The sequence below is a fragment of the Solanum verrucosum genome, unplaced genomic scaffold (genome assembly GCF_900185275.1).
Source record: "Solanum verrucosum unplaced genomic scaffold, falcon-dt-bn FXZP01000262.1, whole genome shotgun sequence".
NCBI lineage: Eukaryota > Viridiplantae > Streptophyta > Magnoliopsida > Solanales > Solanaceae > Solanum > Solanum verrucosum.
Window position 1 is genome coordinate 1,095,897 of NW_026020366.1, and position 288,358 is coordinate 1,384,254.

Here is a 288,358-nt window from a genome sequence, read left to right on the forward strand (position 1 = left end):
ATATTTTTTTTACGTAATTAATTAGAGAAAGCTTATTTAATTTTAGGAAAACATTTCACATCTTTGAAATAATTTCTTAGGTTTGTTTGGTACAAATATTAATACTCCCTCTGTTTCACAAAGAATGACCTCCTTTCCTTTTTAGTCAGTTTAAAAAAGAATGACCTCTTTCCTTTTTTGGTAACATTTTACTTTTTGCTTCCACGTGGCATGTTTAAAACCACAAGATTAAGGGCAATTTTGTACATTTGACATAACTTTAATTTAGGACCACAAGATTCAAAAGTCTTCTTTATTTACTTAAACTCCGTGCCAAGTCAAACCAGGTCATTCTTTATGAAACGGAGGGAGTAACACATAGATTAGTAATGTAGATACTATTTTTTATCAAGTGTTTGATTCATTACTTTCCACTTAATTTTGTGTTTGATTTAAAACTCTAATTTCTTTACTATTATACCCTTGTGTTATTATGAGATTATTTATTTCATGTAATTAGTCCAAGGTAGATAGAAGATGCCTATATATAGAAGAGGAAAATAATGAGTTATGTCATTTTCTTTTGATTAACTATTTTGTATTCTGTTAGTTGTTTGATTACATGAACAACCTGTTTGTAAGTTCCTTTGATGATCAATACAAAGCTTAATTTGTTACATTATTGTTCCTACTCCATGCTTATCTGCCCTGTTACCATGCTCGATGTTCAGTTCAATACCCTCTTTTAATCAGTGAAGGTGATGCAAGGATCATTCTAGTATTGTCTCTTCCATTTGCAGTATGCTATCACCACTGCAGGAGGAGATGAAGTTGTAATTTCTGCTTCACGTAATTATTTATTTTTAAGCTCTCCTTTCATATAAGCTCTTCCATTTTATGGTTATTACTTATTAGCATTTTAGTTTTATATTTTGTGCATTTAGATTGTAAATCCTTTTGACAGAAATAAATGTTTTAAACCATATGTAGGCACTAATTTATACACATTTCCTTTATTTATCTATAATAATTTTCTTTATATTTATTTTTTATATTTATAAGAAAAAAAAATCATGACATCTTCACTAGTTCAATCAGAAATACTTTTTTTGTTGTAATCACCCATAACCAAGAGTGACTTTTCATTAGAAAATGCAACTTAACTGTAGTGAACAAAATTCAGATTTTTTGTGTTTTATGGATTCTTATTTAGAAACTGAGAATTACACAATGTTTTGCGCATATTATGTTGTTTCTAAATAATTTTCTTAGAAAAAAATCGTATATGGGTTGTGTACCAAAGAGCTGAGCCACTGCTTGTTCAATCACTAATTGTACTCTGACCCAATTTATGACTTGTTTTTTTTTTAATTAAAATCAAAAGGAATGACACATCTCTTTATTTAGTACTCCCTTCATCCCATAAAATAGTTATTTTATATTACTTGATCACTTACTAAATCATGATAGAATTAATTAATAGTTTTTTATTTTATCCCACAATTGATGGGGTCTTTATTTAGTACTCCCTCCGTCCCATAAAATAGTTATTCCATATTACTTATCACTTACTAAATCAGGATACAATTAATTAAATTTTTTCTATTTTATCCCACAATTGATGGGCTCTTTGGAATGTGAACAATTCCCAATAAGCAATTCATATAGTATATTTTTTCATCTAATATGGGTTGGAGGGAGTAACAATTTAACTTTAAAATACATAATCTATAATCACACAAACATTTATAACTTAATTTATATTCTCTCCGTCCACTTTTAATTGTCATATTGTGATTTTAAAAGTCAATTTGACTAATTTTCAAAATTATATTAGATTACATTAATTTGATATTTTAAACAAAAATTTTAAATATTCAAAGGCATATGAAAAGTACTATAAATTGCAATTTTTTGCCTATCAAAATAACAAAAAATACATCATAAAATGTTAGTCAAAGTTTTTGTAGTTTAAAAACTCTAAAATAAGAAACCATAACAATTAAAAGTAAAAAGAGAGTACCAAAACAGAGATACAATTGATGGCTGCAGGTTCTGATTTTGTACTCTCAAAAGTCTTCCTGCGTAGCATAATTATGTATAGACAGAGGGGCAAGCAAATAAAATTGTACACCAACAAGAGAATTATGAAAACAAGATGGTTAGGGCAAAATATTGTGTACCACACTTAAATTAACATTAGTCCCAAACTGATCCGCATTTGATTTTATCAAAAGATTCATTCAGAATCTGTAAGCTCTGCAATTGAAATAAGGTCCGCCCAAGCAAAACAGTAATAACCCTTCAACAAGGGAAACGAGTGTGGGGTTTTTAAGCTTTAACCCACTCTTCAAGATTTTGAATTATTACAAAAAGGCACAAGGAAAAATAATAATTAATTGTCTCCCCAACTGAATACTCAAATGTAACACCAAAAAGATTTTCATCACCATCTAAATTCTAAAAGGATGTTACGAGGCTGACTTAGGCACCGCCAGATCCGTATTTCTTTCCCAAAACCAGAACCTGAAGCTTGTCATATCCGGCCAACACACCAGCACCGGCAACAGCTCGGAGGATGTTAGCACCAGCACCCTTGAACAGAGATTTGGGACCCTCATTCTTGACGATCTGGGAGAATGCATCGAGCGAGCTCTTGTACTTAACCGCCTCACCAGATGTCATCATCATTCTTCTTCTTACTGTATCAATTGGGTAAGAAGCAAGACCAGCACCATTGGTGATGAGCCAACCAAGTCCAAAGCTAGCAAAGAAACTATCCTGTATACAGCACCATAATAAGGGTCAGACACTATAGTTTTTTATACTAAAACATTTATTTATCCATATTAACCTCACAAAAGAAACTCAATCAATTACAATTATCCACTTTCTAGCAAACAACTCAAGGAAGACGAAAATATCAGCTGAAATTGACAATCTTTTACGAAAAATGCTGAATTCTTATCACTCTCCCACAATAAGTCCTAAACATTGTCTTCTCCAACATGAAAACATTCATGCATATATACAGCCAACAAAATGGCAAGACCAACAATATTTTGGTTTGACACAGCAAACGACAATATTCAGAATAGTATAAAGACATGAACAAGCAGAGCAAAGCCAACATATACAAACACTAACCTGCAGGTTTCCTGTCAAGAGGACAGGCTTCAAGGAGTCGTACATTCCAAAGTACAAACCCCGGTAAACAATGATACCAACACATGAAATGTTGAATCCACGGTATAGACCAGCAATTCCATCAGATTTAAGTGTCTTCCTGTAGACATCAACCAAACCATTGAACTGCCTCTCACCTCCCTTCTTTGAAGCCTTGGCATCATTAGCAAGACGGGTACGAGCATAGTCCAAGGAGTAGACAAAGAACAAAGAAGAAGCACCAGCAGCACCACCTGAGGCAAGGTTGCCAGCAAACCACTTCCAGTAGCCATCACGGTCCTTCTTGAAGTTGAAGAGCCTCTTGAAGTAGTCCTTGAATGCAAAGTTCAGGGCCTGTGGAACAGAGCATCAGTCAGTCAATGCTCGACTTGAGCAAACAACAGAGCAATAAATGTGCATGCATCTTTGATGCATTTACAGCCCTCAAAATGAATACAAATGGTAAACCTGAGTGGGGAAATAACGGATAACATTAGCAGTGTTTCCTCTCCATAAAGACCCAAAACCTTCTTCCTTAATTGTCCTCCCAAAACATTCGCCAATTCCCTTGTATGGTTCTGAGAGCCTACCAGCCTTGAGCATCTCATCTTGATTTTGGATCAATAGTTTCACACGCTCAATTGGGGCAGCAGCGGTCTTTGATACAGCAGCAGAAACTCCACCCATGAGAAAGTCAGTGGCAAAAGCTGCAAGTCCTTTCTCTTGAGGAGCCTGCACAAACACAGGTGAGGCATTTGAGGTGATCAATGATAGATCCTGAGTGGCTTGGCCTCTCTGCAGTCCAGCATTGGAGTAGTTGCCATAAGCAAAATGCCTCTGGTAAATAGCAGGCTGAACGCCCCCATAGCGAGCATGGACATCTTGGGATAGACTAGAGCGCAAGTGCAGCTGGTTAGCTGCCTTCTGGAAAACAGTTGGATGCTGGTTCATATCTGCCATGGCAACGTTTAAAAAAGTCCTGCACAGATTGAACATGAATCAGATCTCTATGCTTAAGCTCAACATTGACAAAATAAGTCCATAAATCCAGCAAAGTACAAAAAAACTGCTGCCATAAGCACTAGGAGTTCTCGTCATTCATCTTCTGATCAGCACGCTAAACAATTAAGACCATCTATCTAATCACAATATATACATACCCCAACACAAACTTAAAAACATTACTGAACATAGTATTCTCACATTTACCTACCATTTGAAATGGCAATTCCTTTGCTGCCTTAGAAATGTCTACAGCTACCACTTTAATGATCTCTACTTAGCAATTAAAGTAGGCAAAACTTTAACTCAAAATTTAATGTTTAAAGTCTAATGATAAATCTTGTTCAAGTCAAATCTCAAAATATTTTATGCTGGAAAATGTGCATTAAAAGCTCAACCAAACAACTTCACACAAAAAGAATATATTTCACAATTAGCACGAATTCAAATAATAAACAAGAATTAGATTTACAAATCTTGAATTGCATCAATTCCAATTTCATTAGCTGATTTAGATTTACAAACAGACCGCCATATCAATTTCAGAATAATGTTTAATATCTTGTGCACAAAGTACTAACAGTATGCATAGCATGCTTGCACTAATTGAGTCCTATAATTATATAACATAAGACAGCCCTAATATATATAGATAGTAAGATTCCCCTGATTCAACCTCAATGCTAAATTCGAACATGAATCAACTCGTAATTCATTAATAAATTTAAACAATAAAATTAGACTTCCTCTGACCCAAGTTTAAGTCGATAGTACTTCCTTCATAGTCTGCCACATTTTTCTTATAATAAAAAGCAATTTAATACTTATACTACCAATTAGATTATTTACAGCCACAAAAACATATACATAGCTTGTTTTAGATCACACATTTAAAAAATTATTCTTTCTTAAACTCGGTGACTAGTCAACCCTAGTCAACCGCAATCAAATAAACTGAGGATGGACTATATAAAGTACTACAACCAGCAATTCTACAAATCATTCAGTAAAAATCTACTAAAAATCACTATACGTTGTCTATGGAGCAGCACAATGAATGAACATAGCAATACTATAACTCATTGACCAGATCTGCGGACTCAACAGTCAAAACATTCATCCACAACTAAAAAGGCATTGAAAATCACAAATAAGATCAGATCCATTAAACTAAATCACATTTCTAGCAAGAAAAAAAAACAGATCTCCATAACACCTTCAAAACTACTCAGAAATGAACCGCACTAAGGTTACAAAACAGAACAATCACTATATTTTACAGATCTAATCAGAACACAGCAAAAAAAAACAGTAAAATGAACACATATACATAAGCAAAACGGAGATCGAAAATCTGAAAAAAAATAAAACTAAACGATCTATATGTAGCCATTAGAGAAAGAGAGAGATTATACCTTCGTTCAACTCGCCTCGAAAGTAGTGATGGAGAGGAGAAGAACGAGGAGATGATGATGAGAAAGAGGGGTGAAAGGAGTTGAAACGGCGAAGGCAACACTGCTATATATATTGGTTTTATTGGGTTAGCTGCCTCACTGACCTATTTTTGTGAATATTTTTGTAGGAATTTGACTTTTAACCCCTACTTCGCGGGCGCATGATTCCATTTTACGACCTCTTTCTTTAGGTATTGGTGGTTTGAAATTTATTGATTTGATTGATGTAAATTTATAGAACTTTTATTTCAAAATAAGTGAATTGTTGATATTTTTTTTCATAGTTCAAAATAAGAGAAATGTTCAAAGTTTAAGGGAGTTGTTTATGTAGTCATTTCATTTCAAAATAAGTGAGTTGTTTCAAAGTATTGCTATGGCGAAATTCAAGATTGATTCTTGAAAATGTGTAGGTTACATTGAGTGTTACTTTTTTTGGTTTGTAAGTATAGAAAGAGATCTTGTTACATAAGTTAATTATATAACAAAATCTCTCTCTATACTTACAAATCAAAAATCTCTTGTACCATTGTTTGTTTTAGTAGTAGATGATATAACGACCCTCTAGGTTGTTTTGACCACTAGACCTATTTCTATCATAAAAGACTCTTCCCGTAAATATTAAATAGGCTTTTGAACTTTCATTTAACTAAAGTTATTTAATCTATGGATATTCTTTTAACTAAGTAATTTAATTGGTGGTTAATGGGTCAAGTCCATAGTGTATTTAATATCCTTTGAGACTTGGTATATAGGTAACAATAAATTATAGCTTAAAGGAATATAAAATATATTTTTTTATTTCGAGTCATTGCACGCACCTGCTTGGGCATCGACAAATACTTCACTTGATGATAAACGATAAATCTTAATAGATCTCAAATGAATATAATACCTCAAACTATGGGCCTCATCCATGATTAGTCTAGTCAACTCATCTATCCACATATGTCACGCCCCAAACTCGAGTGCCTTAACTGGCTCCTAATGCCAAAACTCAGGCCCGAACCGACCCTACTGAACCATTTGCTACTAGCGCATGGCAGCCACACGCAATCAAGAAAACAAATAAGTATATCTCGGCTTAAAACTAAGCTCTCGGTCGGCAAAGCCCCTGTCAACTGATCTATAAAAGAAACAGCTACTCTAGGAGATCATATAAATAAATAGTCAACTAGCACAAAAGTCCTGATTGACCGTCGAGGCCACCATGATATCTATACCAAAACTAAAAGCATGTATATATCAATACAATACATCAAACAGCTCACAAGCTTCAGCAAACCAACAACATAGGCCAGTATGGCCATAACGTAGCTATACACCCCACACACTAGTCTGCAAGCCTCTAAGAGTAGTAAAGATTAGCGGCACAGGACCCCAGCCTACCCATAAAGATATATACAACAAAAGGTAACAAACCTCCCAACTCTGGTAGCTCCAGAGGAAAGGGGCTAGCCAACCGGATAAAAGTCAATCCTGCTGCTGAGGAGGTCTACTCGGTCGTCTGTCAGGACCTGCATGCATGAATGCAGCTCCCCAAAGCAATGGGGAGTCAGTACAAAATAATGTACAAAGTATGAAAGGCAATAGACCAATAGGAGGTATCCTGATTTACTGGAATAATCTGATAAACAAATCAAGGATAAGATAAGAGTACTGACCTACTCCTAAATCTAAACTTATCAAAAATAATAAAACAACAACCTAACCAAGCCCTCATAAGCTCGGCAGGTACAAATAGCACACAAGACCACCTATTCATGCCCCCATAAGCCGGAAGGTGCCAATCAGCCTATATACCTCTATTGGTAGTCCTCTATCCCTGTAGGCAGTCACATAGCCCTCTTAGGCATTAATATAGTCCCGTAGGCAGCACATAGATCTCTTAGGCATCAACATAGCTTATAGACAACTCATAGCCCTCTTAGGCAACAACATGGCCCTGTAGGAAGCACATAGCCTTCTTATGCGTCAATATAGTCCTGTAGGTAACTCATAGCCCTTTTAGGCATCCATATAGCCATGTAGGCATAACATAGCCCTTCTAGGTGTAGATCACATTTCTGCAGCTAACGACAATAGCCTTAAGGACAACAATAACAATCCAATCGCTAAAAGCGAGCAATTTAGTTATAAGCAACCTACACAAATAACCTCTAAGTCGTGTCCAACATAGGGACGCTACTAACTGAATAAGAATCTCGACAAGGGAGGATTATATCAACTCGAGCAGCTAACAATCAACAATAATGGCTACAAGTGTAACAAGGATAACAACCCAATTACATTGCTCCTAAGTTTTAAGGAAACATGTCGTAAGTAGGGAATAACCTTAACATACCTTTCTAATGAATGCTCGAAAGACTGTAGTTCCTTCACAGAAGTTGTTCCTTATGTCCTAAGCTTCGCAAACACTATATATACACAGCTGGTACGCACTTATAAACAGTTCATAATTAATCTTAAATCGGCAGATTTGCCATATTGCCCCAACTTGTCAAAACGTCCGTAGAAATTCATAAAAACAACCATAAAAGGGTCCCGAGATGATTATCTTAGTTAACCAAGTGTAAACCTTGAAGAAACACCAATAACTACAAATTTATATCTTCAAAAGCCAGCTCCAAACACAGCTAATAGAAGGGAAAAACTATTGTCACGTGTAGGGATTATGTTTCTAGGCATGGGGGCAATGTTTAATGGTAGAAATCGTCAAAAACTAAGCTTCATCATGCTAGCACTCCATAGGAACCCTCTCTTAAGCTTTCTCTCTGGTTTGGAACTGAAATGAAATGTTTTCATGGCTTAAAACGTTAAATAAGCCGACATACCATATTTTTTACCCGACCCGAATTCTCCCCCAGCAATCCCTAGTAAAACCCTCATAACTTTTTACTCTGATATCGGTTTGATACGGAATTTTGTGCGTTGTAAACTAGACTTGTAGGCCTTCGATTTAATGAGTGATAGGCCTTCTAACTCTTTATATATTGGGATAAAACATCTAAGACATTTGACCCAAATTTTAGAGAAATCTTTAAAAAGGAACTTACGATAACTTTCGTCAACTTTTATTTTGCCACTTACTTAGCTTCAAAACTAGAGATACAACCCTTGAACACTTAAAATATGACATACCACATCATTTTTAATTTATTACTCACCTTCCTTGTCTTTCCACGAAGATACGAGTTAATTTAGACGTTTTGAAAAGTCAAGGTGTTACAACATATGTACGATCTTTATCCTCAAAACAACCTAGCGGGTCGTTACATCATCTACCACTAAAACAAACGTTCGTCCTCGAACGATAAAAGAAATAAAAGCAATTGAACATTAAAAACAAATGGGGATATCTGATCCACATGTCCGACTCGTGCTCCCACATAGCCTTCTCAACTGGATATTGTTTCTATTGAATCCTTACGGAAATAATTTCTTTTGACCTCAACTTTCAAATTTGTCTATTCAATATAATAACCAGTTCCTCTTTCAAAGTCAGATTCTGATCAAGTAACACTAAATCCAACTGAATCACATGAAAACCATCTTGATGGTACTTATTCAACATCGAAATATAAAGCACAAGTTGAAAACTCGACAAATCATGTGGCAAAGACAACTCGTAAGCCACCCCGCCAATATGCTAAACAATCTCGAAAGGACCAATGTGCCTTAAGCTAAACTTGCCTTTCTTTACAAATCTCATCACACCCTTCATAGGTGAAACCTTTACTAGAATCCACTCTCCAACCATAAACTTCAAATCAAGAACCTCTCGATCTGCAAAACTCTTTTGCCTACTCTAAGCCGTAAGAAACCAATTTTGAATCAACTTGATCTTATCAAAGGACTTTCTCAAGAAATTTGTACCCCACGGCCTAACCTTAAATGCATCAAACCAACCAATCAAGTATCAACATTTTTTATCATACAAAATCTCGAATGGTGTCATCTCAATGCTTGAATGATAACTGTCATTGTATGCAAACTCCGCTAAAGACAAAATCTGATACTAAGGATCACCAAAGTCGATCACGCATGCCCGCAAAATGTCCTCAAGGACCCGAATAGTCTATTCAAACTAGCCATCAATCTGAGGGTGAAATGTTGTACTAAGATTCTTTCCGAGTTCCCAACTCCTTCTACATAGACCTCCAGAAATGAGATGTCAATTATATACCTCGATTTGAAATAATAGAAATGGACACCCCATGCAAGCGAGCTATCTCCTGAATGTATATTTTTGGTCAACTTCTTTAAATTATAAGTAGTTTGAATGGATATGAAACATGCAGACTTGGTCAATTAATTCACGATGACCGATATAGTATCCAACATACCTAAGGTACATGGTAACCCTACCACAAGGTCCATAGCAATCCGCTCTCACTTCCTTTCAGGTATGAACTCCTTCGAGTCACACCTCTAGACTTTCAGTGTTCATACTTCACTTGATGGTAAACAATACATCTTAATAGACATCAAATGAAAATAATACCTCAAACTATAGGTCTCCTCCATGATAAGTCTAGTCAACTCACCTATCCAAATAACATATGTATGATCTTTTTCCTCAAAACTCCCTCACCATGAAATATTTCCTCCTTGGCTTCTCCTTGTCGCCCCTTATCTCGAATCTTACACAAATTAATATCACCAAACTGTCGAATCCGAATTCGCTTCAATAAGGACTACCTCACCTCCATGTAAGCCAAAACTCTATTAGATTCTGAAACATCAAGTCTTACAAAGCAATTGGCTTAGGATTGGACATCCATAACCAAATGACGCTCTCCCACATGTAACAAAGGTAGACTACCCATTCTCACCGCCTTTCAACCTAAGATATCTACTATCACATTCGCCTTGCCCTAATAATAAAAGATAGTCATCTCATAGTCCTTGAGCAACTCTAATCAACTCTGTGTTGTACAATCCACCACAAACATACACCAAAATTGATAATCAACCATTTAAAGCTAAATATCCAATCTTTGATGATAAATCTTGGGTTGTATTTCAACTTTTTCGCATTTTATACTTAGTTAAAGACTTAGAGTTTGGGATGTTCTACTTGTCGCTTACTTTTTCCTTATTTATATTTAATTGAATGGGTAAAAGTGTTTGGTTGGCTTACCTACCGGTTGGGGACATAGGTGTCGTCACAACTTGTGATTTTGGGTCGTGACATTTTTGATAAATATCATGCTTATATCTATTCCAGTTTAATAACCATAAAACTATAGTTATTTTTGTAAGTTGTTCTAAGAAATATTTCGAAAGCACTTATTAAAGTGCTAAAACTATTTTTAAAATAAAAAATTGCATGTTTGGATAAAAGTGTTTAAGCTGAAAAAAAGTTGTTGATGTATTTGGTACACAAATATTGTTAAGCATTTTTAGTCAAAATATCTTAGATACCCTTAAAGTTGTTTAACATTATAAAATGCTAATTATTATAAGTTTTCATTTCTAAAATAAATCGAATTAAAATTAATTATATTTTAATTAAACTTCAATAGAAATTGATTATATAAGTTAATTTATATGTGTAAGTTACTTTTAATTTTTTAAATATATGATTTTAATAAAGCACATACAAATTTTGAGATACTTTTTTTATTTATATTTATAAATAATAATGACTATATTTCCAAATAATTTATATGAAAAAAGTAAAAGAATGGGAACATAATATAGAAGGAAAAAAGTAGGAGGAGAATAATATGGAGATTATAAAAAAAATTAGGGATAAAGAAATATAATTATTGATTAAATATAAATGTCTTTTAAATCAAAAAGAAATAGTAAGGGGGGACCAACTTGTAACTTTTGACTTTAAAAAAATAAATTTAATTTATTTTAAGCATTTTTTTAATTTATCAAATATTTCAAAAGATTAAAATAAATTTAAAAGCTAGTTAAGTCAATTAAAAACCCCTCTAAGGTTATTGAAAGAGAGAAGGAAGAACGAGATTTTATAATTTGACTATAAATTATTCAATAATTTAGGCTTAAATTATATTTTGGGTCAAAAGCCACAAAGTGGGCATTAGAATTTGTGGCAGTCACTCAATGTAGTTACTCCATCTTAATATTCTAGTACTATTTGTTTCTAGAAGTGTTCACCAGTATTTATTTCTTATCAATTCTTACACAAAAATTAGTACTCCCTCTGTCTCTAATTACTTGTCCATTTTTAAATTGACATACCTATTAAGAAAATAATTAATGACATAGTGAATTTACCATTTTACCCCTATTAATTGTGTAGTGGATGTAAAGTTGTACATTTTTCAAAGTAATTAATCATTTAATTGAGGGTATAATAGGTAAAAAAAAATTGTCCTTTCTTGATTTGTCAAAATGGACAAGTAATTAGGGACAACTATAAAAGAAAAAGTGAACAAGTAATTAGGGACAGACGAAGTAATAAAGATTGTTGTTTGACCAATATATTTATTATTAATTTTTTAATCTTTATTTATATATGTGCCTCTTAATTCTAGAATAATTAATGTTAAGGGCAAAATTGAAAAAAGATAACTAATTCTCTCTTGATTGTTTAAATTGATAACTACTCCCTCTTTCCATTTTTACTTGTCATCTTGCGTTTTTCGAAAGTCAATTTGACTAATTTTCAAAATTAAATTAGATTACATTAATTTAATATTTTAAACAAAAAAAATAGATATTCAAAAATTATATGAAAAGTACTATAAATTACAATTTTTTGTATATCAATATGATGAAAAACTACATCATAAAATGATAGTCAAAGTTCTTAGTTTGATTCTAAAAAAGGAAACCATTACAACTAAAAGTGGACGAAGAAAGTATTCCCTTCATTCCAAAATAATTGAATTGTTGAGACACTTTCATAGTTCAAATTAACTTAATTGTTCAATCTTCAAGACTACTTTTAGAATATTCTTCTATTTTTATCCTTCATTTGTATTTTCTATGTGAGTCAAAAAACTTTAATTGCTTTGAATTATTTTCTTGGATATTTCTTACATTAATGTGGCTGAGATTCATAAATTTTTGTTAAGGTTTAACCTCCAAAATTTGGTTTCAACAAAACTTTTGTTTAGTAATTTTAAGAGTAATGTATTAAATTTTGTACTAGAAATGAATTAAAAATTCAGTTAGTATTGAGATTGGTTATTATAATTAGGGAAAATACATAAAAATCCTCCTGAACTTGGCGCGAGAACTTACTTTAGTACTTAAACTACACGGGTGTTTATATACCCCTTAACATCTTTTATGTGAATTATTTTCAACCCTCTGAACACTAGCCTTGTGCGCGTGTTGTTACAGCTTAAAACGGCGCGTTAGTCATCTTTTAACATTTTTTTAAAATTAAATTTGCCCCTTCAATGGTAATATCCGACCCATTACCCATTTGAAGAACAATCTTCACTTTTTAAGAACCTTAGTTACCTCTTCTCCCTCACCAACTCAATCATCCAAAAATGGTGACCTAATTTATTATATTTTTCTTGATTTTTCTCAAATCTTAGCTCTTCAAACCTAAAAGTTGAATCTTTGAAGGAATTATTGTTCTTCAAAATGTAAGATTCAAACTTATTCTTCTTCATCTATTATTTTGATTTTTGTTTCCTCACTTTTCAATTTTTCCAGATTGTTTATCAATTTTTCAAGATTGTCGTTACTTCTTGAACAAAATTGTAGCACACAATGCGATCAATTACTTCATGCTAACGAAAGAAAAATCTTGAGATTAGGTCTTGTAGATTTGAGAGAATGAGAATCGGGCTTAGAGATTTAGGGATATTTGTTTAGAAATGGGTCGGGTTATATTTTGGGAACGGGTGGATTATATAAAACGGGTAAGATATTTTTTAAACCCTTAGCGACGTGGACCAATGAAAACGCACGTGTGTAACAATGCCCAACCTTCAACTGGGCTGGTGTTCGGAGGGTTGAAAATAATTCACATCAAATATGTTAAGGGGGTATATAAACACCCATGTAGTTTAAATATTAAAGTAAGTTTTTGTGCCAAGTTCAAGGTTTTTTTTTAATGTATTTTTCCTTATAATTAATGTTTAGTCATTTAAAGATTAATTTGACAATAATTAATAAGGGTAAAGATGAGAAGTAGTGTATAATTTATGTCGTAATTGTTTTTTCTTAAAGGGTGTGAAACACTCCCAACAATTCAATTATTTTGAAATGGAGGAAGTATTTTGGAACAAATATTTTTAGTACTCCCTTTTTACTTGTCCAATTTGACTTACTTGTCATTTTTGACAAATCAAGAAAATACAATATATATTTTTACATATTATACCCTTAATTTATTTAGAAAGTTAATGTTTTTGAAAAAGGTCGAACCTCTTTAATGAGTAAATTGATTTTGAAATTCTATCAATTAATATGGGTAAAATGGTAAACACACTATGTCAATTATTATTTTCTTAATATGTGTGTCAAGTAAAAATAAACAGGTAAATAGGAACATAGAAAATATGTATGACAACTAAAAAGAGACTGAGGGAGTTTTCATTTCAAAAAATAAAAAATCTTTATTTTTTCGAGTTAAACCCAAATAAACAAATTAAAACAAAAAAAATATTATTTTCTCCGTGTGTTATAAAATTGAAAGTCAATGATGAGGCGTTTGGTATGTGGGAAAAGGAGTGTTGGCGTGCTGTGGAAATTGTCTTCCGCGTGAAAACTACGGAAACGAAAGTTGGTATATTTTGCCTTTTTCAATGGAAGGTTATAAGTTTGACAAGTAATCAAAAATATCAAATTGAATTTGGACATTGCCTTTTAAGATGGACTTTAGGACGTTGGCCTTGGCTAAATGCATCTTTCATATTTTTTTCAATGGAGTTAATGTCTCCTTAGTCAAGTTTTGTCCTTTCACATTTCCATTTATTTTTTTATTGTTATATATGAATACAATAAATATAGTTGTCTAATATCTCAAGAACAAGAAATATGGAAATACAAAGGGGTGGGGGTGAGAGATGAAGAGAGAGGATATAACTTAAATAAACATATGAATATATTTAGTTAGCGTTTGACCATAAATTTCCAAATATTATTTGGGTGAAATTTCACCATATATTTGACCATAGTATTTGGGAAACATATTTCACTTTTTAGAAAAATATGATTATACCCGTAGGTTTTAAAAACTATCAAAACTAACCATAAGTTTGTATTACAAGTCAATTAGATCTTCGTTGCAACAAATAACAAGTAGTGTCCATGACACTGGAGCAATGTGGTAGTTTGGAGTGAGTGCAACAAACATCATTCTATACATCGTAAAGTAGACAAAGCACATGACTTTGTTATCCTGAGCTGATTGTTCATCATTTTCCTCAACAACCATATCATCACTTTTATATTCACTGAATATTTCATCACTATTTTGGTGTTCACGTAAAAAATTATGTAATTCAACGCAAACAACAATTATAGAGGGTGTTTTTGTAAAAGATAAAAATTTGGTATAAAATTTTAATTTTTAAAAGATCCCAAATAATGAGATTTGGCCCAAATACTAGTAAAAACTAGTATTTGGGAATTTGGGATATTTGCCAAAAATATTTGTCAAATAATAGCAAATTGTATGGACAAACACTATTTGATAAATTCCCCCCCAAATAGAGTCGCCTAATATTTTTAAAAAAGTAGAAATACAAAGAGAGAAATGAAAATACATAATACAAAGAAGGAAAGAGAGAGAGGGGGCCGACAGAGGAGAAAGGGAGAGAGAGGTGAGTTTTTGTTTAACATGCCAAATAGTAGCTATAAATCGTAAATACTAAAATTATAGTTATAAATCTATAATTATGCTTAATGATAGTCATTTTTGAGATTTTCTCAGTTTTATTTAAATCATATGTAAAATAGTGAAATCAGTTGTTCCCTCAACAGTGTCTTCACTTTTTGAGAAAGTTCTTTTTTTTTAAAAAAAGTAAATCATAATGTCATTGTCATTCTTTTTAGGAAAAATGCATAAGTACTCCCAACCTATGTCCGAAATCTCAGAAATACACTTATACTATACTAAGGTCCTATTACCCCTGAACTTATTTTATAAATAATTTTCTACCCCTTTTTGCCAATCAGATAGCTTGAAAAAATTGTCAACACGCACTGAACCCAAAAGATTGTGCCACGTAGGCCGAAAAAGGGTAGAAAATTATTTATAAAATAAGTCCGGGAAGGTAATAGGACCTTAGTATAGTATAAGTGTGTCTCTGAGATTTCAGGCATAGGTTGGGGGTACTTATGCATTTTCCCTTTTTTAATTCTAATTAACTAATCGTACTTTAGTATTCTCTTTTATTGCTATTATTAGTAAATGACAATTGGTGAATACTATTTCTATTTATATAAATGCCATTATCATGCTATTTTACAACATTTTTATCTCCCAAATTGAAAAATGGAAGACGATAATGATAGCACATGATGTAAAAACATACTAATTCTTTTGTCTTTATTAATAATAGATGGCAAGAGAATTGTTGGAAATTTTGTTCTTCTTTATAAAGTCGTGAAAAAGCTAAGTACACAAAACGAAAGTTATTCTTCCGTAAACAAACATCTGACTGGAAAAATATGATTGACAAGAATTCATATAGTCAACATTTTTTTTTTTTTAATATTTAGAAAAACATAATTATTGTTGTTCTGATGTCTGTTTGGGAGAGGAAAAGTTTTACACCAAATTTATTTCAAAATTTGCAGGACTTAAAATTTGTGATTTAAAACAAATTATAGATATTTGTGTAACTATAATCATTTCATTAAAAAGGTAAAAGAATAATTTTAAAGTTTTATTTTGAATTTCGGAAAATGACATTCCATTTTAGGACAGACTAAAAAGAAAAAATTGTCATATAAATTGAGACAGATGGACCACAATATATACCAGTAGTATGTAATACTTAGCAAGTATCAACAGAACCATAATGATAAAACACCTAACCAAATGTTTTACTTGTAAGATGTTCACTATAAAGTAGCTGACAAGGGTATCATATTGAGAAAGACTAAATACAACAATGGTGATTATTTCAAAAAACTTAATTGACTCGAGTGTTAAGAGGTTTCTTATAAGACTGCAGCAGCAATGACGAACATACCACGCTAATGGAAGAAGCAGCCATGCAAGCACCAGCAAGCCATGGGGGTAAACGGATTCCAGTGAAGGGAAACAAGACACCAGCAGCAACTGGCATGCCTAGTACATTGTATCCGAGTGCCCAAACATAATTGAGCCTGATACGTGACATTGTCTTTCTAGAGAGATCTATTGCCGTGACAACATCTTCAAGGTTGCTCTTGATGAGAACAATATCAGCGGCTTCTATAGCTACATCAGTGCCTGCGCCAATTGCCATCCCAACATCAGCTGCAACGAGTGCTGGGGAATCGTTTATCCCGTCTCCTACCATTGCAACAGGAGTGCCTTTCAACTGCATCAAAGTGGTAGAAATTAGAAGCTAAGTTGAGCATAGTGGATCTTTAAAGCATTTTCCCTCAAAATGGACAAAACTATTTGTTCACACACATGATTATAGTCTGGAGTTTCTTCCTAGCAACTGCAAATCATCCTCAAAATGAAACCATAAAGCATCAATTGCTAATCATGAATCTTGACAAAAATATGCATATTGTTAAGGAAGAGGAGAGAAAAGCTTGCCTGCAATTCTTTAATCTTATCAGCTTTTCCCAGCGGATCTGTTTCAGCAAACACTGTTTGAATTCCCACTTCACTTGCTAATGCTCTTGCTGTCGCCCAGTTATCACCAGTCACCATGACACTTGTGATGTCCATTGAGTGGAGAAAAGAAACAACACGTGCAGCGTCTGGCTTTACAGGATCAGTCACAGCAAAAGCCCCAGCTATTTTCTCATCCACAGCAACCAAGACACAAGTCCGAGCAAGATGTTCATGCTCTGAAATGTAGTTATCAACTTCACTGCTTACTAGGACATTGAAAGCATGCATAAGCCTCCTGTTTCCGACTAGGATTTTCCGTTCTCCAACTTTTCCGCTCACACCAGCTCCAGTGTGCACTTCAAAGTTCTCTATCTCAGGGTGATATTCATTTGCAGCACCATGCTTCAGGCGTAACTTTTTGGCATGGTCCACAACTGCTTTTGCAATAGGATGCTCACTATTTGCCTGAAAATCAAATTCTGGACAAATGAATCCAACACAGATATGCCCAAGATAATTGATACTTCACTAACATTTTTTAAAAATAACTTCTCCACTGATGATAACACAATGAAAATACCTCATTTTATTTGAGTTCATATTTGAATAGCCTAATTTTATAATGGAAAATCAAAAATATATAAAAGGAGTAAAAACTCGTCTTTATTGAAAAATCGAAGAAAAACCCTTTCGTTAGAAGTAAGAAAGAACCTTTCTAGAAAAAAAGAACGAGCACTAGAATCTATACATTGATTCACTTTTTTGAACCGTATGCATTAAAAGGCGCATGTATGGGCTTAGTGATTACTAACTGAACATGATTGCAGGTCATCCACTTTCATTATTGAGAAGTCCAAAAATTTTCACTTCAATGGAATTAATGTTAGCTGTGGTAACTGATGTAACCACATAGCTGTGGTAACTGATGTAACTACATAGCTGCGGTAACTGATGTAACTACATTCACAACAATTAACACTCTCTTGTAGAACAATATAATATGTTCCAAGTCAAATTAGCCTGCACTATCAAGGTTACACTTCATAAAAAAAAAGGGAACTAAAAGTGGGAAGCAATGCATTATCATTTTACAAATACGAGTTGAGAAGAAATAAGGTGTGCCCCAAAGTTATCATCTCATGTGCCAAAGGGCCACAATATTCAGTTCAAATAATTTACTATTACAATAGTACTGAACCTTCAATCAATGGAGAGGGCTAGGAGTGTCAAATTGGCAGGTTGGGTTGAAATTGGAGATATTAAAATGGGTTGAAATAGAAATTGGATTGGGTCCTAACCCGCCCAAGTTTACTTTGGGCTCAAATGGGCTTAAAGACAGGTTGGGTCTTGACCCACCTAATTTGACTCGCTTAATCTCAATAATTTTAATATATTGTTATTTAAGTTTTATAACTACAATTTAAATTTCAACTCAAGAAAATTTAAAAAAAGAAGTTAAAATAGATAGCTAAATCCTAAAAGATATACAACAGATAGTAATTCAAACCTTCAATATAGGAACATATAATACATCAATGCAAATAAAGATTTTTAAAATGAGTTGAAATTGGAGACTAAATTGGGCTCAATTGAAGATTCTCTTAAAATGGGTTAAGGCTTGAATAGGTTGAGATTAAACCCAATTCAAATTATCTTGAGCCCAACCCTTAAAATTTTGGAGGGCTATAGGATAGGAGGTAGAGTAATTCAGAAACTTTATGGTGATAATTGAAGGTCAGTCATGTTGAGCTATGAGCTAGGAGTCCTTAGCTATGCCACATATGGAGTTTTGATGATTAACAAACATAACAAACATGAAGCAAGAACTGGATGTTAATCATGTCTCAAATAATGACGGATATTGTTTATGACAAAGAACTGCTGAAGAACCAATTCCTTAACATGTCTATTGTATTTATGGCAAAGAACTACCGAAGAACCAATTCCTTAACATGTCTATTGCAAGATCTGACTACAGAAGTACACTACAAGAAGCGAAGGAACTAGGTCCTTCACGGGATACTACTGAAAACACAGATCAGGCACAAAGCAAATTCCAAGTGCATGAAGAATTTCCTTGAGGAATTGGGATTAAAGCTAATAACATCGATCAAGGAACAAGAAATCAAAATGAAAATACTACAATAATTGCACACATGGAAAGTGTTAGAACATGAATGGGTTTATACAATCCTATTAGAATAAGAATAGGTTTATACAATCCTATTTAGAATAGAAATAGGAATAGTAAATAGTATCCTACTTGGTAAAGGATTGTATTCTAGTGTCTATAAATAGGGTCTCAATGTAATAATGTAGACACAACAACGATTCAATAATATTATTTTTCTATATTTCTCACATGGTATCAGAGCCTCTACGATCTTGGTAAAAAATCAAAGAGCTTCTGTTGCCGGCGGATGGCTATTACTCATATATGCTTCCCGTTTGACCAATGAATATGTTAACAAAAGTAGGATCAATGATATATGAACATATTCAAGGGAAGAAAACCCAGTCAGACAGGTCACCGTGCGTCAATTTCCGGTGACTTTCTAGGGCTGTTTTTTGTCAACCCCATATAATTTCTTTTTTTCAATAGGATCGTGCCATCATTCCGACCCTACCCATATTATTTCTCTTTTTCAATAGGGTCGTGCCATCAATCCGACCTTTCTTATATAATTTATATTTTCTAGTTGGGTCGTGCCATCATTCCAACCCTACCCATATAATTTTATTTCTTAGATTGTGACCACTTTCAACCATCAAATCTAATACTCCAGTGTATGAGCATGTTCGACCAATTTTTTGGTGACTTGTTTAATATCGACTCATCTATTGATTCCAACATGATCCATATACTTTATACTAGTTTTTGAGCACTTTGTTGCTCTAGGGGAGTTTAGTAGCCTTGTATGTCGATTATGTGAGTCACTCTATGGTCTGAAACAGTCTTTGCAAGTTTGGTTTGGGAAGTTCAACACTATCACTCTGTGTTTTATCAACATTATGCATCAAATTCAGTATTTCATGAGAAGAACAACCACATTGAGATTGACTGTCAATTTTGTGAAGTCGACTGATCAACTTGCAGTTATCTCACCAAGCCCCTCATCTGTCCTCGTATTAATTACATTTGTAACAAGCTAGGTACATGAATTGTATGCACTAGCTTGAGGGGGAGTGTTAGAACATGAATGGGTTTATACAATCCTATTAAAATAAGAATATGTTTATACAATCCTATTTAGAATAGAAATACGAATACAAATAGAAATAGGAATAGTAAATAGTATCCTACTTGGTAAAGGATTGTATTCTAGTGTCTATAAATAGGGTCTCAATGTAATAATGTAGACACAACAACGATTCAATAATATTCTTTTTCTATATTTCTCATAGAAAGAACTTTGGAAATAGGAGAAACACAAAGGAGGCTGACGCGCTAATGAAAACCAAGTTAAACATGGATTAGGTTCTTGGATTCTTTCACTTATTGATAGCATCGACATTGGCATACCTCCATTAACATTTGTGGGCTTCAATGGAAAATCAAGAAAATGTTTATTACGGAAGAAGTGTTCAAATGCAAGCCCAAAGGAAGAAGATTGGGGCCACATGAAGCACAAAAGTTGAACCAGCCCAAAACGCTGAATGTTTAAAGCCAAAGTTTCCTAGTTATTATTTCCATAAAAGTAGGATTTGAATTACATTCTATTTAGGATAGTTTTCTCTATATATAGGGGTGGCTTTTGTTGTTTTTTATAAGACATGATTATGATTATGATTATTTGAGAGGCTTCTCTTCTTTACACATTTATGTGTGTTGGCAAACTTGGCAGTGAGAAACAAAGTACTTGACATCAAAACGCATGCCTTGCCAATAAAAATTTGAGGAAAGCCGATGAAAACTGGCTATACAAGCATGTCCCCCTGTAGTGGAGGCATGGAATTCCTGTAACAACAACTTACGAAGAGTCGGATCAGTGGGAATGACAAGACGATTGCAAAAAGGCAGCAAGCCACCTTGGAAAGACTAATCCAACAAGGAGGCAGGATCATCCTGAAATTGTTGGTGAAGAGCAACTAAGGAGGCATCATGTTTGTTAAGTTCCCGTAGTTTTGACACCAAGTCAAATTCAGTCACTACCATTGTAAGAGAATAAAGAGCAGGCACACGGGAAAGGGCATCAGCAACAGAGTTCAATTTTCCCGGTTTATACGAGATCTCAAAGTCATAACCAATCAACTTGGTTAACCACTTTTGTTGTTCAGGCATTTGGATTACCTGAGTAGTCAAAGACTTGAGAGGTTGTTGATCTGTGAGAATAAGAAATCTTCTGCCCAATAAATATTGACGCCACTTCTGAATAGCCTCTGTAATGGAAAACATCTCCCAGTGATAAGTAGAAGCGACATGCATTCGAGAAGAAAGCTTCTGGCTGAAGAAGGCAACGGGATGCCCTTCCTGAGAAAGAATTGCTCCAATGCCATCTCCAGATGCATCTATTTCAACCGTGAATATCTTGTGAAGGTCAGGGAGGCGAAGAACAGGGACAGTACTAAGAGCCTCTTTGAGTTTAACAAAGGCAAAAGGCAGCAACCTCAAGATCAGTCCAACGAAAGGCTTCCTTTTTTAATAAATCAGTGAGCGGCGAAGCAATATGGGCATATGATTTGACAAAACGACGATAATAGCCAGTAAGTCCCAGAAAAGCCCACACATCCTTCACTGTCAGAGGTGTGGGCCAAGACACAATAGCATGTATCTTATCAGGATCCACTTGAAGTTCGATGGAAGAAATAATATGGCCAAGATACTCAATAGAAGTCCGACCAAATTGGCACTTGGAACGTTTAACCACCAATGAGTGTTCACGTAAGGCCTCAAAAACTTTTTGTAAATGGTCCAGGTGGTCGGGCCACGATTGGCTATAGACCAAGATATCATCAAAGAAGACCAAAACAAATTGGCGAAGAAATGATTTAAAAACTGAATTCATGGTCGCCTGAAAGGTTGAAGGTGCATTGGAAAGACCAAAAGACATCACGGCAAACTCATAGTGCCCTTCATGAGTTTGGAATGTTGTTTTCTCGATATCCGGTGGATGAACTCGAATTTGGTAGTAACCAGCGAGCAAATCTAACTTAGAAAAGAAGCAGGCCCCGTGGAGTTCATCAAAGAGCTCATCAATGGTAGGGATGGGAAAACGGTATTTGACTGTTATAAGGTTGAGAGCACGATAATCGACACAAAATCGCCAAGTTGCTATTGCGGGTGACACACCGCTATAGCAGTGGATTTAATTCCCTCTACAACGCCGTCACCGCGATAGCGGGTTAGTCGTTGTAAATGCAAAAAAATAAAACCAAAACCGCCTAAAATTGTCCAAGAACGTTTTGGGGAAGAGCATGGGCGAGTTAGGCTGATTTTCAACTATTTCTCATCAGGAACCTTCGTAAAGGTAAGTAATATGTTTTTCGATGCAATACTTTGATTTCTAGGTCTTAGAGGCGCTATTTATAGCCCTAGGGAAGGGTTTGGGTTCATCCAAAGGTGGGGAAAATCTGAATTTATGAGTATTTTGAGGTGTAAGACCTTAGGTTGTTTATAAACACATATGTTCTTGATTTATTTACCGTAATTCACTAATGTAACCATAGAATTGTTAATTTTAGGTGAATTAATGGTGGAAAAATCATGAGATTGGCCTGAGGTTTGGGATTAAGTTATAATCCAGAAATGTTTAGGCCAATGTGATTTATTTTGTACTTGTGTTATTATTTTAGATCAAGAACAAGCTAAAGTTTCACAAAAGGAGTCAAAAGTTCATGATCAGAATTTTTCAACTAAAGATGGATTTTCAAAAACAAACTTGACTATCAAGGTACCATTACAAGTAATAAAGCAAGGTTAGTAGTACTGGAGTATAATCAAGAAGAAGACATAGATTATGTCCTAATAGCAAGGATGCAGGCTATCACCATCTCTTGTCCTTCGATTATCACACTATTTTGTTGTAGCTATTGTTTTTTTTTCTAAAAGCTTTGTACTGCTTTTTTCTAGTATCTGCTTTGATCTGTGCTTCTCTAAGTCGTGGGTCTACGAAAAACAACGTCTTTGCCTCACGAGGTAGAGGTTAAGATCTTAAAACACTCTATCCTCCGGCGTCTCATGTGAATACACTGGGTATGTTGTTGTATCACCAAAATCTTAACTATCATGATTTTTATACATTTGATTGTGTTTGTTTGGTGAATCTGCCTCCTTCTCAATGGAATAAACTTTCTGTTCAGTGTACTAAATGTGCTTTATGGGTTATGGTACTTCGCAAAAAGGTTTTAATTTCTATGATCCAAGTTATAACAAATTTTGTATTTCTAGAAATGTTGTTTTCTTTGAGAATCATTATTTCTTTCCTACTTATGTTGAGTCAGCTTTTGTTTCTCCTCTTCTTCCTACTGTTTAGGATTTGTCATCTTCTTTTAAGTGGCTCAAACCTGGATTCTTGTATGAATGATGGTGGCCAACTTTATCTCACCTCAATACAAATCCATCACCAGAGACTGTTCCATAGTGAGAATTTGAGATTTCTTCATTCTGGTTCTCTTGAGCCTCCTCAACAATCTACTAGAGTATATCGTACTCCCAACTGGTATGGTTGTTCTTCTACTCTATCCAACATCTCTATTCCAACAGGTTACAAGCCTCCAAGCTTGAATGTTGGCAGAAAGCAATGAAGGAAGAACTTTTCCCCCTTAAAGTAAGCACATGGGACATTGTTCCTTGTCCTTCAAATGTCCGTCCAATTTATGTAAATGGATTTATTCAATTAAACTTCATTCTAATGGAACTCTTGATTGGTAGAAGCTCTATTGATGGTCCTTGGCAACAAACATGAGTATGGTGTGGACTATGAGAAGACGTTGGGACGGGAGCAAAAATTACTACGGTGTGAACTATTATTGTCATTATTGCGTCACAAAATTGGCTTTTTCATCAAATGGATGTCAAAAATGCTTTTATTCATGACAATCTCAAAGAAGATATTTGTATGAAACCCCCTCTTGGTTTGTTCTCATCAGTTACATCAAATGTATGCAAGTTGAAGCAGTCTTGGTATAGATTATAACAAGCTCGTAGAGCTAGGTTTGACAAGTTTCAGTCTACTTTGCTTCAATTCTCTTTTGAACCGAGCAAATATGACTCATCTTTGCTTTTCCGAAAAACCTCTACAGGTTGTGTTCTTCTTTTGGTATATGTAGATGATATTATTATCACATGAATTGATGTTCACTAATCACTAGCTTCCAATAGCAATTTAAGGATTCTTTTCAAAGATCTTGGTAGTCTTACATATTTTTTTGGGGTTGGAAGTTCATTATGATTCTTTAGGTGTATTTACCAACACAAATATACTTTGGATTTGATTGTTTTGGCTGGTCTTCAAGAATCTTCCATTGGTGAATTGAATGTAAAGTATTGTCGAGCAATAGGAAACCTTCGTCATGATCCAACTTCGTACAACAATTAGTTGGGAGCTAAAGTTATCTTACTATTACTGGACCTAAAATATCTTTTGTTGTTCAACAAATGTGTCAATTTATGATGGCTCCCCACCATCTACATTTGGTGGTTGTCCGTCGCATCATTCGATATCTCTTGGGAACATCTACTCATGGATTATCTTAGTGGTTTTCCGATTCAACTTAATGCATATAGTGATTTTGATTGCTATGGATGTTCTGATACTTATAGCTCTATCACATATTGGTGCATGTTTCTTTGAGATTCTTAGATATCTCGAAAGAGCAAGAAGCAAGTTCGTGTTTCAAAATCTTCAACAGATTCTGAATATCGAACAATGTCTACTGCTTGCTCTAAAGATTGTTTGGCTTCGTGGTTTACTTGCAGAAATTTGATTTCCTCAATCTAATCCAACTCCTACCAATCTGGTTTATCATGAAAGGACCAAACACATTAAAGTGGACTGTCATTCTATTAGAGAAATTGTATAAGAGAGTCATTGCTCTTCCAAGTTCAAGTCCCACACCATGCAAAGCGAAGCCTGGTATTTAAGTGGAGAAGGGTAGAGGGGCGGGCCCATTATCCACTGAGTTTAGAGGGCTATGATTGGTCCAAAGGGCGGGTCATAGACGGATATCTCGGTTATCAAAAAAAAATGTATACAATGATCTTCAAATAGCTAATGTGTTCACAAAATCTATGGCACGGAAATGCCATCAGTTTCTAGTAGGCAAATTGATGTTTTTTTGATCCACCAACATCAATTTGAGGGGGATGTTAGCATGTTGGACAAATTCTAATAGTTGTACATTTCTATGTAATAACTCTAGATATTTGTGTAATTATGATGTCAATTGCTATATAGGAGATATTAGGGATTAATGTAGCATAAGTTTAGAGTATTACAACTAGGAATTTGGGGATGTAAATAGCAGATTTTTAGGCATGTAAATCAGAATTCTTTCTACTTGATGGAAGAAATCTCAATTTGAGAGCACTCATTCAACAAACTTGACACATCTAACCATCTCTACTTAAATACAAGCTTTAGTCATCAAAGGGTTTGAATCTGTGATGTGCGCCTAACCTACACAATGCACTGCTCTCTTACCACTAGACCAAAGGTTGGGGACATCTACACATAGCAAAGTCACCGGATAATAGGGTAGGCATCACATCTAAGAATGTATAAAAGAAAAGAATTATGAAACACAAGGGAAAGAAGCCTACCTCGGCAGAGATAGTTACATCACAGAAGTCCTTCATGGAGATGTTAGAAAATAGCACAGCACTGACAACAGAGGGTTTCCCAACTGTCAGTGTTCCTGTCTTATCAAACACAACCAGTTTCACCTGTGCAAGAACAAGATGCGTGTACATAAACACCCACAAAGGAAAACAGAAAAATGCAATTTCTTTTCTATTCATGAATTAAAATTAGTCTGCAAGCACAAACTCCCAGTTAACTATCTATTATTATCCTTAGTTGTAAACAAGAACTTCTAGAACCAAGGATTGATCTCATTTCTGGCTCTGAGTTTGAATTTTCAAGGCAATGAACTGACAACTCCCACGTCCTTGACCCCTCAATTCCCTCTCAGCTCAAAAGAGAAAAAAAAAAGATGAGTGGACAACTTTCTTGTGTGAAATTGAAATAATCTCACCTATATGCTACTTATAAGGCTGGAGAGGTGAACAAACCTTATGTGCTTTTTCAAGAGCATTTCCACCTTTAATAAGCACACCTTGAGAAGCGCCCTTTCCGGTGGCAACCATAATTGCTGTAGGAGTAGCTAACCCTAGCGCACAGGGGCAAGCGACCACCAACACCGATATACCAAACTGTAATGCAAGCTCAAACACATTCATTCCTTTTGGTATCCAACTTGAAGGATATACACCTAGTTCTCCAGGGATAAACCATCCCAGCCATGTCACAATTGCAGTTAAAACAACCTGAAATATAATCAATTTGGGTTGTTTTAGCTCTCCAGCAGATAACTGGCAACATCTGAGAACAAGATCAACTCAAGCCATTTCAGATATTAAAAGCTATATTGACATACTTACCGTACGAACGGTGCTGTACATACACATTAGAAACTATGACAGGCTCCAAATTATTCTTTATCCTAATCATTCAGATTAAGGTCTTAGAATAAACCAGTTTATATTTGGCCATGGTCTTTGCTATAGATTTCAGTGTTTGCATCCACCAGTATTTAAATAATGGTCCATTGTTAGTCACTAAAGACTTCTAAAATGAATATACTGAAGATATAAATTGCAACATATATCTTGATCACACATCGAGGGAGTACCTCTTTTGCTTAAACAAGCATATGCCAATTAAGATTCTGTCTGGTAAAAAATTAGCCATCATGCAGATCTGAATAGTTTTGTATGAACTGCTTGGATTTCATTTCATTCATAAAAACAAAATAAGCTTACAGGATTTGTACTGGTTTCTACTAACATTGATAGTACTCACCGTGGGTACAAAAAATCTTGATATCTGATCAGCAAGTTTCTGAACAGGTGCTCTGGCAAGCTGAGCAGCTTCAACTAACTGAACAATTTGTGAGAGGGCAGTCTCCGAACCAATATGAGTGGCCTTGATGAGTACACATCCATTCTCATTTACAGTTCCACCAATGACCTAATAGTTACATGTTTATTATTAAAAAACATGTTAAAAGATATACAATCTGTTGATGATAGCCTGCATTTGAAAACAAGAAGTGTGAAACGCATGGCCAACAAATCTTGAGTACCTTATCACCTGGCATCTTAGAAACAGGCCTAGCTTCTCCTGTGATCATACTCTCATTCACATAACTGTGACCATTAATAACGACACCATCTACAGGAACCTTTGCCCCTGGAACAATCTTAAGTACATCATTCTTTTGTATTAATTGAGAGCTAATTTCTGTCTCAGAAATAATATTCCCAGCACCGTCCAGTGTCAATAGGTATGCAGTCTCAGGAGCCAGCTCTGTCAACTTTGCCAAAGCATCTGATGTCTTTCCTTTTGCAAGAACCTCTAGGTATTTCCCCAATAATATAAATGATATCAACATGGGACTAGTCTCAAAGAAATCTTGCCCCTCAAAGGAGTTTGAGGTCAATGCTTTTACCATTATATAAACTGAATAGAAATAGGCAGCATTAGTTCCCAATGCAATCAGAACATCCATGTTTGCAGATACCCGTCTCAGTGCATGATATGATCCTGCATAGAACCTAAAGTAGAAGTTTAGAATTAGAAATTATTAGATTTTTCTCATATCTCTACGAAAGACAGTTCGGAATAAAAAAGAAAATCACATTGCACTTAAAATTCCATGAAGGAAAGAGTACCTTCGACCAATAACAAACTGCACAGGTGTACAAAGGATCCATTTTAACAATATTCCAACAGTTAGCATGTTGAAAACCTTATACTCTAACCAATTTCCATAAGGGGGAAGCATTGGAAGTACCATTGAAAAAACAAATATTGGCACTGAAAATAAGCAGCTCCACAAAAACAGGTTCCTGTAAGTGTGGATTTCCTGCTCTTTTTCTATTTCTCTCTGTCTCGGTGGGATAAAAAGACTTGCACGATAAGTACTTGACTCATGCCCAGATTCTTGGATGCACTGCATTAGGGTTCTTGGACCAATTATATCTGGTTCATAACTTATGGTCACTCTATGCTCTTGCTGGTTAATTTCAACAGTGTTTACACCTTCCAAAGCATCGAGACAGCATTGAATAGCAGTAAAATCATCTGGAGAATTGATGCCTTCTAGCTTGAAGTGTACTTTATTTAAATCGCTGCCTGAACTAATTATATCAGCTCCAAATCCAGCATCTTCAACTGCTTCAATAATGCGGCTGGTACTTGTAACATTTGGATCAAAATGAACTTTTGCTTCTTCAAGAGATAAACCAACCACAGCTTTCTTTACTCCATCTATCATCGAAAGGGCACGTTCAACAGACTCAGAACAGCTTGTGCATGCCATCCCTTTGATTCTGATCCGGCAGATAGCAATGTCTTGCTCTGGGAATTCATCAACTAGAAAACCAGTGTCTTCGACAGCCTCTTTTATCTTTTTTGCCTGGTATAGTCATATATTTAGTTAGAAATACGGAAACATAAATAAAGAAGAAAAACAAAGAGCAATCAACCACCATTAAATCAATCTCTGAAGTCATAAACATCAGAATTGATGCAACTGTTCTCAGTTGAGCGCAGGCAGCACTCAACATACGAAAAGATGATAATAGATCAGGGATAACTTTTATGAAATGTACTTCATACTAAAATATTGCCTTTAATTGTTTCACCTTTAAACCTATTCTGTTCTTTTATGAAATTTGTAAAATTCCTCCTTACAGTGAGACATGCATAAATATGTATTTGTATGCTATAGCTATGTTGCTCACTCTCCAAAAATGTTGCCGTACCTGTATTGGATCCTCCAAAAAAGCACTACTTTTGGAAGCAGTCATAAATCATAATATTGGAAGCGGAAAAAGAAAAGCACAAAGAAAAGAATCAATCTATCACTTAACAATAATAGATTTTGTGAATTTTATAATCAATGGACTGTCGACAACATGAGAAGGCAACAAAGCTATTTGGTCGTCTAGGACTCTAAAGTCCTAGAATATTTGATGATTAAATTCTTGGATTAAAATTAAGAGAGTATCCCATTGTCTTAAATTGGACATACACTGATAAGTTCTGGCACATATTTAACAACGGCCTGGCCTTGAAGTGGAGACACTGTAGCACTCTCTATCCCCTTCAGCTTTCCCAACGCAGATTCTATGGAATTGGAACAAGATGCACAAGTGATGCCATTAACTTTGAAGAGAAGAGTTCTAATCTTTTTATTCCTACTGTCACTTAGTTGAACCACTGTGACAGCTACAGCATCATCTTGCAAAAGCGGTTTCTTCAATTCGTCCTTCCCGTTAGCTTCCATTTCTTTGTCGTGGGAATCAAAATCTTCAACACTGAAAATTCATGATAACAATAATCAAACCACAGATATTATTTAGTCAAAATTGAGCAATCCCGCAATTTCTCACAGTTAGTTCAGCAGATTAACCATTTATGGAAATGAAACCATTGAAGGCAGCCCTCAAAACACACCATTATGTAGATAATCTCTCCAATATAACCAGTTCAAACATCTACATACTATCAGACACTTCCATAAGACAGATTAATGGAAGAGAATGTCCACGAAACTCACTCACTCTCTCACACACACACACAAGTGGGTAAGACACCAATGGATAAATCGGATTTCAAGCACCACATTCACTATAGCTGAAAACTGATCACTTGCAGGGGTGGAGCCAGGTGGGAGTAAGGGGGTTCATCTTCAATGAAAAATTACACCGTATATTCAAGGTTAAAACTATTGTGTATGTGTATATATAGTAGATGCTTAATCCCCTTGGCTTCTTTTCATATTTTGAACCCCTTGGTGAAAATCATGATCCGCCACTAATCACTTGGGTTTACTTAGTCAGTTCTAATGAATCAAAAAATAGAAGAAACAAGAAAAAAAACATAGTAGACAAACGAAATGTCTTGGAAACACCACAATTCACACATATATATCTAATACCTTCGTAACCTCAGTAAGAAATTACCTCATCAAGAAAAAGAAAAAAGAAGAAGCCAATGACATGATAAATCTTGGAATAAGAAAGTCAATATAATAAAGAATTTAAGAAAAAACCCATTGACCTATTAACAATTTGGTCAAAATTCTATCATCACAAAGCTCCAAAATCCAAAAACAGAGCGACCCATAAGAAACAACGTAGAGAAAGTGAAATACCTTTAACTATTTTCTGGCATAACTTTCAGTATAACATAAGACTGATCAGTTGGGTTTTCCTTTCTTCACTTAAAAAGTAAAAAACGTGCAAAATCTTGGAATAAGAAAGTCAACATAATCAAAAAATTTAAGAGACACCCATTAACCTATTAACAATTTAGCCAAAATTTTGCTATCACAAAGCTCCGAATCCACAAAACAGAGCGACCCATAAGAAAACAACGTACCGAAAGGCAATACCTGCTAAACTTTCAATATAACAGAAGATTGATCAGTTGGGTTTTCTTTACTTCGCTTAAAAGGTCAAAAACATGAAAAATCTTTAAAAAAAAAAAGGGAAAAAATAGAACTTTTTGATGGGGTTTCACTGGCTCAACAGTGAAGAAAATATAGGGTTTTGAGTCGGAGTAAAAATGAGGAAGTTGTATAGACGGTTGCCGGGAAAAGGCGAAGGTGACGGTATGGTTTTATTAGGGAAAGTTGAATTTGAAGTGTGCGTCTCTTTATATAATGGGCTGGAAAAGATGCTTTCCATTTTGGTCCTTTATCTTTTAAATTTTCGAATATAACGAACTGGTCCTCTACTTTCCCACCAAGAAAAAAACTCTCTACTCCTTATTTCACCCCCTCAACAAGTGGTTAATTGCATACATACCCTTCATTTTAAGGTAAAAATTTACTTGCACCCGATATCTACATTCAACTAATGAATGAAAGGTAAGAGTTAAAAGGGTCAAAGACACACTTAGAGGTCGTTTGGTAAAAGTGTATTAGCAAAAATAATGTATGCATTAACTTTGTGTATTTCATATATATTCTATTGTATGCATTAACTTTGTGTATTTCATATATATTCTATTGTGTATTGAAGAGTGTATTACTAATACTATGAATTTCTGGGTACTAGTAATGCAAATGTATTTAATGCATGCATTAGCATGGTTAGAGATTCAATTACCCTTTTGTAAATAAATATTTTTATATAATGCATACTAAATCAAACAATGCATAAAAAATAATTTATTCATAACTAATGCAAACATAATTAATACAAACATTACTAATACACTCTATTAAACATTATTTTTATATACTCTACCAAGCGACCCCTTTAATTTTTACTTTTTTTTAGTTTCATTTTTGAATTATTAACCGTGTGAGAAATATATCTAGACTATCACTTTGATAAACACACCGGAATACTAACTAGACATAGGTATACTATATACACACTCACTTAGGTGCATTTGACATTGAATTTTCGTTCACGTGACCCTTTATTTTTTCATCCGGTATTCACATTAGAGTCCGACTAAATCCGGATTTACGTCGGAAAGTCCAACAAGTAAAGCGCTTCCTAACAAAAGCAATTTAGTACCCAAGAGAACTCGAACCCGAGACCTCTTGATTAAGGATGAAGGAGTACTTACTACTCAATCACAATCAGGTTGTGTTTCTATATTTATCAACATCTTTCTCTGTTTTGTTCTTTATTTTCTTGAGGCTAATTTATTTTGTTCTTCATTTTGTCCCCTTTCTTTTTTTTTCCTACCAAAAAAGAACTGTTTTCCACATGACAACTCATGTGGCAATTTTTTAATAAAATAAGATTAAGTGTATTTTATAATTCTAAAATTTGATGAAGATATCCTAAGATTTTTTGTTAACCTTTTTACACTCTTCTATTATATAAATATATATATATATATATACAAAAATATTTTATATAACCTTAGCAGTGCTCTAGTGTAAATCCTAACTAGAAGATAATTTTAAAATATAATTAAATTTAGTAGATGTACAATTAAATCTGAACCTATTTATAAAGTGTTTTGCAATGTAAAATACATTCCACTCAAATTTCAAGGACAAGTGAGAGTCAATGTGGAACTGTTAAAAATATGAATGACTTTAAAAAATAACAAATAATATAATTAAGATGTTTCATATAATAAATAAATAAATTTAAAAAATATATTTCTTTTATTTAATGAATAATGAATAAACTCTCTTTGGTATAATATGTTGGATTTTCCTGGATTCTTTTTAATAATAAGACAAATCAATATGATGAATGAATATATGTTACTAAAAACAAAATACATTCATGTGACAAGTCGTGCCAAAATCATTGGGTACTCCAACGACATCAATATAACAAGTCAATGTTGAGGCAGCTTTTATTTTCTCTTTTCTGTTGGAAAAAAAAAACTATGATATGTTTAGATCTGTTTAATAAAGTAACAGAGAGTTATATGCTTTTCACCGAAAAGAGTTATGGTGATAGTGGTGAAGCAGAAATCTCACTAAGAAGGTTTAAAATTGAATAAAATATATTAATAAAAAGTGATATTTGATTTCAAGTTAATTTTTTGATAAAGCATGTTTAACTGTCTACGCTTTTATTTATATATACACTATTGTGTGGTGGGACATTGGATAATTTATTTTTTTTGGTTAAAACATGAAATTGGTAGAGGATCTCTCCACTCTTAACCAGAGTTTTGTGAGGGGGTGTTGTTAAGGTTTTGTCCTGATTTCTTATCATATTTGAGTTTTATTTTTCTCTAGAAGGAAAGTTGAAGTATTAACAAAAATGTTTTAACTTTTCCTAAAAGAAAAATATTATTATTTTTCTTATTTGGTTATTCTTTCCTTAGAGGAAATTTATGAAACTCTATAAATTGAAGACCCTCTTCTCATACCAATATACAATAATATCCACAATATAATCATTAAAAAGTTTTGTTTATGAATAGATTATTCTCCAAATAGAGTTTATGTTTTTTAATATTAGTTTTCAATACGTATGTCACTTGACCAAACCATATTTATAATATGCCTTTAGTATGCTTTTATTTGTCATCTGATTTATCGATGTTATGATTTACAATTTTAAGCTTCTACATGACGTCATGATTCTTTCGAACCCAACAAACGGTATCAACTTAAATGAGACTTATATATGCCACAAATTTGAATTAGTCATGACTTCAATACAGATACTAGATAGACGGGGTGAAAACAAAAAAAAAATCAATATTAGAATTATATTCTTAGTATACCTAATTAATTACTAAATTGGTACTTAAAATCTCAAACAAACCCAAAATCTCTTTTTCTCTCTCAAAGATTTGTTTAAAGATACAAAACAATAATAATATATCTAATGTAATCTCATAGATAAAGTTTGAAAAGAGTATAGTGTACATATATTTTATTCTTATTTTGTAAAGCGAAAAAGATTATTTTCGAAAGACTCTATATGTTGAAAGACATAAATGAAAATGCTTTTTTATTTAACTTTCGATAAATATAAAAAATTTAATGAGATGAATAATTTAAATTATCTCTGAATAGACCCTCATTAAAAGGGGGACACAAAGAGCTCTTTCCAAGAATTTTTTCATTCTCATAATTTACATTCAAAACATCTTTTTTATCAAAGCAGAAGAATCTCTACCATCTCATAATATTTTCGGGCTTTAATAATCAATACTTATGAAAATGTTTATAGAGTCTGACTGTGTCATTTTGACACTTTTTATTGACTTGTAAATTGCATGACTCACCCACCAAATAGACGCATGAAGAATAAAATTTTTTTATAGTTTTTGTTATAAATGCATTAATGTGGATGTCTCTCCCATAATTCTTTTTGAAGTTCATGTACTAAATGAATGGACGTCATTTAATTCTTGTAACTTGTGAAGAAATTTTCTACTATAAATAAGCGATGATTATTCTGTAGAAGACAATAAAAAATTACAGAAGAAAGAAATAAGAAAGCATTATCTCCCATATATCTTGTCTATATATATATATTGTCTTATATTATTCTATATTGGCAATAATTTTATAACACGTTATCAGCACGAGTCTCTAACCAATTAAGACCTAATTAATTCGTGATTATCTTTTTTCCTAAAAGTTAATCAATTTTTCTTTCCGAGTTAGGTATACATTTATATGTTTGTAACTTCTCTAATAGGACTTTCATAAGTCTTTGATCTGCAATTTAATTACTCCATACATGACTTGATTTAGGTATTATTATGATACTTTAATAGGCATAATAATCAATACGTTTCAGGTTTATATTATTATGTTATTTATATGCTACTAACTTATAACTCTAAATTAAATACTAAGTTGTACGATTGCATGTTAATTAGAATACTCATAAGTATTTTCTTGTCATACATTTATGATAAGTATTCGTGTGTCATAAAGAAGAGTAGTATGTATTAAATATGACTTGAAATTCTTACAAAACTTTGACGTTAATATCCATTGAAACTATTAATAAATATTGTAGAATAATTAGAAAATATATTAAATTTATTGTTTCAATACTTCATGAGTTTATATACTTTTGTAAATTCATGTTCATGCATAAAATATATTTTATACTCATTCTTAATCATTTGAAACATTAATTTATCTTTTATTATAAAGAAATTAACATCGTGTTACTAACTCAACTATTTTATGATAGTTTCATCATGTTGAATTTGTCAAAGCTTGAATTTTTGGCACTTAATATTTTTGGAAAGAATTATTTGTTATGGGTACTTAGGGTGTGTTTGGTATGAATGTTTTACAATTTTCTCATGTTTGGTTGGGTTAAATGTTTTCCAAATCAACTCATTTTCCTCAAATTTAAGGAAAATGACTTCCATTTCAAAACTTAAGGAAAACATTTTCCAAAACTCTCTTCCCAACTTCAAATTACAATTTTTTTTGTTGAAAAAATCAATTTATTCTTTCCCTATCCTCAAACCAGCCCCCCACCCCCAAATAATAATTTTAAGGAAAAATTACTTAAATACACAACACTTCTTTACCTATTCTCAATATTTCCCTACTCTTTTACTAAAATACAAAAATCCCTTATTTTTCCCCAATTCAACTTAACCGGATACTTTATTAGTTTAAGTATCCGCCCGTTATTAATTAAAGTATCCGCGCTGCTGTATTATGCATACGCCCGTTAATTAAGTATCCGTGCTGCTAACAACTTAATAATTTAAGTATCCGCCCGTTATTAATTAAAGTATCCGCGCTGCTATATTATGCATCCGCCCGTTAATTAAGTATCTGTGCTGCTAACAACTTAATAATTTAAGTATCCGCGCTGCTATATTAAGTATCCACACTGCTGTATTATGTATCTGAAAAACACTAAAAAAAGGGATTTTTGGTAATTAATGAAAGAGTAGGGAAAGGAAGTAATTTCTTTCTTATACTATGTCATTTGCCTAATTTTTACTAATTTTAAAGCTTGTTTTTAAAAAATGGTTTTAACTTCAATTTTTTTACCCCACCCTCACCCCCTACCCCCAGCCCCCGACCCCCCCTCGGTCACCCCCTTACCAACTCCCACCCCCACCCAAAAAAAAATTGAGTTGTTTTCAAAAAATATTTTCAACTTCGAAATTTTATTTTTTTCACCCCTACCCACGACCCCCACCCACCTCCCTACCAACTCCACACCCACCCACCCCCTACCAGCCCCCCATCCAAAAAAAATAATTTTAAGTTTGTTTTTAAAAAATATTTTCAACTTCAAAATTTTATTTTTTTCACCCCTACCCTCTACCCCCCACCCTACCCACCCCCTACAACCCCCCCCCCCCCCCCACAAAAATAATAATTTAACTTTGTTTTTAAAAAATATTTTCAACTTCAAAATTTCATTTTTTCACCCCTACCCTCGAATCCCCCCCACCCACCCCTACCACCCCCCCATCCCCCCAAAAAAAATTAAGTTTGTTTTTAAAAAGTATTTTCAACTTCAAAATTTCATTTTTTCACCCCTACCCTCGACCCCCCACACCCACCCTCTACCAGCCCCCCCCCCCCAACCCCCCAAAAAAATTTAAGTTTGTTTCTAAAAAATATTTTCAATTTCAAAAATTATTTTCTACTCTAATAAAAATAAAAGATATTTCTCAAAAACAATTTTTCATTCATAAATCAAACACTAAAAATCTTTTCCAGAACATGAGAAAATAAGTCAAAAAACTATTTGTTTTCCAGGAAAACATTTTCCTTCATACCAAACTCACCCTTAATGTTAAATTTCACCTTGCCACTAAGGGACTTGGTGATACTATAATCGAAGGAAATGAAGCATCAAGTCAAAATAAAGCAATGACTATGTTTTTTCTTCGTCTTCATCTTGATGAAAGCCTGAAGGTTGAGTACTTGATAGTAAAAGATCTACTTGAATTGTGGATAAGTTTGAAAGAGAGGTATGACCACCTCAAGACAACGGTATTTTTAAGGGCTCGTTATGAGTGGATGTACTTACAGTTTCAAGATTATAAAATCATAATTAAGTATAACTCTGCTATATTTAAAATCACTTCTCAATTAAAATTATGTGGGAAAACTATAGAAGATGAGGACTTGTTGGAAAAAAACACTAACTATGTTTCATGTCTCTTATGTGATATTACAACAACAATATCGTGAAAAGGATTTTCAGAAATACTCTAAATTGATCTCATGTCTAGAAATCACTAAGCCCGTCCCATTGAAACTGCTCTATTACCAAAAGCACACGGGTTAAAAGTACACATCCAATCTAAATCAAGACAAAATCATCAGAGTCATGATAATGTGTGTGGGTGTGACGAGGGCTAGTGGTCATAACAAAAGGGAGAATAATATGGATTCTCAAAATAATCCTTCAAATGGCAAGGACGATTACTGTCATTATAGGTCACTGAAAAATGAATGTCGGACACTTCAGCATTTCATCACGCTGTATTAAAATTCCTTCAAAAATAAAAGGAAAAAAAGTGGTGCTTCTTTTTCTAATGCTCAGGTGGAGTCACATTTGACTCCAAAAGATGATGCTCAAGTAGAATCTTATCAAAAATATGATGAGAATGTTGAGGCAAATTTAGCATTGAAAGATGATACTTTTGATGGGCTCGATGATATTACTCATCTCGAAGCTGAGGACTTATTTGAGGATCGCAACTGAAGATTGATCATTAAACTGGAAAATAAATAATGTTGTTATGTGTTTTTAATGTCATACTTAAACTTGAAGTACTTAATTTTCTTTTGTTAGTTTGTTTTGTACTTCTTATTATGTATTTTTATTTTATGAAGATAAATAAAAAAAATCAGTCTTCAGTTGGATTCAAGTTGAGTAAGGAGATATGTGTCTTTTAGACAATGTCACAACCCATACGATACTAAGAGAAAAGAAATATTTCTCTCATTTGGATATGAAAAAGGCATATGTTAATACATTATTTGGTAGTACAAAATTGATTGAGGGCTCTAGAAGAGCGACTTATTTCTACCTGGAGGAACATTTTAATAATGCATTGTATTGTAGTAAGTGTCAAAGAAACTTGTTTAGTTTCAAGGTTATTCGTTAAAATAGCTATCACCTTGAGACTGTGAATGAAGGCAAGGTGGAGTACGTTTATATAACTACAATAAATGCAGAGAAGAAAATTGTACAGGAAAATTGTCTGCACTTTCTTCTGGGTTGTACCATACAAATATTAATACGATTGAATCGCATGCCATAGTAAACAAAAAGTTTACTGGTTCTAATGATTTTATCATTTGGCACTACCAGTTGGGCCATCCCGATTATAGTATGATGCATAAAATAATTGAGAATTCACATGAGTATGCTTTGAAAAATCAAAATGTTCTTCAACTAAAAGAATTATCTTCATGTGCTGCTTGTTCTCAAGGGAAATTGGTTATCAAACCATCAATGGCTAAGGTTGGGGTGGAATCCCTTGCATTTCTGGAACAGATAGAACGTAATATATGTAGGCCTATTCACCCTGCATGTGGACCAATTAAATATTATATTGTCTGGATAGATGAATCTACAAGATGACCACATATGGGCTTGTTATCAACTCGCAATATGATTTTTGCAAAGTTTTTTACTCAAATAATAAGGTTAAAAGCACAATCTTCATATTATTCAATAAAAATAATTTCTCTTGATAATGCTGGTGAGTTTACATCTCACACATTTAATGATTTATTTTTGTCCACTTGAATAATAGTTGAACATTCTGTTGCACATGTTCATACTCAAAATAGTCTAGTAGAATCATTAATTAAACGTATACAATCAATAGCTAGACCATTGTTTATGAGGACAAAGTTGTATGTTTAAATATGGGGGTACGCATAAGGCCAACCAGTTATGATGACATCTACTCATTGCAATTGATTTTTGGTCAGGATTCAAACATTTCCATCTTAGAATATTTAGTTATGTGGTATATGTTTCAATTGCTACACCACAACGCACAAAGTTGGGTCCCCAAAGAAGGTTGGGGATATATGTTGGGTATGAATCTCGTTCTATTGAGAAATATTAAAATCTAGAACTGGAGATTTATTTACGACAAGATTTGTTGATTGTCATTTTGATAAATCAACATACCCAACATTAGGGGGAGAACAAAAGCAGTTGGGAAATGAGATAGATTGAAATTCACTTTCACTGTCTCATTTAGATCCTCGAACAAATTAATGTGAGCAAAAAATTCAAAAGATATTTTCAGAGTATTGCAAATCAACTGTCGGATGCATTTACTAACCTTCCATTCACGGGTTACTAAATCAATATGCTATCTAGTAATACTCAAGTTGGAGTTGATATCCCGATAGGACAAAATGTTAAAGCAAATGAGTCTAGACCACACTTAAAATGTGGTAGACCAATTAATTCTAAGAATAAAAATCTTCATAAAAAGGGAATAAATGATCATAATATGGAGGCAATTGCTCATGAAGAGCTCCAAGACATAATAAATAATGACACCACTGAGAAGTCTATGTACCTGAAAATAGTGAGAATGCGAAAAACTTAAAATAATATTGTGGGGGATAATATTTTTGCCTATAATATTGCAGTTGAATTAATGCAACAAGATGAGGGTTTGGAATCAAAATTTGTCAATGAAAATAGATAGAGAAATGATTGGTCAAAATGAAAGGAAGCAATTCAAACAAAATTGACTCCACTTGAAAAACGTGAAGTTTTAGGATCAATAGTCCGAACATCTAAAGGTGTCAAGACAATAAGGTATAAATGAATTTTTGTGCAAAAACGTAATGAAAATGGTAAAGTCATAAGATATAAAGTACGACTTGTGTCACAAATTTTTTTTGCAAAGGTCTTGCATTGACTATGAGGAGACATATTCTCCTGTGGTAGATGTGATTACCTTCAGGTATCTAATAAATATGACGGTTCATGAACATCTTGAAATGCATCTAATAGACATTATCACAATTTATTTATATGGCTCACTGAATCACGATATTTTTATGAAAATTCCTGAAACACTCAAAGTACTTGTACATATAAAATTTCAAAAGAAACTTGTTCAATAAAGCTTCAAAAATCCTTATATAGATTAAAATAATTAGGGTAAATGTGGTATAATCGTCTTAGTGAATATTTGCTAAATGAAGGGTATAACAATGACCCTATTTATATTGTTGAGTGTTTGAAAAAATAATTTGAAATAAAAGATCTTGGTAAGACAAAAAAAAAATACTTGGCCTTTAGATTGAACATTTCACAAATGAAATATTTATCCATCAATCAACATATACTGAAATGATTTTGAAGCGATTTTACATGGATAAATCACACTCATTGAGTACCCCGATGATTGTGAGATCTCTCTATATAAATAAAGACCCATTCCGATCTCAAGAAATGGATGAAGGGCTCCTTGGTGATGAAACTTCATATCTTAGTGCTATTGGAGCACTAATGTACCTTGTCAACAATATTCGATCAGATTTATTTCACAGTAAGTTTATTGACAAGATTCAACTCATGTCCAACAAGAAGACATTGGAAAGGTGTTAAGCATATATTAAGGTATCTTCAAGGAACAAATGATATGAAATTGTTGTATTCTAATGCATCCACGTCAGAAATGATCGTTATACAAATGCATAATATTTATCTGACCCACATAACTCGATCTTAGACAAATTATTTGTTCACATATATATGTACAATTATATCATGGTGTTCGATGAAGCAAACAATAATTTCTACTTCTTCAAATCATGCAGTGATAGTAACCTTTCATGAAGCCAGTCGAGAGTGTGTATGATTGAGATCAATGACTCGACACATTTTATAAGTATGCGGTCTTTCTGTGCAAACAAAGATTCCAACAATATTGTATGAATATGATGATGTTTGCATAGCTCAATTAAAGACAGGGTATATCAAAGGAGACTGAACAAAACGTATTTCGCCTAATTCTTTTTTCACACATGATCTTCAACAAATGGTGAGATAAATGTTCAACAAATTCGTACGACTGATAATTTTACAGATTTATTCACTAAGACATTGCCAACGTCAACATTTGAGAAGTTAAGAAATAAGATTGGAATGCATCGTCTTTGAGATATCAAAAAATTTTTTTATCAAAGGGAGTAAAATACGCGTTGTACTTTTTTTCCTTTAACCAAGATTCTTTCTCATTGGGTTTTCCTGGTAAGGTTTTTAATGAGGCAACCCTCAAGGCGTATTACAAGATATGTGTATTCTTTTTTCTTCACTAGTCTTTCTTCCACTGAATTTTCCCTAGTAAGGTTTCAACGAGACACATTATCTATGGACATCTGAGGGGGAGTGTTATATATGCATTAATGTGGATGTCTCTTCCATAACTCTTTTTGAAGTTCAAGTACTAAATAAATGAATGCCATTTAATTCTTGTAATTTGTGAAGACGTTTTCTACTATAAATAAGCGATGATTATTTTGTAGAAGACAATAAAAAATTAAGAAGAAAATATAAGAAAGTATTCGCTTCCATATGTCTTATCTATATATATTGTCTTATATTATTCTATATCACTAATATGTTATAACATTTTTTTTGTTTTTACTTTTTTTCCCAAAAAAACAAGAGATCCCCCCCCCCCCCCCGTGCGACCTTCGTACCGACAACCCTCCCTTTTCACCTTCTTCCCCAATGACCCCTTCCCTCTTTCGTCTCTTTTCTTGAACTTTCAAATAAAAAAATATGAAGAAATCAACAAAAATTCAAAATTGAAAGTTTATGATCTGAAAAATAGAAGAACAAAAATGAACTTTCAAATCTTAGAAATGAGAAAAAAAAAACAATAAGTTTATGATAAGTTTATGTTGCTGGCTCAATCTAAAGAGGGCGTAGTGGTGTGAGCCTCTAGCCGGAGTTTAACCCCTTGACTGAAGTTTGATCACAATAAATTCATTGATCGAAAGTTATATAATGTTAATTGTTTTAATTATTTTTTATTTTGAATGAACTGTTGTCTTTTTTCCTTTTTTGAGATTTTTTTTTTCCAATTTGTGTATGGTTAATAATCAAATCAAAATCGATAACAATCAAATCGATAAATGTATATTATTTTTGGTTTAGTTTGGTTTGGTTTGATCTTAATAATTTAAAAATCAAGTAAATTGATTTGATTTTGACAAATAATCGACTCAAACCGACCGTGAACACCCCACAAACCCACTATATATTTGGTTAAGTAGCGAAAAAATATCAAAATGACACCGTCTGTCACGACCCAAAATAACAAGTCGTGATGGCACCTATGTTCTCAACCGATAGGTAAGCCAACCCAATACTTTTACCAATTCAATTCAATATTTAAAGTAGAAAGATAAGCGAAAACATAATATCTAAACACTAAGTCATTTACAAGTATGAATGTGGAAACCTAAAATACCACCCCAAGATGTAGTGTCATAAGTACAAAAGCTTCTAACCTATGATACAAGTCTGGAACTAAATGACAAACCTAGACGTGAGGAATATCTTGTCTAAATACTAAAATAAAATGATAACTAAAGACATAGAGGGAGGTGTGGGCCACGGAACAACCAAGTAGCTCACCACAACTCCAAGATAATTCAAAACAGCTCTAAAAGCTCCACGAAATGCGCTCGAAATTGAAATTTAATCTGCACCACAAAAGAGTGCAGCAAGTGTAGTATGAGTACGAAACAACGTGTACCCAATATATCTCATAGACCGACAACGAAGAAGTAGTGACATGAGTATATAAGAAAATAATCCCTTAATTTTACAAGTCCATATTATATTTATCAACCAAGTTTTCATCAATAGGGACAATCAAATTCCACTTAATGTCCAACCACCAAATAATCACATAATCAACAAGAATGAGGGATGTAATGAGATGCAATGCAATGTGACACCATGAAATGATATGCCTCAGATGCCAATTACTCTCTCAATCGTATATACATGATACTCCATGGGGGACTCGCGAGGTCCATATACCGACACAAACGATCTCCACGTGTCTGTGCGGACAATCTCAACGCACTATCATAAAAATCAAATAATCCCCAGCACGGACGATCTCCACGTGCCCAACTTATAATCATAACAAATCACTCGCACGAACGATCTCCACGTGCCCAAATTATAATCATAACTCGATCTCAACACGGACGATCTTCATGTGTTAGACCTTTACTCATACTCAATCTCATGTCAATGCATGTGCATAATATGATATCAATCAAAGAGGATGATGAAGCATCTCAATAAGTCAAATGTCTTTATGACATATAATCACCTCAATTAGAAATATACGGGTTCAATAAAGAAACGCAACCACACAAAAGAAATCAAGTCACTAAATACATCAATTAATATCCATATGCTTTGGCATTCTCGAATTACAATTTATCATATTATAGTAATAAACTTTGCCTTTAATAACACCAGTACTCGTACCAATGCCCGTCACACCATTGGTACGAGACCCCATCTTTTCACCCTTACCCATTTGTCTATTCCATTTTTAATCTTTAATTAGAAAACGTCCCTCAACGAAGTCTAGAAAGTTTTAACATACCTCGAATGTTGAATATGTGCCATAAATCCTCAAGATTTTGTCTTTCCCTTTTGTTAAGCTTCAAGACATTCACCATCTATCACATATGCATTATTCATAAGTAAACGAGTTCATAGACACCTATATTGCTATACCTCCACCTCGAACCCCAAAAATCACCTGAAAGTTGAATCTAGGCTCATAAGGATATAATTTGATCTTAGTAAAACTAAATACAATCATAAATACTTAATTTTCCCTTAAACTATAAAGCATGAATTTATCATCAAGTTTCAAAACTTGATACCAATTAATATGTAAGGTCTCATATTTCATAAATTCAAGCTTAGGGTTAAGTCTTACTTTCTCTAAATACCCTAAATTTAATGATATTAATATAATTTAATACACCTAATATTTAATTACATTGACAAAATTTTGAATCATAATGTGATATCATGTGGAAAATTTCAATACATAATCAACTTAAAAGAGAAAATTGAATTTGAACCATAAGAAAAGAACAACAAAATCAAGTGCATAATTTTGCAAATAGCAATTTATCCATGTCTATCCATCACTAACTCATTATTATCTCAATTCGCCAATGATTAATCCACCATCACTGCCTAATTATTATTCCCATCATTGGCAGTCGGCAACCATGGCATGAGCCAAACAGTCAATACTCCCCCTTTTATTACTTTCAAATCTTTGCCTTAATTCACTGGAATCATTTAACTAACAATAATTAATTGTTATTGGTTTTTCAACAATAATTATTAATATAAAAAAAAATCACCCTTACCCACCAATCTATAACGCGGCTCTCCATCAAATTAAGAAGAAAAATTCAATCCTTCCTGTATACCCCAACATATAGAAATTTTAGGTATTCATATTATTTAATAATTAAAATTTTAAAACTAACATTGCACTTGGATGTAATTTTCCCTCAAACTATAAAGCATGAATTTATCATCAAGTTCCAAAACTTGATACCAATTAATATGTAGTCTTCTTGCTTAATTTATTTCCTCTAAAACTAATTATGAACCAAATTTTCTAAATTCCACTAATTTAATTTAATTATATGGGCCAAGTGATAAATGATATTAAATAAATTAAGAACTTGACACATTAACTATCAACTATATTAATTATTTAATAAATATTCATCAACTAAATACTCGTAGTAATTGAATAGTTCAAAACTTCCATATAAAACTTTACCGGAAGAGTCAAAATAGTTCTAGTGCTCAAAACGACCTAGCGGATCGTTACACCGTCATACTCTACTCTAAGTATTTAAATAATACAATTTTTAATTAATAAATAAAACTTCATCCAACTTTAAATATTTGCATAAGACTTATTACGTAGCAAAGCATGTACATTCATCTTTTGCAGTATACCTAAAAGAATCTACGTGGTATGCATTTTCTTTGCAACATGACATCACTATTTTTTAACTGAAATTTCCCATGGAAAAAATGTTTTGTAGTTATTTTCATAAATACTTTAATTGAATTAATAAGAAGAAATATAATGTATTTTCGTATGAAAAAAATTATAAAGTTTTCTCCAGTATTTCAGAAAAAAATTTATTTTCCATCATATATTTTTCCAACAAGCTACTTCAATAGAAAATGAATTGAAAAATTGATATTTTATATTAAATTTTTTCATTAATTCACGATAGAAAAACCCTCCATTTCTAGTAATGGATGTACCACTTCAAAACATGCTTTCCACTACATTTTCTGATAGAAAAAAAGATCTGCAATCCAAAACATTGGGAAAAAAAGAAATGAGTACAGTAATCCCAATAGGATTTTGTTCTCTTTCCATTTATGAGGAAATAATTTTGATTGAAGCCTTATACTTTTTCACTTTTTGTGTAGTGACCTATAATAAGATGTAAAGTTGGGATGAGATCGCATAATTGAACAATAAAACAAAACTACAAACGCTTTACTCATACAATAATGTCCAAAAGCACTTATAGGAGTGAAGAGATGATGAGGATTTTCACTTGTGGGGTGAAAAGAGTTAGATGATGCATGCTTTTAACTTGTTCAATGTATGGGGAAAGAAGATTCTCCTCAATCCCATACCCATTTTCTTTTTTTATTTATTAGGAACACTTTCTTGTGTTTTTTTTTTCTTTTTTTGGATTTTACAGACTTTTCGGATTTTTTTTGATACAGTATTCATACAAACATATAATAACTTGTACTTCAAATATTTCTTTAGCCTTACATACAACTATCAAAGTGTTTCTTAAGAAAAGAAGACAAAATATGAGATGAGTGATGACACTAAAATATTCAACAAAAAATAATAATGAAATCGCATAAAACAAATATGGTAAATTAATAAGTCGTAATAAAATAATTATAATTTAAAAGTACTAAATCATGCTAAAATAAGTCTGATAAGTATTAATTATATTACTAAATATTAAAGAAAAATTAAAATTTAATTATGTATTTTAATTTTCTAAACCAATGTAAAACTAAAGAACAAATATTCAAAATTATTGTCATTCTTAGTGTTGAGTTGATATTTTTAAGCATTAGTATTCATTTGATTTTGATTTGAGCTTTATTTGAGTTATTAGTATCTATAGACTATAATCTTTATTGGACCATTCAAAATTCTAAGTTTCAAACTTGAAATAATATGTTAAAGGATAAAAACTATGAAAAAGTATAAGAAATATTTAAAAAATTTATCAAAGTAAATATTAATATATATAAAACAATAATTTAAAATTATGTATAATGTTGAGTTAATTTGGTCTCGAATTGGTCTTTTTTAGTTAAAATCAAACCAACTCAAGTATAGTCGAATTCATTTTCAATATCAAATCAAGTCAAAACAAAACTAGTCGAATTTTTTTCTTTAGTTTGACTTAGTTTACTGTTTGATTCAGTTTTTTATTCGATTTTACACACTCCTACTTCAGAGTATTAATTGTAATGCCAATTTCAAAAGAGGTGTTTGGTGAGGATCATTGACAGTGCTCCAAGCAAGTGGGAGATAAGAATGGAAAATAAAGATGATTGTGTGAATTTATGATAAAGAGAGCCAATTTTGTTTGTTCATTGGATCTCTAATGCAAATGAAAATTTGAACAATCTATTAAACAACTATTTAAAAAAATATACATAACTATTTGTGATGATAACTTTACTGTTCTTGTTTATAGGGGTGTAACGGAGATGGGTTTTAAAAATTAATCAGTGTAACAAAAAAAAGAGTTGTGAAGGAAAAAAATAGTGAATTTATTTAAATGAGTTGCTAGTGTGGCACGTGTGTTGTTGACATGGAGCTGATGTGGCACACAGACATGTAATACATCTCAGCCCATGGTGTTGAAGATAGGCTATATATGTAATTGTGTCTAAAACCTCAAACTATCCATATGTGTAAACAGTTAAAGTAATCAGTTAGGAAGTTAAACTTCCATTAATTAGTTACTAGTTTGTTATGATTAATTAGTTATAAGTCCAACTTATCCTATCTAATTAGAATGCTATAGGCTAAAGTACTGCAACTCGGAAATTCGAGAAAAGTCATTTTTCAAAATACAATTTCTTTTCCTGACGTTCCAACATATCCCTTTCATGCCAAGATCAGTTCTACTTACTTGAATTCAATTTTGTGAAATTCTATGGAATCCCTACTTATCAGAATTCAGTTTTGTGAAACCCTTTGGATTTCTTAATGTTTTGGCTATAAGAATATATCAACTAAGCCTCAACATTACACCCAACCTGTTCCCGGATGGCCCTACCAAATTCCGTTTGAGGCTGACCTAGCCAAATAAAAATTAAGTCACTACCGATTTTTTTGTTGGCCCAAATTCTTCCACTATTGGCCTACTCATAACGATCGGATCGGGTCGTTACATTATGAGTTATTATTATTATTATCTTGATAATATAATCTTCATAACCTCTTTTTCTTTAATTCACTTCTTCTTCTCCATCATCTTCAATTTTATGTACTTTATGAAGCATAACAATTGATAGCTTATTCTTATATATATTTAGGTTTCGGTTGCAATATTAATATTTTCATGCTCGATTTTGTATTTTTCGTTTTTATGCTTCGCAATAACTATATTACTATTTAATCATTTCCCCTCTCTCTCTTGATATTCATGTGTTTGAATCAAAACAAATTTTATATAGCACCAAGTTTGCAAGATTTACCAACCTCAACTTACACAATATTTTTTTTTGTTCTTGATTTTTATTTTATAGCATAAAGAAATTAAGTCCAATAATATATGTACCATTTAAAACATATTATTTATAACACAAAATTTATATGAAGCATTTTAGATAAACGTGCAATGCACGTTACCGAAAATTAGTATATATATAATATAAGTAAAGATCTTAGGAATCCCGTAGTGTAAGGAGCAAAATTACATTTTATCCCTACTCTTTTTCAATTTACAAAAATTCCCTAAAATTGTTGTCATCTAGATACATTCCATTCTTCCGGATACATCACATTTGATACACTATACAACTAGTTTGTTGAGATTAAAAATGAAATTAAATATAAAATTAAATATCGGTTCCCCAAATCATGCAAATCGAATTGATGTCAAACTCTCCCAAATCATAGCTCCAAACAATTCAAATTTCAAAATTTCTTCTCTCAAATATCTCCCAAATCGTAACAGATTAAAAAGAAGTCGTCAATTTTATATAATTATGTATCATATGAAAAAAACTATGAATATGAATACAATGATTTATTTATAAAACAGTGTTACAGATACTTAACAACATGTGATACATCAAAACATCTGATAAATAACTATGTTATACACATAACAAAGTTATGTGTCATATACACAACTATGAATATGATACAAACTGATTTTGTTATAAAATATTAGTGTTTATGTATTAACGGTAATATTTGATAGTGTCTACATATACATAGCCTTCCAATAGTTGAATAAGGCTAGGTGTATGTATCGGTAATAAATGTTACGAAATTTGTAATGGTTGTATATCCAATACATAACTATGAACATGATACATACTAATTTGTGTTTCAATAAATTAGGGTTATGTATCAAAACTAATATTTGAAAATGATATATTGTACATGATAAGATTGTAATGTATCATAAAGGTGAACCGAATGAATTGTACATTAATTTAAAAATCAAAATCAACTAAATACATTAAAAGAAGATCTACTGAAAGCAACAAAAAATCAGAAAAAAATTTTAACAATTTGATCTGCTAAAAGCAAAAAAAAAAAGAAGAAGAAGAAATCCTTCCACACTTTCTCCTTTGCTTTGTATCAACTCTTGTAGTTTCTTTTCACTTTCAACAATGGCGTTACTCATGGATCTCGACCCAAAGCCCTTACCGGAGTCACCAACAACTCTTGATAGAGTTGTAATGTATCTCATGTTGAAACGAATGCATTATACATTATTTTAAGAAACAAAAACAACTAGATACATTTAAAAACTAAACCCATATGTATCAGAAAAAGATGAACAAAAAAAAAAAGTCAACAATCTGATCTGCTGAAAGCAAAAAAAAATCTTTTGCTATGTATCATTTGCCGTAGCTTTTTTTCACTTTCAACAATGACGTCACCCATGGATCTCGACTCAAAGCCCTTACCGGAGTCACCAACATCTCAACCTTTTCTCCCTTTTTTTGGGCCTTTTTTTCACAATCAATTTTGAAGTTGAAGATGCTTCATTCTTCGACTAAATTTGTAGATGAAAAATCTAAAGAAAATAAAATAAAATTTGATACATGATGAAGTGAAAAGAAAAAAATGATTGAAGTAGAAGATGAAGAAGAACCACCTCTTCAATAACTTGCAATCATAAATCGGAAAGAGAAAAAAAATTGAAATTCAAAAATAGAGTGATGAAGATAATTGGTGATATCATAGAATGATTTTAGGCGTGAAAAAAGAAAAAAAATCTTAGGCTGATAATTTACAGTGATATATCCGAAAAATGAGAGAAATTATGGAAAAGAGGGATTTTTGTAATTTCTTAGAATGCTAGGAAATAATAGAAAATGGGGTAAGAAAAGATGTGTAGTTAGGTAATTCTCCCACAATATAGTTTGATTTATTATTCAGTCTAATAAATATGAATTTAATTGAGGTCTAATTTCATTGGGTTAGTCCGTCAAATTGGACTATAAATGATGAGCCCACATTGCTAAGCCCACTGTGTCATCTTATTTTAGAGACTCAATTTGGTATCACGTGTCAAATAATGTGGCATGTCAAGTTAAATGAAGAAACCAATAGGATCATGTCACATGTCAAAATGACATGTCATGCCTAGCCAAATCGAAAGACCAATAAAAATGTGCCACATGTGCACAAATGACATATTCCAACCAATCAAACATCGTCATTTCACTTGAATCTGATTGAACATGAAAAACACTTCCTCATCACAACTCTTATATTCTACAACTATAAATAGGGATCCTCATAATTTAGAAAAGACACAAAAATTCTAATAAAAAGCTAAAGAGAGCTCGTGGATCATCGTAGATTTCTCAAAAAGCTACAAGTTTGACTTGACATACTATGTCATTTGACATGTGGAACCAGATTGAGCCTCTTTTTAGCTTCTTATTAGAATACTGTTTTTTTTTGAATTATGAGGACCCTTATTTATAATTGTAGAATGAAAGAGTAGTGATGAGGACACTCTTCCCTCGATCAATCAAATTTAAGTGACATGCCGATATTTAATTGGTTGAAACACATCAGTTGTGCACATGTGACACATTTTTATTGACATTTGATTTGACTAGATGTCATTTTGACACGTGACATGATTCTATTGATTTTTTCGATTGACTTAATATGCCACGTCATTTGACACGTGACACCAAATTAGGCCTCTAGAATAACATGACATATTGGGCTCATCAATGTGGGATCATCCTTTGTAGTCCAATTTGACATACTAGCCAAATAGAATTGGACTTCAATTAAATCCCATCATCTAATGAGATAACTTATTCCATCACTATGATATAAATTGTAGGATAAGTTATTTCAAACACAACAATCAATTAACATACAAAAAAATTTATCCCATCACTATTTTCTTATCCAATGACTATTTATTTTATCCCAACACTCTTGTAAGATGTATGTTTGCCTAGTCGTATAGGCTTTTTATTTTTTAAGAAAAAATTCAAACCAAGGTCCATTTCACCTTGGAACCTAAATCCAAGCCTTGTGTCAAGATGACTTGACTTTCCACATGTTCAAAAAATATGACAAAATTTTGATCAAATTCAAAAATCACCAACTCTCCAAATTTTACTATCACTAAAGCACTAGATACTCTACTAGAGTGATATTACAATTACACTCATCTTAAATTATTTTACTAAACAAATATAAAAATCTTTAAATCTATATATATTTTTTCCGCCTTCAATTTGAGATTGTAAATTCGAGAAGCCTTGAAAAAAAAAAAAGTACTCATAAAAAAAGAAGAAGGTGAAAACTTCCTAGTGAGAGTTAAAAGAAAAGAAGAAAGGAAGGAAGAAGATGCTTTTCACCAAAATAATTTCATGTTTCTTTTGTCCCCATTCTCAGGCATCAGCTTTAGGGAGTGCAAACATCACTCTCTTCTTCAACCCCTAAAACCCTAGTGAGTTACAGTAAACATTCAGCTATGCACCAAAACGAAGACGTACGCTTCACTTCATCTTCTATCAAACTTCCTCAATTCTGTCCCCTTACACTACACCACCCTACCCTAAACCCATTCTTCACCAATCTACACTTACTTCTACAAAATTTTCCCAAATTCCAACACCCATTTCATCAAAATGGTGGAATTTCACAAACTTTATCCAAATTCACACACCCATTTCATCAAAAGTTCAACCTCCAAAATGCAATTCTTCAATTTCTAAGTAAACCCAGAAACATTAACCCATTTTCATGGAGTTTGTCAAACACTCCTCTACTTTGCTGTGCATCAATAGCATTAACTCAGAGCAACTTGGATGGGACTCCGTTGTCGGGCCCGAAAACAGGGAGTGGGAATGAGGAGAGAGTTCTTATTAGTGAAGTATTAGTGAGAAACAAGGATGGTGAAGAACTTGAACGGAAGGATTTGGAGAGTGAGGCGTTGAATGCACTCAAAGCATGCCGACCCAATTCGGCGCTTACTGTGCGAGAAGTGCAAGAGGATGTGCATAGGATTGTTGCTAGTGGCTACTTTTGCTCTTGCATGCCTGTTGCTGTGGATACTAGAGATGGTATTCGCTTGGTATTTCAGGTACATTTCTTTCCTCACATAGTCATCTCCTTTGGTAAAGTGGCAACTTTGTTCATGTATGATTTCTGCATAAGTTATGCCACGCTTGGTAGCTAGTTAGGAAATAAGTTATCCATGTATAAAATTAGTAAGATGTTTGGTTTGTAATTTAGAAATCTGCATAACTAATAAATGTATAAATTATGAGGGAATTTGTGTATTTATTTTATGCGGGTAGAAGATGAATTAATAATACCTGCATAATTCTAACCTGCCTAACGATCCCTTATGGTTATTAGAATGATATTGGTCCAAATCGAGGGAATATAGCCGACCCCATGTAGAAGTATTTTGTTGTATTAGTTTCTAAGTACTACTTAAGCTTCAAAATGATTGTCTCAATCAAAGCAAAACGAACAATATGAGTAAATTGCTGGAGTTATTTATCTTATTTTGCATAAAATTTGTTTCTTTTAGCTAAAAAGGACAAACAAATTGGGATATAAAATCTTGTTTTGCATAGGTGGAAAAGGTAGTAATTTCAAATAGTGTTATTTCACATTATTAATTGAAATTTCAACAACAGTAGGCAATTATTCGACATTGGTAAAAATTCAATCAGATTTAAAAAGTTCTTTCCAATAAGCAAATAAAGATTGTATTATCAAATTAAAAATTTCTAAGTATTCCCTGCACTCCAAAGGGGTTGTGATGATTAAACCAAAATGTATTATTTCCTCATTTCTTCCGATGTGTAAATGCTTATATCATTACGTTTTGTCATAAGGTAGAACCAAATCAAGAGTTCCATGGTTTGGTATGTGAAGGAGCAAACGTGCTTCCAGCAAGGTTTATAGAGGATTCTTTTCGAGATGGATATGGTACACCTTCCTTATACTCTCTCTATACAACCTGTTGTCATTTCTTTACATATTCATGAGCTTCTGCTTTTTATTTTTTTCTTTCAAGTATATTTTATAATCAGCATATATTTTACATTCTGTATGGTAAGCACCCCATCCTGCACTTATTTTGGTGTCAAGCTATGCAGGAAAAATCGTTAATATCAAGCGGTTAGATGAAATAATAAGCTCTATAAATGGTTGGTACATGGAGCGGGGTCTTTTTGGAGCGGTTAGCACTTATTTATGACATGCAACCTGTTATTATTTATTTTCGTTTTGAATACCTTACATTGTGATTTGGGATATCTGAGTTAGAGTTATCTTGTCCTATAGGTTTCGGGTATAGAGATGCTCTCTGGAGGTATGATTAGGCTAGAAGTTTCTGAAGCAGAGGTGAATAACATAACCATCCGTTTCCTTGATAGGACGTAAGAACCCAACTTTCTTATACCTATGCTTTTAGTGAATGCAATAACTCTTAGTAATTTCTTACACTTGCTTGCATGTCTCAGTGGTGAGCCAACTGTAGGGAAAACAAGGCCTGAAACTATACTGCGGCAGCTTACTACAAAGAAAGGACAGGTATACTTAAACAACTCCATTCTATTCTAACATCAATTTTTTTTTTGCTTAATATACATCTTGTAATACCTGAAACTTTAACAATTTGAAACACATTCTTAGTAGTTTTGTGATTCTATATGTAGGTTAAAGTATGTAAGATTAGTGAACTAAAGTAGGTAAAGTATGTTAAGAGCAGTGAATTTCCTATTATCTTTTTCTTTTTTGTTTGTTTGTTTTGTGTCCTCTCATTCTGCAGAACCTGTAGCTTTAGTAGGAGGTTCATCCTGTAGCTAATAGCTGGTAATTACAGTATCCGGACGTACGTAGAAAGAAAAAATTAATGCTTAGAAAATTATATGCTTTCTTTCCCTTACCAATTTCCACCTTCTGATTGTGTGAAATTGTCTATTGAAAACAACTTCTCTACCCCACAAAGGTAGGGTAAGGTTTTCACAGAGTATTTTTTTGTTGTTGTGATTGTGTGAAATTGTTGGAAGGTGCTATCCTTTTTTTTGCTGCGAATTTGATTGACCTGCAATATAATTAATTTTGAAGTGTAAACAGAGAAATAGTTGCTTAGCACAGACCCTCCTTCTGTCCGTTTCTTTTTCCAACTTCTGCTCATTTGTGCCTGCTGTACAACATAAACCCTCACTTTTTGTAGTTTCTCTTTTCATAATCTCAATCTAGAAGTCACAAAGTTGACATTGGCTTTCTTTTTGTTTATTGCAAGAGAGGTCCTTTATCATTGGTTTCTCCTTGACAGGTTAAAACAGTGTATCAAATTACCAAAATAGTCTATCTTACTCTTAACTGCTTCTATAACTTCTTAATAGTGAATAGGCATAACTGAAATTGCTGGTTTTGCAATTCCATGGAATTTTTTCAAATTATATGCCATATTTCTTCCTGGGAAATCCACTACTTTGTGCTTGTTTGAATGTTAAATGTCATTTACTCTTGTTTAGGTTTACAGCATGCTTCAAGGGAAAAGAGATGTGGACACTGTCTTAGCTATGGGCATTATGGAAGATGTTAGCATTATTCCCCAACCTGCTGGAGGTGCTTAAGTGAAGATGGTTTCAACTGTCTCTTGTTGCACTTCTCCTTGTGCATAATGCATTTTTATCTTTGTTATAACTTGGGCTTGCCAGGATGTTTTCTTTTGGATTTGGGGGTGGGGATCATATGACAGAAATCAAGGGTGAAATGATATGATAGTATCGAAAAAAATAAATCATAAATAATGTAGTTGTAAAGATATGATGTTTGCAGGCACTGCAAGGAAGAAATAGTTAAGGATACCAGGGAAAAACTTTATTAGGAAAACGGGAAAGGGTCAAAATTCCCTTAACACATCATAAATGGTTAAAAAATACCTTCCTTCATCAATTAGATCAAAACCGTCCTCAATTTGTTTGTAGGTCTACAGATGCCTTTTTTAAACAGCAGATTGACTTGGCAATTTGATGAGTCATTTAATTAACAATTGGCTTCATCTTATTGGTCCACATAGATTTTTAAACCCAATCCAATGACCCGGCTGTTTCTCAGTACAAAACTCAAACCCACCGAGTAACCTGTTTTTAAATTAACCTAACCTATCTTTCTTCATCATTTTACAGGATGTTTTCAACCTGTTTGTAGCAGCTCTAGGAATAGGGATTTTGGGTTCCAAATCACATCCACGACTGCTTATGCACTTAGGATAAATACCATTTCTTCCTTCAATTCTTCACTCGGTTGTTTCAATTACTCTTCAACTGAGGTAATTTTTGCCTCTGGAATATTTGGGCATCTGTTAAAATTATTCAAACTTCTATAAACAAATCGCAAGAATCTGCGTCTGGCATTCATCGGAGTTCACGTCGTGAAAGGATTGTCAAACAATCTGCAAAGACATACACAGCAAGCCTTGACCTTGAGAATAAATTGATTCTTCGGACATTCTGGTTCTTTTTTTCTGAATATAACAGGAAGAGAAACAAAAGAAAGAAGAGGGGTAATTTAAGAATCTAATTGGAAGAAAGAATATGAACAATTGAAGGAAGAAGAAAGGAAGAAAGAAAAAGAAAGTGAAGAGCCTAAATGGAACAAGAAACTAAAATAATCGGACAGTGTAGTTTTAGCATAGCCGGGTTATTATGAGCCTTGGATTTTTAGAATAGTAGGGTGATGGGTCAGATCCTTTGAAATGGGTCAAAAATCCATGTCACCATTGCCATGTCATGTGCTGTTAAAAAAGGTTATTTTTAGATCTAAGAAAAAACATTGAGGGCTTTTTTGATCTCATAGTTGGAAGGAGGGCATATTTGAACCATTTATGATATGTTAAGGACATTTTTACCTTTTCCATCAGGAAAATAAATAAACTAACAAACATTAGCTCTTTATCCCCTTTGTATAATTTGGATTTGGACTATATGGCTAGAGAGAAACTGTAGGTGTTTTGATGGAAAGAAAGAACATATTGGAGTGGGGGGGGGGGGGGGGAATGCTGTGTAGGAACTAGGGAATCTGCGAGACTTGACTCCTTAAGTCTATAATTGGTGTTTAATGTCTTGTACATTTACTTTAAATAAAATCACTTGATAAAGAAGGTACTAAAATACGCCATTTTCATTTTGAGAGATGCATTATGAGGCAAATGAATGCGTTCCCTCTTGCTAAAGTTTCTTTCTTATATCTTTTGTAAACATGAAAAACACTTTTAAATTTTAATTACTTCCTCCTGTCCCAATTTATGTGGCACACTTCCCATTTTAGCCCATCCCAAAAAGAACGTCACCTTTCTATAAATTGGAGAAACTTAACTTTAAAATTCCCTTTTTACCGTTAATGAAATGATTTATAGCCACCCAAATGTCTAAGGTTTGTTTTTGACCACCAATTTTCAAAAGTCTCTCTTTCTTAGTCTTTGTGCCAAGTGCCTAGTCAAACGGTGCCACAAAAATGGGGACGGAGCGAGTATTATAATTGTTTATCTTGCTATTTTGCTGTCGTTATTTCCTTTCTATTCTTTTGTTATTGCACTTTTGAGCCGAGGGTTTATTTGAAACAACCTCTCTCATAGGCTGCCCTCCCCAGACCCCACTGATTGGATTATAGTGGGTGTGTTGGTGTTGCTGTTATAGCTTTTTGGACTTGGCCTAAAAACTAAAGTCTTAATTTAGTAACTTTTAAACTGAAGTCTTAAGTTAGTCTAACTTCAAATAATAAGAGGGAAAATATATCATGTATTACATCCAAGAATGCATAAAAAAAATTAAACAGATTTTTGAAAAAAGTGGTTTGTTCTTGGAGAAGACATTAGAAGTTATGGCAAACTATGTTTGCTGTGTGAAATTTACTTTTAAAAGACTTAGTAATAACTAAAAAGCTATTTGGCTTGTGGGTTTCTTTGGTTGTGCTTGGTGAATAGTGATTAGGCAAAAGCTTTATATAAAATACCAATCATATAAAGGAGACTGTATGCACAACAAAAAAATTGGTTGGCGCAGGCCCCTCCTTACCCTTCTGGCCATCTACTGTGTGTGCTACTATTGTTCTTTCTGTAGAGTAACTTTCTGATGCAATATTGCAGACACTGGTAAGGTAGACTTAGTTATGAATGTTGTCGAGCGCAAGAGCGGGGGTGGTATTTCTGCCGGTGGTGGAATTTCTAGTGGGTATGTGATATTTTCGAAGCTATTATTCTAGGAAAACTACTTTGTCATTATGTTACTTTTGGTTTCTCCACTGTTGTTTACTGGTATGTATTTCAATTTCAGGATCACAAGTGGACCCCTTGCTGGATTGATTGGCAGGTATTGCATTAGTATGAAATTCTATGTGGTGTTAAGATCTGTTTTCAATTTTAGGAGAGATCTTGTTAGGGTTAACGGTCAAAGCTTGGCTTTCTTCCCTGTACTTTAAGATTGTTCAACACTTTGTTATTTACATTTCTAAATGGTTGATTTGAATTTTTCAACAGCACATACTCTGGCTGTGATTTATCTAGTTGATTTACTGGTGAATCCTACACATATGCCAAGTATGTAGAGTTTTCTGTATTAAGTTGAGTTAACATTTGGGACAACTTCTCAAGAAACCATTATGGATTTAAAGTGACTTTCTGTTCTGGAAAAAGCAGCATATTCGGTGCACTACTTAGAAGCACTTATGAAAAGTTTAACCCCTTGGAGAGCACACCTGCAAAATCTATATATTTCTATTACTTTTGGTGTTTTTATTTAACAAGCTGCAGATCTACTCTAAATATCTTTTCTGAGAAGGACATTATGAAGAGGACAATGTGACTATCTTTTCTCAGAAAAGAAATCTGTAGAATGTGTTACCTTTTTTTTTTAGCTAAAACACTTCTAGGAAAGAAATTCTTGCATGGACTTCTTTTGAAAGACAGGATGACTCTCTCAAAGAAAGCCTTAGGTCACTAGAAGTTTACATCACTGCCAGTAATTTACCTGCTGAGTATTAGCATTTGGCTATCATAGTCGATGTCGCTAGATTTCCACCTTGAATTATTTTCCCTAAAAGAAAGGATCACTTTCAATTTTTCCCCCAAGGATATGCTGTTCATTATGTCCATCCATTTCAGTTGTGCGATATACCACAAGAATCTTTTTGGGAGAAATCAAAAGCTGAATTTGTCACTAGAGCGGGGGCAAATTGACTCTATCTTTCGGATAAATTATACAGATCCATGGATTGAAGGAGATGATAAGAGGACTTCCAGGTCAATGATGATACAGGTAATTTAAAGTTCCCTAGAGTAAACATCACGACAGTTCTTGAGAGCTCATTTCCTATTTTGACTAGAATTCGAGGACCCCTGGCTCACTTGTTCATAATCACCCCGGTGGTAGCCTGACGATTGGACGTGTGACGGCCGGGATTGAATACAGTCGGCCATTCAGGCCAAAGTGGAATGGGACAGCCGGAATCATATTTCAGGTAGCTTTTATATTAATGTCTTCAGATAATTTATGCCTTCTCTTGAAATGATTATTGTACTTTCGGCTTTGGTTTGCATGGTTATAGAGGGAAATATGCTGATAAAGATCTTTATTGATTTTTGGAGAGTGTAACAGTTGATATAGTAGTCTCCGGTTGACATTGAGGTGAATTGGTTACTCCTGTAGAATGGCAGTTTCTGCCTGTGAGAAACTCAACTGTTGTTTCAGTAAGGCCTGAAAAGATACATATTTAATGTCGATATGCGAAGACATTTTCTTCCTTCCAACTTCAATAGGATGTCCTAGCGTGCAATTTGCTGTATGCAGGATTTAATCCTAATTCTTGCTTAGATGGCATAATTTTTTTGAATTCACAATCCCTAGTTATTACTCCCATGTGACACTTTTTTCCTTTATAGTCAGTCCCACAAAGAATTGCACCTCTCTATATTTAGTAACAATTTAACTTGAAACTTCTCATTTTATCCTTAGTGAGATGAATTATAGCAGCAGCAAATATCTGTGGTTTATTTTAAACCTCAAGTTAAAAAAGATCTTTCATTCATTCGTAAATTCTCTGCCCTGTTCCTGGTCAAACACCTTCGCATAAATTGGGTCGGAGGGAGTAATAAAATTTCATTGAACTATTGTTGTTTCAGGGACCAAATAGTTTCCAATACATGAACTTTGGAGTATTCATTGTTAAAAAAAGAAACATTAAATGTGCTTTATCTAAAAAATAAATATAATTGTCACTTGTGCTTAGCGATGCAATGATAACAAGCCCGAATAATTTGAGTCATTTATGCTATAACGAGCAGAAGCTAGGCATGAGTACTAGTTTGAATAATCTTTTGATGAAAAGATTGTATTGTAAGAGTGTGCCATGGAGGATGAAGACTCTTTCTTTGTTTCTAGTCTTGGGACATCAACAGAGTTATTTGATTATTCTTCCTAGTGTCTTGACATATTTTTGTTTCCCATTTCTCTTAATGCTCTTGCTACTTGTCCTTCCTATTTGAATTTCTCAGCGTGCTGGTGCTCGGGATGACAAGGGGAATCCTATTATAAGGGACTACTACAGTAGTCCACTTACTGCAAGGTATAGATTGATGATGGTTTATGCTGCCTAAAGTGTTGTATATCTGACCATAAGAAAGTGTGCAATGTGTTCCTTTCTGAACTGCTGCAGTGGCAACACTCATGATGATATGTTACTTGCCAAACTTGAGACTGTCTATACTGGTTCTGGTGACCCTGGTTCTTCAGTGGTCAGTTCCCTAATATTCTGCCAGATTCCTTGTCTAGTAAATGTAGGGATAGAAAAAATTCTTGATGCACCCTTCACTATTTCTCACTGCTGTTTTGCAGTTTGTTTTCAACATGGATCAGGGACTTCCTGTGTGGTCAGAGTGGCTAGTTTTCAACAGAGTCAATGCTCGTGCTAGAAAAGGATTGGTATTAGGTCCTATGCGTCTTCTCCTAAGGTACATTCTCCATCTTTTATGATGATTAGCTTGAAAGATGCTGAATTTGTTTTTTCTACCTTCAACTGCATTTCTTAAAATTCCCGTAACTTAAATTGCTGGCTGTTGTGATTCTTTTTGCAGCTTCTCTGGTGGCCATGTGGTCGGTAATTTTCCACCTCATGAAGCATTTGTGCTTGGTGGAACCAATAGTGTAAGAGGATATGAAGAAGGCACAGTTGGCTCTGGCCGGTCTTATGCGGTTGGCTGTGGAGAAATTTCCTTCCCTCTGGTAAGTGGAGGCTGTTGGAAACTATAGTCTGATAGTTGAACTCATTTCTCTAGATATTGGTGGTTTTTGCTGTCTTTCTCATCCATCCAATGATGCGCTGTTGCTATCTCGACTCTTACCAAGATGGTTGTTGCTAATGTTCTTTTAGTTTTTTTTGCAAAAAACACTGCTCTCTGCGTCTTTCCCTATAATTTCATAGCTCTCTCTCTCTCGGTTGATAACGGCGGATTTGGGCCAGTTTGAATACACCTTGATTACATCGTGAGGGACCTGCATCCTCCCACTCCACCAGGATGACTATCAGATAACTCACTGCCCCAGTGTTCAGATAGATAGATGAGAAGGAAATGACCAAACTTTTTTGCCTCTACTATGCTATGGACCCCAGTCTCCCATGGTCTTTGTTCCAGCTTCATCGACTATGAAGCCTCATCCTTGGGTTCTACGATATATTAGTTCTCTGATAAACGTCTTTGGCGTGGTTTCTCTATGTATTATCTTCCTTATCATATTCCCACATTTTGCAGATGGGGCCATTAGAAGGGGCTGTATTTGCTGATTATGGCACAGACCTTGGATCTGGTCCAAGTGTTCCTGGTATGTATATCTGGTTTGAATGTTGTTTACTTTGATGGCTAGCCCCCCCCCCCCCACACACACACACACAAAATCTAACTGCGACCAAATTGGCTGAATAAACATTGGCATAGTTGTTGTAAATATATTTAATCTCAGTGTGAAATTTATCTACTAGACTTGAGGCTTCATTGACAAGCATTCTACTCAAGTTAGTGTAAATTTTGCTTGTAAGGGGATGTATCTCGCTCTGCATGTTTTGTTGTTCTGTCATGCTAAAGCATTATATCATCGACAAAATCTTGATCTCTGGATTCTCCTGGGCTTTGGTCTAGTGGTAAGAGTACAACGTGTGATGTATGTATTGGATGCACATGGCAAGTTCAAATCATGCCGTAGACAAAAGCTGGTATTTAAGTGGAGAGAATAGAGGTCGCCACCAAGTTTTGAACTGCATGCTAACTAGCCCAATTTTTTTTTCCTTTTCGAACTCTGAGTTTACATTGTACTTTGGCAACCTTTCATTTAATTGTTGTTTTCCTTATCAGGTGATCCTGCTGGAGCAAGGCTAAAACCTGGAAGTGGATACGGATGTGGGGTTGGTATTCGCGTAGACTCGCCCCTGGGACCTTTAAGATTAGAGTACGCCTTCAATGACCAGCGGACCGGGAGGTTTCACTTTGGGGTTGGCCTAAGGAACTGATATTATTCCTTGCCTCTTTTTGTTGGACATTTATGTCATCTTATTCTTTTGGTTTCCTTTCTTAGGTTAATGCATTAACGTCTCTCACTGGTTTGAATGTAACATGCATGTAGAGTTTACAAGGCCCGATTCGCGGCTCCTTGAACTTTACTAAAATTTCCATTACACACCTCAACCAAGGGCATGACCTATTTAACACTCAAAGTCGGTAAAATTTATAACAACATACTCAGTGTAGTCTCATAGTGGGATTTAGAGAGGGTAGAATGTAAGTAGGACCTTACACATACCTCAGAGATAGGAAGAGGCTGTTTTTGAGAGTTCGAAGTCAAAATGACCACTTTTCTTATTAAAAATACATAAAAGGGACACTTGTTTTTCCATATAACCAAAACAAAAGAGATAAGTTGCTAGACTTTGAGTGATTTGTCCAAAATAATGATGGCTGCTCAAATGGTGTTTATTCATTTTAATTAATTTTGTTATTTTAGTAAGTTGTTGGGCCTTGAGCAGCTTACTATTATGAGTAGCTTTCACATATAACAAACATAAAAATCATATTTGTATGTTATAATTATAGTTTGCATAATTGCACTCCATAACACATTTTATGTTTGCTATGGAGCTTTTGATTTGTATAATTCGCTATATACATTCAATTTTATACAAATTGTCCAGATTTGTATAAATTCATTTATACATTGTAATTTGTATAGTAAAATCTGTAATTGTATAATTATAAGTGTATAGGACAAAAATGTATGTATTTGTATTTGTATATACATTTTTCTCTCGTTTTATACAAACACAAACACATTTTATACCGAAATGTATAAAATGACTAATTGTATACCAAATCAGATGGCAAAAAAATGGAATGTTTCCTGCGAATTACAAATAAAATAAACTATGACTATAACATTTAATTTGAATTAATAGTTTGGTATTTCATACAATTTTCCCTACTATTATTATTGTTATTTTCTTTAGTCTGTTTAAAGGAAGCGTTTCTTCGTTTTTGGTAACTCTTTATTTGTAACTCTCCACATGACATATTTAAGTAGATGTTTGGACATATACTTCCATCCGTGATTTTAAATCTTGAAATAAAAATCAGTATTGAACATGTGATTTCATCTCATGACATGTGAAATCATGAGATGAAATTCTAAATTAGACAAAAAGCTTGATTTGAAAATTTTGTATCATGATTTCATATTTTTCAAATACAAAAATTGACTCACAAGTTTATATTTTATATTAAAAATATATATCACCATTGTATATCTAACAACTATTCATTTCATAAATAAATAAATTTTATAGTTGATATTATTACTACTACCTACCTTTAAGTCATGTATATTGGATATAACCATTACTCTCATCAATCCAATTTATTATTCCTTCAACAAGAGTAGTACACTATAACTCATATTCAATTTTACTTTTTTTATTGAACTAAAGTTCGATCGATAAATGTTATATTTTCTTAGAATAGTTTTGTGATAGTGTATTATACTTTTGTTATGAATTTTTTTGTCTATTTGGTAAGATTGTATAAAGAATTGAAGCGATTTTGATAATTTTTACAACTTATGAAGTTTTTACATTTATGAGCAAAAAATACAATTTAAAACTTCAAATTGCATGTCCAAATAAAACTTCAACCCCATCTTATATGATTTCAAATCATGATTTCATATCACATGGTCAAACGGGCCCTTAAGACCAAAATAAAAAACATTTTGATACATTCTACATATCTTTAGTTGAAAATCACAAAATTTTAAAAATAAGAAATAAAAAAAACCCTTCTTCTATGCAATGAGGTCCATAAATTTTGCATATCCTGACATTTACTCCAAAGTCTCACAAGTAAAATATGCAATTATTTCAACATATCATAAAACTTTTTAAATTAACCCTCTTGTTATCTCACTATTTTTTTTTTTAGAGAATGGAGGTGATCTAGGCAATGGTTTAAGAGACTTGGGTTTCTCCTTCACCATAGTATATCAACCACTTGACCTTTTGGAAGAGTACTTCTTTTGTTGAATAAGGTTTTACTATTCTAGTATAGTTGAATATATATTCTCTTACTTTTTGAATTATTTGTTGAATCTAATTCAATACTTTATTTGTTGTTGTTAACGGGGAATCATAGTGACATAGATTGATTGGTTATCTAATCATTTAACGCAGACCCTTATTTCGTTACAACAAAAAGGAGTTTATTATGATCAGTTATCACATGACATTTTCGTAAAAGGTATTTCTGGCCCATTGAAGTAAAAAAGTTAACTGTTACCAAAAAAATAATGTTAATTGGTCAAACTATTTTTCCTAAGATAAATTTAAAAAATAATAATAATAACTTCCATAGTAAAAAAATAGAATTAGAAAAAAAAGTTTTATTAGTGTGTCACTTCTATGAAATTTTCAAAAGCTCACCTTCATATGTTAATAAAACACAAAAAAACGTTTGTATTATTATTTTTATAAATTTTTTTTGTAGTAATTCGCTATGCCTTTGAGCGACTTATCATTAATTTGATTTAAATTTTAAAAAAACTAGTCACAGGGAGTTAAGCGACTTACCATTATTGTTTTATTTTCTGTTGTTCCAAGGAATTTCAGAGAAAAGAATCTAAATACTGGCTTTTGGATAATTGCATTAAAGTTTTGAAAGATTTTCTAAATAGATAAAAATAGCGTTAAACTTTTTTTCCTTTTTCTGAATAAGTTAAAATGTAATCAAAGAAATCTGTGTAAAGCAATTTTTAATGGTTCAATTTAGGTTGATAAGAATTGACATTTCATAGAAACAACGGAAAAGACTCAAAAATACCCTTAAACTATCTGAAATAGCTCATATGTACCCTTAAACAATATTCCGGCTCAAAACTACCCTTTCCGTCATACTAGTAGGTCAAAAGTACCCTTCTTATTAACTGAAGCTGTTAAATGCCATGTTGATGCTACATGACATGCCACATAAGCGCCACAATTTCATTCATTTCCACATAGACTAATATTCCTAATCCCTAATTTTTCCCCTCATTTCTTCATTTCCATTTGAAATCATTTCACCCATCCCTTTCTCCTAATTTCGCGGCTAGGGTAAGAAAAGCTTTTCCCCTAAAGAAAAGCAGCCACCACCAGCAAGCAGCAACCATGCTTTGCAATTGAGCTATTTTCATGTATGCTCAATTGGAGAAATGAGGGGAAAGGGGTGGGTGAAATGGTTTCAAATGGAAATGGAGAAATGAGGGGAAAAATTAGGGATTAGGAATATTAATCTACGTGGAAATGAATGAAATTGTGGCGCTTACGTGGCATGCCATGTGACATCCACATGGCATTTAACAACTTCATTTAATAAGAAGGGTAATTTTGATCCAATAATATAACGGGAAGGGTAGTTTTGAGCCGGAATATAGTTTAAGGGTAAATATGAGCTATTTTGGATAGTTTAGAGGTATTTTTGAGTCTTTTCCGTAGAAACAATAATTAAAAAAATTGATGAACTTCTAGTGGACTATCTCTAATTTGAAACAGTATTAGATTAAATTATTAAATTGCACGCGTAAGTGGATTTAAATCTAATATGTAACATAATAGTTTAGATTCAAACAGACTTACAAGAAAAAAAGAAAAACAAACAAAATAAAATGAAGAGATTATAATACATTAAAAAAAAAAACTATTTAACATTTAGCCTGTGTCATATTATCATAGTAAAAGGATATAATAAGAATGGATGTTGGACATATTATATTATAATAATATAAATAAATATTTATGATGTGAATAGAAAACATTGTCAATTCCCATCCTATGGATTAATAAAAACCACATTCAATTGTGCCTCGAACTCAAAGTTGACCCACGTCTGTGTAATTAATCAATTCCTAAAGTTTGGAACATTAAAGAAAGTGATACTTGGATCCAACTTTATAATTAAAAAAAATAATATATTTTTTTAGACAAGTTATAGTTTGTTCCCTGGGACTCGGAGAGATCAACAAGAGATATGTTTGGAAATAATGGGACAAACTTAGACAAGAAATTAAATTAAGAAATAAAAACACATTCTTTGTAAATGATAACTTCACACTACCACCTCGTGTGCTCTAGGGAATGGTAAAGGATGTCTCATAGCTCCCAACTCTAGGCCTTTTAAATTTTGTCATAGTATAATCTTTTCATCACTTATTATAAAAATATAATTCATATATCACACAAATCCCAAAATATAATAAAACAATGAAAGGAAAATGGTAAGCCATGGATACTTTTCCAAAAAAGATAATACTAATTCACTTTTTCCTTTTTAATTCATCCGGATCGTTTGACAGAGTGTATAAAAATAATACTAAATATAATGTATCAGTAATGCTTATTTTAATTATACTTGTATTAGTTATACATAACTTATTACTTATGCATTGTTTAGCTTGGTATATCAGAAATAACATGCATGGTATAATCATATTTATTTACAAGAAAATCCTCCACAAACATGATAGAAACAATGTAAAAGAGGTTTTGAGGACTGAAGTTACTTGGCATAACTGATGGAGTTGTAGTTTTGCAACTAATTTAACTTATACCTATGCTACGTAGGATGTCACATAAAATATATATATCTATTTGTTCAATTTTATATAAATTTAAAATACTTATTTATGTATATCTAAATTTGAAAGACATAAATAACAACTAAATTCAAATTAAATGACATATTTATGTATTATGTATCTCTAATATTTATGATCCCTTTCTTTTCAAATGGGACGTAATGGGTAGGGGTAGGGAAACGTGAATGGTGATATGGAGTGACATGACATTTTAATGTTAACCATATTTGTATTCGAAATCAATTGATTTCATTAATTTAAATTTACGCCTAGTAGGTCTATTAAGGAGCAAAACTTCTTGGACCAAGAAGTTGTATTTATTTTCAGAATTTGAATTCAAAATTTATGATTAAAAATAAAGTGACAAGAGTTGAAAATTTTAATACACGATATTTGTGCAATTTAGTAATCTGAACCTCATTCATTGACTTTGGCTCCACTACTATATGGGTGGACTGTAGAGTGATCCCAACATCCTACCACACACCTTGATTGTGACATGTCGATTCATATCATATATATATAGATGATAAATACTTCTCGATTAAGGTATTTATATCTAATTTTAAATTTAAATATTAATAAATTAGAGCAAGAAATGTATATCACCTAATTATGCCATGGTTAAGCGTTTAAAAATGTATGTATAGAATATGAATATTTTATATTTATTAATTTGACGTAAACAATGTTGATGTTTTTACCATGACATTTGGAAAAAATTGATGTCAACGATTCACATGCTTTTGGACGTTTAGTTTCTAACTGAATATAAAATATCTTTGTGATACAAGACATTCGACCTAACATTACTAATCTTGGATAAAGGAAATAATAATTTATTTTTTTCTTTTACCAAAAGATACAAGGCAGTAAATAATTAGTTAGAAAATAATTTATAACTAACTTTGTGTTCGTCGACTACACATAAATTAATGATACAAAAATATGTTTACTCCTCTATAAGGATATTTACTCTTTGGATAATAACATTAACCGATCTAAATAAATAAAAAATTCAATTAAATTGATTTAATTTTAATTTTGATCAATAACCGATCCAACCTGATACGAGAATGTTTATTAAGCTAAGTTATAAATACCCTTCATTCCTTTGCTTCCCTAACAAAATAGAGTGATTTATGAAATTAATATTTTATGAAGCAATAAAAATAAATAAAGATTGGGCGTGTACTAGTAGTTCAACTTTTATTCCTCACTAGTACAATTTAGTGGACAATTTTAAAGGTGTAATCATGAGTTTAAATTAAGCTAATTTCTATCTGGTACTATCAATTGACCTTTTGTTCCTATCTTATGTAAAATATATTAATAAGGAAATTCAGCTTCTGCATGCATTTATGTATTAGAAACAATTCATTAGGTAAGAGTTAGAAATCATGCATGCATATTTGACATATTCCTACTATTGACAACTAGCTATGGTCTATTATGTCAAACTTTTAATAATTTGACGATAGAGAATGTTGTTAGGTTTGATTTTAATGATGACTCTTATTAAATGTGATATAGTACAAAAAAGAAAATAGGATCACTAACGAGCCAAAAGTTAAGGTCCAAACTATCACTATAGAAGAACATAAATTCAATAGAAGAAATGGAGAAGACTTTGGAACTAAAAGGGCAAAGGAATTGAGCAAATTTTTTAAAAGGGGAACAAAATTGAGTATGAAATAAAAAGGGCAATATTTAGATGGAGAGGCAAACAACGTTAAATTGTATGTATTAAGCTCATGTCAGCATAGGCCTTGTCAAAATGAGCCTTCCTTTTAAAAAATAAAACGACGCATTTAAAATAAAAAATAATATATCTTCTTCATTATTTATTCAATCGTTTTGTTATTGTGTTTTCATGTTTATGTTTTTTCTATTTTCACTGTATATATGTAAATAAAAATATAAGTCATGCGGTCAAGTTTGAAAGTTTCTTTTTATATAATTTGATAATATTGAGGACAAAATATAGGGATATGAAAAATAATAATATAAAAGACAAAACATTTAGACATTTCATATTATTTTAGAGATTATCATCTGCCTCGACGCGGTTGTTGTTGTTTATGTATACCCGTTCCATACATGGTTGGTACGTGTGTCGTTGTTGTTCTTCGAAGGTTGTTAATGACCTTGTTTGTTATTATTAAATTCAATAATAATTTTAATTTTGCAGACACTAACAACCCTCGAAGAACAACAAGGTCACACGTTAATAAATAATGACATGAATGAGCCTTTTCTCATACGAAAATATCATAGATGAGCCAAACTTTTGACGAATGACATAGATGAGCATTTTCTCAAAGTTCGATGACATATTTGAGCATTTTTCCCTTAAAATATCTTAATATTAGAAGTGCATTGATACTTGTCCTTTTTTGTAATTTGACTCTTAAGTTTTTTTTAAACACAATCTGCTTACAAAAACACTTTTCAAATGAATCAATCAAACACAATTTTTTTTTTAAAAAGCACTTTTATAAAAATCTATTTTAAAAAAGTACTTCTAAAAATAAATAGTTTTTAGCCGTAATAATAAATATTAGACTATATTAGTACTTCTAAAAGTACTGTTCTATATTAGACTTTCATCTTGGACAATAATAGGACGACTAATAGTATTTTTAATAAAATAAACAACAAGAAAATACACGGTGAAGAGTAATCATTAGAATAATAAATATGTGTTTTTATTAGTATTGATTAATGTGAAAAGAAAAGATATTATAACGTAGCACAAGATTATAGGAGGTGTTTCGATTCACCAAATAAAATGAAAAAGAGAAAGCAAATCTTTTATAAATTTGATGGGTAGATCCTGTGTAGGGAAAAAGTAGGAAGATAGATTTTTTAAAAAAAGATATATATGAATAAAATAATTTATTTCTAAAATGTGGGATTACAATAATTTTTGGAATCAAACATATATAATATATTTATTATCTAATTTATAGTTAGAAACTTACTTTAATTACCAATATGGGTTGTGATGCACTGGTGGGAGTGCTTCACCCTTAATCAGAGGTCTCGAGTTCGAGCCCTGGGTATGGAGAAAATTCTGTTGGGAGCGCTACCCCCGAATGGGTCCTGCAGAGCGCGATCTGAATTTAGTTGGAGCTCCAATATGTGGACTCCAGACACTGAGGAAACCAAAAAAAGACTTACTTTAATTAACCATAAAATTTAACTTATACCATATGTCCTCAATTCAATTAATAATTTGAGGAAAATTGAGAGAATTTTTTTATAGGAGTTGGACTCGAATAAGTATAATATGTCTTTGTATATACGGTTACTATTGGACCATCAGTTAATTAATACTTTTATTGTTTATTTTACTTTTTTTTTTTTAGTTTGTTTGAAAGAGAATGTCAATTTTTTTTGAGTCGCTCTTTAACTTTAATTTTTCACCTTACATATTTAAAATCACAAAATTAAAGGACATTTTTCATACATTTTACATATCTTTAATTTAAGACTATAAGATTTAAATATATTATTTGCTTTCTTAAATTTCATGTCAAATTAAAATGCAAGGAGACATATTTTAACTCGTATTTGCTACTCAAAAACGATATCATTAATTAGTTAAGTTGATGTAAATATGATAATGTGAATAAAGTTTTTCAAAGTACTTCCACAGGTGGTTACATATTTATGGTGGTGGAGCCAAAAAAATTTCCAAAAATATCCATAAATTGCATACGTATATTCTTTTCTGGATGGTGAATGTGTACTAAAAATTTTAAAACGAAACTACATAATATTAATAATTAATATTTTTATGAATAAATATACTCAAAAATTAAAAAATTAAACGGCATAATATTTAGCTTTAATGTCATATTTAATTTAATATGAAATAAACGGACATAAGAAAAAAATAAGAGAAAGAGAGGAGAAAATTCTACTTAGAATGAAATCACTCTTACGCTTCAAGCTTCCACCAAGCTCTGCTACTAGTGATATTCAAATACGCGAGTGCTTCAAGCATTGGCTCTTTCAAGGTGCCTGAAATTACTAAATTACAATACCTTATTGTATCAAAGGTGTCCAAAATATGTTATTCAACCATACATTATAATTTTCTGATGAATTGAACACCCTCACAACAACACAGCTCCGCCCTTGCATATCGAAAGGAGTTGTACGTTGTTAAACATAGAGGGGTCGTTTGGTTCGCGGTTGAAAAAAGTAATTCATGTATTAATAGTTCCATAATTTTATACATTATTTGGTAATGGAAGTGAGTAAAAATAATTTCTATATAGAAATCAGAGATAAGTCTCAAAAACACATCTAAACTATCTTTTTTTTTAGTTTCATACCTAAACTATTGAGAGTGTGAGTTTCATATCTAAATTATCACTTATTAGTTTGAGAAACACACTTCTCTTTTTTATAACATTCTCATCATGGTGTGTGTACTACACTCTCTTTTATTTTTAAAAATTGACACATCACATTCCACATGGACAAAACATTCCACGTTGACAAAAAATAATTAAATTATTATTATTAGTTAAAATTAAAGATTAAAAAATTATTATAAAAAATAATATTTTTTTTATAAAATAAAATGTAAAATATTATTTTTACTCCACTCCATCACTTCCTCTCACCGTAGCCCCACCCTCATTTTTTTAGTTTCTTTTTGTTTAAATTTCTTTTATAAAAGTATCTAATTTTTCTTTCACTTCATCCCCCCTCCCCTCCCCCCCTCAAATACTAATTTAGATATTATTTTAATTTTTTTAAAAATAATTCTACCCACTTCAGCTAACCCTCCGCTTCCAATTTTTTTCTCGTTTTGTGTTAGATATATACATATTAAAAATATTTTTTACTTACCGCCGCAAGAATTTTTTTAATTTTTTTTTATTTATGTTATATTCGGTACACAAGTAGAAAAAAATTCCTAAAAATATATATACATATCTAACACAAAATGAGAAAAGTGTAAAAATAAATAAATAAATTAGGAGCGGAGGGTTAAATAGAATGTGGTAGAATTTTAAAAATAAAATAATATAAAAAATTTTTCGGGGAATGAGTGGGTGGTTTGGAGGGAACGGGGGTGGGGGGGGGGTGAAGTATGAATTTTTTAAAAGTAATTTTTTAAAAAAATAAAAGGACAGGAGATTGTTGTGGGGGTGGGGGTGGGGATGAAGGAGGTGGTGGAGTGGGGTAAGAAAAATAATTTAAATTTTATTTTTTAAAAACTTTTTTTTTGGGGGATAGTAATACTTTAATCTTTAATTTTTAAGTAATACTAATAGTTTATTATTTAATTTTTATCAAAGTGAAATATTTTATCCATGTGGAATGCCATGTGTCAAGATTTTTTCAAATAAAAGAGAAAGTGCATTACACACACCACTCAAACTAATAAGTGATTGTTTAGGTATGAAACTCACACTAGTTTAGGTATGAAACTCAAAAAATGAAATAATTTAGGTGTGTTTTTTGACACTTATATCTAGAAATTAGTATAAGTTAAAGTAGTATAAGTTATACAATGTTTGGTTGATGTTTTCTCATTTTCACATAAAACATGACATTGCTAATATATTGTTGGTTCATATATTTTTTTCTGCATAACTAATACATGTATAAGTTATACAATAATTTATGTATATTTTATGTACAATCAAAAATAAAATAACTCAACTATGCATAACTAATTACTATATAACTAATACATACTCCCTCCGTCCCTTTTTAGTTGTCTATTTTAGAAATGGCACACAGATTAAGGCAACAATGATTAACACAGTGAAGTTACAATTTTACCCTTATGACAACTTTTCACTTCAAAATTACAACCACTTATTTGAATTAAAGTGAAATAAATTGGAGGGAAACAACATACACTTTTACAATTTTCAAGAAGTGTAAATAAGGGTATAATAGGAAAAAATTTGTTGTCCTTTCTTGATTTGTCAAAATGGACAACTAAATAGGGACAACTAAAAAAGGAAATATGGACAAGTAAATAGGGACGGAGGGAGTATATTACTAATACTCACCTAACTAATTTTATATCATAACTATCTCCATAACTTTAACCACTAACTAAACCCCAAAGTTAATTAGATCAAATGAGATATTAGTAGCAACATAAAGTGGCAACACTTTACGAGGAATTAAAGGTTCAATCTACCACAAAAATGTTACCATGAATTTGCGCTAGTGTTTCACTTTTCCTACTATATACATTATTTATTTCTATTTTATATTCTTTGACTATTGTCCCTAGTCTTGGTAAATTCACCATGCTGTGAAAATTGCATTTACTGTCCCCAACCGTCACGTTGAAGCTTTGTTATTATTTCACAAAAGATTATAATGTAATTATTCGTGCATGCATGGGATAGAAATTTCCAAATGAATAAAAACAAATGTTGCTGCAATCCTCGTGAATATTTTACCTTTTAAATATTTTATTGACATAATACATAAATAAGACTTTTAACTTGACTTTAGCTAACATCTATGCCCTTCAACTTTAAATGTGCACAACTAGACACGTAAACTTATATAAATTCAACAAATAGATACACATGTCCTACGTGACATAATACATGTCAGATGCCACGTAAGACATAAATTGCCATGTAGGATGTCATGTAGGACAAATGTGTCTATTTATTCAATTTCATACAAATTTAAGTATCTATTTGTCAGGTAAAACTAAGTTAAAAGACACGTTTATGTATTAGTATATTTTTTTTAAAATATATTGTTTGTTAATGCATGGCACAAAGTAAATGAGTCCGACCAGGTAAAATGTTAGACCATCAATATTCAAATAATTAACTCATGGAGAATAACATGTCCACACACTACCTGTCTGGTTGGTTGCTTATGGATCCTTAACACTTCTTCTAGGGCTGTCTCATACTTTTTTGGCACTGCACTGATTTCAAGAATAACAATCCCCAACTACCAATTGGATGTTCTTCTCTAACAAAATTTAAAAAATTGGCATAAAAAAATATTTTTCTTGTTTCTTTTCAACAACATTCTTACTCCATTCAAAAGTTCTTGTAATAATTTTTTTGATTAAATCATGAATATTGGTCATTTCTACACAGTATACAGATTTGAGGAGCCAATTTGATATAGTACTTGTAATGGGCCTTTAGATTTGTGCATTCCATAAAGGTCCATTTATTTGATCCCAATATATGATTTTATTTTATTTTTTAATTTTTAAGGGTAGATCTTTAGTTAAGGATAGAGGAACTCCAAACCATTCTATTGTTAGAAAATATCACACAACAGAAGCATTGCAAAAACATGTTGTTTACATCACTACAAAAGGAACCCCAATTACCAACAAAAAAATTCGTTGGTAAATTTATCAAATTGGTTGGCAAATTGAGTTACCAACCAAATGCCAACTTATATTAATCCGTTGCTAAATGGCTCGTCGGTAAATATTACCAATCGATTTTAAGTTGTTGGTAAACTTACCAACCAAAAATCAGTTGGTAAACACCCAAAGATGTTGTTACAAAATTTCGAAACATGGCCTTAAAATTTCTGTTGGTAAATTCACCAACTAATTTTTGGTTAGTATATCGTTAGTGCCTTTACTAACGAATTGAAAAGGAGTTAGTAAAAATGTTTTTCTTCATTATTCGATTCCGTTGGTAATTGGTTGGCAATTTTAGTAACAAAAAATTTATGTTGGTAATTTACCAATAAATTTTAAATGCTTTTTTTTTTTTGGTTTCCCATCTGGAGTCCGGTAACTACATTGAAGCCCGACTAAATCCAGATTCACGCTGGGAAGTCCCACATTGGGGGGTAAAGCGCTACCTAACAAATTAAAGGCGACAATGTACCCATGGGGAATCGAACCTGAGACCTCTTGGTTAAGGATGAAAGAGTACTTACCACTCCACCACAACCCTTGCTGGTAATAAATTTTAAATACGTTAGTATGATTATTTGTTTTTCTAATAAATTTACTAATTGATTGTTAGTTTGTTGGTAATATATCATTCCAGTTAGGTTAGTAATTGATTGACAATATGTTCAAAATATTATTAACTAAATGATTATTCAATAGTAAAATATTTATTAATTTATTGCATTTAAAAATCTAAGAGCACGAATATAAATCCAAAAATATTAATATCAATTTTATAAATCATAATTGAATGAAACAATGCAAAATCTATGATAACAAGTTAAATTAATCTCAATATGACACATATCATTATATCAAAAATTTTAATTTGAGCACGTTTATCAAAAATATTGACCAAATCTAAATTTTGGCCAAACCTTAAAAGTTAAAATGCCTAACAACACAAACTGAAAATGAAAGCCTCAAAACCTGAACCAACCTTCCTATTAGATATAAAAATGACCTTCTGAAGCTAATTGCGCTGATGGAATTCTCATTAGAGCACGTTTACAAAAAATGTTAAGCAAAGTCAAATTTTAGCCAAAAGTTAAAAGTTAAAACGCCTAACGGTACAAACTGAATATGAAAACCTCAAAATCCAAACAAACCATCCTATAAGACGAAAAATTATCTTCCAGAGCTAACCGCGCTGACGAAATTCAAATTTGAGCATGTTTCCCAAAAAAATTGACCTAATTCAAATTTTAGCCAAAAGTTAAAACGCTTAATGACACAAACTGAAAATAAAAGTCTCAAAACACGAACCAACTATCCTATGAGACCAAAACTGAACTTATATGGCTAACCGCGGTGACAAAATTTCAATTCGAGCACGATTACCAAAAATATTGACTAAAGTGAAATTTTGGTCAAAACTTAAAAGTTAAAATGCCTAACGGCACAAACTAAAAATGAAAGCCTCAAAACCCGAACACTCTATCTTATTACATCAAAAATGAACTTCTGCATCTAACTGCACTTGCGAAATTCTCATCTGAGCACGTTTATCAAATATATTGACCAAAGTTAAATTTTGGCCAAAATTTATAAGCTAATACACCTAACGGCACACACTAAAAATGAAAGCCTCAAAAACCCGAACCAACCATTCTATTAGATAAAAAATGACCTTTGGAGTTAATTACGTTGAAGGAATTCTCATCTGAGCACGTTCACAAAAATATTGACCAAAGTCAAATTTTGGCAAAAACATAAGATTTAAAACACCTAACGGCACAAACAAAAAATGGAAGCCTCAAAGCTTGAACCAACCTTACTGTTAGATCAAAAATGACCTTTCGAAGCTAATGACACTTAAAGAGTTCTTATCTGAGCACGTTTACCAAAAATATTGACCAAAGTCAAGTTTTGGCTAAAATTTAAAAGATAAAACACCTAACGACACAAACTGAATATGAAAATCTCAACACTAGACGTTGATTTACCAAAAAATTTAACTTCAATTAGTAAATTTACCAACTATTCAAATATAAGTTAGTAATTAATAATTTACCAATAAATCTTATCACAGTTGGTAATAGTTACTATTCAACTAAACATTCATATGTAATATTACCAACTAATAATTAATATGTTGGTAAAATTTACCAATGGATTAATGATCGGTTGGTATATTACCAAGTATTTTAATGATGTTAGTAATTTGCTAACTACAATCTTTATTCGTCGGCAAAATTTCCAACTAATTGGATATTGGTTGCAAGTTTACCAACAAATTACATTTCGTTACTAATTTACCAACACATTTATATTTGGTTGGTAAATTTAGCAACACAATCTTGCCGTTGGTAAATGCTTGGTTATTTATTCATTGGTAATATGTTAATAAATTATATAAACAATTTTTTTTGTCATATTTACCAACTAATATATACTTCGTTGGTAATATTACCAACAAAAGGTGTGCATTAGTAATGTTTCAGTTGGTAATTCATTGATAGAATGTTGCTAAATTTGGCGTCATTTTTACCCGCCGTATTTACCAACTAAAATACTTAGTTAGTAAGATTTTGGTTAGTAATCTGTTAGAATTTCGTTGTTAAGTTTTAAAATATAATTCAATTTTCCTACCGTCCAAAACAGGCCTATGGAGTATAGCCAAGTGGTAAGGCATCGGTTTTTGGTACCAACATGCAAAGGTTCGAATCCTTTTACTCCAGATTATGAACACCCGATTGGATCTGTCAAGAACGAGCTGACGGCTACAGGGGAAGCAACTGACTGCAGTCCCTGAGCCCGCAAGCCAAAGGTTAGAAATATATTGGTAATTTGTTAGTAGAATACTAACCAACTTAAGTTGTTAGTAAAATATGTTGATAATCTGGGTTTTTTTTTTATAGTGCATGAATCATAAACAACAAGCACATACATGTAAAACATACAATACATGTTTAAAAATTTAACTCGAGGTATACCTTTTGATGCGTGATCCGATATCTTCAAGCAAGTTCAACTCTAATTCTATAATCTTCAATAGTATTTCTGAAATCACACTAAGTAATTGGGATAAGGTACAACTACCCCTCTAGACTATGACCGAAATCCCAGAGACACACCTTAACTAAACTAAGGTCTTATTACCCCCTAACCCATTTTTTTTTGTAATTTTGTACACCTTTTTGGCTTACGTGGCATCCAAATATCTCCCACGTGCCTCAACTGCGTGGAGTCACCGAGTGTGCCACGTAAGCCAAGAGGTGTACAAAATTACCAAAAAATGAGTTCGGGGGAGGGGGGGTGTCGCACCCTATTTCGAACCGGCCGAAACAGTTCACAACATAATGTGGCTGATACTCTGATTTTGGAAAAAAATTGTTTTGTTTGTTTTAGAGTCGCCACCTAAATTTTAAGGAAAATATTAGGAAAACCATTTTTTATGTAAGTGTAAACTCTGTTTAGATTTGCGAAACCAGTGAGATTCTGAGTAAGGGTTTTGGTTACTCGAGGGGAAGGTGTTAAGCACCCCTCAGAGCCTATCCGAAGATAGTCCTTAAACTTAATTTAGAAAAATATAATTAGGAAAACGTGTTTATTTATTTGTTTTAAAATCAATGATAAGTAAATTTTATTATATTTAAGAAAAGAGTACAATACAAGGTACGGCATATATTAGTCTTATAAAATAGCTTTAATAGTAGTATTTTTATCATATTGTAAAATAAATAAATAAATGTACTTAAATATATGATATATTCATATATATAAAAAATATATATATAAATAGGTGTACCATATAAAATTATCCTAAAAAATATATAGATGTTGAATTTGCGAAAATCTATCGTCTTTATTAAGACGTAAAAATAAGATAGTAGTTGAGTGTAAATATGTAGTAATATGTGATGTGTAATTTGAATGAAAATATATAGAATGAAGTTTTCTAAAATAGAATAGAAAAAAAAAATATACTAGATGTTAAAATATTATATGAAGGTTTGTAATCTTAAATATGTTTATTATAAAGTGTGGTATATACATGTAAGTTGTGTAACATATATGAATGTTTATCATTCTTTTTACATGTAGGGATAAGTTGACGATAAATTGTATTTGGTAAAATAATGTGTAAAGTGTAGGAATAAATTTATAAAAATAAATAAATAACATTCGGAATAGTAGATAAAATATAATTGATTATGTAGAGAAAATATAAAATATATACCTTTATGTGTATGACATATATATGTGTACCTTGTATTTGAACCTGTTTGCATATCTAAAATTTGAAATAGCATGTTAAAAAGATTAAAATGTTATTAGCAATGTTTGATTAAAAAAAGTAAGTATAGTCAATACATTTTATAAAGGGGTGATGTAAAGAGTATAAAAAAAATAGGCCTAACTATTGAAACTTATTCTATAGTTACATTTGTTTTGTTAAATATATAAGCCTACTTCCCTACTTATTTTCTTAAAAAAAATGTATATCTAAAGATTAATATATTTGCCTTAAGTTAATTTCTAGATGTAATTTTTTAAGCCTTTAAACTAGTTGCAATATTTTTGAAGATCCTAAGCGATGAGCAGGCCTACATGAATATTATTTTAACCTTTATGTACCTCTAAATTCATTTGGAAGTTCCAACTCATGAATTTTATTTTTTTCTACTTAGATACCTAAATGAAAATTATTTCACCCTTTTAAAATTTCAATAGAGAGTTTTAGACAATAAGTTTTCCTATTCCTTAAGTGCCTAAGTCGATATATACTTCTTTTCCCCAATTTTGAGACACTAGTATTATTTTAACCTTTGAAACTTTGTTTGGAAAATTCTTAAACTATAAGCCCCTTCTTTTCAACTAAAAAAAATGTAAAAAGAGTATTATAGGTAAAAATGCTAACCCATTTCTAAAAAAAAAAGTTTTTGCGTCATTTGTTCTAAAAATGTTTCAACTAAGCAAACAACTATTATCTCACATGGATAAAAAAAAGACAAGCAATATATCAAAAACTTATGAGTGAAGGTTAGCCAACATATCAAAACAATATAAGTAGGACGACGAAACTTAAGAGTAAAAGTTAGCCAACATATAAAAACATAAGGGCAACAAAAGGAAGGCTGAGGAACATTAGATTCCTATTTACGAGACTCCAAGCATCGCGATGATCCTAATTGTTGTTGGCCTAACACCTTAGGCCAATAACGAGTTCCAAATTAGAAACTCCAACTCTCCGGTTGTACATGAAAATATAAGAAGAGGAAACCAATCAACAACATAAGAAATATATATATATATATATAAAATGGATAGCTAAGATTACCAATTTAGAGCAAACTAAGTAATTGAGAAAAAATATTCATATTATCCCCTTTAAGTAACAAATATCACGTAGGACTTCAAAAGATGGAACACAACTCACAAGAAAACAAACTAAATAAAAATTGCAAGTAACAGTGACAACAAATTATGATTCAAAATCAAGTTTATTCAATCGACTTCAAATAACTGCTATTGTTTCAATGTCTTGAGACAACTTATCTCAAAGCTTCAGATTCTTGTACCTATTTTGAAGATGATATTAATGAAATACTAAGTAAACAAGGGATCTGATGTTGAAAATAAAAGTGGCAGGTACACAATATATTCAATAAATGTTCAACCGGCAAGTTTTAAGGTGAGAAACAAATGCTTTAATCCTATTAACACATGAAGGACTTGATGATAAAAGAGCAGCCAGCCTTACTGGTTTATGGTACTATAAAATCTAGAGATATCCTATTATTTAAGGCTATGGAAAGGAGGAGATTCAAAAATCTGCTTTTATGTAGATCTCCTGGAAGTAAATGACGCCCCTTAGGCTTCAAAAATAAAAATAAAATTACTAACAACAGATCATGATATTATATAATCAAAAATAGATTTATCTTAGCTTTATGAGCAAAAGATGTCTTTCCACATATGACGTTTAAACATACACGCAAAATATGCCTGATATGAATATGTATTTTAGTTCATATAACCTATTCTATATGTTTAAATCTGGTCATCATAAATTGCAGTGACAGAGCGAGGGGTAATCTGCTGAGTTAAACACTCCGAAACGATCATAAAACAGAAATTCAGAAGGGATACAAACATTTAACTTGACGTAACTAACAACACTGTATAGCAGGAGCAACAAAGTATTCCCAGAAAAGATGAAACATGAGAGATCAAAGTTTGATTATACTATAGAGATGAGAAATTTGATTAACTCATACGAATTTTGATGTCTAGTGACTTACATTACAAGCTGATAGCCCTATACTATTCTTAGGTAGTCATAATAGAGAAGGAAGATTTTCACGTATTGCATATTAACGACAACTGAAACGGAGAGGGGAAGACTTCACGTTGGTCTCTTAACTAAAGAGCTTTAATAAACTTAAAGTATAGGCTGACAAGAACTTGACAGAAACTGCTAAAGTATCGAATATGCTTAAATACTATAAATAGCTTAGCTATTTTAGCAAATAAGATGGAGTTCTAAGAAGAAAAAAAAATAGATTTATTATGTGTCAACACTCTTGAGAGAAAAGCAGCAGTCTAATCCAATATTTAAAGAAATCTATTCTAATTTGAGTACTTCCACACTACCATCCATAGAAGACCAACAGAAGAGAGGAAATCGATTCCATATTGAAAAATTGAAACAGTAGCAGGTGAAGGACTGATTTTAAGCGCTAGAAATGATCATTTATACAAAGTTTGGTTGTACTGGAAAGAGTAAACAAAATTTAGAATTGAGACTCCTCAAACTTTAAATGGAATTAACTTGCGAAACAACAAAATAACTCATGAGATATCTAAGGTGCAACACCTTGGCCTAAACTTGGATATCATTTAGCAGCAGAGAGCAACACGAATCAAGCTAGCTAAACATTCCACGAAATTCATATGTAAAACTCAGAATCAGTAACATAGGCAGGTGTGATGTCTTCTAAGCCGATTTCAACTCGAATTTTCATTAACAACACAAGCAGATACAAATTTACATGGTTTAGAGACAACCAGTTAAAGTGCAAATCTTAAGACAAGAAAGCAGAACCTATCTTTTTTTTTTTTCACGTGGGACTAATTTAACCAGATCGTAACCGTGGTAGCTAAGTTCAAACAGAGAGCAAACTCCTCAACTCGACCTTTAATCTCATAACATTACACTCTTAGTTACATGAACATGTAAAAATTTCAAACAAGAATAGTGAACTGATTTCAATTATATAGATGACAAAAATAGCGATTCGACTTGAGTTTAGTGCCTGAAATTAGTTTATGTGTACACAATACATCTAAGAGGCAGTATTTACATTTAGAGAAATAAAAACACACACATAATCAGATTGGTAAATCAACAGTCCCTCTTATTGACACTAATCTTTACTAACGTTTTTTATAACTGAGCGAATTTAGATGGACAAAATTGAGATAACGACACAAAACTATATTCTTATTTCCAGAAACCAAAAACAAAATGTAAGACGAGGGTGATCACTGACCTTGTATAGGGCAGCAAACTAAAGCTTTGACGTCCAGAGATTTCAACTTCGAAACTCGAACTTCAACTCAAAGAAGAACAAAACAGAGAGCAGAGATCACCTTAAAATTTGTTGCACTCTCTCTATTGCTGGGTGATTTTTCGAACCTTTTATGGATTGTTTTTTGGATATTCATGAATGATTTCCGAATTGGAAGACGCCTGCCTTTTATAGGCGATTTTGGGAGAGGATTCCACTCTTACACTCATAAGATTAAGGGTGAGACGAACCAAAATCCGATGGTTCTTCGCATCCCCCACTTTTCAGGCGGAGCAATGATGATAGTCGAGACTTCTAGGCCTTCTTTGGGTCAAAATTAATCGGAAAAGATGTAAAGTTGATAGAAAGGGGGTTGTGATTGATGGACGGTGGATGGGGGAAGAGGTGACGTTGGAGACCGCCGGATATTATTGTTTTCCGGCGGTTCATAGCCTTTATTTTTTTTTCGGCAGAGGGATGTGAGATGAGCGTGAAAGGGGCATGGGGAAGAAGCAACGTCTTGGAGAAGGAAAAAGTCTGAAACGGCGTACTATTTTTGGAATGATGAAAAGCTTGGTATTTAATTTGGGCCGTCCGATCATTTGATCGGACGGTTGGTAAAAATAGAGAGTTTAAAAATAAATAATAATTATATATATATATATATATATATATATATATATATATATATATATATATATATATATAATAGTAAAATGACGAATTAATTAAGGCCGTTAGATTAGATTGTAAGGCTGAGATCGAATCTAAAGAAGCACAATCCATGTGCTCACCTACGTGGCATACACGGATTGGCCGGTTTAATAAGACTTGGATTGCCAAATTTGCTCAAATTGAATTCATTTAAATTATAACTACTTTCTTTATTAAATAGCCATAAGTGATAATTATTTTGCAAGATTAGCTTATTTGATAAAATTAGTCACTCTTAAAATTAAATTAATATAAATTTGTAAATCATCAATTAACTAAGTTTTCTAATTTTAATAAATGTACGAAAAATATTTATTGCGACAAGAGGAATTATATTTGAACCCCAAAAGATTCAATATTTTAAGGAGAATAACATTTATTTTTAAAAAATGAGAAAGTAAGTAGTAATATAATATATTTAATTTTTATAAGAAATAACATTTAAGAAATAAATTTATCAAGTCAAATAAATAAATAAAAAATTTTGTATTCCTAAAAAAAATTCATAACATATATATATTTTTTATTTATTAGTATTATTATTATTATTATTATTATTATTGTTATATGTGGAGAGCCAAAATTGGGTGTCAACAAGGGGGGGGGGGGGGGGGCGGGGGGAGATAATAGGATCTTAGTTTAGTTAAGGTGTGTCTCTAGGATTTCCGTCATAGTCTAGGGGGGGTGTACTTGTGTCTTTTTCCCAAGTAATTAGAAGAGCGCGGAATTAGACTTGATGAGCTCTTTCAATAACTGGATGAACAATTATTGTATCGAAAATTGATAGTATTTCTAGATTAGAAAAACTCCTACATATAGGGATGTTTTTTTGGGTCCAAAATTAGAATAAAAAACATGTAATCTTCCCTTTTCCCTAAGAAAATGGATATTGAATCATAGTTAAATATAGACCTATACTGTAGAGACCATCAAATTAATTACTGAGACTCCTTATCATATTATGAAAAATAAAATAAAAATGAATTTGAATTATCTTATCATGATAAATTACAAGTCATTTCACTAAGAATTCATTATTGCACCTCCTCCATTTATATTTTCATAATTTTACATTAGACACTCATGTAATTTTCCATATTAAGATTACATATACGAATCAATGTATTAAATTATTTAGGAATTTAATTCAACGATTAATTTTTTTAGAGCACTTCTTAACTTACCACATGTGCCAGAATAATAAATTCACGATATGAATTTGGACATGAAAACTTATAAGCTCGATCTCAAAAAAGGTGAACCATCAATCTCTATACCGAGACCTGCATGAATTTCATCAACTAATTTATTATTTCACCAGTATAATTATCATCCAATCTATCAGACATATCCATCTCAAAATTTCATCTTTTAATAAGTCAAAACAATAATTAATAGGCGGACCCACGTTGAGCCATTCGGGTGCTCAAGCACCCATTAATCTTGTATCGAGCTATGTAAATTTATTTAGAAATTACAGAGAATGGTATAAAATTAAATAGTGAGCATCCAAACAATAAGCATTGGATTTGTACAATGATTGTATATGGGTGCTCAAAGCTTGCTTAATTACATCTATGTTTTGTGTCCCGAGTAGGCATTTTTTAAAGACTTACTTTTTCTCTCCCTATGTGATTCTTTATTGTTCCTCTTTCTCTAGCTGCTTTTTGCTAAAATCTTCCTAAAATGCTTTTCTAAAAAAATAAAATCCTTTATCCAAAATAATATTAATTGTAGCTCTTTATTAGATTGTTTTTGCTATTATGTTTAAATATGATTGTCTTTATTATGACAAGTCATAAATTTATTTATTCCATTTTGTGATTGGTAGATGAGAGAGCATCCACGACCTTAAAATCCTGGATCCGGCACTGGATTTAGCTCATAACTGTTATATCAAGATTGAGAATATAAGTAAATAAGAAATTTAGAGAAAATATTTTTGTCAGTCAGTGTAAAACATATATCTCTACTCAGTTATGTTCTATACAAAAAAAATGTACTAGCATGAAAAGTTAGAACTATCATTTTTTTAATCAAACTAAATTGCCTTGAATCTTGTGCTACAACCAACAATGATTTTTAATCATCTATTTATAAGCTACTCTATACATCAAATCATATACTATATAAGTTGAGAAAACATAAAGGAAATTATTATCTATTTAATATAAAAGTTTATTAAACTGAATAAATAAATAAATAGACAGTCATTCTGTCAGGATTTGGCTCCTGTCCAGTGCCTTTTCCATCCAGTTGGTCCAGTCCCCCTTTAATTAATCTGCTGCCATTTGTCACATAATGATCTAAGGGTCAATAATTATTTAACCAAAACAACCTCTTAAACAATGGTTAAGCTACAATATCTTTTTAAATTTCTTTTTGTTCCATATTAACGACATGTATATAGGAGAGGATCTTTTTGATCCATCACTGCTCTGTTTTCTTTTTTTCAACTTTTTTTTTCACGTTCTTTCCAAAAATCAATTAATTTCCATCACAAACCCAATTTCTTTCTAACTAAAAATTCCATTATTTTCATATTATTTAATAACTCTTTCCAGATTTCTTTATACATTCAACTTCTTAACAAAATTGAAGTGCATTACAATAGCCACAATAAATTTCTACATCTAAATAATATTATTGTTCTTATTTCTCGCTATCAGACGGTTAAGAGAGAATAAGAGATTTCTTCGATTATTATATAGGTGTTCGTTAATATGAGATGACAAACTATATAGTAACTTAGTTTTTCTTAGTTAACCAAGAACAAGAAATTATTGTTTCTCAACTACTAAGTGCAACAGGAAATTATTGTTTCCTCCATTTACTTTCACTCTTATCACTTTTAAGGCCTAAGCAATATAAGCCAAAATGCACTAAAAGAAATCACTTTTGACAATCAAATAAGCGACCCTCTTAGATTTCTTTTCTATCTTGAAATTCAACGGTAAGCCAAAAAGATATTGTAGCTTAACCATGGCTTAAGAGGTTGTTTTGGTTAAATAATTATTGACCCTTAGATTATTATGTGACAAATGGCAGCATATTAAAGGGGGGCTGGACCAACTGGATGGAAAAGGCACTGGACAGGAGCCGAATCCATTCTGTCACACCCAAACTTAGGGATGCAACTAACACTAGGTGCCACATTTGATCTTGAAACGATCCTTATTAGATTACTATACTACCAACATAATACTAATCATTAAATCAAGAAAATAAATAAGTATATCTCGATATAAAAATAATTTCTCAACAAAAAAGACCCATATCAACATAACCTTCAGTAAACTCAGTTACTCTCAATATTTCATATAAAATAGATTTTTTTTATGAATCGTAGAAGATATCGTATTATCTAGAGACATATAAATTGAACATATATAGTCATATATCATCAATGCCAACAATCCACTAAGCTAAAAAAGAAAAAGACCAAGGCCATCACAACAAACAATACATATCTATGCAACCCAAAGTCTGCAAGTCTCTAAGAATACTATACTTGGCCGAGACAAGACATCGACGTACCCATCAACTGAACATGATAAAACATTAGAAAGCCTCTAGATTAGGAAATTTTGAAGGATGTGAAGTTGACCAATCTTCTGAAACTCGGTTACATAATTGAAACATGCTTGATAACTTGTCTATTTGCACGAAAGACAATATAATAACTGATGTACCAAATATGAAAGACAATATAATAATTGAGAAGATATCATATACACTAAAAGTAATCAGATTAGGAATTCAAAAATAAGATGAGTATACTAACCTATGTCTGAATCTAGCAAACAAACAATAATGGAACAATAATCTATCTAGTCCCCCATAAGCTCGACATGTAGAAACAACATACAATACAATATACTTGAGCCTCTTTAAGCTCGATATGTACAATTCAACTAATATATCCTTGATGATGATGCTCTAGCTCCGTAGGCAATCATTACATCTTATAAAAAACCTCTGCGTATGTCCCCAAAGGCAATCCTTATATGCCAATATCCCTTTGATAATTTGTATATATCCCCTTAGGTAATTTTAATATATTCCTTAGGAAATATGTATATAACTTCGAAGACAATTTATATATATTCCCTTAGGCAATCTTTGTATATCCCCTTAGATAATTTGTATATAGTCATTAAGTCAATCACTATCTTCAAAAAGGCCCTTAGGCATCAATTTAGACCCCTAGTTAACATGTATATGTCTCAATTGCCTCTTAGGCAATTTGCACATAACCGTTAAGACACAAGTCAAGTTCTTATATCCGAGTGCAATAATAAATAATGAAATAGCTCAAAGGCGAACAATGTAGCTATAGGCAACTCATATGAATAATAATTATGCCTTACCTAATTACATGATTGCTAAAAATGAAATATATATTCCAATGAGGAATGCCTACATCAACCCTCAAGATCAATCGTTGAAGACAGACAAAAAAGATGATCCGCCGAATGACATAAGGTGAGGTGAGTGGATATCGCCGAAGTTGACAGTGTTGATAAAAAAAATTGATGACTCAAAGGGTGATGTTAAGAGGAAATTGGCGACTTGATAAATTGACAAAAAGCGAGCACATACGGGATCGCCTAATAAGCCCCAAACAACTGAAGCCTGAAATAAGAAAAAAAAGAACCTTAGGAGAAAGGGCGATTCGTTGAATGCAGTCGGCGAACTGAACTTATGTCACTGAAAGGGACATGGAACTTACTTTTGAATGAAATTTTGAGAAACTATAAATAACCCAGAGGAGAGGGAAATAAGGTAGGAAAAGATAGAGAGAAATTTCTTAACATTTGGGGGGAGAGAAGGGGGGAGAGAAACAATTCCCATTGAAGGAGAACACTTTTGCTCTAGTAGATTTCAATTTTGTAAACTTAATTTTGGAGAATTGAAGTTGATTCAAAGTGGGTTTATCCTTAATTTCTTGATTTCGCATTACCCCTGTTGCTTTAATGGAAGGTCTAACCTATTTACTTTTTGTGATGGGTGGCTAAAACTCCAATCTCTTGGGGTGTGATTATGAAATTAGGTGTTGATTTAATATAGTGGGTTCATTAAATTACTCTGTTTTATGATTATCGATCACAGATTTAACTGATTACCATGTGACTAATTTACGAATTGAGATGGCCAACTCAATTCTACTTTTGATCTTGTGAAGGTGCTTGCAAGAGGCCATCATAAGTGGGTCGTGTGGTCAATTTCTATAATTTAAGATAATTGATTGCAGGTCTAAAGTAAGAGGATGTTTTGAATAACAATTAGATAAGACCGAAATATGATTCTATGCAAAGATGCTTTGAGATTGAAAGATGATTAACACCATTGAAAACGACTTAGCTTATTTGTGGTTGATTTGTTGTAATGAGTAATTCTATGAATCCTCAATTTGGACTCAACACTTGATCCCCACACCCCTTGAGTTAGTTAATTTCGTGAATTGTTGAATACTCTTGCATTGATCTCTTGGTGATTGAAACATTATTATTAGAGTTGGTGGACTTTTCCACTTAATTAATTAACTCAACTTCAATTGAATTAGTTGCACTTTAATTCCCTAATTAAATTCTTAACCTTAGACCATTCCATGTAGGATTCGATTCCGAATCTTAGTTGAGTGATTTTATTGACGACGACCGCTCACTCCTTTAATTTATTTTGAGGAGTGATTTGAGCGTTATCAAGGAGCAATCGTTAGAAGATGCCCTGTACTCAACAAGAAAAGAACATGTGCAGTATTAGTACACAAACCACAGTGTACTGATAAGATCACACAATCAGTCCAAGATATAGATGAAAATAGTTCACTAGAATGCAGTAACACAAAATAATACACATAACAACAATTATCAACAACATAGACTCTCAGTCACATGTCATGAAATAAAAATACCTGGATGCATGTCCACATGTCATGAAATAATAATACCTGGATGCATGTCCCACGTGATCACAGTGCAAATGCTAGTTCTCTCATAGAACCACTGTAACACCCCGTAACTAGAAAAGAACTAGAAAGAATTTAAAAAGTTGAAATAGTCATTTTTGGAAATAATATAAAAATATGGAAATTTTGTTAATTATGTTAAGTTGGAGTTTTGGTCAACTTCAAACGACCATAAATCCTAGCTCAGGATGAATTAGGTGTGTTTCTAGATATCATAGAAAGATCTTGGAATAATCTTTCCAACGCCGCCGAGTTTACGCGATTTCGAGTTCGTATATGTGAGTTATGCCCATTGGGATTTGGATTGTTCAAATAAGGAAATGTCCAATCCAGATTTTTAAAGGGTAGTTTGGTTTTTTCCTTACCCTTTTATTTTAATTCGTTTTTGGTAATTACTTAGGGGTCTAAACTGAACTTGGTCAGTTTACGCTTTGGAGAAATTGTGTTAGAGTTTTAGAGAAGAGAAAAGAAGAGGAGAAAAGAGAAGGAGAAGCAAGGAAATCGTCAAGTTCTTGAAGCTAAGATCGTGGATTTCGTCAAGGGGTAATCCCTACAAGGTATGTGATATCACATAGCGTTGGGTCCATTAACCCATGCCCCAAACATGTTTAATTCAACAATTTTCGTCCTAAAAGAGTTAGAATTTGATATTCTTGAGTTGTGTTCTTGAATTGTTTTCATTCTTGAACTTACATGATTGATGGGTTTTCTTGAGACGTTTTAGCGATGTTAAGAGTTGTTTCAAGTTAGATTCTAGTGTACATGTTTTGGGTATCTGAATCTAAGAGAGTATTGAGAAAAGGAATCGATTTATGATCAGAAAATGAGACCAAAAGTTCGTCAAATTTTGCCTGAAGGAACAACTGGCGTGACGCACCCTCATAGCACCAAGCAGGGTGGGGCGGCGCGCCAACAGTGCGCCATTTTGGAGCCCCAGTAAGTTGGGGCTGGTGCGGCGCTCCAGGGACGCGCCCGGTTCATCGTTTTTCACTAGTTTTTTGTCGTTTAGCTTATTTAAGTCCTTCTAGAGTGTACTAACACTTTCCATTGATTCTAATTACTCTAAATGACTTCTAAACATCTAGAAATCATCCAGAAACATGAATTATAACCTTGAATCTATAAATTCAAATTCAAGGAAAGTCAAGAGCCAAGTCTAGGAAGTTCTTAGAGTCTTTTCAAGAAGTCTTTTGCAAATGCTTTTAACTTTGTTTTAAGACCTAAAGTTCAAGTTGAGTAAAGAATAAAGAGTAAAGTTTGAAGTTCATTTCTTCAAATAAGTATATGGGGACTATGTATTCCGAAAGAGTTTAAAATGTTTTCAAATTTAAATAAAAACGGAAATTGAGGCTTCCAAAGAGCCTTTGAGCTAGTTTTCAAAAAAGAGTAATCGCTTTCTAAATTAAGCAAGAGAGGAAACTTTGATTTTCAAGATAGCTTTTGAGCTAAATTTTTGAGCAATTATCTCAAATCACAAAAATAAGTATGTTTTTAAACATAAGAACTAGTATCATATTTTGGGAGGAGTATTGAGCAGCGATATGGGGGAGAGTTCAGACAACTCGCAGCCCCCATAAACCATGTAGCCATCATGGGTAGAAAATGGTCATACTTTTTAGATGATTCCTTTAGTGATTTTTAGCATAGACTAGTGAATCCACTTATTAGTTCAGGTTCTATACTCTCAGCAAGGTATAGGACGGCCCTGGCAGCGTGAGGCAAAACACTATATCATCACAATAACTCCTACGTAATGGTTGTCGGTTAGAGAAACTCCATAGAAGTAATTGTATTCTTATATACACAGTTTATTGTATTTTTACATACATTTCAGAGTTATATGTTTGTTTGCATTCACACAAAGCTGACATCATGTTTTAAACAACTTTTCTTTATATTGCACTTGTTTTAAACTACTTTATATTGAAATGAGTTTAGTTATGTTGAGTTGAGTTGAGCCAAGTAAGTTCTTCAGTTCCCTTCAAGCTTATGTCTTGTTTTAAAATTCCCCTCTCATACTCGTACATTCAATGTACTGATGTCATTTGGCTTGCATCTTATTATGATACAGACACATGTAACCAGGATCAGCATCCAACGCATCGTTGATCTAGTTGAACACTCAGAGTCTTGTGGTGAGCCTCCTTGCTTTCCGAAGGACCTTTTATTTACTTTCAGTTTTACTATTAGTTCATTAGGATGTCGTGGGTCTTGTCCCAACATCCATCTCTGTTGTTTAGAGGCTTCATAAATAGACAGTCAGATGTTTCCTTAGTCGTTTCATTTCATTATCTTATGTTGACACTTGAGTTTGCCTTATTGTCTAGTTGAATGTGTTTCTTTATAACATTCTAAGTCTTGTTTCAGTTTATCTTGTTAAGTTAAGTCTTTCGCTGAGTAAGTAAGTCAGGCCAAGGGTTCGCTTGGGGCCATCAATGGTTCTCGAGTGCTAGTTCCGCCCAGGGTGTAGGCTCGGGGATTAAGAAACTTGGTATAAGAGCACAGAGTTCAAGAGTCCTAGGGAGTCTATGAAGCCGTGTCTGTAGAGTCCTAGTTATCGGTGTGAAGTGCGCCACATCTAAATTAGGAGGCTGCAACATTTAGGAAATTCCTTCACTTTTTTCATACTCACTTCGTACGATAGAGTGTATCTCTATAAAAGTCTCTTTCTAAATCGTGCTTACGCATTGCCGATTTTGAGCTGGCCTATGGTCGAGAGTGCCTTCATAAGGTGTTTCTTTCCCCGTAAGCTAAGAGAAGCAAAAAGATGGTTGCCGACATGAGGAGAAGGATGAGTTTATTCGTTGTTGGGTTGCCTCGTCCGTCAGATAAGGAAAGTTAGACAACCATGCTAATAAGTGACATGGGAATAGCAAGACTGATGATCCATGTGCAACAAGTTGAGGAGGACAAACTGAGGGATATAGATGAGTTTAAGAACAAAAGAGCTAAGATAGGGAATGACTTTGGGTAGCAAAAAATTAATGCGAATCGGTCTTCTTTCCAACATAAGCAGAAAGGATTTGCTCCATCATCTGCTAGTGCACATGTACCAAGGAACAAATGTGAGTACAATAGTTAGAATTCTCAGAACTTCAAAGCTAGACCTGCACATTCACAAGGTAGTAAGGTACAAGAGGGTACTAAGACTCATGCATGTGCTAAGTGTGGTAGAAGCCACTCAGGGATGTGTCGTGATGGCTCCACTAGTTGCTTCAAGTGTGGCCAGAACGGTCATTTTATGAGAGAGGGTCCTAAGAGCAGACAAAGTAATGGTAATGGGGGCAATAGAGCCCAGTCTTCTTTAGTTGCTCCACCAGATAGAGCTGCATCTAGATAAACTACTTCAAAGGCAGACGGAGAAGGAAACCGTCTTTATGCTATCGCTAGTCGCCGAGAGCAAGAGGATTCGCCAGATGTTGTCACTGGTATATCCAAGTCTTCAATTTTGATGTTATTCTTGAGCAATTTATTGAGCCATTCAGTGTTTCTACACCTGATGGTGAGTCTATTCTTGCAAAAAGAGTCTATCGTGATTGTTCCGTTTCCATCAATCACAGGAGTACGATGGTTGATTTAATTGAGTTAGACATGTTAGATTTTGATGTCATTCTAGGTATGGACTGACTTCATGACTGTTATGCATCAATAGATTGTAGAACTTGAGTAGTCAAGTTCCAATTTCCAGTGAGCCAGTTATAGAGTTGAAGAGTAGTTCAGCAGTGCCTAAGGGTCATTTTATTTCGTACCTTAAGGCGAGAAAGTTAGTTTCCAAAGGATGTATCTGTCACTTAGTCCGAGTTAATGACTCTAGTGTTGAGATACCTCCTATTTAGTCAGTTTCAGTAGTAAAAGAGTTTCCAGAAGTCGTTCCAGATGATCTTCTCGGAGTCCCTCCTGAGAGAGAAATAGACTTTGGTATAGATACTATTCCTGATACTCGTCCTATCTCTATTCCGCCATATAACATGACACCAACAGAGTTGAAAGAGTTAAAAGAGCTGTTGAAAGATCTTTTGGAGAAATATTTCATTGAACCAAGTATCTCTCACCTTAGGGAGCTCCGGTCCCATTTGTGAGAAAAAAAGATGGTTCCCTTAGGATATGTATAGATTACCTTCAGTTGAACAAGGTTACCATCAATAATAAGTATCATTTTCTGAGAATTGATGATCTTTTTGATTAGCTTCAGGGTGCTAGTTGTTCCTCTAAGATAGACCTCAGATCTGGCTACCATTAGTTGAAAGTAAGGGAATGTGATATTCCCAAGACAACATTCAGGACCTGTTATAGTCATTATGAGTTCTTAGTTATGTCCTTTGGTTTGACCAATGCGCCTGCAATATTCATGGACCTTATGAATAGAGTATTTAAGCCTTATTTAGATATATTTGTTATCGTTTTCATTGATGACATACTAATATGTTCAAGGAGTGAAGAAGATCATGCTAGTCATCTCAGAATAGTTCTCCAGACTTTAAAAGATAGGGAGTTATATGCCACGTTCTCTAAGTGTGAGTTTTGGCTTGAGTCTGTGGCATTCTTAGGCAACATTGTGTCTAGAAAGGGAATTAAAGTTGAGCAGAATTGGCCTAGACCCACATCTCCAACTGATATTAGGAGTTTCTTGGGTTTGGCTGGCTATTATTGAAGGTTTGTAGAGGGTTCTCATCGATATCATCCCCTTTGACTAAGTTGACTCAGAAGACAGTGAAGTTTCAATGGTCTGAAGCTTGTGAGAAAATCTTTCAGGAATTGAAAAAGAGGTTGACTATTGCTCCAGTGTTGACCTTACCAGAAGGTACTCAAGGTTTTTTTGGTGTATTGTGATGCATCTAGATTTGGTTTGGGTTGTGTATTAACGCAGAATGGCAAGGTTATAGCTTATGCCTCCAAATAGTTGAAAATTCATGAGAAGAACTACCCAACCCATGACTTAGAGTTGGCTGTCGTAGTTTTTGCGTTGAAAATTTGGTGCCATTATCTTTATGGTGTGCATGTGAATATGTGTTCACCGATTACAAGAGTCTTCAGTATGTGTTTACTTAGAAAGAGCTTAATCTCAGACAAATGAGGTGGTTAGAGTTGCTCAAGGATTATGACATGAGTATTCTTTATCACCGAGGTAAGGCTAATGTTGTTGCTGATACCTTAAGCAGATTGTCTATGGGTAGTACCAGCCATGTTGAGGAAGAAAAGAGATAATTAGCAAAAGATGTGCATAGACTTGCACGCTTGGGAGTCCGACTAATGGATTCCACAGAAGGAGGAGTGGTGGTGATGAATGGGGATGAATCATCATTAGTGTTAGAAGTACAATAGAAGCAAGACCAAGATCCCATTTTGCTTGAATTGAAGGCAAATGTTCATAAGCAAAAAATATTAGCTTTTGAACAGGGGGAGATGACGTATTGAAATATCAAGGTAGATTGTGTGTACCTGTAACACCCCAGAAAAGTTTTGAGCTACGACTCGAACCGTTCTTCATAGTGAGTGAGATTTTTTCAAGGAATTTAAAATTACTTGAGTATTAAGGTCACTAGATGTTGCACCTTGAGTTCCAAGAAAAACCTAAGTGAAAAGCATTCAAGTCATTCCTAGTTTTTCTTAAGTTTTGGGTCAACTTCAAACGACTATAAATCCTTGTACAAGATGATTTAGGTGATTTACAAGAGATAAAATTAAAGCCCTTCAAGTCCTCTTTCCAACGCCACCGAGTTTGCTCAATTCTGAGCTCTGAGTAAAAAGTTATGACTGATTTACTAACGCCGCTCAAACCTGGCAGCAGCTCCGCGATAGCTCTGCGACGCGGACCCAATACGGACTTCACTGCCTGGTGAAAAATCCGACTCCTAACTTGTTTTAATTATTTCTTTAGGGGTATTTTAGTCCTAAAAATCCTTAGGAGGTCATCTAAATAGCCCTAAACGTGTAAAAAATAAGTTTTCTTAAATCAAAACCCTCTCATTCACTCCAAAGATTCTATGCTCAAGAAATTCAAGTAGGAAAGCTAAGGCTAGGGTTCTTCTTTCCAGATTTTTCCTTCAAGTTCTTCAAGAAGATGTCCTTTCAGGTATGTAAGCTTCCATAGTGCTGGGTTTGTTCACCCACACGCCAAACATGTTTAGTTTCGGCGCAATTCGTCCTAAAAGAGTTTGAAGGTTGATGCTCTTGACATGAATTCTTGAATTTGAATGTTGTTCTTGAATTGGGTTGAATTGTGTAGTTTCCGAGATCCTTACATTGTGTTTTAGAGTTACGTTGAGTTAGGTTCTTGAGTACATACGCTGGGTATCGGGATCTAAAACGAATTTGAGAAAGATAATCGAATTTAGGTGGTTTGAGGCTGAAAAACGAAGAAGGAAAAAGTCGAGTAAGGTTCATGAAACAATTCCGCGTCGCGGACTTGTTCCCCATGTGAACAAAAATCTACTTTGTGTCGCGAAGAGGACGCGGACTCCTCTGTCCCAAAATTTAATTTCGCGAGTAATTATTTAAAACACCTCCACGTCGCGGACTTGTTCCAAGACGGTGATTTCATAACTTTTCTCAGATTTAGTTATTCAAAATCATTCCTAAACATCATGAGATCTTTCCTATCACAAATCATAACCCTTGAATCCACAATTCAAATTCAAGGTAGAGTTAAAAGTTAAGACTTGAGAGTTCTTTCGAACATTTTGAGAATGTCCCTTTTTGTCTTTTTGAGGAGTCTTCTATAACTTCCAGTAACTTGTTTAAGACTCGAGCAAGTAAGTATAAGGATGAAAAGAATGTATTCATGAGTTTACCTTGTCATCATGAGATTCTCCATGTCATGAACCAAACTTTTGAATTCATAATTCACATTCAAGAGAAAGTTAAGATTAAAGTTCAAGAAAAGCTTATGAGTTCAATTCTAAATCCTTCGAGATCAACTATCAATTTGAATTAAGTTCTGAGAAAGTAAGTATGAGGATGAGAAGAGTTGTATTCACGAGTTCCATATTATTAAGTAGACCTTGAGTTGAGTCGTTCATGCTCATAACTTCTGCGTGAACTCGATCAGTTGAGTACCTTTGAGAATAGTAGTATCTTCAAGTTCTAAGTCTTGAGTAATTTGTTTCTAATACTTTGAGATTATATTTCATAACTTCCGCATGAACTTCATCAGTTGAGTATCTTGAGATGAAGAGTATCTTTGAGTCTTTGAGTTGAGTAGTTCTTGCTTACAATTCCGCATGAACCCTCTGAGTTGATCATTCTTGAAATAAGTAGTATCATTGAAGTTCTTAAGTTCCAAGTATTGGGTTCTATCTATGGTTATTGAAAATGTTGCATTGAGTCATTCATGTCCCTAATTCGGCGTGAACTATTTTTTTAAGAAGTCTTTCACAAATGTTTTAACTTTGTTTTAAGACTTAAGTTTCAAGTTAAGCAAAGAGTAAAAAGTTGAGTTCATTTATCAAAATGCAATTAGGGAACTAAGTATTCTCAAAGAGTTTATTAATGTTTTCACATTTGAACAAGAAAAGGGAACATTGATTCCAAGGAGAGCTTTTAAGCTAAGTTTTGAGTAGTTATCTCAGACCAAAGAAATAAGTTGTTTAAAATATATGAGCTAAGTATATTTTTGGGAGTAATATTGAGCACCGATATGGGGATGCGAGTTCATATTAACTCAAGTCTCCATAAACCATGTAGCCATCATGGGTTTTAATGGGTCATACTTTTTAGATGATTACATAAGTTAAGCTAGTGGATCCACTAAGTTAAGCGTTCTATATGACATCAAAGTATAAGACAGTTCTAGGAGCGTGGACAAGATGTTGTATCACCACTTAGGCTCATAGTGGTGGTTGTCGGTTAGAGAAACTCCCACAACAGTATTTGCATTGTTCCTCAAGGGGTTCTGCTTAGTATGAATAGGGGTAAGGGACTTCATTTATGCATTGCACAAGTAAACTTTGAGAGGGAAAATGGTACGTCTTTTATGATATTATGATTATGAGTTAACATCATGTTTTAGACAGTTTTCCTTTTCTTTATATTGCACTTGTTTTAAACTGCTTTATATTGAAATGTGTTCAGTTATGTTGAGTTGAGTACCCAGAGTCGAATAACATATCTTTGAGTTGAGTATCTTATCCTTGAGTACTTCTGAGTTGAGTAAGTTTGAGTAGTTTTGAGTATTCCTTGAGTTTAGTAAGTTTGAGAAGAGGTAAGTATGTTTTCTTTTTATTAAGTTTCAAGATTATGTTTATGTTTTAGAATTCCCCTTACATGCTCGTACATTCCACGTATTGAGCCATTTGGCCTGCATCTTCTCATGATGCAGACACAGGTATTCAGGATCATCAACATGAGCTTCGTTGATACATCCGAGAGTTCGAGTTAGCTATGGTAAGCCTCTTTGCTTCCGGAGGATTCCATTTACCTTTCAGTTATATCAGTTGTTAGGATGTCATGGGTCTTGTCCCGACTTCCATCTTTATTAGTTAGAGGCTTCATAGATAGTCAGTAAAGTTGAGAAGTCTGTATTATTCATCTATTTTATTAAATGTTTTAAAGACTTAAGTTTCCCATTTTTGGGCGAGTTAAATATATTATATTATTAAGAGTTTTCTTTGGATTTAAAGTTTGTATTTAAGTTTTATGAACTCTTATTTCAGTTTTAAGCTTTTGTATGCTTAAGTTAGTCTTCCGCTTGTAGTCAGCCAAAATGAGGGTTCACTTGGGGACCATCAATGGTTCTTGAGTGCCAGCCACGTCCAGGGTGTAGACTCGGGTCGTGACAGTACTAATGGTGGATGGACTCCAAGAGAGGATCATGGAGGAAGCTCATAGATCTAGATATTCCATTCATCCGGGTTCCACAAAGATGTATTGCGATTTGATAGAGGTCTATTGGTGGAGTAGTATGAAGAAGGGCATTGCAGATTTTGTTGCTAAGTGTCCGAATTGCCAACAAGTTAAAGTATAGCACCAAAGGCCCGATGGTATGGCTCAGAATATGGAACTTTCATAATGGAAATGGGACATGATTAATATGGATTTCATCATAGTTTACCAAGGTCTCGTAGGCAGTATGATTTGATTTGGGTGATTGTTGACAGAATGAAAAAATCACCCCACTTTTTGCCGGTAAATACTACCCATTCAACAAAAGATTATGCCATGTTATATATTCAAGAGGTAGTAAGACTTCATGGTGTCCCTATTTCGATTATATCAGATAGAGGTGCACAATTTACTGCACAGTTTTGGAAGTCATTCTAGAAAGACTTGGGTTCAAAGGTGAACTTGAGTATTGCTTCTCATCCTCAAACAGATGGTCAAGCAGACGCACTATTCAGACTTTAGAGGATATGTTGAGGGCTTGTGTGATTGATTTCTAAGGTAATTGGGATGATCACCTACCTCTTATTGAGTTTGCTTACAACAATAGTTACCACTCTAGCATCCAAATGGCTCCTTATGAAGCTCTTTATGGGAGAAGATGTAGATCTCCTATTGGATGATTTGAAGTTGGTGAAGCAGGATTGATAGGACCAAATTTAGTTCATCAAGCTATGAAGAAGGTGAAAATGATTCAAGAGAGGTTGAAAATGGTGCAGAGTCGTCAGAAATCCTACACTGATGTTAGGAGAAGGGAGTTAGAGTTTGAAGTAGATGATTGGGTATACTTGAAAGTTTCACCCATGAAAGGTGTTATGAGATTTGGTAAGAAGGGGAAGCTTAGTCCCCGGTATGTTGGCCTTCACAGAATATCTAAAAGGGTAGGTTATGTAGCTTATGAGTTGGAGCTACCACAAAAGTTAGCCGCGGTTCATCCGATTTTTCACATCTCCATGTTGAAGAAGTGCATGGGTGATCCTTCATTGATCATACCAACTGAAGATATTAGCATCAAGGATAACTTATCTTATGAGGAAATCCATTTCAGATCCTAGATTGCCAAGTTTGCAAATTGAGGACTAAGGAAGTAGCATCAGTCAAAGTCCTTTGGAGGAATCAATTTGTTGGGAAAGCTTTGGGAAGCGGAGGAGGATATGAAGAAGAGATATTCACATCTCTTCGAACCTAGAGAAATTCCAGACCATGGTATTAATTCTCTTCTTAGTACTCTTTAACTTATGAGATTGCATGTTGTATTTGCATTGCTTGTTGGGTGTTTGAGCTAAATGTTGGATTTTACACCCTTAGCCTACTAAGAGTAAGCTCATTCGAGGATGAATGTTCCCAAGGGGGAGATATTGTAACATCCCGTAACTAGAAAAAACTAGGAAGAAATTAAAAAGTGAAAATAGTCATTTTTGGAAATAATAAAAAAATCTGGAAATTTTGTTAAGTATGTTAAGTTGGATTTTTAGTCAACTTCAAACAATCATAACTCCTAGCTCAGGATGAGTTAGGTGTGTTTCCAGATATGGTAGGAAATATCTTGGAATAATCTTTCCAACTCTGCTGAGTTTACATGATTCCGAGTTCGTATGAGTGAGTTATTCCCATTGGAAGTTGGGCTGTTCAAATAAGGAAATGTCCAATCCGGATTTTTAAAGGGTAGTTTGGTCTTTTCCTTACCCTTTTATTTTAATTCATTTTTGATAATTACTTACGGTTCTAAACTGAACTTGGTCAGATTACGCTTTGGAGAAATTGAGTTAGGGTTTTAGAGAAGAGAAAATAAGAGGAGAAAAGAGAAGGAGAAGCAAGGAAATCGTCAAGTTCTTGAAGCTAAGATCGTGGATATCGTCAAGTGGTGATCCCTACGAGGTATGTGAGATCACATAGCGTTGGATCCATTCACCCACACGCCAAACATGTTTAATTCAACGATTTTCATCCTAAAAGAGTTAGAATTTGATATTCTTGAGTTGTGTTCTTGAATTGTTTTCATTCTTGAACTTACATGATTGATGGGTTTTCTTGAGACGTTTTAGTGATGTTAAGAGTTGTTTTGAGTTAGATTCTAGTGTACATGTTTTAGGTATCTAAATCTAAGAGAGTATTGAGAAAAGGAATTGATTTAAATCGATTTAAGATAAAAAAACGAGACGAAAAGTTCATCAAATTTTGCTTGAAGGAACAGCTGGCGCGATGCTCCCCCATAGCGCTAAGCAGGCTGGGGCGGCTCGCCAGCAGTGCGCCATTTTGGAGCCCCAATAAGTTGGGGCTGGAGTAGAGCGCCGGGGACACCTCCATATCGTCATTTTTCACTAGTTTTTCGTCGTTTAGCCTATTTAAGTCCTTCTAAAACGTACTAACATTTTCCATTGATTCTAACTACTCTAAATGACTTCTAATCATCTAGAAATCATCCAGAACCATGAATCATAACGTTGAATCCATAAATTCAAATTCAAGGAAAGTCAAGAGCCAAGTCTATTACGTTCTACGGATCGAAAAACGGATTCGGGGAGTGAAAAGCTTCCTTTTAGCCTTAAGAATGGTGAAAAACGAGTAGAAATCACCTGGGGGGTCGTTCCTTAGCTCTAAAAGTCAAAAAGTGCCAAATAAGGTCATTTAGTGGTTTATTAACGACATCGACCACCACCTCACCGGAGCGGCAAACATTCCTGTCAAAGCGGCCAAAATGAAACAGAGAGCTATTTCAATAACTCCAAAATTCCCATTTCACAAAACACCTCTAACCCACGACGCTCAGTAAATACCATTTACACTAAGATCGATTTCGGGAGTTCTACTCGCCCGAATTCAATTATGTAAAGTCGTACGAATTCCTTAACGAGTTATATAACTACTCATGTAATCAAAATCATTAACGATTCACCCGATTGTTACCAAATTTCCCTTCACCTCAAAGACTCCAATTTCGTCCAAATCTGGACAAGGTTGGGAAACATCCAAATATTACAAAAAAGTTTCTAGCCTCAATTCTTTCCCCATTGGCTTTTCCATAGTGAAGGAAATCAGGTCGTTACACTTAGTAGTTCAGGTTCTATATCCTCGGCAAGGTATAGGACGGCCCCGGCAGCGTGAGGCAAAACGCTGTATCATCACAATAACTCTTACGTGATGGTTGTCGGTTAGAGAAACTCCCATAGAAGTAATTGTATTCTTATATACATAGTTTCTTGTATTTTTACATACATTTCAAAGTTATATGTATCTTTGCATACACACAAAGTTGACATCATATTTTAAACAACTTTTCTTTATATTGCACTTATTTTAAACTGTTTTATATTGAAATGAGTTCAGTTATGTTGAGTTGTGTTGAGCTAGGTAAGTTCTTCAGTTCCCTTCAAGCTTATGTCTTATTTTAGAATTCCCCTCGCATACTCGTACATTCAATGTACTGATGTCATTTGGTTTGCATCTTATTATGATGTAGACACACAGGTAACCAAGATCAATATCCAGCGTATCGTTGATCCAGTTAAGCACTCAGAGTCTTGTGGTAAGCATCCTTACTTCCCGGAGTATCCCTTTATTTGTTTTCAGTTTTACTATTAGTTCATTAGGATGTTATGGGTCTTCTCCCGTCATCCATCTCAGTTGTTTAGAGGCTTCATAGATAGACAGTCAGATGTTAGTTCCTTAGTCTTTTCATTTCATTATCTTATGTTAAGACTTGAGTTTGCCTTATTGGCTAGTTGAATGTTTTTATTTATAACATTCTAAGTTTTGTTTGAGTTTATCTTGGTAAGTTAAGTCTTCAGTTGAGTAAGTAAGTCAGGCCAAGGGTTCGCTTGGAGCCAGCAATAGTTCTCGAGTGCCAGTCCCGCCCAGGGTGTATGCTCGGGGTATGACAACCACAATCACATACCTAGTCCTCTTACAGAACCCAAATTCAAACTGTTAGTATACAAGCATGGTACCCGAGCCATCCATAGTTAGTGTACCGGTGTGGTGCCTGAGTCAACCACCAATCAAGCACAATCACAAGCACAATGAACAATAGAACTTGAAAACCACAAGTCACAATAACAAGTCCATTGCATGAGATTATCAACATGATATCATTTCATATGTCTTCATATGTATTCCCTACCATGCATTGCATCAATGATACTACAAAGCAGTAGACATGCATATGTACATAAATCAGAAATATACAACCATCACCTACCTCGAATCATGCCTCTTGAAAACTCTAAGAAACCTGAGCTTTTCCTTTGTGAGGTGTCTTAGTTTATTCTTGGTCTATAACAAATTATAAAAGCAACAATCAATCACTTTCAGCCTATATATGATCATCTTCCCCAACTTAGGGATTTTTCCACCATGGAATTATGTCAAAACCTTTCCCAAGAGCAATAACCTAGATTTTAAGGCTTAAGAATCAAAACACAAGGTTGGGGAGTCAAAAACTTACCTTTACCAATGAATTTCGTGGAAAAACAAGTGCAAACTACCCAAAATCGTCCCTCCTAACTCCAAAAATAAAAGTACAGATCATCAGGAGGTTTAGGGGTTGTTTCTGCATAAAATCTCATTTCGCTCCTCTATAGCGACTCAATCCGCTATAGCGACACCACTATAGCGGAACTTACCCCACTATAGCGGTGTGCAGACCGCTATAGTGGGACGCCTCCCGCTATGCCAAGATAGGTGAAAGTACTGCAGCTCAGAAATTCGAGAAAAGTCACTTTTTTTCACAATACAACCTCTTCCCTTGATGTCTTGACATATCATGTTCATGGTAAGATCAATTCCGAAAGTTCTACTTACCTGAATTCAATTCAGTAAATCCCTATGGATTCCTTAACGTCTTAGCTACAAAAAAACACCCACCAAATCTAGACATTACACTCCACCTGTTCTTGAATGACGTAGACCATACCTAGCCCAGATTTCATTTGCGGCTAGCCTAACCAAACATTTTAAAGTCAAATTCAAATTTTTGTTGGACCCAAATTCATTCACCATTGACATACTCATAACAATCAGATTGGACCGTTACAAAATATTTCCGAGAAATAAATTGGAAGATGGGGGAATGAAGTATATGATAGGGTTATCCGATCGATATTGTAGTCATTGTTGATCAGCACAACGAGGTAATACGTTATGAGCATAAGAGAAAATATGGGTCGATAATTATGAAAAATAATATTTCCTCAATTTCAATCTATTTGTTGATTTTGATTTGAGATATGGATACTTCCTCCACTTAATAGTCATGTCAAATAATATAATTCAATATTAACATATTAATATTAAAATGTAATCCTAACTGCTCACATTTACAATTGAGCAAAACTAACATATGAATCAAAGGTCAAACTTTGGTTACTTAAATATATGTAGAAACATAGGCAGGCGAAGGTCGCCCTCAAGTCCACTTATTCATTCTTTTACGACATCTGAATTGATACCTGCTTTCCATGCAACCAAGGGACATACACATTTGACACATAATAACTTGTTACTTTCTTTGTGCCATCCGAAATAAATGCTTAAGATTGGGACTCATTTGTTTTGCCTTTTGAAAATATAGTACAATACGTATAGATATAATGGTTTTACCTTATACATCCCTCCATTTTATTTAACAAAATAAAGAAGACATTTTAATTTTGTGGTTATAGATTAAAGTTGTATCAAATGTACAGAAATGTTCTTTAATCTTGTGGCCTTAAAAATGTTACGTGAAAAGTTAAAATTAAAGTATTATAAAAAAAGGAAAGGGTCATACTTTTTAAAATGGGCTAATTAAAAGGAAAGTAAGTCATATTTTTTTTTAAAAATGGATAGAGTATTATATATATTGATGATGAGATAAATGGGTATTATAACTATTTTACTCCTTCTGTTCTCTTTTATTTGTCCACTATTTCAAAAATATATTTCACTTTTATTTGTTACTTTTAACATATCAAGAACAGACAATTACTTTCTCTATTCAACAATAGTTGTTCACTATTGACTTGACACACTCCAAACTACAAATAGAAGGGTAGTTATACTATATCATAAAATAGACAAGTATTGTTAGACATCCCAAAATAGTATAGTGGACAATTATTATTGGACGGAAGTGGATATTATTTTTTCATGTTTTACTCATTAACATTACTTATTCCCCAAAATCATGTTTCAAGACGTAAGTATTAGACATCAATTAATTGTTGGGATAATGTTGTAAAATAGTCAAGTCATCATTATCTTTTTAATGAATGTATCAATTTCAAATGTAATAAGTAAAAGTGGACGAAAAAAGTAACATATAATGTCTTATTTTTAAGATTACACATCCAACCATAATTTATGTATGACCATTTGTGTTTTGTATATTTTAAATGGCATGATTGTGTGACGTAAACATTACTAGTGTAATATTAGTGAATAAAAACTCAAAATACAATATGGCTAATTAATGAATAACATTTGTTCAACAGAATGAACAGTTGAAAACTGTATGAGATACTGTTTGAAAGGTCTCTGATATAGAGATTTATTGTCCTTTGTACACCCAAAAATGATGGAAATTCTTTGAATCCTACTTGTATCAAGTCTTGCAGATCATCATATATTTATACATGTAACCTTTTTCTTATAAAAAGCCTAATATATAGCTACACTGTTTTGTTTTTTTCTGGACTTCCAAGTTTCATAATGAAGGTTGTTCTGAAACATCCAGCTTGTCCACACCCTTTTCTATTTTCAAAATCTACTCTCCCCACTCAACAATTCTATAAACTACATCAAAATTAATAGCTAGCAGGCAATAAATGCATCATAACAAAAAGTGGACCCCACAACTACCAATTATGAGTGAAAAATTTATGGGTTCAACCTCTTCGAATTTACAACATTAGATTCATAGCATTTTCACTCTTATGAGTTCAACATTTAATTCATGTTGAAATTTATAACAACATACAACAACAACAACCACCTAGCTAGTGAATTTTCAATATTGGAGTCCTAAAGGGTAGAATATATACCGATCTTATTATTTTTTCCGTTCACTTTTACTTGTCACTTATTCCTAAAATAAATTTTTATTTTACTAGTCACTTTTGACATATTAAAAATAATAATAATTTTTTTCCATGTTTTATCCTCAATATTAAATATTTATATTCCAAATCATTTTCTAAGACATCATTTAATGGGAAATAGTTTGGTAAAATACCTATATCATTGATTATTTTCTTAATGGGTGTGTCAAGTTAAATTATGACAAGTAAAAATAAACGGAGAGAATATTATTTGATGGATGTAGATAGAATGTTTTTGAAAAACTCTCGAATTAAGCGAAACAGTACAAAGCGTACAATATATATACATATAAATTTATGCATATTTTCAATATTATTATGGCTTTAAATAATATAATACATGCTAAAATTGTTAATAATCTCTAAATGTGATGGTATGATAATAATTTTACTTTTTTATTCTTAATCAGATATTTTAGATTAATCAGACTTTAACATAGATGTTGTGGAAGCCTAGAGAGTTATATGTAGGTTTTTTGGAAGGAGGGGTGAAAAAGAGGGACACACAAGAAACTAGAAAAGTTGATGTAGGAAAAAGGCATGGTGGTCAGTAAGGTATTTCTGAGTATTTATTGTTCCATGCATGTACTATGGGGTTTTGCCAAAACTCCATGCCATGCCTTGTTGTTTCATCTTTTTCTCTCAATTGCCTCTTGTTTTATCAAAAGATTCCCAAAGAACAATGCACGTGTGTACCTCTTCCCTTCCTTCTTCCTTTCATTGTGGATTTTTAGTTCAGTATCATGTTCATGTGGTCCTCAAATTTATATATCTCTATCAATGAAAAATATATAATTATTGATCCTTAGGGGTTCACACATATCATAGAATTCATTTTATGATGAGACCTAATATATATAAATAGACATTTGTTCAACAATAATACTATGAATCAAGTAATGTTGGTCATATAAAAAGGTGACCTTGAGACTATTGATCTAATCTTAGGAAAGAAATAAGTATTTTTTTTCCAAGTATTTCCTTAGTCCTAATTTATGTGTAGCACACTTTTCTTTATAATTAACCTCAACAAAAATGACATATTTTTATATTCAGTGATAACTTAATTTTAAATTATATTCTCTATTTACTTTTACTTGTGCATTACTATTCCAAACTAATTAATTACTGTTTAAAAAAGAATGATCTAGTTTGACTCGACATTGAGTTTAAGAAAATAAAAAAAGATTTTCAATTTTGTAGTTCTAAATTAAAGTTATGATACCAAAATAACCTTTAATCTTGTGGTCATAAAAATGTCACGTCATTTAATTTTCTAATGGACAAATCCAAATGTAACAAGTAAAAACAAATTGAAGGAGTATCAATTTCACTATTTATGAAATGATTTATAATCATATAAATATTTTTTTTTCTTTTAAATTTTGTATCAAGTAAAAAAATATCATGATCAAATAAATTGAGACGGAAAGAGTAAGAAATAAATTTAAGTCAAAACGTTTAACTACATTTTTTAAGTTTATTAAAGTAATGATTGCTCTGTTGAGTTTGGCAAGGAGTAGCAGAGAGGAGGCAGGCAAACACACGTATGGTTTAACACGTGTATCAAAACCGAGAGATAGCAGAAACTGAAATGACTCATAAACTATATCATAAAATAAAGAATAATAAAAAGGAGGTGAAAGCTATGTTTGCGCAATAATTTTCTTCATCAATTCTTAGTTTTAGTGTTGATGATATTTCTTTATAATTATATATTATATATTATATATAAAAGCAAATCAAGTAACAAGTAGGCTTAAACTTCGATCTTTATTTCTGTTTTCATATTGTAAAAAGAGAGTAAAAATTATTTTTTTGCTTCCTTTATTGATAGAAAAAGGACACATCGTTTTAGTGACTCATAGCCATAGATGACTTACCTCAATGTTGTCTTTTTTCGTTCTTAAGAATGATCGCCATTTTTATGAGAATCGAAATGATTATTCTTGTCCGATGAATTTATATCGACTTTTTATACGTAGTAAAAGTTTAATATCCAAAGATAAATTTATTAAATTCCTCGATAATATTTTAATGACATAATTTGAGTGAGAAACGTAATTTCGTTTTTGAAAGTACTCTTAATTTTGAATAATTTGAATTAGAGACGTAATTTCTACTATCCAAATCCAAACATCTTTTAACAAAAAATAAGTAAAAAGAAAAAACCCTAATCAGCAAAATCAACCTTCAAAGTTGAGTTGTATGATACAATAGTGTATATACATAAAAACTTTTTAGCTAGGTAGCCACCAAAAAGACATGATGAAGGTTAACAAATTTAGTACTCTCTGCATCAATGTATATTTGTTTATGTTTTATTTGATATATACATATATATATATATTTTTATTTATTTTTTTTATTTTTTTTATTTTTTATTTTTTAAATACAATAAATAAAATAATAATTTTACTATTTCATTCTTATTAATTAATTATTACAAGTCATTCAAATATTGAAGAATGAGTACTTAATAATAATAAGGATCATATAAAAAAATAAAATAAGGATCATATATAGGTATCAAATAATAAATTAAATCTTGATGTTTAAAATTGAACAAGTAAAATAAATATTTAACATTAATATGTATACAACAATAATAAGAACAATGACAATATAATAAACATAGCCCGTGAAATCCCTCAAATTGGGTCTGAGACTGTTTCTGAAAGACTTTCGACTTAAGTGGAACATATTTCAGTAGAAAGAAGAAGAAAACATAGCAACATAACTAATAAGGAAAACAATGCAAGTCCTACGAGAAAGAAAAAATAGTAACAACAAAATAATGCGATAATCAGATCACAATTAATAAAAAAAATTATGATGGATATTAAAAGCAAGACATACAATTAATGCGTAAAACCGTCATAAAGCAAAACAACACTCCACTATCTGCTAACATTCTATCATAATTCGTGATCTCCACACCTTTCTATCTAAGATCATATTTTTGGTAAGCTGAAGTTACATCATATCCTATCTAATCCCCTCCACCTAATACTTTTTCGGCATACATTTATCTCTTCTTGTACCCTCTATATTAAACCTCTTGCACCTCCTCATCGGGCATCTGCACATCTCCTCTTCACATGTCCAAAATATCTCAGTCTTACTTTCTTCACCATGGAGGCCACTACCACGTTATTTTGAATATCTTCAATATTCCAAATCTTATCCCGCCTAATATGCCCACACATTCATCTTTAACATTCACTATTAAAAGCTACTAGAAACACAAGGGCCAAGATCGACGGACAGAGATCAGTTTATTGGCCAAACCAACAAACTCATCGACGTCAAATTTTGGTGCCTCAAATTCGAAGAACCGACAAACATGGTTGATTAAAATCGAAGGACGTAAACTAAGTAGTTTGTTAAAAACTACATCCGTCGATTTTCTATTATTCATTTTATAGCAATAATAAAAACCGATAGACTCAATCAATTTTTCCCTCTTTTTTTTTTTTTTACCGCTCTTAGCCATCGATTTTCTATCCTTCGATTTTAGCATTGTTTTTTCGCAATTTACATCTACTGAACATGAAAGTTCTTGACACGATAACACACTCTACCCCATATATTTAACTTTAATACAACACAAATAAAAATAAACAAAAACAATAGTGTTTTAAAACAATAAGCTAGTAAAAAATAAAGTGTGAACAGTAGTAGTTCAAAGGCTAACTGTGGTGTGAAACAGTGACAAGTATAGTGTTTTAGAGGCTTGATCCAAAGGTTTGTAGGGTCGACACCCCTACCCCCACCCCCGTAGCTTTGCAATGACCACCACCCATTCACACTCTTTCTACCCGACCATAGCTCTTCAATCAAAGCATTTGCCGGTGTGTATTCAAACCTCTCTCATTCCCAACACCAGTAATTCACCTTCCTACTCTCTCATATCACACCGTCTCCGTTCATTTTTACTTGTCATATTTTATTTGATTAAATCATTTCTTTTCAATTTGTCTAAAAAAGAAGTTTTTTTTCTTTTTACAATACTTTAATTTTATCTGTCCACGTGACATGTTTAAAACCATAAAATTAACAGACGTTTTGATATAATTTTATTTAGAATCACAAAATAAAAAAGTCTTCTCTCTATTTTTTCTTAAATTTTGTACCAAGTAAAACTAGACCATATTTTTTAAATGGATGGGGTATTTAGATTTGACATATTTATTAAAAAAATAATAATTGATATACTTATTTTATTACATTATTTCTATTAATTGATGTTTAAAATATTAAATTTTGAAAATTGATTAAAGAAATAACTAATTAATATTAAGGGTAAAATATAAAAAATATAATCTTTTTTATATGTTAAAAGGTGACAAATAAAAATGAAAATTTATTTTTGAAATAGTAGACAAGTAAAAGTAAACGCAGAGAGTGTTATTTAGATCACTTTGACCAGCTATATCGTTAAGAAAATTTTAATTATATATTTATTTTACTAAATTAATTTTATTAATGATATTATGAACTTCTAAATTTGATTATCATTATTACTACCATCATTAAAAATTGTGCAATGGATAAAGTTGCTCCTTTCTTAATCAGATGTCTTGGGCTCTGAAAAACTCTTTTGTAAGGAGCACTTCCCCAAATAGTCCTATGCGTGCGCGAAAAAAAGTTAATTATTATTATTTTATGTAGGTTTTTAATACTAAAAATAGTAATAAAAAAATCTTAATAAATCTTAATTTGTTAGAATAAACAATTAAAATAAAATATTATATTTATATATGATATAGAGGTGGAGCAAGATAAAAGGGAGAGAGTAATTATAATGACCTTTTTTGTATGCATGCTATTCCTGTGTGACATATCTCTCTCTTTCTCTGTTGATAGCAGACAGCAGCCAACCCTAATTTCATGGTCTTGTCTTAACTTCCATTCATTAACTTTGTTTATTCACTAATTTATTACAAAAAAATATATGTTGGGTTTCAAAGCTTGTCATAAAGGATTTCTTTTTATTTTATTTTATTTTATTTATACACACTTGTTATTAAATTTTAGTATATGTTATATTCTTTCCTTTTTAATTTACGTGTTACTTTTCATTTCTATGATTAATGTTATAAATTATATTTTCTCTCATATTAATATAATGAAAAATATGTAGTATATTAAAATATTATTCAATGTTTATATAATTTGAATCTTGAAAGTGAGAAATGCACATAAATTACGATAGAAATAGTATGTATATAGTCTGTCTTATTTTTTTTTTTAAACAATAGGTTATCAATCTCATTTTTATGTACAGATACTTATAATTATATTTTTCCGAATGATTTTATTGTAATTTTTTATTATATTAATTGTTTTCCGGTTGCAATTTGTATGATTTATTTAGTTATTAATTGTAATGACACATTTATATATTTAATATTTTAATTTTAAAACAATTATTTTATTTTAATAAAATAATTTATAATCACATAAATGTTTGTGATTTATTTTGATCATAAATTTTAAAAGTTTCTTTTTTCTTTTGTTAAATTTTATATCAGATCAAATTACGTTACATAAATTAAGACGGAAGGAGTATACATGTATGTACAAAAGATAAACTACTCTTTTTTTCTTTCTTTTTCCTATCCTTGTTTCAAGTCCCTAGATTTATCTTGCTCTCTCTTCTACCATTAGATCTTTTTTGTTCTTTCTTTATTTTTAGGGGGTATATTTTTCTCTCTTGTTTAGTCATCTCCTTGAAGTGATGTCTCTCCACTAGGGTTTACTTTATTTAACTGCCTCAATCCCCACCACTCTCTTGCCCTAAAACATCTCTCTTTGCCCCTTGCATATGATCTACCTATGTTTCTTAATTAGTCTTCTCCTTTTCACAACTTTTTTCAATTTTGGTGTTCTTGTTCACTCTTCTTTAGCTATAGTAGCCTTTATAAATAAACTTTATTGTCTTTGTGTTGTGTCCTTCTATCTCATCTTCAATCATGAGTGATCCTTACACTAATTACTTTCATGGATGGTTCAATAATTTCAACCCTATTTACCATTCTTCCTCATCTTCTTCTACTCCTCTTCATCCTTTCTCTTCTTATTATAATAATAACTATATCTTATCCTCATCAACAAATTTTCAATATTTACAACCACCACCTTCTCCTCCTTTGAAAGAACCTCTTCCTCTACTTAGTTTGAGTCCAATTCATCAACATCAAGATAATTATTCATCTACTATGGAAGTTGATCATAATAATACTAATTATAGTAAGGTAAACAAAAATCAAGAGAGCTTTGGTGATGAAGATAATCAAGATGATGAAAGTGTTAGTGTAGCACTACAATTAGGGCTTCCTAATCTAAGTCCTCATGATGTTATCTCAAGGATTAATTCTTCAACCAACAAAGAAGAAGTACAAGAAGAACATGAACAAGAAGAAGTTACTTTGGCTAATATTGGATATTCTTCAACACTTCACAAGGGTCAATATTGGATTCCAACACCAGCTCAAATTTTAATTGGTCCTACACAATTTTCATGTCCACTTTGCTTCAAAACTTTCAATAGATACAATAACATGCAGGTATGCTATCTACTAGCTAATTGTGTTACTTTATTTATTATTCAAACTTACAATTTTTTTATAATGATTTATCCTAAAAGCCTATACAGGCTAAAGGCTAAAACTTGCCTTTTGTGTTTCCATCATTGCCTTTCTTCTTTTTGTTTTGTAGAAAAAGAGAGAAAAAACCCATCTCCCTAATTTGCTATAGCTACACTTCTTTTCTAGCATGATTTTAAACCTTTTACTTTTTGGGATCGTTTGCTGGAACAAGTTATTCTGAGATTAATTACTCAAAATTGTTAGTTATTTCACAATCCAAAAATTAGTTACTTTGTGATTTTTCTAAACCAAACATAGATTAAGCTTATCTTAAAATTAGTCAAGAAATTAATAATTCCTCATCTTTCGTACCGAACAAATCCTTAGCTGGATTTTTGATAGGATGAAAGACAGCACTATATGGGTCCTTGTAAGGGCTTGCTTTTTCTTTTCTATTTCATAACAAAAGCCACCTAAAATATCTTTATAATTTTTTTACCCTTTACCCTCCTTTGTTTTATTATTATATTTTTCTGAATGATTTATGGGGATCTGATAAATCAACCTGGTCCAACTGATCAGAACTTTGGTCAGTGACTCTCTTTATTTGATTGAACAACACACAGCTAAAATGCCTTTTGTCCTTGAAGTTTGTATTACACATAGGCACTTGTGTGTACTCAATAATTCCTAATTTTGCCTAATCTCTTAACAGAGTAAAAGTAAATGTTACTTAAGAAAAATTTGACAAATATTTCCTTTGAATAATAATTTTCCTTTATTTTTAACTTTTTATTTTGGAACCTTAGAATAATCCACAATCGTTGTCTTTTCGTAATATTCATAGTCAAATACTTTTTTTTCAACTTTAAGTTTTGATACTGTTTTTTTTTCAACTTGAAATAATATCCAAAAGTGTACAAAGAAACATGCATGTAAAGTGTAAACCCACACATAGTATATGCATATACTATGAACTATAATTCTTGTATTTTTCCCTTGACAATATGTCAACTTTTTATTTTTACCTTTTTCCCCCTCAAATTTAAAATGACTACATGCAAATTATCAAATAGATCCCAATAATTGTGTGTGGTTTCCAACAAAAGTTAAAAACTTTTTCTTTATATAAGTTAAACATATTGTCAAAAGTATTTCTACATGCAATCTTTAATTAAAGAAAGACTCTTTAGTCACAGTATATCATCACAAAATCTTATCATCAAGCTTCAAAAATAAATCCACCATATATTGAATGAAAATAGTGATTATTTCGACATGATTGCATATCAAACTCAAAACTTAATTATTTACTTGGGTAGTTAAATAATGCATTTCATAAAGGCTACAAGTTATTATAATGAGCAATGTGTATCAAATGACATGACCTAATAACTAACAGAACAATTAAATTTAAAGTCATTCTGCAGCCCTTCATTAACTTCGTCCCTTAATTATATGACCTAACATCTTGTGAATTAATCCGATTGTAGTAGCTAGTACTGGGAGAATTTCTTGATTTTCATGTAATGCTACTCAGACTTAAATTATATTAATTCGATGTTTTTAAAAAAAAATAGATATTTAAAAACTATACGAAAAGTGCTATAAATTGTAATTTTTTTTGTATATCAATATGATGAAAAAATACATCAAAAATTTTTGGTCAAAGTTCTTATAATTTGACTCTAAAAAAGTATATCATGACAATTGAAAGTGGATGAAGGAAGTATCTAATAACATTAATTTGCACTTCATCTGTTTTAATTTATATGACTTACTTTTCTTTATAGTAGTAGTCTTAGAGTTCGTTTATTTGGTTTTTGACTTATTTTAAGTCATTTTAAATTTATTTTAAGTTATTTTTTACCTTGCTAAATATTTTCTAACTTATTTTAATTAATTTTTGACTTATTTTAAGTTACTTTTATATTTGTCAGACATTTCTCAGAAGTCAAAAACTGATTTAAAAGTATGTTTGACCAATTTTTAAGCCAAACCAAACACCCTCTTAAACTTTGTGTCGAGTTAAACTATATCAAATAAATTGATATGCTGCAACAGATTAAATGTAGTAATTCATTATACATGCATCTTTTTGTAACCTATTTGTTGTATATTGTTAAACAGATGCACATGTGGGGGCATGGATCTCAATACAGAAAAGGACCAGAATCTCTAAGGGGAACACAACCAACAGCAATGCTTAGGTTACCTTGCTTCTGTTGTTCACCTGGCTGTAGGAACAACATTGATCATCCAAGAGCTAAGCCATTGAAAGATTTCAGAACCCTTCAGACTCATTACAAAAGAAAACATGGAATTAAACCATTCATGTGTAGGAAATGTGGCAAAGCATTTGCTGTGAGAGGTGATTGGAGAACTCATGAGAAAAATTGTGGTAAGCTTTGGTATTGCACTTGTGGATCAGATTTTAAGCATAAAAGGTCACTTAAAGATCATATTAAAGCATTTGGAAATGGACATGAAGCTTATGGTATTGATTGCTTAGAAGAAGAGGATGAACCTGCTTCAGAAATTGAACAAGACAATGATCATGATCCTTCTAATTGACAATATACATGATATATATCGCGCACCTATGGGGGATTTTTTTATTTTGTCGACTCACACAACTGATATTAATTGTATGACACTTATTTTTATCTCGCATAAAAAAAAAGTGTAACCACTCTTTTGTGAGATAAAAATAAGCTTCGGAAAACTAGTGTCAAATCGTGTGAGACACATAATAAAAAAATTCGGGGTATGGGGGAAAGTTCATTTTGAGAACTACATAATTTTCATTCTCTCCTTAGTTATGTTGCATTAGTAAAAACCTAGCTTGTTGCCCTTGATCATTTTCTTCAGTTGCAACTTTATTGTTCTCATGAGAAGAAGTCAACTCTCTCTATATGTTTAAAAATGTATGTTTTAGTACTTTTTTTTGGTTCCATTTAAAAAAAATATATATGTTGATTTTCCTCCTTTTGACCATGTACGATTAATTTAGTTAGGAGTAATGCTAATTACCTTTCCATTTGATCATAATAACAATACTTTTGTAGTGGTAGAGAGCTAGAGGAGCTTTGTGAGACCAACACCTCATTTTCCATAAAAATTGAAGAAGTAAAAAGACGAAGCAGGTTTCAAAAAGTTTTACGACCCGTAATTGGGTCAATGAAAATCAGATCAAAAAATTGAATCTCAGAAGTTGGTTTCACGAGTTGACAGTATGGGTCGTACTTAAAGTACGACCCGTAAATGAGGTTAGTAGTTATTGACTCTGAAAACTATGTTATGGTAGTCTCTGATAAAATGGTCATAATTTTTTACTCCAACCTCAAAATAATATAAACTTGATGGAGGTGGAAAGAAGACTCATAGAACTTTAATATAATAGGTAACGAACCACCTAATTCATTATATGTTGAGAGATATGATCGTTTGAAGTGAACCTTGCATGAATTAATGCAAAAACTTAGCCGATAGAAATGCTTTGAACTTGTTGTTTGAGGTACCTTACAACTCTAAAACACATCAAATACACTTACTACACTTAGTAAAGGACCTTAACATATATGTACAACTTAGAAATCCTTGGGTTCACGGAGGATGGTTCAAATTTTTGTTTTGAAGTTGCTGGGTGTTACAATATCTCCCCCTTGGGATCATTTGCCCTTGAATGAAGATAAAATCTAGAATAGACATGTGAATAGAGTAAGATAAGATTTTTTGGGCTACTTGTGATGTATATAATAGTATAAACTGAATTTTACCAACAATATGGGTTTAGCAATCAACAATAAGGAATATAGAAGCATGAGCTGAGAGCGTAAGAACTAACATATGCATGAAAAATATAAACAAGGACATGAACTTGGCCTCTGTTGGCCTATATATGAAGATTTGGAAAGGGAACTCCTTTAACATTTTGAGGGAAGGAATCATATGCATAATTCACGTGAGACACCAACATAGATTCATAAAGTATGAACGATATAGATTGAATATGGGTCACACCCTATCTGAAACCATACAACTGCTGACTTTGAAGCTTAGAAACACTTCTCAATCATACTTCTTCTCTTGAATACTATCCTTCATCAACTACAACTTATAACACTCACAAGGATACACGTGTCTACTTCTACTCAAGTCTGAGTCTAACTATATGATCTCACAATGTTCAAGCCTAACCTGAACTTACAAGGTCCTACACGCCAGATTAATATTCTAATCTTATATTTCTGTAGGGAATTCCATCTTAAGAATACTATTTCTTCTTACCATTCCATTTAACTAACCTCAAGTTCAAAATAAGAAACTTCTAGTGCAAAATGCATCCGTCTACATGTTATGAACACTATTCAAGCCTATCACTATAATCACTTCATGTAATAGCCGTTAACTTTCCTAACGTCTTGACTGGCTAAAATTTTCAAGGACTACTATCAAGAGACATACCAAAACTTTTTATCTAATTTGTTAATACGATGATCTTTGATCTCCCTCTAATTTTATAACCTTAGGTAGAATAAGCATACCCCTATCTTACCAATAAGAGACAACAAAAACATCACTATCGCAACATAAGAAGGGTCACTAAAGGACTAAGTATGAGGACCTAGAATAAAAGAGATAATTTTAAATCATAGCTTATACTTATTATGACTTTGACACTCATAAATAGGAAACTGGAAGAGATAAATGTAATAGACACAAGCTAGTATGTCATGTACTTGAAGCATAAAGCAAGCATAAATATACATTTTGGATATAGAGGATGTCATAACCAACTATTACCACTACGGGTGAATGTAAGTAAAGTTTAGAACAACGAAATCAAAGGAACAAATCTGATAAGAAAACATACATAACATATTATGATTTCAATAGTCACCAAGAATGTATCATGAGTACATATGATGAACATAATAAGAAGGCAAAAGGCATAAATTGCCCCCTAAACGTATACCCAAAAGTCATTTACACACTTTAACTAATGGGGTGACCTATTACACACCTTAAGTACATAAAAGTATATTTATTTCCCCCTTCCGTCACCCAACCCAGGGCGCGTTTTGCTCCACATAGTTGAGCGCGTCAACACGCTAATAAAGTCATTTTTATTTATTTTTTTAATTAAAAAAATCTAACCCAACGGTTATATTCCCATTCCCTTCATATAACCCACCCATCCGACCCTAATGAACAAAAACCCTAAATTTTCACCCAAAAATCTGAATCAAGAACCCTAAATTCAAACATAGTTCAAAATTCCTTCTTTTGAATCAAAGGTAATTCTTTTTCATTATTATTCATTCATCTCTTTTCCATTTTGATTCATTTCTCTCTTTTTCATTTTGATTTGTTTCTATCTATTTCGTAGTTTGAATTTTTAGTTGTTTGATTCGCGGTAATTCTTATTAAGGTGCTACAATGGCTCGAATAAGCTTGACTAGGCTCTGTTTACAAGAGGAAGATCATGAATTGGAAGAGGTGCGATGCAAACACGGATTTGTTTTGCCTTTGCTGACCTCTTGGACCCCGAAAAATCCTAGTAGAAGATATTGGGGTTGTCCTTACTATGGGGTAAGTTAATCTTTTTTAAGAGTTGAATAATTCGTTTTGTTGTTTCAAGAGTCATAGAATGATTCGTTTTGTTTTTTAAGAATGCTAGATCATGCGATTTTTGGCTTTGGAAAGATGATTATATTGATCCAAGATCCAAATTTGTGATTCCCAAGTTGTTGGGAAGAATTGCGGAGCTTGAGCATAGTGTTGAATCTTCTCGAAAAGTTGAAACTTCGGATAAGGAAATCAACAAGCCTACTAAGTCGACCAAATCCATGGAAAGTAAAATAGATATGAACAAGAAGGAGTAAAAAATGGACAATTTTGATGATGATTTGAAGAAGATGAAAGCAGTTGAAAAAAAATGGAAAAACAAATTGGCCAAGTCCAAGAAAAGGGAGAAACAACTTTGGATTGCTATGTTGTGTGTTTGTATTTTAGGTGTAAGTTTAGTATTTCAAAGAGTATTGTTTCTGAAAGGAGAAGTACATTCAAGGAAATTGTCATGATCTCTTATTGTACCAAAAATTTGCAATATGGTGTTGAACTTGTAAGGCTTTTGTGTAATGAAAAGAATTTACAAAGCTTCCCTTAGCTTAATTTGTCTCATTTATTGTTGCAAGTATTTGATTTTGTATTTGGTCATAAACTATATATTTAGTGTGTACAACTATCTGCTCAACTGTCTAAACTATACGTTTGTGTAGCCACTGCTTAAGTAGTCACTGATTGCCCTCCATAAACACAGAAACCATCACTAAAAGAGAAGCAATAGTGTTACATAAACAGACATTCATAACTGCATAATCATTAATCAAAATAGAAGTTAATATATGTCAAAGCAGTTACATAATCAAACACCACAAATCAAAATGCAGTCACAACTGCAATTCATTGTCTTAAATATAAGGGTACTAAATAGGGATAAAGTGCATTGCATTGTCTATCACCCAACAAAACAAATGTCTACATTGCATTATCAATAAAAATCTACCAAAACAAGTTAGATTGCATTAGAGCTCTCTAGGCTCAAATGTGCAGCCTTAGACCTAGTCTCTATTTGTTTTCTTCCCCTCATCTCTTCAAGTTGGCTTGAGGTCATAGCTTGTTTTCCCTTCCATTTCACACCACATGGTGGTTTATGTCCAAGATCTCCAGTGACAACTGCTGAAAACTTCACAGTTCTAAATCTTTCACTAGGCATTCCAGGCTGTTCAAATGAATATAAATAATCTTAATTTGTGATTAAAGAAAAAATAATAAATGATATTTAAGTATAGAAATAGTGAACTTACATTAATAATAGTAGCACCACTTTGTGTGTGTAGTGCACCCATTCCAACCATTCTTGTTCTGCTAGCAACACTACCCTAAAAAATAACAAAATATTCAGTAAAACAACTTATTTAAAACTTATACATGAAGTAAATAAAGGAAACTATATCACCTTTTCTGTTGAACCCTTTGGTCTACCCCTTCCTCTTTCAGTTGGAGCATTAGGTGTTGCTCTTGGGCCAGCAATTTGTGTTGATGTTGGTGCAACAGCAGGGACAACAATTTGTGTTGATGTTGGTGCAGTAGCAAGGCCAGAAAGAGGTCTTGAACTTGGTGCAGCAGGGCCAGAAGGAGGTCTTGAACTTGGTCCAGCAGCAGGTCTTGAACTTGGTCCAGCAGTAAAGCTTGTGCCAGAAGCAGGTGCACCAAGAGGACACTTTCTTTTATTGTGACCTTGTTATGACAAGTGCTGCATGACATCTCAATCCCTCTTTTGGATAATTTTCCAGTTTTACTGGTTTCACCTTGCTCTTTCTTCCTTTTTTTGCTAGGCCTTCCTGACATTTTCCTAACAGGATGTGGTATCACAGAGATGTTTTGTGATTCTGGCCACATTTTCAGATTCATAACTGACTGAATGAAGTAGTTGTATGTCTTCATGTATGTTTCTTTGTTATACCAATGAGAAATGTAGTTGATTGGGTCCAATTTCCTATGGTGAAGAGCAGCTATTGCATGAGGACATGGTATGCCTTTCAACATCCATGCTCTACAACTACATATTTACCTTTGAATATCAACTACATGTCTATATGGTCCATGAAGTACCTCATACCCTGTATCTGAATTCCATTCAATGCCGCATTTCATAGACTTAGCTGTGTTATCTTGTAGAACCCTTCATTGCCATTGGAGAAATGTCGCATATCCAAGTATTGCAAAACTCTCTCATTTGCCCTATTTTTTTCATCATTTTCACCCTAATTTCTTCAAGCATTATAATTATAGTCTTATGCCTTGCTGCTAATATCCATGAATTGAAACATTCAGCCATGTTATTGTCTACAACATCACATTTTGAGGTAAAATTGCAGTAAAGCTTGCTCTATCTTTCAGGATTATAATACAACGAGTGATCAACTATATTATTGCCCAACCTTTTCATATAACTAATGTTATCTTTTAACTCAGCCTCAAAAGTAGACCTTCCACACCTCCAAAAACATTTCTTTCTCTCAAGACCTCTCCATCTCTTTGACCAGTTAGCAAGGATGTGTCTAGCACACATTCTATGCTCAACATTTGGCAAATGATCAGTTATGGCAATTTCAAGACCCTATAAGAAAATTCAAGACATAAAACTAAGAAACTAAGACATTTATAAATAAATGGCATTCAAGACATGAAATAAATAAAAAAAAGCAATAAATATTCTAACCTTTTGCATATCTGATATGATTGTGAGGTCTGTACCGTCTCCCAACTGAAGGTCTTCCTTTAGAAGTTTGACAAACCAAGCCCAAGTAAACTTTTTTTCAACTTCAACTACTGCCCAAGCCAGTGGTAGCATTTGATTGTTCCCATCTTTACAAACAGCAACCAATAATTGACCTTTAGATACTCCCTTTAGAAAACAACCATCCAAACCAATGCACCTCTTACAACCAGCCAAGAAGGACTTCTTCATTGCATCAAAACATATGTAGAAGCCTTGAAACATTTTTCTACCTTTTTCAAATGTTTCTTCATGAACCTTGACTACACATGTACTACCTGGATTAGTTCTTAGCAACTCATCTTTGTAGTCCAAAATCCTCCCGAACTTAAGAACATAGTCACCCATTAACTCATGTAATACTTTGTTTCTTGCTCTCCTACACACTGTTCTTCCAACATATAAATCCAATTCTTTTTTAATAAGCCCTTGAAACTCAAAGATTCTAATGTCAGGTTGTTCCTTTATCCTTTCACTGTAGTGACTAGATAAGAACTTGCTATTACAAAGCTTGTTCCTATTAGTAGGATCACATTTGTGAACTGGATTGTATGTCTTTACAACAAAATTATCTATCTTAGAATCAAAGCTAGTAAATAAAACTTAAGGACAACCAACTGTACACCTAACCCTTACCCTTGTTGGTTCATTAATATACATTTCAATTGCAACATGTTCAGCAACAACATATTTGGTAACAACAGATCTAAACTCATTAACACTTTCAACTACAAGACCTAATCCACACTACTTTCTGAGAAGATGCATCAAATACAACTCTATTCACCTTCTTTCTCCTTCTTTGTTTAACTCTCTCTCTTTGTTGAACCTCTTCTTCATCATCACTGAAAGCATCTGGATCTGTTTCAAAACTGGCAGCTTTATCTGAGGGATAATAAGGCTCATCACCAACTAACTTGCCTTCTAAGTTGTTTCTATTACCACCTGTAGATTCATCATAGCCAGCATCTGGCCTTTTTTTTTCTTTTTCTGTTCCTAACTTGACATGATTAGTCAATGGAGCTCTTTCTCCCATTTTCCTTGTCTTTCTTTTACTCCTTTCCTCCCTACAACTTCTTAGTTCATCATCTACATCATTCCCATTAAATCCCCCCCCCATTCAATGATTCTCTATCTGAATCTTCTTCATTAGAAGGATGGACACGGTCAGGAATTGGATCAGAGGAAGGATGAACATGGTCAAGAGTTGGATCAGTAGAAGGATGGATAGGGGTTGGAGTTTGATGAGTAGGAGGAGGAGTATTTGGAGCAGTGAAATAGGGGCAGGGTTTGAGGCATTTTCTTGGGCCTCATGTGTGGCATTTTCTTGGGCCTCATATGTTGGTTCTAATTCAGCATCAAAAGATGCATTAGGCCCACTGTTTTGAGATGCTCCCTCACCTACTCCACTTTCCCCATTTTCCAATAAAGGTGGGACCAAAATTGGATAAGCAACAAAGTGACACACAAAACAGTCCAAAATATCTCCATGACTCAAACACTCAGCAGTTAAAGTAGTATCATAGTCAGATTTGATTTCTAACATAGCAGTACTTCTAGGAAGTTTCACATACAACACATATTGTCCAGGTTCATACCCCAACACTTTCAGACAATCCCTCAATTCAAAATAAGATAACCTATCTATATCAACATCTAAAAACTCATAAACTCCTCCACCATGATATGGTTTCCCCTTGTATTCCTTTTTTCCAATCTTAATAACACCACCGTGGTAAAATCTCAAAGTAATCAATTCAAAAGACATTTTAACCTGAAAATAATGTTATCAGTTAACCCTCAACAACAACGACAAAACATATACAACAACAAAATTCATACAACAACAAAGGGGAATCATGTGAATGAAAGACGACATACAGTAAACTTGAAAAAAAAACAAAGATGAAATAACCCTAAGCTAAAAAATATGAACTATGAAGTAACCCTAGAAATGTTTGACTGACCTTTCATATATGGAGACGACAATAAATTATGAACGATGAATGCCTCGATTGTACCCACAAAACCCTAGTAACCACCGATTTGCTTCCACCAAACGATGAACGCCTCGATCGACAATGTTCTTCAAATATAACTACAAGGATGCTTCAAAAACACCACAAAATCAAACAAATCTTTAGCTAAAATTAGGATTTACAGATGAATTTTTTCGATTAGGTTTTGGTGTTCTTAGAGAAAGGAAACGGGTGGGTGAAATAAATGGACTAGGGTAAAATAAAATTGATTTGGGTGAAAAGAATCGGGTTTGGGTGAAAAGAAACGGGTTTGGGTCAAATGAATCGGATTGGGGTCTTTTATTACGTGGCTTAATTAGGAGGTGAGTGGCTTTCACTCTAGGCATAATGTCCTGAGTTGTGTGACGGAAGGGGGAAGTAAATATACTTTTATGTACTTAAGGTGTGTAATAGGTCACCCCATTAGTTAAAGTGTGTAAATGACTTTTGGGTATATGTTTAGGGGACAATTTATGCCTTTTGCCTAATAAAAAATCATGGGTGCATACATCATGAGTTGTATATTATAGATCTAGAAGTCATAGATTAATGGAATAATATGGGGGTTGTTGTTATGAAGTTATTGCATTCTATTGTATAATTTGAGCATGTGTATGATTCCGTAAGAGGTGCATGAGTATGGGTCAAGAGCACGATGCTAACACGTAAAAGATGAGTAGAGAGTTACATAATGACTGAGACCTAAGAATACTCTAGAGTATAAATGAATCGCTATGTCAATATAAATCCTTCTGAAATGCATCACAATCTGATCCACAAAACTTGACTTGGTTCTCCTCCCTATCATCTCCCTCTTAGATCGAGACCGACACCCAAATTCTGTGGGCCTATTCCATATCCTCTAAACTCAATGATACTATTCACAAGAACGCTTAACTTACACAATAAAACTATATTTGGAGATATGACTATTAACTTCTTCTAACTTTATAATTATCATCATATAACTTAAACTCTTACTACCAAACATAATATTTCTTGTTATTCTACTGACATCCCACCTCTAAGTTCATAGCACTATGAACCGATGAAGAATAAGGCTTTACTAAGAAACACAACACCATCTATCTCTAAATCTTCTATTCAACTCTTAAGAACACCACATAAACATACCATACTTAGCCTCTTCACACCTAGATACTTCAACATACTAACTAGGAAGACATAACACTTTGATAATCCTAGACTATCCTATAACCACATATTACCTTGAGTTCACTTCCATCTTCTTAATGCTTAAGGATCTCTTACATCTAATGACTTAGTTACCATTCATCATCTCACCTAAAAATCACATATGTATAATACTTACACCATCACCCTTATTGAAAATTCATAAACTTAAATTCTTATAAATGGAACTTTGAGCCTACTAGATCAATTTCATAAAACTAGTATCACTAATCTCAAGCTATTATTTATTTTCACCCTGGGTGATCCTTCACATTTCGAACTTAGTGCCTAACACAAAACATGCATAATAACACAACTTTACATATTATTTTTTCTTAGAAACTACTAGATAAGAATTGAGAAACACTAGTTCACTAAAACCTCATCCTAATAATCAACGATCTTAATCTTACAATCTATCTAATTTCAATACATTAGCATATCCTTATTTCCCACATCACTACTACTTTTCCATCCAAATGTCTAAACTACATTCATAGCTCTAAAATTATCAAGCGATTCTTTTTCAGAATCACAAAGTAAAGCCTAGAGCTATCAATCTTTTACCACCTTGTACTTTTATTAATGACCTGAATCATAAAATTCTTTCTTAGTTCAATAATAATATAAGTCCCATTAATCGATGACTTCTTTTTTACCTTGTACCATGAGATCTACATCAACATACTATCCCTTAGTTAACACATGAAGACTTATTATCTAAATTCCAACTTAATGGATACATAATTTCTATTTATAAATATATACTACACCTTGGTAAATCATTAACCCCATTATTTTGAATACTACACTTCTAGATTCACACATCAAATTTTGGATCCTTCCACTAATAAATTATAACATCCTAATTATACCATCTTTTGGGTGCCAATATTATCCAAGAATTTGAACATCTACTTTCTCCTTTCATAAATGTTCTATGTAATGAAGAGTTATAAAATAATTTAAATTCATATCATATTTTGTCTCAACAACATGATTCATATAAAATAAGAATTGAACGTAAGATTTTTAATTGATGGGCTAAAGCATACTAATGGGCTCCTCTCAAATCCTTTGGGCGATTTTTGAAATGATGATGGTTCTACATACATGAGAAAAACTTATTAGTTGTGTAACACCTCATTCTTAGAAAGAACTAAACTAGAAAGAACTATATTGAGATTGATACAAGTGAATCTTCAAATTGTGAGTTTTGAGTCAACTTCAAACGACCATAAATTTCAGCACATGATGAATTAGGTGTCCCATGAGGTATCAAATCGAAGTTTGTTGAGTCCTCTTTCCAACGCCTCCAAGTTTGCTAAATTTTGAGTTTGGATGAAGGAGATATGTCCGTTTGAGTGCAGTCTGTCTAGTTAAGGCAATCCATTCGATTTAAGGAGGGGTATTTTGGTATTTTCTTTACCCCCGCTAGTCTAGATCTTTTTTGTTAATCTTTTAGGTGTCTAAAATGATTGGATTCATTTTTAGCAATTTCAAGTCACGCTTAGAATTTTTGAGAAGACTTCAAGAGGAGAGAAAGAAAAAAGTTCATGTGTTCATTCGAGTTTCGGGAATTTCGCCAAAGAACTTAGTTCTTTAGAGGTATTTGAGCTTTCATAGTGTTGAGTTTGTTCTCCCTCACGACAATCATGTAAACTTGTATCCAAGAATTCGTTCTTGAAGTTGATTTTGGAGTTCTTGAGTATTTCTTGAGTTTAATTGATAATGGAGTTTGGTTTTGAGTTCTGGAGGTGAGGGTTTTGCAAATGAGTTGAGTCACTTGATAGATTTTGTAAGGGTTTCGCTGAAAACATTTTGGGTTATGAAAATTTATGAATGTTGATCATAGATTTTTAGTGGGTATGAATTGAATCGAGTTTGGGAGAGAAAGAAAAGATCGGGCAAAATTATGCGCCCAGGTCCGCATCGCGGAGACGCTTCTGATTTTCTGAACCCAGTCGAACAACCCCTCTTTGCGACGTGGAGAGGATACGGAGTCCTCTGTCTCATAATTTATTTTCGCAACCAAAAATTAAATCCCTCTCCGCGTCGCGCTTATGTTATCAAATTTGTGTTTTCACTCGTTTCTTATTATCAACTATCTAAAATTTATCAAATCATTGAGAAATATTATATATCCTAAAAATAACTCTTGAATCCACATTTCCAATTTAAGATAGAGTTAAGAGTAAAGTTTGAGGGAGTCATTTTGAGAAGTCTTTAACAATCTTTTAAAATTTGTATTAAGACTTGAGTAAATGAGTATGAGACTGAGGATAGTGGAGTTCATGTTTCAAAATGAGTATGACGGGACTAAGTATTCCCAAGTATGTAACACTTTTACATTTTAATACTAGAGGAAACCTTGATTTCCAAACTAGTTCATAAGGAATTTTTGAGCATTATCTCTTTTAAGAGAATCTTTTGAGTAATTATCTCAAATTGAGGACGAGTTATGTTTTTAAACACATGAACATGAGGTATATATATTATTGAGAGTAGTATTAAGCACCAATATGGGAATGAGTTCAGACAACTCAAAATCCTCATAAACCAGGTACGTCAACATGGGTAAATGGTCATAGTTTTTCGATGATTCCTTATTTCTTTTTACTTAGTGGATCAACTTAGTTGAGGATGTATTATACTCTGGCAAGGTATATAATAGTTCTGGTAGCGTGGGCGAGACATTGTATCATCATGTAGCTTATAGTAATGGTTGTCGGTTACAGAATCTTTCAAATAAGAGTAAAGAGTTATTATGTATTTTTGTATACGTTTGAGTTACCATTTACTATTTTAAAAGCTTGATTTTTATATATATATATATATATTACATCTTTATCATTGCTTTCTTATTGAGTTTAGTTGAGTTGAGGTGAGTATGGTTTCCTTTTATCAGTTTATGCTTACATGTTATGTTCATTATTCCTCTTACATGCTCATACATTCAATGTACTAATTCCATTTGGATTGCATCATTTCATGATACAGATACATGTATTTAGGATCATCAACCAGCGCTACCTTGATCTAGTCTTATTCAAGCTAGCTTTGGTGAGCCTCTTTGCTTTTCGGAGGGTTTCACATTAAGGTGTTCAATTTTGTTTTGTTAGGATGTAGTGGGTCTTGTCCCAACATACATCATAGTTATTAGAGGCTTCATAGACAGTAGTGTTTTGAGAAGTCTTTTCCATTCCCATTGTTAATTTTAAGAATTGAGTTGTCTTCTTTGGCCAGTTGAATGTTTCTATACATTTCTGAGTTTATTTATTTTAAATACAAATGAGTAAAGTCTTTCGCAAAGAATTGAGCCAGACCAAGGGTTCGCTTGGGGACCAACAATGGTTCTTGAGTGTCGGCCACGTCTAGTGTGCAGGATTAGGGCGTGACAAACTTGGCATCAGAGTACAGAGTTCAAGAGTCTTAGGGTATCTATGAAGCCGTGTCTGTAGAGTCCTATTTATCGGTGTGAAGTGTGCCACATCTATAATTAGGAGGCTACAACATTTAGGAAACAATTCCCCTCTTCTTACTCTTTTTTCGTGCGATAGAGTTCAACTCTATAAAAGTTTCTTTCTAATTCGTGCTTGTGCGCATCTTTTCAGATCATGCCTCTAGGAAAAGTTGTTCAAGGTCATCCTGCTAAGAAGAATGTTGATCCCCAGGATCAAGGGGTTTCCATTGCACCAGAAGTGCAACCCCCTCTAGGAGAGGTCTTTAATGCTTAGTTCCGGAATGCTATCCGAATGTTGAGTCAAGTTGTGGCCAACCAAGCTTGTTAAGAGAGAGAGGTTCGATAGGACGTGATTGATACATTCAGAGTTCGTGAGTTCTTAAGGATGAATCCTCCAGACTTCACAGGATCATGTTTCATTGAGGATCCAGAAAACTTTGTGGAATAGTTGGAAAAAGTTTGTGAGGTGATGCATGTTATAGATGTTCAGCGTGTGGAGTTAGCTGCATACCAACTGAAAGGTGTTGCTAGAATTTGGTTCAACCAATGAAAGTCAAGTAGAGCTTAATGGGCACCAATTTTGAGTTGGGCTGTGTTTGAAAGTGAATTCATGGGGCTTTGAGGGAGGCTAAGGTAAGATAATTTCTTAACTTGAAGCAGGAATCCATGAGTGTGCATGAGTATAGCCTCAAGTTAACTCAGTCCCGTTATGCTCCGAAGATGGTGGTTGATATGAGGAGTAGGCTGAGCTTGCTCATGTCTGGGTTGTCTCGCTTGCCCAGTTAGGAGGGCAAGACAACTATGCTGATAGGAGACATGTACATAGCCAAGCTCATGATCCATGTACAACAGGTTGAGGAAGATAAACTCAGAGATGAGTAAGAGCTCCGAAGATGGTGGTTGATATGAGGAGCAGGATGAGCTTGTTCATGTTTGGGTTGTCTCGCTTGTCAAGTTAGGAGGGCAAGACAACTATCCTGATAAGAGACATGTACATAGCCAAGCTCATGATCCATGTACAACAGGTTGAGGAAGATAAACTCAGAGATGAGTAAGAGCTCCGAAGATGGTGGTTGATATGAGGAGCAGGATGAGCTTGTTCATGTCTGGGTTGTCTCGCTTGTCAAGTTAGGAGGGCAAGACAACTATCCTGATAAGAGACATGTACATAGCCAAGCTCATGATCCATGTACAACAGGTTGAGGAAGATAAACTCAGAGATGAGAAAGAGTTTTGAAACAAGAAGTCTAAGATAACATGTAATGATTTCGGGCAGCAAAAGGCCGGAAATGTGAACCGGTCATCTTTTCTGCAAAGGCCAACTAGGCATGCTCCATCATCTGCTAGTGCACTTGCACCAAAGAATAGAGGTGAGTTCCAGAATTTGAATTCACAGAACTTCAAAGCTAGGAGGCCTACTCAATCTTAGGGTAGTGTGGCACAAGGGGCCAACTGGACCCCTACTTATGCTAAGTGTGGTAGAAACCACCTAGAAGCGTGTATGGATGGCTCTACTGGTTGATTCAAGTGTAGTCAAGATGTTTACTTCATGAGAGAGTGCCCGAAGAACCGACAGGGAAATGGTAATGGGGGCAATAGATCCCAATCTTCTTCAGCGGCTCCGCTTGACAGAGGTGCACCTAGAAGAGCTACTTCAGGGACAAACAGAGGATCAAATCATATATACGCTATGACCAGTCTCTAAAAGCAGGAGAATTCACCAGATGTTGTCACTGGTATGACCAAAGTCTTTACTTTTAATGTATATGCATTGCTTGATCCAGGTGCGAATCTATCTTTTGTGACTTCATATGTTGCTATGAGGTTCGACATTCTTCCCGAACAACTTCTTGAGCCCTTCAATATTTCCACACATGTTAGTGAGTCTATTCTAGCTGAGAGAGTTTATCGTGTTTGTGTCATCTCTGTCAATCACAAGGATACCATAGCTGACTTAGTCAAGTTAGATATGGTGGACTTTGATGTTATTGTAAGTATGGACTGACTTCATGCTTGTTATGCCTGAGTTGATTGTAGAACTCGAATAGTTAAGTTCCAATTTCCTAATAAGGCAATTATAGAGTGGAAGAGAAATTCAGCAGTGCCTAAGGGTCGTTTTATTTCGTACCTTAAGGCCAGAAAATTAGTTTTCAAGGGGTGCATATATCACTTAGTCTGAGTTAATGACTCTAGTGTTGAGACACCACCTATTCATTCTGTTCCAATTGTGAGTGAGTTTTCAGAGGTCTTTCTAGATGATTTTCACGGAGTCCCTCCAGAGAGAGAAATAGACTTTGTATTCTTCCTGATACTCGACCTATCTCTATTCCACCATATAGAATGGATCTAGCAGAGTTGAAAGAGTTAAAAGAGCATTTGAAAGATATCATTGATAAGGGCTTTATTCGACCTAGTATCTCACCTTGGGGGTACTCCGGTCTTATTTGTGAGGAAGAAAGATGGTTCTCTCAGAATATGTATTGATTACCGTCAATTGAACAAGGTCACTATCAAGAATAAGTATCCATTTTCGAGAATTGATGATTTTTTTGATCAACTTCAGGCTTCCACTTGTTTTTCTAAGATAGACCTTAGATCTGGCTATCATCAATTGAGAGTAAGAGAAAGTGCCATCCCTAAGATAGCATTCAGGACCCGTTATGGTCATTATGAGTGTCTGGTTATGTCATTTGACTTGACTAATGCTCCTGCAACATTCATGGATCTTATAAATAGAGTGTTTAAGCCTTATCTTGACATGTTTGTTATCATATTTATTGATGACATCTTTATTTATTCGAGGAATGAGGTGGATCATGCTAGTCATCTTAGAGTAGTCCTTCAAATACTAAAAGATAAGGCGTTGTATGCTAAATTTTCCAACTGTGAGTTTTGGCTTGAGTCTGTGGCGTTCTTAGGCCACATTGTGTCTAGTGAAGGGATTCGAGTTGACACTTAGAAGATTGAAGCAGTGTAGATCTGGCATAGACCCACATCTCCAATTGATATAAGGAGTTTCTTGGGATTGACTGGTAATTATAGAAGCTTTGTTAAGGGGTTCTCATTTATTTCATTCCTGTTGACTAAGTTGACTAAGAAAATGACTATGTTTCAATGGTCCGAAGCTTGTGAGAAGAGCTTTCAGGAATTGAAAACTTGGTTTATTATTGCCCCAATGTTGACCCTACCAGAATGTACACAAGGCTTCGTTGTTTACTGTGATGCGTCCAGAGTTGGACTTGGTTGTGTACTGATGCAGAATGGTAAGGTTATAGCCTATGCCTCCAGACAACTTAAGATTCATGAGAAGAATTACTCGACTCTTTATCTCGAGTTGGCAGCGGTAGTATTTTCCTTGAAAATATGGCGTCATTATCTCTATGGTGTTTATGTGGATGTGTTCACTGATCACAAGAGTCTTCAGTATGTTTTTACTCAGAAAGAGCTTAACCTCAGACAGATGAGGTGGTTAGAGTTACTCAAGGATTATGACATGAGTATTCTTTACCACCCAGGTAAGGCTAATTTTGTTGTTGATACTTTGAACAAGCTATCCATAGGTTGTACCGCCCATAATGATAAATGAAAGAAAGAATTAGCCAAAGATGTGCACATACTTGCATGAGTTCGTTTGTTAGATTCCAATGAAGGTGGAGTGGTGTTGATGAATGGGGTTGAATAATCACTAGTGTCTGAAGTGAAGGAGAAACAAGATCAAAACCCTGTTTTGCTTGAATTGAAGACAAATGCTCATAAGCAGAAAGTGATGGCTTTTGAACAAGAGGGAGATGGTGTGTCGAGGTATCAATGCAGATTGTATGTACCAAAGGTGGATGAACTCCAAGAGAGGATCATGGAAGAATCTCATAGCTCCACGTATTCAATCCATCCCTGTTCCACAAAGATGTATCTTGACTTGAGAGAAGTCTATTGGCAATAAGTCAAGGTAGATCACTAGAGGCCCGATGGCATGGCTTAGAATATAGATATTCCGAAATGGAAGTGGGAGATGATCAATATGGATTTCATTACTGGTTTTCCGCGATCTCGTAGGCAACATGATTTGATTTGGGTGATTGTAGATCCGATGACTAAATCATCCTATTTCTTGCCGGTGAAGCCTACTTATTCAGCAGAAGATTATGCAAGGTTGTACATCCAGGAGATAGTCCGATTACATTGAGTTCTCATGTCTATCATTTCAAATAGAGGTGCATAATTCACCGCCTAATTTTGTAAGTATTTCTAGAAAGGTTTGTTTAACACCCCAGAAACTAGTAGACTTAACTAGGGCTAAGTGTGAGGGTTAGAGTCAAAGAAGAGGGAAGAGCCAAGGGAGAGAAATAGGGCACTCCACTCTCCCATAGACACTGCCCCACCAACCACGACCACCACTACGTATCTTGGCAAGGACCATGGCTCATGGTGGGATAGGCAGTAGGCTCCCCAAGACTGCCTAAAAATAGCCCCTCTTCTCGAGCCACTTCACGAATCGTGGGAAGGCTCATGGAGTTGCCTTAGGATTTTGGGGTGAGAGGGAAACTTACCTAGCTATTACCCATGGTCCACGGAGGGGACCACAGCTCGTGGTGAAGACCATGGCTCGTGGGACCTCAGGTGGTCCTTGGGCAGTGCACTGGCAAGTGAGGGTTATTTGGGTAATTTCATTTTTAATTAAAAATAAATCCAAGTCATTTTGCCTAAGCCTAGGACCCCTATATAAGTGATTTTAACTCTAAAACTAACCCATTCAAGTCATTATTCCCAAAACCCAAAACAAATCCTCAAAGTTCCTCCTCTTAAAATATTCATCTCTCTAGAAACTTTAAGAAGAAGAAGAAGGAGATTCAAGCTAGGTTTCAAGAAGCAAGCTTTTACACATCAATTTCTTTGGGGTTGTTTTTAAGGTATGGTAGCTTTCATCCATGGAGTTCCTTCAAAATCTCCAATTTCAAAAGATAGAAATCCCCAATTATTAGGGTTTGATTCAAAAGTCATGGGTTCCTTTCAAACTTGATTTAATTGATTGAATTGAGTTATATTAAGCATGAGTTGAATATTTCTTATGGTTTTTATGAAGTTCCCCCATGAACCCATGTAATTTCCATATTTCTCAATTGTGTTCTTATGATGTGGGTCATTGTCGATGAAAGAGGAATTTTATGAATTGATTCTTAAGGTGATAGAATCACATGAATTATGATGAAATCCCTATCTAATGCTTGAATTCTAGATGTGGTGATTGAAAGTAGGTTTTGTACCTTTAAAGAGCAAAGTATGAGATTATGCATGTTCTTATGAAATCTATGAAAATGCTTTAAGAATGCTTTGAGAGTAAAGTACCAGTGATTATGATATTGTTGCTGTGTTGATTGAAAGTACATTCTCATGAACACATATGAACATTAATGTGAAAGGTTTTCTCATATAGTAAGGATTCTTAGGTTGAAAGGCTTTCTCACCTAATTGAATCTAAGAGTAAAAGGGATCATGAATGGTGAAAGGTTTTCTCACGCATGGTCTAAAGAGTTATCCTAATGAACTAACTTAGATTGGTTGTCAAGGACATCCTTCCATGAGATATGAGTTAAGTCAAGACTTAATAAGTACTCCGTGGGATTTATGCTTAGCACTGAGTGAATATTGAATATGAGGTGGAGGCTCTTACATAGTAGAGTCCGGGCTTCCAAATTAAAGGCTCTCACGTAGTAGAGTCTGGGCTTCCAAAATGGGAACTCTCACGTAGTAGAGTCTGGGTTTCCCAAGTATATCTCATGAGCTGGAAGTCTTCACGCAATGGAGACCGACTTTCTAGTAGCAATCACCATATCTCATAAACTATGTGCCCCCGTAACATATTTAGCTAGTGGATCCACCTAAGCTAAGAGTTACCGGTTCTACCTTAGGTAAGTAGACCAACCCTTTTCGGTGTGGGAAACACCGGGGGATCATGTTATAGCTCACTTGGTCTCTTGTCGATTAAGGCTAATTCCCACAGCAAGATAATAATGAACTAAGACATGCTTCAAGAAGTATCTCATAGTGATCAAAGGTTTTAAAGATGGTGCTAGCTTGCATTGAAGATGATGTTATGACTTATGTTTTCCAACTATCTATAGGATGATGGTTAAACTTGGTAAATTGCATTCTTTGAAATGAAATGTCCCTTTTAGCATGTTTTAAATGTTTTTATGCATAGTTATCATACTTAGTGCATTTTTGTACTAATGCATATTCTTGCCTTCATTTTTCCAAATGTAGAGTCCGATAGTCAAGGTCATCAGTTTTGTGGCTAAGTGTTGATCTAGGGATTCCGAGCTTTGGTGAGTTCTCATTCTTTGAGGACGGAGTTTTATTGTATTTAGTTTCTTTCATGTATTTCTCTTTTGTACATGATGTGTGGGCTAGGCCAAATTTCATTCGATTGTAATAGATGGCTATGATGAGACAAAGTGTCTAGACTTCCACTTTTCTATAAATATTGTTTTACTCTAAATTGTTCTATTTCTTATGTTATGAGAGCTAAGTGGCTTTTATAGAGTCCTTCGGGGTTCTATACGCCATGTTACATCTAGAGGGTACCCTTGGGTCGTGACAAACTTGGTAATCAGAGCACAAGATTTAGAATGATCATAAGTTGATGTCTCATAAGCCACGTCTAGTAAAGTCTTGTTCATGAGTATGAAACGCACCATATTTATGAATGATAGTCTATAAGATGTTTAGGAAACTCTGCTTATTTCATCACTCTTAAGTCGTGCCATAAAGTTCAACTCTATAAGATCTCTCTCATAATCCTTACCCGGTGGTCTACAGAACATTACTACTCAAAGAGATTTCGCTAAAGGAATTGAGGGAGACAAGGTTGACCAAGGAGCTGCTCAAGTTCCGATCGACCCTTAGACCGATCAAGTGACTAATGCAGAGTTTAGGTTTGCTTTTCAAATGTTGACCCAAGTCTGGATAAAATCCCTGAAATTTTATGGGTCAAAGTTGGAGGAAGATCCTCAACAATTTATAGATTAGGTCTCTAGGGTGTTGGACTTTTTGGGAGTGACTCAGGTAGAGAGGGTGAAATTGGCCGCTTATCAACTTAAGGGGATTGTTCAGATTTGGTTCAACCAATGAAAAGAGGCGAGGACGGTAGAAGTGGGTCCCATGGAGTGGGAAAGGTTTAAGAATGGTTTTCTTGATAGGTTTTACCCTTTGGAAATGAAATAGTCTAGGGTACTTGAGTTTATTAACCTTCGGCAAGGTAACATAAGTGTTTAGGAATATGCTTGGAGGTTCACTCGGTTGTCAAGGTATGCTTCATCTATAGTGGCTGACCCTAGGTCGATAATGAGTAAGTTTGTATATATCAGGTGTGTCCGACTTAGTAGTGAAAGAATGTTGTATAACTGTAACGACTCAAAAAAAATGAACTAGTTAAACTAGAGCCTCACATGTGAGTTTGGAGTTGAGAACTTGATGAAATGATGAGAAATGACAGTGACGTCCGGAAACTAGTCGTTTGAACTAGTAAGTTGTAAGGGTCTTGTCGTTGAAGTTTGGAGTGCTGTTTAAGGGCATAAGGGTTTGATTAGCTAGTTGATTAATCACCTTTATAAGCTAGCAAGACCTTAAGCTAGGTCATGAAATCATTAAGAACCGAGACCCTCAAAACAGTCCCCTAAAAACAGTTTTTAGTTTTAAGTTAGGAGTGAGGGTCAACTTTAAATGGTCATATATTTTAGCTCAAAATGAATTAGGTGGACCATTACCTATCCAATTAAAGGTATCTGAGTCCTCTTTCCAACGCCACCGAGTTTTCCCTTTTCCGATCTCGAAGTAAAAAGTTATGCCCAAAATAGTGAATCACTGTCAGCAAGGACGAGCTTAGACGGGTTTAGTGGAAACTTTTAAGTGGGTCCTTATTTCTTTTCCTAAGTTGAGCCCCTTTTATTATATGCCTTTCCTAGCAATTATAAAACCCTTCTAGACCAAATTCTTCCATTTTAAGTCACTCCAATTAGAATTAAAAAGAACTCACCTCCTCTCAAATACTTTTCTTTCTTCAATCCTCCATTTTAAGAAGGTCAAGAACTTGGAGCTAGGGCTTGGATTGAAGGTGGTTTCTTCATCAATTTTCTTGGGGAATCTTAACAAAGGTATGGTGACCCTTGATCCTTGATTATCTTTCCTTCAAGGAGTCCATTCAAAAGGGTTTCAAAAGTCTTCAAAGAACAAAACTTCTATTTTCTATTCTAGGTATGGGTTCATGGGTAAAATGTTTTCAAAGTCATTATATTGGTGAATTGAAGTTCTATTTATGATTTTAAGATGATTTTTATATGAAACTTCTTCAAGAACCCATGTTTTCATTAAAAGCCTAGAATTTGCTAATGAAGTGGGTTTAATGCCTATGATTTAATGTTGATGAAATTGAGTTTAGATTGGATTGTATTGTTGATTTATATGGTTTTCTATACCTATTTATGATGAATTGTTGGTATATGGATGAATTGAGGATTGTGGCCTTATGGGCAAGTTATGGATGAATTCTCTTGTGGTAAGAAAAATGGTTGGGACTTGAGTGTTGTTGATTATGGCTTTGGAGGATGGTAAGTTGGCTTAATCTCATATTATGGATAAAAAAATTGTTCTTGCTTGGTTTGATCCACTTATGGTGGAGGTGTTTAATTATGGAATGTATTGTGACCATGGCCTTGAAGGCATAGTATGAGAAATATAAGTGTTACATGACATTTTTATGAATGGACATTTAATGGAGCTAATGTGATCATGTTATGAACGTAAATGTGTTATTATTGAAAGGAGTTTTCTCAATTTGACACTCATGAATGTTGATGATAGAATATGAAGGATTCTCCAATTTATTGCATATCTCGAATTGGTAGAGCTTGTGCATCATTTTCTTGTTTAAATGATTATATTATTGGTTGTTGAATCCTCGGATCGGTAGGCTAGTAGCACCCTTCCATTCATGATAATAATGAACCTTGGTATCGGTAGGCTTATCGCACCCTTCCATTAATGATAGTAATGAACCTTGGAGTCGGTAGGCCTATGGCACCTTTCCATGAAGGTTAATGATAAGACTTGAACCGGTAGGCCCATGACACCCTTTCAAGAGGAGTTAATGAGCTTTCCTAAATGAACCTTGAAACGGTAGGCTTAAAGCACTCTTTCACGTGTTAATGAATGTAATTTGGAGTTAGTAGGCCAATGGCACCTCTCATATGTGATAATTTCAAGGTAACGAACTATTCTATGGGAATGTAGGCTAAGCACCGAGTGGATTTGGTTAGATGGAAACTCCCCCAATAGTTAGGCATGAGTTTCAATGATCGTATACCTTATCCCATAAACTATGTCCCCGCATAGGTAGCTAGTAGATCCATTAAGCTATATATACCGGTCTTCCTTAGGCAAGTAGACCACCTCTTTACGGTGTGGGGACTTATGACACCAGATTCCATGACAAGCTCTCATGGTCTATGTCGGTTAAATGCTTACTTCCCATCATGTGAGATTTTATTATGGTTTCTTGATAGGTTCTACAAAGTGTAGGTAGTAGTATGGGATGCTACCTATACATCGCACGAGTAGGCTTGGAGAGGGTCATAGTGAGTTTCTCTAAATCCTAATGTATGTGACATAAATGTGCCCTAAATGAGGTTATTAAAGAATGTTGATTCTCAAATGCTTAATATGAGATGCATGCTATAGTTGGGTTATATTATGAGTTATTTTCCCTTGTCATGTCTTAATTAATGATATACCTCTTATGTATGAATATTGTGCAAAGGTGAAAGAAAGGAATGATAAGTTACTTTAAGTGACCTAAATGTGGTGCCTTAGTATGGATGGTGGTATGGGACGCCATCCATACATTGCACGAGGTATAGCATAAGGGTTGCTTGAGGTGAAGGTCCAAGGTAAAAGTTTTCATGTTGATATTGTTTAAAGGTGATATTATGACTTACTTGATGTTTATGCTTGTCTTGTATGTCTTTTATGCAACTGTTCATGATACTTCAAAAAGTGGCATAATGCATGGTTTCTAGCCAAAATGTCCCTTTTAAAGCATGTTTTGCATGGTCATCATACTTAGTACTTAATTGTGCTAATTCCATATTTCTCTATTTTCTACTAGTGTAGGTTCCGGAAAGTGAGCGGGTTCTATAGTAAGCTTGGAACTTGAAGTTCTTCCAAGATCTTGTGGTATGTCCTCATATGTCGAGGACAAGACTTTTCTATTCTAATTTTATGATATGGTTCTTGTAATAGACTTAGTAGACTTTTTTTGATTGTAAAGGGCCGTGTCCCTACTTATGTTTTGTGATTGTGTCTAAGATGGCCATGTGAGACTTAGACTTTCGCTGTGTGTTTTTAAAGTTGTTTTAATGAAGCTTGAATGTTTGGATGTAAATAAGTTTTTAATTCCGCACTATTATCATTATTTAATGCAATGAATGACTATGTGGTTTGTATAAGACCCCTTCGGGGTTGAATACGCCTTGTTACGAGTTGGGGGTGCTCCCGGGTCGTGACAATAACTATGCTTGATCAAGATATGGATATTTCTCGTCGTTTGGTTTATGCCCAAGATTTGAAAGGAGAAACTTAAAGGGAGATCTAGGGAGAATAAGAGGTCTAGAATTTTTTATGATAATTCCTCTGACAAAAGGTCCGATGGACATGGTCATCTTAGATTTCAACAAAGGTTCTCCGGACAAGGTTCTTCTAAGGTTCCTCTAAGGTTTAATAAAGAAAGGGTGTCTAACCCTAAGTCTCAAGGAAGTGGTAATAGGTTTTTAGGGCCGGATTGTGCTAGGTGTAAAAGAAGGTATGAGGGTGAGTGTCAATCCGGCACGAATGTTTGTTATGGTTGTGGTAAGACTGGTCACATGATGAGGGATTTCCCAATACTTAAGGCTAAAGGAAGAGAGGGCGAGCAAGCTCCTCCTAGTGGTTCGGGTTCTAATGCTCCCAAGCAAAACCATCTTTATGCACTCCAATCTAGAGGTGACCAAAAGAGTTCCCCGGATGTATTTACCGGTATGTTAAATTTTTTTCAACTTGATGTGTATGTTTTATTAGATCCCGGTGCTACTTTATCTTTTGTGACGCCATAGTGGCTATGAGGTTTGATGTTCCTCCGGATGTGTTGTTAGAACTTTTTTCTGTCTCTACTCTTGTTGGTAATTCTATTATGGCTAAGAGGGTTTCTATGAAGTGTCATGTTTTGTTAGCCCATAGAGTTACTCTTGTTGACTTGGTAGAGCTTGACATGTTAGACTTTGATGGTATTCTTGGTAAGAATTGGATGTACTATTGTTATGTTTCTATTGATTGTAGAACTTGTGTAGTCAAGTTTCAATTTCCAAATGAGCCTATCCTAGAATGGAAGGGGAAAGTTCTATGCCTAGAGGTTAATTGTTTCTTATATGAAGGCTAGAATGATGATGGCTAAATGTTGCTTTTACCACCTAGTTAGAGTGAGGGAAATAGATTTTTGTTTGACCAACTTCAAGGGGATATTTGTTTCTCTAAGATTGATCTTCGGTCGGGTTATCACTAATTGAGGGTGAGAGGGGATGATATTCCAAAGATGACTTTTAGAACCCGGTATGGTCATTATGAGTTCTTTGGTAATGTCGTTTGGGTTGACTAATGCTTTGGTGGCGTTTATGAATTTGATGAATAGGGTGTTTAGACAATACGTTGATATGTTCGTAATGATGTTGTTGGTCATTATGAGTTCTTTGGGAATGTCGTTTAGGTTGACTAATGCTTTAAGTGTCAATGATTATGATATTGTTGTTGTGTTGATTGAAAGGAAATTCTCATGAACACATATTAACATTAATTTGAAAGGTTTTCTCACATAGTAAGGATTCTTAGGTTGAAAGGCTTTTCTCACCTAATTGAATCTAAGAGTAAAAGTGATGATGGATGGTGAAAGATTTTCTCACACATGGTCTAAAGAGCTATCCTAATGAACTAACTTGGATTGGTTGTCAAGGACATCCTTCAATGAGACATGAGTTAAGTCAAGACTCAATAAGTACTCCGTGGGATTTATGCATAGCACCAAGCAGATATTGAATATGAGATGGAGGCTCTCACATAGTAGAGTCCAGGCTTCCAAATTGAAGGCTCTCATGTAGTAGAGTTCGAGTTTCCCAAGTATATCTCATGAGATGGAAGCCTTCGCATAATGGTGTCCGGGTTTCTAGTAGCAATCTCCATATCTCATAAACTACATGCCTCCGTAAGATATTTAGATAGTGGATCCACCTAAGCAAGTCGACCAACCCTTTTCGGTATTGGAAACACCGGGGATCATGTTATAGCTCACATGGTCTCTTGTCGGTTAAGGCTAATATCCACAACAAGATAATAATGAACTAAGACATGCTTCAAGAAGTATCTCGTAGTTTTCAAAGGTTTTAAAGTTGGTACTAGCTTGCATTGAAGATGATGTTATGACTTATGTTTTCCAACTATCGCTACGATGATGTTTAAACTTGGTAAATTGCATGCTTTGAAATGAAATGCCCCTTTTAGCATGTTTTAAATGTTTTTCTGCATAGTTATCATACTTAGTGCATTTTTGTATTAACACACACTCTTGCCTATATTTTTCCCAAATGTAGGGTCCGACAGTCAGGATCATCAGTTTCGTGGCTAAGTGTTTAGTGTTGATTTACGGATTCCGAGCTTTGGTGAGTCCTTATGCTTCAAAGATGGAGTTTTATTGTACTCATTTTCTTTACTGTATTTCTCTTTTGTACATGATGTATGAGCTAGGCCCAATTTCATTCGATTGTAATAAATGGCTATGATAAGACAAAGTGGATCCACTTAGTTGAGGATTTCTTATACTCCGGCAAGGTATATGACAGTTCTGGCTGCGTGGGAGAGACTCTTTATCATTACATAGCTCATAGTGATGATTGTCGGTTAGAGAATCTCCCAAATAAGAGTAAAGAGTTATTATTGTATTTTTATATACATTTGAGTTACCATTTACTGTTTTGAAAGATTTATATATATATATATATATTTCATCTTTATCAGTGATTTCTTATTAAGTTGAGTTGGGTTTAGTTGAGGTGAGTATGATTTCCTTTTATCAGTTCAAGCTAATATGTTATGTTCTGTATTTCCCTTACATGCTCGTACATTCAATGTATTGACGTCATTCAGCCTGCATCATTTCATGATGCAGATACATATATTCGTGATCATCAACAACGCTCTTTTGATCCAGTTGTATTCTAGCTACCTTTGGTGAGCCACCTTGCTTTCTGGAAGGTTTCACATTGAGATTTTCAGTTTTGTTTTGTTAGGATGTCGTGGGTCTTGTCCCGACGTCCATCATTGTTATTAGAGGCTTTATAGACAGTAGTGTTTTGAGAAGTTTTTTCCATTCCCATTGTTAATGTTAAGACTTGAGTTGCCTTCTTTGGCCAGTTGAATGTTTCTATACATTTCTGAGTTTATTTATTTTTAAGGCAAATGAGTAAAGCCTTAATTTTGAGTTCATATATTTTTTAGTAAGTCTTCCGCTGACTATTGTGCCAGCCCAAGGGTTCTCTTAGGGACCAACAATGGTTCTCGAGTGTCGACCACGTCTAGGGTGTTGGCTCAGGGCGTGACAAGTTGTAATTAAGCTTTACTACTTCTATCACTTTATAAATAAGGAATAGTTAGAGAAATTAGAGAAACACATGAATATGCATATGTTTCTTGGGGGATAGTTTTATTGCATGATCTAAAGTATGAAATGGGAGAAATATTTCCTAAACTTCTTGTAGCCTCCCCTTGTAAGTATAGCGCGCTTTACACCTATAAAAAATACTTTACTAGATATGGCTCTTTAGACATACTAGGAAACTTAAACCTAATACGCTAATACAAAGTTTGTCACGATCAGAGTCTAAACCCCAATCGAGAAATGATACCTAAAACCACGAGTGATCCTAAGCCAACCATTAGAATACATATCAAATCATAACATAAATAAACTAAGCAAAAATTGAAATATTCCATGAAATTACATTTCTACTATCTGAAATAATCCTCTACTAGTTCAATTGAAAGCATAAGTCTACTTGGACATGACCCCCAACTAGCTCAAGACTTCAAGCAACAATATCTCTTAACACATAATTAATTAGGTGGTTCATAACCTATCAAATTATAGGTCTTTTAGTCATATTTCCAACTCCACCAAGATTGCCTCATTTCAAGTTTAGAGTAAAACATTATGCTTATTTTAGTAAGGTCCTATCAGACATGCAAAGGCTCAAAGACGGCTATACGACCTCATAGACCGTGACAACTTAAACGGTCTGCGAAGCCTTCCTTGAAGGGCACTCCATCAATTTTTAAGTTGGGGTCATTTTGGTCTTTCCCCTATGCGTTTGGTACTTAAGCTATGTCATTTTAACCCTTATTCTAAGTTGAAACTACGATGTTTTACACCTTGTTAAGGGCTTGGAAGGTGTTAATCAGTTCTTTTACATTCATTAACACTTCACGTCATTAGAGCAAGTTTCCAAGAGAATAAAAATTAGGGTTTCGAGCTTTATCGATTTCGCCAAGAACTTTATTCTTCCAGGTATGTAAGACTATCATAGTGTTGGACTAGTTCGTCCTCATGCCCTACGTCTTCTTTTAAATCAGTAAAAGAGTAATCTAGGGTTCTATCCTTAGATTTGGTTATTCTTGAGATGCGTTGATATTGAGTTCTGAGTTCTTGAGTTACCGATTATTAAATGATTACTGAGTTGTTATATCTTGGCATTGAGATTCTTGAGTTGATTGTTCATGTCTATTTTTCAGCATGAACCCATTTTCTGAGTATTCATTGAGTTATTATTAAGAATATTTTAAACAAAACATAATTGTTTATATCGAATTTTGAGAAAGTAAAGATGAGTTTGAGAAATAGCTTAACCAAGATTTAAGCAAGAGTATAAGGGAACTAAGTATTTTCCAAATGTTTCATTTTTACATGGACAAAGAGAATATTATTTTGAGAAAAGTTAACAGAGTTTTTAAGATTGAGTACAGAGTAGTTACCTCTTAAAGAGGCCCCTTTTGAGTAATTATCTCAACCCAAAATGTATTTTAACATTGAGCAAAGATAAACTTTATTTTATAAATGAGCAATGAGTTTCAGTGATATCTCAGAGCAGTTACCTTTTTTTAAGAGGATAGTTTGATCAATTATCTCAAACTAGAGAAAGAGTATGTTTTATATATTTGAGAAAGAGTATATATTATTGGGAGTAGTATGAAGCACCGATATGGGGGAAAGTTCAGACAACTCACAACCTCCATAAACCATTCCTTGCCAACATGGGAACAAGATCATACACTTTATATGAATGATTATTTCTTAGTGGATCCACTTATTTGAGAGGTTCTATATCCCGACACGATATATGACAATTCTGACAGCGTGGACAAGACGTTATATCATCACGTAGCTCATAGTGATGGTTATCGGTTAGAAAATCTCTCAATAGAGTTAAAGTGTATTTAATATATCACTTATTATGTTGAGTTCAGAGATGAGTAAGTATTTTGTAAAGCTATAAATGATTTAACTCCTTTATTTCTTTACATTCAACTTGAGTATATATTTATCTATTGCAGTCCTCTTATTCAGTTATTTCGCTTAGACTATATAACATACTCATACATTCAAATTACTAATGTAATTCAATCAACATATTTTTATGATGCAGAAACAGGTGTTTAGGATCATCAACATGCGCTTCGTTGAGATCACTCTACACTCCATCTTGCTTTTGGTGAGCCTCATTGTATTCCGGAGGACTTCACATTTACTTTCTAGTTAGTAGTTTTGAGATGCCATGGGTCTTGTCCCAACATCCTTCTTTAATAGTAGAGGCTTCATAGATAACCAAAGTCGAGGTGTCTCTCAATATTTACTCTCTTTAAGTTGTTTTACAAACTATAAATATAATGATGAGTATTTTCAAAATTTTATGAGACGAGTATTTGAGCTTAACTGATTAAATTATGTTTTGAGCCTATGATTTCTTGAGTAAGTCTTCCGTTAAGTATCCAGTCAGGCCAAGGGTTCACTTAGGGACCATCAACTGTTCTCGAGTGCCAACCACTTCCAGGGTGTAGGCTCGGAGCGTACCATGAATAACTCTGCATAAGGCTGTTGAGCTATGGATAGAAGATAAATATGAAACATTCATGGTAAATATGCATAGAGATAAGCCACATTAGGTTGAGGATACAGACATGCAAAAGACCTCAATTCATTTGTCTAATGATTGATTTGAGGTACGTCATGCCGCAAAATCAAATCAAGCGCTACTTGATAGGAAACCCTAATAGTATAGGATGTAAAATTGAGTAAAACAAAAATATAAAAAGATATATTGTGCCATGATGAAAATTATAGCGCTTGTTAGGAACAAATATACAAAAATATGTGTCGTGTCATGATCAAAGTTAAGACGTTTTATAGGAGGCAACACATCTTTCTAACAATTTTTGGTGTATTTCATGTAGAGTTTTACAGGTGGTAGGCGTCAAAAGAAACCGAGGAGTGGGTAATCATGCATGAAAAGTGTTTAAGGTACCATGGCATTTAAAGGGAACAAAGTCAAGGTAGCCTTATCCATCCAAAGCCATAAAAGGTCCCACACGAGATAAAGTTCACATGCTCTATCGACCTTTTATGCCCCGCATAGTCCCACAAGTAGGTTTTCAAGGACTCGAGCATTGAGAAAGAGAGAGGAGTTTCATGAGGAGGATTTAGAGATAGGCAACCCACCATATGATCCCGATTATGACTTTGACTAAAGACCCGAGGAGTTCTCCTACCTCACTTTTGTTTAGTGATTTAGGCTTTATGTAATGAGGAAAATGTTATTTTTTCGGTGCGAGGTAGGGAAAATCATCCCTTTGTTTTGTTTTTGCTAGATTACTATATGGATCTCTTTTCCTTATACTGTTGTTTATTGAGTTGTACTATTTTAAGTTGATGACATGGTTGGATAATAGATGGGGATTGTAATAGCTAGTCACTATTTGTCAAATAATTTCTACCTATTCCTTTGCTCACATTACAACCAAAAAAGTCATTTTTATCCTACAATTAGGTAGTTTGGTTTGTTAAGCAATACACTAAGGGCAAGTGTAGAGATTTTTGGTATATTTCTTTGAGAGAGAGAGAGTGTATGATTTTGTCCGCAATTTGAGTAGATATTTGCAGTGCGAAAATGAAATATCATTTTTAATAGTACTGAGGGCACTTAATTGTCAGAATTGGATAAACTAATGATTTTTGTACTTGCACATAATCATATTGGTCCTATATATATTTTTTTGTTTGCAAAGAGTTAGTTTGAGAGGTTTTTTAATTTTGCATGAAGGATTTTTTTATTTTCAATAAATTGTGCTTAAATGAGTAAGTTATATATCATAAGTAAGTTGTTGAGCAAATATGAGTGTGTGTACATTTATTCAATTGATATGTTTATGTCATTAAGTTTTGTGAGGTATACAATGAGTTGTTTGAGAACGAACAAAGCTCTAAGTGTGGGATGATGATCTTGAGGATATTTATACATCCAAGTGTCGCATTTTACCAATATTTTAGCTTGAGCTTTTAGAATAAACTCGTGTATATTCATGTGTTTTGTGCATAATTGATGTGGGTAAGCTAATATATGTGATTAGACATTTTTCAAGTAATAATGCAAAAAAAAAAAAAATAGACCCAAAGAGAAAGAGAAACAAAACATGAGAAGTATGGACTGAAAAGGAAGCAAGAGAGTGAAAGTATGAGGCATGCGATGCGGGAACACCTCTCTATGATGAGCCCCGTATAAAGACTATGCTAAAGTTTGGAGGATTGAAATTCCAGTTTTGATGATTTGACAAACCATGAGATCTTATAAGGGGACATGACCCCATATAAGCATGTACGAGAAAAGGACAGCTGAAAAAGTACTTTGCACACCATGCCATCTTCATTAGGTAGTGCGCGTCTGGTGCAGAATGGCAGGGTTGTCAACCAATTGCATTTCTTCTAGGGTTTTGTGTCCATCACATATAAGCTTTATATCAAATGGACACAACCTAGTTTTTGCATTCTGAAAGTTTGGAAAGAGCAAAAACCATTCTCTCTAGAAATATTCTCCTCAAGAACAACAAGAGACCTGATAGAGTTGTCATTGTTCTTAGTTGTTATAGGTTTATATTTCTGTGGTTATTCTTGTAGTTAATCAGATCAGTTCGTGTATTCAACATTGATTCTGAGTTGTAGCTAGAGTTAGCTATGGTGAGTTAATGAACTGTAAATTGATTAGGATTAGTTGATTTAGTGGGCAACTGAGATGTTGCTTTGAAGTTTGTTCGTAACAGAGCTATTACAGTAATGGAGAAGAGATTTAGAGGTAAGTTCCTAGGTTGGAAGAGCTTGTAATATGAATCTTTGCTCCTTGATGATAATGGAGTTGAGTTGAAATTCTGTGAGTACATGTCGTGGTTTTCTCCTCCCTTGAGCAAGGGGGTTTCCACGTAAACTACTTATGTTGTTTATATTAATGTATTTAGTTTAGTTACTGTTCTTATGAGTCAAGAGACATGTTCTGTTGATGTATAGTGGACGCATACATTCTAACAATCGGTATCAGAGCCTGGGCTCTCTAACTTGTTATCACCAAAAGAGAATCATGTGGAAGAATGGTTGCTCCACTAAATTTAAAGGAAGGACAATCATCAACTAGGCCACCTCGTTTTAATGGCCAGTTCTACAGTTGATGGAAGAATAGAATACATGATTTTATTATGCCTGAGGACAGTGAGCTATGGTATGTTGTGTTTGATGGTCCCTATGTTCCTACAGTTGAAGTGAAGGAATGAGACATTACTAGAGTTATTCCCTAAACTTGACAACAATACACTGAGGTTAATAGAAAGAAGATTGAGAATAACTACAAGGCAAATAAATTATTGGTGTGTGGCATAGAAGCTGAGGAATATAATCGAATTTCCACATATGAAATAGTTAAAGAAATTTGGGGCTGTCTCAAAACTACTCATGAAGGGACTAAGCAAGTGAAGGAATTAAAGGTGGACATGCTCACTACTCAGTATGATATGCACACCAGATTCTCATCTATCACAAATGAGCTGTGTTGCTTGGGAGAGCCCATTCATCCAAGTAAACAAGTCATGAAGATACTTAGAATTCTTCCTAAGTCATGGGCAAGTAAAGTTGATGATATTAGTGAGGCTACGGACCTAAAGGTGCTGACAATGGATGCCTTGATTGGAAATCTTCAAACTCACAAGATGAACATAAATCAGGAAACTTCAAAGAAGAAGGTCTAGAGGGACAAGTCACTAGCACTCAAAGTGACATCAAGTGAAGTGTTTAAAGAAGATGAAGATATGGCATATCCGACTGGAAGATTTTAGAAAATCATGAGGAAGCATGGGGGTTTCAGGAAGACAGGAAACTCTAGCAGGGCTGCTAATGCAAATGACTTATGCCACAAGTGTGGAAAACCAGGGCATTTTATCAGAGATTGCGCTATGCACAAACTTGAATATAAAGACTATGTCAAGGATGGAGGACATAAATATAAGAGAAGGGATTTCGTCCCTGATAAGAAAGGAAGAAAAGTTGTTGCTGATTATGTTGTGGAGAAAGTCCTTGATGTCTGGGAGGAGTCTTCAAGTGACTCAGAAGAGTTCGAACATCCTGAAGATGCCTTCATGTTTGCAATGAAAGATGATGAGGATGTGTTTCATGCAATGTTTGCTTTCATGGAAAAATTTGATGATGAATAAGCTGAAAAAGAGGTAACTCTTTCTGACTTTAAACAGAACCTGCATGTTTATTCTATTAAAAGGTTGATGAGTCTAGCAGTTGTTTTGATCGACTAAATCAGTGAGTTGACCACTGAAAAATATTTGATGAATAACAGTCTAGAAATTTTTCATGATGAAAAAACAGCTTTGGTTTCTCAAATGTCAGTAGTGGAAGAACAAATGATGGTTCTGGAATCTGAAAGTCTAGAACTCAAGAAAAAATTAAAGAAGTTGCGTAGGAAATGTGCTAGAGGAAAAAGTGAATCTAGCATTTTATAACTCTAGCTATAAACTAGCTTGAATACTGATGAAATGAAACTATCTATGACCTAGGAGAGAAATGATCAGTTAGAAAAGGACATGGTCTGTGTCAAAGAAGAGCTGAACAAATCTCTCAAATGGATCAACTTTTCAAAATTGCTTGCCAATCTTACTAGTTAGGGTCAAAATGATGGGAAGGGTTTAGGAAACTTGAACATAAGTCCTCCCTATAACTCTCACAACAAATATGTGTCAGTGTCTGACAATCTTTGGTGTCTCCATTGTGGCCGTAATGGTCATCTGAAGAAGGAGTGTCCAGCTTGGAAAAGAACTCAAGAAAGTTTCTCAATCTATTCCGAACAAAAAGTCATACAGAATAAGGGACATGGTGCTAACTCTGGCTTTTTTCATAACATGACAAAGACTATCTTGTCATACTGGACGAGAAATTCTCTTAATATGCCTCTATCTACTTACTGGGATCTCAGACTGAAATGAGTTCCCAAATCTAACGAATAATCTATGTTTCAGGGGAGTGGACGAAGTAAGAATCAGTGTTGGTTCATGGACAGTGGATGTTCAAAACATATGATTGGAAAAATTGAGAACTTCCTTTTACTCAAGGCACTTTAAGGTGGATGTGTCTCATATGGAAATGGAAAGAAGGGTTACATTCTGGGAGTTGGAAGAATTGCAAAAATTCTTGAGCACTCTATTGAGAATGTATACTATGTGAATGCATTGAAATACAATCTTCTTAGTGTTTCTCAAATATGTGATAAAGGTAATGATGCCAGATTTCTATCAGAAAGTTGTATTGTTACAAATCTGACTTCGAAGGAAGTAATCTTAACTGCAAGAAGGTGAAAGAATATGTATGTTACTGATCAAGATACTGCCAAGAAGATGATCTTACTTGTCTTAGTGCCCAAAGTGAAAATGCTGACTTGTGGCAAATGAGACTTGGTCATGTGAGATCATCTCTGTTAAACAAACCTGTATTAAGAGACTTAGTCCGTGGATTACCAAAGTTAAAATTCAGTGATGACAAAGTGTGTGACGCATGTGTCAAAGGAAAACAAATCAGATCATCTTTCAAATCAAAGAAGCTAGTAAGCACAACAAGACCTCATGAGTTAATTCACATGAATCTGTGTGGCCCTGTGAAGATTCAAAGTAGAGGTGGGAAGAAGTATATCCTTGTGATTGTGGATAATTATTCAAGGTACACTTGGACTATGTTTCTAAGGTCCAAAGATGAAACCTATGATGTGTTGATGTTATTTGTTTAAATGATTCAGGCAAAGCTAAACTGCAAGATTGCAAGGTTCAGGTCTGATATGGGACTGAGTTTAAAAATGCCAAGCTTGATAATTTTGGTGTTGAAAATGGCATTCATCATAACTTTTCAGCTCCAAGAACACATCAACAGAATGGTGTTGTTGAGAGGAAGAATAGAACTCTGGTTGATACTGCCAGAACTATGCTCATTGATTCAAATCTTCCAAAAAAATTCTGGGCTGAAACGCTTAACACAGCTATTATGTGACTAACAGGTGTTTGATCTGGTATTTTCTAAACAAGACTCCTTATGAGCTGCTCAACAATAGAAAACCTAAATTGAGTTATTTAAGGGCTTTTGGATGCAAATACTTTGTACTGAACAATGGGAAAGATGATCTAGGAAAATTTGATCGTAGAAGTGATGAATGAGTGTTTGTAGGATATTCCTCTTCAAGTAAAGCTTATAGAGTTTACAATAAGAGGACAATGTTCATTGAAGAAAGTGTTCATGTGATATTTTATATGAAACTGGTGATATCAAAGATCTAAAGAACAAAGATGATGATGAGCTAGAAAAACTGCTTCAGATTCAGAGAGATAGTCTGAATGAGTCACAAGCTGAAAGAACTCAAGATCCAAATATTGTTGAACCAGATCCAATTGAAAAAGTCAATGAAGATGTTGAACCTGAAGAGGGACCTGGTTTGTTTGATAATGTTGAACCAGAGGATGCAGTTCAACCTGAGAATGAAGATTCTGAAAATGGAGAGGAAGAAGAAGATTAGCCCCAACCCTTGACAACTAAGTCAGGATGAAAACACAAGTCTTCTCATCCTCTTGACAATCTTATTTCTCCTATGAATTTTGGAATGCATACTAGGTCCAAAACTAGAAATCTAGTTGAATTCTCAGCATTCATGTCGAATATTGAGCCCAAAAATATCAAGGAAGCCTTGAAAGATGATGATTGGGTGAATTCCATGCAAGAGGAACTTCACCAATTTGAACGAAGTAAAGTGTGGCACCTAATCCCTAGGCCCTATGATAGAACTGCAATAGGGACCATATGGGTCTTTAGGAACAAGATGGATGAACATGGTATTATTACTATATAACCGAGAAGAAGGCATTGATTATGATGAAACATTTTCCCTTGTAGCAAGGATGGAAGCTATCAGAATTCTCATTGCTTTTGCAGCCTTTATGAAATTCAAATTGTTTTAAATAGATGTGAAAAGTGCATTCTTGAATGGTTACTTGAAGAAAAAAGTTTATGTAAAACAACCCCCTTGGATTTGAAGATGTTGATTATCCAAATCATGTGCTTAAATTGGATAAGGATCTTTATGGTCTGAAACAGGCTCCTAGAGCTTGGTATGAAAAATTGTGTAAGTTCCTTCTAGAAAATGGTTTCAAAAGAGAAAAAATTGACAATACTCTCTTTTTAAAAACAAGAGGTAAATAATTGCTCATTATCCAAGTGTATGTTGATGATATTATCTTTGGAGCAACGTCTAAAGTCACGTGTGAAGAATTTGCTTCACTAATGGGGAGTGAATTTGAAATGAGTATGATGGGAGAATTAAGTTTCTTCGTGGGTTTGCGGATCAAACAAACATCAAATGGTGCCTCTATTTGTCAAGAAAAGTACATCAAAGAGCTTTTGAAAAAAAATCATATAATGGATACAAAGCCTATTGACACTCCCATGGGAATAAACTCAAAACTGGATGCAGATGAACCTGGTCCTATGGTGAATGAAATTATGTATAGAGGCATCATTGGTTCATTGATGTACTTGACATCAAGCAGACCTGATGTTGTGTTTAGTGTGGGTATGTGTACTAGGTTTCAAGCCTGCCCTAAAGAGTCTCATTTGAAAGTTGCCAAGCGAATCCTAAGGTATCTGAAAAAGATAGGGACCTGGTCCTATTTTATCCTTTAGGAGACTCGTGTGAACTGGTGGGATATGCAGATGCAGATTATGCAGGGTATCTAGTTGATAGAAAGAGCACCACAGGAATGGCTCATTTTCTGGGGTCTTCACTCATCTCCTCGGAACCAAGAAGCGAAATTCAGTGGCCCTTTCTACAGCTGAAGCAGAATATGTAGCAGTTGCATCTTGTTCTGCTCAATTTCTATGGATAAAACAACAACTTTAAGACTTTGGAGTGATTACTCACACTATCCCACTATTGTGTGATAACACAAGTGCACTCAATATGGCAAAGAATCCAGTTCAGCATAAAAGGACTAAGCACATTGATGTGCGACATCACTTTTTGAGAGATAATGTAGAAAAGTGAAACATTTGTATGCAATTTTGTTAGACTGAGGATCAAATTGTTGGCATCTTCACCAAAGCCTTGAGTAAGGACTTGTTTGAGAATAACAGATTGAGGTTAGGAATGATGAAGCTTGACTGAGCTGACTTCATCTAAAACATCCAACCCTCATTGGCTATGGTTAGGAGGCAGTTATCCTTGTTATTTGTAATTCTTGTTCTGGTAAAATCAATCTCATACCTTGTCCAGGTATACACTCATAATGATTTGCTGGTATGAAGGAAGGACAAAACAATTCTGGGATAAACATATTCAAATTGAACAGAGGGACCTGGTCATATCTCAAAAGGTTAGCACTCTTACATTATACTCAAACTACAAATGAAAATCGTTGTGACTGCCATGTGTCAGTCATTTGTCTTCTAACCATTGTCCCATCGCTTTAATTCCAAGCGACGCATCCTATTAAGGGACCTGACACACCTCTTCATTTCTTTTTATACTCTCTTCACTCATCTCTCTTCCAAAAATTTTGAACTCCTCTCTAATCTTTCAGAAACCCTAACATCTTTTTTTTTTCTTCTCTACCATCTCTTTTCCAAAAGATGCTGAACATTCTAAATGAAATAGACCCTATGGCCTTTACCTCCCTCTCCATTAACCCTATTTCAACACCAATCTCAACTATTCCTCCGGTTGAAAAATGTCAAATCCTAACTCCTCAATTCATTCCAGATTCCGTTGACAAAGGCTCTCCAGTGTGCTCCCCTTCTTTAGATCTAAATAACCCTCAAAATTCCTCCCCTGATAAGGTTGTACAGTCCAAAACGGGTCAAGAAAGTGAAATCCCTTAGTCTCTATCTCAACATGGTCACATCTCATCTGTTTTGTCTAAACTTCTCTTTGAGGGAGACCTTCTTGAAGAGAAAAAATCTGAGTCTAATAATTTGGCTGCTAGTAAGGAGTTAATGGTGGAGAGTCTCACTGAAATGAGGGAAAACACAAGAGCTCTATTTTCTGAGGAAGGAGATAGAACTCCAGAGGCTCCTATTGAGACCTCTGAACCAATGTTCGATAAAACCCAAGGAACCATTCTACCCTCTACTATTATTGATGATGAAGAGTACAATCGTCATTTGCACTGGGTTGTGCAAAGAAGAATGGTTCCTATCTCAAGTAAGGGAAAAGAGAAAGTGACAGAAGAGAAATCCGCAAAAAGATACCCTACCAAGGGTTCAACAAGAAAGTTCATGAGTGATAGAATGAAGGCGAATAAGCTTAGCACAACTAAGAGCAGGAGAAGAAGAAAGACTGTAGTGGAAGAGAACCTGGTCCCAGGCGAAGAAGTGGTTGAAATCTCAAATGAGCAGGATGAGAGTGGCATTGTGTCAGAGGACATCATTTCTGCAATTGAAAAGAGGAAGAAATATGCATTAGGAAAGGAGAAATCAAAAACAAGGAAAGCACCGGTTAGAAAAGAAGTGGATTCAAAAAATAGAGCGAAGAATAAAGCGATGAATAGGAGAGTAAAGGAGACCTCGAATAGAAAAAATGAAGTGTCACCTGATACTGAGGAACTCTTTGCAACATCTGAGCCTAAGTCTGAAAAGGGACCAGGTTCAAAGAGTAAAAAGATAAAGGTTGAAAAAGAGTTAACTCGGGAAGAGAAAGGTAATGTTTTAAAAAAACAAAAGGTTCTGAATGGAAGGGTGTTTGACCTTGAAATAATCACCAAGCCAGGAATGTGTAATCTGGCGGACTCTGTGGAAGTACAAACATGGACTCACCTGTTTGTAAATCACATTCCCATATTGCATGAGGATCAAGTCAGTGATTTCTACTATAATGTTGAATTCATAGAAGATGGGAGTCTTAATACGCGAGTAGGTGACAAAAATTTTCATTTGAATGAGAAAAGGTTGGGAAAGATTCTACGTGTACCCATTGAAGGGATTAGGTCAGTGGCTGGGCAATATTGCTCCAAAAGTTTGTTCAAGAATGTGGTAAACTCCTAAAGCTAAACTGTGTTGGTATTTCTAAGAAGCTTATGAAGGGCGAATATCAATTGATTTTTGAGTTTGTGAACAAAGTTAATTTTCCTAGATCTGAGAAAAGAGCAATTGCTTCTACGGCTGACCTATTTTTTTTATGGAAGAACTATGCAAGTTTGATGGCATAAACATTCCAGCCATCATGCTAGAACATATACACAAGACTGTTACAGTGAAAAATGGGAAACATGGCATGGGTTATAGCTACTTCTTAACAAGTGTGTTTAGTCACTTGGAGATTCCTCTTGAAGCAGGTGTAAGAGGAACAGTGAAGCAAACCTTCTCCATGAACACCCTTCTTGAGTGTAAGTGTGTGAAAGGAAAAACAGGGCACATGAGTAAAATGTATGAGTTGGTGGTAGAACAGAGTCAATTGAGGAATGAGTTAGAGGAAATGACAACATTGTTAAGCAAGAAAGATGCAGAGATAACTTTGTTGAAGGCACAGTTGGTTAAGGCTCAAACTGAGGGGCAAAGTTCGGTTGAAGTCACCGAACTAAGGGATAAAAATGAAAACCTCATGGCTCAAAATTCTGAACTCAAGGAAAAGCTGATCAAGACCCATGATGATGCAGATGCTTGTCTCACTATTATCCTACAATCCCTCACCCAAAAGCCCCTTATTTCCTAGTTCATGCCTGATCCTTCCTATCTGTCTTCCCTTTACCCTTTTTTCAGTGGATTTTGTCATGTGGTTCTCTTAGTAGTTTATTTGTAATGTTCTGAATGCACTCTTTGTATGAAATTAAATGAACTCCATATGTTGTTAATGACGTTTCTTAATTTTCTGCTTTTCATTTATGCTTGTGTTGCCGAATGATGATGATTTTACCATACTTGCTTACTTTTAATCTTGGTTTTCTTATTTTTCTTTTTTATGATGCCAAAAGGGGGAATATTGGTATGCATAGGATAGATTCTTCCAGTTCACTAGGAATAGGTACATGATATGGTTGACGGGGGAAAAAGTAGGAAGGAGAAGAGAAGTAGAAGTGGGAAGAAGAATAGAAGTTTGTCATCATCAAAAAGGGGGGAAATGTTAAGATGTAGTTTTGCTGATTAGACAAACCATGGGATCTGATAAAGGGACCTGATTCCATGTGAGAATAGTGCTCTTGTACGAGAAAAGAACAGCTGGAAAAGTACTCTTCACTCTTTGCCATCTTCAGGAGGTGGTGCGCGTCTGGTGTAGAGTGGCAGGGTCGTCATCCAATGACATTGCTTCTAGGGTTTTGTGTCCATCATACATAATCTTTATATCTAATGGACACAACCTAGTTTTTGCATTCTGAAATTTTGAAAAGAGCAAAAACCATTCTCTCTAGAAATATTCTCCTCAAGAACAACAAGGGACCTGATAAAGTTGTCACTGTTCTTAGTTATTGTAGGTTTATATTTCTGTGCTTATTCTTGTAGTTTATTCTTGTGTTATAAAGGAATTAGATTAGTTCGTATATTCAACACTGATTCTGAGTTGTAGCTAGAGTTAGCTATGGTGAGTTAGTGAAGTCTAAATAGATTAGGGTTAGTTGATATAGTGAGCAACTGAGATGTTTCTTTGAAGTTTGTTCGTAACAAAGCTGTTACAGTAAGGGGGAAGGGATTTAGAGTTAAATCCTAGATTGAAAGAGCTTGTAATCTGAATCTTTGCTCCTTGATGATAATGGATTTGAGTTGAAATCCCGTGAGTACGAGTCATGGTTTTCTCCTTCCTTGAGCAAAAGGGTTTTCACGTAAACTGTTTGTGTTGTTTATTTTAATGTATTTATTTTAGTTACTGTTCTTGTTGAGTCAAGGGACCTAGTCCTTTGACGTATAGTGGATGCATGCATTCTAACACCAGTATCTCTTCATGTGGAGCACTGCATCAAGACGATGCTTATGTAACACATCTTTCTGTCATTATGAGTGAGTTAAATGTAAAAAATATCAGGCAAGAAAACTTTCGGGGAAGAGAGTTTAAAATCTCAGGTTAGGTTAGGCGTGGATGAAATTTGAGCAAGATGAGGTCTAGAAAAATCCAAAAAATTATTGGGTAAGATATCTAAGTTAAAGCTTGTTGTTTATCTAGATAAGACCTTAAGGAATCCGTAAGACTTTCTGGAACTAAATTTGAATGAGTAAAACTCCTGATATCGAACGTGGCGTGAAGAGGTTGGTTTGGAATGTCAAGGTTTGAAGATGCGTTGTGAAATGGGAAATTTGGGAGTATTTTTAAGGTTTTGTCTTGTGTCAGCTGCTATGGAGGGTGACACACTACTATGATGACTAAAGAAATTCTTTTAATAGCGGGTGATGCCGCTATAGCGGGATCATGCCACTATGATGGGGTAAGTCGCATTAAATGCATAAAATTCCCCAAAACCTCTCATTCTTTCTTAAGAATATTTTGGGGAAGTGCAAAGGCGACTTAGGAAGAATTTTATCAAATTTTCGTCAAGAATCTTTGTAAAAGTAAGCAATTTGTTTCCCCAACTTGGTACTTCAATTCCTATGCCTTAGAATCGATAGTTGCGGACCTTGGGGAGGATTTGATTTGGCCTAGGATGAAAAATATGGTGTAAGAAGAATTGGTGTGTGTAGAAACCTTGGGTTTTCCGCAAAAAATATTTGTTAATGATTATATTACCATAATTCACTAGTATAACCATAAAAGTAGTAGTTGGAGCTATATTAATAGGTCGGGTGGCTTGAAGTAAGTGATGGTTGATTTGTTTACATGGTACCACCCATATAAAAACTGTATGAGAATGGTCGCCTGAAGTAAGTAATGGTTGATTTGTTTCTGATTTACATTATGTCTTCTTGTTAATTATTCGCTAGTTTACTTGTACAATATATGGTTAAAGACTTACCAGGGATGAACGTGAATTGATATGTTGTTATTAAGCTAATGCAATGAACATTTGTTATTTGTTTATGGTCTTACAAGTGTGGTTGTAATTACTGTGATTGTGTGATATTGTAATTCTCGGTAGGCTCAGGTACCATGCCATGAAAATATTATTGGTTAGCTCGTTTACCATGCATGGTACATCTTATTGGTTGGCTCGGGCACTACACTTGATACATATTATTGGTTGACTTTGGTACCACGTCGGGTACATATTATTGATTGGATCGGGTACCACGCCTCATACATATTAATGGTTGTCTCGGGTACCTTGCTTTGTACATATTAATGATTGGCTTGGGTACCGTGTCGATATAAGTTCTAAATTGATTGACTCGTGTACCACACCTAGTACGTGTTTGATTGTTTCATGAGGGAACCATGTTTATTAATTATTATGATGCATTCATCACATGTTGGTTCCTTAAGTGAACCGAATTTATTTATTATGATGTATTCATCACATGTTGATTCCATAAGTGAACCGGGTCTATTTATTATGATGCATTCATCACATGTTGGTCCATTAGTGACCGGATTGGTGGGTTTAAATGTTGGGATAGTCTTTGTGTAGATCGAAATTTCATGTTAAACACCAATGATATTTTAGAAATTCTTGAATGGTTCGAGTTACTTGAGGGGTGTGCTGAATTATATATATTGGGTTAATTATAAGTCAACAAAAATAAATAAGGATTTTGCAGGCGGTCCACTGAGTGGCTGAGGGCTAAGGGTGGTAGGGGGTTATAGGACAAATGACATACTATTTAGGAATGGAATTCAGTAGAGTAATTATAGTATTAGTAGAAGGGGGCAGGTATGAAAAAGTTTATATCATAGTAGGGTTAAGATATGACAAGATAGAAGGGTGAAATTGACTCTTAATGGTGGAGTTAACAACGAAAACAAGGTAAGAACGCTTGGTACATAGTGTATGAGTTCGAAGGTAGCATTACTCGATAGTAATGGTTATGTGTAAAGGATAGGGGTTTGATAGTTCAAATTATATATTTTCTTCTGACTAATTAAATGATATTATGTGGTGGATTTGGGTCGATCAATAATGCCTACTAGTACATGTTATTTGTGTTGATACTGCTATGCCACTTAGCATAGTCTGGTTGCAGGATCAATGATGTTTCTTAGGTGAATATGACGATGATCTCCGACAACTTTTACTCATATTTTCCTTATGGTGGAAGTTGTGTCTTATTTTTCAATTATTGTATTCTCTTAGAAGCTCTAGTACTTGTTTAAACTAGTTCATTGGGAGGATTTCATGTATTTTAAAAACGTACTTTTATTTTAATCGAATTTGAGAGTAAATATGTATTTAAATAAGGCAATGAATTTATATTTTTTTCACTTTCGCATTAACAATTTAAATTGGATTGTAAGGATTCTTTTATCTAGCTGTTAGAGTTGGTGTCCGGTGATTTGGATCGCGACAGCTTAAACTTTGAAAGATTGAAATTCCCATCGTGCTTCGTGTGAAAATGTGAGCTTACAAGCTCACCATTGATACAATGAATCTAGACGTGATTTAGAATAGGAAGAAGAGAAGAATTTTATTGATAATGGTCATGTGCTACATGTGAGTACAATTTCATTCTTTTATAGAGGAATCAAATCACAAATCCTCTAACTAACAGATGCCAGCTAATCAAATGCCAGCTCATCTATCTTTACATCACTAATCAATTCACTAATATTGTTACTAACTAATTTGTAACTAATTAATGTACAGTGAACACTAATGCAACAATAGATTTAATTAACTAATTTGAACACACCACCTCAAGCTGAAGGGTGCAGAATGTTGAGCACACCAAGCTTGCCCAAAATATGTGAATGTTGAGCTTGACTCAATCCTTTTGTCAATAAATCTGCAAGTTGTTGTTGAGTATGAACATAGACAGTGTCAATGACCCCTGCTTTGATCTTGTCTCTGATAAAGTGGCAGTCTATCTCAACGTGTTTAGTCCTCTCATGAAAGACTGGATTGGCTGCTAATTGAATGGCTGATTCGCTATCACTCAGGACATTGATAGGCTTTTGAACAGGTACTCCTAATTCAGTGTACAAGCCCAGCAACCAAGTAACTTCAGACACAGCTGAGGCCATACTTCTATACTTAGCCTCAGCTGAACTTCTGGATACTGTCTGCTGCTTCTTAAATTTCCAAGAGATTAATGACTCTCCAAACATAACCACATACCCTGTAATGGACCTCCGAGTGTTGGGGCAAGCCGCCCAGTCAGAATCACACCAACAAGACAGGACATTAGTATGTGTAGATCTCAACCAAACACCTTGACCAACTGTTCCTTTCAAGTATTTAATCACTCTAGTGGTTGTTTCCCAATGTGACCTCTTAGGGGTTTGCATGAATTGGCTAAGAGTTTGCACTGCATAGCTAATGTCAGGTCTGGTGATAGTGGCATATAAAAGCTTACCAACAAAACTTTGGTATGCAGTAATGTCATGAAGTATATCATCACCAGTGAAACCAGTTACCAAGTCATGTTCTACAGAAGTGAGCCTCAAATTGGATTCTAATGGAGTTGGTGCAGGCTTAGCACCAATAAGACCTGCCTCAGCAGCAAGCTCTAAAATATACTTTCTTTGATTCAAAATAACACCTTCTGATGATCTCAAAACCTCAATGCCAAGGAAAAATTTAAGTTCACCAAGATCCTTTAGCTCGAACTGTTTGTGCAGACTCTCTTTAGCTTTCAGAGATCATCTGTGTATTACTTCCTGTGATGAGTAGATCATCAATATATACCAATATAATCACCAAGTCTGCACCTTTCTTCAATGTGAACAAAGAATAGTCATGTGCACTTTGAGTAAAACCAGAGGCCAACAAGGCATTTGTGAGCTTTAAATTTCATTGCCTAGATGCTTGTTTAAGGCCATATAATGACTTAAGCAGTCTGCATACTTTGTTATCACCTGGTCTTTTAAAACCTTCTGGCATCACCATGTAAACTTCCTGATCTAAATCACCCTGAAGGAAGGCATTATAGACATCCATTTGGTATAAGTTCCAGCCTTTAGACACAGCTAATGCAATCACACACCTGACTGTTACCATTTTTTATACCGGTGAGAGTGTCATGGTAATCCAATCCTTCTTGTTGACTATATCCCTTAGCCACTAACCTGGCTTTGAACCTTTCTACCTTACCATTTGCCTTGTACTTTACTTTGTAAATCCACTTTGACCCCACAGTATGCATCCCATTTGGTAACTCAACCACCTTCCATGTATTGTTTTCTTCAAGAGCCTGAATCTCTTATTGCATAGCTTGGATCCACCTTTCATCCTTAGCAGCATCCTTAAAATTTTTTGGCTCCACACAATCAGGGATCTTGTTCAAATAACTCTTGTAACCAGAAGTGACTTTGTTATAACTGAGAGAATTGGCTAGAGGATGTCTTGTACTACTTTTCTGCTTGCTTGTAGTAGTATAGTTCTTCACCCAAATGGGTTCCTTAGTGCATCTTGAGGTCCTTCTAACTGGTGGTGGTCTGAATTGAGTTACTGTTTCTTCATGAGTTTGTGAGGGCTGAACATGTTCAGCTTCATGAGGTGTCAATACAAGTTGATCAGCAGTAGCTGGATGAGATATGTCAGCAACTTCAGGAACAAGGTCATCTATACTTTCTACCATATTTGGCTCACCATCACCATTAGTAACTTCAATGTCATGGATATGTTCAATATCAGTAATAGGTGACTGACTTACTTCTAAAGGAGAACCATTGAAGTCAGGTGAGCAAGTTTGAGTAAATGGAAAGTCCATTTCATGAAACACTACATCTCTACTTACAAATATTCTCTTGGTGTTAATGTCTAATAACATGTAGGCTTTTTGGGATTCTGAGTATCCTAGCAGGATAGTGGGGACAACCTTTTCTGAGAATTTATCACCTCTTGGCAGTACTGAAGTGTAGCACAAACAGCCTATGACCCTGAGATGAGAAATATTTGGAGACTTGAAATAAAGTAGTTCATAAGGACTTCTGTTTGCAATACCTGATGATGGTAATCTATTCATCAAATACACAGCTGCTTTGATACAATACCCCCAGTACTTGATAGGTAGTTATGATTGGAATCTGATGGCCCTAGCTATGTTAAGAATTTGCCTATACTTCTTTTCCACCACACCATTTTGTTGTGGTGTGTGGGGACAGCTACTTTGATGCAATATTCCTAAGTCTTGAAACAAGTTAGTACACTGAGAATTGAAGAACTCAGTACCATTGTCTGACCTTACAACTTTAAAAGTATTACCAAACTGATTCTTGATCATTGAAAAGAAACGTTTGATGGCCACAATAGTTTCTGATTTCAATTGTAACAAGAAAATCCATACAAATCTACTATAGTCATCTACTATTGTCAAGAAGTATTGTTTCTTATCTAGAGTAGGTGTCTTGTATGGTCCCCATAAGTCCATGTGAACCATATCAAAACTACTAGTAGTTCTAGAATTACTAACAGGAAATACAATTCTAGTTTGTTTAGCTAATGGACAAACAGGACAATTAGTAAGAACTTCACTCTTATTGTTGTGAATCAAGTTCAGATGTCTCATGGGGTGTTGAGATGGATGCCCAAGTCTTTGATGCCATATCTTGATATCTTGATTGTTTCTTCTGCAACTACTATTCCTTGATTACATTGTACTAATTTCTCTTGCCTTGTTGTTGAACTATCTTTGAAAATGTATAAACCACCATCTTCTCTACCAATCCCCTTCACCCTGCCACTGAAGAGGTCCTGAAAGACACAAAAGTCAGGATAAAAAGATACAAAACATGACAATTCTCTTGTGAGTTTGGACACTGATAACAAACTGGACTTGAAGTTTGGTACATGTAGTACATTTTTCACTACTTCACTGCTAAATATAGGTGTTTCACCAATGTGACTAATTTCCACTTTGTCTCCTGTAGGAAGATGCACTTGATTTTTCTGTGATTTAGTCATATCATAACTTTTTGTCAGTAAATGCTTGTATGCTGTGATATGGTGAGATGCACCAGAATCTACAATCCACTTTTGTGAAAAAGGTTTTGATACTAGACAAGAGTTAATACCTGCCATGTTGACCTGTGCATCTTTGTTCAACATATCAAGTATTTGTTTATACTCCTTTCAGTGAATGTCTGTCCCTTTGCCAAAGGTGGATGAGTTGTTGGATTGCCTTCTCCTTGACTAGTTGAATCTTCCTCAGATTGTTCATAGGCCTTACCAGTGACCTGATTAGCTGCATGTTGTCCTCCATATCCACCCTAATGTGAATTCCTTGTATTTACTCCATGTCCATCACTGTTTCTATTTCCATAACCTGCTTTCTTCTTTAGTTTCCAGTCATTTGGATAACCAATTAGTTTGTAGCAATTTTCCTTAGTGTGACCAGTGTAATGACAGTATTCACACTTTCTCCCTTTGTAGTACTCCCTTCCTTGAGCTTTATTCACATTCATTACTGTTGGATCAGGTTTTTCGACTACACTGATCAAGTTAGCTGTGTGTTGGATTTCATCTTCTATAATCATAGCATAGGTTTGATTTATGGATGGTGTAATTCCTTTTAGCAAAATCTGTCTACGTGCTTGGTCATAAGACTCATTCAGTCCACTTAGGAATTGAATCAACCTCAACTGCTGCAGGTGATCTATATATTCCTTAGATTGAGGGCAATTACAGCAAGGATTTGGTACCATTGAATCATACTCACTCCATAGTGTTTTCAGCTTACTAAAGTAATGTGATACGGAATCCATACCTTGTGTAAGTGTTGTAATATCTCTATGCAGCTGATAGATCCTCATGCGATTGACCTTGTCAAATCTCTCTTTCATATTTGCCCAGACTGAGAAAGCAGTTGTAGCATAGACTATACCACTGAGTAGCTCTTCACTCACTGTATTCATCAACCATGACAACACAATGGCATTACATGTCTCCCACTGTTCATGCATTTCTTTTTTGTACAATCCTCTGGTACAAGCACCAGTTACAAATCCAAATTTTCTTTTCCCCAATAGTGCAATCCTCATTGATCTACTCCAAATTCCATAGTTCTCAAATCCAGTCAACTTGATGGGAATCAACACTGAACCAGAAGCATCAGATGAACCAATAAACAGAGGATCGTTTTGATCGATTTTGACAGGTGCCATTGCAATAACTTGAAGAAGCACAGAATCGTCTTGAAGAAGTACAGAATCGTCTAACAAGAAGAGATCTAAACTCAACTGTAATTCTGATCTATATACTCATATACCTGAGCTCTGATACCATATGAAAATGTGAGCTTACAAGCTCACCATTGATACAATGAATCTAGACGTGATTTAGAATAGGAAGAAGAGAAGAATTTTATTGATAATGGTCATGTGTTACATGTGAGTACAACTTCATTTTTTGATAGAGGAATTAAATCACAAATCCTCTAACTAACAAATGCCAGCTTATCAGATGCCAGCTCATCTATCTTTACATCACTAATCAATTCATTAATATTGTTACTAACTAATTTATAACTAACTAATGTACAGTGAACACTATTGCAACAGTAGATTTAACTAACTAATTTGAACACTTCGCAATGAGCCCCGCACCATGGAGCTCAAACTTTGCAATGAGGAGTGTGCCACAGAGCTCCACATTGAGAGTTGCAACACGGAGACAATATTTCAACAAGAGATATAAGTGTTATTTTCCATTACTATAAATAAAATCTTTGGACGATTTTTTTTTTAGGGTTGACCACTTTTTGACTAACCACAAGACGGAGAGAAGATGATATTCTTAAGGTTCTTACTTTTCTATTCTTTAATTTTGCATGTACAACATAAATTCTTCCAAGTTTGATTAGAACGTGAGTAGCTAAACAAGATTTAGGGTTACTGCCAAAAGCATGATTCTTTAGTAATCCGTTTGAAATTAATTATGAGATTCAATTATTGACTTTGATGTTATTCTCATGACTTCACTATCCCACATAATAGTTGGATTAATAAATTTAAATTCGGTTTATGATTTGCTTAAGGGATTGAGAGTAGGTGTCATCACGACGATTACAATATTTGAGTTAGGATAATAAGCAAATAGTTTGGAACACGCAATAGAATAATCCGATTAATTAGCAATCGTAGGTAAGTCGAGTTAACAAGGAATAGTTTGGAACACACAGTAAAATTGATGAACCAACAACAATCCTGAAACATTCATCTCATATTCTCATTGATAACATAAAAATTCACTCTTTGTTTGATTAAAGTTCTCTTCTTTTTGTTTTAGTTAATAATTATATCTTTGATCAATTTTATTCCTTTATTTTTTTAGATAATTAACATTACTTTATGTGGGACGATACTCAATAATCTTATCACTTTATTACTTATATGATTATTTATATTTGCACGTGCTTTTGAAAGCAACATGCAAATATTTGTAAGTACGTAGAAAGAAAAAAAGTATTATAAGTCATAAAAATTGACAATTCAAATCATTTAAAAGATATATTTTCTCTGTTTCAATTTATATGAGTTAATTTCCTTTTTAATTAGTCTAAAAAGAATGACACATTTATATATTAAGTAACAAGTTCAGTTTAAAATATTTATTGTATCCTTAATGAAATAATTTATAACACATAATTTTTTATCATTCATTATAGATCACAAGTTTTAAAAAAAAAAAAAATTCCTTAAAATCTGTCAAGTAAAACTATCTCACATAAAATGAGATGAAGAGAATATAAAAAATTTATAATTAAAAATAGATTTATTTAAATATTGAAATTTAATAATAGATGTTACATGAATTGACACAAAGGGAGTAAAAATTTGAGGGAAATAAAGTTCTAGCCTGCTAGACCTTCAACATCTGAGGATGTGATGGAAGGAGCAGTATTTCCTGTCTTGTCTTTAAGACCATAAATACAAGTACTCCCTCCGTCCCTATTTACTTGTTCATATTTCCTTTTTTAGTTGTCCCTATTTAGTTGTCCATTTTGACAAATCAAGAAAGGACAAGAAATTTTTTCCTATTATATCCTTATTTACACTTCTTGAAAATTATAAAAGTGTATGTTGTTTCCCTCCAATTTATTTCACTTTAATTCAAATAAGTGGTTGTAATTTTGAAGTGAAAAGTTGTCATAAGGGTAAAATTGTAACTTCACTGTGCTAATCATTGTTGTCTTAATCTGTGTGCCATTTCTAAAGTGGACAACTAAAAAGGGACGGAGGGAGTAGTATTTTCCATCAAATTATCATCTTTAATTGGTTCAATTTCCTATTGAAGAAAAGTGCTAGATGTATGTATTGTTTAGGGAAACTATTTAATTGAATTGACATTATCAAGCCCAAAGAACTTTTTGTGATGTATGGAAGCATATCTTTCGGCCAAAAAACAAGAATAATATTAAGTCAATAGGTAAAATATGATATATATAGAACCGTTTGATCATGTGAAATAAAATTATGATTTTAAAATCAAGATATAAATTATATGAAATAAAATTAAAGTTTTGTTTGGACATGTTATTTAAATTTTTAAGTTGTATGTTTTGTTCATAAACATTAAAATCGCCTTAATTCTCTATATACAGTCTTACCAAAGAAGCATCATAATAAAAGTATAATTCACTATCACAAAATTATTCTAAAAAAAATACAATATTTATTAGTTGGATTTTAGCTCAGTAAAAAAAAATAATTGAACATGAGTTATAATGTATTACTCTTTAATTTGAGTCGTTTGTTATTCAGTATGATTAGTAATAAATATATCATTATGTTCATATTCCATGGATATTTCATCACTCATTTTGTATTTTCATAAATAAATTATAATATAAAATAGTGTGTTTTTTACGATAAATTAATTTGTGGATCAACTTTTATATTCGAAAAATGTGAAATCATGATATGATATTTCCAAATCAAAACATTTTGAAGAAAATTTGAAATTTCATCTTTTGATTTGAAATTAGGAAATAAAATCATATATCCAAACATAAATTTCATCTCATAATTTTAAATTACTAGATAAAATTGCATGTCCAATCAATTATTTAATAAGTTTGCATAATATAGGTTTCGGGATGTGTCGACTATCATAGAAAATTACCAAGTAAGTTTTTTCAGTTTTTTTTTTCTTTTTATTTATTAATTTATTTATCTATTGTGTTGTTATAAATATACAAAAAATATAATATGCACTTCTGGATATAAGACGCTACTCCAATTCTCCCCAACTGTAAAAATCCAACGTATTTGTGATACTTTACTTTGTCGGTCTAAGACTATAAGTTCATATAATTTACGTGATATCGTTTGATTTATTACGATATATTAAAAAAAAAATATATGGTCTAAAATAATATTTAAATATTTATGTGATGATAAATTATTTCACTAAGTACAAAAAAAAGAAAATTCAAAATTATATTATATTTAATTATAGTAAGCTAACATTTTTTTTGACGAACTAAAAACAAAGAGTGTCACATAAATTAAAATATACTAGTACTTATTTTACATTCTCAAAAAAAATATACTAGTACTTATTTTATATCACACATTTCAAAAGTACATTTTGTTTTCTTATTTTCATATCAAATTAAATTACATTACATAAATTAAAACGAAAAAAATATATATCAGAGTGGCAGTAGAGTTGTAGAAAGATGTGACAGTGAGTACTGTTTGAAACATTAGCATATCTTTTATCTTTATGTATAATGATGATGATGAGCAGCCAGATGGGTCAAAGACAGTTTTCACGAAACATCATGTCACAAGAGGGGATTATCAGGTTATATCTACTGTACATCTATTTTGGACTTACTATCTACTGTAGATGACGGGACGTGGATGTGGACGTTTGATCATATTTCATCATTTGTTGAAAATATAATTAACTAATAAAAGTGTATTTTCCTTAATATTTTAAACTTTTTAAGATGAAATAATCACATGCTTCAACATGATATTAAAATAGACAGAGGTCTTAGGATCGAATCTACTGTTATCCATATCACGAAAATAAATAAAATCATGTGCTTGGCATATTATATTGATGTTCAAAACTTGGAATTATTTTTAATTTCTTTTAAGTAAGGTGGAGTGAAAATTCAAAATTTTAGATCAAACATGTTATTCATAATCCAACTCTAAAAAATTGAAATTTTAATGGCAAACTAGCAATTTCGAGTATGAATCACTAGAAGACGACAAGAGAGAGTTGCTAAAATGATAAGGAATTTTCACCTCGTATTTGAATCACCGATATAGAAAAAATGTGAAAGCTCATTGAAAAAAGTCACTGTGTGTATCAAAAGTTATTGCGTCCGCTACTAAAAGGAAAAGACAGATTCAAAATTTAAATTTCGTAGATTTAAATACATAAAATATAACCTTCACTTGCTACTTTCAAATATACTCTTCATTCTCGTGTCTTCATCATATTTATTTTTCTCATAACAATGTATGTGGTAATAAATATTTCATGGTACTTTGATTTTGATTTTGATTTTGATTTTTCAAAAGAAGCAATGAAATATGGTAAAAAGACAAGTGAAGTACAGTAACTACATTAATGAATCATATGCATTGACCTGTCACAGCTCACAGCACCACATTTTTTTCTTGGCTCTTTCTGTTTTATTTATTTATTTTGGAAAACGATTGCTTTTAGTTTTCATCAATTTATTTTCTGCAAAAAAGTTTCTACTTTTTACTGACTCTTTGGATCATATAGAGTCCGGGTAAATCTAGGTTTAAGTATCACATGTTATGTTAAGGTATTCATCCACCTAACATATTTTCAAACTCTTCTCACATTAATATTGAAAAGGGCAAAATTCCGTAATTGCTCGAATTAAGATTTTTTTTTTAAAAAAAATTATTATTTTAATTAATTATAAAAATTCATTTTTCTTCTCTTAATGTCCAGATACATCACCCCATCTCTATCGTATACATTATAACTTTGTTTGCGTACAATGTATCTGGTACAAATGTTATTCCTGATACATAACCCTAATTATTTCAAGCATAAATCAGTATGAATCTGATTATGGTTATGTAAGTGATACATAACTTATGTATCATTTGCTATGTATTGGGTGAAGGAGCAATGGATGCGTGAGTTTTGAAGAATCCAAAATTATTATAATTTGAGGAACTTTTAGGATATAATGTAATTAACGCCCAAATTATTAAAATTTATGTAATTTATACTAAGGAAAAAGACTCAAAGTTTTGCTCAACAGGTTCAACAGTGCCCGGTCCAAAAAATAAATAAATAAAAAACATAAAATAAAGCAACTAAAAGAGGTCCAAGATGAATTTTATAGCCATACATAATTTTTGAAATTCAACTTTAGAAAATATTGAATTTCAAAAATTATGTGTGGCTATAAAATTCATCTTTATTCACACTAAAATCACTTATGTTTTCAAATATCATTTTTTATTTTAATTTTTTTTTTTTTTTCAAATTTCATAATCCTTTCGTTCTAATTTTTGTGATATTATTTGATTTGACACATAATTTAATTAGAATTCTTTTTGAAACATGTGATTAAAATAAGTCATACAGTAAAACCTCTCTAAATTAATATAATCGAAACCATGAAATATTTACTAATTTAATGTGTGTCTTGAAAATTCAAAGTTAATTTTGATTACATCGTTCAAGGGATGAAGTCATGAAGCCTCAGGGAATTTAAATAAATCCATTATGAAAACGACATTAATGAATTTGAGGTCACTAATTTTTGAGGTCACAAATCATAAGAAAAATAATGCGTTTAAAAAAGAAAAATATATATTTTTATTGAAAAAATATATTTTTGGAAGAAAATATTAATAGTAAGAACAATTTTGGACAAAAGTAACGTTAGTAGAGAATTTTTTTAATCAAACTGTAACAAAGGACATTTTTGTATAGTTTTAGGGTATTTTGATCCTTTTCCAATTTTATAATAAACTAGATAATACATTATCTTAAAATTATATGTCTATATTTTTATTAAAAAACTACTAATAACACAATTACTAGCTACTACAATTCGTCCAATTACAATTAGTGATTAAAATCTATCAATGAAACCAAATAAATAAATAAGTAGTAACAATGGTATTAATTCGCTATTTTTGTTATATAATCTTCTCATATTTTATAAAAATCTATTTAGACGAGCATGCATTTTCAGATCAGATAACCGATCGAAAAAGGGTAGATTTGAATTAGTTAGGGTCATAAATAAATGATTTTTGAAGTAGTTATCATTACGTCCTGAACCATATTCTCGCTGAAATATAAGCATTACATCATGGTCTAATACTGATTCAGAAATAAAACATCTACCACCGTAGAAATTGAGATAGACTTCACTGAACTTTTGAAATTATTGCTATGTATTAATTTTATAAATTATAAATGAGAAAATGATCAAATGAGTCCTCAATCGATTTTCGAATTTTCAACTACACAATTATATTTTACGGGGGTCCTATACCCTCCTGAACTATTTAAGATTGAAATGATTACTTCCTTAAAAAGCCACAACCATATTTAGAACTCCCGAAATTGATCTTGGTGTGGATATGTCACAATCAGAGTCTATACATTGGACGTGGCCGGCACTCGAGAACCATTGTTGGTCCCTAAGTGAACCCTCATCCTGGTTGACTACAAGCGGAAGATTAACTCAGGCATACATAAGCTTAAAACTGAATTAAATTCATTAAACTCAAATATTCAACTTTAAAAAGTCTGAACAATACTCAAAGACAGTAAATACAGAACAACTCCTCAACTTTGTCTATCTATGAAGCCTCTACTATTACAGAAGGATATTGGGACAAATCCCACGATATCTCCAAACTACTAACTGTAAGGTAAAGGTGAAGTCCTCCAGAATATAAGAAGGCTCACCAAAGCTGACTGGAATATCACATGACCTCAACGAAACGCCTGTTGATGATCCTGAATACATGTATTTGCATCATGAAACGATACAGGTCAAATGGCATCAGTACATGAAATGTACGAGCATGTAAGGAAAAATTCACAACATCAGTATAAGCTCGAACTGATAATAAGGAAGACATACTCACCTCGTCTCAACTCAATATGACTCAAGAATACTCAACTCAATATGAAAGCAACAATAAAATATGCTATATACATTAAACTCTTAAAACAGTAGATAATAACTCAAATGTATATGAAAATACAATAATAACTCTTTACTCTTATTTGGGAGATTCTCTAAGCGACAACTATCACTAAGAGCTATGTGATGATACATATTCTCGCTCACGCTGCCAGACCTGTCAAATACCTTGCCGGAGTAGAGGACATTCTCAACTAAGTGAATCCACTAAGCTATGCTTAAAAAGCAATAAGGAATCATCTAAAAAGTATGACCATTTACCCATGTTGGCATACATGGTTTATGAGGACTTTGAGTTGTCTGAACTCATCCCCATATTGATGCTCAATACTATTCCCAATAATATATCATGCTCATATATTTAAAAACATAACTCTTCATCTGGTTTGAGATAATTGCTAAAACTGCCATCTTAAAAGACGTAACTGCACCTCTTGAAATATCTTTTAAACTCATAACTCATTTAGAAATCTCAGTTTCTCTTTTATAAATGTAAAAATTAATACCTCTAGGAATACAAAGTCCCCCTATACTATTACTCAACTCATACTTGAAAATCCTTTCTAAAATATATATCAAAATCATATTATAAGATGATCATTGATGACTCGGGAAGTCATACTGCATAAACATTGATGGTATATCCAGATACCATACTGATCATACTTTGATGGCATGCTCGATTATCATACTAATCATGTTTTAGAAAACGCTTTCCTCAAAACTCATCTTTACTTTCTCAAAACTCAATTTAAGAACTCAAATGTTGGGTTTAAAAAAGCTTCTCAAAATTCATAACTCAATTCATAGGGTTCATGTGGAACTTTGGGCATGAACGACTCAACTCAGGGATCTTAATAGCACTATGGAACTCGGTATTCAGAACTCAAGACTTAAGAACTTGAAGCTCATAACTCAACTATATTACTCCTCTCAAGGATACTCAATTTTTGGAGTTCATGCAGAATTATGGGCATGAATGACTCGACTCAAAGATATCAATTACAATATAGACTCTCATAAATGCAACTGTTTTCATTCTCATTCTTACTTCTTCAAGATTTAACTCAAAACTATATTTGATTACAAAAAAATTCTCAATTTGACTCAAAGGGACCTCTTGGACTTTCATCTTTACTTTACTTTAATTTAAAATGTGAATTTAAGAGATATGATTAGGATATATGATCTCTCAATGATTAATGATAGCTTATATAGTTAGTAATAAGAAGAGAGCGATGACACGAATTGAAGAAACACTGGCACGACGCAGAGAGGAATTTAATTTTTGATCGCAAAATAAAATTCGACATAGAAGACTCTATATCCTCTCTGTGACGCGAAGAGATGGGTATTCCACTGAAGCTGGAAATTTCAAGCGCCACCGCGTCGTGGACCTGGGCACCTATATTTTGCCATTTTCCTCTTCCTCTTCCAAACTCACTTTAATTATAATCCAAACACTATATCATTGAAATCTCACTGAAATTCTATTAGAAAACACGAACCCAATGAACTTTTATTGAAATCTTACTCAAATTCTATCAACAACAATACTCATTCGCAAGACCCTTACCTCAAGAACTCAAAACCTTCATTGTTAAAGAATGGAAGCTAAAACTCAAGAACTTCATCAAGAACCTCAATACAAATGATTTCAAGAATGAATTCATGGAAGTATTACATAATTGGCGTGTGGGCGAACAAACCCAACACTATGAAAGCTTACATACTTGGAAGAACAATGTTCTTGAATAAACTTGAAGGAGAATCTTGAAAGATGAACCCTAGCCTTAGCATTTCTTGAATCTTCTTGAGCGTAGAAATTTTAGAGTGGATGAGAGGGTTTGATTATGAAAACTGATTTTTCTACACGTTTAGGATAATTTAGATGACTTCCTAAGGGTTTATAGGACTAAAATACCCTTAAGAAAATAAACAAAATGAGCTGGAAGTCGGAATAATTTTTGCACCGGGTAGTGAGGTCCGTATTGGCTCCGTAACGTGGAGCCATCGCAACATGCTGCCAGGCTCGTGCGCCTTTAGTAAATTAGTCATAACTTTTTACCCAGAGCTCTGATTGAGGCAAAATTGATGGCATTGGAAAGAGTACTCGAAGACCTTCGATTTGATAGGTTATGAGCCAGCTAATTCTTTATGTGCTAAAAGATATGGTTGATTGAAGTTGACCCTAAACTTAAGAAAATTGATGGGTGACTTGAACGCATTTCTCTTCAGTTCTTTTTTAAACTCGAGGTGCTACATCTAGTGACCTTAACACATAAGAAAATTTAAAATTTCTTGATAAAATCTTATTCACAAATGAAGAATGGTTTGAGTCTTAGCTTAAAATTTTTTGGGATCTTACAGGATAAGATATGTCGGGACATCTAGGGAATGGGTTGTGCTGTGAAAAAAATAGCCTTTTCAAAATTTTGAGTCTATGAAGTTTTGTTGATCCCACTATATCGACGTGCAGACCGCTATAACATGGTAAGTTCTACTATAGCGGACTGGGCCACTATAGCGAGGTGAAACATGATTTTATGCAGAAACAAAACTCCTATTTTTTGCACTCTTTATGCTTGGAGTTTCGAGGGGAAATTTTATGTAGCTTCCACTTATTTTTTCATGGAATTCATTGGAAAAGGTAAAATTTAGACTCCTCAACCTTATGCATTGATTCTTAAGCCTTAGAGTCTAGATATTTGCTCTTGGGGGAAGGTTTTGACATGATTTTATTTAATTATTTGACATAATATTTGACTCCCTAGTCCATTAATGATTGATTATTATTTTTACTTAATTATTTAGACCGAAAATAAGTCAAGACACTTTAAAAAGGAAAAAATTGGATTCTTTAGAGTTTTCAAGGGGCTTGATTTGAGGTAGGTAATGGTTGTATATTTTCAGTTTATGCATGTATGTAATTCTACTGCTTTGTAGTATCATTAATCCAATGCATGGTAGTGAATACATGGAAACATATGAAATGACATCATGTCGATAATCTCATGCAATGGACTTGTTATTGTGACTTGTGGTTTTCAAGTGGTATTGTTTGTTGTGATTGTGCATAATTATTTGTGATTGTTGGTTGGCTCAGGTACCACACTGGTATACTAACTACAGATGACTCGGATACCACGTCGGTACACTAACTATGGATGACTCAGGTACCATATCAGTACACTAAGAGGTTGTTTGGTATACTATATAAAAATAATGCTAAATATAGTATTTAGTAATGCTTTCATTAATAATGCTTGTATTAGCTATAGTAATGCTTGCATTAGTTAAAGTTAGATTATTTTTATGCATTGTTTGGTTTGGGGCATAAAAAAGTTTTATTTACAAAGATACCCTACAAAATTATGGTGGAAAAGATGTAAAAAAAGGTTTTAAAGGGCAATTGAGTATTTAACCATGCTAATGCATGCATTAAAACTATTACATTACTAATACCTAAAAATACATGGTATTAGTAATACACACCTTAATACATAATAGAGTGTATAACTTATGCTAGCATTAGTTATACATAGGTTAGAAAAGAGTACCAAACAAGGTATTAGTAATACACAAAGTTAATGTATGCATTATTTTTCCTAATACACTCTACTAAATGACCCCTAACAATTTGGGTTTGGATTTCGTGAAAGGACAAGGTATGTGATTGTGGTTCCATAAGAGAACCGGACATTTGTATTTGTGATCATGTGGGACATGCATCAAGGTATTGTTTTTTCATGATATATGACTAAGAGTCTATGTGGTTTGATAATTGTTGTTATATGTATTGTTCTATATTTTATTGTATTGTAGTGAACTGTTAATATTCATATCTTGGATTGAAATGTGTGATATTATTAGTACATTGTGGTTTGTGTAGTGATACTGCACATGTTCTTTTCTTTGTACAGTACATGACATCTTCCATCGACTGATCCAAGACCTTAGTTAAGGGACATCTGACTCTGAATCCAACGGTGAGCTATATTTTTCAGGCTACCATGGGTTCTTCATCTTTAGGTCCATATTTTCAGGCACATACATTAAACTTTAGTTTTATGTTTAGTTTCGGGATCGCATCCCAGTATTGATTATTAGAATTTTGGTATGGTGACTTTCAATTCTTAAGGGTTATTTCCACATTAAATGTTTTGGACTATTGGGTTAAGTTTATGGGGACTCAATTCTTTGGTTATCTATATTATTTTTCTTATTCTTTTAATGATGAACTTGGTTTTGCTAATGATGTTGGGTTAGTTTCGGGTTAGTCTTTGATTCTCCCAATAGTCGATTTAGAGTGGGTGTCACTCACTATGATTAAGATTGTGAAAAAAAAATTGATATCAGAACCCTAGGTTCGTTGATCTTGTAGTACCAAAATGAGTCTAGTATAGTCCTGGGGAATAGTATAGAGATATCTATACTTTTTTTGCAAGAGGCGACAATACTTTCAAAAATTTTCTTTCTTTCTTTCTTTCTTCGTACTATGACTTGATTCCAATAGGTACCTGATGATCCAAATTGGTATCTAGCTATTTCAATCTTCTTTTTGCAGATGGTTCATACTTGATGTAACGGTGCAAGGTTAGTAGTTCCAATAACAAAGAAAGTTTGAGCCTGTAGCTAGAGGATGTGGCAGAGGTAGAGAAAGAGATTAGGGCAAGGGCAGAGGTAGAGGAAGGGCAATATCCGCTATAGGTGGAGCTCGGACTGAAAATGTACCAAGAAAAGTGACTCCACCCCACCTAGGATCTTATAAAGGATGAGGTTGAGATTGAGAGTGAGGATGATGTTGAATAAGAAGTGAGGACACAGACTAGGATTACAGGTTTTCCCTTTATGAACGCGGAGATTGTTCAACATGTACTAACTTTTTTGAGAGGATTGACAAGTACTAGATCCATTCCCATGATTCAGACTACTCGGATTTTGGTCACTTGGACTATCGCTTTTACTATTCCTAAAGTAGATGGGGACTTGGGTGTTGATGCTTTGTTTCGTCTATTGTTTGACCTTTATGATGACTGATATTGAACATGAGATATTGAGCAGTTTCTTGAAGCTTAAGCCTCTAGTGTTTCATAGTTCTGAGAAAGAGGATGAGTTCGAGTTCATCTTGAATTGCTATGAGAGGCTTCATAAAATGAGAATTGCATAATTACACAGGGTTGAGTTAGTGACTTTCTAGCTTTAGGGTGAGGCAAATCAATGGTGAAGATATTTTGTGGAATGTCGTTCGTTGGTCTTGCCTTTATTGACTTGTGCACAATTTCATGCCCCGTTCTTGAAAAAGTATGTGCCACGTACCTTGAGAGATAGAAAAGAGGATGAGTTTATGGCTCTTGATCAGGGTAACATAATTATGGCGGATTATGAGGCTAAGTTTCATGCCCTATCTCGATATGTTAAGCAGTTGGTGAGCACGGAAGAAGAGATGGTCTTATTGTTTATCAAATGTTTGAATTCTGAATTACAGGTTTTGTCTGTGTATATGACCTTTTACAAGTAAGAGTTTCAATGAGGTGACTGACTTTGTGAAGAAGGTAGAGGGAGTTCGACAGGCTAAAAAGACCAAGACATTAGCTAAGAAGTCCAAAAATGTGGGTAAGTACAATAATTTTGTTCATATTCCAAAGGTTTGGGTCAGAAGGTATATTCAAATCGCCCATTTCAGTTATTTATGTCCGAACCTACCACATAATATCTTGTAGACAATCAACGAAATGTGTAAATTTAATATAAAACTAGGCACCCATTCACCACCCTCACTATAAGTAAAATTACCTCTCGAGTCACTCCACCTCATTTCGCTGCCAACTACACCATCTAGGTCATCCCAACATCATATCAGATCCTAACCTAATCCTTCTATCCCGTAGAGATTTCTTGAATACAATACCGCTACTAACCTTATTACCTAACCTACTATTCTTCCTAAAATTCTCATGCCAACACCCTGGCCCTTGACCCATTTTAATAGATCACCTGCAAGACTCTTACTATACCACCTTAACTTACATTCCCATTATCAAATATGTTCTAAACACTAGCCAATCATAACTAGTCCCAACCTTTAATACACAAGACCCCTCATGGACATCAACCTAACCTATTAACCACAACTTAGCAAACATACCACGTACAATTTAAATAACATATATAACATAGTCTTTGGACTCCTAGTTCATATCCTGAATTGATATGCACCATTAAAATGAATGTAAATAATTAACTTACATAACACTAGCACAAGTCTCCCCCTTCTGCCCCCATATATAGTCACAATGTATGCACTACAAATCACCATCATTACCTTAACCAATGCATGAAACATGTTCCACATGATCATAAAATGCAAATATGCAGTTTTCTCATGGAATCCACACACAAACTATTAGTGTATCAGTGTGGTATTTGAGTCAATCAATATTAATACTCATACCAGGCGTGGTATTCGAGCCAACCGTTAGTTTTCATGTACCAGCAAAGTATCCAAGCCAACCAACAAACACAAAATCATGCACAATCACAATGAAAAATCACACTTGAAGCCATAATTCAAACAATACGTTGATCACATGAGATTATCAACATGATGCCATTTCATATTCCTCACATAGGTGTTTCCATCATGCATTCCACCAGTAATACTATAAAGCTGTAAATATGCATACATAACTTTGAAAACACACCATCATCATCTACCAATGAATAATTCCATATCATACTCCAATCACCCATAATTTCCCTTCCTAAGGGTATCACCCAACAACATCATAAGACAACCATAATAATCTAAAAATCATCATTAGTTGAACCATAACTATCCACATTTAGTTGTTCAAACTATGTATCCGAAGGCCTATACATGAAATCTCTGGCAATTCTCAATATACAATGCAAAGTAAAGACATGTCTAACTACTCAATTAAAAAAAATATAGCCTACTTAGATGCCAAACAATTGATACTTAATCTTGACTTTGAGCTTTCAGCTCCATGAGAGAAAATCGTGACGAATGAGGATCAGAATTCCTTGGGTTTTCATCTCATTTGCACTGAAATCTCGTCCCTCCATTTCTCCCATGCTATGGATGCCTTCAAAGGGTTTTTGGAGAAGCCCTCGTTTATTTTCTCCACAGAAAGTGAGAAAAAATAAAATACCTTGTATTTACTAGGGTCTAATTCTTGCCAGCCTGCTATAGCAGGAGACTTTCCATTACGGTGGGCTAACGTCATCTTGGTCAATTTAAATTAAACCAATTTTATTATGCATAAGTTTTATTTGACACCGTATTTTCGGAATTTTGAGATTCCGCTCAAGATGCCTTCGAGTAACAACAGTTTGGATAGTTACAATCTTAGATATGGGGTTAATTACCCATAGAAAGTGAAAAAGCTAAATTAAAAGTGTAAGAAGACATTCTTACAATGATCAAGACGATAAATCAAGAATCAAAAGATAATCTTTAACTAAAAAATGATTGTAATGCACAGGTATATGATCTCTTCTCTCACAATAGGGCTTAAGAACACAACCAGAAAACTAAATTACAGAACGTCCTAATAAAATTCTAAAAAAATGTATTTATAGTTTCCTAAAGTTACATAATAAATTTCGAAATAAATTAGATCTCGCGTACGTATTGTGATGTTGTATCGTCTATTGTTGTCGCAACTGCTCTGCCACTTTGGGTAGCACTGTAAAAGGTAGGTGAGACGCGTCCTTGAATGTATTAAGGCGTTGTTTGGTAGGATGCATTAGAAAAAAATATTGTATGTATTAGCTTTGTTTTTTAGTAATACCTTGTTTGATACACTTTTTCTACCTATAACTAGAGTAAGTTAGTTACACACTCTATTTGTTATTATGTTATGCATAACTAATACATGACAAATCATAGTATTAACAATGCAAGAGTCTTTAATGCATGCATTATCACATGAACGTATTTAGGGGGGTTTCGTGGATTCACGTGAATTCGTACTCCCCTCCCTAAATCATATATAGTAGTATTATATTCTTAAAAACAATACTTAAATATAGATGTGTGAACCCACATTCAAAGTATCATATAATACAATTTAATTGGGTGTACCTCTCTAAGTAAGATTAGAAATTTAAATCTTGTCTTGTTTCAATTCTTTTTTCTTTCTAAAGTAATACATGCTCTCTAAGTAGTTACTGGTAGCTCTTTTGACGTTTCAATTAATTTTTCTTTTGTTTTTTTACTTAGTCTTTTGAAATTTTCAAGTCTGTCCTATCAAAAATTCTTTTTAAAAAAATTAGCGTACAATAAAAATTTTATATAATGAAACCAAATGTGTATATTCAAATTTAAAATTAATAGTACTAGATGATATAAATTACTATTAAGATAGATAAAAATTAATGTTTGACCTATAATGTTAAAACTTAAAAGTTTAACCGATTTAGTGTTAAGAACCTAAAGGCTAAACTGATTAGGTTTATATTTTAGATCCACATTTTCATAATAATGCATTCATCCTCTCAAAATCCCAGATACATTTCTGCACTAGCATGGTTATTTTCCTACATCATTTCCATCGCACTAGTGGATGATATTTTTTATAAGAAAATATATATCTTTAAATTATGCAATACATGTTATTTTTAATGCACCAAATTATACATTGCATGAAAAATAATCACAATATAACTTATATCAATATTACTAATATATCATATTATTTTTATACATCTCACCAAACCACCCCTCACCCCTAAACGTTTTGAAAATGAAAGAAGTCCATCATGACAAAGGACTAGGTAACACAAGAAGCAAAGAACTAGAGAATGCGATTGAATGGCAACCTAGTTAATAAGCTTTTCACAACTGAAGTAATCTATCTGTAACACTTTTTTTTGTTTATATAAAAGTAAAAGTAAAAGCTAATTACATAACACTTTTGTTTATAAAAACTTTAGAGGGGGGTATGAATTAACTTGGTTTAAGTGCTTTTAGTTTTTACTTTATTTTTTTCGTGGTATTTAAAAAGGATAAAAAGTGTTTTTAAATACTTACATTTAGGTAAAAAAAAGTCTAAAAAATAAGCTATGTAAAAAGCCAAAGCTAAATATTTCCAACTTATTACTTTTAGTTTTTATTCCGTCCGTTCATTTTTAGTTGTCATGTTGCATTTTTCGAAAGTTAATTTGACTAATTTTCAAAGTTAAATTAGTTTATATTAATTCGATATTTTAAACTAAAAATTTAGATATTCAAAAACTATACGATAAATTGCAATTTTTTGCATATCAATATGATGAAAAATACACCATAAAATGTTAGTCAAATTTTTTTATTATTTAACTCTAAAAAAAGAAATTATGATAACTAAACAAGAACAGAAGGAATAACATATAATATAACTTAAATTCAATTAAAGAGCTCTTTCTTTCTTAATTGTTCTAGGAAAAAAAACTAACAATTACATAATTTTTTGAGTTTCCACCAATTTTATTGGTAGTTAGGCCACACATCCTGAGTACTTATTTTTTCACAAAATTAATTACTCGGTACCTTAATAAAAATAAAAATAAAAAAGTACTTGTTGTTGCTTGATTATTAATTTAATTTTCTCATTTTTCTTTTGTGACATTGTCTCACTCAGCCGACAAATAGAATTATTAAAAAATGTCATTGAATGCCCACAGGTCATTTTGGTACCTTTAAAGTTGCACAGAACTAAATAATGTTAGGTAGGGTTTTTGTACTCTTTTTTTTACAGATGGGAAATATGAAATGATTATTCTGATATCTGATCATACTATATATCCTCTCAGTGTTGGGTCCTATATTTCTTTCCAAGAATAGAAAGAATGAGACTTGACATTTTTCATTTAAGGAAAAATGAGTCACTCAATTCTATATTAGGATTATTCATTTACTATCCATAAATATAGTTAATGATTGTCAACGCTTAGGTGGTGTTCTTCTCATTTATTCTTGACCCAATATTCACCCGTGAAGGTTGAGAAATCAAGATCTTTTGTTTATTTATAAGAAAATAGATGTAGTCTGATATTTTAGATTTTTTATATCTAAGAATAAAGATTTTTTAGGTATAAAAATGAAGATTTTTTTGCAAAAAGGATAACAAGAAAAATTAAAAGTGTTAAGTGGTTTACAAAATTAGTTTTATCATAAATGTGAGTCAAGTACTAAATATATATACAGTCAAAATAGTGATAGTGTTTGTGTGAAAGTTTCATGAATATTATAGTGATGTGTCGTTATATTGTATATTGACATTTTTTTATGATTAGAACTCATTTAGCTATTATAAAAAATATATATATAAAATTACTATTTTTTTTGTATTTTTTATCCGTGTCAACAAATAATTTGAAACACCTTCTTTTTTCTTTAGGACATGTCCAAGTCAAAATAGCAATGTTTTGAACACTTCTTTTTACATTGTTTCAAAAACCCAAGGACATATCCTGGAGTGCATTGTGACGTGTTCAAGGATCAATCTACAGTACATTTTTAGTCAAAGAAATCTAAATTTGAGAAAAAAAAAGATTGGAGTTGCTTAAAGATTATGACATGATTATCTTATATCATTAACAAGAAGAATATGGTAGCAGATATTTTGAGTCAGAAGTCGGTTAGTATGGGTAGTTTGACTATATTGTTGGTGGAGGAGTGCCCTTTAGCCATGAATGTTTGATCCTTGGCTAAAAAGCTTTGTGGGACTCGAGATTTCAGAGTGTGATAGAGTTTTTATTCGTGTTGAGGCACAATTTCTTTTATTGGATCATATTAGGCTAGATTGTTTGAAGATGAGAGAAGTTGAATATAATTTAAGACAAAATGTTTGCAACACTCCAAAAAATATCAACTACTTGTTCACGTGTGTACTTAAGGTTTCTTCTCAAGAAGTCTATTGGATCGGAACTGATTTAAGGTTATTAGGGATCTCTAGCACTAAGCCAAGTTTAAAGTCTTTTTAGCTTGCTAAATATTCACATAAAGTCATATAGACGTCAACTTCAAATGATCATATAACTTAGAATATAAAGACTTAGGTGATCCATGACTCACCAAATTAAAGTCTATGAATCCTCTTTCTAACGTCACCAAGTTTGCATTAATTGGAGTTCAAAAACAAAAGTTATAACTATTTTACTAAATATGTTCCCGTCTGAAATTATGTTCCAGAAACTACGGGTCGTGAAAGCATTTACAGGCTATAGTTCGAAGTGGTAAAATGGAATTAGACGCTCAAAATTTGCACTTAAATTCTGGGGATCCAATCCACGATCTGTGGATCATTTTATGGGTCGTAAAAGAATTTGTAGATCATGTATATTACCTATATATAAGGTATATCAGTTGTATATCAAAATATTCATATTTCATTAAAACACTATTTTGAATTTCTTTTTACACTTTTTACCCTGTGGTCGACTTCAAAAGTTCTCTTCAACCTTACTAAGTCTTGATAAGCATTCTCCATGATTTTACAATGTATATCCTAGAATTTCTACAAGATTTTAACATCAATTCCTCTTTTCGTCTCTACTAAAATCAAAAACTCAATTCTAGGGTTAAAGACTTGCTTTTTGAGCAAGTTAATCAAAATTTCTTCTTTACGAATCAAGGGAAGCTTACTATCATCATTCTCTAGTGTTTCTAACATATGATTATGTGTCGTAAGCAAGAATTTATCATCAATAGAGGTGGGCATGGTATGTATATACTGAAATATCATACTGTGCTGAAATTTTTAATACTGCGATTTTGATATTATGGTATTTGATGTGGTATATGGTATACATTTTTATTTTTTTGGCATTCGATACGGTATTTGGTATTTAGATATAACATACCGGAATACTGAATACCATACCGAAGTATATAGTTACATACTAACATATATATTATTAAAACTAGTATACGTGCCCGCACGTTGCGCGGATATTTAAAATGTATTAATTTTATAATTTAAAAATAATTAATATGAATTATTATTGAATAATAAAAATGCATATGTTAAAAACACCCGATACTAATAAAAATAATTTTACCCTAATTTATGTGTAGTGAAATAATGTTCTTCGAAGAAATCAAACAATTCTAATTAACTTCTCCCTCTCATAGTATAATGAAGATCAATACCATATGTAGCGTGCACTTGATATTTGTACTAATTGATTGATTTTAAATCCACGTATCAAATTTAAATTTAAACCTAGTATTAAAAATAATGATTCTACTTTGAAGTTTGAACTAAAATCTAAATATAATTAACAAATCATATTGCAACCTCTTTAGCACACTCCTCTCTGGTTCAATTCTGCAAAATAAGACTATTTTCATTTAATCAAATATAATTTAATTAAATAAAATGCACAAAAAATAAATTTCAGCAACAAATTAAAAAGAATCACAATTAAATTAAATTATTTTCAATGCAAAAATTTATTTTGATAGATGAAAAAAAAGGGATCATCTTCTTTTCCTTTGATTTACTATGAGTCTCTTTTTTTATTTTATAACTTTTTTTTATTTGTTTAGCCTTTCTAAAATATATCATAAATTATGTTCTTTAGTAATATCTATAAATTAACAATGACAGATAATATAGGATTTAATTTTAAATTTTTTGAACTAATTTTATATAAATAATTAATTATTAACTATTAATTATTCTTTTTAATATTAATAAAATAGAATTGCAGTGTTATAAGCATCTCTAACCTGCTATTATGAGTAAACCATAAAAATTTATATAACAAAGTCATTTTAAGTCAATTTTAATCCAATATTTTGAAAGCAATAATATTAATTATTATCTTAAATTCAAATACATGTAGACAAATTTTATATGGGAGAATTAAAAATATAAATGAAAATGAAAATCTGAAAATAACATTTTGCAAGTCATCATTCATTTTATATTTTTATTATATACTCTAAAAAAAATCAATAAATATATATTTTTTAAAATAATAATTTTCCTTCTCTTTTATTTTCTATACGAAATTTTGAGTTAAATATTGAAAATAAACAATGCACATATGAGAACTTTAAATATATTTTGGTACTTTTACTTTTTTGGGTGAATTATTTCATTATTCAATATTGATTTAAGATATAGCAATTTTTTAATAATTAATTTTTATATTTTGAAGAATAGCAATTAAATTTTACTAATCTTTTTCATTTGAATAAAATTTAAATTTAAATTTCATATGATTGTTACTCTATTTTTAAAATTATTTTCGTCTGTTACTATCCCTTAATACAATACTGTTATTTTTTATAGTGAATTTGTTTTAGTTTTAAATTTTCATTAGATTGTTGTGAATTTAGTAATTGTTTTAATCTATTATCAATAATATGTATATGTAATTTTATTTTGTTTATATTATTATATATAGAACTAATTTAAGGTAGCTTGCACAGTATTTGTATTTTTCTTTCATTGTTCATCATATTTAATATTTAATATTTTACTATGACATTAATTATGTGGATAAGAAACGTTTATATTTTCCTATTTTACTTCGTCTTGCTTATGCTCTTCTCCACAAACGATTTTTTGAATGGACTTTTTCCCACGGGTAATGTGAAACCATTCAGAAACACTTATGTAATGCCTCATCCCATATAACTTACAAAATTTCGAGGACCGTTACAATTCTAAAATTTAAATAACAAAAATATACAAATCGAACTAACATATATAGATCTCGAGGATTGTTGTAATTCTAAAAAATGAATAACAAAAATACAAACCGAATTACATATCAAAAGATACCAAAGAAATATGTAGAACTAAAGGAAGTAATTGATATACATACCAAAAAGACATATTGACATTTTAATACCTTGGCACTTAAGAAATCATGGAAAGCATTTAAATTAAAATCTTCTTTTGAGCACCTCCTGCTCCAATTCGTAGTTGTCCATGATGAATTGTTTCAATCATCTAATGAAATAATCAAATTATGATAAAACTTCCGAACGATTACAACCGTGTGGGAAGTTATAAGAGATTATTAATAATATTAATTAATTAATAATTAATAATTATTAATATTGATTATTAGATTTTTAAAAACTAAAAATTCTAGAATATTTGTTGTACTGATTTAAAGAATTAGTTTTCAGAGGGTGTGGAGTAGTAGTTTTGAGATGGTGTTTTCTAATGATAAGGTTAGTTATTTTTTGAAATTCAAAATTTTAAATTATTATTTTTTGAAATTATGTAACTTTTTTATTATTATTGCAAACTCTTATGTAAAAATAAACTGCATTTTTAAAATTTAAAAAAAGAGAGGAAGAAAACGGGATAATTGGTTTGAAGTTTCAACCGTCCTTTTATATATATATTTTATTTTATTTTATCGTTTTCTATTTTTATTTGACTTTTTAAAATGTAAAAACTGTGGTAAATATTTTGAAAAAAATAATGTAGTTGTAGTATTTTTCAAAACATTTTAAAATTTAACTTATTTTTAAATTTAAATTTTATTTTTCAAAATTAAATAATTAAGAAATTTTGTGGTGATGATACGTGGCATTTTTTCTTCTCCTATTATATATAGATAGAAGATTATTATTATTATTATTATTATTATTAGATAATGCTTTTTTGTTAATAAGTTTTTAATTATATATATTTAATTGTTTTTTTAAAACTCAAAATTGAAGAATCAAACTTGTATGTTAAAATTCAACGTTTTTCCTTCTTTTTTTTTTTTTAAAAAAAACAAAAATTCTAATTTGTCTTCTAAAACAGTAACTGTTTTCCCTTTACATTTATTATATTTAATTAGTTTATAATTTAAAAATAAAAAATTAGAGATTAATTGTGGCGCTGACACGTAGGCGCTATCACCTTTCCTATATATATATATATATATATATATATATATATATATATATATATACTAACAAATATGCAACCTAGTAGTAGTATAAACTAAATGTTTAGAAGTTAAAACTTTGACTACTCCACTTTGATTGAAATGTATTTGAATTGTAATTGATTAACAAAAGAAGTTGTTAGTACTTTATTTTACATATATATTTCTACATGTGTAATATGTTAGTATAATACAATTGAGACCTTTTTTTAATTGACGAAGTCATAATACTCTATTATACGAGTATATATGTCACGCCTCGAGCCTACACCCTGGGCGGGATTGGCACTCGAGAACCATTGTTGGCCCCAAGCGAACCCTTAGCCTGACTTACTTACTCAGCAGAAGACTTTTACTCAACAAAGATAAATCTATGTAATAAACTAGAATGTTATAAAGGAACATTCAACAGGCCAATAACGCAAACTCAAGTCTCAACATAATAGAATGATAACAGACTGTCTATGAAGCCTCTAAACAACTGAGATGGATGTTAGGACAAGACCCACGACATCTTAATGAACTAAAATATTGAAAGCAATAAAAAAAGGGATCCTCCGGAAAGCAAGGAGGCTCACCACAAGACTTTGAATGCTCAACTGGATCAACGAAGCGCTGGATGCTGATCCTGGTTACCTGTATCTGCATCATAAAAAGATGTATGCCAAATGGCATCAACAAATTGAATGTACGAGCATACGAGGGGAAATCTAAACAAGACATAAGCTTGAAAGGAACTAAAAGAACAAACATGGTCTCAACTCAACTGAATTCATTTCAATATAAAACAATAATAAACAAGTGCAATATAAAGAAATGTTTTTTAAAACATGGATAACATGTAATACAATAGTAACTGTGGGTGTATGCAAAGATACAATATAAACTCTGGAATGTATATAAAAAATACAAAATAATATTGTTGTGGGAGTTTCTCTAACCGACAACCATCACGTAAGAGTTATTGTGATGATACAACATTTTGCCTCACACTGCCAGAGACATCCTATACCTTGTTGAGGGTATAGAACCTGACAACTAAGTGGATCCACTAGTCTATGCTAAAAAGCACTAAAGAATCATCTAAAAAGTATAACCCTTTTCTACCCATGGTGGCTATATGGTTTATGGAGGATGGGAGTTGTCTGAACTCTCCCCCATATCGGTGCTCAATACTACTCCCAAAATATACTAGCTCAATATGTTTAAAAACATAACTCTGTGGTTTGAGATAATTGCTCAAAACTTAGCTCAAAGGCTCTCTTGGAAATCAAAGTTTCCTCTCTTGCTTAATTGTGAAAGCATTTACTCTTTATTGAAAAACTAGCTCAAAGGCTCTTTTGGAAATCAAAGTTTCCTCTCTTATTTAAATGTGAAAATATTTTATCCTTTGGGAATACATAGTCCCCATATACTCTTTTGAAGAAATGAACTTCAACTCTTACTCTTCACTCAACTCAAAACTCAAGTCTTAAAACAAAGTTAAAACATTTGTAAAAGACTTGTGGACGACTCTATGAACTTCTCTTGACTTGACTCTTAGCTTTCCTTGAATTTGAATTTATGGATTCAAGGATTGAGATTTGTTATAGGAAATATCTCATGATGTTTAGGAGTGTTTTTAGATAGTTAAACATGAGAAACGATCAAGAAATCACCGCCTGGAAGCAAGTCCACGACGCGGAGATGCATTTAATTATTTGGTCGCGAAATAAATTTTGAGGCAAAATGATCCGTGACCACTCCGCAACGCGGAGAAAATTTTGTCAATCGTTCCATCGTGGACCTGGTACCCAGATTTGCCCAACTTGTTCCTTATTTGTTTTCTAACCCCAATTCGCCTAAACTCGTTTTTTTTCCTCAAATCCCCTTTAGATTCAGACACACAAGAATCTAAATCAAACAACTCAAGGAAACAACATTACAACCTTAAGGAACTCCTCAATCTCAACCTAACTCAAGAACGAATGCCAATTTCAAGAACACCATTCAAGATTCATCAACTTTCAACTTTCTAGAACGAATTTCGCTATAATAAAGATAATTGGCGCGTGGGTGAACGAATCCAACGCTATGAAAGTCTCACATACCTCGTAGGGATCGCCCCTTGGCGAAATCCACGATCTTAGCTTCAAGAACTTGACGATTCCTTGTCTTTTCTCCTCTTCTTTTCTCTTCTCTCAAAACCATAACTCTTTTTTATGAAACATAAACTGAACCAAATCAGTTTAGACCCCATCTTAACTACCAAAAATGAAATTAAATAATTGGGTAGTGAAAATACCATAATACCCTTCTAAAATCCGGTTTTGACTTTCCTTACTAGACATCCCAACTTCAAATAGACATATCTCCCTCATACGAACTCGGAATTGAGCAAACTTGGCGGAGTTGGAAAGATAAATCAAAGATATTTTCTACGGAATCTATTAGCACACCTACTCATCCGGAGCTAGGAGTTATGGTCGTCTGAAGTTGACCCAAACTCAAACTTAACATAACCAATTTTCCAGATTTTTCGTTCTTTTCAAAAATGACTCTTTCTAATTCTAGCTCTTTCTAATTGCGGGGTGTTACAATATATTAGTTGAAGTTGAACAAATTTTGGTTATTGATTTATCATACTGTAAAATAACGAAACTAAACTTCAATATAGCGAACCATACCAAATTAAATTGGTATGGTAATGGTAATGGTATAATGTTTTAAAATCCGAATACCAAAATTACAGTATCAAAACTTTCAAATATTGTATCGTACCATACCATGCCCACCCTTAATCATTAAAACATATGATTTTCAAAAACGAATCCAAGAATTTCAATAAAGGGCCTCTTGATCAATCTTCGCCAAGTTAAAGTTATTTTTCAAGATTTATGGAGAGTTTAAGGTTTATAAGGTTGATCATCAAGTGAGGAACTTAGTTCTTCCTCACGCCCTACATCAACAGTTTTAGTTAGTAAATTAAAGTTAGGGTTTTCACCTTCAAACTTTAAGTTCAGCGATTCTACCAAGGTTTTTCATTTCAAGTATGTGGAATTTTATCAATGGGTATCCTTTCACCCATTGAGTCCCAATGTAAACCTATTTTTTAGTTCATGATTTCTACAACAGTTGGGGTGTTATGAAAAACATGATTCCTATGATACTTTTTATTCCTCTTCATGAATAGTTTAATTATGTGTTTACAAACTATAATTCAGTATTTCTAAACAATATTTTTATGAACCCTTAGAACATAGATACTTCATGTCTCAAAACTATATAATTTCATATGCCTGCAGACTACCAATTTTTATGATTAAAGATGCGTTCAAATAAAGTATCTATTAGTATTCATGAGATACTCAGATTTATCAGTATATCAACATCATTTAGTATATCCAGTTTATTACTATTTTTAGCTTATTAGCATGTTTTCGTTGAGAGTTTTACTTAGCACCGAGCAGACCTAAGGATGAGGCTTATCTGTCAGTTAGGACTCATATATTTAGTAGCAATCTCTAAGTCCTAAAACTACGTGTCATTGAAGATATTTAAGAGTCACCTGTCAAACTAGGACTGACTCTTCAGTTCTTTATGGACATTAGTTTAGTGGCATAACATTTGATTAGATCAACCTTTATACGCTGACAAGGTATATTGGACCCTTTTTATGGGGAATATATATCAAACTCCATGTTTAGCTCACATGATTATATGTCGATTATTAGTCCCTCCCACAATTCAGTCTCAAATGTTGCATTACCTTATATTTAGTTATTTGTATTTCAGTAATTATCAGTTGCATGTTTTACTACATGGTCATTGCATCAGTTCATGTATTTCAGTTCAACATTAAGTTTAGCTTCTCAAATTCATCATGTTCAACCGTACATATTATCATTTGTATCTAATATACTCACCACATTCAAATTATTGATTGCATACCTATTTTACCTACACTTTTCATGTGATGCACATTTAGATTCTTACTATCAGGATCCTAGTCAACCAGATAATAGCTTCCGGTCAGCAAATAACGAGTTCTCTTATTTCGAGGGCTCGAGTCAATCCATGGTATCAGTGTTTTATTTCTATTCATATGTATTGATTAAGGGAAAAAGGAGGTTCATGTCTAACCACATAGACTCATTATTAGTAGAAGATTCATAGACATTTAGTTAGAGTTGATGTATTCAATATGGTTAGTATCAATTTCTTTTCATGATACAATTGTTGTATACAAAACTTTGTTAAGTAATGTATTGAGCCATTTTACACCATAATATGCTTCTGCTCAATCATTTTAACTCTTAATATATATCACTACAACAAATTCGATTAGAAGGGACAAATAATTTCGTCATTTATAAATCATATTTTGTCACTAAAAATCTTGTGAGACGAAAAATAATTTGTTACTCAGTCGTCACTAAATGTGTGTCTCTAAAAGTATACAAAGACAATTTAGTACTTTGTCGCTACAAGTATTATATTAACTACAAAAAGAAAAATCGTCCCCAAATGCTTAAACATTTGTGACAAATTTATTTGTCGTAAAAAGTATACTTTTTGTAGATTATAGTATGTTTTGTCACTAAAAAGGTTAATAATACTGACAAAATTATATCGTCACTAATTATTTTACTTCAATCAGTGACGTTATCAGTTGTCTCTAAAGTTATATGCATTTCGTAGTTGAACAAAATCTAATTTCGTCACTAATGACTATATTTTATATATCAAAAATTATTTTGTTATTAAATGTATTAATTAGGGACAAATTTATTATTATAAAAAAGGTTAATTTTCCTAATATCCTCCCCCACCTCAAATTTATTTTAAACTCCTCCCTAGGAGCTCCCACATTATGCTATTATGCTTTCTTGGGGATTCGAACTCACTCCCACATTATGCTTTCTTGGGGATTCGAACTCACAACCTTAAGGTTGGAAGTGAGGAGTGCTTACCATCCGACCAACTCTCTCTTGTCTCTCATTTTTAATTTATTTTCTACTTCATTCACTTCTTTCAAATTTAACTTTTGAAGATATTATATATTATATGATTATTTATACACATACACAAGTGCATGAAATTTACCACCCACAATTCATTCAAATGTAGATTATATTTTAATTAAACTGTATATTTTTTAACATATCTTTAAATATATTTAGTACGATTCTGTCATTTTATTCAGTTATTTTTATAAATTTTAAAAACTATTTAGTACAATTATAAATTTATATAAAATTAAACTTTCAATTTCATTTAAAAAATTGAATAATCGGTTCAATTCGGTGAGTAAATTAATTGTTTTGAAAAAAAGAACATCGATACCCATAACTATAGTACTTCATCATAATATATTTGAAATCCTAGGTTGTTCATTTCTTTTATTTGTGCTTTCATTTTTTAGTTTTTTTCGATTTTCACACTGATGGAAAAAGTTAAGAGAAATTCATGAAATATTTCGCACCTTTGCAAAGTCTAAGTTTGTAGTTGATGTTATCTCTGTATAGTTGTTCTACGTGCGTTTGTGGAATTACTATTAAATATCTACATATTTTTAGATAGAAGCAAATAGATCGACTTAGTCTACGCAGTTTACCAATCACAAATCAATTGACACGCATAAAAAATAGCACCAAGACTTGAGAAATTATTTTTTCTATAGTCTTTATAGATGAAAGTGTATCAAATAAAAAATAAAAGTGTAACAAATATTAGTGATCTAGTGGCAGAACCGTACCCCACTCACGATACTTATAACCTGGATTGTATTTTTGAAATGATGCATTTTATAATTATGTAATTTAAGAAAATTCATGAATTGAACTTTTTCATTTTTACAAAATGGACCGAATTCGTTGGTTTTAGTATTTTTGCTTTCCAATTAACGAAAGGACTCTGTCTATTTCTTATGAAGCACTTATATTATTCTTTTTGTAAGTTGTGACTTGTAATTATGAACAATTGTAGCCAAAAAAAATTATATTTAGCTATGAATTTTTTTCGTAGCAATTAGTTGAATTATTCACTACAAATTTTAAGTCATCGCTATTTAACATCTTACATACTTTGTGACAATTTTTTTGTTGTCACTAAATCATAGATTGATTAGAGACAATAAAATCTTTGTCACCAATTATTTATACTATTAGTGACGAAAATAAATATCATAATTAAAGCTAAATTCTTATAGCTAAAACTTACAATATTTAACTACCAACTCTAATTTGTAGATATTGTAACAACATATTTTTTTTAGATTAAATTTTTTTTGGACCAAAAATCAATAAATTTTAAGACAAAAAATAATTTGTCATGAATTAGATACATTATTAGTGACGAAATAATGTGTCACCGATAACTTTAAATTTGTGACTAACACTACTTAACAAATGGCGCCAATTAGTTTTTTGGTGGGAAACTTTAGTAAACGAAACTTTGCTACTGATTTTTATGTTTCGTCACTAAAAGTATGTGTCTAATATATTTAAGCACGAAAAGTAAATTTTGTCATAAAAGCGAACAATTAGTGACGAATTTGATGTCGTAGCTATATATCATATTTGTTGTAATATATATATATATATATATATATATTCATAACTTATGTCAGTATCAAGGATTAGCTTGGATTCACTTGTATCTCTAAGCACCATGTTACTATTAGAGAGTAGTCTCGGGTTGTGATAATGTTAAAAGGTGAAACTAAGGAGGCATTTATGGATCTGGAGCAACGAAAATGTATCATGATCTGTATCAACATTACTAGTGGTATCGAATGAAGATAGACATCATAGAGTATGCCTCTTGATGTTTGAATTTTCAGTAAGTAAATTATGGACACCAAAGATCATGTGGTATAACTCATATGATGTGGGTACCTGAGTGAAAGTGGAAGAAGATTGTTAAGAATTTCATAGTAGGATTTCATAGATTTTAAGGAAATTTGATATTATTTGGATCACCGTGAATTAATTGATCAAATCAACTCATTTTGTGTTGGTTCAGACTTCATACAATGCGGAGAAGTTGATTAGGATTTATATTCTTGAGATAGTACGACTGCATGATGTGCCCATTTCTATAATTTTGAATCAAGATACTAAGTTCATGTTCAATTTCTGAAAGTCAATATAGATTGAGTTGGGTACTTGAATAAAATTTAGCACAACTTTTCATCCACATATAGATGGTAAGTTCAAGTGAATGGTTAAAGTGTGTGAGAATATGTTATGGCATATATGATTGATTTTGGTTGTCACTGAAATCAATTCATTTCAATATTCAGATGGTCTTATTTAATGCATGTATGTTGTTCTTTGACGGGTTGGTTCCAGGCCTTAAGGTACGAATTTATGGAAAGATTGTTTAGGTAACGTCAAGTTGAATTTGAATAGACTTCTCACAGCTTAGAGTAGGCAAAAATTTACGTAGATCTAAAAGTTTGGAATTTAGAGTTCATATTGAAATTATTTCCTATGAAAAGTGTTATCATGAGGTTTCGTGACAAGGATAATCTCAGTCGTAGGTTCATTGATCCCTTTAAGGTACTTGGTTTATTGACAATGTGGCTTATGAGCTGGTTGTGCCACTAGACTTAACAGATATGCACTCGATATTTCATGTTTCATTGTTGAAGAAATATCACTGTGATGATTCTTATGTGATTCAATGAAATTCGGTATAGTTAGATCCAAATCTAACATTTGAGGATATTCTGGCAAGTTAGAAAACGGAGATTCAAGGACATAACATCTGTGAAGGTACACTAGAGTTATCATTCGGCAAATGAATATTCTTGAGAGGTTGAATCCAACCTGCACAACTGATATCCTCACTCCTCAGTTATTCGACATTTCAGGTACTTTTTTTTGTTCAAAGACAAATCTGTATTTTAGGATTGATGATGTAACGATCCTTTTAGTCATTTTATGAATTTCAGAGAAGATGGTTCATTCTGAGAGTACATAGTTATTGTTTGTATCTTAACGCTTCAATTTTTTTTTGAACATGTTTGAGAACGAATATAATTTTAAGTGATAAGAGAATTTAATAAATCATATATTTATGAAGGGTCATTGTAACCTTAAACAAACAAAAAAAAAGAGAAGAATTAAGGGTTTTTCAAAAAGTGAAAAGATTAAAGTTTGATTACATAAGCAACAATAAACCTCAAAGGCGCAAAAGTAGAGACGCAACAAAAAGAGAGAAAACAAAATTAGGAGAAAGGAGAAGAAGGGGAGAAAAATATAGGGAAAAAAAGAGAAAAATAGGAAATTTTCAACTCAAAACATCAAAGTAATTATTCTAAAATTTTCTTTGAGATTATTGCGTGATAATAAGTTAAAGTTTTTGGTAGAAATATGAAAGAATTATTCGGAAACAAGAATAAGATTTTTAGAGTAAGAATTTATGATTTTGAGGGTCGAGTAATTAACAATTTGTTTTAGCTGAAATTTGACATATAAGTTCATTTCATTATAGGTAAATGTAATCTGAAGAGCATTTTCAAATTCAACTGTAGAGGTTTGGGATAATTTTTTGATTTAATTGTTAATAGAAATATGAGTATCATTAGATTTGTATTCTTATGAAAATTCTATATTTAAACAAATTTCGACGTTTGGAAGCATTACGAAATGGCAAGTTCGTAATTTTACGTTTGACCTTCAGTTGAGGCAAATAGAAATTTCTTAATTCCTTGAGGTGTTAGTTTTGTGTATTAAATGAATTTAAGGGTAATGGATAATAAGAGGCTCTCGTATAAATACAATAACGAGCATTATGGAGATATCAATACCATGCTATGAATAATATAAAATGAAATTATTATCAATTGATAGTATCTCATGACATGCGATATGATTCAATTGTTGAAACTTGTGGATTTCTTCAACTTGTGACTAGATGATTTTTGATTGTAGGGTTGATTGACGAATTCATGTTATATATCGTTCATGCATATTCATACCACTTTATTATTGCATGATAATGATTGATTGAAATTTTCCATTATGTTATTTGTAAAATTCATATTAATACCGATGAGAAATAGTTTCGAAAAGTGACATCATGTAAAGCCATTGAAAAATAATTCCAACGAGTAAATAGACCTCATGAGTCCCCTATTGATCTTGACTATCCGACAGAGAAAGCAGGTGTATACAAATTGTTGGCCGGTGCATTGCATTGTATTTCTTCGTTATTACATTTTATATTGATTTGTGTTCAAGTATTGATATGATTGTGTTATTGATTTGATTCTTCTTAGAAAATTGTGATATTATATGTGGTGTAACTGATTTTGGAAAGCCACCTGTTTTATTTGTTATGTGCTGGGGATTTATCTTATAACATAATTATACTTGTGGGGAAAAAAAATTCTTAGAATATATTGTGTTATCACATTTAGAAAGGATCAGTAATCAAAGCTTATTGAATACACTTGTTTTACATACTAACTCCATACTTGTACTTTTTTGTGTGAATGAACTGAATCAGATACGTATACAAGTGGTACTTGAGTAGTTGAGTTGCTATATATTTTTGAGATTTTGCTATTTGAGTTTAGAGTGGGCTATTTTCTCTTCGATAGCACTGGATTTTTGAGACCTTAGATATTTTTAGTTATTTTCTTCTAGACTATTATTTTGATCCTTTTTTACTTGCTTTGTATTCATAAATACTCTTGTACTGGTGTCACTGGGTCTTGGGTTGTTTTGGATTTAAATTCTTTATTTCCGCACTTTTATGTTTACGCAATTTATTAATTAGTTATAAAAGTAAGTGTTTATTTTATATTACTTGCACATTATTTATATTATTAAATAGTTAATAAAGAAATGAGATCCATCTGTAAGGATAGTGGGTGTTCTCACAACCTAATAAAAAATTTTGAATCGTGACATAACCATTAATTCTTAAAAAAAACGTGCAAAGCTCAAACTGAATAAGTAAAAATAAATGGAGGGAGTAATTTTTTATTCATGTTTTTCCTAACACATTATTTAGTGACAATCTTTGTATCTATGCAATAATCGTCCCAAGGATACAACTTACAAGGACGAATAAATGGGCATGTAGAGTCACACCAAGTCAGTGTACCTGCTGTGTGACATGTCCAATTGGACAGGACTTATATCAAGTCCCAAAGCATTTGGCTAATGAAGACATTTGCTAGCTAGGCCCTTTGGAACTCAAACTTACAGACTAATACACACTGATCATCACTTACTTGAACTTTAATTTCTTTTTAGCACTTGTTTGAGTATACTTGAGTGGGAGGGAGAGTATATGAGAAGGCTTGCAACAACCTAGAACTAGTGTTTAGGATTATTGTCATCAAGTTTGTAAGAGGATTATTATATAGCTGTCATAATTTCTTATATTGTAAAAGTTGTGACGTTGGTAACAAAAAGAGAGTGTATCTTCTTGAAGAGTTGTTGGAATAGTTAGAGTTATTTGTTGAGCAAGGTACTAGAATTAGTCTTTTAAATTATAAAGTTGTAATCTGAAACCGCTCGTTGAAGTTAGTCAAAGTTGTGTACATCATGTTACGTTTTTTACTAGTAAAGAGGTTTCCCACAGCAAATCGTGTGTTCTTTATTTTACTGGTTTAGTTATTCTTAAGGAACCTGATTCATTAAGCCGAATAGTTGAAACTAGTTTCTTTTAAACCTATTCAATCTTTTACATAAATCTCATAATGTTAAGAGTTAATTACATTATTTTTCTATTATTTTTCAAATTACAAAAATCCCTTAAAATTTATAAATTTCGGATACACCACTGGACTTCCGGATACATCATTGGACATCCGAATACATAGGTAAGGGATGTATCAAAGATGGGAGGAATGTGTATTAGATATATCTGACTAGAGGGGAGGGGTATATCTGAGAGGGGAGGAATGTACCAGAGGGGATAGGATCCAGATACATAGGAGAGGAAGGTATCCGAGAGGGGAGGGATAATGATGTATCAACGAGAGAGAAGTGATGTATCTGAGAGGGGATTTTTGAAAAAAAATTAAATGGTAGGGAATTTTGAAGATTATGGTAGAATAAGATGTATATTTGAATAATTTTTCCTTTTTTTAATACCATCAATCATCATATTAGCTTACTTAATTTCTAGATTATCAAATTATTGATAATACATAATTCAAAATGAAAAATTAAAAGAAGACTCAAATATATGATATGAAAACAAAAGGCAGAAGAATCATTCCTCACCAGCAACGCATGCTTGAAGAGCAACTACACCAACCCGTGATATTTTTTTTAAAAGGGAATTAAGAAGAAATTCAATTTAATCAGTAAATAAAGAAGTGATTTAAATTTGTGCAAAAAATGTCAGAAGACTCTATCGATGGAAGTTAAATGAGTAACTACTAAAAAGATGGGGAAAAACATAACTATCAAGATAAGTGATGAAAAGACTTACGTTGTAAACTACTACTCCCTCCATTTCATATTAAGTTAATTTTTGAGGTATTTTTCATTTTTCAAATTAACTTAATTGTTCAGTTTTCAAGGCAACTTTTAGAGTGTTCTTTCAATTTTACCCTTCATTAGTTAGTATGGGAATTAGCGATTAATTAATATTTAGTTATTTTAATCATAAATTTGACAATAATTAATAAGGGTAAAAATTGAAAACTAGGTTCAATTTATGTCTTAATCTACTTTTCTTAAAGGGTGTGAAACACCTCAAAAATTACCTTAATATGGAATGGAGGGAGTAGTAAATAAAAGCTTTATTTACAATTAACTACCTTCAATGTAATTATTATTAACATTAAATATGCCGTTAATTTTTAATGGCAGAAAAGTGCTACATTATCTTTTTTCCTAATTAAAACTTCTTTTTTGTTTGAATATAAATTTACATCATCGTACAAAAATGTATTAAGTAATATTAGGTTAAAGGTATCATCATGATCACTTCACTTTGTAGGGTTATTATGGTGTTTTAACTGTCGGACTTCTCGCATATAATAAATTATAGTAATAATAGAGAATTTATATAGTGATGTTTTTATTTCAACTAATTCAATTTCATTTTACTTTACCAAGTCACGGTACATTTTGCTTAACATCATTAGCCGAATGACATTTTTACAAGAGAAAAATTTGGAAAACTCATTATTATAGGGTGTAGTTATTAATTATTATAGGGTGTAATTACGTAAGGCAGTAATGGTTTAGTTACGGGGTACTAAACTAATATCTCATAAAAGCAAAATAATTATAAATATATATCTCTTTATATTGATATCCCACTAAATAATTACACTATATACCCCCCAAACTAATTTCACTTAACTGATCGTAAATCAATAAATGCACTGATTTTATATTAGTTGTCATGTTTTTCTTTCACTGCTGTTTTTTTCCCTGCATTACTACTTTGATTTGCTTCGCTTAAAGCTGAGATATTTGGAAAACAATCCTTCTACCTCCCTATACTCAACTTAGTGAAATTTCACCGCGTATGCTGTTTTTGTTGCCACATGAGTATAGTTAAAGTTAGCTGCTAAAATGGCAGACTAGTTGTGTTTCCAAAACTGAATTTACGTTTTCCAGCATTCAGTTAATACGTTTTGAGTTTATTTTTTTCATTACAAAGGTTAGTTTTGTGACATTGTTTATTGTTACAACGAATTGAAAGTTGGATGACCATTCGTAAATTAATCCACACAATGTTTTGCCCATGTATCTCTTGTTCATATATGAGATACTGGCTGAGGGATTTTAGATCTGTGTGCATTTCCTATTTTACTATAAAACAATCTCAGAAACTGTTAATACCTTCACTCTCATTCAGCTTGCCAAACCAAATGCCATGCCTCATGGATTTTGTAAGAATGCGAATTTTAGTTTTGAAGCTTAGCACCATGATAAAACTCCATCGAAGTTCAGCAGTACAAGTAGTGAAACACCATATGACTGAGAACTACAAGCTCATGTCCGCTGGCAAGCTCCGCTCTAGGAAATATAGGCTGCAATAGGAGAGAAGGTAAAACTACAGCAAAAGTAAAAAAGAAAAAGAAACGAGAAAGCATAAGAAGATAACAAAATCGATATTCAGCAAGCAGCTTTGATGAGGTAGGTGCCATGCCCAAGACAAACAAATTTAGAAAGAAAGAATCCTTTACAGCATGTAATTATAGCAGATTGCTTGGTAATTATTTATATTGGGAAATGAAAGAACAATCAGCTAAGTATGCTGGTATTGCTGAGTTCCTTAAGTACTAGCATTAACTGAATAACAGAATCCTCTGTTAGATTTTCCTTCAACCATTAGGCATCTAAAAGTTAATATACTTCCATTTTATACAGTAATGTTAAAAAAATTGGATCAAGCAAAGGAGGTTCCACTAGATCAAAAGCATGGAAACAAAAAAATAAATCAAGTTGCCGCTGAGTGCATGTAATGTTAACTCATTGAAGCTCGGGATCTTTCAAGTCGAAGTACAATAGTTAGCTGTGTTTGGTAACTACCAGGAGTGACGTTGAAGTTTACAGAAGTTATCTCACCTCGCAGACATGAAAGCCATTCCAAGGAACACAGCTTTGACAGCTCGCTTCTGACCGGCATAGTCGAATGCCAATGGAAGCATCTCATGTAAGGTTAAAAATGCCATCACCCCTCCCACTGAAAGCAACATGATCCATTAGAGAATAGCATAATTCAAAGGTAAATGTTTCTCCTTTCTCATCAGTCAAGAAACTAGAAGTAAATAAATATCATATCAACCTGCTCCCAGGAGGCCCTCCAGAATTTCAGGATTCAAGCTGCTTGGAAATAGATATGCTGCAATCAAATCATGTTTAAATTAAAAAATGAATTCTGAACCTATTCTCTACTTCATGTACACTTTGTGTTCTACTTGAACTAAAAGACATGGATATCAGGTAAATCTTAACCTTCTAAAAGAAAAAGGCATGAATATCAGGTACTCACCCACAATAATTACACCCAGGGGCTCTGCGAGACCAGAAAGTGTTGCCAATTTGAATGCCTGCCATTTGCTGAGACACATATAGACTCACTATATAAATCTCAACTGTCTAAGAAAAAAATGGGGATAGTGCATACAACAAGATGAGCTTTGGTGAAACTAATCATGATTGAAGTGTTCTTTAGTTGTTGCATGACACAACTAGAACTTTATCCTTGCAATGCCATTGACAGAGCCATGATAAATTCTTCTGGGCAGAAGAAAGAATTTTATTTCTACAAAGTGATGAGAGCACCTTGTTGTTACCTTTTGTTGGAGGGAAGAAGGAAAAGGATTTGATTTCATTGATCTTTCTTACTATCCGCATTTTAATTTCTTATATTCCAAAGCTTCCAGCAACTTCAGTTATATGCATGTAAGTCTTGCGATTTAAATCGCTGGATGTAAGTTTTATAATTTAAATAGCGTAGTCTTTATGACTCAAATAGCCTTGAGGCCTCAAGCATAAGATGTACAGATAACATGACTTTGTCGAGAAACTACATTCATATGACTTGACTAAATTGAAGATAAGATGTTTCCGTGCATCGAGTCTATTAAATAATTAGAAAATTAACCTAATAAAACAAACCCAGATTGACACAAGCAAAAGATGTTATCCTTAATTAATACTAAGTTGGTTTACTACGAATCATTACCTCTGTGTTGCAAAATAAACTGGAAGTGCAACTGCAACACCCTGCAACCAAATAAATCAGGTCCCCAAATGGAAAAGGAACAAAAAAGACACATCCATTAGTTCCTTTTAGTTTGATCCCAATAAACATGTTGATTGTTAATTTACCTGTTTTGGCAAGACTATCCACTGTTTTTACAGTAGATGCCTTCCTTGGCATCGTCAATCAATCAACGATCTCAACCCAACTCAGCTAGGGATTTGGTATAATATGGAAATGTATGAAAGAATGAAAAGTTCCCAAACAATGTACAGGCTTTATCTTTAAATATAGGCCACATGTGGCTCTTAATTGAACTGATAAGCACATTGATTTATTATTTACATACATGATCAACAACAATCTGCTCAGCAGCGAAAATTCAAATAACATGTTCATAGAGCCAAAAATGAATGAAACCAAGAACACTACAGCAATCAAGTACATACACAGACACATTGTGATAGGATAAGATATCTTATATTACAGCTGTAATAAGGAGTCCATTAGTGTATCCTTGCACGCAAGAAACATACAGAAATCAGGAAATAAACTGGTAAATTTGTAAGAAAGTATACCTCTGGTATGTTGTGTAAAGCAATAGCAAGAGCCAAGTTAATACCAACCCGAAGTCCCTAAAATAAAAGCATGATGTAAACAGAGTAAGCTCTAAATAATTCCAAGTTTATAACTGAAGATCAGTTGCCTGCAAGTTTAGTCACCATAAGAAGAGTGAATTGAAGTGAAACTAGATGGGATTGCAGTACCTAAATGCAAACAATTGATATTTAGGCTTGTTGTTCCAGGAGAATGAAATGATAAATGAGGATGTTGCACATAGAATCCAAATTGGATAGTTAAAAATATAGAAGTGTTACAAGGGTGTTAAGTGATAGAAGGATGTTTATTAAAGTGAAAATGTAAGTTCTATAGAACAGTTATTAGACCAGCAAATGCTGTGTGTGACTGAATGTTGGACCACTAAAGTTTAACACATCCACAAGATGAATTTTGGATATATGCAGATGCTAAGATAGATGTGTGGTCATACAAAATTAGGCAGGACTAAAACTGATCACATTCGCAAGAAGGTTCAAGTAGCACACATCGAGGATACAATGAAAGAATGTCGGTTGATATGATTTGGCATGTCCTGCATTGACCTCCAAATGCAAGTTGTGAAACCATGGTAAGTGAAGGTATTAAAAGAGAACGAGTTAGACCTAAAATCACATGGAAAAAATTATCTCGAAGGACCTAGAATATCTGAGGTCCATGTAAGCTAAGCAAAAGATATAGCACAATAGAAGAAAGATTTACATAGGCAATACATATTCGTTAAGAGTAATTTTAGGTATGCTAGCACTTTGACGAGGAACTATGCTTTCTACGAGTGGTTTAGCCTTTCAGAGATTTATGCATTTTAGAAAATATAGAAAACTTCTAATACATTGAATATGTATTTGCATAATATTGGCATGAGATGAGCTTATGGAATCACATGGTCAGTGAAGATTCATATGACCGACCTTAAATTGTTTTGGACTTAATGAAGTTGTTACAACTGAGGATCTTGACTTTTCCAAGAAAAGACTTCAAAATGTCTTCTCATCAAACAAAACAAAGTTATAAACATACTCTTTCTACAACTAACATGTATCAGTAGCAGCACTAGTTCACCTTGCTTGAAGCCAAACTCAAAAGTTAATTCTGGCACTTCCATTTTTCTTTCCGAACAACAAATGGCACCTAAGGTTATTTGAAAATCTAAAGAGAAGTATGGGATTGTGCAATTCCCTGCCCTGTAGTTCAGTGCATTTGGTACAGTAGACTGACCACAGAAATGATAAAGGAAAAGTTGGAAGTTGATCCGGGAAGTCATCCCTCTCCGATGTAACAAGAATGATGTCGAAGCAGATTATGACCACAAATATTGGGTCTGTAGACCGCGTTGTCCTCATTTATTTCCATTTTCTATGAAGGTTGTTCCGTGCAATTTATAGCCAAGAAATGTCTACTTTATGCACAATAAAATGGTACAATGTTAAGCATTTTATTAATATTTCACATTACATAGAGCCTGTTTGGATTTATTTTAAATGCTTTTAAGCCAAAATAGCATTTAAGCACTTTGTAGTGTTTGGGTAAAATAATAAGTATTTGTAAGCACTTGTTTTTTTGAGAAGGAATACTTTTAAGCACTTGTTTTCAAGTATAAAAAAAAAAAAAAGCACTTGTTTTCAAGCCAAACAGACAAAAATAAGCCAAAAGCCATAAGTTAGAATTCCTAAATTAGGTTTTTTGTTTATAAGAAAAAACCTATAAGCCCATCAAAACAGGCTCTAAGTGTATGTATCTAAATTTTAATCCCGACACTACTCCAAACTGAATAAAACCAATTTTGTGCAAGTTGAGCAACCATGACTAAACAAGTGATATGTAATGTAAATGTCAAAATTATCCCTAATCTATGGCCCCATAAAATATGTTAAAGAATGTTTTCTGTTATCACAACAGTTGGTTCTTGCTCTTAATTTGATTAAGATATTTAAGATTACTTAAACATATGTTTTCTAAAGCTTATTTGCTAATTTTCTTTTAATCTTCAACCACTGTTACCTAACAAGTAAAAGGCAGGTCTTATAAAACAGTAATGAAGACCAGCAATGTCATATGAGAGTGATTATTAGTCCTCCAAGCTCAATATATCAAAAACCTGAGTGTCATAGAAATGTTGATGTTAAGATGGAGAATAAAATAAAAGGTCACCTCAGATGCCTTGGCGATACCCTATGTAACCTCCATACTCACCAACAATGATGACTAAACGTGATGAAAGGGACCGAGGCAAGCCAAAATCACATTGATGAAAGGGACTGAGGAAGTCTTAAAAGACCAATAACCCCTTCAAATGTGAACTTAGCAAAGAATACAACAATTGGAAGTAAGAATCTATATAGACAATACCAACTAGTTCAAGTTAAGGCCTAGTTGTTGTTATTACACTTACATTTAATCCATTAATTCCACAAGGGCTTTATTCTGGTTAGAACTTGTATGTTTATGTAGTAGGTGTAAGTCTGAGATTTAGAGTTTCAATTGTTGGAGAATACCCAATTTCCTTAAAAGACAAATTACCAGTAGAGAATGGCATAGGCCTAAATAGATTCACGGCTTTAGTGGAAAGCTTAGATAAGGAGGATAAGAGGAAGAATAGAAAGAGGTATAAGGTGGTGAATAAGGAAGCGGTCATGGCAGCTAAAAGGACAGCTTTTGAGTATTTGAATAAAGAGCTCGAGGGAAAGGGAGGGTATAGGAAATTGTATAAGCTTGTGACCTAGATCATATGAAGTATATCAAGGATGAGAATGACGAAGTATTACCCCCACAAAAAAATGGTGAAATGTTGGTAGAAGAGGCACACATTAGACGGAGATGGCAGACATATTTGCATAAGCTCTTGAATGAAGAAAGGGACAGGGATATCGTGTTGGGGGAGTTAAAGCATTCCGAGAGCCGTAGAAATTTTGGGTGTTGTAGGTGCATAAAGGTTGTGGAGATTAAGGGGCCTATTCGTATGAGCGAACGAGCAACCAGGCTAGACGAAATACCAATGAAGTTTTGGAAAACCACAGATGAAGCAGGTATGGAGTGGTTGACTGGGTTGTTTGATGTCATTTTTAGGACAACTAAAATGCCAGAAGAATGGAGGTGAAGTACAATAATACATATAAGAAAAAGGGTGATATTCAACATTGCAACAACTATAGGGGTATGAAGCTACTAAGCAATACTATGAAAGTTCGGGAGAAGGTGGTCGAAATGAGGATGAGGAGGGTGTATCTATATCTAAAAACCAACTCGGCTTCATGTTGAGACAATGAACTACAAAAGTCATCCATCTTACAAGGAGATTGTTAAGAGCAGTATAGAGACATGAAGAGGAACTTAGGCATAATATTCATCGACCCAGAAAAGGTGCATGATAAAGTCCCTATGGAGATCCTATAAATATGTTTAAAGGCTAGAGGTGTACCTCAAACTTAAATTAGAGCAATTAAGGACATGTACGGTGGAATCAAGACCCGGGTTAGAACAATGGGAGGTGACTCGAAACACTTTTCGGTCATGATGGGGTTGTACCTAAAACCATCTCTCAGCATGTTCCTATTTGCCTTAGTGATGGACAAATTGACACAGCATATTCAAAGGGAGGTGTTGTGGAGTTCGCAGATGACATAGTATTTATTGATGAGATGTGAGGTGGAATTAATGATATGTTGGAACTTCGGAGATAGACCGTAAAGTCTAAAGGTTTCAGGTAAAGCCGAACAAAAACAGCGTAATTGGAGTGCAAGTTTAGATATGTAATGTGTGAGGACGAGGTGAAAGTGAAGATCAATGCACAAGTCATACCTAAGAGAGGAAGCTTCAAGCATCTTGGGGTCCATGATCCAAGGAGATGAGGAGATTGATGATGATGTCACACATTGTATTGGTGCGAGGTGGGCGAGATTAAGGTTTGCATCCAAGGTACTACACGATAAGAGTGTGTTGTCAAGGGTAAGTTCTACAGGGTGGTCATCAGACCAACTTTGTTATATGGGACAAAGTGTTGGTTAGTCAAGAACGCTCACATTCAAAAGATGAATGTAGTGGAGATAAAGATGCTTAGGTGGATGTGTAGGCGTACTAAGAGAGATATGATTAGAAACGAAGTTAGACAGTACAAGGTGGGCTTGACCTCTGTGGAGGACAAGATGAGGGAAGTGAACAGAGATGGTTTGGGCATGTGAAGAAAGGGTATGTGGATGTGCCAGTAAGGAGATGTTAGAGGTTGGTTATAATGGGAGTTAGAAGAGGTGTTATGAGAGTAGAGGTAGGTCGAAAAAGAATTGGGGAAGGTGATTACACAAGACATGGCACAACTTCAGCTTACTAAAGACATGACCTTAGATATGAAGGTATGGATGTTAAGGATTAGGGTAGAAGATTTGGAGGAAGCCGAGTATTGTCACACTTTAGGTGGGAGAGATAAGGGGCAAGGCCCATCTCCTCTTCACCTTATTAGTAGTATTACTTAATAATTGCATAGTTTCTTATTCTTCAATGTTTTCTATTATATGTTGTTGCATTTGTTTTGTATCTTGATATTTTGTTGTCATATTTGTCTTGCAACTCTGCTTTGAATAACTTCTCTTTTGAGTTGAGGATCTATCGAAAAACAACCTCTTTACCCCACAAAGGTAAGGTAAGGTTTGTGTACATCTCCCTTCCCAGACCCCACGGGTGAGCGGACCAACTTACAAACATCTCGACTATCCCATAGGGTACCTGGTATAGATATAGATGATACATACAGCCGACTCCAACCATTTTTGGATTTGAGGTGCCATTTATTAATTGAAACACTGTTACCATTACGGTTCTTAAAATAGAATGAAACAAAATGCCATAGGTCAAGCAATAATGACTAAGGTGATCACTATAGAAGATTATAAACATCAGACAATCAAGAAAGGAGAACTACCTTCATTGATCCAAGGAACACAGCCATCCCTTCAGGAAAGTTGTGCAAGCTTATACCTGGACAGAAAAGCCAATACAAACCATGTAAGACATCCTATAATGAATGAAGTTATGATTCAAATGCATATATTATTCTCTTCTATTTCCATATTGCCAGTCCTTTCATCTAATTATATTAAGTGTAGTTTAAGAAGAAATGGAGATTAAGAAGTCAATTTGACTTGTATAGTATATCAGTACAAGTAGCTCAATAACTTGATAAATGAATTTTGATTGCTAGAAATATGTGCAAGTACTATAGAATTCTTATTTGCTAAAGTAGTCTTGAAAATTTAGGAACATCTCATACTTGGAAATGTGGTCCCTTGAATTAGATGGGAGAGAATTTGTAGGTAAATGAGCATTCATTCTGTAACAAAATGTGGGGTGTTCCTTTTAAGAGAAAAGAAAAAGAAAAGAGGTACGCGGGGGAGGGGGTTCCCTGTGCAATAGATAAATGACACTATTACTATTGGGGAGTCAAATAGTTTTCTTTTACTAATACAATTTTATTAAACTTTTTCAAATATTTTAAATTATTAACTCAACAGACTTGTAGTACTTTCCATGCAGTTATCAGAATATGTAAATTTTATTTCAGAAGAAAAGAAAATTTTATGCCAGATTCAAATGAAAATTTGGGGCTTTGACCCACTTATTCCAAACTTCTTCACATAAAACAGGACGGAGGGAGTATGGTTTTCTACAAACTATTGAGGGAAATCTACTTTTACTATAGGAAGATCTTACATATTACAGCATAAATAAGTTACACCACAACAGTCCAAATAGAGACTTGACTTTCGCTACACACAATAAGGAATGAACAGAAAGGGATTATTTAACCACAAGACTGTGCATCTAGCACCTACTAGAACCTTAGCTGAAGGGTAAACTTAATTCTTCTTTTTTCTTCATATAACCATGATGTCTAGGCTAGCTTTCACACACCTTGACTAATTCCACTGGATACCTAGCACCTCCTACCAACAACTAATTCTAATGACAAACTAGATAGGAAAAACAAATTTAGTAAGATTTGTAATATTCTTCTCATAACATAGCACTGTGGAAACTGAACAAGACTCCAGATAAGAATTTTGAAAAAACTTCAGGTAAATTATACAGGCCACACTATATCACTCTTAATTATTTTGTTCAAGACTATGCTTAAATTGAGGGCAATATACTTATTAGAAATCTAAGTTAACTTCCTAATAAAATTTCTCATGTAGGTGGGGAGTGCTACTACTTCAGAGACATAAAAATGAAGATTAAAGCAAGATTTATTTTAAGCATATATGTACTCGGGCATAAAATATTTGTATAGCGACTCTGAAACAACAAGAAACGTCAAAAATAGGCTTCCACAATTTGCACTTCATCAGACCTAGTTCACAAACTACTTCAGAGACATAAAAATGAAGAATCAGCTAGATTTATTTTAAGAATGTATGTGCTCTTGCATACCATATTTATAAAGAGACTCTGACACAACAAGAAACGTCAAAAATAGGCTTCCACTATCAGCACTTAATCAGATCTAGTTCACAAACAATTCAGAGTTCTTCAAATGAGAACTCAAATGGAGGGTTTACAGCATAACAGAATCAAAAAATGCTGTAAAATCTATGGGAATTATCAACAAGCCAATACAGCAGACTAACCTACTGCTGTGATGATTCCACTAAATAAAACTTGGCGGCGATGCTTCTTCATAATATCCTTACCCCTATCATCTCCGTCTTTCTGTTCTCATGCAGAAAACTATTTTTATTCTTTGATAGTTTTTGCATAAACGAGATTTTCTCCTATAAAAAACAAATCACACCATACCTTTTTGCCTTTGGCACTTGAAATGGGTGCAAGTGTAGGTTCCGGGATGAAATATGAAACAAGAGCAAAGAAGATAACACCCGCAAAAAACTGACAGTCCAGAGATTCGCAATTAAGATCCAAGAACTGTATGTTTCTTCTTTAAGTGGAAAACAGATTGAAAAAGTTCAAAATAAAATTAGGAGATAGCTCACCCAGAGGTTTCCTTTTAAGAAGCCAATGGAGTTTATAGCATTATGAGCCAAGTCAAAGAATGATATGCTAAGCATAAGACCAGCAGCAAACCCCTGCACAACCAAAGAAATTATCTAGGTCTGTACTCTGCTATTGCCTATCTATGTACCTCTTGGATTTAACAGTTGAACATAATGAGTTCTTTTAAGCTTGACAAGCATCAGTAGTTAAAAATCAAATGATCCTTTTCTTCTGCTCAAAATTTAAAATACTCAAGTCGGAAAATATATAAAATAATCGACAGTAAACATCTATCAGACAGCATGCTTAAACAAGCAAGTGACAAACAAACCATGAATCGCTTAAATTAACCATTTTACTTCTGACATTCTTACAAATACGATTAACCATCACCTGTAAAAGTCCTAGCATCTTCAAGTTAGGAGCCTGGCTAATAACCACAAAAAGTGCACCTGATGATAAGAAAAAATAGATCAGATTACTAATCTTTCTTTAGGGAGGACCCTTGTAGCTTCAAACACTCTATAAACTCAAAACACACAAAGGAGATGGAAACAACCACCATAAAGTAATAGCGCCATCAGTCTCCAATGAATATTATACAGTTTTTATGAGCTAAGTGGGACTGTATAAATATTGAAGTTTTAGCAATATGGTTTTCACTATGCTTACAGAAAAGACACATGACTGAGCACAAAAAATGAAAAAGACCACAATTTGACTTCCATTACTCAAAATTTTTTACTTCATCTGTCACAATTTATGTGGTACACTCCGCCTTTTAGTTTATCCAAGAAAATGACTCATATCTATATTTACAAAAAATTTAACTTCTTAAATACCTTATCCATTGCTAGATAAATCTTTATGGCTTAATTAGACCCACAAGTTCCAAAAACAATTCTGTGTTTCTTAAACTCCTCCATCCCCTGGTCAAACAAGGTCACAAAAGTTTTATTTTCCTCTAGCTATGTGATAATTGGGGAAGAAAAACATAAGATTAGAGCACTTTCAGGATCTGATAATTAATCCAATTTTACAAAGTAGAAAATAAGCTATTTCAAACAAAGAAATAAAAAAAGGAACTTTTTACTCACCTAGAGAGGTACTCAATCCACCCAACAATGAAAGACCAAGAGCAACAAGAACTTGAGAATCCATAGAAAACCCTTTTGCTCTGAAACCCCTTTAGCCAAAAACAAAAATTCACAGAAAAAGAAGAAGAGTAAACCCAGAAAAAATCTGGGGGGAATTTCTCTGTAGTTGAAGCAAATGGGTGTTGGAGATTGATGTCAAGAATAAAAAATGTAGGCTCAAGGAAAGAAGAGCTCCCCTAAATATCAAATCTTGGAGAGCCCCAAAGACTCAATAGCCTTCAGGAATGGGGCAGATGAAAGAATGTGTAGAGTCAAAGAAAGAGACAATGGAAACAAAGGGATTCAAGATATTAGAAACTTCTTGCTTTAGGCCATGGAAAGTTCCTAACTTTTTTTTTCCGGGTAAAGGGTCAAATATACCCTGTATGAAATAGTTTAAATATATCCTTATTTATATTTTTGGGCTAAATATATTCATCCCGTTATATTTTCGGGCTAAATATACCATTATGACTAACAAAAGACACATAGACGGCTAAGATTAAAAGAACTATTCAATTTAAAATATATTAAATTTGGATATAATCCGCCCCGCCCAAATAATTTAACCCGACCTAATTTATAACATTGATCCACCTGTATGTGTCAATGGAGGGAAGTGAACGATGAGCTTTTCTATAACATGGACCCACCAGCTGGCTGTATATGATGTTGGCACTGACTGGAGAGCAATTTGGAGATGAAATTTGTGGAACAGTTATTAATGTTCGAGTTAGACAAGAAAAAATAGCTTTATGTATCAAGAATGCTGCCAATGGAACAACTTAGGTGAGCATTGGTAAATAATGGAAAGAGTTTCTGGATTACAATGACACAATTGACTTTATATTTCATGATGATGCAAAGAAGCTTGACAGAGTTGCCAAGAATTGTAGCCGAATTGATTAGGTTGAGTTAAATTATTCGGGGCGGGTTATATTCGAATTTGATTTATTTTAAATTAAATAATTCTTTTAATCTTAGCCGTCCACATGTCCTCTGTTAGTGATAAGGGTATATTTAGTCTGAAAGTATAACTAAGGGTATATTTAAACTATTTCATATAGTACAAGGGTATATTTGACCCTTTGCCCTTTTTTTTCATACTCCAATTTGAGCTCGATTAAATCCAAACTCGCAAAATATTATATTACTAATCAGTATTTTCAAAAACGTTTTTGGGGCGAGTTTCGAGGCGGGCGTACCATAAACGCTCCGGAGCATAAATTAATATTCAGACTTATTATTTCATAATATTTTATTTTGGATGTTTATATTTAGATAGATAATGTACCGTGTTAAAATTTTATTAGAAAAAAGCCTGTGAAAAATAGTTCAATAAAAAAAAACAAGTCACATATCTAGTAATATGCATTATTAATTGCTTCATTAAAAATCTTGCCAAAAAAATCTAACGAAAGAAAAGCTTGACTAAGGAAATACATGTACTATAACACATACTAGTCTAATTAAAATATCGATTAATTTTTCTAGATGATGTTGTCCAATTTTATGTACGAGTTTTTCAAATATTGTTATTAATGGTATTATTTTTGTAAGTATAACAAATATCTTTTGGATATGTCGAATTTTAAGCTCAGTCAAATACACTCATGTTTGCCATTTTGTTCGTCATCTCGTTGTCTCAGTCAAGGTTTTTGTATGACTTGTTCATAATAACAATTAAATAAAACGGACAGTTTCATCGACATGATAACAAAACTTGATTGTCTTGTAGAGTAATATACTATCACAGTATTTTCACATACAAATAGATAATTTTTTTAAATCAAATTTATATAAAGTCAATAATACTTTTTGCACTTTTGTAAATAATAAACTTTGATTAATATCAATATTTTATTCACTTTGATGTCCCATAGTTAATTAAATCTCCTCTTCTTTATCAAAAAAATTATTTTAGAAAGTGATCTATTATACTTTATGTGTGTCATGATTTTCTTCGTTGATTAAAAACTTCTTCTCCTTCTTTTAAACAAAATGGCCAAAGAGGCTAAATTTTATTAATAAAAAAAAGTTCAAAACAAAACAAAACAAAAAAAAGGATAAAAGATTAGCCTTAAACAACTTTAAAAAAACAAACTCGAATACAAAATAACATAAACAAAAGCTAAAGATAAGTAACAAATTACATCCACGTCTCTTAAGAAAGCTTATAGAACTTCTCCGACAAGTGAAAGTGCTAAAGAGAGTTTTTAAGATCCTCTTCTTTGTAACATTGTCTTCTTTATTTTGTCATCTTTTTTATTCCGTGAGAATTTTTAATTTAGAACTATGCTTTGAATCAATTGCATCTCAAGTCGTTTTAATTTCTCACCAAACATTGTGAAATCAAAATCACTGAAGACTATTTACAAACGAAGAGTTATGGTCATCTCAAATACTTCATAATCACTGAGTTAAAGTCTATTACTTGAGGCTTTTTTAGAAAGTTGTAAAAATTGATACTTCTATTGATCATCACAGTGAACCTTAAAAGAGGACAGTAACATTTCCAATAAAATTTTGGTATAAGGATTCTAAAAATTAAAAAAAAAAGGCTTGTATAATCAAGATTATATTTCTGAATTTTTTTATATACTGTAAGTCTGTACTGTTAAAGTACTAAAATTACTATTTTTTATTCTCTCCATCTCTTCCTTGATTCATGTTATCGTTGTGTGTCTGAAGAGTCTTTCATTGCGTCGACGTGGTACTTCTACGCAATAGCTCTGCATATCATTTTATACATTAGCTTCAATTGTAACTATTTTTAACCAAGCAGATAGATGTGTAAAAAGTCCAAAGAATTAGTGTTATTGTTTGTTGTACTCTAGACTTGAATAGACTTTGTAAATAAACCTAGTTTGTTTATTTGATCAGTTTTGTTGGCCTGTGGACTGAGGTGACCATGTCCATGTGTTATACTGATTCATCAGCACTTTTCATTAGTTAAAACTTCCCAAGTTATATATACAAAGCTTAAGCTTGAGAAGATGAAAATTACTACATAGCAACATACCCTGGTAAATAGACGACCAAGAGTAGTTCAAGTGTACTTAAAGCCTACTACAAGGCATGTCAATCTTGCCAACAGCAAACCTTTAGACTGAGCGCTTTAAGTTTATTGCTTTAAGATTTGCAAACTATCAAACTTTACCATAATCTATTTGAGAGAGAGAAGGTAACAACATTACAATTTACAGCAAATTTGGTGTCCCAACCAGTTTCCTTACTATATAAATCTAAGAGTTTTGCCTGAACCATCCGCTTTGAAGATGCAGATTTCCATAATGCTAAGGACATGCTAAATCCAGCTCATCCATCACCTGATACGGTCAAAAGAAGCTAAGTAGATCCTTGTTGACAACAAAGATTAATGCACAACTTATGCTGCGAGATCCGAATGAAATTCTTAAGATCCTTGAGGAACTATTGCTATTTATACAAGTCTCTACCCTCCCAAGATTGTCAAAATGCAACCTCTTCACAAGTGCATTTTAAATAAGATTGCATGATTCCACGTACTGCCTGCCTGCACACACACACACAAAAAAGAAACGAAAAAATAAGTAAATTTCAAATAAAAGAAAAATAACAAAGACCTCAGCTGGTGTTCAAAATGGAAAAACAATGTAAGGGACATGGGCGTGGTAGCTTAGTGCTAAGAACAATCCGAGTTGGAAAATGGAGCAAAGTGGAAATGGGTCACTGCTAAACTCCCAAGGTAAAGTCTGGGGCTTGAAGTTTACTATATCATAAAAAAGGAGGTAGAGCTTTTTTGAGAGCGAAAGACAATCTTTAAAAAGAGAAGATTAGCAGCAGGAAGCCTAAAGAGCTCAGAGTAAGATCCCAACAATGTCAAGAAAACATTTCAAAGCACTATTTGTTGATGTTACTGAACTTGGTGAAAAATCACTTGCCATGAATATTTCCACTGAAGATGCAAAGATTATAAACAGCCCAAGTACTAAGAAAAGACGAGCAAAGTAGAACCAATGAGGCAATATCAAAATCCTACACAGCAAAGGCAAATTAGCCAAGAAAGGAATGACAATTAGCAAACAGATGGCATGATTCTGCATAAGAGGTAATTCAGCCTATCAACTATTTCCATACAATATACCATAGAGAAAAGAAAGTAACAGTAAGGAATTGTAACATATGAGAATGGATATTAAAGTAAGAACCTTCTAGTAAATGGGTAATAAGATACCTATATGATTCAACACTTAATAAACCCTTTTCATACATAATAGGTAATCCAAGCAGCTAGTAATCAATAACAGCAATAAAAGGAATATTTATCTACTCCATATTGAATAACAATTTACATAATAAACAAAAAACCGGGACACATGGTCAAAGTATCCAAGTTCTGAAACATCATTATAAAAAGTAAGAACAGCACATTACCTGAAATACAGGAGAAACACCAGATCAAGCATCAGTAATTGCAGTGGCCATAGTTTAATCATCACCAGCCCCTGTAGCAGACGATAGTTCTTGATCACCATACTCTATAGCAGTTGGCACATCTTCATCACCAGCTAGCTTGATACTGGAGATCTCTTCTTTGCCTGAAGCAGGAAGAAAATTTATTAATTTGGATTGGAAACATTGAAGGTGCTACTACCAGAATTTGGTGATAAACAGTTAAAAACTTCAGATATGAACACCCTATACCTGAAAATACTTCCTTGGTCAGAACTGTCTCAGAGTCCCTCTCAGCAACCAATTGTGATTCTGCCCCATTATAAGCAGCTCTTGCACCTGGACTACATTTATGCTCTTCATTCTCGGGGCTAGAAACATTTTTACTTGCAGCAGACTTCTCTTTTTCTTGTCCTTCAACTGCCAAGTCTCTGCCAGAAGAACCAGACAAATCTCTGAATGGAGTTTCAACTTCAAGTGGAGCTACCTCCTTGTCAGTCATTCCCAACTCCTCACATACTATGTGTGTTTTCACTTCAATTGTGGATTGACTGGTTTTAGGTTCTTTGAGTTCAGAATCAGAAATTCCATCTGTTACATCAGATTCTTTCTTCCCTTTTTCTTCAACAGCCACATCTATCGACGGAAAATTTTCAGACTTACCTACTGCAGCATTCTCAGCTGTAACATCCTTGTCAGTCATTCCCGACTCCTCACATATTGTATGTGTCTTCACTTCAATTGTGGTTTGACTGGTTTTAGGTTCTTTGAGTTCAGAATCAGAAATTTCATATGTTACATCAGATTCTTTCTTCCCTTTTTCTTCAACAGCAACATCTATTGATGGAAAATTTTCAGACTTCCCTACTGCAGCATTCTTGGCTATAACATCCCCTGTAGCAACCTCCACATGGATTTCTATGTTTTGTTTGGAAACCAAATGAGACTCCGCTGCTATTTCACAAGTTACATCTGCAGCTTTCGGTTGAGATTCATTAAGTTCATTATTTAAAGTTGAAAAATCTTCAGTTGGATCAGATGTTTGGTTCTTTGGTCCTTGATGTGCAGGATCTTGAATACTCAAATTCTCAGAGACAGCTGGTTGGGGCTCAACAGCTGTAGCATCAGGTAAAGTAATCTTCTTGTTCATTGTCTCAGAGTCTTGTTCCGCAACCAACTGTAACTCTGACCCAATTTGATATGTTCCACCAGGTTGAGCTTCATTTAGCTCAGAATTTGATTCTGAAGCATCTCTAGTGGCATCAAATGCTTTGTTACCTTGTACTTCAATTGCATGGTCTAGGACATGCAAATGCTCAGACCCTTCTATCAGAAGTTCATCAGCTGTTACCTCCCCTGATACTACTGACTTGTTATACATCCTTCCTATATTTTCTACAACAGCAGATTGTGATTCCACCTCATTTTTTGATGTTGAAGTATCTCCTGTGGCATCAGTTTCCTTACTCTCTTGTCCTTCAACAGTAAGATCTCGGATTGCCATATCCTCGGACTTTTCTGCCACCTGACCTGCATCTTCTGAGCCATCATTTATCTTCCCTGTGTTCTCTTCGGCAACTAACTCCAGATCTGCCACCTTTTTAGATGTTCCAGCAATTGTGCTGGATAGATGTTTATTTAATTCACCATTTAAAACATCAACCTTATCCTCAGCTCTTTTGCTCTCATGAGTCTCAACAGACAAACCATCGTGACACTGACCGTCAGCTTTCTCTGTTTGCCGCAGTACAATATCATCAACTTCATCTGAAGCAGACTCCTCACAAATGTTAGTTCTCATATCTTCCACCACAACCTGTTCTAATTCTGGGTGATTCTCAGATGACCCATCAGCTGGACAGAGTTGAGACACATCAACTTCAGAATTAGAAAGATCATCCTTTACATCAAAACTCAAGTTACCCTGTAATTCAGCTACGTAATTTGTGTCATGACGGCTGGCAAACGTTTCTGTTAGAGCCTCAACAGGTTCAGCATTTGAAGCAAGCTTAGGTGAAAGGGATTCCTTCTGGGCACCAGATTCTGTGCTGGGAGAAGTCTCTACAAAATCAACATGTGTCATGTCAGATTCACAAACCTCAGGTGTGACAGAATAGATTTGCTTCTGTTTTTCAAACTCTATCAGATTCATTATCTAAACTAGATAAAGAATAGTCCTTACCGGAAATACTGGGATGCAAGTTTGCTTCAGCAATTGCTTGTCGTTCAGGTTCACTTTGAGATGTTCCAACAGTGAAACTGGATTGGGACTCATTTCTAGGGCTTGGCGCAACCTCACTTACATCAGAATCTTTCATTTCGGGACTGTGTGCTGCAAGATCACTTCCACATTCTTCTGTTAGGGATTCAGCAACATTAACTTGCTCCTCAAAAGTTCTTTGAGATGTTCCAACAGTAAAACTGGATTCGGACTCATTTCTAGGGCTTGGTGCAACCTCACTTACATCAGAATCTTTCATTTCTGGACCATGTGCTGCAAGATCTTTTCCACATTCTTCTGTTAGGGATTCAGCAACATTAACTTGCTTCTCAAAAGTTTCTGGAATCCTATATTTTTCTTTCTCCCCCCTACTTAAACCTTTAGTTGTCTCCAATGACACGTTAACTGATAACTTATCTTGTTCACAAACCTCGGCCATTGCACCTTTATCGGAATGTGTTCCTTCTGCTGTTTTTTCAAGTTTGTCCTTGGCTGGTTCATAAGATCCACATACTGGAGGTTCATCCACTAAAGATTCTGCCTCAGTAGATGGAGAAGTAAATGATGCGATTCCCTTCATATTCAGATTGTCAGTCTCCACAGCAGGTGAAACAACAGTCTCCTCCATGGTGTCTCCGGTTTCCTGTTCTTTTCCAAGTATGCCACCAGCGAGATGCTCAGTGCTGGCTGCCTCAGCTTTAGAAACAAATGATTTATCCAGAGGAAGATCCTCAGTCTGTAACTGTTCAACATCAGTTTTTGCAGACACACTCTCAGACAGGCTTTGAGTTGATCCCGAATTAAAACTTACTTTCCCGGAGCCTACGGAACCCAGATATACCTCTGTCTCTGTGCTTGGACGGGGAACTAACTCAGAACTTGTGGGAAGGACCCCGCTTAAACTGCTGCTAGTTTTCCCTTCTGCATCTCCACTCTTGTTCAGATCGTCAGATGATGTAAGCTCCAAAGCTCCAATGGGAACTTCCATGTTTGACCCATCTATAGAATTAGTCTCAGTCTTTTCACCATCGTCACCCTTAGAATTACCTTCACTCTTTTCAACCGGGCAATCAGTAACCGGAGCCATTGATCCTGAAGAGGCAAGAGTGACATGGGATTGAGATGCATCTGTTTGTATAGCATCACACTGTGGCAGAACTTCATTACTCACTATATCTTCAGGCATCTTCCCAACAGAGTGAACTGAAGGTGTCTGAGATGCAGCTGACTGAACCTTCATTGTTTGTTGATCCTCAGTGAGAACTTCCTTTGTCGTGGAAACCTCACAACCTATATCTTCAGGCATTTTCCCAACAGAGTGAACTGAAGGTGTCTGAGATGCAGCTGACTGAACCTTCATTGTTTGTTGACCCTCACTAAGAACTTCCTTTGTCGTGGCAACTTCACAGCTAGGAACATCGCCACTGGCTTGTGATTCATCGGATTTGATAGAATTGCTATGTAGCTCAACTTCACAACACGCCATAGCTTGAGGGATTTGTCCTGTGCCAGGATATGGAATCTTTTGAGAAGCATCTAACTGGACAATAGCTGTTTGTTCCTGCACTTCCAGGAGAACCTCGTTAGTCATAGCAGTTTAATAGTTTATAATAGAAGTATCAACCTACCAGCAGATATACCAACCTGGGAAGGAGAATCATCAGAGTTGACCGTGTTAATCTGCGGCTCAACATGAGGACTAGAGCAACTTTTAGATGTAACAGATTGGACCACATTCTCCTTTTGCTGAGCATCATCGAGAGGATCTTCAGCAGTAGCAACGTCACCATTTAGATTATCACCCATTTGACTAGGAACCGGAATAGCATGGGATTGAGATGCATCTCTGTTGATTGCACTGTTATGTGGATTAACTTCACTAGAAACCATATTCTTAGAAATTTCCCCACCAGCAAAATCTGGAGTCTTTTGAGATGCAACCGATTGGTCTACTACTTGTTGAGATTCATTCTCACGCTTGCTTCTTGTAGTGGGCTTCCTCCCAACGGATAACCTGGTTCTCTTTTGTGGGGGTTCAATTAATCTTGGATCCTGAGCACTTAACCCTTCAGTAACAGCTGCAGTGACCAAATCCTGTCTCTTCCCCCTGCGCCGTGATGCCTCACTTCCAGTTTGAGCCTTGCGTCCTCGTCCTCTACCTGGCTTAGGTGCAGTGGGAGGAGTACTATACTGTGAAACTGATGAAATCACAGGCAATGGTGGAACTGGATCAGAAGTATGAGCAGTTACTACACCAGATTCTTGTTGACAAGTGCTCTTCAAGTTAGAAGAATCACATACAGAATTATGACCTGAAATAGAAGAAGAGCAGGACAATGTCATCCTATCTGATCCATAATCTAATTTGCCTGCTGCATTAGATGCTAAAAGAAGAGGAGTAAGTGCAGATGTATTTGTACCTATGCTGGAAGAGGGTGCAACAGCAGGAAGAGGGCAAACTGAACTTAGTTCCACGCAAGCAGACGATGATGCAGGAACAAGAGTAGGTACAACTGAATTGGAGTCCTTTGAAGTTAATGAATGAAGAGGAACAGGTGACACAGAACTCGTTTCCTTGCCAGCTGAAGGTGAACTATGAGGAACTACTGAAATTGAATTCACCTGCAGAGTAGCTTCGGTCTGGGCAGCAGAGAGGGAAAGATGGTCTGAATGGTTTCTGGAGGATGATTGAAGGACACCTGGAGGTGAAATTGAACTAGGGTCCTGACTGGCAGCAGATGATGGAATAACAGAAACAGTCGAAACAGGGGTTAATTCTTTGCTAGAGGAAGATGCTGCAAGAGGCACAACCGAATTCAGTTCCTTACTAGCATCTCTCATGGAAACAGGAGCATGACCAAGGTTTTTTGAACCCAAACCTGCCACCACCTGTGGCACCAGATCAGGCTCACCCACTGCAGGAGGTGTTGGGGGCATATGGTGAGTAGAACTCATATCATTCACACCTTGCGCTGCAGAGACAGGCTCACTTACTGCTTGAGTTGGAGGGGTGGGGAAAGCCTCTGCTGTAACATTCTGTTGTTTTCCTCTACGCCCTGGAGCTTCTCCTCCAGTTTGAGGCTTTCGACCTCGACCTCGGCCTCGGCCTCTACCTCGGCCCCTTCCCTGTCCACTTGTAGGAGGGCAAGGAGGACCAGACTGAGAAACAACAGCAACAGAAGGTACAATTGACTGATGGCTGGGAGCAACACCAGTTACATTCTGTAGGATGGTTGCGCTGGTACTTTCTATGGAAGAAGCACAAGGAAAAGACACAGAAACAGGCCCAGAAGTTGCCTGACTAGTAGAAGTATTTTCTGCAATGGTATTGCTATCCACCTTTACACTAGCTGCAATTGCTGAAATAACGACAGGGGACGGTGAAATTTCAGTCACTATTGCTGTCCTCCTTGGTCTTCCCCGGCCCCGTTTAGATGGCGGAGTCACAGTCACAGGGCTTTGTTGAACTATGGGTCCAACATGTTGTTGGGGAAGTTCTTGCACAGGCTGTTGAGAAAGTTCTTGCACAGGCTGCTGGAGAGGAGGCTGATACGGTGCTGGGGTTTGTATTTCACTTTTGGCAACAACAGGGTCAGGACAAGTGCCAGAGGCTGAAGGGGAATTCTTTTCTTGAATTTCTTCCTTTAGACTAGGTGATTGAGGAGACTCAGCAAGGCACATTTTCTCAAATTCCTCTTCAGTCCATTGCTCTTCATACGAACGAACCTAAGGAAGCACAAGAATTAAAATGAACAAACTAGTGAATAACAAATTATTTTATTATAAGAACTGAAAAAAGATATGGCTGCAAGTTCTGCAGTCTCCAAAAGTATAACCAACCTCTCTTGCTCTTTTTCCACGTCCATAATGTTGGATATCAAGACCCCCAAGACTCTGACCCTTCCTTTTTAACCCAGGGCTAGGAGCCACAACTGGCTTATCAGATATTTTCATTGCTTCATAGAATGGTTTCAAGTCATCATCAGTAAGAAGTCGAGAGGGCAAAGGAGGAATGAGTTCTGAACTTTGTGTTCCACTTTCTAAGCATAACTTCTTCCAGATTTCCTGCATTTTTATGCTTGAATTAGAAAAATAATGATGAACTAATTGGGTGGTAACTGTTCAGCTAGATTAGCAGGATTTCGTTCAGAAAATGAGAGAATTAAATAGCCTTGGGATAAAGTATTGACATGATTACCATCTCTTCTTCACGCCTTCTCCTGTCAACTGATTCAAATATATCAATCTCTGGCTCACTGCATGTAGGGAGTTAGAGATATGAGAGTTATGCACTTGATGGCGAATCTCACCAAATAGTTCTTGTAAATTCATGTTAAATACATTAGAAACACAGCATCGGTGCTATAGAATAAAAATGAATTGATGACTAGTCAGTAACCTCCGGCCCTCAACAACAAAAGAAAAAGAAAAAATAGAGGGGAGGCGAGAGGGAGGGGGGGACCAAATGCTAGTCAGCACTGAGCTTCAAATGCTGTTATTTCTGATTAATGAAATATTGGTACAAGAAGTGATGTGGCTTTGACATGCAGTTTCAGTACCATGCTACCTCGAGCTATGTTGCTCGGACTCTCCAAAAATGTTGCCGGACCCGTGTTGGATCCTCCGAAAATGCGGTACTTTGGAAGGATCCAACATGCATCAGTCAGCGCTTGAAGAGTCCGAGGAACATATGCCTGGAGTGAACTAGATAAAACCATCACACGGCGTGCTTTGTTATTCTGATGTAAGAAATGTCATATTGCACAAGTCATTGGAAATAATTTTAAGATAATCAATGAATTTACAGCAGAATAAGAGCACCTTTGCCGCTTCTATTTTACCTTCGTGCTATAAGATCATTCAAAGAATCATCATCAAGAACAGGTGCATCTTCCTCTTTTTTGCTTTCTCGCAAGAGGGCCTCCAAGTACTCCCTTCGGTCTTCCGCACTACATCCAAGTTAAAATACGTTTATAAGCACAATACATTCACCAAAGTAGTCAAAGGTTGACCAGAATTTCCAAATCTTCCTTCAAAAAACCTTGTGTTATTATCAAAGAATCCAGCAGTAATGCTTTGGTTAGCAACTCCAAGTTTATGCTCAGCAGCAGCTCTTACTTGTTCCTCAACAGTTTGGACCTAATTTTAACAAGGTAGTAGAAATGCATAAATTAGACATACCATAGGTGCAAATTGCAATGAATATTTGGATCAAGAAACTAACGACAGTATTTGATACATAAATGTGGCAACAATTAATGCAATGAGAAGCTTTATAAAGAAACTCTCGATGATCATTCAATGTCCAAGATAATCAGAACATATAGTTCTGAAGAAACCAAAAAAACCATCAGCTCTGATCTTTCAGGAATTCAGTGACAGTATTTGATACATAAATTGTTGCAACAATTATTTATGTTATTATTATAAATTGTACCAACAATTAATACGACATGAAGCATCATTGAGAAACTCTCGACGATCATTAAATGTTCAAGATCATCAGAACATATAGTTCTGAAGAAACCAAAAACCCATCAACTTTGCTCTATCAGGAAACCAAAAAGAATGCTGCAATTAATGAAGTAAGGTTCACCAGAATTTTTCATTGCTTTCATAAGAAGAATATTCACTTAACTAAATAATGATTGTCTAAAGACTACACAGTACACACTCAATTGTTTTTGAAATGGTGATTGCACACTTAATTGTTTTACCTGATCGCAGAAAGAAGGCAAAAAAGAAAAACGAACTGTATATTTGGCAACTTAGAGAACATGCTTTTCCATATTTTATTGTCTTTTCCTTCTCTGCAGCAGGCTAATGTGGATCCCATGGACATTTATCAAAATTCCGGCAAAGCTTTTCAAGCTACACATTGGGTTCTAAAAGCTAAGACTGGGTTCTCCTCATTGCCAAAAAGACTGTTGCCTCCCGTTTTTTTTTTTGGTTTGAACAGCTTAGTGTTATATGTAAAAGAACCAGCACTAAGAGAGTGCTGTCATTACATCCAAAAAGGAAGAAAGGTAAAAAGAAAAGGGATGCCCTGAATGTCTATACAAAAGCTTCTAAAAGCTGCAAAAGGGATTCACCGTCACTAGCCAACTCCAATTTACATAAAAAAGACAACATCCATGATGCAATCAGACTCAACTTCTAAACAGAGCTTTCTTGTCCTCAACATATATTTCTCTTTCCAGATACACCACCATATGCAGGCAGGTACGGTGTCCCCCCAGAAAAAAAGGACAGTTTCCTCTTAACCCAGAGTAGAAATGAAAGGAAGTACTACAGTATAATACAATAACGGATTAACGGAACTAAAAGAAGACTGGTTTCATCTACAAACATGCAAGAAACAAAAAACAAAAGGTATTTTACTAAAATTATGCCAAGTTTCTACATCTATCCTTGAAACATAATAATCACTAGATTGACTACAAAATCTTATCCCGCTAGGCACAAGAGGGAGCATTGTTTCAGTCACTAGAGTCTAGACTGGAGAATGAAGATTTCATGGGACACCGGACATGCATGTGTTAGTATCTAGAAATGACAGGAATAACGAGCTAAAGATACATCTTGAGAAATAGTGAGCTAACAATGCTAATTACAGTAAATAAATCAGAATGACCCATCTGATCCGCATAACAGGAGGCCACAGTCATAACAAAGCAGATTTAATACTAATTTTACAGCATGAACAACCAGCAGTGTGCACAAATAAAAGCATGAAACTGCAAATGCATGAACAGACAAGAAGTCAAAAGGCATTTACTGTTTCTAATCGAAGAACAAGAACATCCTTCTTTTGACCTATCCTATGAGCCCTTGCTTGTGCTTGAAGATCAACCTAAATGCAGCAAACCAAGAGAGCAATAAGTGAAAGCCACATAATCAAAATATAAAAGATCCTCAAAAGAGTAAGTTTGAGCTTTTGCCTGAGGATTCCAATCTGTGTCAAAAATTATAACTGTATCAGCAGCTTGAAGATTTACTCCAACACCTCCAGCACGAATACTGGCACCATTTTAGAATGGATCAGTCTTAAGAGAAAATGTTTACATGAATGAAGAATGCAGAGAAAAAAGAACAAGAATGTCAAAACATGTCCTACAAACAACCCACTCGTTCTTTATTTCCAAGAAAAGATAAAACCCTACTCTCATTATCCCAGTATACGCAATGTTCCAGCTTGGAACATCGTCTATGACACTGTATTCTATACTTTTTGTTTTGACAAGGTAACAGACTGTAAATAGATCATCAATGCAAAGTGTTGGAAGCCAAAATTACGTTATTGAATCTACATCGAAAAGAGTAAAACAATAACTAACACTAAATCCTATTTCATCTTACAAGGATCCTAGGATGTCTACTATAGAAACTGGGTCATCTATATACTCTGAGCTGCACCAAACCAATAACAAAAACTTATAATGCAAATTCATTTTTAAGTTTTGCAGAGAGCTGCTATTGCCTTCAAAGCACCTAGAGTTTCTCTCTTTCCAAATGGTCCATCATAATGCTGGGAAAATTCTCCATCTGTTTATGTTAGTGCTACCACCGCCCTCAAAATTCCAGCTAGTTAGTGCCTCCCCTGTTCTTCCCGGCAATAGTCTACCTTATGCCTCTGAAGCTGGTAAATAGATTCCAAAGCTGGCTAACCACTTTACAATCAGGAAACAAATGGTTAATTGTCTCTGCATTATGCTCACAATAATAACATCTGGAGCACATATGCTTTCCCTCTTCTGTAGATTCTCCTGAGTTAAAACAGCTTCTTCCAAGACCAAGCAAGTGAAAATAGTGTATGGAATTTTTACTTTCCCCATAAACTTCCAAGGTAAAAATCTGATCTGAGAACCCATCTGATTCAGTCCTTATAGGTAGAGCTTACAGTAAAAATGCACCTTAAGAGTGTCTTCTCCTTCCTGTAGCCCCTTGCACTGGTCTAGAGTGCCATAAAAGTTGGCCAATCTTTCCATCTCCCAGTCTTGCATCAATTTTCTATAGGTCAAGTTCTAACCTTGATTTGGCCCTAAGTTGCTCAGACTCTTCACTTTTGGTGCCGCACCCATGTCGACATGACATGGGTGTGGGATCCGTGTCCGATTTGGTCAACGGATTTTAGGTACTTTAACCAAAATCGATGGGGAAAGTCTAGACAATTTTTATGATTCCTATAATCAATACTAAAGTTAAGGTGAAATTGAAGAAAATTGAATACCTTTTATATAGAAATTTCTATGTCACTCCTTTTCCTTTAATCTCTTTCCAGGATTCTCCTCGAGTTCTCCACATAATATCTCATAATTTAGGTTTTATAACTCTTTTTTAGATATTTTAATTATTTTAAGGTGAATCCCCGCACCCGTATCCATACATGGATCCATATCCCCGAATCTTAAAAATTAGATCATGAAGGATCCGCACACGTATCGAACACCCGCACCCAAGTCCGAGCAACTTAGAATTTTGGCCACACTTACTGTAAAGTGGAATCCTGTTGCTGATTTAAAATATAAATTTCATGGAATAGTTGCTTAAGACTTCCATTCCCTGTCCAGTTATCTTCCCAGAACAAGATCCTCTAACCATCTGTCACATTAAAACTAGTTCTTGCAAAGAATACATGTCACAGGTTCCTGATTGATCTCCACAAACTTGTTCCATATGTAGTGTTTACTTCTTTTGTCCTCCAAAACCTTCCTTTTCATACGTAACTTGTATCACAGTGCCCCATAAAGAGTACTCTTCCTTAGGTAGTCTCCTTAGCCATTCTTCATCAGGAAACTTCTGTTCTGCTTTCTCAGATTTCTGATTCCCAGCCCTCCATCATTCCTAGCCAGAATTAAGGTATTCCATTTGACTAAATGATAGCCTTTTTCCTCCTCTCCTTGCTTCAGAAAATTCCTCTTAACAGCATCGACTCTTCCCTCTACATTAGCGGGAAGAGTAAATAATGACATCAAATAAGTAGGTTAGGCATCTAATACAGAGTTGATCAGGACCAATCTACCACCCCGAGACAAGTATTATGGTTTCCATCAAGTCAATCTTTTTTCACATCTTTCCATGATATCATTCTTTCGCATCTATCAGATCCATAAAATAATTAATACTTGGAAGATAATGTGATGCAAACCTCATCACACTAACTTCTCATTCGCTATAACATTTTCTCTGATTCTACCGAAACAATATGCAAATCAAATTAACTTATCAAACCCCATTGTAATCAAACTAAATCGCAAGTAAAGGGACAACATAGTAATATTCAGTTAGATTTAGAAATGGAGTTCGGAACTAGAAACTATACATTTTGAACACTCAGTTAATCTTCATTGTGATATAATAGGACTTTAACCTATTGTCTGCAAATGTTGGAATCAACAGCAGTGGAGTAAACTTTATTAGTTTATTTTGGTGGTTAATGAAGTTTCTTTTTCTTTTGGTATCAAAACTCACAGAAAATTAAAATTAAGTTTTCGGCAAATTTTCAATTTTGCAAATCTTCATTGTGATCATGGTAAGGACAAAATGAATGATTATTGAGAAGACTACATCCTTTAAACCCAACAAACTTTGAATCTAAGGCAATTCTAAGTTAGTCATTTACCTCAACAGAAATATAAAGAAGGGAGAATTAGGCTGATTGAATTTATCAATAAGGGCACCTCTGTCACCCCCACACGTATGTCCATCCAAGCGAAGGTACTTATATTGCTTCCAGCAGAGATAATCTTCCATTACATCAAGCAGCCTGGTCATTGTTGAGAAAAGCAAGACCTGCAAAATGACCAAAAAAGAACATGATCAAGAAGGAATATATCTCGTGTCTTTATTCTCTTTGACGCCTCATCTCTCAAAAGGATTTTGATCAACAAAATAGCAAGCATCAGAATCCTCTCAAATGACAATTGAAGTCAAGGTGCCAGGTAAATACTTTATAAATGGCAAAAACAAGATCAACCGCTACAGAACAAGGAGAAAGAAAGGATTATAAGGCCAAATAAAACCAGCTATTAAGAAGGCTTAACAGTACATGAATATGCACAACCTCAAAGAGTGATCTAGAAATAATAAAGATTTTCTTCAAAAAACAATTTTGAAATGCAAACACGCTATTTTGTACCCGGTGATCTGTTGCCTTAAGTTTAGGCAGTAATCTGTCCAACATCTCAAGCTTCCCACAAAGTCTCACAAAGGTTGGCAGATAATGCTTAGGAACTAGCTCATGAACCTGACATATAAAACATAATAATTAGACAACCAAAAGGCGACAACTTGCCACCTTCAGCAATTCTGAAGATAAAAGACGAGTACAAAATACATGTTCTCTTAAGAAGCAACACGTGCATGAAATTGTCCAGTTATACCTTCTCTTCACATCAATTTTAAAATCATAAAGATATACGAATAGAAGAGGGAGAAGCAAACCTCCTCCACATGAAGCTGGCTAAGATACGGATGATTGCAAATGTTGCGCAGCTCCATAACAGAATTGTGGACTGACCGAGCCTAGAAGGAAGAGTGTGAAGGGTAAGAGCTAAGAACACAATACCTGAGTAAGCATCTTTTCTTTTCTTTTATGATAAATGAAAAGAATCTGTTTCATAATATGCACCAATGACTATGAATAAGCATATATGTTCATTTCTAACTGCAGGACTACTAGTGGACATTGAACCTCATATAACTAAGGAAATTAATAACATAAAAGAAACACAATTACCGAATAAATGGTCCGAATACTTTTGGACACTCACATAAACATATACAAGCACAATTCTTTTTTATATACATATATGAGCTGCAATAGATGTTATGCTTAATTTTTCTCAAAAAAGAATTAAATGATATTTCCAAGCATGAATCATTGAACTCAAATAACAGCAGAGAGGCTAAACCTTTGAAGTTCCGAATGCACCAAGGTTGTCTTCCACTCGCTTCATCAAAAGCTTCTGATACGAAGAAGCTTCACATCTAACCAGTCTTTCAATCTTTGAAGGCAATTCATTCTCAACCTAAGATACGCATTTGAAAAGACAGAGGCATAAGCTCTCAACACTGTCAATAATTGAATGCTAGAAGAATCTTAGGAAGAAACTTTTGATCAGACGACGAATCTAGACAAGTTAGATAGCATATGGCAGCATATACTGTATGAAGTTATTGTTTGTTTCCTGGCACTATCAAAAATCTGAAAGACTGGAATAACCAACAGACTATCCATCCTCTTAGCGACATAAGTAACAAACTCTGAGCAAATATATCTAAATTTTCACCATGTGTTCTATAAGACTCATCACCAGTTATGGTTATGAAATATGGGGAAGAAAATGATTCATTTCAACTATACAAGATAATAAATAAGAAGTCGTCACAAGTGTGAAAAATAGTGGGAGGATGTACAGGGTTCCCCATGACTGTGGGTTCACACAGGATCTTCCCTGAGCCCGTAATATTCACCAAGTTATGGATGAGTTAACTAAATAGTATGCAAAATGAGGTTCTATAGAGCATGTTACTTGGAGATGAAATTGTGTTAATGAATGAATTAGTGAGAGAGCCATCAATAGCTTGAGCCAAGGAAAATATTGTGGGGAGTAAGAATTTTAGACAAGTAAAATCAGAACAGAATATATGCACTATAAGTTTAGCCATTACAAAGGGGGTAAAACTTTGGTATTTTTTGCTTCTGTAAATAATGTTCAGCTGTTACAGCACATCTTTTGAGCTTGTTTCTATATAACATTATCTTACCTTTTTCAAAGAAGAAAATTATTCATTACAAGAGGAATAAAATTTAAAAGAAAGACTACTGAATGATAGTGTCTAAATGCAGAAAATTTGAAGTTTCTAGCTTTAGTGTCACCAAGAGAATGCTATTAGTCGTGTTTCATCCTGGTTGTGGTGTAATTTTATCTTGTTGAATAACTTTGAACTAGCAACTAACAAGGATGAAACCAGAAATATTAGCTGTGAATTGGATTTTCATTTTTGACTTTTGAAATCATGTTACTAGTCTATGTTGTATGGTGCCCAGCCAAGAACTATCGGAGATGAAAGTTGTGGAAATGAGAATCCCACGATGGATGCTTGGGCATACTAGGAGATATAGGATTAGAAATGAAGATCTTCGTGGCAGGTGGGAGTGGCCTAGGTAGAAGACAAGATGCGAGGAAGCGAGGCTTTAGTGTCACCTAGCTGAGATGGTCCAGGCACGTGAAAAGGGGAGGCATGGATGCGGAGGTGCGAGAGGTTAGTAATGGATGGTGTCAGGAGAGGTAGAGGTAAGCCTAAGAAGTATTGGGGAGAGGTGATTCGATTGGACATGTCACGTTTTCAGGTTACCAAACACATGACCATATAGATAGGAGATTGTGGAAGACAAGGATTAGAGTTGAAGGTTAGTAGGTAGTTGAGAGTTGTTTCACTACCCCTTCTCACGAGTTGTCATAGTATTGCTGTTGTAGTTCAATATTTGTTACTATATGTTGTTTCTTCTACTTCGATAATCGTATTATTTTGTTGTAGTTACTGCTCCCTTGAATATTTTGTCATGCTTTCTACAATTTTTTTGTCACGGCATCTTCACTTCCATTATTTCCTTTTCCAAACTGCTTTCATTTGTTTTTCATTGAGTCAAGGGTCTACTGGAAACAACCTCTCTTCCTCCCAAGGTCTGTGTACACTCTACCCTTCTCAGACCCCACTTGTAGGACTACACTAGGTATATTGTTGTTGTTGTATTGGTGGGGCATCAATAAAAGCTTATGATTAAGAAAAAAAAAGCACAATAAGCATCGTTCAATGATAGAATTTGATACATATAGCATGAGGTTTGACAACCAATTGAATAGGGGAAGTGCATACTACGGATGAAAAGATATACCTTGTGTTTCAATCTCCTAAGAACAAATGGACGCAAAACTTGGTGCAGACGGTTAATGATCAAAAGATTTTCCTCCTCTGAGAGCAAAGCCTAACAGCAGGAAAAGCAGATTAATCAGATCAACAAAGTACTAGAAATAACTCAAGCAACAATGAAGTCGTACTTCAGAGTGGAAATTGTAAGAAGCATACTTCATCAGGTGAGCTGTCACCGCTCTCAAATGGCTTGTTAAACCATTGTGAGAAGTCTTCTGATGAATTGAAGATATTTGGCAAAAGGAAGTTAAGTAGTGCCCAGAGCTCCTCAAGATTGTTCTACATAAACAGAATAATGTATACATTCAGATCACATCAGCACCAGAAGAAACAAAACAATAAGTAGTACATCATGCTTATATGTCATGTAAGAATATGAAAGAAATTAAAAATCCCATAAGACAATATAAACCTGAAGAGGAGTGCCCGTCAACAGTAACCTATGATTACTGCGGTAGTGCTTCAGATCAGCATTCAACTTGCAAGAAGCATTTTTTATGCGATGCCCTTCATCAATTATGATATAGTGCCAATGCACTTTACTTAGTTTTGGTCTATCATGTTTGTTCATTAAATACTCATATGTCGTCAAAAGAACATTGAACTTTTGATGAACAATTCTTTCCCTGCAATGACAAGTTACCCAATAATTACAGCATGAATGCAATGGAAGTAATGAAACAATAATAGAATTTCTAGACAACAGTATGAAATAATTGATATGGCGTACTTGAAAAGCTTCCTCCGCTCTTCTGGTGGTCCAGAATAAACTATCTTGAGCATATCTGGTGCCCAAAAGTTTATCTCTGACTCCCATCCGGATAGGACAGAGGATGGCACTACCACCAGAAAAGGTCCTCTGTCATTTTTGGTTTCCATCAGGTAACACATAAGGGATATAACCTACAAAGTTGTCTTCGTGAGATCCTCCAAATATTCACGAGTAAATAACTTTGAAATTAAAGTTAACTCTAAAGGAGAAATAGAGAAACTTTCTAAACTAGGGATCAAGAAAAAATAACCATTAAAGCAATTACATATTAATGTACCTGAACAGTTTTACCGAGGCCCATTTCATCAGCTAAAATTCCATTCAAATGGTTATTGTAGAGTGAAACCAACCATCGCAATCCATTCATTTGGTACCTGAAAGAAAAGTCAAGATTAAACGTACTCTAGGAGCAGGAAATAGGAAATATCTCCTGAGTAGAAAATTAATTAATAAAAATGCACTCACAAAGATAGATAGGCAATGACAACTAATTCTGAAATGAAAAACTTACCCCCGTAATTTTCCACCTTTGAGAGAACTAGGCTGCTCTGCGATGGTCTCCTGTACACTGCAGAAAATACATTTAGTTATTTAGTGTCTCAGCCAGAGAGATTGAATACTGACACTGAACAGATGACAAAGTTGAATCAGCCATATCAAACAGCTATTAATAGAACCCAAGAATGGGAAGGATGCTAAGCCTCAAAAAGAATGTAGATTCAAATAAAAGATTGAAGGATCTATAGCATCAAGTCCTCCAAGACCATGTAAGAGACTATATGCAGGAATTACCTATGTGCCATCAAATAGTATTTTTCATTGCTTTCCAAGTAATGCTGCATACAAAATAAAACGTATAAGAAAATCAGGAAATGACACAGATGAGCATAGAACAGCAGCATCCCAGTTAGCAATATGTGCATTTAACCATATAAGACAATTTCTGAAAGAACCTTAGCCTGGTCTGTTTCATCCGCATCACCAAAGTCAATTTCATCCTCCTCAACCACACCTGAGTTTCTATTGTCACCCATGTCGGTCTCGAATTTTCTTGCAATTGATTTGGCCTCCTTTAATTTGGATCCAAGCTTTTGGAGGTACTTTTCCGTCTCTTTTAGTAGTTTGTTAACACGATCCGACTTTGCATCCTAGAAGCAGAATGAAAGTAATCATCAAGATAAGTGGAACAAAGTGCAGTCCTGGCAGAGAAATTAGACATGCCATACCTGAACCATTCGAAGGTATCCCTCAACATCATTGATTTTCAGTAAATTAATCTTCTCACGTTGGATCCTGTCAATCTTCTCACGATGTATCCGTTCCTTCCTTTTATGGAACTCCTTCGCACCCTTATTGAAACCTTTCCAGCGTTCTCTCTTCATTTTGAATACATCTTCCAATCTTTCCCTGGAGTTCAGAATAATTCAAAGAAAACAAAAATAAGAAAATCAGAAAAGAAGTCATTAATCTTTCACTGTTAAAGGAGCAAAGTCATATGATTAACCCTAAGGATGAAAGTAAGTGCATACCTATGAACTTCAATCTCACTGAAAAACTCCTTCTGTCTCTCACGAAATCTCTTTTGACGTTCCTCCTTCATTCTTTGTTCATATCTTTCAAATTGCTTTGATTTCCTCCCAATTCTGTGCTTCTTGATTGATTTTAAACGCTCCATGTCAGTTGCTACTGGCTTGAAAAAATCATAGAGAATTTCACTGCCAAAAGATTGACACAAGGTCACAAGAATTGGACAGATAATGTGAAACAATAAAGGGTGATGTGACTTGAAAGAACCTAAAAAGTTGCAAGCGATATTAATAAACTTGGCTACCAGAAACCCTCAGGGGTTGGCCTGCTGGCAATTGACTTGAGCCTTGGGGTTTGCTCCCTTTCAAGGTCTCAAGTTCGAAACCCACTAGGTGCAAACAATTTCTGAGGGCCATCGGACTGGGTAAAACCTGAATTAACCGTGGTGCACTTGCGGGAAACTCCTTGCCGAGGGCCTGTGCACCCCCGGGATTAGTCGGGGCTCAAAGAGACTCGGACACCCGGTGCAAATCAAAAAAAATAAACTTGGCTACCAGAGGTAAGAACAGGAGTGCGAGACCACCAGTTTTAAGAAATACATGCTTCCCAGAGAACTACCAAAGTCTATCTGTAGATACAAGAATATGTTCATATACTGCAATTATGACATGCATTTTAACACCAGCTTAAGAAGAAGCACCAACGCTCCAGAGAACCACCGGAGACTGTATAATACAAGAACATGTTCACATACTATGACAATGTATACACCTACTGGTTTATTTGTCAAGAGTGTTTTTTCTTCTGAAGATATGATTTTTAAGAAGTATAGTTTGATTAATATTCTCCCCGGCACAATTATCGAGGAAAAGTCTCAGCCCTGTTGGTCTTTCTCTCTCTCCCCCTCCCTTTCCGGTAATCCTTCTGATCGCTGGAATTTTTCTCCTCTTTCTTTCTTTCTTTCTTCTTTTGACAGAGCAAAGATGGACAACAGCATTTATTTTGTGGTAGGCTTCAAGGCCTACGACATCACGAGAACAGTTGGAATGGTGAGGGAATGGTAAAACTGAGCAGAAAGAAACAGAAATTCTACGAGAACAACGTTTAATGTGGAGACTCTGGGATGGATTACTCAGGTCTTCCAAGAAACATCCCGGACAAATGGGAATATGGTGAAGCGGTGGAAGAAAAAAGATGTCTTCTCAGAAGTGTTCTACTCTAGGAACTATAACAAAATGTGAGAGGCGAAGGAGGGCAGTTATTATCATCCCTGAATTGACGTTTAATTTAGGAAGGATAAATATTGCGGAAAAAGTGGGGAGATTTATCAATAGCCACAGGAATGTGGTTAACTTTGGGAAACACAAGTTGGTGGACAGAACATTCCTTATGCTGAGATGCTTAAGAGTACTAAATGGGCTAATAAAGGGTGTAAAGAATCAGAGGCAGAGAAGATAATAAAGCAGGGGGATAGAATATGCATTAATGACAGCCCAGAGGAGTGCAGTGAAGTTTCAAAGAGCTTTTGAGGCTAAAATCGGTGAGACACCAACTTTATCAGAAATCAGGGGATGGGCTAATAAATTGTGGAAGCAAGCACATGAATTGAACATCTATGAGATGGCCTACTTCCTATTTGAGTTTGATCCCAGGTCCACGGGAAAGCAAGTAGCCAAAGGAGATTGGGACTGGAAGAACTCTCCAGTAACTCTTTAATGGTGGAATCTGACAAGAGGTACAGCTAGTGGGAGGAGAAAACCTAGCTCTACTTGGGTTAGAATTGTTGGTCTACCACTACAATTTTGGGACCAGAAAGTCTTCAAGGCCATTGGAGACCATTGTGGTGGCTGGGTAGACACAGAAGAGGAGACACAAGTAAGAAATCATCTCAAATAGGCAAGTAGTCAAGGGCTGGTCAAGCGGGAGAAGATTTTATCCAGCAGTCGCGAGATAAAACTGCTGGATAAAGAGGAGGAGCCTCTTTTAAGCAGACCAGCAGCAGACAGCGCAGCTGTCACAACACGTGTTGATGCAGAGGGCACGTGGGGAGGCCAGCAGATCTTTAAATGAAAAGGTGGCCATAGCTCTCTCAATATTGAACAAAACCCAACTTCCAATTTGAGCCAAAAATATATTAGCACTTCTGATCATGTCAAGAAAAAGAAAATTATGGCATGTGTGGGGCAGGGGGGGGAAGGCTTTTAGAAGGGCTAAGTGGTTTAAAGGAGTTGACAACTCAGTTCTTAGCAGCTGGGAATCATCGCCCATGGAGGAAAACATCGAACCTTCTGTTTCTCTCAAGGCAAAAATTCCAACAACCAACAAGGGGATTCATAACCAATTATCACAGAAGACAGTAAGGGTGGCCAAACAAAAGAAATTGGGGAGGGATCAGGGATACAAAAGACTCCAAATGTAGACATGTGGGTACAACAAACTCACGATGTTGACATTAGCCACTCAAAATCCAGGGAACCAACTGATAGCGAGATTGAAGCATCCAGCTGGGTTAATTCTCATATTTTGGAGTTGACCATGACATACAGAGTAGCTTTTGACGGTTTCAGGGGAACACATGCATTATTGATGAGACTTGGTGAAAGGAAAGCTGTGATGGAGAGAAAGGGGGCAGATAGCTCATAGCACAGTGTCAACACCTAGACACAGAGGTATTGGCAAAGAATGAATTGAAGAACTTACAGTCCAGCCTGAATGAGGAAGTGGAAGGAGTGAGGAACAGAGAGAGAGCTCTTACTCTGACACTCAAATGAAAGTAAAAATATTGTCTAGTAATGTTGAATCTTGTTAAGAGATCTTGATTGAAATGGAGGGCTGATGTTTATTGCTTGCAAGAGACAAAAGTGAGTAAGGACGTGGAGGGTGTTGCCAAACAACTTTGGTCCTGTAGATGGATGAGGTGTGGGTATATTGAAGTTGATGGTAGTAGACATGCGTAAGACTGACAAAAGCATGCCCCACAACTGAGTAGTAACTCTACAACGCAAAAGAAGTAGCCAACATCCTCAGAGTGCTCTTCACACATGGGGAACCTACTACAAAGCTGAATTTTCCTCTTTCGAAGGTTGGAATGAGTGAGGCAAGCCTCTCTAGCCACAATCTAAGAGAAGCAAGAGACCTTCAAAGATGCCTAGCTGAGCCAAAAAAAAATTCCAAGGCCAAAAAACCCTGTTGTTACTTAAATCCAGCTCTGTGTAGCAGCTTCTGACCATAAAGAGACCTTCGGGATGGTCCTTCCATCTAATAGAATCAGCTTTGTTGCAGCCCAACACTCTGTTGCTTAGCAGCTGAAGCAAGAGACATACTAGTTCTAGTTCCCAATCATTTGCATTCCTTCTAAGAAAGAGAGTCCACCCTTATTGTTGAATAAAATTTTGCAATTACTACATTGTGTTGAGAGTTGGTATTCTAAAAATATCTGAGAACTACTCTTTAAGAGTATTGTGGCCCAACCATGCATCTTCCCAATAGTAGTACTTTTTTATAATTTCATTTGATCCTTAATTAAAATGATTAATAGATCAAACTTCTTAGATTAGCTAGCTTAATTACCTTTAATCAATTAGACTTGTTTCCCATGAAAAAAGAACTGGGTTTCAAGAAACGATTCCTTTTACTAATATGATTTGCTTGTTTGTGTTGGGTTACATTTTGACCCGTCGGGTTGCAGTACTTTGACCCATTTTGACCCAATTGTTTGATGGGTCATTTCTAATTCAACCCGTTGGGTCAACTTAAACAAATGGGTAATGACCCAACCCGTATACAGAGTGAGCGGGTTGGGGATGATTAGCCACCCCTAAATCTAGATATGCATAAAAAGTAAGTAAGCCAAGACTGATTACCTCCGTAAACGACGCTGCAGCTCCAGCAATTGAAGCTTTTTCAGCTCAATGACACTTTTTGTTTTTGCAGAGATATCCTCAGAGGAGCTCACAGATTCCTGCCACATAAATGAAGACGAGTATTTATCACATGCGAGCGATTTTAACCGGGATGTAAGAGTCATTGTCAAATAAATCAGGTTGTAGCAATCTACGGACATTAAAGATGCTTATAATAGTTCTCACATGTGTATCACACGCTGGAAGAACATATCATCAAATGGTTTGTGTTGATTGGAGGATATTGTTGATAGAAAAGCTCAATAATGGGAGAATAGAATATGTTATTCCATTGTATTTTATTGTATTGATTCTCTTTCCTTAATTAGTCATAGGACTCCATGTATAAGTACCCAATTCTCATGGGATGTAGAAATATCCAAAAATACAAGCAAGTCTACTTCTCAAAAATCTTCGGGTCTAAAGCATCAAAAATAGCTTATGCAAAGGTTTAATGAAATCCTTTTTTTAGGGGATAAAGTAAGTCATAGACGCATTCAAGATCCATAAAGAAAAGACCTATGCAACATTAAAGCCATTGATGCCAGCTTCAATTGCTTATTATCTTGGCATCAATGACATCATTTTGCGCTCATTATGCAGTTTAATTTAACATTTTGCAGCTAAGGTAGAAAAATGACCAACTAAACAGTTTTTCTTCATCTGCACAGCCTACACAGTTGGCAGTTGATTTGACCATTTCAAAATGGAATTAAGAAACAATTGAGAATCTCTGGAATTTTTGATGAAGAGTAACTTTGTATATATCCAATGCAGTGCTTAGGCAATGAAGGATATAAATAACTTTGGTTCTCAAAGTGCACAGTAGAAAAAGGAATATATGTTGTTCTAATAGCATCAAAACTCCTGAGCAAATGGCATAACATGAGAAGATTCGGAAAGTTTTATTGCTCTACTTAAAAACTGCACCAGCTAAATCACTAGTTCCATTGACAAGGTAAGAGCTGACACCCCACCCCACCCACCCCTCCAAAAAAAGAAGTGTATACACTGCTTATGCATCTTGGTGGTTTAGGTGAATGAAAGTTCTAGTCAAGCCAAAGAAGAAATCCTGACATAACATGAGGATTCTATGAGTCCTGAACATTGAGCAAACAGTACATTTAATTACCTGCCACCCCACCCCACCCCAGCCCTCCAAAAAAAAGAAGTGTATACACTGCTTATGCATCTTGGTGGTTTTAGGTGAATGAAAGTTCTAGTCAAGCCAAAGAAGAAATCCTGACATAACATGAGGATTCTATGAGTCCTGAACATTGAGCAAACAGTACATTCAATTACCGTAAACTCACCCACCCCCCCACCCAATGACGGAAACAAAGCCAATTGAATTCTTTCCCACCTGGAAGTGCAGACCACCTTTTGAAAATATAAGTAAATAGGATCTTTTTAAGAAAAATAATTGTGGTGTCGGAACCAGCTTGCGCGCATCTCAACTAATTACATCGGATACCTGCTACTTCTCACCAGCACAAGTCCCAGGTAACTCTGTTCACCATAGCTTAGATAGATGGGAAGATATCACCTAGTGTCTTCACCTCTGCTGGAATTTGAACCTGAGACCTCATGGTTCTCAACCCTCTTCATTGACCACTAAGCCAGTCACACCCTAGATGAATAGATAGAATCTTATGATCTTATCTACAAGTACAAACTCTCATGAAGAAGCTAATATGGAATCAAGTTCCACCAGAAGTAAGCCTTAAGACAGTACCCAATCTAATCAGTATCAACAAAGCTCACCCCAAAATTCAGTCTACATGAAATTCTGATAAGAGCATTGCATCTCATAAGGAAGAAGGATTTTCAATAACAAACCTTCAACTTCTCAGCAGAAGCAGCAATTCTTTCATCTGTTTTTTGCTGTTTTTTCGACCATTTCTGTTCACTAATAAGCTTCCTTTTCCGTTGATCCAGAATCCATTTCTCCAGCATTGTATGCCTTGGAGATGATAACCTATCTGTGGATGCTGAAATATTATCATCCTCTTGATCTGTTTCTTGCACTGTAAATGAACTTGGTGCACAGATGTTAGAACTTAATGTGCAGATGTTAGAACAATAACTAATCATACAAAGAGAAATATGTATGTACACTCAGCACACAGGAACATCAATCCCATGGACGAGATTTGACCATACCATAATGGCAAAGAAAAAGAAAAGCAAGAAAAACAAAGGTGGAATCTGCATCTGTGCATGGAAGTTATAACAGAAGTTCGTTTTACTTAGATCCCCAAAGCTAAAACCAAATCCAAATAAAAGGGGGAAAGGTGATCTTTCGTAAGGAAATAGATAAGAGGTGAAATTCTTATATTATTCAGACCTTGAGACAGATTTTTCAGCGTTATATTTGAATCCTTCACTTGCATCATTGTAGGACTTTGATTAATTACTCCAGGAACAGATTTCCACTGTTGCCTCAAGGGTAAACTAGGCAAGTTACTATCAGCATGTCGATTTCCTTGAGCATTGCTATCAACAAGATTTTGAGAATAACCAGTATGATTATCTCTCACTAGCAGACCCGATCCATGGGTATTGGCAGAGGCAGGTGGTGATACCTTTGAAGCGTCAGTTCCACTCCTACCACTCAGATCAGGCTTCATTTGCTTGCTTGTGCCCATAACAGAGGAAGCTTGAGGAAACATTCCAAGTTGTTCAGTATTTGCAGGAGCATTCTCATGATTATAGGGAGGAAAGGATTTCGGATCAGTCGGAACTCCTCTAAGAGCAGATGCCTGTGATTCTGTAGCATCCTGGATGGACATTTCAGCATCCTGAATCATTCTCATTTTTCTTTGAGGTCTCCTTTCGTCAGCATGCTCAGAAGGATCAAGCTGACCATTTTTATCTTCCATCAAGTTTGCATTCTCAGCCTCCATTGACGAATTTGTATCAGTAAGAATTCCAGAAGGTGTAGGACCAGAAGAAAGCCTGTCAGTTTCGCCAGCTCCTCCAAATGTCCGTGTGACTTCAGATGCACTGCCTTGGTCAGTAACCAGTTGCTCCCTTCCTTTATGGTCAACCAATTCTCTGCGATCTATAGAACACCATATATTAGCACATGACACAGATTATATAACATTTGAATCAGAGCAAGAAAAAAATAGAGCTATTAAGCAGCAGATACCTTCTTTCGGATAGAAGTTTCCAAGTGCAATTTCAAGATGAAGCTTCTTTGGCATTAAACCATTCCTACAAGTGAGGAGATATTGAAAACTGTGGCAGCCGGAAGCAAAAACTTCTTTGCATAATGACAAACACTAGAATCTAACTCATTATCCTACATACCTAAAAGCCAAAAACACAAGACATTGTGCCCTAAGCTGTTTCAAATGATGTTCTTTGAAAGGCATGGTAGATACAGGAGCCTGAGCAGCAACAGACAACATCCCTGCATCTCTGATTGTTTCACTTCTAAGTATACTCTTCTCTGGGACATTGTTGGGCATGCCCCCCTGTTAACACATACAAATTAAGGCAAAGATGAAGCACAGAGAAAATGGATACTGCTGAAAAAGAAAACCAACTAAATACTATCACTTAATCTATTGTGTTCCTCAAAATCGAGAAGCCTAAACATAGTAAAAGGATCTCTGTTCTATGCAGTCCAACTCAAGCAATAATTGGAAAGAAGATCATAACTCCCCCAACTTGAAAAGCTAAGGAAAGGATTCCTAACAACTACAAGAGACAAGAATAATGAAGTTCAGTGTTTTGGAGATCCTTCTATTGGTGCTCACAGCATGCCAGTGATAATAATAAAGATAAGTGTTTACACTAGTTAACCAAATGTTGTAATCCTCGATCTGGAAATCTTCTCCTAATCTTAGGAACTTGTATTGATGATGAAAATGCAACTAAATAAATTATAAAACAGATGTTACATGTGAAGATACACGAAAAAAATCATGTTATCCTGGCCCTTTAATTTTGCCTAGACTTCTGTATTAGCTGGTTCCAAATCATCATTTGTTACCTAGTTAAAGGAGCAATTTGGTAAACCATAACAGTATCCCCAGTTAAGACAAGGTATAACCAAATATCTATATGTAGACTGGCCTTTGGCAGGAGTGCTCACTGTTTTCTATGATAGTGCTTGATATCGGGACACTCAGTACTTCAACTAGTCTCCATATTCCTCCGATGGATCTCTTTTTTTTATATAATGCTAACATTCTATATATTAACAGGTATACTTTACCAACTGTATAGTCCCCCAAAATAGACATTACAAAATAGAGGAAACCTTCCCGTCTATGTTCCTTCTTACATGTGGTCTAAAACATCAAAAATATCTTCAGTTTCTACTTTAAAATCCTGTTTACACCAAAACTAACAAAATTAATAAAGGGGTATACAATTTTCAACTTCTGGATATTGCATTGCTTATCCTCATAACACCTCTGATTTCTCTCTCCACACAGACCACCATATACATGCTGGGACAATCCACCATCTCTCCTTCTGGTGGGATTAAATTCCCACTCTGGCCCAACTGTCTAGTACCTCCTTCATATTTCCTGGCATCACTCATCTGATCCCCACCTCAAATTAATGAAGATTTTCCAAATCTGATTAGTCCAATTGCAATGTAAAAAGAGATGGTCGGTTGTGTCTGCATGTTCCCCACATAGATAACATATGAACATAATTCCCACTGTCAGGAATCAAATCACATAAAATGACCAGCATTACAGTAGTCAGTTCTTCTAATAACACTGCATGTGAAGCATGGCATATCTAAGAACCCTCCTCCCTTAACCTTAACTATCAGGAAAAAAAGTAAAGGAGTTTCCAGTCACTTAAGTACTGGGCCAAAGTTGCAAGTAGAGCAGCTATTAGTAGTAACCAAATGCAGAAACAATGTGAATCCTTCATCAAAAGTAACCACTTACCTTTTTAATCAATACAATAAACGTAGACTTGTTTATGTCAAATCAAGATAGAATGTCTTAAACATAGTAATTATCAGATGACACATTTACAAAACTGTTCAACAACCAACAACCCATTATAAGGAAAGAAGGAAAATAAGTACCTGACTGATCTTGCTAGCATTTCCTAACATATTAGATCCTCCTTCATGCTCTAGTGCTCTTCCCGCTGCAGTTCTGCCAACAACAAGATCAGCCGAGGTGGGACCAGAGAAAGGTTCTGTGCTTCCATCTTTGTGCAATTTTGCAGCATAACCATGATTATCAATTGAAGGACTTCCAAACTGCATTGGACTTGAAATTCCTGCCTCTACTGGCTGAGATGAATTAGAAGCAGGAGGCGCCATTACAGGAAGTTTGACACCTGTACCTGAATTAGAGTAGCACTTTACGACATTAAACTACCCTGAATGTACAACTAGTTTTCATGTCTCCTGATAGGGGAAATTTTGCACTCAGCTCAACAGGCGATATCAACATTGCTCCTACACTTAGAATGGCCAGTGCTAATGACATAACAAACATTCATGAAAGCGAAAGAGTATTGTCAAAATGAAAATCGAAAAAAAAGAAAGAAGGGTGAGATAAACAAATAAAGAGCTAACTTTCTTTAAACTTTATTTGTTATTATGTAAGATTAAAAGGACTGGGGAAGACAGGTGAATTATAAAGGAGGTTAAGATAGGGGCAAGTCAAGGGCCCATCGGGATTGGGCATGAACAAGTCTCAACTGGGCTAGCATTGATGAAAATAGAAAATCCCCCCCCCCCCCAAGCATCATTAACCAATGTCAAATTCAAGATCAGGTTCAGGATTCAAGTCAAATCAAGTAAAACTCTAGAAACACTCCGGAGAAATTTCCTTTGGGATGAAACATATGGAACCAGGCAATATACTTATAGTAAGATAACTGATTAGGGGCTGTCACATCCCCGAAAAAATGGGATGGGCTTGAGTGACTCAGAGTGAAAGACCTCAAGGAGTTCAACAAAGTTCTGCTAGAAAAATGGACATGAAGATTTGGGATGGAGGAGCACGTTTTTAAGGGTAGTGATGGCAGAAAAGTATGGTGCTGTCAAGTGCCAAGGGGGAATGGAGGACTAGAAAGATCAACTTTCCATTCAGGCGTAACCTTTCTTTTTGATAAGGTAAGAGATTTTATTAAATGGTACCAAGAAGGTACAGGAGAAGAAACAAAACACCATAAAACAAAAGGCAGCCTCCTACCCTCTTCTTCCAAGCATATCCAATAAATCCATATACTGATTCAAACTATTTATTAAACTAATGTGAGTATCCTTCCCTTCAAAGCAAGCTTTGTTCCTCTCTAACAAAATTGTCCAAAAGATGCACAGAGGGATGCAAAGATTTCCATTCGGGCATAGACTTTGGAGGTGCATTTATGAAGGAATGCAAAGACTTCAGCGGCCACGTTACTGAAGCAAAATAAGCTTTTGCATGATAGGTGGTGTAGAGAGAACATGCTGAAAATTACTTGCCTAATGTACAAGTATAAAGAGTCTCGAGCAAGATAGTATTGGTGGTGCAAGTACATGACGGGTGCTTTTCTTTTTTTTGTTACATTGGGATCTCACATTAAAGAGAAACTTGCAATATTTGGGAAATGGGTCAATAGCAGAACCTAGTAGGATTACCATATAAACAGGAACACATTGCAAATGAATGAGATGAGGGAGATGGGGAGAGATGGACAATTCTCAGTAGAATCATACTACCAAAAACTATTGATGAGATTGTGCAGGATGAAATGGTGTTCCTGCATCTCATGATTTGGCTACCAGAGTGGCCAAAAGAGTGTGCTTCTTTGTGTACTTGACATAAAAGGAAGGAAGAGGAAGATCACGTATGTGTCAGTTGGTGCTATATGTATAGATGTTCAAGAGAAGATGTAGATCGCCTCTTATTACATTGTCAAGTAGCTACTACATTTGGTGGAAGTTCTGAATTGGTTTAGAATACAGTAGGTCATTCCAACTACAATAAAATTGGCATTATGTAGCTGGATTTCTAGAAGGGAGAGAAGACTCTGGGCACAACAGATAGCCCCACTAGCTCTTATGTGGGTAATATGAAGGAAGACAAATAGGAGAGATTTTTAAGTGATCGAAAATGTTTTTGTACATGTGGAGAATATCATGTCTCTGATTTCATTTTAGTGTACTATGAGATTCTTTTTTGGATTAATGATTGAGTGGCACTTTTTAATAAATAGCTAGGTAAAAGGTCTTTTGTGGAAAACCACATTTTAACCTAGGTTTCTCTACTTTTTGCTATACCACTTATATTATCGGGAAGATGAAAAGAAATCACCTAGTGTTTTCGTCTCCGCTAGGATTTGAGCTTGAGACCTCTTGGTTCTCCTCCCACTTCGTTAACCACACCCTTGGGTGCTGCACTCACTCACTCCTTATGCAAAATAGGAACCCGTCCAACAACTTAAATATTGTTGACTCTCAAGTTCCAATTTATCTACAAAATCAAGGCTTCAATAGTAAGCCACCCTGATTTTTTTGAGTAAAAGATGTGTTCACACTTGCGTACACCACTACACATCAACTAATCCACCAAATACATGCTCCCTCCCACAACATAAGTATCTAGTAACTCCATCCACCAAAGCTTAGACATATAGGAAGAATTCAACTAGTGTTGCATTTCTAATATTCATTTTGTGGTTCTCGAAGTTGTACCCCAACTTTTTGACCACCAAGCCATCCTTTGGGAGTAGGACTGTTACTTGATATTGTGTCATACATCAAAGTGGTTTAATAACATGATCAAGAAATAGCATTAAATTGCTTACAAACCAAGCTACTACAAACCTTTGGCGACAAGACATGGTTATCTGTTGTTTCATTTTCTTCTCCTTCCTAAATTTTATGTAGAAAATGCACAGTTCCAAATGCATATTGGCCATCTACATATGTTTTATCAAAATGTAATCTTCTTTTTTGTTCGGTGAATATTTTAGTTTCCCCAACACTAGACAATATGAGTGATTTGCCATGCTTGCAAGTTGCAAGTTAGCAGACAAATCGTTGTACTTACCACTTATGTGGGGTGCAGATGCTTGATAAATACCATGTCCGCTGCCGCTTGGACCGCTAACCATCTCATTTCCCAGAAAATTTGCTTTAGAGTCTCTAGTAACCCCTGGCCTCTGTGAAGATCCTGCAATAACACTCGATTCGTAAAATATAAAAATAGCCAGCAAGACATGGCTTGGACTTCTTGCCAATACATATTAGTGAAGTGCATTAAAGTGCAACAAGTATCATTCTACCAGCTACTTGTGATGATGCAGCTTCTCCTGCTTGTGTTGCAGCAGACACAGGAAGACGCGAGGACATTAAAGCCTCAATGTCAAGACCATGTTGCTTGACGACAGTCTCCATTGCCCTTGAATCAACAAAAGAGAAATTAGGGAAGTCAAGAAAACTGTAACAGTACAGCATGTCAGAGATGAGTATCGAGAACTCTGAACTATATCACAATCAATATTTAGTAGCTTCTAGCGTCAGCCAGCCAACCACAGCACTAGGATGCATTTTTGTTAATCCAGGAGGCATAGTATCATGGGCAACTACCATTATACTGTGACAGTTATACTTTCCCATCGTAGCTGGAAAGTACAATAATATAATGATTGAAAAAACAATTATTGAACAGAAAGATGATTGACAAAGGGGTAGGGACCATAAAGGCGGGAAATATGCAATAAATTCTATGATGCTCTAAATATATGGATGGAGTTTAAGACACTATACCTTGATATTACTTGATAAGGCATTGAGCTCTCCTTCCCGCTGGATCTCATATGTTGTAAAATCTGAGTCATGAGTAGTACAACTTAATACAGGTAAATAACTAGAATTTTGGAAAACATACAACATAAGAGATGTATACACACCACATAAAGCTTTGTAGCCAATTTAGTCGGCTCATCCTTAGACTCTTGAATAAGCTTGTGCAGAAACTTTGCTGCCTCCAGCTCAACATTATTTGGATTGGTCATCTTCTTGCTCAAACTACACAGAATTGCAAAGTAAAATCTAGCAAATCATAACTAATATCAAAGCCCCCATGACTTTGTAGCAACATCAAATCCAACACCATAAAGAAAGAGAACAAACAAAGAGCACAAAATATTCAATTCCAACTTCCACTCAATTGCAAAATTTCAAAAGAATAACTCAAAGCATCTTGTCACCATTAGTTCGTACTTCATAGTACACAATTACTAAACAAGCAACTAATAAAGGAGCTAACGGCTTTCGAGAGCAAGCCCATTGTCTAAGCTCAGGTACTTAAGTTCATCCTTCTCATATCCATCTAGGCCAATGGCTTGTCAAGAAAATACTCGAGTATCCGAATCTCATTTCCTCCAGTACAAAAGTGGACAGACAGGTGAAATCACATGAGAAGAACCTCTTAGTGGAGTTCACTCCCCGGGAAGACTGAATAGCACTTCTTAGTGATTGCTATGGATTCATCAATAACAAAAGAGTGAAAGCAACAAGTACACCAATGTGGTGGTCATACCAAGGAGTCCCAGACAAGGGAGGAAACCACCACCAAAGCCCTCCCCCTAACCTCTCCAATTTTAACTTTCAACCTTCAATTCAGAAATTTTCCAGGAAAAAGAATCCAGTCCCTTCTAAACCAAACTAAGCTTTTAGGTAAAAAATTCCATTTGACCCTCTTCTACACAAGTCATCATCATCACTCCTCATAAATCCTTCCTCCAATGTTCAATTACACAGTAAAGCCCCATAACCTACAACCAATCTCCATTCTTAAACAAGAAACTAGTCATTCTAGAATCACTCTACACCCAAAAAGGGTAAGGAAAGAAGAACCCTATTTATAACAACCACAGTTAGGTTTCCAAATGAAGCTAAACATAAATGACAAATCTATCATCAGTTACAATCTACTCCAATTACAAGCCACTGACGGTTCCAACTAGCAAAGATCAATTTTTTTTCACAGAAAAAGTGTTAATAAAACAAAAAACAGCGGTGACATACGAGAATTTTGGAAACAAGTAAGAGAATTAGGGTTTTTTACCTGATCGCAGCTTGAGGAATCAACCAGATGAACTAGGCAAAGCTACATGTATATCGAAAAAAGTACAAAGAGAACACGAACACTCTCGAAAAATCAATTCTCCTGAGTAATTTTTTTGAGCTTTGTGACTCTTCGATTGATAGATGAATGAAATTTCAGCTTAACATTTTTCTGAAGTGCTTTTATAGTAAAAAAGGGCTTTGGGATTGTGAAGATTGAAGAGTTCCAGTTTCGGTCTTTCTATTATTTCCTTTTTTCGTCCCTGTAACCTCTTCCCTATTTAGTTTAGCCCCGGAAAGAATTAAGAACCACCAATTTCAACTTTCAAGTATTTCTTGGAGTCTGATTATTTCGAATTTGGGTCGTGTAGGGTCTTATTCGGGAGAAGCGCTCATATCAAGGATTTTTTCATATTCACGATTTGAACCCGAGACCTTTAATTAAGGGAGTAACAGTCTCATCCACTGCACCACATCATTTGGTGATGTGTTGATAACATGCTATGTTGGAAACATTGCAAATATGCCCTTTTTTTTAATTGATCTGTATTTTTTTAATGTTTATCTTGTCTTTTTGAAATTAAGAAAAGTTTAGTTTGGTTTAGAAGGGACTGGATTCATTTTCCTGGAAAATTTCTGAATTGAAGGTTGAAAGTTAAAATTGGAGAGGTTAGGGGGGTGGTTTGGTTGTGGTTTCCTCCTTTGTCTGGGACTCCTTGGTTTGACTGCCACATTGGTGTACTTGTTGCTTTCACTCTTTTGTTATTGATGAATCATAGCAATCACTAAGAAGTGCTATTCAGTCTTCCTAGGGAGTGGACTCCACTAAGAGGTTCTTCTCATGTGATTTCACCTGTCTGTCCATTTTGGTACGGAGGAAATGAGATTCGAATACTCAAGTATTTTCTTGACAAGCCATTGGCCTAGATGGATATGAGAAGGATGCACTTAAATACCTGAGCTTATACAATGGGCTTGCTCTCGAAAGTCGTTATCTCCTTTATTAGTTGCTTGTTTTAGTAATTGTGTACTATGATGTAGAACTAATGGTGACAAGATGCTTTGAGTTATAACTAGCCTGACTCGTCTATGAAACCTTTAACATATTGAAGACAGGTTACCATGACAAGATCTAGATTACTTGAATACTCTGCTAACAATATATACCAACTATTAATACTCAAGATAAATTAGAGCCCTCTAAAAGTAAGAAAGTCTTCCAATGTTAGATGAAATCATTCTTAATTATCTGCTTGTTCTCATGAGTATCTGAATCTGCATCATAAAACGATGCAGCGTCGAATAGCACCAGTACATGAAATGTACAGTATGTAAACTAGTTGAGTGAAACAAGTGTCTAAAATTAAACATACTGAGCTTAAATAAGTAAACATAGATTGAAACAAGGGCAACAGAATAGTAAAACATGCATGAGTGCTTTAATAACAAAAATTTAAAATTGAATATATATACAGTAATAGCAACTACTAAAAATAATATAATTGTACTTTTCTTGGGGAGTTTCTCTAACCGACAACCATCACTTTGAGCATCGTGATTATACAACGTCTTGCTCATGTTGCTAAAGTCAGACTATACATTTCCAGAGTAAAAGGTTAATTGAACTAGTGGATCCAATCTTTGAGTCCTTACTGGGCTTTTTAAGAAGTTGTATGAATCAACAACACAAAACTATCATACGTTAGTGGCACAACTATGGGGTTTGAATTATTTGAATCCTTACCCAACTCGATGCTCAATACTAATCTCAAAATAATGCAATAATATTCAGTAACTATATGATATCCCATTTAGGGAAAAGGTTCCACTTTAGGTGAAAACTGAAAATCTGATACTTTAAGTCTATGCTCTATAATACTTCCTTAGAATTGAACTGAACTTTAAGACACTTGACTATGTTTTTCTAAAAATCTGGCTATGCTTTCTCAAATTTGAGATATGCTTTTTATAATGTTAAACATGATTTCTTTAAGAAATTGTTTATACTTTCTTTCTTTCTGAAAATATGTATCTTGATGAAATAATACATTTTCTTGAAACTCTTCTAAAATAATGCACTTGAATCAAAATATACTTTCTTGATTGAGGTCTTTCTGGAAAGACTACTTTAAAATTTTGAAACTTACTTTACTTATGAAAATAGTGCATATGAATTTCTATGACAAGGTTTTCAAGTAACTTTTAGCTAGAAAGGGTCCAAGTGGTATAATAAGCATGAACCATAAATCAAAGATCATCAATATTTCAAAGTACCATAATTTCGATAATAAAATCAAGAATCAACAATAGAAAAATAGAGTGAATTCAAAAATCATGGACTTTGGGGTAAAAATGTTGTCTTTGATCTTACTAACTAAAATGTAATGTTGGGCGTAAAGGACTATTTTCTCACTATGATAACTTTACATATCTAAACGCTCTGTAAATATTGAAAAAGAATCCTAACTTTATGAAGAACAATTAAGAAATCCTTTCTATAAATTTTTGGATTCATTTATTGAAAATCCTATGTTTTGAATTTTGATGGTAGATTCTTTCTTATGATATATAATTATATATATATTAGAATCACTTTAAAATTTTGAGAGTATGTTTACCTTGATTTAGAAGGAAGAACTTTTGATGGACTTGCTCAAAAATCAAGTTTTAAATTCTAGAATTGAGTTATTGATTTCACTAGAGATAGGAAGAGGATTTGATGTTAGAATCTTATAAGAATTCTAGGATTTATGTTGAAAGTTCATGAAGAAGACTTACCAAGACTTAGTAGAGTTGAAGAGAGCTTTTGGAGGCTGTTGTGGTCAACCAGGGGTGGAAGTGAGAAAAGAAACTCAAGATAGTGTTTTTTATGAAATCTAAAAAATATGATATACAATTGACATACGTGTGATATACATGATTTACAAACCTTTTACGACTCATAAGCATAGAATGATACACGGATCGTGGATTGAATCAATGGATTTCATATATAAATTTCCAATTTCTGATCCCAATCCACGAGCTAAATCCACGGCTCATGGTTGCTTTTGCAATCGGTGGTGGTCAGTTCTTATAACCTGAAGCAAAATTCTCAAATTGGAGCGTCTTTGGTAAAACGATCATAACTTTTTACACTGAACTTAGATTGATGCAAACTTAGTGGCATTAGAAAGAAGACTTATATAACTTTATTTGGCAGGTCATGAGTCACCTAACTCTTTATATTTAGAGATATATGGTCATTAAAAGTTGACTACAGAAATTGTGACATCTTGTTGAATTCTATGTGTTTGAATTTTTAGATCACATGTTGAGTTGTGGTTGTTGTAATCTATTATATCTAGTCCTCACTCTAAAACAATCAAATCTTTGCAACACTATTAGCTATGACATGTTGTAGACCAAATCTTTTTAAACTATGTACAAGTATTGATGTCTTTTAGTAAATTCTATTAACTTCTCAAAAGAGTTTTGAGTGTTAGCAACTATTATACTCTAGAAAATATTTTATCAATCATTGATCAATATTATTTGGTCTGGCCTTATTGCTCTTTGTAGTCACTTGTAGTGGAAGGGTATTACCTTTTTCCTTCTTATTTACACTTTTAAGGTTGGTAATTTATTTTGGTGATAAATCACTAGCCTTGCCTATTTGCTAAATATTCTCTTCAATGTTATTCTCCTCTTTTATATCTCTTATATGTGCTTAATATGTTCTTTGGTCATATCCTGCAATTCTACACCCTTCTATAAGTTTTATTTGGTATGATATTATGCAAGTGTGGGCATAATTATCCAAAAATTGAAAAATCAAATTGAATTGAATTAATTCGATTCATCGATTTTAGTTTTTTAGTTTGATATCGATGTTATTTTTTTTAAAAGTTTGTTTCTTCAATTTGATATTCGATGTAAGGGTCTCAGAATTTTGGTGCACCGAGGAATCAAATCAAGTTCAAATAGTTTATTCTTTGTCTTCAGCCCCTTCTCAGACTGACATTCGGGTGGTTTTAGATGTCAATTGTTTTCTTCCTTTCATACTATATAGTACTATTTACCCCTTCTATACCTATTTTTCTATTTTTGTTCCTTGAATATATTTGTGTGTCTTCTTTCCTTCGTTTATCTAATCAATACTAGCTTTTTCCTTTTGTTCTATGCTTGTGTTAGTGTTTTTTACTACATCTGAATTTTTTGTGGGTGTCTCTTTTGAGTTTTCTTTTCTTATCTTATCATCTTGTTTTTCTTCTTCTTCCAATGCTTTTGGAACTTCGGATGGATAACAAAACATTCAACCTCATTATGTTCCTATAGTTGCACTTTTTGCAATACTTTAGGATATAATCATATTTGACTTTTTCCTCATTTATATATGGCCTCTCTTGTACTTTGTTTTTTTATTCCTACATTTTTTTCTTTTTGGAAATTCCCTCAACAAGTCCACCTTCACCTTAACTTAGCACAACAACCATGTCAATCTTAAAGGTTTTCCAACTATTGAGGCTAGGGAGAAACTGATAAATTTGAAAAATATCATAGGTTAAGAGTGATCACTTAACTCTCTGTAAAGTCTTGAAATTTTTTTTTAGCTATTAGGCAATGAATATCAAGTTATAAATGTATCATGTAGATCACTCTCTTAATGGGGAGGAATATATAAAGAGGAGGAGTTATTTTAACCTAACAGAATCATCTTCTACAACTTAAATAATATTTCACAACCAACTTAAAAGGTGTCAATATTATTTAGGAAGCAATAGGCTGTCAGTTCTTACTATCCGAATACTAAGTTGATTTAGTTATTAATGATAAAGGCGTACCAAAAGAAATAAAAAATTATAATGGCATCTTAATATGTCTATCCGGCTCAAAACTTAATATTCATGAGCCATTTGACTTACTATTTAGATTTGTGTCTAGACTAAATAAATTATATAGTGCTTAATAGATCGTTACTAGCGCTAAACAAAATAAATAGCAGAAAAGAATAATTAACACATAATGATTTCATGTAAGCCTCTAAATAGAATTAGACCGATTAAGTATTTAAACATGCTTTAACTTATTATTAAGTTCCTATAGACGTGGTTTCTAATAGTGGAGTATCATTAAATTGAGCATGCTATCTAGAGGACGACAAAAACACAAAAGAAGAAGAAGCAAAGAGTAAGTAAAGTTCACCCTAATAACTTCTTCTTTCACTATGCCCAATTTTTATACATAAATATTACAAATTAAAATGAATGTACATAATTAAAGATTCCATAACTAAGATGATTTTTCAAGTCGAGCTAGTCTAATGGTTGTTCTCCGAATTCCAAGTGAACTCTTCTAATGACATAACCCAACCATGATATGTCTAGTCCCCATAAAACAAGCACAGACACATGCGTCAGGTAACGATGTCAATTTTAAGACTTTAACAAATGATGTATGAAGATCCTAAGTGAAAACATATTTATAAACATATATAGGGAACAAATTAAAGTTGACGGATTTGGGAGAAAATAATTCTTATAGCTATTGTTGAAGTAAAATGTGAATAAACACATGGAGAAAAGGGGAAGTTGTTGAACAATACATCCTATAGACATTCTAATATTTACAAATTCATAAATTGAAGGACTCTGATATCTAAGGGAGTGGACAAAGCCACAAAAGGTAGATTTTTATCACGTTTAGACTTATATGTGTAATTACCAAATTTTAGATATATCAATTCTGAGAAAATTATGGCTACTTAAAGAACAACAATAAAGTGAGATACAATAAGGTAGGCATTCGCAGTTATGACTAATTAAGTTATAATGTATGCCCCAAACATAAATTTAGTTGTAATTGTGATATACAAGACATATAGACACCAAAAGTATGAACGTGAGTGGTTCAAGGAAACAAATAAAGCAAGTTTTATCCCAAAATGTAATATTGGACATATACAAGCTTCCTTCATTCAGGATAGTCAGATGCGCATATACCAAACTGTATGACTTCTATTATTATTATTATTATTATTATTATTATTATTATTATTATTATTATTATTATTATTATTATTATTATTATTAACATTCTTTAGTGGACATTAAATTTCAAAATAAGTTAGATTACAGAGATGTCACATCCAACATATGAATTCAAACTTGATCTAATCGTCCGATACTTAAATTGTTGATCATATTTCAATGCATCAAAGGTCGACTAAATTCTAAAAAGCCAAGTATACAGTAAAAAATTTAAAATATAGAAAAGGGTAGAGAAGAAAGTTGACCTTGTATATTTCTTTTGTCATAGAATGTTTATGACATTTTAAGAATGCTAATTTAATTTCTACTATTTTATATGGAGCTACAATTATTTTACACAGAGCCACACATGAAGAAAAAAATTGCATTGAAAGAGACTATCATGTCAAACAGTAGCATGTTATTAATAAGAGGACCAGAGAAACTTGATGTCACCAACACTCAAAATCAACCAGTCCAATCCAATAGCATACAACAATAAATTAGAATTCAAACTTGATGCACCAAAATAATAAAGAACTTCAAGGGTTACAAGAAATATCTTATTGAATTGAATAACAAGCTTGAAACAATATATTTTGCTTTGACTTACAACCAACAAAACAGAAATAAAATCGCAATAGAGAAACTAATATAGCAGATAGATTTTTCTGGAGTTAAAACAATACTCGAAAATTTACCTTTAAATAATAAGAGGGTTCCTGTATATTTATAATATAACAAGAAAACGTGGAATGAAAACACGAAAAATATAATTACTAAAGAATTCGAGGAATAACAAAACATTAATGATAGTTCAAAAGGAAAACAATAGAAGTGTCAAATATACTTCGCATAACTAGAGCATTTGACATACTAGGGTTTTTGGATTTGGAAAAAATAAAAAACAAGTGATTCTTTCTATTTTTTTATCTTGTAAACAGAAATTAAAAAAAAAATACCAACATGGAGAACTAACAGAGGCTTAATGAGTTATACACGAAAGAAAAAGATATAGACTTCAAAATCAATAGAGAATATCGAAACAAAAATAGTAAGAAAAGAAGGACATTACCCATTTGAAGTTATTCTTCTCAAGTTTATTTCGATTTGATAAAAAAATTTCTCTCGTGCCCTAAGCCTGACCTTCAACAATGCTAAGTCTCAGGGTAAGCCCTTCGTCGTTGCGTTTCGATTGATAAAATCCTCCGATTGATTGACGACTCGTGAGCTCGCAGGGCTCATAGAATGGGAAAAATCCCTCTCTTCATTTTATTATTTTATTGACGGGTTTTTACGAATTTCTTTCGCTCTTGCCATCTCTTCATCAAAATCTTACCATAGTGAGTGAATAAAATGGATACAGAGAAATTTCCTTGTTTATAATCGGCGATGTCGTCGAACTTTGAGGAGGGAATAGAGGAGAAAAGATTCAGGTGCTAGGGTTCATGAGTTAAGAGGGGAGAGCATGTGCAAAATTGGGGGTGGAGAATGGGATTAAGATAGGTCTTTTAGATTATATATTAAGTAAAGAATTATTCCGAGTCTTTGGATGGAGAGGTTTGCACAATTGAGTTTTAAAAGGGAAATTGGATCAGGTTTATTAGGATAGGCGTTTGGTTAAATTGGAGTTTAAATTGGGCAACTTTGGAGTTGATTTTCGGCTAAAATTAACATTAATTGGGTCAACAATTACTAGAATTTAAATAAATTGAATTGAGTTAAATTATGTTGTTATTTAATACTACACGTTTATAGTTAAGTATTGTAACAACCCATTCCAATCGTTATGGGTAGACCAATGGTGAAAACTTTGGGTCATATTACTTTATGACTAGTGACTTGAAAATTTTAGACTAGGCCAATCTTTAGACGAAATCTAAGTAAGGTAGGGTCTAGGAAAATCCAGGAAAGGATTGGGGTTATTGTCTAAGTGTGGATTGAGTTTTCCATTAGCTAATACATTAAGGAGTCTATAGGGCTTCTCGAAAGTGAATTTGGGTGAGTAGAACTCTCGATATCAAACTTGACGTGGAAGGGTTAGTTTGGAATGCCAAGGTTCGAAGGTGTGTTGCGAAATGAGAGCTTTGGGGAGAATTTACGAGTTTATGTCTCCACGCAAGCAACTATGGTGGGTTGGTGGCCGCTATAACAGGCTAGTCGCGAATTAATGAGGGAAAATTCTCAAAATCACTCATTATTCTACAACTTCATTTTGGGAGAAGAAAGAGCGACCTGGGTACTATTATTGTTTATGACTAGATGGATACTGATTTGTTTGACCGGGGTTCTACTTATTCCTAGATATCTATTAAATTTTCTTTGAGTTTTCACTTGACATGTGGTATTCTTGATCCCCTTATTCATGTTTCTATACAGGTGGAGAGTCTATGATAGTGACTCATGTGTACCGTTCTTGCTTTGTGATGCTTGGGTAAATTTGGTCATATTGGATATGGTTGATTTTGACATTATCTTGGTATGAATTATCCATCCCCCGCACTATGGTGTGCTAAATTTTAACTCTAAGACAATAATTCTATAGATTAAGATAGGGAAAGATTAAAATCGGAATTGGTGTACAAGTCTAAGACAGTAAGCATTATATCATCATTCAGGCTAGCAGGCTAGTGGGAAAGGGTTGTTTGGCCTATTTGTCCTATTTGTCCCATCTCCAGGATGTTAGTGCAGAGTCCTCTTCCATTGAGTTTTGGTATTTCAGGAAGTACTTTCTATGGATCTGCCTGGTATTTCTCTTGATCGGGACATTGACTTTTGTATTGATTTAGAGTCGAGCACTCGCCTTATATATATTTCTCCCTATCGCATGCATAGCTCCGACAGAGTTGACGAAATTCAAGACTCAGCTTCAGGAACTTCTTGATAAGGATTTCATTCCTCCCAATGCTTCTTTTGGGGTTCTCAAGTATTGTTGGTCAAGACAAAATGATGGTAGCATGAGGATGTTCATAAATTACAGACAATTGAATAAGGTTACCATCCGGAACAACTACCCATGTCTCACACCTCTTTGACCAGTTGCAGGGTGCTTCTATTTTCTCTAAGATTGACTTGAGGTCAGGGTCCCGTCAATTAAAGATCAAGCCTCAGAATATACTAAAGACGACTTTCTAACTCGATGGACATTATGAGTTCCTATACTATCATTTGGGTTGACTAATGCGCTGCTAACTTTCATAAGCTTGATGAATGGTGTGTTTAAGCCATTATTGGATTCCTTTGTGATTGTGTTTATAGATGATATCTTGCTCTACTCCAAGTGTAAGAAGAAGCATGTAAATCACCTTAGAAGATTTTTGGGTATCCTAGGGATATACAAACTATACTAAATTTTCCAAATGTGAATTCTGGCTATCTTCGGTTTCCTTCTTAGGGAATGTGGTATCGAGAAATCGGTGATGGTAGATCTCTATAAAATTAAGGCAGTTAAGAATTGGGTTTATCCTAGATCTGTTATATAGGTTACCATTTTTATGAATCTTGCTAGCTACTATCGCAAACTTGTCAAGAACTTCGATTTTGATTGCTACTCATCTGACAAGGTTGACCGAGAAGGAGGTACCTTTTGTATGGTCTGAACATTGTGAGTAGATCTTTCAAAGGCTCAAAACGCTCTTGACCACGACTCTTATCCTGACATTACTGGTGGAAGGTAAGGATTTTACCATTTATTGCGATGTTTCACTATCAAATTTGGGTCCTTTGTTGATGTAGGATAGGATTTTCATAGCCTATGCTTCAATACAATTGAAGCTTCATGAGTGGAACTATCTAACCAATGATTTAGAGTTTGCAGCGATAGTATTTGCTCTCAAGATCTAACGACATTATCTTCATGGGTCTAGTGTAAGGTGTTTATCAATTATAGCAACTTATAACATGTGTTTATTAAAAGGATTGTAAGACAAAAAAGGTGGATGAAATTTGAACACACTTCAAAGCAAGGTGGTTACTGGGTGCTATACTCGATATAAGTGGGGTATTCAATTTCAGAGGATGAATTTGTGTTCCTCGGGTTGATGAATTGATCCAGAAGGTGTTGATAGAGTCCCGTGCTTTGTAGTATTCAATTCATCCTGGTGTAACCAAAATCTATCGAGATTTAAGGTGGCTTTATTTGTGGCCTGGAATGAAGAAGGACATATATAGTTGAGTTTGTATCCAAGTGTCAGAATTTTCAGCAAGTAAAGTATGAGTATCAAAGGTTTGCAGGTTTAATCCAGATAATTCCTAGTGCTGAGTGGAAGTGGGAAATGATCATCATGGACTTTGTGTGGAACTTTGATTGAATAATGCTATCAAAGACACTTAATCCAGTTCTAAGAGTCAACGATCGTTAGTCAGTATATAACCCAACTAAATGAGTTGGGGTTGAATCCCACATGGAGTGGTACGTGTTTAAAATTCAATAGGAAAGTACGAATATGCTCAAGTCAATCATATGAATAGACATTTATGCATAAAAAACATAATGTAAACCATGAGGTGACGAATGTCAAATAAGGAGGTTTTGGTTTTAACTATCAGCTACAACAACATCAAATAATACGAGAATGACAATAATGAGACGGGTTCTTGGGATGTGATTCGATTATAGGCTAAGGTAGACTTACGGGTAACTAAAATTGTTAGAAAATAGTTGTAAATCAGTGAATAAGCAAGAATTTAGAAGGGATAAACTTTCTCTCGAACAATTTACCCCAAATCAGGTCTATTTCTCTCAAACATCGATAAGCATGCAAATAAGAATAACCTACGCTTTAGTCCATTCACTCTTTCGAGCTGAATGTGTGGAAAAAGGTTTAGGATTCATTCTCTCGAGCTGAACTCATGACAACCTAATACCCACATACCATCAATTCAGTAATCATGGTTTTAAAACCTCTCTCTCGAGCAAGCCAAAAACACGAAGATAGAACTGCATTTGCAAATACAATTCTTTAAATTGAACCACAGTTATTGATTGAAATCATTTCTAAACAGCATTTAAACTAACAATTAGCAATACCCACAAATTAAATCAGCCTATAATCACACCCCAAGAATTGGAGTTTTAGCTAGACATCATAAAAAGATAAAAATGGTTACCAAATTGTGTTTCCATCAACTGGGAAAGATTAATTTCGTCTTTACAAAGGTCCAAATTGAAGAATCTCAAAGACCCACTTCCAATTTCTCAAAAATGGAAAACTTCAATTATTCAAAGCTAAGGAAAACTTGTCTCAAAACTCAGAGTTCAAACTGAAAATTACTCTAATGATTGTTTAGAATAGAATTTGATACTAGATGGGTATATTAAAAACATATTTATAGTCGCTAAAAATATGTTGCGAAGGACCATTCGACACAGTAAGTCGGGCTCACCGATCAACTCGGCGATCCACCCTTTGACCTATTCCATCGCCTTTTTGCTTTGACCTTCAGCATCCTCAAGGTCTGTAACTTTGGGCAATCTAACACTGCATCGCGGAACCACTCGGTGATCCGCTGACTACTCCTTTCTCTCGCCAACTTGATTTTATCCTTCAGGGCTTGGCACACTGGAACTTTAGGCGAGGTAATGGTCATTCGACGACTCACTAAATGGACTTGGTGATCACCAGGCTCTCTTTTCTTCCTTCTTTCAGCTCGCTTCGTTCCTTTTTGCAAATTAGTGTCCTTGCTTTGTTTCTTAATCCAAATACACGGAAATCAATGATTTTACATAAGTTATTGACACAAAATAAGCATTTGAGAACATTAAATCTATCCAAATAAAGCCCTAAATGAGTCCAAAAATCTCGGACTCATCAACACCCCCAACTTATACTTTTGCTTGTTCTCAAGTAAAAACTCAAGTTCAGCAATTCAAAAAGGATGCCTCAAATAATGCTACATAAGAATCAATCATGAATGCACACAACAAGACTCAATTTACTTATGCAAGGATCAATTGTGCACTCAAGGATTCAAGTTGTGACTCACTATTATCAAAGATTCTCAAGTTCACAATACTTACTTCAAATGCAAGTTCAAGCTCAACAAAGGTACTCAAATGCCCTCACACAAAGATGATTCCATATTCACACACAATGGTTCAACAATTTATTGCTCCGGAATCACAACAACTTCACACACACAAAGATGAACACATGCATGACTTCACCCATAGGCCTGCCCTTATTTTCTTATTAACCTTCATTTCAGCTCACTCAAGATCAAAAAGGTCTTTTCAAGGCATGTAATGGGGCTGAGTGTAAATGTATGGTCATTTATGCTCAGTGACTGCTATCCTCATGAAATGTTGTATGAACAACACTTTCTTCCCTTCTCTTTAACAATTCCATTCCTGCTCAAACTTCACCTCATTATTCATTCTTCATGAAACTGTAACACCTCATATTCGAAAAAGACCAAAAATGCAGATTTTGAGAAGTTGCAGGTGCAACCCACAATTGCCACCCACGGACCAAAGGTCATACCACGACCCGTGCTGGTGGTCCGTGGTTCACCACTGCAATCCCTCCCCAAACCAAGCTCAGAAAATCAGCTAAGTCTCGACCCACGGACAGACCCACGGTTCGTAGGCCAGACCATGGTCCATGGTCTGGGTGGGGTTGCTGATTGGGTCAACTTCAAATGGTCATAACTCCCACCACAAAAGGAATTATGTGTTCCATGACCTATGATATGATATATAATTGAATCATCTTTCCAACGCTACCGAGTTTACTAAAATTTGACCTCCGAGTAAAACATTATGCTCGTTTTAATAAAGCCTTGTTGGGCAGACTTAACATACGACCCCAATCTACAGATCGTAGGTTGACCTACGACCCGTAGGTCCCGTTCGTCAGTCACTCATACAACAGTTAAGTCAGAGGTCTTTTGGTCTTTTACTATTTTGTTTCACCTCTAAGCTACGTCGTTTTGACCCTAAATTATGAGGTTTTAGTCAGTTTAAGCCTAGAAACATAAGTAGAACTTACCTAAGTCAAATAATTAATCAAAATTTAGAAAATTAGAGTGTAAGAGGAGAAGAGAAGTCAAGAACCCTAGTTCAAGAACGCAGCAAGTTTCCTCTAGTTTCGGCCCTGAAATCGAAGGATTTCTCCGTGGAATTCGTCACCAGGTATGTGGGATTTCACTAGTGGGTTCCTTTCACCATTAGGTCTCTAGTTTTCAGTAAGTTTCTTGATTCCCTTATTATGACTAGACCTAGGGTTTCTTGAATATTAGAATTATTAGGTTCTTAGCTGTTAGAATGATCCAAATCATATTAGTATGTTAATAATCAGTTTATTGCATGAATTCCAGAACTCTAGCTATATGTTTCTTTAGTTCTTGAATTACACATGTTAGGTCAGATATTTCAGTCATTCAGTTATACATATTCAGTTATTAATGCATCAATATCAATTTAATTGTTGCATTATCAGTTTGCATGTTTAGTTCAAGCTATCCAATAACTTACAGAAATTCAGTCATAATGTGTTAATTACTTAATCTATTGGGAGTAGCACAATACCAAGTTGGACTAGGGTTCAGCGTACTTGAATAGTCCTAGAACTACTAGCCAAGTAGGTTATAAGTCCCCTCCGTGGGCATCATTTTGTGATCACGCCAACATGCCTCTATACCTTTCACCGGGTATATTGGGTCCTCTCGATGAGGCGAATACATCGGACTCCATATTTAGCTCATGTGGTTTTAGTATCGGTTATTAGAAGTCCCACAGTTTAGTCAGATCCTATTGCATTGACCATTTATCAGTATACCCATTATTCAGTTTCAGCATGTTATAAATTGGTTACTGCATTCAGTTATCTCAGCATCTAGTATCTATATCATGTTCAGACTATGTCATTACTTATTTGCTTTGTTCAGTTATATGTTATTTCAGCTTTACTCTATCATGCATGCTCAGTACCTTTCAAGTATTGACGCATACGTGCGCTACATCTTCTCGTGATGTAGGTTCAGGTTCTCAGCATCCAGATCACGCTTAGATCGGTTCCCGATCTCCAGCTCAACAGAATCAGTGGTGAGTCATCATTCTTCGAGGACAATAGTCATGAGTTTCTTTTCAGTATTTTTAGTCCTTTAGTTTCAGTTTTGCTAGACTTAGTTGGGGCCTGTCCCAGGATTTCTAGTTAGTTATAGGCTATTTTCAGACATAGTTAGATTTAGCTTAGTATTGAGTTAATATCTTCTTTGTATTAAACTCATTAGTTTTCATTTATCTCAATTATAGTATATGGGTATTCCCTATCTTTTCATTTTATTCATGATGATAGCTTTCACACAGTTTTTATTATTCAGTTTATCTTTAGTATGCTCATGATTATGCCAGCAGGGTTAGCTTGGGGTCACTTGTGATCCTAGGTCATGTGTTCGCGTCCAGGGGGTAGCCTCGGGGGGTGACAAACTTGGTATCAGAGCACTAGGTTTAAGTGTTCTAGGATGTCTGACAAGCCACACTATGTAGAGTCCTTTTCATGGGTGTGAAGTGCACCATATCTAATGAGAGGGAGGCTACAAAGTGTTTTGGGAAAAATCTTCATTTTCTTATTACTCTTATCGTGCGTAAGGTATGATTTAATTTCATTCTAACTCAACGTTCTACGTTTCAGATCATGCCTCTTCGTAGGGCTTACATAAGGAATACTAATGCACGCAATGCTAACGCAGTTCCTCTAGTCCCTGACCATGAGGTTTCGAACGCAGAGTTTCAGAATGCCAATTCAACTTTTGGCTCAAAGTATGACCAACCAGAACAATCAGCAGGTTCCAGTTCCTGCTAATAGAAATAATGGATCAGTGGCAGCTATAGTTTGAGATTTTGTTAGGATGAATTCGCCAGAGAATGTGGCTTGAGTTCCTCAAAGATTATGATATGAGTGTGCATTACCATCTGATTAAGGCGAATGTAGTAGCAGATGCTCTTAGCAGATTATCCATGGGTAGTGTAGCACATGTTGAGGAAGAAAGAAGAGAGCTAGCAAAGGATGTTCATAGACTTGCTCGCCTAGGAGTTCGTCTTATGAGCATATCATATGGTGGTGTAACAGTTTAAAATGGGGCAGAATCTTCTTTAGTAGTAGAGGTTAAGGAAAAGCAAGACAGTGATCCAATCTTGCTCGAGCTTAAGGGTGTAGTCTACAATCAGAGAGTGGAGGTTTTCTCCCAAGGGAGAGATGGTGTGTTTCGCTACCAGGGTCAATTATGTGTTCCTAATGTGGGCGAGTTAAGACAAAATATTCTTGTAGAGGCCCATAACTCCAGATATTTTATCCATCCAGGAGCTACTAAGATGTACCGTGATCTGCGGGAAGTCTATTGGTGGAATGACATGAAAAAAGATATAGCAGAATTTGTGGCTAAGTGCCCCAATTGTCAGCAAGTCAAGGTAGAACATTAGAAACCCAAAGGTATGACTCAAGAGATCGACATTCCTACTTGGAAGTGAGAAGTGATCAACATGGACTTCATCATAGGTTTACCTCATACTCGTAGACAACATGACTCCATTTGGGTAATTGTTGATAGGGTTACTAAGTCTTCTCGCATTTTGGCGGTTAAGACTACAGATTCGGCGGAGGATTACGCCAAGCTTTACATTAATGAGATTGTGAGGTTGCATGAGGTTCCTTTGTCTATCATCTCAGATAGAGGTCCTCAGTTTACCTCTAATTTCTGGAAGTCATTTCAGAAGGGTCTTGGTACTCAGGTTAATCTTAGCACAACATTTCATCCGTAGACAGATGGGCAGGCAGAGCGTACCATTCAGACATTAGAAGACTTGTTGAGAGCTTGTGTGATCGACTTCAAAGGTAGTTGGGATGATCACCTTCCTCTTATAGAGTTCGCCTACAATAATAGTTACCATTCCAGTATTCAGATGACCCCTTATGAGGCATTTTATCGGCGTAGATGTAGATCTCCAGTTGGTTGGTTTGAAGTAGGTGAAACAACCTTGATAGGACCAAATTCAGTCCATGATGCTATGGAGAAAGTGCAACTCATTAGAGATAGACTTAAGACTGCCCAGAGTCGCCTGAAGTCTTATGCAGATGTGAGAAGAAGGAATTAGAGTTCCAAGTTGATGAGTGGGTTTTCCTGAAAGTGTCACATATGTAATGTGTGATAAGATTTGGCAAGAAAGAGAAGCTCAGTCCTAGATATGTAGGCCCTTATAAGATTTTGAAGAGGATTGGTAAAATGGCCTATGAGTTAGAGTTGCTAGCAGAATTAGCAGCAGTGCATTCGGTTTTTCACATTTCACTTTTGAAGAAGTGTGTGGGTAATCCAGCATCCATAGGGCCATTAGAGAGTGTCGCCGTGAAAGATAGCCTTTCTTATGAGGATGTACTAGTTGAGATTCTTGATCTCAGGTTAGAAGATTGAGAAACAAGGAAATCGCTTCAGTCAAGGTTTGGTGGAGGAGTCAGTCCGTAGAGGGAGCTACTTGGGAAGTAGAAGCAGCCATAAAGGCCTAGTATCCTCACCTCTTTCCTTCCGATTCCATTCCAGCTTGAGGTAATAGTTCCTCTTCAGTTTTTCAGTCATTCATGCACAAATTCAGTCTTAGTATTTTGTTGCTTCAGTCAGCCTTGCATTTAAAGCATATTTGCATGTTCTTGGAACTCAGTTCAGTCAGAAATTCAGTTCTCAGTGTTTAGTGGTATGGTTGTAGCTTCTTCCCTCCATACTCAGCTAGTTTAGTCTTCATTCGAGGATGAATAGTCCCAATGGGGAGATAATGTAACACCCCGTATTTGAAATAGACCAAAAATGCAGATTTTGAGAAGTTGCAAGTGCAATCCACGGTTGCCACCCACGGACCAAAGGTCAGACCACGACCATGCTGGTGGTCCGTGGTTCACCACTGCAATCCCTCCCCAAACCAAGCTCAGAAAATCAGGTAAGTATGGACCCACGGTCCATGGTCTGGGTTCGTGGATTGAGGGCCCCTTTATCCAGCCTCTGATGCGAACGACGGCCGACCAACACGGACCGTCGTTCGATCCACGGTCCGTATGTCTAATCGTTGGTCAAGGCCAGCAGTCAGTTAAGGGGGGATTGCTGATTGGGTCAACTTCAAATGGTCATCACTCCCACCACAAAAGGAATTATGTGTTCCATGACCTATGATATGATATATAATTGAATCCTCTTTCCAACGCCACCGAGTTTGCTAAAATTTGACCTCCGAGTAAAACGTTATGCTCGTTTTAGTGAAGCCCTATCGGGCATACTTGACCTACGACCCCAATCTACAAACCGTAGGTTGACCTATGGCCCGTAGGTCCCGTCCGTCAGTCACTCCGACAACATAAGTCAAGGGTCTTTTGGTCTTTTCCTATTTCGTTTTACCTCTAAGCTACGTCGTTTAGACCCTAAATTATGAGGTTTTAGTCAGTTTAAGCTTAGAAATATAACTAGAACTTACCTAAGTCAAATAATTAATCAAAACTTAGAAAATTAGAGCGTAAAAGGAGAAGAGAAGTCAAGAACCCTAGTTCAAGAACCCAACAAGTTTCCTCCAGTTCCGGCCCTGAAATCGAAGGATTTCTCCGTGGAATTCGTCACCAGGTATGTGGGATTTCACTAGTGAGTTCCTTTCACCTATTAGGTCCCTAGTTTTCAGTCAGTTTCTTGATTCCCTTATTATGACTAGACCTAGGATTTCTTGAATGTTAGAATTATTGGGTTCTTAGCTATTAGAATGATCCAAATCATATTAGTATGTTAATATTCAGTTTATTGCATAAATTCCAGAACTCTAGCTATGTATTTCTTTAGTTCTTGAATTACACATATTAGGTTAGATATTTCAGTTAGTCAGTTATGCATGCCTCAGTTATTAATGCATCAATATCAGTTTAATTGTTGCATTCTCAGTTTGCATGTTCAGTTCAAGCTATCCAGTAACTTACATAAATTCAGTCATAATGTGTTAACTACTTAATCTATTGGGAGTAGCACAATACCGAGTTGGACTAGTGTTCAGCATACCCAAATAGTCCCAGAATTACGAGACATATAGGTTGTAAGTCCCCTCTGTGGGCATCATTTAGTGATCACGCCAGCATGCCTCTCTATACCTTTGGCCAGGTATATTAGGTCCTCTCGATGGGGCGTATACATCGGACTCCACATTTAGCTCATGTGGTTTTACTATCGGTTATTAGTAGCTCCAACAATTTAGTCAGATCCTATTGCATTGACCATTTATCAGTATATCCAGTATTCAGTTTCATCATGTTATAAATTGGTCACTGCATTCAGTTATCTCAGCATTTAGTATCTATATCATGTTCAGACTATGCCAATGCTTATTTGCTTTGTTCAGTTATATGTTATTTCAGTTTTACTCTATCCTGCATGCTCAGTACCTTTCAAGTACTAAAGCATACGTGCGCTACATCTTCTCGTGATGTAGGTTCAGGTTCTCAGCATCCAGATCATGCTTAGATCGGTTCTCGATCTCCAGTTCAACAGAATCAGTGGTGAGTCCTCATTCTCCGAGGACAATAGTCATGAGTTTCTTTTCAGTATTTTTGGTCCTTTAGTTTCAGTTTTGCTAGACTTAGCTGGGGCCTGTCCCATCATTTTTAGTCAGTTAGAGGCTATTTTCAGACATAGTTAGATTTAGCTTAGTATTGAGTTAATATCTTCTTTGTATTAAACTCATTAGTTTTCATTTATCTTAGTTATAGTATATGGGTATTCCCCATCTTTTCATTTTATTCATGATGATAGCTTCCGCACAGTTTTATTATTCAGTTTATCTTTAGAATGCTCATGATTATGCCAGCAAGGTTAGCTTGGGGTCACTTGTGATCCTAGGTCACGTGTCCACGTCCAGGGGGTAGCCTCGGGGCATGACAAAAACTTTAGACACCCCATTTCTTTTTGCAACTTTATTTCAAAACTTTTTCATTCTTTTTTTTTTTTGTATGGAGGGGTTACATCTTTTTCAAAATCATGGGTAGAAAGGACATTCTTCACATTTCTTGATTTACCTTATCTTTTCACCACACCCCCAACTTAGTATTTTGGCCTAACTTGGTTATTCAAACAAACCACATCTCATTAGGATTAAGGGTGAAGGGATAAAGAAAGGTCACAATTTCATCAAGTTTTTTCTAAGAAAAGGATAAGGCTCAAAGAGTGTTCAAGCAAGGATCACACACTCACAAGGTAGGCCACAAAAGAGGCATAATGTCAAATTGCTTCACTCTTTAAAAATTGTTGCCGAAGATCATTTCAAGAGCTCACATCACTTGGTCAACCGGACCAACAAGACAAATTCTAGGTGTCATCACACATGGTTCACTGTAAGCTCATTACACAAGGCATTGCCACCAATGTCAAACAAGACTCCACACTTTCGCTAGTGTGCAATGTTCATCACAAGAGACTCAATTTGATGATCGGCTAGTCACAACGAGATGCAAAGATTTCACATATTGTCTATGCAACTTCATTTGGCCTCATCGTAGCTGTACATACATGTTTGTTCGATTGAGAGCACTATTCAAGTCATCGGTATTGATCACAATTGACATTCAAATTTGCACAAGAACAACCACAATTAAATACACAAGAGGTGGCAAAAATTTTTGGAAGGGGCCAAAAATTATTTACATTCAAAATAAGGAGCCAATAGCTCAAACATCCACAAAACAGTGTTAAAATACAACATATAGCACAAAACCCAATATATAAACAAAAACAATAATCATAAGAGGTAGGTATGGAAATACCTCACCCCACCACAAACAAAAAGCAATTTGTCCTCAAATGCAATAAAACATCCAAAATTCAATAAAAGAAGACAGAGAGGGATGTAAAAAGGGATCTTGTCTACATAGCCGCTCCATCTGTCAGGGCATTAATGCCCGGTGCAACACTCTAATCTTGGGCATCAGTGCTCAGAGTCACATCAACTGTACCAGATCCACTAGGGGCTGCCATGGACGTCTCTGTCAGCGATATCTGGATCACAGACTCTACAATCGTCTCTTCCAGATTCGGCAGGTCTCCATATATGCTCTCATCCCTCACCTCTATCTTCTTCTCACCGGTTTCTGCCTCCGACTTATTAGCTACTATGTTATCTCGATGTACATCTCCGATGGTGGCAGGTGGAATCTCAGAAGTCGTTGGGGCATCCACATCATCCGCTACCTCCAATAGTAAAGTGAAGTCTGTGGACTTCAAGTAGTCCACATCGTTTCTCAAATCTGCAACCTCGGCTTTCAAAGTCGTCACCTCTGAAGTCTCTCCTTATCTACTCTCACAAGCCTCAACGCTCGTAGTGAGAGTGTCCATGGATGCTCGTAAGGGGGTCAATGCAGCTAGGCTAACACTCTCGATCGTCCATGGGATTGTAGCCTCTAATCGGGTGGCTCCCACATCAGCAGAATGGGCCCGGTTCCCCATCTTCAGGATCATAGCCTCAGTAATCCTGATGGGCTAGAAAGAGGTAGAAGTACCAGGCGCCTGGGAGGAAGAAGTGGGAGCAGATGTACCTGAAGGCCTGGAGGTCGGAGTAGGCAAAGATGCCTCTGCAGGAATCATCTCTATGTCAATCTTCGGGATGTGTCCACCGGAGCTGCTCTCCTTCTGTTTGCCTCCTCTCGAGTGTATTCGGCCTCTATACTCCAAATATCAGTGGAGGATATAGGGGTGTCTTCAAAATCTCTCGTCTCATCACAAGGAACTCTAGCACGCCGGCACAGCTCTGTAATCAGCATCGGGAATGGTAGGGAGGTCTGGCTCTGTTTGGCCCTTATGACCATCTCCTGCTCAATGAGGAGTCCCAGGTTAATGCTCCTCCTGGATATGATCGACCCAAGGTAGGCCATCTTAGGTGGCGGAGGATAGACTCGTTTTGGGATGGCATGATGGCATTGCTGATAAAGCCAAACCAGAATTGAGCAACAATATTTATGTTTTTCTTCTCAATGGGAACCTTGTCGCGATCCACCTCAGGGTGGTATCAGAAATCAACGATGCAAGCCAGCCCTTTAAGTCATCCAGGAAATAAGTAGTAGGCAATCCCTCATATGTCGTTGTAGCACCTAGAGCCCTGTCAAGTACAATGTCAATGTAATCACTACTGCACCCGACTTCCTTCCCTCGGACCATGACCGTCTTCACCGGTCTGAAGGCACTGGCCTTCTTCTTCCCCGTGGCCACCAACTCTCTGTATGTTGTATAAAACTCCCGGACCTATGTAGGAATGTAAGGACCTCGGGGCCTAGTGGACTGCTCGAACCAGTGCAACTAGAGGGTGTCCCTCACTGCTGAGTATCTACCCTCAAGGCCCTCTGTGGGTAACAGTTTCTCCTCTAAACTTGTCCGCAACCCATTGACTTTCGATCTATTAAGTAGTCAGGAAGTAGGAACTACTGGTGGCATTAGAGCCACATGAGGTGCCAGAGTTGGCACTGTCTCTGCTGTAGAAGGGGTGGCTACTTGGACTCTTGCTGAGTCAGGACGAGACCTAGCACGAATCTCAGCTCTCCTGGACTGCAGTGGCTGGTCATCATCTGGTTTGGAGAACGCAGTTTGGGAGCCTTCACTGTCGGAGTTGTGCTCCAGAACCTCAGTCATATGCTTCTTGCCTTTACCCTTGCCTCCCTTTGGAGGCTCTGTTCTTCCCTTGTTAGGAGGGTTGACTCCTTCTTCATTTAAAACTATTCCCCGTGCTCTTTTACAGGGCGGCATATCAATGTTGGTTCTAGCCATATCTGCAAAAACATCAAAAAGAGTTAGAAACAGTTCAAACAAAGTTGCAGAATATAGTTGCAGAAAATAGTTGCAGACAGATTTGCCGAACAGATCGACGAGTCGCCGAATCACTTTGGCGTGCTAGATTGGGTTCGCCGAAAGGATTGGCTTAAAAAATTCTCAAAGAGCTGGCATGTCGGCGATGGGAAGAGCCTTTTGGTGAATCACCGACAGCATTCGATGAGAAAGGAATAGACCACCGAAAGTTACAGTGCATTTTAGGGGTAATGAGCGTAGAAAAGGTGATCAATAAAGACTATCGGTGAGTCACCGAGTGCAGTCGGTGAACTCAGGATTCTTGTCGAAAGTTACAGAACTCAAACACAAATTTAGCATAAAATTAAAGGTGATCTAGCGGATTCGGTGAGCTCGACCCAGCTCGCCAAACTGCTCAACGTGCTTAGTTTCAATCCCAACTACCAAAATTTAACCCCGCAGCCCCCAAAAACAAAATCTAAACATGCACTCATTCACTTAAACTAAGACCCATTACGCCCAGGCCCCCGGGATACTCAAACTTCTCTCCGGTTTGGCCAAATTTGGCCATTTGACGAATTTTGCCCTTAAGAATAACGTCAACTGCTCCATCATTAGGCAAAACACGTCATTTGGCACAAATGGGAGTTACTTAGACTTCACCCGACTAGACCCAACAACAACACAACACAACCCAACAAGATTGATCAATTTTAAAGCACGAAAATTTGGAAAATCAACAATTAATCATTTTAGGCAAGATATTCAAATTAAATTCGGCAAATAAGCACACAATCTTTAAAATGAGAGAGGCACAACCCACCTCACTAAGATAAAACAATTGCAAATGAGTAAAATCGCAAAATATAAGTTCGGGGTTCGGAAAACTAATCTTTTATGTCGAATATAAGATTTGAATAACTAGGCGGCAAAGAATACACTCCAAACACACAATTGATTACTAATATGCGATAAAAACACAAGAATACTAGGAAAATAAAGCGCGGGTGTAAATTTGGAAAGTTGAAATGTGAGGGAATGTGAAATATTTTTGAACTTTTAAACTATTGGCCTTTAAAACCGTCTAGTTCTCGCCCATTCGGTGACATTAGTCTTGCTCGCCGACCCACTCAGTGACAGGCTGAGTGGGCACTTACCTCACCGAGTTTTACATGACCTCCAGTTAATGTGGAGGTCCAAATTGTGGACAAAGTCGAGATCGCTGGCCTATTTGGCGACACGCCGATTTACTCCTGGGCTCGCTGAGTTTTACAGACTCAACCCCTAGAATTTCTTGAGTACAACGGTTGTCCATGTTGGGTTCTCCAATCTCTTCGGCGAGTCGCCGACTGGACATTTAGCTCGTCAACCTGCACTTTTCGAATACATTCTACACTTCAACCTGTAAAATCAACACATGATTATTTCTAAAACAAAACGAAGTAGTAAAACTTGGGTTTCCTCCTAAGAAACGCCTTAGTTAACGTCATGGCACGACACAATTCCCCACTCAATCTTGATTTGTGGGGTAGAGACAAGATAAAACATGACCCATTTAGGTCTCCAACAGCTGAATAGATATGGAATGAGAAGCAGTTATGTGATTCAGCAGTGAGAGATTGTCCTTTAACACTTTGTCGTGTTCTTCGACTTTGTGAAGAATGAGTGAGAGAATCTTTTTCACTTGTCCACCTCCATACTCCTTGGGCTTTATACGCTCGTGAGGGGAATGTACCGAACTTTCTTTCTGTACGGTACCTCCAATTCCATAATTTGTTTGGTCACGAGATCCAGCTAAGTCAATAATGTGGCCAAAATCTGGTCCTTTTTAGTCTCTTTGTTGGTCTTGGTCATATGATCAAATAGTTGGGCAGCTATTGCATAGGGTAGTCGTGTGAGACCACCCAGAGAAATTTGGTCAGCCACTCCTCTGTTCTTCGGACCAAGACCTCTATAGAAGCAGTCCAATAGCATTTGATATGAGATTCCATGAGTTGGGAATTGCAGCAATAGTGACTTAAATCTCAGCCACAACTCATGGATTGACTCACCCTCCAATTGACTGAAACTTAGGATGTTATCCCTAAGAATCATCATTCTCAAAGGAGAGTGGTCTATTTGGCCACCATTACTACAAGACATGCTCATTTCTTTTGTTCTAAATAGTCATCAAACAAACCAAAACTAAAAGTAAGTAGATTCAACTATAACTAACAAGAACAAAGTTCAACTTAACTAAAGAATCTTAACCAACACCATTCCCCGGCAGTGACGCCATTTTGATTGAATAACGCTATCAAAGACACTTAATAAAGTTCTAAGAGTCAATGATAGTTAGTCAGTATATAACTCAACTAAATGAGTTGGGTCGAATCCCACAGGGAGTGGTACGTGTTTAAGATTCAATAGGAAAGTACGAATATGTTTAAGTCAATCCTAGGAATAGACATTTACACATAAAAACATAATGTAAATCATGGGGTGACACGAATGTCAAATAAGGGGGTTTTGGTTTTAACTATCAGCTATAACAACAACAACAAATAATACTAGAATGACAATAATGAGACGGGTTCTGGGATATGATTTGATTATAGGCTATGGTAGACAAATGGGTAATTGCAATTGTTAGAAAATAGTTGTAAATCAGTGAATACGCTAGACTTTAGATGGGATAAACTTTCTCTCAAACAATTTACCCTGAATCAGGTCAATTTCTCCTGAACATCGACAAGTATGCAAATAAGAACAGTCTACTCTTTAGTCCATTCACTCTCTCGAGCTGAATGTGTGGAAAAAGGTTTAGGATTCACTCTCTCGAGCTGAATGTGTGGAAAAAGGTTTAGGATTCACTCTCTTGAGCTGAATGTGTGGAAAAAGGTTTAGGATTCACTCTCTCGAGCTGAATGTGTGGAAAAAGGTTTAGGATTCACTCTCTCGAGCTGAATGTGTGGAAAAATGTTTAGGATTCACTCTCTCGAGCTGAACCCATGACAACCCAATACCCACATACCATCAATTCAGTAATCTTGGTTATAAAATCTCTCTCTCGAGTAAGCCAAAAACACGAAGATAGAATTGCATTTGCAATTATAATTCTTTAAATTGAACCACAATTACTGATTGAAATCACTTCTAAACAGCATTTAAACTAACAATTAGCAATACCCATAAACTAAATCAACGCATATTCACACCCCAAGAATTAAGGTTTTAGCTAGACATCATAAAAAGTTAAAAATGGTTACCAAATTGTGTTTCCATCATCTGAGTAAGATTAATTTCGTCTTTACAAAGGTCCAAATTGAAGAATCTCAAAGACCCACTTCCAATTTCTAAAAAATAGAAAACTTCAATTCTTCAAAGCTAAGGAAAACTTGTCTCAAAACTCAGAGTTCAAACTGAAAATTACTCTAATGATTGTTCATAATAGAAATTGATACTAGATGGGCATATTAAAAACGTATTTATAGTCGCCAAAAATATGTTGCAAAGGACCATTCGGTACAATAAGTCAGGCTCGTCGATCAACACCCTTTGACCCAGTCCACCGCCTTCTTGCTTTGGCCTTCAACATCCTCAAGGTCTGTAACTTTGGGCAATCTAACACTATATCACGAAACCACTCAACGATCCGCTGATTGCTTTTTTATCTCGCCAACTTGATTTTCTCCTTCAGGACTTGGCACACTGGAACTTTAGGTGAGGTAATGGCCATTCGGCGACTCACCAAATGGACTTGGCGATCACCAGGCTCTGTTTTCTTCCTTCTTTCAGCTCTCTTCATTCCTTTTAGCAAATTAGTGTCCTTGTTTTGTTCCCCAAACCAAATACCTGGAAATCAAGAATTTTACATCAGTTATTGACACAAAATAAGCATTTGAGGACATTAAATCTATTCAAATAAAGCTCTAAATGAGTCCAAATATCGGACTCATCAGACTTTCTAAGACCTTGGGGAAGTATGAATCAATTTGGGTCATTGTTGACAAGCTGACCAAATCGGCCCACTTTATTCCACTCAAAGTTGTTAATAATTCATAGTAGTTGACCATGATTTATGTCAATGAGATAGTAAGGTTGCACGAGTTTCCATTTCTATCATTTCAAACCGTGGAACTTAATTTTACTTCTAAGTTCTAGGGCAAGTTGCATGAAAATTTAGGCACTCAACCAACTCTCAACGAAACTTTTCATCCATAGACTAATGGTCAGTCAAAGAGGACGATTAGGTGTTAAAGGACATGCTGATGGCATATGTGATAAACTTTGGGGCTATAGGGATCAATTCTTACCCTTATGTGAATTCTCGTACAATTGTTGACACCCATATTTGGACCTCCACAATATAGATTAATATCGAACTTCTTCAATTTCAAGCAATTTAAAATAATTAGAGCTATAAAATTTCAAGAAAAATAAATAATTTGCAAGTTATTTTAAATAGTTTCGTCACTTTTATAATTTTTAAATAATATATGTGTTTTATATTTTATATATGTTATTAGTATATTTTATAAATATTTGAAAGTCATCTCAAAAGTTTTTTACATTTTTAAACTAAATATTTTATTAGTTTAGTTTAGTTTGAATTATAGTTATAATTTTTAGTTAATTAGTTTAATTATCTTATATTTGGACAAATTATTTTATTTCGCAAAAATTAAGAAGGTCATTAATTAGTTTTAATGATTCAATCTTATTTAGATTTTGGCCGAAGTTTCAAATTAAGTTTAATATGGCTATACCTTATTTGAGATTTTAGCCTTTTTGTTTTACCTCTTTTTTAAACATTTGAGAAACCAACTTGGGCCCTACTTCTAAATTCCAGCAGCCCACTTCATAACTCCTACACAGCCCAGTCTTTCTCAATGTTTACAACAAAAGAACCATCCAATATATCAACAATACAATACATACAACAATACAAAAATTGACTCGTACCTGTGTCTTCTTTCCCAGAAATGCAACCCAGCGAAGAACGCTGCGAATCAGAGTGCGAACCCCAGAAAGCGCGACCCGATCCAGCAGTCCAGCGAATCAAGCCCAGAATCGCCCTTCATTTTCCCCTCTCCCATATCCGTTCGTACTCGGATTTTTCAGGTGGCTTCATCTCATTTCATGTTCGTCCTTTGCCCTTAATCGGACATCCACATTCAAATACGTACAAAAATCCGTTGCCAACCTTATCCTCAAAAGAGGTTTGAATTTCAAGTTTTGGAATTTCATCCTAAACCTCATCCGTTTCCCTCCATTTTCGCCCTAAATCCTCCTCTATTTAAACCCTATCTTTTTCATTATTTGAGGGTTGGAGAAAATTTTGGAAAAAAACTTGCAAGAAACAGTGAGCAAAAATACAAAAAGAGAAAACTGAAAATTCACCAAGTATAGACAACAAAAAATCAAAGTAGAAATTAGAACGATAGTGTTATACCCACCGAGTTTCTAAGTCCTTTGTTTAGAGTTTGAGTTTCCGTCGTAGCTTCGTCGTTGGTGGTGGAATAGTTCACTTCTAGCTTGTCGTACTGCTTGAAAGAAGGTAAAAACCTCTAATTCAGTTTTGCTCGTTTAACTTCTAGTTGTTCTGCATTTCTTCTGTACATGTGTTCAATTGAGACTTCTCAATCTGGATCGAAATCGTGTTTGTTTGGTTCACTGAAGTATGGTTAAGCGTATTTAATGTTTGGTTCCTATTCTTTGGACTGTTTTGAGTTATGTTATCTTTTTTCGTTTAAGTTAATTCAATTGTCTATTTATAAACAATCTTTAAGGGGTTTTGAAGTGAGGTAAAGCTTTGTGTTTCATGAATATCTTGCAGTAAGTAGGCTGATTTTAGTTTGAAGTATATGTTTTGCATTTCACTGGTTTCTGATGGATCTTTGGTCATTCAATGGTCATTCGTTTTCTGTTATAGCCATTTGTGTGAAGCTTCTTGAGTTTAGGCTTTTTTTTAAATCTTGGTGTATAATAGTAATGCATTGGTTTCAATTGTTAATTGCTCGGTTTAAAAAAGTTGTAATGCTACTATTTATATCTCTTCTTTGTTGCTTGTTAAGTTATAAGAGTTCATAGTTTCTATTGTATCATTCTATCTTAAGGTAAGAATTTAAGTTATTTTCGAGTCGGTTAGCTTTGTTTTAAATCTGTCCAATTTAGTTTGATCTCGTTATTGAAGGAATTTTTTGTTTTCCTTTGGAGAAGTGTCGAGCCATTGTTAAAAATATATAGGAAGTTATTGTTATGCCATTAGCTTGTTTATCTATTTTCGGTCACTAGTATTGAAATTTATTTATTTTTTTGCCAAGTTCAATGGGTATCTTAAATTTGCTCAAGTGTTTTTGTTACTGTAGCAATTTTGAGGGTGTTTAGTTGGTTTTCATTTGTCTTAAACTGCTTTGTTTGAATTGTGTCTTCATCCTAAAAGAAAAAGAAGATAGTCCCTGTGATTAGCTTTAGTATAATTTTCTTTGTCTTGTATACATTCAAGCATATTTAATGAATAATATATCAGTTAAAAAAGATTTTAGAATGTGATAATGTCTCTAAGCGATCAAGTGTGAAAGTTTTCCCTTATGATTCTCATCGATTTGTATAAGTATACTAACTGTTTCAGCATTTGTTAATTTCATTTCTTTAGATTATGTTCCTATGTCAAAGAGTCCTTTTAAGGTGTTTAGTTTTTGGTTATGCAAACTTTGAAATAATAGTTTTTTTATGTTGAGTTTATATGTTACCAAGTAGGTATATATTATTCTTTATTCTATTCCCTATCGTCTTTTCTTGCATGAACTATCCCGAATGAGTACATTAGACTCCATATAATTTCACCCTTGCATCTTCTTATTGGGCCATGGAGGCCCAATTCTATTTCATTGAGTCAGCCAGCCATCGAAATTGAAGAATAAGTCCATGAATTGTATACACTAGTATATATCTAGTGTATACGAAAAGTAGGAAAATGGGCCTAAAAGCCCTCTTTATTTTGAGTTGTATTTCATATTTATTGGGCCTAAGCCCATTATTTTGACTATTATCTTGTTAGTCAAGGACAAGTATCAGGTGCTGGGCCAAAGACCCAAAAGGCAGAAATCAGGCCCAAATGCTGGCTCAGGTGGACAGAAAACTAGACTTGGGCCCAAAACTCTCTATATATATATCTCTTTATTTTATCTGTTTCGTATTTGTTTAATTGTTTATTTGCTAGTCAATTTTAAGTTTTTTTATAATACGATTTCTTCAAAAGATAGTCATTTTGACATTTTCTAAGGCTAAAATCGTACTTATTTTATTACTTGGAAATATTTTACTTATGTAATATCTTTTTAATATTCCCCATTTCCCCTCTAAAAAGAGGTTAAGTCTTAAAGTTTGTATGTTTCGTAAACTTATCATGCATGCCTTTTTTTAAAATTATTAGCCAAATATTTTAATTACCGGATAACCGCGAGTTAACGGATGTTTTAGATGCCCTTTAAAACCTCTTTAAAACCTTATTATGAAACCTCGAACCCCCTTTAAGTATTTTCAATTGATTTCCTGTTTTAATCTTTTGAAAATTAGTTTTCTTAATTTTTCTTTAAAAATTAAGTGGCGACTCTTTAAAACCCGTCGTTTCCTATTTTTTAAATAAAACAGAATGACGACTTTGCTGGGAAGGTGAATGGGTTTTAACCTTAAAATTAAGTTATTCGGCTATTTGTTTAATTGCTTACTTGTTTCAATTCTTGTAAATTATAAATTGTGGCATGTCATGGCATTGATTCCGCCAAACGGCAAATAGTTTGCATTAGAAAAAAAGGCGATTACGTGGCTTTCCACGGTTGTCCTTCAGAAAAGCACCTTTGAATTCTTTTGAAGTGATAAACGAATAGTTGGCTTGTGGTCATCCAACGTCGTTTATCATACTTCAGCCCGTTGTTTGTCCAACTCAGGTAACCAGGTCTTATCTAAACCAACTCTTAGTCTACTAGTGTAGTGCGAAACCAAATCCCTTTTAGCGCATTGAACTAAGGTGACCCAACACCTAAGGTGTGTCGGGCCCATTAGAAAGACCACCTTGAGTCCAAACGGCTCATGGCCTAAATGGACGATCATACTTATGTGTTTAAATTTGAAAGATGTATATGTTGTTGAGCAAACCATTGTCCCTCGGGATTGAGAGTTTATTTTAATTAGCTTATTTTAGTTACATGAAGTTATCATTGCATTCAAAGGCGTTGATATCCGGAGATCAAAGGTGAAGGACCTTCCGTGGATGCATAGTTTAGGGTTGTACCCCTGCGTTAGACTAATTATTTGTATCCCATTTCCCTACTATGTATCCCCATTTAGTTTACTTATAAATTTTGTATAAATTCGGGTTTTGAGGCAATGAAATTTTCAAATGACGCTATACATTCTTCAAATCGTTAGGCCTACCTTTGACACAAAAGGGTTACATATCTGTTTAGAACGCGCAATAAATGTTTATGGGTCAGATCTCTATCAAATAAATTTATTTTCTTTCCCATGGTCATTCAAAATATTCCTCTCCAATTTCAAATCTAGGCTAATTGACCCAACCGTGAACATAATTGACATTCAGACTCAAAGTTGAGCTCCAATGTCCAAATACAAGACAACTACCTTTCTTTTTGAACTAATAATTTTCTTTGAGTGAAGCAGGATCACAAAATCTCCCGCTAGTGAAACCGGGGCAGAATTTTTGAGGAAACCTCAAAAATTTCATGACAATATTTAATAAAGTGAGTATATATCTTATACTTAAACTGGGGCAGAAATTTTTGAGAATGCTTCAAAAATTTCATTACAATGGAGTGTAATTCCGAAATCCAAGCAAGCACAGGTATTACCCAATCTTTCTTTTCAAAATTTACGATTTTTCTCTGGATGCAGGAATAGATTTGATATAAAGAGCTACTATTTGAATCAAGCTACCATTTGACTATTTCGAAGATTGCTATTATTAACTTGTTATTGTGACATACAAAATATATTCATAGGCTCGTCTGCCTTACAATACGGCATCAGGCTCGTCTGCCTTACAATACGACATTCAGGCTCGTCTGCCTTACAATACGACATTTAGGTTTGTTCCCCTTACAATAAGACATTAGGCTTGTCTGCCTTACAATACGACATTAGGCTCGTCCGCCTTACAATACGACATTAGGTTCGCCCGCCTTACAATAGGACGTCAGGCTCGTCTGCCTTACAATACGACATTCAGGCTCGTCTACCTTACAATAAGACATTTAGGTTAGTTCACCCTATAATAGGACATCAGGCTCGCCTACCTTACAATGCGACATTCAGGCTCGTCTACCTTACAATACGACACTTAGGCTCTCCCGCCTTATAATACGACATTGAGGCTCTCCCGCCTTATAATACGACATTGAGGCTCTCCCGCCTTACAATAGGACATTTATCCTTATCATCCGGAAGTTGGCTATAGCTCTTCAAGAAGTTTAAGCCATAATTCATGGAAACGAGCACTATCTTCTCAAAACAGATTGCAGGCGAGATCTATCACCCTCTCAGCTACAACTGTCATGCTCATATCCATCACGAAGGCCCTATCAAATTCTTGGTTACCCATATTACCGCTTCTCATCGAATTCTTCGGTCTTAAATCAGAAATCTCTTTGTCATGCCTTTCTCGCTACTCTAATCCTATCCATTCAAGCAAATATCGTTCTCGTTCGAATACCGTATCGCTCCTTCAATTCTTAGGAGTTTCGTCTACTCCTGAGTCTAGAACTACACACGACCTGATTCTCGTATAACCAGAGATATGTAGGCGGCTTAATACCAAAGTCTCGGTCGTACCCCTTCTCAACCTTATATCATTTTAATTGATCCTACCGACATTCCTCGTCGGTCGGACAAAATCGGCTACTAAGTCAACGTTGGTTGCCCGACAATTCATCATTCATTCCCAAGCAACCAAGGGGCAGCTGTTGACATCCAATTTTGACCGACCTTTAGCAATTTTTGAAATGCTATCCGATTAAATACGCTTTTTAAAATATATTTTTTATTCTAAAATTTTTTAGTTGATTTTGTCTAAAATTATACATTTTAGTATGTGTGCTTTATAAAATTATCATAAATATTATTAAGATATTTTAAAATTATTAGTAAAACTAAAAGTATTTATTTTATTTAAATGTTTTAAAATTTAAGTGATCGTAATTATATAAAAATATTATAATATCTTATAGTATTCAAATTGGATAGCATTTCTTTTAAATTCCCTCAAAATCATTTAAATGATAGCCTATTTCATTCTAATTTATTTCAATTCTAGCCATTCCAATTCAAAAATTGCATTTCAACTTTAACCTTTGTCATTTCAATTATAGCCTTTTGAAACCAAAATCTGAAAACCTCATCTTTTAATCTAAGCCATTGATCTCTCGTAGTCAATCCTGACCGTTCGTCTCTTTTAAATCAATGGTCCAGATCTCATAATAATTCCTTTCCTATTTTTAAACCACCAAAAGAAACCCTAAACATTTTTCCATCCTCTTCTTCCTCTCTAAGATCAGCCGCCTCTCCCTCTTATCCTTCACCTTCGTTCTCTCCATTTTTTCCGGCGAGACAACCACCAACGAAGCCGGCAGCTGCTGGCCTCCATCGTTTCGCCATCCGCCTCCTCTCCTCTCCGCCTCTTTTCTGCTCTCTCCCTCGCTCCGTCTCTTTTTCTCCAGACAGCAACCAACAGCAGCTCCAGCCGGACAGCAACCAGCAGCAGCTCCAGCGAAGCAGCAGCAGCCGACGAAGACAGCAGTGCTCCGACCAGATCCAGCCAGCAACACCAACAGCAGCAACCAGCAACCGGCGAAAGCTACCAGAACAGCAGCCAGTAGCAGCAGCGCTGCTCCGAGATGGCGAAACTCCGGCAAGGATGGCAAACAGGCAGCAACACCAGCAAGGGAAATAGCAGCTGCAAATCAACAATGACAACAACGAATTACTACTCAAATTATTCCGACAGAGAATTGAAAACAAAGGCATTTTTTTTACAAGGACAGATCTGTATGGTATGAGCATTCATTTAAACTTTAATCTCTAGGTGTATGGGTTGCTTGTTCATTAGTGTCCAAACTCTTGTACAATTAAGGCTTTGCAATTCGTTAGCATGCTATTAAAAATTAAATTGTGTTAGAGCTAATTTGTTAATTTTTATTTTTATATTTTTATGGTAGAACTAATATGTGACTTTTGTGTTGAAATCAATTTGCAAAATCTTGACTGACCTTAAATTAATATGTCATACGATATATTAACAGTTGATTTAGCTCTCTCCTTAATTGATAATTGCCCTTAATTGGTAGTAATTGTTGATTTGATAGAAATCTTGTAGGTTTAAAATTGGTAAATTGGATTAATATTTGGATTCTTCCAATCTTGATAATCTGCTGAGCCACTTTATTATATTTAGTCATTGTTTTCTCTATGGTGTAAAACTTTATTTGAACCTGCCAATAAATTATTATATTTGTGGATCCCATTTGTCTGATAATGTGTGATGAATTATGCTTGTCTACTTGTCAATGAATTGATTTTCGGTAAATGAATCTTTCTTACCTTAATTATATATGGACAGATTCGTGCCTAATTATTTGTTGAAGCTAATAGAATTAGTTTTACTGATTTGACTCTCTTAGCTAAGGAAAGAATCCTGCTAATTGCCCTTAATTGGTTCGCTTCCTTTAATATGTGCCCTCCTATTTACTATAAAAGTGACTCCTCCCCTCATATTCTTCTTCGACACTTGAACACTTTAGCAAATATCAATTACTCTCTCTACACTTAAAAAGAAAAAAAGAAGAATCCTTGCAAACGAAAGAGGCTCTCTTTTTGCCGTGTTGCTGTTTGGGTGGGAACTTTGCTTAGTACTTCATTGCTGATTTATTAAACTGCATAATAGGTTAGTGCTCTCTGCCTATATTAAACTTCCAATTTTGCATCAAAGTCTATTAGTTTTATACATGAGTCCATAATGAATGAACAAATTAAAAGGGAGCATCTGGGTTAGTTCTCTTTGTCCCTCTCTTATCTATGATAATACTTTGTATGGATTGGTGTTTGCTTCTTCGAATGTTGTGTGCATCCTCTGAACTATATATGTGTGGTTGACTATTTTATTATGCAAGTTCACTCTTATATATATTTGGCTACATCTGCATTTGCTTTAACAGGGTTTTGACCTTAAAGATCAAGATCTGAAGAGTTGCCATGAGTCGAGATTATTTAATTTATGTATTTTGAATTTGTATTTATTATTTATCCGGTTTTGTAATAATTTTGTATAATCTCTATTATATATGTGAAATATTTGGGGAACCGGCTAAGGGGAGGGGATTTACGTGCTACTTGTTACTTTACCGCATCTATAACTTATTGGAGAGCATGCCTATAGGAGTGTGATTTAATTGTGTGGTCATTCTTTGCTCTAAATCTATTTTAAAATGGTCTTGCCGATATTTAATTGCTTTAAGCTATAAACACGTTGTCTGTTGATTATTTCATGTTAACTAATTATATCTAAATATGTAACAAACTTGTTACAATACAATCTTAGCATGTAATAATAATAATTAAAGTGTGACCTTTACAAGTTGATCTATGTTGCCATGTTTGGAATCACAATTCTCGGGTATAAAAAATGGTAAAGTAAATATTTGCTTTGCTCGAGAAAAATATGTCGCATGTTGGGAATTAACATAGATACCGCGCTTGTAGGTTTTTCTTAATAATACCATGATCATAAGGTTTTTTTTTACTTTATTTGTCACTTGGGTTTTTTTTTAGAAAATCATGCCTATAGGAGTTACATAATTTTCAAATCTTTCAATCACTTAGAAATCATGTATATAGGATTATAAGTCTTTTTTTTAGCATGTTAAATAACTGAAATAAAATATTATCATACATGTAATCTGCCAACTAGAATAAATCTCTAATAATTTTCAGCATGCTCTAGAATAGCAATTTATAAATCTAATTGTTTTCAGCATGTATACATCTAGAAATCATGCCTATAGGAAATAACTAATAGGTTGAGATGTTAATCAGCATTTATAAATGAAAGAGTGAATTTCTGTTTTAAAATAAAATTTGTTTCCTGACTTGAATCTGGCTTAAGCCAACTAATTTCTGCTCTATTTGCTACTAAATATGCTAATAAATCATTCTGATTTGCTACATGCTTTTGTAAAAATAAATAAATATATATATATTTCTTGTATTTTGTGGTCTATCTGCTAATCACCTAATTAACTAATAATCTTTTATGCACGCTTACATAAGATCTGCAACTTCAATTATTTGCTACCCTAGTTAATATCAGTTTGAATCGCTTATTTCTGCATACTGTTTGACAATTAAAATCAGCTACTAAGTCAATTTTCTGTAACTGCTACTTGCTGCCCCGAATTTCATTTTTGCAAAAAATATAAAATTTCTGGAATTAGTAATTAAACCTGTCTTTGCTTCATCATGTTTCTGCTTGTATTATTCTAGCTAATTTAATACGCCTGATATTTAAATAAGATTTTCCTTGTAATAATTTATTGCCCTTAAATTAATTAATTTTACTGTTATATTAATTGTTTTGTACGTCACACATCTAAGCATGAGACCTTCACTTTATGTGTGTTTACTAGCATGTTTAAATTAAAATCTAGAGGCCAATATGAGACCCTACATGCTAAATGCTCGTCCAAAGTGTTTGACTTGGTGTCTAGGTGGGCCTATTATATTTTATTTTGTCTAAATTCATCCTAATAGTAGTCCAATGCCTCTTGGACCTTATGTGGGAACGCTAGACCACCTTTTAGAGACGAAAAGCATGCGGTGGTGGGGTAGGGGTAGTCTAGGCCCTATGGATATGATGACATCGACTCGATCTAAATGACAAACCTCGGTTTTGTCTGTCCCTACGAGAAACCCATCGAAATAAAGAAAAGTCGAGTGCTGATCCTAAAGTCCTTTAGAGTCTCCCTTTCCTTTATCCCTTTATTTGTTTTTATTATTATATTTACTTGGGGTAGTTTAATAAAAAATAAAATCGTTTGCTTACCTATTTGTGTAATTTCTATCTCCTCGCTTATCCTTTTATTTTGTAATATTTATTTATTATGTTATCACCTAATTGCATGTTTAACTAATTAATGAAAATAATTAAAGTGCTCTTAATTGCTTAATATTGTTATCACCTAGTTTTCGCATGCTTAATTAATTTAATATATAATTAAAATGGCTTTAACTGTTTAATAGTTTTATCACTTAGTAACCATGCTAATTAAATAAATAATAAATGAAGTGACCTTAATTGCTACTTGTAACCCCCACATATTGCATGAAACACGGTCGGGACCAACATTTGTGGACCTCGAGGGATGCCTAACACCTTCCCCTCGAGGTAATTTGAACCCTTACCCTAATCTCTGGTTCGTTGACCTTAGCTAGACTTAGTTAAGTTAGATAGGTGCCCTAACGCGCCTTAATTCGTTAGGTGGCGACTCTTCATCCTCCAAAGCCCAAAAGAGTTGTTAGGTCGTGCACCAGAACCCGTTTTGCGAAAAATGGGGCGCGACAGTATTATGATAGGATAATGTTGCTTATTGGCGCAAAATTTGCGGAGATAGTCAAGATAGGTGAGATTATCGAGGATGGGCTTAAAACTGGAAAGATTGCTCGCGTTGCCACCCGAACTGAATCTTTAAGATTGTTGAAGAAGAAAAGAGAGGACGTGACTTCCATTTCCTATGTATCGATGAAAAAAGACACTTCAAAAAATCTTCACTTTACAATGGTTATCCTCAAGCTCCACAAAATTCATATCCAACTTCTTATACCCAATCATGTTATCAAACTCCACCTCAGAGTTACCAAAGTCCACATCCTTTTTACCAAACTCCACCGCCACATTACCAAAATACCCACCCATATTACCAAGCTCCATCAGTTAATTGTTCAAATATCCAGTCAAGTTACCAAACTCCACCTCCACATTACCAAAATACCCCTTCTAGCTACCGAGCTCCGCAATACCTAAATTTCCAAACGCCAGCACCAAATTATCAAAATCCTCCAAACTACCATTATGTGCCTCCACATCCACAAAATAATTACAATCCGCTTCACCCAAATCTTGAGAAGAAACCTTCTAGAGTCTTTACTCATTTGGTTGAGAGTCGAACACAACTTTTTGATAGATTGAAATCAATTGGCCTGATACAGACAATTGATCAAAAAAATATCAATATCAACTCCAAGCTTTATAGACCCGATCTTCATTGTGCTTACCATTCAGGAGGTGCTGCACATATTACTGAGGATTGTATCAACTTGAAACATAAAATTCAAGACTTGATAGATCAAAAGGTCGTCACTCCTCAGACTGTCACTCCTAATGTCAATAGTAACCCCATACCGAATCATAGAGGGGTGACTATTAATATGATTGAAGTCGAAGAAGATTTGAATGTGGAGAAAATTATAATCTCAGCCAACCTTGACAATCTTGAGAAAGTTGTAACCTCTCCAACTGAAAGAGAGAAATCCAAATTTGTGATCATGGCACCTCATGAAGCTTTTGCTTTAGTGCCGAAGGAGGGTCAAAACAAGCAGAAGATCGATTAAGTTTTTCCAAAATCATTGTCTTAAACATATCAGCCTTTTCCAATGCAAAATGGTCTAGGGGAAGTAATCAAAAATTTGTTCAAAGAATGTGATATTGTGCTTGAAGAGATGATTTAGACACCAGTCATACTAGACAACGAGTCAAAGGAGCAAATGCCTAATTGGACATTTACTTCGCTTATGATTCCTCGTTCGTCTTAGTAGACATAGATAATTTTCTATGTTATTTCTAAAATTGGTGGTGTTTCGAATGAGGATCGAGACCCATCATTTACTATATTTTTGCCTCACTATGTTTTAATCTCCATCTTCATATTTTGAAAAAGGCAAAATGATTTATCGTCATGGCCAAAGTTCTTGTTTTATTATTTCAAATGAGAACCTCTTTTATTGCGAAAATTTGCTTTACTAGCTTTATATTTGCTATCTAACAGTATCTGTCTATGCTTTCAGTGAAAATATTTTCAAATATGTCAATAGCATGTCATGTCACAAGCTGAATGAACAAAATGGAGTAGATGTTAACAAATTTGAGGACTACAATAAGAAGATCATGGTACCTGAACACCTGGTTGAGGAGTTCAGACATTTTAAAATTCACGATAAGCCGAATTCAGAAGAGATCAGAATAGTGAATCAGGAAAATGATGAACGCATTAAAGAAATCAAAATTTGGCGTCTATCTGACAAAAACACATGAAAGAGAACTCATCAGTTTGCTTAGCGAACACATCGATACATTTGTTTGATGACATCACGTGGTTGAGCATGAACATTAGATCTCACAAGTCGTCAATCTACTTAAATGTTGCCAAGAGATATTATGTGTGAGGTTTCAATTTGTATTTCTGTTATTTCCTTGTAATCGTTCTATTTTCTTGTATTCGCCTGGTTTAGAATTTATCCCTTTGTAATAAACTACGTCTGACCTGAATTCTTAAGAATGAGATATGTAGGTGGCCTATATCGGCCTCGGTCACCCTTTATCCATTTTAATAATTCATTCTTTTGTACTTGAATTGTGTTCGACCTGAACTCACAAGAATGATATACGTAGGCGGCCTATGTTTGCCTTGGTCATTTCCTTATTTAAAATTTCTTATTTTTTGTTAATCCTTGATTGGGGAACTACGTTTGACCTGATTCCTGCCTCAACGGGATACGTAGGCGCCACAACAGTTCGGTCATATCTCCCGTAAGATTTCTATTTTTTTCTTTATAATAGAAACTGAGACAGAATTTTTGAGAGGAGCTCAAAAATTCTCAACCAACAAGTCAAGACTAAAATGACGTTGAAAATTGTAACTGGACAATTTCTTTTAGAGAAACTCAAAAATTTCATGATTTGTTCATCAATAGTTCAAGATACGCCGAGACAATTAACTAAGACAGAAACATTTAAGGAAGACCTCAAAAAATTTCAATATGGTTCATCGAAAGGTTAGAACAACTTGGAATACTTCCCAGCAAGTAATCAGATAGACCTCGAAGCATCAAATTCAAAGGTGTTTGCTAAGCTTGACACGACATGACACTTAGAAGTGACTTTTTCCAAATATTACTTTTTGAAAATCTATTTTACTTAAAACTCTTCTTTCATGGTCCACTTATTTTGCATAAAAATGTTTTGTCTTATCTATCAAGAAGTGGGAGATCAGAGAAATCAACCGAAGATAGCAACACAAGGAGCAGCCAACCGAAGAGATCGACACAGATCAATTCACTTTAAACTAACAATTTTTCTGTGGATACAGGAAATGTTTTATGTTTCTTATATTAAAGAATTGGAAATATGAATAGCATTATTTGATTCAAATTCTTAGCAAGGTGAGGTCCATAATGAACATCAAATTCTTAGCAAGGTGAGGTCCATAATGAACATGACACTATGTTCTGAGATGGAACAAATGAAAAAAAAACAATATTGTTATTTTCCAGCAATTGAAGATACCTGAAGGATATTTATCTACACTATATTATCTGATATGATAATATTCCTACCCAAAGATTCATTTATTTCGTATTTTCAAATGAGATGATACCATTACTCTGAGGGTCATTTATATTGTATTGTGAAATGAGACGATATCGCCACCGGAAGGTCATCTGCATTGCTCGGAGAAACATTACCTTCGTTCAGTACCAAGAATGGAATATTCATGCATCAAGGAAAAGTCATGCATCCCAGGAAGAAGATTCATGCATCGCAGAGAAAAAAGCATGCATCGAGAAAAAAGATTCATGCATTGCAGGAGAAAGATTCATGTATCGTAGGAAGAAGATTCATGTATTCAAGGAGAAAGATTCATGCATTGCAGGAAAAGTCATGCATCGCGGAAAAAGTCATGCATCCCAGGAAGAAGATTCATGCTTTGCAGAGAAAAAAATCATGCATCGAGGAAAAAGATTCATGAATTGCAGGAGAAAGATTCATGTATCGCAGGAAGGAAATTTATGCATTGCAGGAGAAAGATTCATGCATTGCAAGAGAAAGATTCATGCATCGCAAAAAAGAAGTCATGCATCGCAAGAAAAGATTCATGCATCACGAAAAGAAAGTCATGCATCGCTAGAAAATCTCCATGCATCGAGGTAAAAAGGGTCATGCATCACGGGAAAAGATTTATGCATCGCGGGAAAAATCATACATCGCGAGGAAGCCAACTTTATGCATTGCGGATTATGTTCATGCATCGAGAGAAGAGTCATGCATCGCTGGAAAAAAAGCCATGCATTGCAGATTATTTTCATGCATCGCGGGAAAGAAATTCATGTATCGCAGGAAAAGTCTTGCATCGCGGGAAAAAAATTCATGCATCGCGAAGAAAACTCATGCATCACGGAAAAGTCATCATCAACTATGGTTCTCAATGAAGCATCACCTGTATTTTTCAAGGAAGCGTTATCTCCATTCATCACGGAAAAGTCATTACCTACTGCGATTCTCAAGAAAGCCAACTTCATGCATCGCGAGAAAATCATGTATCGCAAGAAAATCAACATCAGCTACATCATTTCCATTGCAAGAACGACATCAAGAGAACCATTAATAACTACACCAAGAGAACTATCAATATATTACATTAGCCTATTTTATTACTTCGACATTAAAGGAAGAGTACATTGAAGATTATATTACAAATATGAAATATAAGCTTTATTTGCTTCACGTCAAACTGGAGGAAGCTGACGTCAAATGTTTAAGGAGAGCAATTAAGTGTTAACACGATAAAAGACACTATCGCCCCATTTGAACAACATTTTTATGCTAATGAGTTTTATCTCTTTGTCGAGAGCATCCGAGAGGATGAATTCTCAAAACGAACCACAGGTGCGGACGACATCAAAAATGATGCAGCACAACGTGAAATTTTTTCTTAGCAGCGAACTGGGACATAATCCAAAGAGGAATACCAAACTCTTAGGACTCAAGCTGATGAGCAACTTCCACCACAATCAAATCACACCCCTATCAAAAAGCATGTGGATTTCTCTTAGGGTTATTAATTTCGGTTTCACATCTGGAAAATTTTTATTTTCACCAGAGGCAACCTTCAAATCTGAGTGACAATGCGCCAAGAGCTTTGGAAATTATGTCCGTGCAAGTTATTAATTATGGGTGTGAAGAGCTCCACATTCATGGCTAAGAGATTGCAAGCCTCCTTTTTATACTCGACTTACTTTGTCACTTTTCCAGAACCAAATGTTATCTTGCATAATAGATTTCATGTTTAACCGCTGGAGTTGAACTACAAGCAGCCTGATTCCTAATGTTTAAGGATATGTAAGCGCACTCAATGTTAAAAACTCGGCTGTACTGCAACATTCTTTCTTAAATCTAATTCTCGAGCATTCCAGTCCATTCATAAATCGATATCGGAATAACTTTTTAATTCTTTCAAAATCGTGCGTCAAATCAAGCATATCGAACTACAGGTGGCCTGAATTCTCATATAACCTGAGATATGTAGGAAACCCATTTCCGGGTTCAGCCATAATTCTAAAGTCCGTACCAAAGTCCCTTTTCTGAGAGATGGAGATGTGGTCGGTCAAAATTGGATTCATCAATTTCATTTGCTTCGGATTTCTTTCATCAATCCAAGTCAAACAAGGGACAGTTATTGACACTCAATTTTGGACCTCCACAATATAGATTAATATCGAGTGTCTTCATTTCAAGCAATTTAAAATAATTAGAGCTATAAAATTTCAAGAAAAATAAAATAATTTGCATGTTATTTTAAATAGTTTCGTCACTTTTATAATTTTTAAATAATATATGTGTTTTATTTTTTATATATATTATTAGTACATTTTATAAATATTTGAAAGTCATCTCAAAAGATTTTTATATTTTTAAGCTAAATATTTTATTAATTTAGTTTAGTTTGAATTATAGTTATAATTTTTTGTTAATTAGTTTAATTATCTTATATTTGAACCAATTATTTTATTTCGCAAAAATTAAGAAGCTCATTAATTAGTTTTAATAATTCAATCTTATTTAGATTTTGGCCGAAGTTGCAAATTAAGTTCAACATGGCTATACCTTATTTGCGATTTTAGCCTTTTTCTTTTACCTCTTTTTTAAACCTTTGAGAAACCAACATGGGCCCTACTTCTAAATTCCAGTAGCCCACTTCATAAATCCTACCCAGCCCAGTCTTTCTCAATGCTTACAACAAAAGACTCACCCAATATATCAACATACAATACATACAACAATACAAAAACCGACCCGTACCTGTGTCTTCTTCCCAAGAAACGCAACCCAGCAAAAAATGCAGCGAATTAGTGCACGAAACCCAGAAATTGCGACCCAATCCAGCAGTCCAGCGAATCGAGCCCAGAATCGCGAATCCTTTTCCCCTCTCCCTTATCTGCTCGTACTCAAATTTTCCAGGTCGCTTCATCTCATTTCGTGTTCGTCCTTTTCCCTTAATCGAACGTCCACATTCAAATACGTACAAAAATTTGTTGCCAACCTTATCCTCAAGAGAGGTTTGAATTTCAAATTTTGGAATTTCATCCTAAACTTCATCTGTTTCCCCCCATTTTCGCCCTAAATCCTCCTCTATTTAAACCCCATCTTCTTCATTATTTGAGGGTTGGAGAAAATTTTGGAAAAAAACTTGCAAGAAACAGTGAGCAAAAATACAAAAAGAGAAAACTGAAATTCACCAAGTATAGACAAGAAAAAATCAAAGTAGAAATTAAAACGATAGTGTTATGCCCACTGAGTTTCTAAGTCCTCTGTTTGGAGTTCGAGTTTCCGTCGTAGCTTCGTCGTTGGTGATGAAATAGTTCACTTCTAGCTCGTCGTTTTGTTCCAAGTTCGCCGCCTAAAAGAAGGTAAAAACCTCTCCTTCAGTTTTGCTCGTTTAACTTCTTGTTGTTCTGCATTTCTTCTGTATATGTGTTCAACTGATACTTCTCAATCTGGATAGAAATCATGTTTGTTTAGTTCACTGACGTATGGTTAAGCGTATTTAATGTTTCGTTCCTTTTCTTTGGACTATTTTGAGTTGTGTTATCTTTTTTTGTTTAAGTTAATTCAGTTGTCTATTTATCAACAATCTTTAAGGGGTTTTGAAGTGAGGTAAAGTTTTGTGTTTTCATGAATATCTTGCAGTAAGTAGGCTGATTTTAGTTTAAAGTATATGTTTTGCATTTCACTGGTTTCTGATGGATCTTTGGTCATTCAATGGTCATTCGTTTTCTATTATAGCCATTTGTGTGAAGCTTCTTGAGTTTATGCTTTTTTTAAATCTTGGTGTATAATAGTAATGCATTGGTTTCAATTGTTATTTGCTCGGTTTAGAAAAGTTGTAATGCTGCTATTTAAATCTCTTCTTTGTTGCTTGTTAAGTTATAAGAGTTCATAGTTGCTATTGTATCATTCTATCTTAAGGTAAGAATTTAAGTTATTTTTGAGTCGGTTAGCTTTGTTTTAAATCTGTCCAGTTTAGTTTGATCTCATTATTGGAGGAATCTTTGTTTTCCTTTGGAGAAGTGTCGAGCCATTGTTAAAAAAAAATAGGAAGTTGTTGTTATGCTATTAGCTTGTTTATCTATTTTCGGTCACTAATATTGAAATTTATTTATTTTTTGCCAAGTTCAATGGGTATCTTAAATTTGCTCAAGTGTTTTTGTTACTGCAACAATTTTGAGGGCGTTTAGTTGGTTTTCATTTGTCTTAAACTGCTTTGTTTGAATTGTGTCTCCATCCTAAAAGAAAAAGAAGATAGTCCCTGTGATTAGCTTTAGTATAATTTTCTTTGTCTTGTATACATTCAAGCATATTTAATGAATAAAATGTCACTTAAAAAGTAATAATTTAGAATGTGATAATGTCTCTAAGCGATCAAGTGTGAAATTTCCCCTTATGATTCTCATCGATTTGTATAAGTATACTAATTGTTTCAGCATTTGTTAATTTCCTTTCTTTTGATTATGTTCCTATGTCAAAAAGTCCTTTTAAGGTGTTTAGATTTTGGATGTGCAAACTTTGAAGTAGTAATTTTTTTATGTTGAGTTTATTTGTTACCAAGTAGGTATATATTATTCTTTATTCTAATCCCTATTGTCTTTTCTTGCATGAATTCTCCCGATTGAGTACATCGGACTCCATATATTTTCACCCTTGCATCTTCTTATTGGCCATGGAGGTCCAATTTTATTTCATTGAGTCAGCCAGCCATCGAAAGTGAAGAATAAGTCCATGGATTCGGCGTACAGGTGTTCGAATAGTGGATTGTATACACTAGTATACATCTAGTGTATACGAAAAGTAGGAAAATCAGCCTAAAGGACCCTTTATTTTGAGTTGTATTTCGTATTTATTGGGCCCAAGCCCTTTATTTTGACTATTATCTTGTTAGTCTAGGACAGGTACCAGGTGCTGAGCCAAAGGCCCAAAGGGCAGAAGTCAGGCCCAAGTGCTGGCACAGGTGGAAAACCAGACTTGAGGCCCAAAACACTCTCTCTCTATCTCTCTTTATTTTATTTATTTCGTATGTGTTTAATTGTTTATTTGCTAGTCAATTTTAAGTTTTTCCTAATATGATTTCCCCAAAAGATAGTCATTTTGACATTTTCTAAGGCTAAAATCGTACTTATTTTATTACTTGGAAATATTTTACTTAAGTAATATCCTTGTAATATTTCCCATTCCCCCTCTAAAACGATTTTAAGTCTTTAAGTTTGTATGTTTCGTAAACTTATCAAGCATGCCTTTTTAAAAATTATTAGCCAAATATTTTAATTACCGAATAACCATGAGTTAGCGGATGTTTTAGATGCCCTTTAAAACCTTTTTAAAACATTAATATGAAACCCCAAACCCCTTTAAATATTTTCAATTGATTTCCTATTTTAATCTTTTGAAAATTAGTTTTCTTAATTTTTCTTTAAAAATTAAGTGGCGACTCTTTAAATTTCGTCGTTTCCTATTTTTTAAATAAAACAACAATAACAGTTATCACTTCAACATTGATATGACACCTTTTGAAGAACTTTATGTGAGGGGATGTAGATCACCCATAGGGTGGTTTTAAGGATGGTGATGTGAAAGTCGTGGGTGTGGATTTGGTATGGAATCTTAGCAAAAGGTAAGGAGTATCCAAACCAAATTGCCGACAGCCCAGATCAGACAAAAAGATTATGCAGATCACAAGTTAAGAGACATAAAATTTCAAGTTGGTGAACATGTTATATTGAAGGTGTCACTGATGAAAGGAGTCACATGGCTCGACAACAAGGGTAAGCTTAATTAGTCCACATTATATTGGTCCATTTGAGGTTCTTGACGATGTGGAATCAATGGTTTACATGTTAGCTTTACCACATAGTTTGTCCGGGGTTCATCAAATGTTCCATCTATCCATGCTAAAGAGATACCATGGGGGTGGAGATTACATTATCAAGTGGGCACTCAATATTGTTGGACAAGTATTTTCAGTACGAAGAGGAGACAATTGCAATTCTTGATTAGAATGTATGGAGATTGAGGACAAAAGAGATCAAGTAAGTGACAGTTTAGTGAAGGCATCATCCGGTTAAGGAAGCTACTTGGAAAACCAAAAGGGACATACGGAACAAGTACCCTCACTTGTTTGAGGATTCAGGAACTGCACTCTTTCTAACTTAGCCCAACTTTTTTTGTTTGATTACTCAGGAACGAGCGATGGGTAAATTGGTATCTCTTCTAATGATCCCTTTCAGTTGTTATGAACAAACCAATGGTGAAAGATTTGAGTCAGAAAACTTTTGGAGTAGTGACTTAAAAATTTTAGGCTAAGCAAATCTTAAATGAAATATGAGTAAGGTGAGGTCTAGGGAAATCTGAGAGGTTATCTAAGTGTAACACCTCAGAATTTGGTAAGTTGAGTTTGGAAAGGAAGTTGTAGGAAAAGTTGTTGGTGCAGGTTCTTACGAGTCTACCTACATGCCATAAGAAGTTCTACGGGGTATAGAATGGCCGTCGTAGAACTTGAGATGGATTTTGTAAAATATCAAGTCCCAGATGAAGGTATACTGTTCAATAGGACGAGTCGTAGAAGTGTCTACGGGTCGTAGACTAGTGCCATAGAAAGGATGTTAGACTTGGAAGATTGCTTTAGTAATCGGTTATACGAGTGGGATATATGAATCATAGAAGTTGGGACGATTTATATGAGACGTTGGTGGGATTTGTTTAGAATTTTGGGTTTCATTACTCGACTCTACGAATGACCAAGATGATCCGTAGAGTCAGGGTTATTTGGGTCTTTTACTACCCTTTATACATCTATACTATCTCTTTTTAAATCTATAACTAATCCCTACGACCCTTTTTGTTCTTCTAATTCCACCTGTTGACACCAAATTTTGGTTTGATATTTTTAAAGTTTATACTTTTTAAGTATTTTTTTTAAAAATAGTTCAAAATACATGTTTTGCCATTTTAATGTAATTTGTTGATAATGATTATTCTCAAAATATTAGAATTTTTATCGATTAATTCTATTTATATTATTTTGTCAAAAGCGATTGAATACGTTCAAATATTTGTTCATTTTTATAAAATCATTATTTATGTTAAATTGTATTTTTTACATGTCATTGGTTACGTTCGTTACATTGTTTAATATTCATTTTATCTGTTACATTTGTTAATATTCATTTTAATATTTTGCACAATTCAGACATTCATTTCGATATAAATAATATTTCATACACAAATATTTTATTGACTGGTTATTTTAGCCCACCATTTTAAAATAGTGATATTGTAGTTTTCAATTCCCTATATAAAGAATAATTTACCTATTAAGTTAAGGGGGTGATGAATTAATTTTAGAATTTGGGGTTCAATTTTTAGATTTGTATTTTTCTACTGTTCATTATCTTTCTCCGGCAAACTTTCGCCGGAGCTCCGACCAATCATCACCCAAATAAGACCCCACTGATCAACTTATCTTCCTCACAGCCTCTCCTTTCTCCCTCACCAGAAATCGGCTACCACAACGCAACCAGTAACAACCAAAATGCCACCATTAAAACCACCAGTAAATCACCTCCGAACAAAACCTCATCTTCCCCGATGAATCGCCACTACCAAACCATCCTTGTTTCCGGCAGAATCTTCA

The 288,358-nt window shown here is 34.3% G+C and overlaps 6 protein-coding genes across 13 annotated transcripts; 2 read left to right on the plus strand and 4 right to left on the minus strand.

The window, feature by feature from the left end:
* Positions 1-2,184: 2,184 nt before the first annotated feature.
* On the minus strand, positions 2,185-218,683 carry LOC125837883 (ADP,ATP carrier protein, mitochondrial). 2 transcript variants are annotated; one of them, XM_049516957.1, is made up of 5 exons: positions 218,680-218,683; positions 5,562-5,622; positions 3,613-4,123; positions 3,127-3,498; positions 2,185-2,760 (listed from the first exon to the last, which is right to left on the minus strand). In XM_049516957.1, the coding sequence occupies exons 3-5, from the start codon at positions 4,102-4,104 to the stop codon at positions 2,464-2,466; spliced, it is 1,161 nt and encodes a 386-aa protein (XP_049372914.1). In that variant the 5' UTR covers positions 4,105-4,123; positions 5,562-5,622; positions 218,680-218,683; the 3' UTR covers positions 2,185-2,463. The 2 variants fall into 2 exon arrangements, with proteins under 2 accessions (XP_049372914.1, XP_049372912.1); XM_049516955.1 differs by lacking the exon at positions 218,680-218,683 and adding an exon at positions 140,186-140,189.
* On the minus strand, positions 16,533-31,166 carry LOC125837874 (copper-transporting ATPase HMA4-like). Of its 2 annotated transcripts, XM_049516947.1 has the most exons (10): positions 30,961-31,011; positions 30,709-30,725; positions 29,584-29,869; positions 28,220-28,965; positions 27,631-28,102; positions 27,348-27,515; positions 26,558-26,812; positions 26,087-26,209; positions 17,305-17,790; positions 16,533-17,077 (listed from the first exon to the last, which is right to left on the minus strand). In XM_049516947.1, the coding sequence occupies exons 3-10, from the start codon at positions 29,836-29,838 to the stop codon at positions 16,685-16,687; spliced, it is 2,898 nt and encodes a 965-aa protein (XP_049372904.1). In that variant the 5' UTR covers positions 29,839-29,869; positions 30,709-30,725; positions 30,961-31,011; the 3' UTR covers positions 16,533-16,684. The 2 variants fall into 2 exon arrangements, with proteins under 2 accessions (XP_049372904.1, XP_049372902.1); XM_049516945.1 differs by lacking the exon at positions 30,709-30,725 and having other exon boundaries at positions 30,949-31,166.
* LOC125837876 (outer envelope protein 80, chloroplastic-like) lies at positions 51,261-61,440 on the plus strand. Its single transcript, XM_049516951.1, has 16 exons — positions 51,261-51,936; positions 52,703-52,796; positions 52,967-53,049; positions 53,154-53,248; positions 53,333-53,402; positions 54,353-54,446; positions 56,968-57,052; positions 57,155-57,190; positions 57,982-58,135; positions 58,203-58,337; positions 59,371-59,441; positions 59,532-59,610; positions 59,711-59,826; positions 59,950-60,097; positions 60,625-60,694; positions 61,222-61,440. The coding sequence occupies exons 1-16, from the start codon at positions 51,325-51,327 to the stop codon at positions 61,374-61,376; spliced, it is 2,097 nt and encodes a 698-aa protein (XP_049372908.1). The 5' UTR covers positions 51,261-51,324; the 3' UTR covers positions 61,377-61,440.
* Positions 109,306-112,878, plus strand: LOC125837885 (zinc finger protein WIP2-like). Its single transcript, XM_049516959.1, has 2 exons — positions 109,306-110,184; positions 112,336-112,878. Exons 1-2 carry the CDS (start codon positions 109,591-109,593, stop codon positions 112,777-112,779), a joined length of 1,038 nt encoding a protein of 345 aa, XP_049372916.1. The 5' UTR covers positions 109,306-109,590; the 3' UTR covers positions 112,780-112,878.
* On the minus strand, positions 194,676-205,761 carry LOC125837884 (zinc transporter ZTP29). The gene is made up of 12 exons (XM_049516958.1): positions 205,403-205,761; positions 204,699-204,757; positions 204,305-204,397; positions 204,111-204,200; positions 203,942-204,023; positions 202,237-202,292; positions 197,285-197,341; positions 196,689-196,729; positions 195,993-196,060; positions 195,786-195,842; positions 195,566-195,683; positions 194,676-195,027 (listed from the first exon to the last, which is right to left on the minus strand). Exons 1-12 carry the CDS (start codon positions 205,464-205,466, stop codon positions 194,982-194,984), a joined length of 831 nt encoding a protein of 276 aa, XP_049372915.1. The 5' UTR covers positions 205,467-205,761; the 3' UTR covers positions 194,676-194,981.
* LOC125837872 (chromatin structure-remodeling complex protein SYD) lies at positions 208,614-241,423 on the minus strand. Of its 6 annotated transcripts, none has more exons than XM_049516941.1 (37): positions 241,286-241,423; positions 240,126-240,243; positions 239,983-240,044; positions 239,499-239,614; positions 239,264-239,386; positions 236,299-236,564; positions 234,549-234,715; positions 234,388-234,452; positions 233,581-234,297; positions 233,073-233,260; positions 231,195-231,292; positions 227,334-227,519; positions 227,031-227,211; positions 226,758-226,952; positions 226,597-226,640; positions 226,316-226,372; positions 226,082-226,178; positions 225,763-225,935; positions 225,445-225,658; positions 225,189-225,311; positions 224,998-225,087; positions 223,010-223,126; positions 222,540-222,620; positions 222,235-222,342; positions 221,719-221,888; positions 219,038-219,116; positions 218,875-218,949; positions 217,138-217,235; positions 216,938-217,045; positions 216,295-216,352; positions 215,937-216,161; positions 214,517-215,822; positions 213,741-214,408; positions 212,058-213,657; positions 210,128-211,936; positions 209,858-210,021; positions 208,614-208,976 (listed from the first exon to the last, which is right to left on the minus strand). In XM_049516941.1, the coding sequence occupies exons 2-36, from the start codon at positions 240,228-240,230 to the stop codon at positions 209,912-209,914; spliced, it is 9,879 nt and encodes a 3,292-aa protein (XP_049372898.1). In that variant the 5' UTR covers positions 240,231-240,243; positions 241,286-241,423; the 3' UTR covers positions 208,614-208,976; positions 209,858-209,911. The 6 variants fall into 6 exon arrangements, with proteins under 6 accessions (XP_049372898.1, XP_049372899.1, XP_049372901.1 ...); XM_049516942.1 differs by having other exon boundaries at positions 212,058-212,169; positions 212,332-213,657; positions 213,741-215,822; XM_049516944.1 differs by having other exon boundaries at positions 210,128-210,436; positions 210,638-211,936; positions 213,741-215,822.
* Positions 241,424-288,358: the final 46,935 nt, after the last annotated feature.

Bases quoted from the DNA above. Each gene is read 5' to 3' on its own strand.
- LOC125837883 (XM_049516957.1), bottom strand. From the start codon at position 4,104: ATGGCAGATATGAACCAGCATCCAACTGTTTTCCAGAAGGCAGCTAAC. The intron at 3,499-3,612 runs GTTTACCATTTG...TCTGTTCCACAG, and splicing joins TCCGTTATTTCCCCACTCAG to GCCCTGAACTTTGCATTCAA. The intron at 2,761-3,126 runs GTTAGTGTTTGT...TGCTGTATACAG, and splicing joins TCTTGACAGGAAACCTGCAG to GATAGTTTCTTTGCTAGCTT.
- LOC125837874 (XM_049516945.1), bottom strand. From the start codon at position 29,838: ATGGAAGCTAACGGGAAGGACGAATTGAAGAAACCGCTTTTGCAAGAT. The intron at 26,813-27,347 runs GTGAGTACTATC...ATTATATTTCAG, and splicing joins CAAGATTTTTTGTACCCACG to GTTGTTTTAACTGCAATTGT. The intron at 26,210-26,557 runs GTTTGTTCACCT...GTTCTTGCACAG, and splicing joins CTCTTGAAAAAGCACATAAG to GTGAAACTGGTTGTGTTTGA.
- LOC125837876 (XM_049516951.1), top strand. From the start codon at position 51,325: ATGCACCAAAACGAAGACGTACGCTTCACTTCATCTTCTATCAAACTT. The intron at 53,249-53,332 runs GTAAGAACCCAA...TGCATGTCTCAG, and splicing joins ATCCGTTTCCTTGATAGGAC to TGGTGAGCCAACTGTAGGGA. The intron at 59,442-59,531 runs GTATAGATTGAT...GAACTGCTGCAG, and splicing joins AGTAGTCCACTTACTGCAAG to TGGCAACACTCATGATGATA.
- LOC125837885 (XM_049516959.1), top strand. From the start codon at position 109,591: ATGAGTGATCCTTACACTAATTACTTTCATGGATGGTTCAATAATTTC. The intron at 110,185-112,335 runs GTATGCTATCTA...ATTGTTAAACAG, and splicing joins ATAGATACAATAACATGCAG to ATGCACATGTGGGGGCATGG.
- LOC125837884 (XM_049516958.1), bottom strand. From the start codon at position 205,466: ATGGATTCTCAAGTTCTTGTTGCTCTTGGTCTTTCATTGTTGGGTGGA. The intron at 204,201-204,304 runs GTGAGCTATCTC...CTGGACTGTCAG, and splicing joins TCTTAAAAGGAAACCTCTGG to TTTTTTGCGGGTGTTATCTT. The intron at 196,730-197,284 runs GTATACTTTCTT...ATTTGGTTGCAG, and splicing joins CTTTACACAACATACCAGAG to GGTGTTGCAGTTGCACTTCC.
- LOC125837872 (XM_049516940.1), bottom strand. From the start codon at position 240,230: ATGACCAATCCAAATAATGTTGAGCTGGAGGCAGCAAAGTTTCTGCAC. The intron at 239,387-239,498 runs GTAGAATGATAC...GTGTTATTGCAG, and splicing joins TGCATCATCACAAGTAGCTG to GATCTTCACAGAGGCCAGGG. The intron at 222,343-222,539 runs GTTTGCTTCTCC...TTTATATGTCAG, and splicing joins GCCAGCTTCATGTGGAGGAG to GTTCATGAGCTAGTTCCTAA.